This window comes from Chamaea fasciata, unplaced genomic scaffold, assembly GCF_029207755.1.
Source record: "Chamaea fasciata isolate MVZ Bird 193981 ecotype frontalis unplaced genomic scaffold, bChaFas1.0.hap1 SCAF_4, whole genome shotgun sequence".
Taxonomy (NCBI): domain Eukaryota; kingdom Metazoa; phylum Chordata; class Aves; order Passeriformes; family Sylviidae; genus Chamaea; species Chamaea fasciata.
In genome coordinates this window covers 20,152,645-20,426,010 of record NW_027094089.1, presented here as the reverse complement: position 1 = coordinate 20,426,010, position 273,366 = coordinate 20,152,645, and the positions used below count along the sequence as shown (strand labels likewise).

At 42.6% G+C, this 273,366-nt stretch overlaps 2 protein-coding genes and 1 long non-coding RNA gene across 6 annotated transcripts; all 3 read left to right on the top strand.

Moving 5' to 3' along the window:
- The first annotated feature begins 15,548 nt into the window (after positions 1-15,548).
- Positions 15,549-46,323, top strand: GOLPH3 (golgi phosphoprotein 3). The gene is made up of 4 exons (XM_066181024.1): positions 15,549-15,952; positions 35,225-35,356; positions 40,927-41,041; positions 44,474-46,323. Exons 1-4 carry the CDS (start codon positions 15,737-15,739, stop codon positions 44,896-44,898), a joined length of 888 nt encoding a protein of 295 aa, XP_066037121.1. The 5' UTR covers positions 15,549-15,736; the 3' UTR covers positions 44,899-46,323.
- Positions 46,324-68,609: 22,286 nt separating this feature from the next.
- Positions 68,610-84,759, top strand: LOC136288175 (uncharacterized). Of its 2 annotated transcripts, none has more exons than XR_010720492.1 (3): positions 68,610-68,650; positions 83,046-83,115; positions 83,752-84,759. It is a non-coding gene; the product is annotated as an uncharacterized lncRNA (long non-coding RNA). The 2 variants fall into 2 exon arrangements; XR_010720493.1 differs by lacking the exon at positions 68,610-68,650 and adding an exon at positions 81,357-81,434.
- A 48,801-nt stretch (positions 84,760-133,560) lies between these two features.
- PDZD2 (PDZ domain containing 2) lies at positions 133,561-271,382 on the top strand. Of its 3 annotated transcripts, none has more exons than XM_066181028.1 (24): positions 133,561-134,239; positions 202,734-203,136; positions 215,943-216,085; positions 216,718-216,850; positions 218,942-219,109; positions 231,672-231,783; positions 233,641-233,789; positions 234,437-234,556; positions 237,036-237,150; positions 238,854-238,927; positions 239,084-239,297; positions 240,346-240,463; positions 242,910-243,042; positions 245,867-245,948; positions 246,901-247,004; positions 247,747-247,915; positions 249,040-249,830; positions 251,002-251,146; positions 254,024-257,612; positions 258,244-258,361; positions 261,405-261,506; positions 263,603-263,873; positions 265,813-265,947; positions 267,336-271,382. In XM_066181028.1, exons 1-24 carry the CDS (start codon positions 133,761-133,763, stop codon positions 267,500-267,502), a joined length of 8,034 nt encoding a protein of 2,677 aa, XP_066037125.1. In that variant the 5' UTR covers positions 133,561-133,760; the 3' UTR covers positions 267,503-271,382. The 3 variants fall into 3 exon arrangements, with proteins under 3 accessions (XP_066037125.1, XP_066037124.1, XP_066037126.1); XM_066181027.1 differs by having other exon boundaries at positions 133,681-134,239; positions 247,750-247,915; XM_066181029.1 differs by lacking the exons at positions 215,943-216,085; positions 216,718-216,850; positions 218,942-219,109 and having other exon boundaries at positions 133,681-134,239.
- The last annotated feature ends 1,984 nt before the right edge of the window (positions 271,383-273,366 follow it).

Below are 273,366 nucleotides of genomic sequence, written 5' to 3'. Positions count from 1 at the left end.
AGACCCCATGCAGTATTTATGGTTGGGTGCTCCTTCACAGAGCCAGGTTTTGCATAAAACTCTAAAAATCGTATGAAGGACTTCCATTTTCTGGGACAGGAAGGAGATTTGAGTAATGAACGTAGTGAGTCTGAAAAGACCATTCTGTCTACAGAGCTATACATGCTCTTCCAGGGTGAACTGGGGATGTGCGGGGAGTGGAAGGGGCAAAACCCTTCTTAGGGTCTTGCCCTTTTTCTTGGTTTGTAATAAAGTCAACATGACAAATGCTTTTTGCTAGCATTTGCAGGATAGCAGAATTTGGTGGGATGATAGAGGTAACTTGGAGAGGAGTGGACATAGAAGATGAGGAGGGCTGCTACTTGAGATACTTCAGCCAGAGAGACAGTTCTGTGGGGAGGGCACCACGACATTGAGTACAAAGGAAGCATCAATGGCGTTCTTCAGCCTTTGTTAGAAGAACATGGGTAGACATTTACTTACAGTTCTGAGCTCCAGAGAACTCCCTCGGCTTGGGAGGTAAGTTTGACTGGGATCATAGCTTTAAATGTCCTGTGGAGGCTGAGAAGATGTAATAGAGGACTGCTACTATCTTGGTGTTTGGATGGGCAGTGGATGCTCAGTGCTGTCATGGTTTGGCTGCTGTGGAGCCCTGCAGAACAGTAAATGCTGGTGCTCAATTGCAGCATGTTACTCTACTTCCACCAAGTATTTGGTTTCCCTGGTTTTCATGTAGCAACCCAATAAAATGAAATAGGCACTTACATTAATGTTATCCCTCGATGCTTAAAGAAGGTAAACAAGACATGCCTAGGAAATACATTTTTAAATTTACTTTGTGAACAACAGGTCTTGGAAGATGGATTTACTGTGGCCTTGGCTTGTCTGGCCCTACCACTCCATTTTGTCCTTTCTTCTGACATTTCCTGCCCTTGTTCATGCCAGAACATCTTTGGTCTCCATCCATCTCCTCCCCGTTCCTAATCAGGTGCTGTTCAGCAGTTCATAGGTTTGTCACTGCTGCTGACTTGCTGGACAATGCAAACTCTGTGACTTGGTTCCTGGGGGACCACATAAATGCTCAAGACTTGGCACAGCCTGGCCATGTAGCCTCCAAACTGCCTGTTGGAATCTAGAAACTTCTGAAATAATTTTTTGTGAAATACCACCAAAATTATTTACTGGTTTTCAAAGCAGGCGGGTGGACAGAACATTGATTACATGCCCTGTGTTGTTAGTAAGGAAATCAGGGCAGGAGAATGCAACAGAAAGAAACCTCTGTACCTGCAGCTCAGGCATGATCCAAATCTGCAGTTCTCAGGCTAAAAGCAATGCTTCTCTCAAATAGGAAAATCTGCTCATTTAGAAACAAGTTAGGTATCCCAGTTTTCTCTTAAAGCAACTTTTTAAAAATCTTGCATTTTGTCTGTTTCTGAGTCCTGAAATAAAATTTTTGTTGTATTGTAGGAGCCAAAATTCAATCTGTGGAACCACTGAATTTACAAGTTCTGAAACTTACAAACCTTATTGTTGTTACTATCTGAAGAAAAATTCCAATTAAGAACAGTTAACACTACTAGAACTGATGTACAATTTTGCTAATAAAGTGTAAACCTTCAAGTCTTCTTAAGACCTTTAAAAGTCAGAATTCAGTGGGCTCACTTTGCAATCAGTGGGACTAATTTCCTTTTGTTTTAGAGACATTAATTGAAAGTATGTTCATGCATGAATGTGATGACAGAGTTGCTAATTTTATGTAGGGGTGTACATGCTCATTGCATCATGTTTTGGTGATGCAAGAATATATTTCTACTCTCACTCTGACCCCAATTCATAAATCAAAACAGGATATTCCTCACCACCCTGCTTGAATTGACTGTACACATGAACCCAGTTTGTATCCTACAAGTCACTCCCTGCATTTTCCAGTTTCCCATCCCAGACTTTCCACTGCAGATTCACCATTAGAAAATATTTCTTGCTTTTCTGAGGGTGGTTCATATAACTTTGGAAAAGACTGGTTTTATACCTGCAGCTGTACTTAGTTTTTCCCATTGCAGGAGGTGGTGGGAATATTTGAAAGCCAGATGAGAAGCACCATAGATGACTTTAAAAGTTCTCAAAGTACAAGGTCTGTTACTTCCCGTCACATACAGAGCATAGTTGTTCTGGAACTTGTCCTGTTGTTGTTGTTATTACTATTATTTAGTGTGAAAAAACTCCTCCTGCACAGCACTTTTTCACAAACAAAAACTACATCAAAGAAAAAGCAGGGTGATAATCCCAAAATGTGTTTTCTAGTGCAGCATATCTCCTGTAGATTCAGCACTTTGCTGTGAGGATGCCTGCACAAGTGACAGCAGAACGGTGGTATGTTCTCCCAGCAGGTTTGGGATTGGATTACACCTAATGTGCAGCAAATGCAGGGAGCTGCCAGAGGGAGTGCTGCTAATCACTGCACATCAGTGCCCCCACACCGTTGCTGTTTACCAGTTGATTTATGGAAATTGGTGTTTTGTTTTGTGGATTAGCTTTCCTTCAGATCAGCTCGTTGATTCAAATCACCCTGTGGGGATGCAGGAGTGGATTGATTGAGGATACCCCTCTCACTTGGCAGCCCCCAGTTGGAGCAGATGAGATGAAAGGTGGACCCACAGGTGCAGGAAAAGTCACTCTCCAGCTGCTGTGCTGCTGAAAATGAGATAAATCCTGGGAAACATCTCTAATATGCAGCAAGCTGAAATGCTATAAATAGCACGTGGCCAACTTCAACTGTTTAACACTTCTGAGGGAAAACAAAAAGACTGGGAAGAAAAGTACACAACCCAAACTAGCTGTGTTTTGAGGTTGCCTGTAGAAGCCTTACAGGATGATTTAAAGTACAGTTGCATTGGATCTGACCTGTTTGCCACAGCAGGAAGGTAAGTAATGTGAGCAAACCCAATGAACTCAGTCTATGGCCATTAAATATGTTCTGATGATCTTCAGGCCTGTAGCTCCTTAGGCTGTGCTTTGGTTGGGCTGGCAGAGTCTTAAGTACCATCATGCTGCCTGGGCTGTGAGTAAGCAGTCATTGAGGGCAGCTGCTGAACAGCAAGTACCGTGTTCTGACTTGTAATCTAAAGACAGCCATTGCTCGGAAAGTGGTTTTGGATTCCTGGTGCATTCCTGCTGTTCTCTTCAAGGCTTCAGCCACACATAGATGAGCTGATTGGTCACTCCCCCACATTCCTTTAGCATATTTTACTTACTTACTTTTCATTTGTATTTTGATTTAATGCAGGTTATTTGCTCTGTCTATAATCTACCCATTATCTCTCTCAGGTGTAGAATCTAGTACTTTCTCTTATTTTCCATGAAAATTTATCTGCCTAATGTTGTTCTGAAAGCAATGGCCTTTTTTATGTTTCAAATTGCAGCTGAATAGCTGTCTGGAAGAAATGATGATAAAAAGGACAAGTTAGTGAAATGACATACAGTAATAGTAAAACTGTTACTCAATGGCTTGATATTAAGTAGAGGCTGCATGAATATGGCAAACCTCTGGAGTTCTGCAGGCAATAATGAACGCTAGTAACAGCTGAAATACAATTACCAAGGACCCAGAATGATTCAGGCAGCAGGAAATGACTGAACATAGACTTTTTTCCTAATCTTTGGATCTTACTAAAGTAGTAATAGCCCTGGTGCTGGTTGCTGACATTAATTCTATCTAGGTTGACGGACATCCTTCTCCTTGAACGTTTTCCCTCTCAGTTATTAATATACAACTTGCTGCCTTCCAGCTCCAGCCTCAGAAGGCAAAGGTCTCCCCAGCTGCAACACACTGAGGGAAAAGTTGACTGACATCTTTGCATTTGTCAGAGGATATTGTAAATGGCTGTTCCCTGCCAAGAAATTTCTCTTGAGAAGTTACATCTAGTTAGTAAAATAACACCTGAGTGTGCCAAACTAGAGTTGAAAAATGGTAAATTTAACCATAGAAATGAAAAGGAATTCTTTAATAACACCTCAACTGAAGAGAGGAAAGAAGAATTAACTCTTTCCTTGGACAGAGGAAAAGACACGCTGGCTGGCTGGGTCCCTGCAGCCCCTGGAGTTCCACAGGGGAGCAGAGATCCACCTGCAGACCACAGAAAATCCCACACTGAAGCAGGCAGGTGCCCAAAGGAGGCTGTGACCCCATGGAAAGCCTGTGCTGGAGCAGGCTCCTGGCAGGACCTGTGGCCCATGGAGAGAGCAGCCCACAGGAACAGGTTCGCTGGCAGGACTTGTGACCCCACAAGGGGCCCACCGTGGAGCAGCCTGTTCCTGAGGGACTGCACTCTGTGGAAGGGACCCATGCTGGAATATCCCATGGAGAACTGCAGCCTCTGGGGAGGACTCACCTTGAAGAAGTGCATGGAGGACTGAAAGGAACCCCACACTGGAGCAGTGGAAGACTGTGAGGAGTCCTCCCCAAGAGGAAGGAGCAGCAGGAACAATATGTGATGAACTGATTGCATCCTCAGTTGCCTGTCCCCTTGTGCCATTGGGGGAGTGGAGGCAGGGAAACCATGAATGAAGCTAGGCCTGGGAAAAGAGGGGGACATGCTTTACTTGTTCCCCAAAGGAAAAGGCCTTTTTAAGATTCATTCTTACTTTTCATTAATCTACTCAGCTTTAATTGGCACTAAGTTAAATTGAGACCTGTGAGTTGAGTCTGTTTCACCTGTGGTAGTCACTGGGGAGTCGCCTCTCCCTGTCCTTATCCCAGCCCATGAGCCCCTCATTTTATGTTCTGCACCTGCCCTGTTGGGGAGGGGAGTGACAGAGTGGCCTTGGCAGGCACCTGCTATCCAGCCAAGGCCAGCCCACCACAAACACTTAAATACAACTGCACCCTTTAACAGCGTCTCTTTGACTGTGTGGGCTTTGGAAAGCCTTTATAGGAGGATTTTCAGTCCCTCTAGGTATGGCTGAGTTTAAAAGGTGTTGACAATATATTTCATATGTCTCTATTAGCATTTGTTCAATTCGTTTAACTATTGGTCTGCCAGTAGGGGCCACCCAGGTAGCCACACTTGCAGGATGATCTGGTTTAGTAAGAATCACCCACTGATTCATATCTCTCAAGCCTCCTGAATGTTTCCCTGGGCCTGCTAGGAGAAGGTACATGTTGCATTAATAACCGAGTTATGTCAGTGTGGCTGGCCACCACCAAATCCTCACTGCTGAGTTATGGCAGTCTAAGCAGTCTGTTTCATATGGGACAGGGACTAGCTGTGCCACCACTCATTGGCCATTTTGGTGGGTCAATTCCATCAGATTTTTGAGATGTATTTGATGGCAGTGAGGAGCATGAAGTGAAGAACTGCTCTGTGGAGGACTGGCAGAGGAGAAGCCTTGCAAAATGGTGCTTGTGTCAGGTGCTGGCTCAAAGAGCTGTGTTGAAGAAGCTGTCCCCAGTTGTTAGATTTATCCTGTGCTCAAAGCAGCAGGGCTTCTTACATTTTTGTAAATAAACCAAACTGCATCAAAGATGCTTTATTCTTAACTGGAGTAATCTATTGGCCAACTTCTCAGATCAAAAAAGATCTCCTCCTGCAGAAGGGAAACTGACAGATGAAGCAGAATTAGGAATCTTGTAGGAATCTTGAGATATGTATTTTTTTTTGTCAGCTGTGCTAAAGAGCCATAGTAAAAGTGTACTTTGAAATATTTTTATCTGCCTATGTATTTTCAAATTTTAGAGTGATTTCTGTCTAACATCATCTTTCAAGATAAACATGCCAATGGAAAGTGGTAAAAATGTCATCTTCTTCCCTAAATAGTCTTGGTCCTTCATATTCTATGCCATATTTCCTAATGTTAATGGCAAAATGAAGTCCCTGTTTGCTTGAAACACATCTTCATAAAAACTATTTACTGAAGTTTTACTTCCAATGCAGATGCTAGGAGCAACATGGCCTTGCAAAGCATCAGAAATAGCTCCTGTCATAAAACAGGATGTCAAAAACACTTAGCACTTTGTATTAGCCTTGTGTTAATAATGATGAACAAACACATATTCAAATGTGACATTCGTATCTAAGGCCAATTTATAACCTTGGGGTCGTGCAGATGTAAGTAATGCTTTGGTTTTGGCTGCAGGATGTTTATGACTGAAGGTAAAAGGCTAAGATGGTTCTCCAGTTCCAGGCTGAGTTTGCAGTGAGGGAAACAGAACACATTTGATTTAAAGAAGAGGGAAAGTCCTAATTTTGGGTTTTGGATTGTTTGCTTTAGGGGTTTTTTTGCAGAGCTGTGTTTCAGAGTGGACCATGTTTCCAGGATGAGTGCTCTCCTTGCTTTGCCACCATACCTGGTCTCCTGCTGTCCTGCGCTGAGCACTGGGAGATTACCTTACTGGGTTTCAGCCACAGGTGTGTTTTGACCATTAAGGCCAGTAAAAGCTTGTGTCTTCTGCTCATGCATTTGTTCTGCTTCTGCATTTGTTGCTTGGGGTTTTTTAAAATTCTCTTTCTGAAGGACTTAACTGTGTAGTAAATAGCTGTTAATTAAAACCACTGTTTTATCCCTTGGCAAAGAGAATTAAGCTGGTACCTAAGTAAATATTAGGGAAAACACTTAGTGAGAAAAGGCCATACATACCAAAGTAGGACACCTTGATGCAGATGGCTGACTCATCAGTGTGACATACTCTGTGTTAAATATGGAAAGCTCAGATGTCATTTGTTGTACCTCAGCAAGAGCAGAAAGATATATATATTTTTTTTTTTCTTTTTCTTGCAAAGATGCATTTTAAACCAGGCAGAGGTCTTGATTTACTGTCTACACAGGTGAAAACACTGATACACTGTGCAGGTCTTCTCATTCCTCTGCTGCAGCCATGGGCCTCCCTCACAGATGCATCCTTGTTGTTTGGATGTTTCTGCACCTCTCCAGGGCCACCTTTTCAGGCGGCTGGGTGTATTTTTATTACTGGTTATCAGCTGAGTTTCTCCACTAAGATTTTGTTTCCAACTTCCATCTTAATTTGCAACCAGCGATAATTTAGCTGCTAATCCTTTTCTATCTCTTCTCCCTGGGGAAGTCATTTGAGTCCTGAAGGTCTAATCTTGGCTTCACTGACATAGCTTATTGCTGTGAGCATCCCACCGCCCTCAGGAGCTGTGGAAGGCAGATTTTTGGGAGGCTGTGTTGTGTAGCCAGTTCTGAAGCAGCCCAGGAAAATGATTTGAGAGTCACCTGCCACATGCTTCTGCTGCCCTAAGCCTGAGGCTCTGAGGCAGACAGACTGTTCTGGCTTGGAGTTTTAATGTCAGTGGATTCAAGAGGAAAGGAAAGCTTCTTCTGGCCAAATCAAGGTATCATTTGCAAGAACTTTGTACCTTTAGAAAAAGAATAAATACAATAAATATAACAGAAGTGGCTCTCAGAGAGACACCAGTACACCAAACCGAACAAATGATCCAAGTGCTTCTTCACACCTCCTTTCCTTTTCCTCCCAGATACAGAAAAGAGTTTTGGGGAACTGTTCTCTTGCCAAGTTTTTCAATGCTGTTTTTGTCAGGCTCACTGACATGTGAGCTGCTGCATGTCTGGGCAGGCAGGGGAATGCACCAAGCTGCCAGTTCACTCTGCAGCCAGCGAGGCTTCTGGATAGGGAGTCCTCCTTCCCCATACCAGCATCCCTAGAAAAAGTCCTGTAACCTTTCCAGCTCTGCCATGTATTTCTGGTGTTGTTTTAGCTCTCTTTGACTTCAACAGTGAAGTTTCAAATTCCCCATCTTCTTCCTCAATCTAGCTTTCAGGGAGAGAAAAAAATATACTAACAGGCAGAAACATGAGCATTCTGTGGAGGTACAAGGCTGATGGTAAAATTATCTTTTTTTCTGAGTTTTCTGAAAGTCCCTGACAACTAGTCAGGTTTCTGCTCTGTCTGAATTCACTGTGATAGCTACAAATACCAATTTTAAAAGACAGGAGATATTCTAGAATCACCTCAGTCTGTCTCACAGTTAAATACTGTACTTCTCAACACTTGAGATGAGCTCATTTAGTTAGAGCATGGTGCTGATAATTCCAGGGTTGTGGGTTTTATCTCCATATGGGCCATTCACTTGATGATCCTTGTGGGTCTCTTCCAAAATGGAATATTCTGTGATCTTTACATAGTTCTGAACATGTAGCCTTATGTTTGGTGCTATAATAGTACATAGCAGAAGTTCTTACACGTTTGTAGTTCATTAATGAACTCCTAAATGCAATCAGGACTTATGAAAATGTACTTATTCAACTGGAGAACAATAAATTTTTAAAAACTGGCTAACCTTAGAAATAGTGCTAAAATGCTCATCAATTTCTATTACACAGTTAACGTCCTAAACAGCCTTTGTCCCAACCATTCAAATTATCATGCCAATTTTAATTAGGAATGCACTCATCAGTGTAGATTTACTTAAAAAGTTCTTTCCAGATCCCTTTTGCAGAGGATTTCTGTTTAAATAGCAGCTCTTTTGCAGCAGATTTATATATTTGCATAGATGGTAAAGTGCTTGCCAGTGAAATTGCTTTAGAAGCCATCCCATGTGATGATATAGCAATAATATCATCTTACAATACAGAAGATAGGCATTTTTTCATAGATATGACCCACTGCAGAATTAAGCCCCCAAAATATCCATGTTTGACTTGTTTTAGTCCCTTGGGGATCAGTTCACAGGATAATACTCTGAAGCTCACTGTCTTGCAGTCAGCAGATGCACCTGGATTGCAAGTCAACACAGAAAGGTGACAGTGCCGTGGAGTGCTCTGATGCTGACTCTCACTTCTGAACTTCCCCAGCTAACAGCAAGTACACCCGCTCCAAAAAACATTTTCTGGAATTTTCTCCCACTGTCATAGTTAACCATGCAAGGCAGCTCACAGCAAGAGGGTGAGACATAGTGCTCCCTGGGACTTCACCTGGATTGTATTCTTCCATGTTTTCAAAGCTAACTTCAGCAAACTAACTAGACATGCTTCCAGAGGAGTTGGTATATTTAATCTACAAATGTTTATCCGTGTTTTTTGCTCCCTGGGTAGAAGGTACTGTGGAAGGTATTAACATCTGTGCCAGACTTAAAAATCACCTGACATTCCTTCCTGGTGGATGGTAATCCTGTCTGCCATCAGGAGTACAAACCACCGTGCACAAGCAGGATGTGCCACCTCTGCCAGGAGCAGCACAGAGAGTGCAATGCACTTGGCTGATTTCTCAGGGGCAAGGTAACTTGGAAATGCAGCTTTATCTACCTTACAATAATTACTATAGAGGCTCAGAGGTGGCCACTACCAAATGCTTCTAGATTTTTTCTTTATTACCCAGCTGCTCACACACCTTTTCTGAGTTAATGTGACTACTAGTTCCTGGAATCTGTACTTTTCTCCCTCACTGACCCCATGGCTTTGTTTACGTCATATTTACAGTTCTAAAATCACCACTCATTATTTGATTCTCTCTGCATGGGTCTTTGGTCATAACAAGAGGATGTAAACCTAACCAAGAGTATTCCACATTTATTCTACACACACTCTGAATGCACACAAGTACTCTCTATTTAGACAACATGAATGCTGCTCTAATCACCATTTATCTTGTAAATTATAACTCCGTGGAAACATTTTCTTTGCACCATCTGGCTTGATGTATTTTTTAATCAGTTGATGAGTATTTTATATGTTACAAGGAAGAGATAGTAAAGCATTTGTTACATTAGGACGTGAAGTAAAGACTTTCCAAAGCTGAACTTGTAAAAAATTCACTGCATTAAACATTTTAAATTTTGCCGGAATACCAAAGACAGTTTTGGTGAAGGTTTTGTAGGACTCATTTTGCACAATGAACATCTGTCAAGAAAACTGCACATTTTGCCTAGGAATGCTGGTTGAACAGGACCCCTGTGTGGAAATGAAAAGACATCTCAATAACAAACAGCACTTTGACTGATAATTTTGTCCTTTTGATTTCAGTACTGTAATTGTAATATTAAATTAACCAGTAAAAATCCCTGCTGCTGAAGAATTTCATTCAGATACAAGGAGGAAGATGCCACTACAATTCAAAGGTTTCAGGAACCATAGTAATTTGAACTCTCCTGGAGATAAGAAAATTAGAGTATCTGGAAATATTCAAAATTTTATAAAGCTTTTAAAATGAGCAAATGTGCACAGCACTTTCTCATGTCTGCATTTGGTCTTCTTAAAATACCAGTCACAGTTTTTCTAAAAATTCACAATTTATTGTATTTGTAGATACAAAACTTAAAAGCAGCATGTGCTGGTTTTTAACTCAAAATCCTTTGCAGATAAATTTCATTACTAAGTGGCTGCATCTGATTTTATATGAGCTCAGTTAAATGAGTTAAATGAGTTAAATGCCCAGTTAAATGCTGGAATTTATGCTGCTGAAAGTAGTAATTACATAAATTTTTGAGAAGCCTAGAACATTGTCCTTGAATCAATCCTAAGGGAGAAGCTTAAAAAATGGCTATTGGAAAAGGTAAATTGTCGAATTTTGACTTTATAAATTGACAGTTTAAACAATGTCCAAACAGTTGGGCATTAAAAGCAAAATGAGAGTTTGTTGTACAGCTAGAAAATGTCATTTTTTTTAAAGTGTTTTTTTACTTAGAGTATTTTGTTGTTAGTGTTGGAAAATGCTTTCCTAAAACCAAGAACAAAAACCCAGCTGGTCCACACTGGCTATTGAAGGATTTATTTAGTAACCAAAACAACAGCATGAGTAAAGCAGGTGCAGCTGAAACTGAAAGAGACAATATTACATGATCACTGTGTACAGACACAACATCTACAGTCAGCTGATCATTGACTCTGGCTTCTTCCCACATACAGTATCATGCACAGGCCCACTCACTTTGTCTTGTCTCTCACCTCTGATCATCTTCTTTCATCACTCTGTACCTTTCAGCATCTTGATTCTTCTTGGCAGTGAAAATCCTGTTCTTGGAGATCACTCTGATAATATTGGATACAACAAATCTCACAACAGTTTGTTTCCAATTCTTTGCTGGCATTAATGTCTAGTCTAGCACTCAAGCAGCATGTCTGTAATTAGCATGGTATTGAAGACCTTCTGGCCTTAAGGAATTCCTATTACCATTTGGTCCTGGTCCTTGTGTTTCCATAGTTTGTACTCCAGCACAGTGCTCCTTCAGCAATGATCCTGTGCCTATATATTAGACTGCCCAGTCAATAGATCCCTGAAACCATACAGGGGAATGTGGCCTTTTTCTTGACTTGTTTTTAAGTCAGATCCTCACAGGGATTCAGGCGATGGCTCAAGCGAACATTTGTTTTTAGTGGCCTAATTGGGAGTGTCAAACTTTCACTGGGAGGGAATGAAAGACACAGGCAGGAATGTAAACAAGCTTGACTGGTGAAACTGATGGGTGGTGGAGCCATAACAGAGTCAGCAGCCTTCTGGAAAACAACTCCTGTTACCTTGTCGTCAGCTTCAAAACATGCACATCCTATTAATCTAACTGTTCTTCAGAAGAAAATCTGCCCACCTATATCTTGTGATGATGGTGGGACAGGAGCGGTAGGATTCACCTTTTGTGTCTGAAATTCCAGAGCCTGGCACATCTGTTAAGCTGAGGAGTCTGCAATTTCTCACTTCAACCAGCTGTGTCACATTTCTCATGTTTAAGTTGTGAAACACTTGTTTGTAGTTACAAGAATGTGAGCTCCTACCTCAGGTGTTAAATAAAGTTACTCTTTTCCTGACCTGCTGTCCCAACACACACTTGCAGTCAGTTTGCCACTCATTTTTCCTGCTAACATCACTGAGGTAATCCCTGCTCCCAGGGAGAAGCAAATCTGCAGCTAGCACAACAGAAAGTAAGGGTTTCAGATCCATGCCTTTGCTCTTTTCCCTTTTATGTCAACCTCCCAGTTGGTTAGCAGCAGTTAAAAATATTGAAGCTACTTCAGAAGACTACTGCATTCTGCCAGAGATGGACTTAAGAGTAAACTAGGATGCATTACAAGGTCAATTTACTGCAAGATGAACAAAACTATAGACCACAGCCTGTGCTCTTGTGTTTTTACTTCTTAACAGAGTGTTTTGAAGATTTTGGGCCTCAGCTCTCTGGATGCCACTGGCACTGGGATGGGGGAGGAAGGCGAGTCTGTACCCAAGAAGATGCCCAGTGACAACCCAAAGTGACAACCCAAAAGACATCAACCACTCATTGCAGTGTCAGGAGCTACAGCCATCTGAATTCCTGATAAAGCTGTGCAGGACTCAGAAATATTTTTCAAATACTGCTTGGCACTGTAAAATAAATTGCCATTATGAAGGTCATGACAAAGGATCTTCTAGGTGAGTATCCAGAGGGTAATCCTCTCTGGCACACCAGCTCTCTGCTGTGCAGAAAGGATCAACAACAACAAAATCATGTGCTGAGACATGTCTTGTTTACTATCTTTTTCATTCAGATTTTGGTTTTGTATATCAGTGTTGCACAGATGTAAAAAAAAAATAATTTGCTCAAAATTCAAGTATACGTGTTCTTAATTTGATTCACACTGAACTTCTTAGTTTATGTTCATCAGTTAATGAGTCATAACTGAAATTAATAATTAATACATTTGTTTGAAATTACACCATTCAATTTGTGCAAAAAAGTGAGTTTCTAAGTTTAAAAAGGGACTGTTAAGTATAAGGAACTTCACTGGATACCTCATCCTAATAAAAATGAAACTGATCAACAAAAAATTGTTAACCTATAAGTCATCTTGTTTCCTTTTGTAACAAAATACAGAAAAGAGGGCAAATCAATAATATAATATGCAACTATTTTTAAAGACTGATGTTTACAATACTGAAAGTAATGACAAGTCCTTAGAGGCCCTTCAGGAAAGTATCCTAAAAAAAAACCCCAAAAGAAAAAAAGATGAGCTAATAATGGATATTCCATTACTTAACCTTTATAATGCAATCAGGACAAAATGAAAATGTACTTAAATGCCACAGTAATCTAGTGAGAAAGTGAAAATAATTGTAACAGCCCAAACAGTGCATTCTATTGATAACAATGGAGATAATAAAATTGCTTTAAGATAAGAATTAGAGAAAATGTAAGTCATGCTTGAATGTGAATTGAATGTAGGTACAAGGCAAATTATACCAATGATATTACTAAAGTGAAATGTAAGAAATGTTAACAGTCCTGTCAGAAAATGTATTCAACAAATAGCTTTGCATTCTGGGAAAATAGGCAAATATTATCAGACTTGACAAAGATTAAATTCTTTCCAGTAACAGTACTTACAAAAATTTAAACAGCAACACTACAGCTAAGGAATTTGTATCAGTAAGCCAGGATAGCTTGCGTACAGGTTTTTGAAATAGCTTTTTGGAACCTCTTTTTGATCTCTAAATATGGTTCTCAATAAACCTTGGGCGCTCCAAAGAACAGGTAGAAAAGCTAATAAAGTGACTATGTTAAAAGAAGGCAAAGGGAATGACTCAGGTTAATTACATGCCTGTCATGTGGACTGTAATCCTCAGGAAAATATCCAAGCTGCTCAGATAGGACTAAATTAATTAATGTTTGAGTTAAATTACAGTTCAGAAATGACATTTCCAGGAAACACATCTTGTAGTGCTATTATGGTATCTCTTTTTCAAGCAAAAGTTAATTTGATAAAAATAACAGTGATGGTATATCCTTCAGCTTTGGTTTGGCATCTGAGCTGGTACAGTAGGACATTTTAATTTATGAAAAAACCCAGAAAGACCTTAAATAAATAAATAAATAAATCAGAATATCATATAATAAGTGGACTGTGAATAATCAGCAGGCCTCAAAAACCAGAAGAGGAACAATCAGCAAACACTTGCATGATGATCCAGATCCTCTGGGGATCAGGATTGTCCATCTGCTATTCTTTCTTATGCTGCACCAAATTGTCACGAAATCACAATAGCAGAGGATACAAGAACTGGGGGTGAGGAAAAGAATGAAATCTAAAATCACTTCCAGAGTGACTCACATCTCTTGGTAAACAGGGTCCAGTTAAAACAAACAGACAAACAAACAAAACAACAACAAATTAAAACACCAAACAAACAACTCATTAAAGCAACCCTCTATTTATTCACATGTTTTATTTATACATTAAATACCTATTTTACATATATTTGTATTTATGTATCTCGCTAAATGCAATATTCTAACTGTGAAGTAAAAAGTGCAAGCCATCCTTGTGTACACCATAAACACCTTTATTCTGCAATAAATTACACTGCCTGAAAACTTACATGGGATTCAGCCTTGATAGGAAGGAACTTTTTTGAGTTTTTGGTGTGCCACATACGAAAGAGCTCAAGGTTTGAAAAGGTGCTCATTGACAGCAGAGTTGAGGGACTCCATCTCCAAAATCTGAAGTGAAAACTTTTGAGAGCTCACCTGAGTTCACCTGACTTGTACACATATAGAGAGAGAATCATGGAATCACAGAATTTGGGTTGGAAGAGGTCTTGAAGATCATCTTGTTCCAATGCTCTGCCATGGACAGGAACACAGAATCAACCAGGTTGGAAAAGACCTCTGAGATCTTTGAGTACAACCAGTGACAGAACACCATCATGTCAACCAGACAATGGCTCTGAGTGCCACATCCATCTGTCCTTAGACACCTCCAGGGATGGTGACTGCACTACCTCCCTGGGCAGTCCAGTCCAATGTGCAATCACCCTTGCTGCGAAGAAATGCTTCCTAATGGTCATCCTGAACCTTCTCTGGCACAGCTTGAGGCTGTTATCTTCTTGTCCTGTCAAGGCAAGAGGCCGACCCTCACCTGGCTACAACCTCCTTTCAGGAAGTCGCAAAGAGTGATAGGGCCCCCCTTGAGCCTTCTTTTCCCTAAACACTCCCGGCTCCCTCAGCTGCTCCTCATCACCCTTGTGCTCCGGAGCCTTCCCCAGCTCCGTTGCCCTTCTCTGGACTCCCTCCTCAGTGTCTTGTGAGGGGCCCAGGACTGCTCACTGGACACTCGAGGTGCGGCCCCAGCAGTCTGAACCCAAGGGTATGGTCGCTGCCCTAGTCCTGGGGCCACACACCTTCCACCAGCCTCGGATCCTCGCCACATCCACCCAGCTTCGAACGCTTTCCATGCGGGATAAGGGGGCTGGGGGCGCTGCGCCCTCAACTGGATACGGTTTTGTGGCTGAGCTCGAATGGTCAGTCATTGGAACAGGCTGCCCAGGGACGTGGTGGAGTCATTATCCCTGGAGGTCAAGAGCCATCTGCATCCGGCCCTGGGTGATGTGGTTTAGGGGTTACAGGGGCAGTTGTGGGCGGACGGTTGTACTGGATTGTCTTGAAGGTCCCTTCCAACTTTAATGACTGCATGAAACCAAGCGGACTTGCTGCGTTGTAAACGAGGCACTTGTAGAAGGTCACCCCTCCGCCCAAAGGCACCGCAGTCCCCCCCCCGGGTCACGGCCGCGCTCCCTCAGCCGCGGGTCCCTTTCCGGCGCCGCCCCGCCCGGCGCTGCCACATCCTCCGCTGACATCAGCCCGCGCCGCCATATTGCGCCGCTGCCGCCGCCAGCGCGGCCGCCCCGGGACCGGCCCGCTCCCCATGACTGCCCCCGGCCGGGGCGCCTAGGGCGGAGCGGCTCCAGCCCGGCCCCTGCCCTCTCCGAGCCGCCGCTGAGGCCCGCTCTCTCCCCGCTGCCATGACTTCCCTGACCCAGCGCAGCTCCGGGCTGGTGCAGCGCCGGACCGAGGCCTCCCGCAGCGCCGCCGCCGCCGATAAGGAGCGGGGCGCCGGTGGTGGCCCCGAGGATGAAGGGCGCCGGGACGAGTCCGGTGACGACGAGAAGGGCGATTCCAAGGAAACGCGGCTCACCCTCATGGAAGAGGTGCTCCTGCTGGGCCTCAAGGACCGTGAGGTGCGGCCGGGGGCGCTGAGCAGAGGGTGCCCGGGGGAACACCAGCTTTTGGGGCGTGCTGTGGGGAAGAGGAGCCTGGTGGCGGGATGGGGTTAAGGGCGCTGCATAGTGAGTGTGGCTGTAGGCTTGGGGGCAGAGGGGATGGGGGACGTGGTGTGTCTGGAACAGGTTTGGTGTTTTGGAGGAGGTGGGGAAAAGGTGCTCGGATTTTGGGGACGGGGAACCCGGCAGAGTTTGTAGCCCTTTGGTTGCAGGGTTCGCAGAAGGGCTGTCATATGAATGCATATGAGACGGAATATAGAGGGCCTGGGGCAAGATAGGGACCTGGATATGGGGGTCAGGGCTTCAGACCAGCGTTGGACTTGAAGGCCTGGGTGAACCTCGCACATTTATCCTCCTTCAATTTACCCATGGCTGTCATGTGGGAGACCCCTCTGCTCCTGTGGGTTTTGTCAGACAGAACTCTGGTACTTAGGAGGTCCTCAAGTGCTCTAGGATGCTGAACAGCTCTTTTCTACTAAGACTTTGCAGAATAATGCATGTGAAAAATACCTTAAATTTGGGGGAAGGGTTGTATGACAGAAACGGGCTGTGAGTAATAAGTGTGTCAAAATGAAGAAATGGCATTATTATATAATTCTATATTTTTACTGATGTCATTGGCTAATAGTTTGCCATGATACTGGAAGTCATTGAGGAAGGTGTACTTCCACCAGTGTGTTGCATTTTTTTTTGTTTGAAAAACGCAGTCAATATAGAAAGCACACACACTGCAGAATGAGTTCTGTCAGGGAAGCAGTTTATTTTGATGTGGTGTATGATTGAAGTATAATACACCCTTAGTTTAGGTATGAGATATAGTATGGATTTGATTAAGGTGCTGGCGCTTTTTTTTTTTTTTTGTCAAGTAGACTTACTTTTGTGTTTTAATTTATATGATGAGTAAATAATTTAATCCAGTTCATTGATTTGAATGGAAGTCTCTTGAAACTGTGCCTGTTCAGGAGGACAAAATATGGGAGGGAAGCTGGTAAGTTGTGTGTTCTTTGACAGGGCATTGTGTCTAAAATAAATTTACTGGTTGATAGTGAATAAAGAGTGGTTTTCTTGATTAACATTTGCTTTTTAACACATGTCGTAGCAGCAAGCCAGACTGAGTTCAAGCAGCATTTGGACAATACTCTTGTGGACATGGTGTGTCTCTTGGGGATGATGCTGTGCAGGGCCAGGAGTTGGACTCAGTGATCCTTGTAGATCCATCCCAACCCAATCTATTTCTGTGACTATGATCTGTGTATATACCTGCTACAATAGCATTTTATTTCTCTCTCGGAGAAAAATATTTGTGTATTTCGGAGCATATTCTTGTAGTCCCATTTTTTCAGGTGGACCTTGCCATGGTGTACTGATAGCCTCAATAGATAGTGATCTCTGCTTCTACGTGTGAAATTGAAGGCTTGTTGAATTGAATGCATATGAGCATTTCTCTTTCTGCATGCCTGAATAGTTGGGGGAAAGTAAGTTAGAAGTGGCAAGAGTGATTGTTAGCAGGATTGGCTTAGGATACCTTACCTTGAGGAAGGTTGTATAAACTGGGTGATCTTTCAGCCTGTTTTTTAACCAGGATTGTGTGCTAAATCTGCTGAATCAGTGGACATTATGCTATGAAGATTTCAAGATAGGGAGCATTGTGTCCGCCCAGGAGCAATATGTGCTGCAGGTCTTCACAGTGTATCAAAAGGCAAATAGTTTACATTGTGTCTAAAAGTCTACCTTTGCAATGGTGCGTGTTGGAGTTATAAATTATCCGACTTCGCTAAGCACAGCAGTGACATCTATTGCAGATGATCTGATATTCCTTTGTATAGAAAAAGGAACTAAATGGTTACAGTGGCATGGATATCCATAACTCACTTGGGATTTTGCAGTGGAGACATCAGACAAAAAGAATTATAATGTCATCTCTAGGGCAGGGGGCTTAAATGCAGGAGCTATAGCATACCCTCTTTGTGAACTTTGTTAGATGTGAAACATTGGGATTTGGCCTTTGGTTTTGGGCCTGCTTGTGCTCGTGTGTGTACGGGGTACACCATTTAAACCATTTGTCATGTGTTCTCTTCCAAAACTGGAAATAAAACTATAGGCTTGTTTTCCAATATGAATATTTTTTATTCTCTGTTGTTCTAATGATAAGTAAGCAGAGCTTACTTTACACATCTGGAAATGTTTTCTACAAAGTCTTTACTTCCAGTAGAACTGATTGACTGTAGCGTTTGAATGAGACTTTCTCAAGAGAGCAAGCAAAGAGCAATATAGGGTCTGTAAAGTGTAATTTTGAAATTGTGTGAAGTCTAAAGGGACAGGCAAAGGCAAGTTTGAGATGCAAACTCGATTGGAAGCGTGTAAATTTAAAGCTGAGAATATTCTTCCTGTTTATTCCAACAGGATAAAGCAATTTAATGTTTACTTTAAAATAAGAAAAAAAACCCCAAAAGTAGACTGGATTGGCCTAAGAACATATAAATAAAAATTATAAAAAACAAGGGCTCTGTTTTGGCCAGAGAACATGTTTCCCTAAAAATAGCTGCTTTCTCAGAACACTCACTGATACGTGCATTGATAACATAGCTTTCAGATTTTTAGGTAATTTTGAACACTAGTGGACCTGGCTTAACTTCCTGTAAATTGTATACAAAGTACCACACATATATGGACCTACCTTTATAATTTCTAAGTGTGCATGGAAAGGTCTTTGCTATTGGGAAACAATTTTTCAGGAAGATGCATTTAGTGATGCATTGATGAGTTCAGTATTTCCAGGAGACTGTTAGATACTCATGTGAATCCTGTTTTCAGGGTGGTGCAATGGTCATAAACAGCCACAGCAAGACTTTTGAGTTGTTCTCTGGTTGCTGCTGCAGTATGGATTCAGTGATGGGAATTTCTGGCTGCTGTGAAACAAACACACCACCCCTCATTCCTATTCCTGATGTCTGAACACAGTTAACTGCATTTGGACGTGGCCCTTGGACGTGGCCCTTTTGTGTTGTTAATGTTGCATCCCTCACCAGTTTGGCCTGATTAAGTTGTGCCTCGTGTGTGTTTCATTGCGCTTTTTCACCAACAGTTCTTCTTCAGTCTGTATTTTCTGTGTACACATAACTATTTCTGTATTCCAAAGTCATGGTAGGTTATAAGGGATATGTGCTGAAGTATGTGCATGCTTGCATAATGTGAGAAATGCCGTGTCCTTGGAGGAAAGGTAATAAACTGGAAGAAAATACATTACTAAAAATTTTCGGGGAGCCATCACAATACCTGCATGTATTGGAAATCCTTCGGAAACATGTCTGGAAAAGGGAGTCAGGTTCGTCCATTTAAAGCAGAGTAATAACCAGTTGCTATAGGAATGAAAAGCATGCACTGAAGTGAACCAGTGCTGTATTAGGTAAAAGAACGGTATTGTGATAGGATAGGTCAAAGTCACAGCAAAAGGGAGTTACATAGTGTAGAACTACTGAAGCAAATGAAGGGAGTGATAAATATTAGAAGTTATATTCTAACTTATTTAAAAATGATAGCTTAGAGAGGAGTACAGGGTAGCCCTTTCATTCCAGGTCCTCCAGGCATCTTGTAATTCAGTCCGTAAAAATGGAGAGGTTGTGAGGTGGTCCTGCTCTGTAATTTGCTCTACTGAATTTCATCCTTGTAGGGTTTCTTCTGGTTGTGGGTTTGGTGGGGTTTTTTCCCTTCCTTTTTGAAATTTTCTTTTGTTATTTGTTGGAAATCTATTCAAATATAGCAGTGCACTCAGGTGCTTTTATCCTTGACACAATTACCACAACTAAACAAATTGAAGCAGCTAAAGAGACCTGGCACCCACCAAGGTAAAATGTTTATTTGATCTGAAACTAATTCCTCACTTGCTAAAAAGAATAGTCATGTGAAGTACGCTGGAAAATACTTGGCTACTGCAGTCTACTGCAATATTAAATATATCTTAGATTTTTTTACCCTTTCTTAGCTGAAGGGTAAAATGTCATTTGTGCGAGTGAAGTAACGTTAAATCACTTCATTGCATACAGAAATTATCTTGGATCTTTGTTGCTTATGTTTGTCCTTCATAAATTTCATTTATTGCAAAAAATTTAGTTTTGCGGCATAGCTTTGTGTCCAAATAGGTCACATGAAGGTCTCCGGCTTATGATATTTTTCATTGTATTGAAATGAGGTATTTGGGAACTAGTGTCCCTGCTTCAGATGGGCTATTTTATATTGATCAGATTAGTATTAAAATGTAATTTCTTTATTATTCTTACAAATATGAGTGTCTCAATTGATTTCTGATATTTATATTTTAATCCTAAAGATACTTGTGTGAAAGGTTGACATAGGAGTTTTGAAAACGTTCAAAATGTGGGTGGTGTTTTTCCTACTCTTAAGATTTTACTTAGTGAAACTGGATACTGTGATGCAGGAGTCTGGTGGGGATTTGCCTTTGTAAGAAATTAACAGGTTTTGAAAAGTCTTCTTTGTATCCTTTTAGGCCTTTTTGTCTCATGAAAACAGTTTCAGCAAGAGGCTGAATGTCAACTTAGAAGTGCCCAAGTTTTGCTGGAAAATTTCTGAGACAAGCAAGTGTAACTTGAAGAGGCGTCTGCTGGGAATTCATTCGCATTGCAGTTGAAGAGTGATGTCTGAATGTGTTGAAACCTGGACAAAGACATGCTTTTTCTGAAATGTTCAGGGCCTAATAACCAAGTGTTTAATGTCTATGGTGAAAAATTCTTTCTTTCATAGTTGCCTACCTTTTTGGTCTTTTTCGTTTCATGTCTACGGATAAATTGCAGACTAGGAAGGAGAAGATAGGAGGTGTGGGAGGAGGAGTACTCTCATTCTCTTTGCTACAAGATGAGTAAAGTGCCTCTTTACTGTGCTGCTGGGTAAATTCTGCTTTTGGGCTCTTTTGAGGATATGCTGATTTTGTATCATTTGCATGCAGTTGGTGTGGTTATCCCTGCTTTCATAACATGGTTAATCTGTAATCTATATTATTTTTCTTTGGATAACTTTGAGTGTGGCAAAGTCCATTTTTTATGGCAAGCTGTCTGGTGTAGGGCAAAGACAAAAATATTGTCAGAGCCTTTTTAGTGGTATTTCCAGTTTTTTAAGTGCTCTTAAACAAAGCTTTAACTTGAGCACTCTTAAAATTGTGCCATAACTCTTCTTAGTCTCCCTTTAGCAAGCTGCTTTTATTAAACATTTTAAATGAAGTATGTATATAAAAAAGTTTTGCACTTTACTGCTAGAAGAGAAATAGTCATGAAACTGAAAATAATATTTTATATTAAAGAAATAGTGCATTTTTTCAGGTGTTCTTTGGTCCCAATGTAGATAATGTATTACAGCATTTATTTCAATTAGTCAAGGTCCATGTAATGGACTTCTTTGCAAGGGTAAATTGACCAGACTAAGTATTGCAGACAGTAAATTTAAGAATTACTTTCTTACAGATCAAATAATTACTACAGCACATAATCATCTCTGTGTTGCATTACTGGGAAGAGGGGAAGGTGGAGTAAATGTATGGCTTGGTTTACTCTGCACAACATTCTCAGTCCATTTTTTTCATAAGTTTTAGTAAAAGAATAAAAGAATTAGTTAACTAGCCATTTGGCACTTTTAGCTGTTTATTTTTCTGGCTTGAAAACAGGTGTTAGATAAATTTCAGTACCTTGCTTTCTCTTGGAAATATTGATAAAATGTTACTGCAGAATGATTTCGTATGTGCTTTTCAGACGTAGGAATTACGAGATTGCACATAAAATAGTTCTCAACTGCTCTCTTCCCCCAAGTATGTAAGCCTGCATGAGTAGGAGCACAAATGAGTAGCAGCACAAAATCACTGTGCTGTTGGTCTGAGACTGAACCAGCACTGCGCATGCCAAATCTCTCCCATCTCCCCCAGCACAACCTATACTAAACTACTGCATTTCACCCTTTTTTCTCCCCCTTCCCGTGTTTGTGATGGACCATTGAGGTAGTACCCCCTATCAGATAGGTCTTTATAATGGGAGAGGTGTATTCAAAGCTCTCTTTTATTTGTGGATGTTACAGGATTTATTCATCACACTGGGAAATTAGTTGTCAGGCTTTTTGCATATCTCTCTATTGCTGATACTCTTTTAAGCACTTGTAAGGTGCTTGTTCCTATAGGCTTTCTAGTCATCTGTCTTTATGGTCTTACTAGACAGCATCATGCCGTTGTGTTATTTAGAGTACTTAGCTGCTAAACTGTCTTTTGTACATGGTTTTTACTAGGAGGTTTGTATTTAGCTTGTCATTTTTGTACAGCACATCACATTGCACTTCCATTTTTTTTGTTTCAATAGACACTTGATTTTACTGTGGCACTTGCACACTGGGCAGTCTCTACCACGAGAGAAGTATCCTGTATCTATTGTGTTGTAATTCCAGTATTCTGTCTTGTGCAGTGCACAGTGACCAGGGCAGGTGTATACACTCATTGTGTAGCTTGACGTAAATGTCAGGTGGATGTTCTATCTGTACTGATCACTCAGGAAGGGGGAACTGCGACCACATTGCCTGAGCTAGATATTTAAATGGAACTCCTGCTTTAGCAGCTTCTGCAAACTATGGCTGAGACTTTCAGTTTACAGTTAGTATATGTTAAATACTAAATGGAGGAATTTGTTCCTTTCAATGTGGGAACAGTGCAGTAGGGGACTTCTTATTTAGCCTCATAACTAAGATGTTGACATGGTATTATTATGAGGTACTCTGTGTCTTGAAAATTGTTTGCACCTGGACATGTGAAACAAGTGAGGAACTAGATGCTTGTTCTGAAAAGAACTGAAAGGAAGATGGGTGAGATTTGAGAGTAAGAACAGAGGAATCTTTCTCCCTTTTGTACACAGTTTTTTAAAGACCCAAAACTCGACTCTAGAATTCCATCCACATTAACGACCAGATGCAGATTATTCAAAAATAAGCACTGTGCAGCTCCCCAGTTTGAAATTATACAGTGTTTTACACAGTGTTTTTAATTGTGACTGCCATAAAAGAAAAGGTAGAAGAGAGGGGTAGATATTTTATTTGGGTGCAGATGCATGGTATTTATAAACCTGGAGGATGGAATTACAATTTTAATCAATGTGGCCTAGTTAGTCACAGTGAAACCTCCACCTCTTATTTAGTCAGCTTATAAGGGGCCTGCTTTGTCTGTATTAAAAAGACGTACCAGATTCAGGTTTTTCCTGTTGTTTTTAAGAGAAATATTCTGGACCTGTCTGGGTTACAGTTAATTTTTGTCATAGCAGCAATTATGGTGCCATTTCTTATTTTTGACCAAAACAATGTTCATAACACGAAACAGTGGTGGTAACACACACCCTGTACTTTCTGTTGATGAGCAATGTTTGCACAGCATCAAGGCTGCCTCTGTTTCTCACTCTGCCTACCCATTCAGTGGGGGTGCAAGAGGCTGGGAGTGGGGACAGCCAGGACAGCAGACCCCAAATGACCAGAGTGGTACCCTGGGCTGTGCAGTGCCATGGTCAGCAGTAAGAAGAGAGTGGGGAGAGTGGGGTAGGGGGTCACAGCCAGGGGACCACCCGTGTATCAGTCTGCTTGTGGGAGGTGGTAAGCAAATGTTTGGCATCACTTACTTCTGCTTTTTCATGTAAGGTCCTTCTTTTCTCTCCCCCCATGCCAAAGTGACTGAGGGGACAGTTATGTGAGTCTTACCTGCCACCCAGGCTCTGCCCCAGCACTAGGGGACACTTAATTCTAGTTAAACATTTCTTTCATATAAATGTCGTATTTATGTTTAGTGACAATAAGAGGTAGAGTAGAAATCAGTTTGTTGAAATCAAAGGTTATCGAACAAACTAATTACATCTTAATTTTGCACCAATATGAAGAATGGAGATTGAACACTGATGGAAGGTGACTTTTCAAGAGTCATGCAAATATTTGAAGTCATTATATGCTTGTGTATACAGTTAACGATGAAGAAAGTTAGGCTTCTAAGTTTGTCTTTTAATTGCTAAATGAGCAGTCAGACTCTTAAATGTTGATTTAATCAGAGGTCTCATAAGGGTTCAACAGTGTGTGCGTGCTAGTTGCCTCCTCTTTAGTAAATTAAAGATTTTTAAATTATCTTTGTTTTAATGAGAGATGTGCCTGTGTAACACATGCATTGTACGTGCTGGAAAACATGGGCATTAACATTTGGCTTTAGTGCTTTCATCAGCTGACAGCTGTTGCTGTGTGTTATTTATTTCTAAACGCAGTGGCAGGTTATCAAATACCTGACAAGTTCCTTGTCAAGAATTCTGTGCTTTGTACAATATGTAAGTATGCTTTCCTAAAGTATTTCTGTGTTTGACTGTCAGAACATTGCAGAGATTTCCCCCAGTAGTTTATCTTCTGTTTATAACTAGAGTACAATTTATGTTTCAGTAAAATGGCTAATGATTTCATTTGCATGAAAAGTAGAAATCAAGAGGGACTGGAGTCAAACATCAAAAGTCCTTGCCTTGTAGTATTCCAACAATAAACACTCCTGCACTCTGGCTTGATTTTTCCTTCTTAATTTTCAGAGGTTTTGTAGGTTAGGGTGTGTCACTAGATGTTCCTAAAAGTTTCTGGCTTGAGAAGGTGGTGGCTTACTCGAAAGGTCAGATTTGCAGGAAGGAACTGTCTAGGTATAGGTTGAAAAAGACCTAATCTAATGGGGAGAGGAATCCAGTTTTTTCAACTGCACGTGATTGAAGTTTGAGTGTTTTTCCTTTGACACATGAGAAAATTCAGAGCATTCCTATAGCAGTGTTTTACTTGAATATTTTTTTAGCGTTTACAAGTTTTGGGCATATTGCTTTATCTTTTTAGCATTATTACTATGTTTCCTGATGGCACCAATGTGAGAGGAACTGTTGGCTGCTTGAAGTCGTAGAGGCCCAGCAGAGAGACCTTGACAAATCAGAAGGTTGGATATCACCAGCTGCATGAAGTTAAATGAGGGCAGGTGCCAGATTCTGCAGTTGGGATCGGGCGACCCTGGTGTGGCCTCAGGTACATGGAAGGATTTTTTGGGGTGTCCTGTGCAGGGCTAGGAGTTGGACTTGATGATCCTTGTGACTGCCTTCCACCTAGTTATGGACATAGGATATGATAGGTTATGATTCTATTCTGAGGGATGACTGGTAAAAGGGATGAATATCTCCTAAAATTATTTTGTCTTCAGAATGTCTTCAAAATGTTTTTTCCAACTATTTCTTTTACTGGATCTGAAGTTCCTTTGTTACCCATTTTAGAGAGATCTGAGAAATGAAACTCTCAGTTTTGGTTATTGAATCTATTTTTTGTCTATCTAATACATAGAAAATAGCCTTCCCTGAATGCACTCATGTCAAGTGAAGCTGGGTCTTGTCTTTAACCAAATATTTTTAAACAGATTGGTCTGTAGAAGCAGTGAAAATCAATATATGACAGACAGTATGTGTGAAAACCATTTAGTAAGGAAAATGGAGGGTTTGTCTTCTAGTAATTTGCTAATAATTAAGAATTTTATTGAACCATGTTGCTTTCTGAACCAAAATTCAGTTTTGTGTTTCAGGATTGCTTAGTGTCTTGGAATCTAAGCACGAGGAAATAAATTGAATGTGTTCTCAGCTTAACCATTGTTCGTGTATTCCAGAGTTGTGGAGGGTTTTTTGTCTCTCTTGTTTGATAAGTCCATTGACAGGGGAAAAGATTGAAACTTGAAGAGTTATTCAAGCAAGACACCCTAACCCTGAACATTTTATTTTCACACAGTTCCTTGCCACAGTTCCTTCAAAAAGAAATTGATTTCAGAATCAAAGCATGCTGCCAGAGAAGGTGGACTTGTTGTTTTTTATTTTGTTTAAATCTGTCTGGCATGGAGCAGTACTGTAGTGTCATGGAGTATGAGTTTTTCTTACAGGTAATAAATTGATAACTATTAAGAGTTAATAAACTGAAATATATATAAATATATATATTGAATAATATATATAAATATATATTGAATGTATATTAGGAAGTAAGAGTTGCTAGGTTATTAAAGTATATGCTTAATTTGACTATGTCAGCTTGTCTTGTTTGAAATGTCCTGCCTGTCTGCGCTGTGATTACATTCAGGTTGATATAAATTACAGTAACCTGCATTGGAAAGAGAAGAACAGATCTTTTTGATTCCCTGAAGATGAAAATGGATCAGTTCATATGAGATACCTATGGTGAGAGCAGTCTACTTTTACCTTGAGAATTCAGTTAATTTTGGACTTTCCAGCCTGTCTTCAGTGAATGTTGCAATAGTTTTTCCTTGTCTTCTGTAATTGTTTTCTGATGTTTGGATTTTCCCTGCATTCTTATAAATATGTTTAGTTAGGCTGGCAGACTTTTAATTGGTTCTCACTGGATTTCAAGGTGCTTTATATGTTTAGTCCATCTAAGGGTACTGAAGCTGAATCAGAGCTTCAATGGCCTAGCTGAGGTGGAACAAATGGTGGCCTGCTGCAGAAGAGGAGTTCTAGTATTGACCAGCATTTCTGCTTGTCATTGAAAACTTGGAAAGTTTATGGGCTTCTGTGAAGCTTCTTGTTACAGCATGCTGGTAGAAGAGACATCCTTTTTTTTTTTTTTTTTTTAAAGGGTTCCTTATTTCTAAGGGGTAATCTAAAAACTATGTAATTGACATCTTTGTCTGAAAAAGTCAGGTGTCAGATTTGTTGGACAAATACTTTATAAACACGCATATATTATAAATTAAGCATCTATAGCATCGGTCTTGTTGACTCCGACCCCATTCAAGAGATGCAAAAGTGAGTTAGTTGTTCCTTATAGAGCAATGATGTTCCTCAATAAATTAATAACTTTTAACAGCTTTTCATTTAGCATTCTGTTAAAGAATCGGTGAACTTATTGCTGTTTTATTGCCCAGTAACTCAGTTACTGGCTTTGGTTTGCCTGAGATTTCTGCTTGTAGTTGTGTTATCACAAAGAAGAGGTTTACTTACCTGCAACAGTGTCAGACCATTTATCTTACTGCAATCAGCAGTTCCAATCAGTTTCACCGTCAGCGAGAAAGGATAGGAACAGAATCATGTACCGGTGTTAGAAGACAATACTCCATACTGTTCTTTGTCCTCTTCTAGTGCTGTCGGCTGGTATCTCCATTTAATCCAAGAGGACGTAGTGTTTGTTACAGAAGAATGCTGGTAATAGATGCATTTGGAATGCTTAAAATTAGGCTTTTGGGTCAACAGAAAGAATTGAAATCCTATGTTAAAACATTATTTACGACAAACCAAGTACTTTTGTTATCCTTTCTCTATATGTTCTGTTTATATTTTGTACTTTGCCTGTTTGGATTTGGGAGTGGCTTTAAGGAGATGTGTTGTTGAAGTTCTTCAGGTGATGTGCTTTCAATAATTCAAAATAATGTTAGTAGTTGTAGAGAGACTACATAAGGGAAACAGTGTATTAACAGTGAATCTGTGTAACAGATTGTGATTGTCTTTTTGGCAATATGATAGTCCAATGCCTTTCGTTCCACTTGTACTCTTCATTAAAATCAAAATACTTTTAGGCAGTGTTTGTTTCATGAGCAGTCATAGCTGTGAAGCAGATTAAAGTTGTGAAGTTGCTTGTGACTGATTCTTACACTGGAGAGATAGGATGCAGGGAGAAGGAAGCAGACATCTCTGACATGAGAACTGTGGCAGACCAAAGTTCCTAATAACTCTTCACCTGCTGCAGAGCACCTGGACAATGTGTGCTGTTAAACCTTTCTCTTCTGTTCTCCCCATGTGTCTTTCTCTCATCACAAAACTACTACTTCAGGGAGGAAGTAGTTGACTAAAAAAGTTACTGTTCTGTCACAATTGTGATTAAGTCCGTTATGAAATACAACTTGCCACAGCCTCTATTTCAAGATAAATTATCTCTGCTTGTCTTTTGCAGTAGGTTTCCAGTGGGTGAGAGATGATTTTATATTATTATGTTCTCTCTGTGCTTTGTGTTGGCTAATAATAGGCTAGTAGGCACCTCTGAAAGAACTTGCTCAGAGAATCAGAAAGGGATGCTATTGCTGCCTTGTCAGATTTAAATAATATAACTTCCAATTTTATGATCATCAGGTTAGTCATTGCTGAAGTCCAAAATGGGGAGCTGAAGGTAATGATGAATAGTGCATGATACCTTAAGCTTTATGCCTTTTGTCTTTTCTGGGCATATTTTGGTCGTGAATGGCTTTTGCACAGGTATCCCAATAACATACAATTTTCTTCCCCTGTTCTTTGTCCAAGAGACTTAAGTTCTGGCTGAAACTATTCAGGTTATAGAAACTACTCAAGGTTTGAATGAAGTTTATATACTGAAGTGTGGGTTGTCATGGAATCGGATGCTGTTACATTTTGCTGTCTGTCCCAGCCATGTTCCTTCTGTTTTCCATGCTGTCTCTGAAATTTGCATACCTGCATGGTGAATCAGGTGAGGAAACTGGCCATTAGCTCTCAGAAAGACCCCTTACTTGTCTGGCTGACTGCACAAATGCTGCTGTGGGGTCAGGAGAGAGAACAGCAACGTGCTTCTATGGAGTGAAGAAATACTTTGTCTTCAGCAGCAGTTCAGGCTTTGGACTGCTTCCTTTGGTTTAGTCGTCAAATGGCTAAAAATGAAGATGTGGGTAAGGGTGTACTTTCTCCAATTACATGTAAGGTTTTGTGCAAGGCTAAAATGAGATGCGGCAACATTGATTTGAAAGGTCAGTAAAACTGAAATTAATCTCTTCAAGGTAAAATGTAGTGATTCACAAGGGTTGCTTGTGCTGGGAAAGTAATTGAACACTTTGGTATCATTTTGTCCTGTTTCTTTTACTGTTTTTTTTTTTTTTTTTTCCCCTGGTGTTTCTCTCTGCCACTCTTAGTACTTCAAGAAATCTGAATTTGTATATATATAGAACATGAGTCTCTCTCAGAACTAATGACACACGGTGAGCATATAGGTACACTTTTCCTCCATGACACTGCTGTGTACATGTTAGATATAAGTAGACTCTTCACTAATTGTGCTATTCAAAATGAAAAGCAGCTCATATAAAATTTATACCAGCAGATAACTCAATTTAGCTTGTCCAGTCCTACAGGTGATGTGAGCTGACTTTGAAAAGTTTTTTTTCCAAGTTCCACATTCACTTTAGGTAGTCCATCTCAGGCTTACATCTCTTGACAACTGTTTCCTCTTATGCTCATCTGAACAGCAGAACTGAATGTTGTGTGTTTTATGTGTCTCCAAACTATATTTATTATTCTGGCATGTGTATTTGGCAAGGGCCCCTAACTGGACCTGCAGATAATTGTCCTCAGTCACTTCCCCTGATGCCAGCAAGCATGGAGTATTTTCCAGTATGTTTGTCACCTGTGAATTGTGAGAACATATACATAGTCTGCTACACATTGGAAAGAATAGATAGCAAGGAAGAAGCACCTGCTTGGGAAAGCTCAACACTTGTTTGTATGCAAGCTAAGCAATTGTTTTGTGTCTCAGAGCTTTTATGTTGCTACCCCCAACAGAGTGTTTGAGTGCCATCAGTGCAGAAGTAATAAAAGTAACAGCAAACTTCAACAAGTTTGGGAAGTCTAATTTTTCATATCTTTCATCATCTAGGTAGAATTAGTTACAGGTTTTTTTTCCTGAAATACTATTCTAATAGAGAACCGGGTACCTCTAAATTCATAATTTACTGTTTACTAAGGTGAAAGCTTTCTTTAACCTGAATTGCGCCTCCTAGCTGAGAAACCCAGAAGCCAAGGATTTGATGTCTTCTGACAAGACTGTAAGGTGTGTTTCCTCAGAGCTGGGAATCATGAACTCCTCAGGAATTATAATTGTTCACTTCTGTTTTCTGTTAGTTGGCCAGCTTCCCTTCTGATTCAGCTGCCGTGGCTGGAAAGAGTTTAACCAATGTTTTATTTGTTTTGTCTGTACATGAAATTTCAGAAATTGCATTATTTAACAAATTTCAAAGTCCTTTTGTTTGTGTCTTAAAAGAAAAAATTGGAATTTCCTGAGAACAGGAATTCAGGGGTTTGGGTAGCTGTAGTGGTGTTTCTCCTGTAGAAGGTTCCCTTCAATTGTTTGATTTATTTCAGTTGTTAACTCTGTTTTGGTAGAGGGTGCTAAGTGAGGGTCTAAGGAGTACTATTAAGTTTGAATATAAAATGAAAAGGCTTTTAGTAAGAGAAGCATAGAGTGGGCAGTGTTATGTGTGTTATCCCAGAGAAACCTCTGTTGTGGTTCCTCATAAATGTAAGTTGAGTCTGAGTCAGGGCCAAAACTTAGACCTAACACTGACCTGTGATACTAAATATGAGGCTGTGTGGATCTGAGGATGGGCCTGAGGGGCCTGTTGTGCTACAATAAAGAAATACTTAATTTTTTTGGTGAGTAGCCATCAAGAACCCACAAGTTATATTCCATTACATGACTTTATGATGCTTTTTTAAAAGAAGCTGATTTCCAGTTGCAATGGCTCTGTGATCTGCAAAGTAATCTGCAATTGCTTGAGACTCTTTGGATTAGAATGTGTTGGCAGCTACAGTCTGTGTTCTGTAAACAGCTGCCCTTAACCACATGAGTTAAACACATCATATTTATTTATATTACCATGTGTGTATTTTGAAGCCTCAGAGTTGTAACTCTGCAAGCGTTTTTCTTTTCTTTCTCTTGAATCTGAGGTGTTTTCATGGATTTTTTTTTTCCTCTGCCCTTCTTATTGTCTGTGCCAGGTATAGTAGAACTGCTGTTAACCAAGTCTGAGTTAACTGAAGAAGTGTAGAGAGACTGTATATTTCTGTAGAGGGAAGAGATTTTTAGCATCTCTTACATATAAAACAAATTAATCTTGAGTAAGATTACCCAGTCTTTTCTGAGTCTTTTGTTCTATGTTTTTTAAAGAAAGTTTTCTCTTCTCTCTCTTTCTTTTTTTTTCTTTTTTTTCTTTTTTTTCTTTTCCACTGTTACTGCTGCGTAACTTTAAATTGTACTTGGGAAACAGAAAATAGTGATGTTCATTCAGTGGGTTCTTTGTTTGTTTTTTTAGTTATTTTTTATTTGTTTGTTTCAAATAGAGTTAGTGTGACAGTAGCCTGGAAGCTGTGAGAATCATTGCTCTGTGAAGGTTGGCTGTTTTGTGCTTAAGTGAAATAATTTTGAAGTTTTTTGCAAGTCTTAAAGCAGCCTTAATTGTGTAGAAATCACCAACATACGTGGCACCAAGTATCTTTAGGCACATCTGATCACGTTTGTCTTCTCACACTGATTTTTTTACATACTTGTGAAATTATAGTGGTCATGGCTGCAGTGCCTTGTTGGATCAGAGATAAGGTGTTAGCAGTATTTTTAAAGAAAATAATTGCAAACAACATTTTGAATTTTAAAATCTCTCAAGTGACTTAATGGCTCTAAAGAGACTAAGTAGAAGCAGGAAGTGGAAGGTAAGGTAGTTTTGGTAATTGTCCTTTGTTATACAATGCACTATTTAATAGGTGGGAGTTCGAAGTGATTAATGAATAACTGAACAGGAATACCTGCATGAGCTGGAAGTGAGTAAAAGGCAAGGGAATAGGAGATAAATGCCATAGGAGCTGGTGGGAAAGAAATGGCCTAATGAACATTGATTTTAAATAACTTAAAGTGGAAAGAGAATCTTTGTCTCCGCTCTGTGCTTTGCCGTACCTGGGTGAAAAGTCTGAGCTTTCAAAGTTAATATGGTAGCAAGTATTTGGTGTAAACTTTATTCTTATTTCCCTTTTTGCTTGTCCAGCAAAACTAGTTTTTAGCTGAAAGTTTCTAGGTCAGGTCTGATGAAGAACACTTTTGTGCTGTGTTTGTGTAAATAGACATGACAGTTGTTAACAGTCTTTTGATCTTTGAGTCATAGTAGAATTAAAATTTTGTCTTGCAAGCTATTCATAGCTTCAAGTGCTATTCTAGTGTGATTGCTGTCAGATAAAAATAATCTGCTTTGTAAGTCTTACCCCCTGCTGCTTAGCAACTTCAGTGATATTTCTTCGAGTCAGAACGTTTATAAAGTATAGGACTTGCAGGAAGATGGATGAAATAAAAATACTTGATATTGTGTTTGTGAGAAGACTAGTGCTGTTTACGAGCATTAAATAGTAGAATGAGTTGCGTTTCTGAGTAGTGGTGTTTGATCTTCAGTCCAGTGTTTTGAGACTGCTAGGAATTTGGAATAAATGAAGTTTTGAAAACCAAATCCCTGTCTTGTTCCATGTGCTGAAATGAGCAGTGGCCGGGTCACATTCAGGAAGAGGACGGGATCAGGATAACGGTTCCCCCAGTGAACATTGGCTTCATCCTGATCCGTGTGTGGTTTACAGATCCATTATTATCTGTCAAACTTCATTATTTTTCTTGTTTTTAAAAGGATTTTTTAGCAACTTCTGCCTTCCTGTTAAAACAACTGAATGGAAAAAACAAAAGAAATTGGCTACTGACTCATTACCTGTGAGCTAGCTTTATTTATCATCTTCTAGCCCTTGTTTCCTTTACAAATAGTGCATTATTCTGTATTGCCATTCCACCTCTCCATGAATTACTTATCTCCACCCAAATGTTTCTCTTTTGTGCACCTTTTCTAGTTATGCTGTGTGCCATTTGAAGTAGGTTTCAAGAGAGTGTTTGGAACGTTAAAGATAAGCGTCTCCCATTCAATTCTAGTTACTCCAGGAAGATTGAGTTAATTTAAAGGATGATTTAGTTAGACTGTTGTGTGCTAAACTGATATTCTGTGAAGGTTTCTTTGATTGTCTCATATTTTGTAGTAGGTGTCAAAACTGACCAGTTCATCTACCGGAACAATCTGGAAAGATCAGTTTCATGGATTGAAAAGAATCTCTTTCCTAACTCTGTTAATAGCTGTGCAATTTCTGTGTGTGGAAATATAATGTTCCTTCTCTAGAGGATCACCTGTGAACTCTGAGCCTGGGGGACAGAAGGAAAATAAGAAGATGGTGGCAACAGGATACATTCTTGTGACTTCACTGTCATCTAATCCACCGAAACAAGCAGCTCCATTTATGAAGGCTGTAATCTTTTTGAGCTGTCTTTCAGGATTAGTTGGTTAAAAACTGTTGAGCAGTTGTGCAGTCTCCATCCTTGGAAGTTTTTGAGACATGCTTGAATAGAACCGTGAGCAACTTGTCCTGACTTCATTGCTGAACCTGCTTGCAGCAGGAGGTTGGACTAGAGACTCATGTGGTCGGTTTTGACCTGAATTATCTTACAAGCCTGTATTTCTCTGCAACCCTCAGCCTATGGTCATCCATGTTAACAACTGGAACAGAGGAATTTACATCTGGTAGTTGGTGCTGGAAGTGGTGTAGTTAGTATCACTTCATTGAAAAATAGTAATTTTAAAAATAAATTCAACTTTCGTTTCTAAAAAGGGGGGGAAAGTATCAGCACTTTAAGTGTTTGCATAATAATATGAAACTTGCTATGAATATAAAGAAGTGTAAATTTATTGTGCCTGTGAGTTTGTGCAGAAGATTTTTAGTTTGCGTATGTATTGTGTGACTTCAGAAATTATTATGTAAAGAGACTGATTGGAAATAGAATGTGGGAGTCATATCTCTTCCCACTCATGCAAATACTGCACTTTATCGTGTTTGTTATTTGGCAGAAAATGTCTAGTGCCAACCAAAATCTTAGTTACGGAATGGCATTATAGGAGTAGCTGATACTAGTAAAGTATCAGCTCAAGAGTAAAAGGCTGATTAGATAACTTTTCAAATGCCTTTCCAGATCATATTTATGGTGTTTTAAATAAATATATGGGACCTATTTCGGTAATTACCTTAGAGATTCAGGGCTTCTGTAGACTTTTCATAAGTATTGGTCATCTATGTAATACAGCTCTTGAAAATACCTAAGTGCAAAGTTGAAGCAACTGTTCTCACTTTCCTGGAATCTGTAATTGATGGCAGTAGTTAGAGACTGGTTTGTAAATTTAGTGGACTTAGGATATGTGCATCTTGTATGTTTATATGTGGCAGCTTTCATCTACAAAAATAGTAAGATTGACTTTTTCTTGTTTTAAGCCAGTCTTGGTTATTGGTTAAGACAAATTTATGAAAAGCAGAGCTCTCTTCTGCTCTTGCCCCATCTTGTCTTGTGCACTTTTCTGTAAAGTATCCCGAAGTTGGTGTTTTCAGAAGCCTTTCACTAGAAGACTTTTGCAAAAATCTTTATGAATCTTATCAAACGTTTCTCAGAACATTTCTCAATGATTTTGCTTTGTCTTAGATGCTCAAATATTAAAAAATATGGAAGAATATTGTTGGTTACTCCATATAAAAAATTCTTCTTGTAAGGTTTTTTTCGTCATAACTGTTGAACAGTGAGTACAAAGGTCACTAGCTGTGTGTCTAGATACTGACGAATAAATGTATTGGGTCAAGTGGTCTGTTCTGCCTTTTAAGCAGACAGCTGTCAATGCAGAATTAGAGATAAATCACAGTACATGTGGTGTGCTTCGTAGAATACATATGGATTGCAGTTTTGCAGTTTGTTTATGAACTATGCTTCAAGCTCTAAAAGCACATGCTTTCAAAGGATTTAAATGACAAAATAGTAGCTGTTATAAATATTTCTTTAAAAGCTTTTGTCTTTTAGTTTACAATGTTCAACTCAAAAGAATCTGTTCTGTTTTTTGTGCTGATTGTCACGTTTGTGTTTTCAAGTATACTCCATAGTTAACTTCATATCCATTTTTAGTTTATTATTGCTTTCTCAGTGCCACGTTGTTTATACATGTAAAATCATGTTAATGTTTCTCGGTCACTCATAAGGCCATGTGGTGTCAGTAATGCCAAATGCTTGGTGTCTTAAAAATATCATGTTTATTTTGACTGTGTATAAAACTACACTTTATACCTCACAGTTCTTGGTATCTCCCTCTTTCATTCTGTATGATTTTCCTCAGGATTCCCAGTTCTTCACAAGGCAGAGACTTGAGTGTCAAAACTAACAGAGGATGAAACTGTTTCTCTAACGTTTTCAGGGCAGGAATAATGGTGACTAGTGATGCCACTTCAAAATTGTGAAAGCAGGAGTACTGCTTAGAGAACACACAGCAAGGCCTGTTTTCTATTCGCTTTCAGGTGGAATTGGAGATATCTTATTGTCTTTCGTTCTTCACAGGGTTACACGTCATTCTGGAACGATTGCATCTCCTCGGGATTGCGTGGCTGTATGTTAATTGAATTGGCATTGCGGGGGCGTCTCCAGCTGGAGGCCTGCGGAATGAGGCGCAAAAGTCTGCTAACAAGAAAGGCAAGTGCAGGAAAACGATCACATTTACTTGTCACGCTCCACCCAATACAGGAGCTATGAATTACAGCTGGTTCTAAGAAAAAGGATTGGGTTTTCTCTACTTGAGGATGATGATTCTGAGTAATGACCTAAGGCAGATGAGCAAAGTTAGCAAGTGTTTCAGTGGTGAGATGAAGTGCCTTGGAACATCTCTGGTACATGTTCCGTGACCGTGTTTGTTCTCCGCATGTGTTGCTGGTCCTGTTGCCAGCCAGACATTGGCTCTGGCTGGGATGTGGTGGCAGCAGTTACAGTGGCACCAGCAGTCATCTGCTGAAGGAACTGGCTTTTGCAGTGCCAGTGGGATGTGGGCTAAGGCTGAAAGGAATGAATAACTGACAGATGCCAGATGTGTCCTGCAAGCCACCGGTTTACTTCTGCTGTGCACAATGTGGCAGTTTGTGCTTGCGTTGCGTGGGAAGGAAACCATCCTTGTTCCTGGGGCCCCTGAGAACGCAAAACTATCTAGTTTAAGCATGAGGCTGGTGTGTTAAATTGGTTGTGCTCTCTGGCCTTCAAGATAGCCACATCTCTACCGTCCTCTATAGAATCAGGCTGAAGATTTGAGGCCTTTATTTTTTACTTTTATCACTGAATTTTTCCCTTTGTACAAAATGCACAAGTAACGCTCTTGGAAGAATTTTTGCTTCATCAGCATTAGGGGGTACCTTTAAAATAGGCCTATTGTAAACCTGGTCAAATGTTGTCTGTCCACCACAGATAAATTCTCTTATGGCACATTTCCCTGTCAATATTATCATTTGCTAAATTTTAAGGCAAGTTTGTGGATTCTTCAACCTTCTTCCAGCTCCCTTCACTTCAGAAGAATCAAACCTCTGTTCCAACAAACAGTCCCTACTTCTTTTAGCCTCATTTAGGCACATTCAGCATTGATTAGTTCGCACATTTTTTTTTTTCCTCCAGAGCTTTTGGCTTCTTAGGCATTCAGTAATCTTCTTAGGCATTCAGTCAGGAGTTATTTTCATTCTGTGAAAACCTTGTCAGTTCTATCTATTGGAAATATTAACTGTGATGTTGCTGGGTTTTTTAGGAAAATGGAAAAATAACCTGTATGTATATTCACTAAAGAATACAAGCAAAATTACTGGTCTGGGCTGTGTTTGTTTTTTGTTTGATTGTGGTTGGGTGGTTCTTGTTAAATTTTATCATGTGTTTTCGGGTCTGGGTAGATGTGTGTTTTGAAGGTGGTCTAAAATCTTTGCAATTTAGAGGTTTACTTTTTCTGCTGTTGTAAGGTATTTGAGATACTTTTCAATTTTCAGGCAGGAGGGTTCTATAAAAAAAGACATTCATTTAAAATTAAAATGAAGGTTGTTATCTGCTTAAGTACTTCGATGCAAATAAAATCCCTAACTGCACCATATCCATCAATTAGAAATCATTCTTGTGAATGACTTGTGTTGTTTTGCACCTTATTTGAAGTTTTTCATTAACATTAAATTTCAGTCTTGTTTCTGTGTTGGCCTGATTTAAGTGTCTCTATTCTGTCAAGTGCCCTCCTTGTTCTGCTTCTGCAGGCTTTGCTCCCCATGCCCTTAGCTTTGGCTCTGAAATAAATACTATGCCTAATAAGTGGAAAGAGCTGTCTAGTAATACATCCAAGGTTATGATTCAGGGGCAAAAAGTAATTTACTTTGATCAGTTTAGTTTTTACTGGAACCACTCTCTTGATCTTGTCATCAGGTAGGGCACAAGTGATAAGGTGAGGATAAGAAGAAGGTAAAACAAGGTTCTTGGGTAGTAGAACAGATTTATAAGCAACTGTGCCTTTGATCATATAATTAACTTGAAAGAATGATACCTACAATGATTTCCACTTCAAGCCTTAAATCAGGTTGATCTCTGCTGATAATATTTTGTACTTCAGAATGGATCAAGATGCATTAAATCTATAATTGAATGCCATAAGAGTCAAATGAGGCTGAGAAAAGAGTGGACAAGCACTTGATGGACCTTAGTGAAACTTCATAAGTGGATATGATGCATTACATTTTGCAACATCCTTGTAAATGTGGCTTAAGAATATGCAATTGTTGCACCATTTTGCAGTTCTGTCTACTGGGATCGATATTATAAACAAATCAATGAATGTGAAGGTTTGCAAGTGGTTATTGAGAATAGAAGATGATACTCTACATTGTCTTACAGGCTCAGAGCGCAAACCAAATCAACAGAGTTATTAAAAGCAAAAGGAATCCCAACAAATCTTTGACAGATTTACTTCAGTATTTTATTGCTAACAATTCTGAGCAATTCATGCAAGAGTGAATTTTTGTATTAAAACTAGAAAATGAAGTTTACTTAAAAATCTGTGTTTAGTCCTTAGCTTCGCTTAATTGCAGAGCTGCATTGTGAAAAATGCAAATTTAACATTCTGTATAATTGAAAGTTCCTTAGTTGATAAGTACCAGAAAAATCTAGTAGCTGATTAATCACTAAAAAATTGGAATAAAGAATATTCTTTTGCAATCAGGCTAAGGACCAGCATCTCTAAAAAAACAGAATGTTCTCTCATTTTTCTACCTTTGTCCCTCTGCTGGGGAGGAAAAAGCTCCCCCTTCTGAACTCTTAATCTTCTGTGGTGATTCAATTCATGAGATCCCAAACCCAGCCAGTTTCCCACTCTGGAGAGAGTTAGCCAAGAGGCATTCAACACTAAGTCCTTGAGGAAAGAGCAGATCTCTGAAGATTCAGAGGAGGCTGGGCTTCTGCTAGTCCTCTCTTGTGTGCTGGGAAGGGGATGGGAGAGGAATACTTTGGAAGTGTGAACCAACACACGCTCATTTGAGGCAAAATTTCTTGACTGAGGAAACAGTGCTGTGGATATTAAGTGTAGCAGAGAAGTGGAAAAACAGTGCAGTACTGCTGGCTGGATAGAGAGGTAAACTTGGGAACAAAATCAATGCACTGTGGCTTCCCGAGAGTTTATGGATTCTCACTGAGTTGAATTGAGGCCTTAGTGCACCTTTCCTCTAAATGCCTGGATATTTAGGCTGTCACTGTCATGGTGTGTTATATTCATGCTAGGTTCTTAAACTTCTTTGTAGTGGTAGAAAAAATGTATTTTAACCACAAATAAGAAGGGAAATCTGTTTTCTAAACTTAAAAGCCTCTTTACTTACATCCTAGATATAAAAGCATTTGTAATCTTCTCAGTAGGTTTGTTCTGTTTGTTTTTAATAATACATCTGGCTCAAAAGATGACTTCCCATCTTATATCTTGCCTGCTGAAGGGAGATGGTGAGGACCAGGTACCAACTGCAGCAGGCTGGAGTGATCCAGTGTAAATGAGGTTACTATGAAACTAAACATGGAGCACTTGAAAGAATCTAAAATACTATGTGAACATCAGTTTTGGAAAGAAGGGAATATGAGTAAGTTGGGAGTGTTTCGGCTCATTATTAAATTAATTAATTAATTATTAAAGGAGTATCTGAGAGGTGACTATTAGTAGATGCAGTCCTGCAACTTAAAATTTCATTTTGAAATATGCTTCTGTATAGTGAAAGAGCAGACACTTGCAAAAATTCAGGATCTTGTAACAAAGCTGAAAGATGTGTAATATAATTGTATGGGTTTAATAAAGGTTTTGAGTTATGCCATGAAAGCTTGTAAATCAGAAAGATAAGTAGATATTGTTGTGTGTTTAGTTTCAAATAGGGATTGTCTGGATTAAAGTGTAGATGTGTTCTTAAAACCAAATACCTGAAGTTCATGTTGGAGTGATCTCCCCAAAATGGAGACAGTATCTCAAGAGACCATCTAATCTTGATGGAGTGACAGATAGTGAGATTTCTCTGGTCCCTCTCTGGTAGATGTTTAGTCTTAAAATTCTCTACTGAATAGGGTTCAGCAGCTCCCTGAGTGTTTAATTTGCCTGTTGAAGTCTTCGTGTTTCCAGACTAAGTTGGTATCTTTTATATTTCCTGAAGTAAGCACCTTACACTACTCTTTATTACACTCTTTTTTAAAATACCTCACTTTCTAGATCTAATATATTTTGTTCTTTTTAGCTTGGCATTGTGGACCTGTTCATTCTTGCTGGTTTTTATTGAAAGTCTTTGTTTCTGTGCTTTATATAGACCATCTGAATTGAAAATATCATTCCAGCTATGACCTGTTAGGTACTCACAAAGATCTCTTAAACAATTTTAATCTCACAGCTTTTGAACACTTTTGCACACCAGCTGGGGGTCATCTTGCTGGGGTTCAAGTTGTCTTATCACTGCAGCTCATTTGAGTGTCATCAACACACCCTATGAAAATGCATTGCACTCTGTTGTTTGTAATAAGGATTATTAGAACTGTGGAACAGAAATAAATAAACTTGGGGTATATTTCAGGATGACATTACCAGAACACTTTTCTGACTCCTCTGAAGTGTTAGGAAAAATAAGACCTTTTGCTTCCTGCTTTTCATATGTATATATATATATATATATATATGAAATTGTGTTGATGTATTCGTTTTTCTGTCAATCTCCTGCTACCTTTCACCTGCTGCTTGTAAAGTGCTAACTTGTAAACTGTTTAAATTGCCAGATATAACAATAACAACAACAACTACTACTATTATTAACAACTGTAGTAATTCTTCTATAAATAAAGATTTTATTTAAACATGCTGACTTGAGCTAATTTAATCTGTAAGTTTTCATTTGGTACTCTTGATTTTTCTCTCCAGAAAAAAAAAATGTATTTGTGCATGGTTTCTAAAACTATGTATACTGTTAAACAAGCATTAGTCAAATTTTTGTGTTTTGTTATGTTACTCTGAATCAATTTTTTTGTTGTGCTTTCCTGAATGAGGAACTCAAATAATTTTACAAGTTATTTAATAACAGACTTAGATAGTATTGCATTTATTGTTGCACGTTAAGGGATTTATTAGTACATGTGCATTTTCCTCAACACATGTTGTTTAACTGGCATTAAATGAAACTCAATCATCTGACAATGTGTTCTTCAGAGCTGCAAAACTTGCAGATGTTGCCATGAACCTATTTTTATCCATTAATATATTGAAGAAAAGTTTTTGTACTTTTTTTTTGTTGTTATTTTCATGCAACCTGATTGTTTAACTCAGTATTTTGAATAAATTTACTTGAAACAGTAAAATAGACTGTATTCAGAGACTAAGTAGCAAAGGACCTGGCTTGATAAGTGAGTTATTTTCCTTACAAAAAAATAATACATCAGGTTAAAAAGATGTAAAGTTCTTAAAGTTTAAAGAAGTAAAAGATGTAAAGTTTATTACTGCTATAATTTTTAGCTCATTAAGGTTAATTTAAGTTACAGATAACATCAGACTTACTGTATTTTGAATTAATGCACAGCTAGGTTTTTTTTAACAGCAAAGGTTTGGGTTTTACAAAGTTGCATATTTGTAAGAGAGAGTTTGTTTTTAAAAAAAATCTTGGGTTTTTTAACAGGTAGATTTTTTTATTGGTGGGTGTGTTTGTTGTATATGATCTGTGTCAAAATACTGTCTGTGTTTTATTCATTCTTAGGTGATTTGCAAGTCAGATGCTCCTACAGGGGATGTTCTGCTTGATGAAGCTCTGAAACACATAAAAGAGACCCAACCTCCTGAAACAGTACAAAATTGGATTGAACTGCTTAGTGGTAAGCCTTGCATATAACATGCTTTTTTATCAAATAAAGCTAATCATCTGGCATCACTAGAGATTATATTGCAAGGTTTTTTGAGAGGAAATATGCAAAAAAGTTAATTAGTCTGTTCTCTAGGGTAATCTCTTGTCAATTGTAGCCTTTAATCAAATATAACTAACTGTTGCTTTTAACTTAACTTGATACAGAAAGGCTCTGTATGGAAGTGTCAGAGGACATCTCAAACTCGGTGGAAAAGGTGCCTTCCACTGACTCTGAAGTAAATTCGGACTGCACCCTGGAGATGTAACTGCCTTTCTCTGTATTTGGAAATGAGGATTGGTGGAAGTTTGAAGCCTCAGTGTAAGCACTGAGTATTCAGATCTTTCAGTAAAGAAAGGATGTGAAGAGCTCATAGCTCACACATAAAACTTGAGACTGATTTGGCCATTAATCATAAAGAAAAAATAAAGCATTAGGAGTTTGATTTTTTCATTAACTGAATAAGTGTAATAAATATTTTAAAGTGTTCAATACTTCTCATTGATCAAAACAAAGTCTTCAAGATGAGTACTTTGCACGCAGCTCTCTCTGTAAAGCTAGTAAATAGTAGAGAAAAATTGAAATGTCAATTATCATGGAATTATGAACAGATTTGATTGGAAGGAACTTTTACAGGCCATTTAGTCCAGCCCCTCTGCAGTCAGCCAGGACACCTTCCACTAGACCTGGTTACTCAGAGGATGATCCAACCTGACCCTGGATGTTTCCAGGGATGGGGCATCCACCATCTCTCTGGGCAGTCCATTCTGGTGCCTCGTTGTGAAAAGCTTCTTCCTTGTATCTAATCTCAGACAACTTTCCTTCACTTTGAAACCATTACTCTGTGTCCCAGGCCCTGCTAAAATGTCTGACCCCATCTTTCTTGCAGTCCCCCTTTAAATAGTGAAAGGCTGCAGCAAGGTTTACTTATAGCCTTCTCCTCTCCAGGCTGAACTGCAGACAGAATCCATCACTAGTGTTCATCTGTTTTCACAAAGCACATAAATGCAGCTTCCTTGGAGTATATCAGAGCTGTATTTCATTTGTGGAAACAGCGCAGGAAAAACCCTGTTTTGTTTACAGTATGACTGGGGAGCTGGGGGTAATGAGATTTGGAAGTTGCCTGTGTAAAATCTGCTACTTCTTAAAACCAGTGAGCTGCAGAGATGAGCAAAATCTGTTCACCTTTCTCTGCTTTCCTGTTTTCTTTGTTCTTCCCATTCATTCTGCGCCACCTTAAATGGCCTTCCTTTCACACCAGTTCATTCTCAAGTCCTTGCCACCCCTCCTCTTGTGCTCCTTGGCTGTCAGGCAGTGGGAAGACTGGACCACAGAAAGCCCACCTCAGGCTACTGCAGAGCCATGCAGTTCAGCTCCCCTTCCCTCTTACACCCAGCAAAAACAACTCATTTTTCTTGTCCCAAATACGTAATTTGTGCTGACATTTTACCTCTTCTTCCAGTGCAATGCACATCAAGTTAGGACTGGCTCGAAAAAGGTCAGCTAATGAATGAACTAGTGTTGTAGGAATTCTTTGAGGTAAGCTAAGATTTTCCTGACCCTGCTGAGCTTTGGTTCTAGGGAAATAGTTATCATCAGTGCTGTGGCTAAGGCTTGATTCAATCATTTTTACTAACATAGGTTTATTAATTACTAATTCTTGGATGGCATTAGTGTTATTTGTATTTCCCATAGTTAAGAGTGCAGAGAGATCCTTTTTGGAGATCTGTCCGTCTGAAGAAAAGTATTTTGGTGGGTCTTGGTGGGGGTTTTATTTTTATTGGTTGGTTGGTTTTGCTTTGTTTTGTTTCATTTAATAAATTCATAAACTCTGTTAGAATTTTGCTTTGGGGACCAGGTCGATCCTGGAAAAAATCTGCTCTATCCATGATTATCACATGGTGCAGAGTGCTGCTTGGAGTTACAGTACGTGTGAGTTCAAAGCCATCATGTAAATAAGTATATGGACATGTAAGGTGATACTGGCCAGGCTGATGTTTATAAGGTAGCCTCTAAGGAAAGCAAGGGTGGAGAATATAGAAGTTTGGATCAAAATGTCAGGTCTCCTGTAGATGTAGCAAACATCTCTGTGTCTGCAAGTGTCTGTGTAATTGACGAGCTTGGTCACGAGGTGTCACCACAGCACTGACTTTAGCCACATGGCAACTGTATAAAAATCTAGGAAATAGCCTTTGCCCTGTGAAAGGTAGTAAGGAAACCGCTTTTTTGTGTTTGTATGATAGTTCCATTCATGATCAAACTGGGGAATCACATCAGTGATGTGTAGTTGGACTTGTGTAGTTCAGGCCTGGGTGGTTTTCTGCCTTTCACACGGTTGGAGTCACCTCATTTGTTACTTGGATAGTGTTTGTGTGTCAGCCTCCATCACAGTGGGAGAAACCTCGACGTCACCTGTGGCTTACTGTTATTATTTTATGCTAACCAATAATTCTTTCAAAAGTTTGGTACAGAAATTCTCAAAATCATTTATGGAAAACCTCCATCTATGTAAGAAATACTTAATGCTGTTCCTTTTCTTGCCTCTTAAAATGCATAGTCCTTTACATCAGGAGGGGATTATGATAAATTATTAACTAAGCTGGATTTACAATTTTTAGCCTGTTAAGTAAGCTCTGAAGCAAAGGTAGAATTCTCACTGCTAAACAATTTTAGTTGGAGCTGTTGATGCTGATTTTGTGCTTTGTCAATTTCCTCTATGCCCACCCAATCTCTAACTCTGATGGGCCCAGTTCTTCTGCCTTAAAAAAGGCATTAGAAATAATTTATTAGAAGCTTTAAGGGCTCTTCCCAACAAGTGCTTCATGTGTGCACGCCTGTGCCACACACACTCTCACAGCACATGGTCACTGTTTCATCTGGTGGAGGCAGGAAGGGAGAGAGGAGTGGAAACCTGCAGAAATAAAGAAATGCACTGGGTAGATATGCATTAGCTTGTCTCTGTGGCGGAAGAAAGGCAGTAACACTTCTTTCAGTCTCTGACATGGTAAAAGGCTGGACTCAGGAAAATGCACAAAGACTATAGAAGGTGCTTGATTTTACTTTATTTTTATTGTTTCTAGAAGTAAATTGATTCTGCCAAACTGGTTCATTTTTTTTATATACAATACAAGTTTTTTGTGTATTTTTCATATCTGTAATCAAGACGTGGCTTAGCTATCATTTCATCCAAACTTTCAGTGTACCCCAGAGCTCTTCCAAGAAGGTTCTCCTGGTCTCTGCCTCCATGCCAGGGATCAGAGAAGTGCTGACAGGAGCACAGTGTCTTGTAATCTGCTGTATGATTTTGACAGCTCATTCTGCACCACAGAGAGGGGGAAAAAGTATCACTGCAGCAGTACAGCTTAAATTTTGTCTGACTGTTGTGTGGTTTTCTCACTATTTTAGGTGAAACATGGAACCCACTGAAGTTGCACTACCAACTACGAAATGTCCGTGAGCGGTTAGCTAAAAATCTAGTGGAAAAAGGTGTACTGACAACAGAGAAACAGAACTTCCTTCTTTTTGACATGACTACACATCCTCTCACCAACAACAACATCAAACAGCGCCTCATCAAGAAGGTTCAGGAGGCAGTTCTTGACAAGTGGGTGAACGACCCACACCGCATGGACAAGCGCCTGCTGGCCCTCGTGTACTTAGCCCATGCCTCGGATGTCCTGGAGAACGCTTTTGCCCCCCTCCTGGATGAGCAGTATGATTTAGCCACAAAGAGAGTGCGGCAGCTCCTGGATTTAGACCCTGAGGTTGAATGTATGAAAACCAACACAAATGAGGTTCTGTGGGCTGTTGTAGCAGCTTTCACAAAGTAACTGCATTCAGACTGAAGTGTTCTCACTTTTTTTCATGTAAACCAGTTGTTTCTCTTTTATTGACTATTCATGTTTTCTGTAATTTGTACCTTCTCACATGATGAATCGGCTTTTGTTTAATGGGAATTATAAGTGATGCATTCCCTACTTCTCTATCTGTATACAGGATTCTGCTGGAGCAAGAGACTTTCCTGTTTTAAACAACAGAAAAATGGTTAACTGCCATATTGGCATTCCATTTCCTATTCCGTTTGAGTTACCTTAAATACTTTAATTTCTCACCTCATTGTTATTGAATTAGTTTGTCACCAAAGCTCCATGTAGAAGTGTCTGTCAGGACATTTTATACACAGATGTTTTCAATTATATCTAACAAAATTACTTTAAAAACAGAAATGCCATTAAGCAGCTTTGTCAATAGTTCCTGTAAAGTGCCCCATAAATTTTAATTTTCATGCAAGTCTCTTGTGTACTTATATTTTCATCAGAACGATAGCTGAGTCATAAGGCTAGTATAGAAAGGTCCAGTTGTTTCATAAACCAATTTTGGGAGGGGATACATTCCATTATATTGTATATATAGTTCAAATTGTATATTAACAACTGCTCCATCTTAGTATTTTGCAAGATCTACTTACTTGTACACCTGGTGCCCCTTATTTTGCTGTCAGCCATTGCCATCTGATGTAAAGAAAGGCCTCCTGCAGAGGTCCTGTGTGGGAAAACTGTTTGTTTCCAGGGTTTCTGGAGTTTGCCATCCAGGTATTCTCAGTCTATGCATTGCCTTTGAAAATTAGTGAATGGAAAGAGACTGCTTTCTATCATTGCTTCTTTTTCCTTTCCCTCCACTTCTGTATGGAAGAGACTCATAACGAGTACAATTCTTGAGTGCAGTTTTCAGTTTTGTACACAAATTAATGTTTGTCTCTTTAACCTTGAACTATTTTACAGTTTAAAAACAAAAAGTCAGTCCTAGGAGGTGTTGCATGTAGATGGTTAGCAAGTAATGGCAGCAGTTCAGACAGTTCAGATATCTGTAATGGGATGCTCTGCTATATTTTAATTTTTATATGTACCATTATGCAGATTAGCACACTATTGTAAAAAACCCCAAAACCTATATAAAACTCTGGCTTTTTAAAATTTATTGCCTCTTTGCCACTGCTTGTTATTTCCCATTGGTTTCACAGTGTAAATATTATGCATTGAAAAAATTAAGCATTGATTTCTATACTTTTTTTCATCATAACAACGCAGATTTATAGTGGGGCTTACAGGTGTTTAGAAACCTTTTGGTTAATATTCAGAGCAAGAATACTAGATGGTGTATAACTGTAGAGTTGAAATTTAAGAGATCCCTTAATCTGTATACTAGCTTTTTACCTACAGTAAATAAACTATGATCTTGAAAGTGCCTGAAACAGAGTAAGCATGTCACTTTTGCTTTTTTGTTGCTAATTAGAAAGGTTTGTTGTCTAACTGAAAGCTTTAGTTAATATCCTTCTTATTAGAAAGGGAGAATTTATATTAAGTAGTTCAAACTGACTTAATCAGTGGTGTCGCTCTGATCTGCAGTATTCATGGCTGAGACAGGCTGAGTTAATTTGGGGAGTGTGCAGCTGTGCCTGCCCTAGGTAGACCTCTTCAGTCTTGAGCACAGCTCTACAGCCTCATCTGTGACTGGACTTCGAATTTTACACTTAATTTTCAATCATTGAGATGCCTAAGTAGTGGACTTTAAAATACAACTTAAATTCATCATACCTCTATAACCTTTTTTAAGAAAGGTTTTTAAAAATATGGTCCTTAACATTTAATGGCACACTGTTCTTTCAGTTCCTGATGGTATTTCTTTAGACAAATGAAAAGTATATTGTAAAGTATTTCAAACTCTGGTTTACAAATAAAAAGATAAACAGTGTTCTCTCACTTGTTAGATGCTGTGTTGAAAATTTTGAGGGGCTTGGGCATGAACTTGGGACATTGTCTTTTAAACATTTCAAGCTGTGATTGCTTTTAAGTGGAAGAAAAATGAAAATTGCTGTGTTGCTCTTATATTTGACAGCTTATGAAATATTTTCTGTATACTTGGTAGTGGGTGCAGCTCACGGCTTTCATTTTCTTTCTCATGTGACCTGTTTTCTCATTTTCTGTTGCTCTTTGAGAGGGGGAAAAGTAATTAGGCAGAAAGGTCAGAAAAAATGGTGGAGTATGCAGAAGCAAGTTATGTGCACAAAACTTTTAAAATGGCTTTGAAAATCTAAGCTACTTGAAGCATGCTTCAGACTGAAAATGTCTTTCACAGTCCTTTTTCTGGCCTCTCGTTGTTCTGTGTTTTCTGTTTTCCTGCTAGTTTCATGTTTGGTTGTAGGGCATATTGGAGTTTTATCACCCTTATGGCCTTGCATGGTTTAGAAGGAGTCATCTTTTTTTAATCCCCCTCTTGAAAGATGATTTGGGGGGTTTTTGATTTTTTTTCTGCACAGAAGATAACTACACACAATATTTATCAGCCTTATTTTGCTTAGATAGAACCTCTGACCATGAAGGGGAGAGTCTCTGCTGGACATGTCAAAGAAATTGTATGTAAGTGGGGAAGGGTTTGGGAAGAGCAACAGTATCTTCTGCTGGACCACCTGGTGTAAACTTGGATGTACAGGGGAAATAGATGAGCTTTTGGAGTCTTGAGTCCTAAAATTATGCTTCAAAAAGCTCAAAGCCTCTGGGAAGGTAAGTTTGGTAGGTTAACAGGAACTGGTTTGGCTGGCATCGTTGCCTTCATTGCTATTTCGGGTTTTAATTTTAATAAAATGGTTAAACATGGGAGACTGCTTTGATGAGATTCAGGTACCCTTCTACCTGTGGACTGCTACCACAGTTCACGGAGACCTACCTGGTGTCCAGACAATTCTGTCTGCTCCAAACCCTCAGCTCTCAGTGGCTGCTTTAAGTAAAAGCTTCAGGCTCTTATCTAGAGCCTGAACATGAACACGTGCCTCAAGGAACAACATGTATTATTCAGGGGCACATTCTTTCAAAACAAACTTTCAAGTCAAAACCAAAATTTTGAAAGTTAAATCACCAAGTGGTATATTTATATTCACATATGTATACACACACACACACACACATTTTCACAGTCCTTGAGATTGACATCATTCTCTCCCGTGTTTCTAGAACTGGCGTTACAGTGCTGTTACATGGACTGGTGGTGAGACGTGTGTACCATAAATGATGCTTTTGGGGCAAAATTTGCGTAAGTGGCGATAAAAGGCTGCTGACTGCGTGCTCATGCATTCATGCCCATTTCTCCTACAAAGTGAAGATAGGTATTAACTGTTGTGTTCTCTGTGAACTGGAGTGAATCCATACCATAACAAAATAAAGCACTCTTTCATGCTATCAACTGGAGGTGGTTACTGTGTATCACATGCATGCAATACCTAAAGGATATTTTTTTTCATTTGTTCAGTAATTTCCAGTTTTTCCTCAGGCTACATTATTCACCAGTTTGAGAACCAACTTTTTTTAAGGTTTTCATCAAAGCCTTAGCTCTTCCTCAGCTAGGCTTCAAGCACTTCAGGCAGCCAAAGTCTGTTATGTCCCAGTTACCCGTATTGTCCGTCTGTCTTTCTCTGGAGGGGGGGTTTCCAGCTTCAGAGAAGTATGAATTTTTTGAAAAAGTTATTTTTTAAAAGAATTCTTGAAAAAGTAAGTTTATTCTGTGGAAATGCTTAATACATTTAACAACTTAATTACTTAGTAAATGAGATGCTGTCAGGTGCTTTGTAAGTGTTAAAAGTGTGATCTCAGGTGTGTGTATGGGGTGGCTGCCTTGGGGCAGTGAATGAGGAAGAAGCCTGGTTAAAGCTGTTGTCCTTGTTAATATCTGAATAAGGTCGGGAGTTTTCTCATAGTGGGTCTTGCTTTCTCCTGCGCATGCAGCATGAAGCCTGTGGGAAGCTGATGGTAAGAAATGCCTTCTGACCCAGGAGAAAGCTGCTGTATAAACACAGGAAAACCTGGGTCCCAGAACAGGCATAAATAGGGAAAGGAATGCTGATAAATAGTAGCCTTTGGCTTTCCCCCTAGCCTCCATCTTTCTATACTTCCAGACAATTTGGTGTTTCCACATTTTTCTTCCCTGACTTTGGGCTCTGGTCTTCTCTGTTGCTGGTCTTGTTGCTTGGTGACTTCAGCAATAGTGTGGCCAGAATGACCAGGGCAGTGATTGTCCCCCTGTACTCAGCACTGGTGAGGTCACACCTGGAGTTCTGTATCCAGTTCTGGGCCCATTAATTCAGTGGGGGCATTCGAGGTTCTGGACCATGTCCAGAGTAGGGGAACACAGCTGGGTCTGGAACATAAGTTTTCTGAGGAGCAGCTGAGGGAGCTGGGGATGTTTGTCCTGGAGGAAAGGAGGCTCAGGGGGGACCTTGTCACTCTACAACTCCTGGAAAGAAGGGTGTAGCCAGATGGGGGTCTGGCACTTCTCCCAGGGAACAAGTGACAGGACAAGGGGAAATGGCCTCAAATTGTGCCACGGGAGGTTCGGGTTGGACATCAGGAAGAATTGTTCGTTGTAAGGGTGATGAGGCACTGGAATGGGCTGCCCAGGGAGATGGTGGAGTCATCGTTCCTGGAAGTGTTCAGGAAACAAATGGATGTGGCATTTAGTTCTGTACCTTAGGTGGTGTTCAATTGAAGCATTTTCCCCTCTGATCTGATTTTTCATCAAAGCCTAAAGGAGCGTCCTCTTTTTCAGCAAATGGGTTTGTTAAAAGTGATGGTTGAACTGAAGCAGCTGGTGGCCTGCTACAACTCACAACACCTGGTTTGTTAAGGTGAACAAAACCTGGTGCTAATTTACCTTGAAACTTCTCTTTGCCAGCTTCTAAAGCAAGTTACTGTTCATGCAGGTTCATGGAGAACTTGGAGCTGAAGGTGATGATTTTGCTAGTTCTCTAATGTAAGTAGATCTTGTGAGCCCGTTGCTATCTCTCACTCAAGCTTTTCCTACAGTGAGAGTATTCTATACAAGAGTAATTTTCTCTTTTGGGCTCTCTGTTTGTTAAAAGAGTTGAGTTTGTGTTGCAGCTCCAAGAAGCAGCTCTGTTTGGCTATTTATTTTTCCAAAGGTATAGACACACATTATTTACAAGGTTTCTTCATGTGTATATTATGTGATTAAAAGGGATCAGTGGGAGAAGAAAACAGTATAGTTACACTTGGAGTGTGATCGAATAGCCATTTTTGTGGCACAATATACTAAAATGTTTTGGTCTTTCATTTGTTTTCTTGATTACTAATTGATTGTTAATTATTGTTAATTCTTATCTAGTGGATCTGATATCTGCTAAAAAAAGGTTTTCCATCATCTAATGCACTAGTCCTTCAAGATCTGTATTCTGTTGCCCCTCCCTTTTTTGCATTTATTCAAATCTTGGCTTTTTTTTCTCCCTTTGACATGGGATTGATCTTGAAGGTAGATGTTAGAGAAGACTTTGGTGGTTGTAAGGTGAATGACAGGCAGTTTATAAGCTTTCTTTGCTACTGCCAGAATGTCTTTTTCGGTCCTTCTTTGTTTCCAGACTGTTCAAATGAAACCAAATCATGTCTCAACCAGCTTTTAAAATCCTGCTTTGGCTCCTTAAGGTTCTCAGGACCTCAGACACTTCTGAAAAATACAATTTATCTAAGTCATTAATAGATTTTGCAGTGCTAAACAGAACAACTTCTACACACTATAAAAAGTCTCAGTCCTTGTGTTTTCAGAGAATTTGCAGAAGAAATTTGTCAAAGCCAGATCATTTTTCTGAGCAGGAATTTTATGGTAACCCACCTCAGCAGTGACAGTAAGCAGAGTCCTTGGCAAAAGAGTCACACTGGTGCCGGAACAAGAACTGGTCCAAGGGAGCTTCCTGTCCTGGAAGGATTTGGGATTCCTCTGGTCAATACCCTTTCTCAGTGTTCCTAATGAAGGCTTTGCAGGGATACGTGTTTCATTACTTTTCACTCCCAGTGTCATTGGCATTGTCTGTGGGCCAGAGGCTGGGTTCACTCAGTGCCTCACAGGTGATGTGGGAGCCGGTCTCCATCCAGCCAGGCCATGAGCTTCCTCCCGTGGGGCCTGCTCTCCCAGCGGTCCCACTCTGTGTGCCAGAGAGACTTCTGGGGCTCAGGATTTATCCCTCGGGTGCAGCAGAGGAGGTGGGGGAGCAGTGCAGTGAGAGTCTGGCTTGTGCCCACCAGTGGACATGCTGCAGATGTGTCTGGGGCTGCGGCTGTGCCTGTGTGGGAGGCAGCAGCCGCTGCTCATGGAGGTCCCGCTCAGCCCGGAAAGCACCACGTCATGCAGGCTCTGCTTGAAACAAGGGGAGTGCGTGTGACCTTCCTCAGGCTGGAATATGTACAAATAAATCAGGCCTGAAATAAAATGCAATTATAAACACATAATAACAGCTGGGGTCTGTTTGCTGGATACGTTGCGAACAGGAAATGGAGCTAAATTCATTGCATTAGTAGATGCCTTGCTGCAAGGATGTTGCCTGATGCTGGGCACTAGCTATTGAGAACTTCCTCCTGAGATCCAGCTGCAGATTTGCACACATTTTAATATACCCAAATCTGAGATGCTCAGCCAAAAACATCAGAATGTACAAGCAGTGCTGATATGCAAAGAAATTTGCACACAGCATTTATAGACATTTGAACCAGCTCCTAACATTATCTTTTAAGAGGAGACAAAGTTTTCTTTTGATTGTACTGAAGTACCCTTTTTTTAAATTTTAAGTTCTTCCAGATGGAAAGGACAGGACCTGCTGCCAAGATCACATATGGCTGACAGTCAGCACAAGGGTTAAGGATTTGTGAGCCACAAGCAGCAGATATGTCTGGCACATTTTCAATTTCTCTGCACAGCAATAGAGAGAAGCAGCAGCCTTAATTGAAGTATGTCTTCTGAAGGTAATTGCTTCAGAGATAACTAGAGGTGCAAGCAGTTTGGTGACTGTGCTGCTCTTAGTGTGTCTTGCAGGCTCTGTTCATCAACAGCACAGAAAGGAGTTCAGAAACCCTGTGGGGTTGCAGTAATGAATGAGGTTTAGTTCTGCTTGGTCCTCAGCTCTTTGCTTATACAGTCAAATGAGTCCCAGTTCTCCCATGTCAATGTCTCTGAGCTGCCCAGGGCTCTGCAGATTTGCCACTTGCTGTTTCAGATCTGCAGCCAACTGTCAAGGCTTCCGTGGGAGCTGCTCTGCTCCCAGGCTCTTCCCTTCTCCAAGGTTAGGAGCCTCATGTCCCTGGGCATCCCTCTCTCAGCCTGTGAGATCTATCAGGTTCATGGGGCAGCATCATGTGCGGTGTTTCCAGATGAGGCAGCCCATAGTGAGTGCTGTGGGTCTGAAAGTGAGGGAGACAACCAAGTGGCATAAGAGATGAGGAAACACCAATGTGTATGCTTCTCTGCCTGCCCCAGAGCTCAGGGTGTGCGCAAACAGCTTGGGACGGAGGCAGACAGCCAGCATCAGGGACTGCTCAGGGAGGTTGGATGTACAGTTCCATACAGCTGGATGGGATTTTCCCCAAGGAGCTGACAGTGATGGACAGATTCAGCTGGGAATAACCACAGTGACTCAGAAGGCCTTGGGGACTGGGCCAGGGTTGTGCCTGTCTTTGAGGTGGAGAAGAGGGTACAGTCAGACTTGTCTCGAATCCTGCGGAGGTGCAGGAAGTGCAGCCTCTTCAGGCCACTCCAAACATGTAATAGGGCAGGAAGGCACTAGGGAATGGTCAAAGATTCACGAAATCCAACTTGGCCTGACTGATAAAATTGCCTTCTGTGATGAAATGCCCCCTATGGGAACTGGGAGGGGAGTTAGAGTGGATGCTTGGCTTCAGGGAGGCTTTCAACACCATCTCATCATTTTTGGGAAAGAAACTTCAGAAGAGCTTATCAACATTAGCAATACCATGTGATGGTTTGAGGTCCCCTGGTTCAGAAAAATGTTGAGGAAATAAGGTCCAGCAAAGGCCAGTTAGGATGATCCTGGGCCTGGGGGACATGGTTACAAGAAAAGGTAGAAAGAGCTGGGATAATCTAGGGAAGAGAAGGCCTAGAGGTCCACAATTACTTGGTAAGGGAATTACAAAACTAGCAAGGATCAACTCATCTCAGTAGCAGTAGATAATATACCAGTGGGTGATAGCATCAAACTGTACTTTTGGAGTTCCCAATTGAACTTCAGGAAAATTTCCTCCCTGGGAGGGTGCTACAGCTCTGAAATAGACTTAACCAGAGGTGATGTGGTAGCTCCATCCTTGGAGGTCTTGTGCATTGGTCTAGACAAAGCCACAGCTGACCGGATCCAGTGTTGGCAAAAACTTTTCCAAATGGGAGGTTGAGCTGGATGACCTCCAAAGGTCATTCTCAGCTAATATTTCTGTAATCCTGTGATCAGCTTCATTGCTTGTACTGTGGCTGCTGAGTTGGATAGTCAACGAGCTTCCTGCTCAAAAGGTTAGTCAAATAGCAGGGAAACAGAGGGTGGTCTGCTTATTTTCTTTGAGCAGCAGAAATTAACTCCTCACAATATTATTCAGCTTTGTCCTGAATGTCCCAAATTTTCACATGTGCCAGAAGCTTTGCTCAGTTTTTTCATGGGGCTGGATTTAGATGCAGATTTTCAATGTCTAATTTGACAGATAAACTGGAGTTACTGCCAGACAAACTGCCAGAATCAATACTTCTTTTGCAAAATGTTGACAATATCAGGCAGATAATGCACCAAGGGGTCTCATCCAGGCAGCAAACCCCGAGGAGGGCACCTGCCTGTAGTTTGGCATGAGGTATGTGGGGAGAGGCAGAAACGCTGCACCTCTGCCCACTACTGACAGAACACCATGAGCTGAGATTTTGGAAGTTTTGCAATGACCTTCAAGTCCATGGGTGTTATTTACAGTTATTATCACTTCTTCATGAAGAAGACCCTTGTTGTGGATACTTCTGTTAAATAAAAGGAGGTGAGAAACTATTTTTCAGAATTTATGGGATATTTTCAGCAAATACATACACCTGTCGCTTTCTTCAAGGACATGTTAGCATATCTGCTCTGGTGAAATTCTTGCCTTTTCTAATTTAATTCACATTCATTTCTATGAATGAATATCAAGGAATTCAGTGGTGTACAATGAACTTATATTCCCTGTGGGGATCTTTCCTCTGTACTGCTCTGCACAGTAAGAGACTCTCTCATTTACAGCATAGTGTTCAGCATAGGTTCTTGTAGTCTCCTGTTTTTCATTTCAGCATCATTTAAGTCCAATAAACAAATTGCCATCTCTGTCCAACCTGCCTCAAGAAGAGAAAAAGGCTAATGCCACTTCAGAAATTAGCAGCCTGAGTACCTAACCTAACAAACTCTTATATTTCATAAGGAAAAAACGTCAGCCAGGATCACCTACACACAATCAAAACAACAACAACAAAAAAGAAGAATCAAAAAGCAAACTCAGCTGCAATTCTGGTTTGCTAAAGAGTTGTACTCATATCATAAATTGTGGTAATTGTTTTTTAATTAAATTAGGTGAGCACATAGGTATATAATTAAAAAGCATGTAGGCGTTCCAGATTTCTTTAGAAATTACCCACCACTTTCAGTCTTGCTGGCTGCTTTAAGCCACAGGGCATGTGAGCCAACCTTTCTGAATATTTGGAAAAAGGAAAGGGAAGTTTTAAAAGAGGCGCTGCAAGTTATCAGAAAGAGTGATTTACAGCAGCCACTGGAAACTGGGTCTCTGGGTACACAGTGGGATGTGCCAGAGACAGGATGGAAGAGAAAGGAAAGAGCAGAGCTTTGAACTGAACTCACTGAAAGCACAGACTGACCCCAGTGCCCAGGGAAATCAGTGGCTCTGAAAGCATTTATTGCCTTTGGAAGACTGTTTGTTCTGTGTGACTTGTAAAATGTTACATCATGACCATTCTTGTTCTTGTTGCCTTTGTTTATAATTGTAGAAATGTTGTATTGGTTCAATTCTTGTTCTTGTTGCCTCTGTTTGTGCGGATGTGAGGTCTCCAGCTTTTATCACAGGACAGACCATGTGTTTCAGTAAGCACCTAACATTTAAATTGCTGAGTTCTCTAATGCGTGAGCTGAACTTCTCAAGTTTTAACATGAAATGCACCTTACTTAGGTGTCTCTTAATTCTAGGGCTGAAGGGACAATTCTTTGTCTCCTCTCTGTGTTTTCTCTAAATGAGCCCCTTTGCTTTCTTCTTTAGCTTTCCTTCATGACTTGCTGTATCACGTGGTTCCTAAAAAAACCCAAACCAAACCAAAGTAAAATGCACAGGATTCCACACAACTCAGGGATTCGAAGTTGTAAAGAGTCACTACATATCTCCATCATCACTTGGCATGCTCTGAGATGGGTAAGTTTCTCCTTGAAGCTGCAGAAGGTTGTGCCTTGGCTGTTAAGATTACTTTGAAGGTGAGGAGTGACTGTCAGTAAATCAAGTTCCATCTCCTGACCAAACCCTCTATCTGTTTCCCACTCTGTATCATGGTTTTCTGGCTAAATCATATTTTCTGGTAAGACATCCTGCCATGATGTAAGGTGTCTTGGTTTGGGAAGACAGGTATCTGCCAGGTAATAAAAAAAAAACAACTGCAGTTTCCTTTGGAATAGAGAGTGTAAACCCCCCCCTCCACCCCCTTTTTTTTCTTTTTCAATTATTAATTACAATCAGAGGCTCTTAGGCAAAGATTTGGGAAATAGGAATAGCAGTTCTTTACTAGTATGTATTACAAAGCAAACAAACACAAAAAACCCCCACCAAACAACTACAGCATTAATAACAAACGAAACCAGTACCAAGAACCTTGAGGGCTTTTGTTTCACAAAACCCAGGGCAGTTTGGTTTCTGTGCCCCTGCAGGATCCTCAGAGCACCGAGCTGAAACAGTGGAAAAGTCCCGGGCTGGTAGCTGGGATGGCAGGGTGTCCCGGCAGCGCAGGGGGTGCAGGGTCACACTGTAGCAAGGGGAGCAGCGCCGAAGAAGCTGAAGGCGAGGCAGGGCCGGCCCAGCTCCCGCGGGTGGCAGAGAAAACTCAGGATTCAGGCTGAACCGGTGATAGTAGATTTCCCAGGACTGGATCCCTTTGGCCACAGTGAAACTCTTCCAGCCAGCAACAGCCGTTCTTTCTTTCCTCGGAACACGGGAAAAAGAAGAGCCCGCAGCTGCCTCAAGCTCTGTCTTTTACCTGCGTTATCTCCCCCTTCCACCTTTTGTCCACCTCTTTGTTTCAGTTAAGTACTCTCAAGTATCCAACACTTGGTCTCCTTGGTAACTTATGGGGAAAAAATTCTTTAGAGAAAGAAGGAACAAACCTAACCCCCAACAACCTTCTAGAAAGGCCCAGCACCCCAAGACCTGCTGGGACCCCACTTTGCCCTCACAGCCCATGAGACATACGAGTTGAACACTTTTGCAATCACTTGTACAGAAGAGCCATTTCTGATTTAAACCTCAAGGATAGTTGCCTTAGAGGATGATTTAGGTTGTTTGGGGTTGTTTTGGGTTTTTGGGGGGTTTCATTCGGGTTGTTTTGTTGTGTTGACTTTTTTGTTGGGTTTTTTGTTTGTTTGTTTGGGTTTTTGGTGGGTTTGTTTGTTTGTTTGTTTGTTTGTTTTTGGTTTTGGGGGGTTTTTTTTGTAAGGCAAGAGCAACAGGAATACAAAGGCATGAAAGTTCACTGGAGCCTGTTTCAGCCTGTAAGTGGGTCACAAGACACAAGCACTTAGTGAAATAACACCCACACAAATCAAATAAATAAGCTAACCTGTATTTAAAAAGAATAATCTTTCTGGGCGCCTTAGTCATAGATGTCTTACCCATGAAAAATTCAACACACTAAGCACTTAGAGGAGAACCAGCCACAGAGTATGCCTCCAAACCCAGGTACAAAATTATCAGACTGACATTAGTAGTTAAATCACCTCCTCTCAATGCTCCAGAGACCTGGGATACCTGCAGTTTCCATCAGAAACAATGAAATTCATGAGTGTGAACCTTGGAAGCAGTGCCTACTGAGAGCTTTATGGGAGAAAATCTTACCAAAGTATGTCATCTGGAAGTGGGCCTCAAGAGAAAACAAAAAGAAAAATTCAACAAACAAAAAAACCTGAAGAATGAGCAGGTAGCGCTGCATGAAACCCTGCACAGACACCAGCTGACCTTGCTGAAAGACGGATGCTGCAGAGAGGACTGAACTGGGCGAGGTTATCATCCAAGCAGCTTTTAGAGCTTGCACGGAGGTTTTATCTTTGCTGCTGGAAATTACAGCAAAGGCCCGACCGGCTCCACGGTTTGCCTGTAATTACCATGGAAGTTTTACGCTTTCCGGTGGCTGTGTCTGACTGCTGGGAGGCTGCAGGCAGACAGAGAGCCGGGGGTATACAGGGCTGGGCAGCGCTGCAGGGACGGGGTTTGTCTCTGGAGCATAGCTGCCTGCAGAAATAGGGCACGAGTGAGGAGGTTGCCTGGGAAAGGAGACACGGGAGCACCATCCCAAATGCCCGGAGGGGCTGGCTAATAATCTAACAGACCCTTCAGCGCTGCCCTTGCTAGGGCTGGCAGCTCGGGAGCTCTAACATGGGTGGCCCAGCCTTTCGCCCCGTGCTGGGGCAGTCCCTCCCCTGGATGCGCACCAGACGTCTGAGGTCTCCCTTCGGGGTTTTCCCCAGCCATGCTGCCCAGGGCCAGGGGGGCTGCCTGGCTCCAGCTGCTCCGCGTCCACACAGCTGCCGGGATGGGGCTTTCCTGGGTTACTGCTCTGAGTTTTGACCCACAGAGACCAGACTGCCTGCCGCCCCAGCCTGGAGTGCGCTCCCCGCCTGGGTTGTCTGGGTTTCGCTGGGCAGATCTGCCGAGTCCCCGTTTGCCCGCGCGGCAGCGGGAGGGATGAAGGGCAGCGGCAGCGGGACGTGAATCAGAGCCACGAGTTACTCGGTTTTAACTTACCTCTGCCTCTCTGCTGGGAATCGGAGATAACTGCAGATAATGCAGTCACTCTCCAGCTCTGGGCTTGCCCTGTCATCGTCCTGTGCTTTCATGGTGAAAGGGAAGAGAGCAGGGCATCTCTCCTCCTGCACAATTACATGGCACCTGGATGTGCCTACAGACTTCTGTGTGCTCTGTCCTCCCATCAGCAATACCTCTGGTTTCTTAAATTATTTATTTATGTTTTTATACTGACACTAAGGACCAGAACGGGATAATTTCATGGTGAAAAGGTAACAGCTCACATGTAAGACAGAAATGATAGACTGTTTGCACCTATAAAAATGTACTGCGTGCTGTGTCCTGGCAGCAGAAGTGGACCTTCCTCAGACAGGTGTTTTCCCCCAAGCCTGTGTTTCAAAGTGCCCTGATGCAGCAGCCCGTGAGCAAACTGAAGGTCAGGCCCCCTGTCCCTGCAGCATCAAATCCAAACCCCCCAAACTGATGGTATAAATGACCAGGGTACAGACTGGCTAAGGTGAGGATATTTGGTAGCCAAATTCTGGGACACCAGAAAGAAATCCAACAGCACATCACAGATATGTTCTCTGTATTTGTCAAAATAGCCTCATATTTGTCAATCAGTTTATGGTCAATGCTTTCATGACCCCACAGTTCACAAATGATGGGTGACTCTGGAAGTGCAATTAGTGGGGCTTTTCTTATCAAGCTGCAGTTCAGCTGTTTCTGAATGATGATGAGAACAAAAAATATTTTTATTGCCCATAAATACAGACCCTGAAATCTGTGGGAAGTTCCCTTTACTGGTTTAAAACCCACTTTAGGAAGAAAACTAAAACTCTTGACCTTGAAATAGCTTCTACATTCTAAAAGCAGCACATCTAGCTGCCTGTTACAGACATTAATCACTGCCGTATTTTTCACAGCATGTAAAATTTAAGTAATAGAATCACTGTCCCCATTGCCATTCTTGCAACTAGAAGCTAATAAATAGAAGCACTGACCTCAGCTGGTTGATTTAACCCGATGAGTCATGGTCTTGGGGCCACATGTGCTTCCTCTGCTAATATTCTCATTCCTATTTATTTTTTTTCAAGTGTGCTGGCCTGCTGCGTACCATAGAATAGTTTCTCTAATGGGCAATTCCAGAAATAGAAATATCCCACTGGTTCCCTCTCCTTTGTCAAAGCTTCACAGTGCCCACTTAGCCTACACAGAGCTACAGCAGCTCAAAGAGATGCCAGGAGAAACAGAGAATGGGCAGAGCTCGGCTGTCGAGCAGTGAATTCCTCTTGAAGTTCTCTGTCTAAGAGGCAACCTGGTATATTCTTCCTTTTTGCATTACAGGGAGCTTAGCTGTAGAGAAAAGTGAAGCAGATGTGGGCTCCTCCACTTCAGCTGCTCTGGGAAGCCTTGTACCTGCCACAGCAGGGTTCTGCCCACAGCAATAGCTTTGGTGTTTCTCTCAATGAGATTTTTCTCTGCAAAAGTCTCACTTTTTCATCACAGCTGAACAAGAGTTCTGAATCACAGCTGGGTTGGCATTTCAGTCAGGGTGGTGGTCCACAGCACGCTCCTTGCCTTGGAATTGCGTCCTCCAAGACTGGGCACCTTGCAGAAATACCCAGTGGAAAATCCTTCTTGATCTCCTAGACAGAAGTGGTTTGCAAGTCTGTAACTTTGAAAGTTTACATTCACGGGTACAATATTCAATAACCCGATGTGGCACTTGGTGCTAGAGTTTTGTTGGCGTGGTGGTGTTTGTCAAAGGCTGGCTTTGATGACTTTGGGAGTCTTTCCAATGCTAATGATTCTGTGATTCTGTGAATGCATGCCAGCACTGATGAGGACTGATGTCCTCACCACCATACCTGTGGTGATCTAAGCTGGTGAACTATGTTTCTGGGGCCATGTGGGCTTTCTCCACCACCATCCAGATGGGTACAGGCAGAACTGACTGTTCAGGAAAAGGAGGAGATGAGGCTGGGCAGAGATGTGTGCTCAGCACCCTCAGTCACACAGGTAGCAGACCGGATGCGAGGTCAGGAGGGGATGTGAAGGACTATGGCACTTTACATCTTGGGCTGGGGAGAAATATGAAAGTGACTGGTGGAAGTTGTCAGAAATAGGTCTACCAGTATGTAATCTGGCACCATCAGAAATGGCATTTGCTCAATGACCTTCCACCAGCCCTATAATTACCACCTCAAAAAGACTGCAATCAACATAATTTTCAAAAGTTGTATCTGTACCCAGACATGGCCCACGGTCCAGTGGCCTTCATGCAGGCAGGAACCTTTCAGGTTTGTAAGACGGAAACTTGGCAGGGCCTAGGCTGTCACACAGAATCCCAGAGGCCAAGGCTTTCAGAACTTGCAGTGCTCCCCAGCAGGCCTGGCCCCTTGAAATAAAGACCTGATGGGGACCATTTCTCTGCTGACCTCTAGCTGGGAGACCAAGTGAGAAGGCAGGAGGCTGTTGTGCCTCTGCCCCATTCCCAGCTTGCAAACTGGGTACATGGGACATAACTTGGGAGTTACCAACCCGTTGCTGTGTTGCCTTTTCCTCTCCTGTGGGCAGATCTGTGGTGCTGCAGCTCCCTACAGGATTGGAGCAGGATCAGCCTCTGAGATGTGTTGTGCAGGTGGGGAGTGATGGGTTTGCACCTGGGTGTCCCTGGATCCTTTTGGCACGAGGTACCTGTTCAGATTGACATTGGCAAGGAAATCTTAATAAAAAAAAGAAATAAGCTGATGCAAAAGCCTTTGGCTGCCTGCATAACAACCACTTGGATCACACAAGCGTCATTTAGACCCCTTTAAAACTCATAGTGTTTAAGGCACTTAGGCTCTTTTACTCCAAGCAAATTAACTCAAAATCAGACTAAACCTTCCATTAAACCCCTGACAAATTCATGATAAGGAGAAAGCTCGTTCATTTCCCACTCTCAGAAAGAAATAGGCATATAAACATCTTTTCTGCTGATTCACTTCCATGTGGGAATTCACCAGGCTGGAGAACTTAATGTGCTGCTGATTCTGGCCCACAGCTGGACCCATTTCTCTTCAGGCATCTTCACTCCTCCCTTCTCTGGTAGTTCTCTGCCATCTGACTCTTTAATGTCACTGAAATGGGATTTGTATGGGGGGTATTTAGCAATATTGCATTAGTATTTGACATTTCGTCTCTTGGAAGTTTGATGATGTTATTTGCAAGGACATTTTTCATTGCTGTAAATTGCACTCCTTCAGAAGCAGTATAGCAGTTTAATTTTCTAGGTCTGTCTCTTTGTCTCATCCTCTCTATCAGGATTTCTGGTGATTTATTTGATTCACAAGTTGTTTGGATTTCCTATGGTTCTTACAATGCACCTGTGTCTCAATAGCATAGAAAAACATTTATTTGAAGTAACAGCTCTGGCTTGCAGTGCTTTGGATATGATACAAAAGTAGAACTGTGTAGAAAACATTTTTTATTAACTTTTTCAGAATTCTAGACCCCAGGTAGTTCAAGCTGAATAACAACCTTTTTTACCAAATAAAAGGAAACCAAATATTGGTTGCTAGAAATGACCACTGAGGGAAGATCTGGAAGCTTTTATGAGAGATTTTTGCTGCTTCACAAATCTCCATATCACATGTTCTGAAGACTACAGAATTCAAGTGTGCAGCTTTTTTCATTAGCCAGTTAGTATTTTGATAGCCTTGGATCTCTCTATTTTTCCCCCCAGTGTTTATTTTTATGGATTTTGTTTGTTTTTAACAATGACATAGAAGAAATACAAATGCAAATGTTACAGTGCAAATGCCTCAACGAAAAGATATTCAGAAAAGTTTCTGTGACTGTGCTATGGGAGTCTGATAAAACTGCAGCCCAGGCAGTTAGTGATATTCTTGTTCTTATGGGGTTTTCTTGTTGTGGGGTTTTTTTTGTTTTTTTTTTGTTGTTGTTGTTGTGGTGGTGGTGGTGGTGGTGGTGGTGGTGGTGTTTTTTTGGTTTTTTTTAGGGGGGGTGTTTTTTTCCCAGAAAAGTTTTACGATGAAGGATTTCTAATGGTAACGAATAAAATTTGAGGGGAAACCTGTAGGAACAAAAAATAATAATAAAGAAAGATACCGCATATACTATACCAATAAAAACTGACAGATTAAATTAAAAAGTCTCTCCTGAATATTGAATGTCTACATGCAGTATTATAGACACCTTCATAATCCACGAAGACATTCTGACAGTGCACCTAATTTCTGTCTTGCCCTCATTTAACAAGATGATTTTTCTTTTCTTCAAAATCTTACATGTGAGATTCCAAATGCCTTGGACAGGCATCTGCCATATGGACCCTGGATAGATGAAGATGTAGTTTTTGTCCTTATTTGACATGGTAGAATATGAAGTCATATAGTAATGCAGAACTCAAAAAAACCTGTTGAGTGAGAGATGCCTTTGGAAACGGTACATCCCTTTTAGAGCTGCTTCAATTTCCAGAAAAATCACTGCTGTTATGAGCAAAAGCTTTAAAATATCTCTTCCTTTCTTATTTTTTTCAAAGATTAGAAAAATAGTTACTGGCAGATGGCCTGCAGTGCTCAACACTCATTCAAACTGCACTGAAATATTAGGAATTTCTATCCATGTGTTCAGGCACACAGAGACCCACATGCACAAGCAGAGACAATTCTAAGCTGGGTTTTAACGTGAGTTTTCAAATCAAAGCATACTTGGAGGCAGATGTCAGACCAGATTCAAGCTAAATTTGTAGGCTGAGCTCATCAGTAGAACGGTACTATCTGACTGCAAATGATTATAATGATGAACTTGTGTGACAAGCATTTTATTGAGCAATGAGTAGAGTGTTTAAGGGATTTGTCTGCGGCAAGTGCTTCCTGCAAGGAGAGGACATCAGACTGGTTGTCTGTGTTATGAAATCAAGCTGATCCCTTTGGTTCTGGTGGACTGTAGCCCATGCTGTATAAAGCAGAGGGAAAGCAGGAGCAGCGCCAGTAACCAGGGAAAGGGGAATGCTGTCAGCTGGGTAGCCTTGGGGCAGTGCTTCTCCAGAACTCCCTAATCTCTGAAAACACTTCTCTTTGCACAGCCCCTGATTAATGTGATACTGACTAGGCAATGCCTCTGCTATTTGTGCATTAGGGCTGTGGACATTCCCTGCTGACAGATTGCTTTGGCAATGTTTAAGCAAGGCTTGGTATCTATTGCACAGTTATTTGATAACTCCTTGGTGCCAGTTCTCTGCAGAAGGGGTTCTATCAGTGCTTTTCTTATCATCCTGTCGAGAGAGCACACACTCAACTGTGTGTAAATAAAACATTCTGGCTTCTCTTATAGGTATGAGCTGATAAATATTTTTGTGCAAAGATGAAGTTCTAATTGAAGAAGGTGCTTTTGAAATGGTAAATGACTCTATACATGTGACCACAAATTTAACAGTGAAATCTGATGAATTCTAAGACCCACAGAGGCACTGCTGTAGGCAAAGGGAGGAACTGGTTACTTAATGGCAGAAATCAAAGAAAAACAAACACAGTGTCAGACCAGACTTGATAGACACTGCACAATATAAAGAGGGGAATGACTAATTTGCTAAAGAAATTAGCAAAAAAATCTTACTTTGATGAGAAGCTCTAAGATCTCTAGTGACTTATTTTAACTCTAGGATTTATCTATCTATTTGCTCTCTTGTCTACAGTCAAGATCATCCAGTGGGTGAATTCTTTTTCTGGTATCTTATATCACTGAAACTGAAACAAGTGTTGATCTTGAAATTCCATGGAAGAGGGTCTTTAGAGAACTGTATCCTACATATACCAAAATGATCTAAGACTTTTCCCCTCAGGGGCTTGGAAAATTAATGTAGAGTTAAAGCTGTGTGTTTGAATCTAAGACTCTTCGACTTGTAATGTTGACTTTGGTCTCTTGAAGTATTTATATAGAGTACATATCTTAGACTTTTGCAAAAAATGAAAATTTAACCTGTGATATCCACAAACAATATATAGAGAATGCATCTAAGTGTGTATTTTCTCATTTTAAATTTTAAATTTTTTTGATAATTGCCCTTTTGCTTCCTGCCTTTACCTCTCTGCCCCATATGTTCAAGGGAGTTATGCTTTTGTTTCATTCTAATTCAGATGAAATACCTCTTAGGGGTTGACCACTTTTGTGCTCTGAGGGAAACTCATTGCATCTGGGGACCTTTACATCCTAGTTAGGCTTGTGGTTAGTCTATGAAAATCCTGGAGAGGCATAAATGGAGAGAAATCCCTGCTGATGAATTCACAGCTCTTAGCTTATTTTTCCCACTTGCTGTAAAGATGTAGGGTTTCAGAAAGGAGTGAAAAAATATTGGATCAGAATCATTGTTTTTTCATTATTACTGCTCCTGTTTGTGGTTGGTGAACCAAATTAAAGCTGGAACAAAGTGGAGTGTCACTGCTACAAATGACACAAGGCTGTGCAAAGCCAAATTGCGACTGTGCCTCCGAGTCTGGCGTGACTCTTCATTTTCTGAGCAAGGCTCTATCCTACTTCCAAGATTTCTCTTTTTCAGCCCTTTTAGTCTCATATTTACTGCAGCACATTGTGGAGGAGATGTATGTAATGTGTTCCCTCTCTTGGGCTTTGCTTATGCAAAGAAAATCACTGTTACTGCTGCTGCAGTGGAAACAGCCCAGATACATTCCTTCAAAGTAAGACAGCGTCCTGGAAAAATTGCTCTGCCTTTGAAATAATTATTTCCAAATAAAATTGGAACAGTGTGCCCACCTGAGGACCATGATAACCCTGGGTTATTACTGTAATCATGCTGGTTAATTTTTCCATATAGAATAGTTCATTTTAGCCTCCTTGTGAATGGAATTTACAATAGCACAGCCAGAGGTGGCTTGTCCTTGTTCTATTTTATACCAGCTATGTCCACGGGGGACTCTGTGTAAAGGGTGGATATAAGATGCGAGAGAAGATTATTATATCATAACAAAAATGAAGGGTACCAGTTTTGTTCCACAAACACAGCAAAGCACAAGTCTTACCAGCGGAGCTCACAATGTGTCAGGACTCATGCTGCGGTTTTTAAATCACAGCCTGAAATTTGGAAGCTGGTGGGGGAAAGTCATAATTCAGGTTAATCAGTCCTAAATACTTATTGCCCGACTTTTTCTTGTCAGTGGTGGCAGCATTATTTGCACCCTACCTGGATATGATGATGTTGTGCTTTCTCATTTATACTTTATTCTGTACCTACTGCTAGACAGTCTGTACCCAAGCCACTAAAAAAGACCCATAAAGTCAGCTACAGGAAAACTTCAGAATAATGTGAACCCCCCACAACTGGGGATTTCAGGGAGAGCTGAGGGCAGGTCACAGCTCAGCAGATCTGCCTGAATTGCTGGATGCTGTCCAGCCACCCCCAGAACTCAGCAGAGGATGGACACTGCCAGGGTAACATGGGTCAAGGCAGAAAATCCTACTTGCTCTTGGAAAATGTGACAAAATTACAGATTGCTGAAGATGGCATTGGGATAAAAAGTTGTTAGCAACCGCTGTGTAGCAACTCTGAAAGTACTCCATGTTTCTGAAAATATGCTATTGAAGTTCAGTCCTGCTGATACATTTGGATCTCAAAAGTTGAATATTATTCCATTGGCCTAATCTGATCTTTCTGAGTTGTCTCTTTTTCCTTGAGCTCTATAACTTCTTTAAGGTCCCTCTGGGTTCCAGATATCTGTTCCAGTTTCAGCATTCTTCCCTTATCTAAGGCAATACAAAATGAGACTTTGGGCACTCTCTGGGAGGTGAAGTATGAAAGACATTGAGGGATGTATTTAATCTTTACTCAGCCGCTGTCTGAGAAAAATACAGAATCCTACTGATGTTATCATCATCTGACCAGGCTGCAAAATATGAATACTGCAATTCCTATATATCAGTGTCAGGAGATCTATACTCCTGAAACCTTATTTATTTAGGATTTTGATGCTTATTTTGCATAAGTGCATGACCTTCAGGAAGAGCAGTAGTAAAATCAGTGTTTCTCAGATGTGTAACAGGAGAATGTAAAATATTGCTGCCAGCCTCCAGAATGACTGATTCTGTTTGTAGATAAAGCTGACCTTTCCATAGAGATCTGCAGAATAAATCCAACATATATAGCACAGTATCTTTTCTGCCTTTTGGCCTGAAATCAGAAGATATAAGCAGTGATTGATTTACATCACAAAGTCAAATGCCAACAGCTGCCTATGAAAGCTTAGTAAAAGACATTGTTTATGAGCATCAGCTTTGACTCCAGTGTGTAATCCTGCCAGAGGCCAAACACTCTGCAGCAGGAGCACCCAGCCTTCAGTGTGTTATACTGTTATCTTGCAATTGATGCAGAAAATGGGGAAAACAGATACGACTAACTTTAGAGAGATTCAAATGATACTGTTATATGTGAGGAGAGTAAGATAAAGGAGTCCCTTTCCATGCCACTTCTATGTTGGTGTAACCCCTGAAATGAACAAAAGTGCTCTGATTTGAATAAGAAGTGATTCATGCATAATCTGCTCTTTTGCCTCAGTGAGCTGTACAAATAGGCTGGACTTGTGGATCTTAAAAAAAATTAAGATAATGAGTCATCAGAAGTTAGTGCATATATATATTGGTAATTCTGATCCATACACTGCTGCTAAAGTTAATCATAGCATTTGCATGGCTATTGGATATTATTTCCCAGTAGAATTGATCACAAGGGAGAGTTTGCTCTGAAATAAGGGGTCAAGACTCTGGGTGCCACAGACCCTCTGGGAATTTTTCCTGTCCCACTGGGATATAATCACGGTTTTGAACTGGGGAGTCAAAGGCTATAATTCTCAGTTACCCTGTTTCACCCCATCATCCATCATGCTATTGTGAGCCAGCACCATTTCCAGAGAGCTACCTGGCAGCACAGAGGAGTGATTTTCAAGCATGTCTGCTCTCATGGGGATAAATAATGGACTTTGTATGAACATCATTCAAAGTCAGGTTCCTAGAAATAGGGGTGGAAAGTCATGAATGGGGGCTGACTTAGTTTCATATTGCAGGGCTTTTGGAGAGGCCTTCATACACTGTGACTGTGCACTGTCAGGGGCACAGGACAGCATTAGCCTAGATTTGTGTCTTGAGCAGTGGCAGATCTTGTTGCTCCCCCAAATACGTTGCCAGTGATATTTCATTGAATTGTGTGCTGGATTAACCCTGGCCCTGCAGGGAACCACCTAACAGGCTCACACTTCAGAGTGAAGATGCAGGGGAAAACTGGGGTGGGATGAGTCCTCCTGAGGGCTGTGGGTTAATGGGGTCTGCCGAGGTGTCAGCCTGTTTGCCGGCAGTGCTGGTGGAAAGAACTCCACTCGCCGGGAGCTGCTCTCCCGCCTGTCCCAGCTTTATGGTTTGCCCCGTGTCCCTGGGATTCCCTCACGGAAACAAGGCCACTGACAGGAACCACACATCTGTTTTTTTTGCACCTCGTCCTGGAGTTCAAACCTGTGAAAGGGGCTGGGTTTCTTTTCTTGTTGCATTCTGAGGCCTGGCCGACACTGGGCAAACCTCGGTGCTCTGCATGAAGGGTGATCGGGGCGGGCTTTGCAGTACTGTTCTGTTTGCATGGAAGCATTATGCACTCACAGAACAATTCAGCTCAGCTCACAGCGTCGTCACCGTGCTGAAGAGTCCTAAGGCACTGCCTGGTATCTCTCTGGCAAGCCTGTCATTGCAACAAGTGCCTACAGACAGCCCGCTGCTCTAAACGCTGAGCTTGATTTAGTTATCAGCCCAGACATTGCCATCACGAGCAATCATCTTCAAAGAAGTGATAGGCAGAGCATCTGGGCCAAATTGTAACGTGATTACCTGACAGAGTCTTTAATAAAGACAATACTTTAGAGACACTTTGGTTGATCTGAATTCTCTCCCTCTTTTTTTTAAAAATTTTTTTTTTAAATTTAATTTTAGAACAGCAGTGCTGGAAACACACTCCCCGAGCCTTGTACAGGGGCATGAGTCAGGAAAGGATTCTGGTTTGAAAGAAAACAGAGACACTGACCGTTACCTTTAGCAGTGCTTAAGGAAAGCGAACCTGAAAAAGCGACAAAACACTTAAGAATTCAGTTTCATTTTGATAATATTGAGGTTTCTATTAATGAAAAAAAAAAAAAAAAGAACTTTCTTAAAATATTAGAAAGGATCCGTTAAGATTAAAAAAAAAAAAAAAAAAAAAAAAAAAAAAAAAAAAAGAGCAATTCACTGTTCATTTAAATCATCCTTGGAACTAGCACTGCCCGCTGAGCGAGAACCGAAGATAAAAGCGATACAAGGAAAACGTTTATAGGACTTAAAAAAATCCCGATGTGCCCGAAAACATTGAAACCCTGGCAGAGAACAACGCCTGCTCGGCGGGGGCCGCAGATCCCAGGCAGCTCCCGCAGCGCCGGCCGGCCCCCGCAGCGCGGTCCGTGCCCCAGCCCGTGCCCAGCCCCAGGTGTCCCGCGGAGGGACGGAGGCAGCGAGCCCCGCCCGCCCTGTCGGGCCGCCCCTCGCGGCATCCCCGCGCTCCCGCCCCGCCGGGGCCGCCCCCGCCGCTCCGCGGGCCGGCCCGGGCGCACCAGGCGGCGAGGCAGCGGCGCCGGGCCGGGTGCGCCTGCCCCGGGCACGCCGGGCAGGTGTCGGGGCGCGGGGCCCCCGTCCCGCCGAGGTGAGTGGGGAGCGCGGCGCGGCTGCGGGCGGGGGCGGCGGGGGCGGCGGGGCCGGGGCTGCCCCGCCGGCGGCTTCGCTCCCGCGGGGCTGGGCTGGGCTGGGAGCTGCGCTCCCCCCGCGCTGCCGCAGCGGGACGCGGGGGCTGCATCGCCCGGCAGTCGCTGTGGTCATCCCGCCCCGCCATCAGCACCGGCGGCTTCATGCCCCGGCGGACGGTGATGTGCAGCCCCCTCGCTGCTGCCACAGGGGCTGCATCTGCCGGGGGTCGTGGGTGCCTCCCCCGGTTCCCTGGGGGCTCCGGGAGGGCAGGGTGCATCTCCCCACCGCGGAGCTGAAGCTCTTCATCTTACCCAGAGTTGTTTGTGCGGGGTAGCAGCCCCCCCTCCATGCGTCAGTGGGTTGTCTCCCCCGTGATCCCTGGGGCTCCATTCCTAGGAGGGCTGAGGGTCTCATCTCCTCTGGAGAGGCTCAGGGGGATGTGAACCCCGTCATGTTGGGGCCTCCATCCCCAGGAGGCTGGTGCCTTGCAGGAGTCCATGCCCAGGGTTCAGTGGGGTCCATCGCTCTCTAGGTCAATGGGGCAGGTGTTGATAAGAGTCCATTCGGCCGGGGTTGGTGGGGTTTCATTCCTCTCGGGGTCAGGGGGCCGTATCCCCTGCTTTGGGGGTGCTTGTAGGGTCTCTGACCAGCCCTCGCTCAGCTATTCCCGGCGTGCCTGCCTGGGGGGTGAGGGTCAGCTCCATCCCTTGCTGTGACACTTTGTCCTGTCTCCTGGAGTGGATTAGGTCATGTTGTGACAGTGCCTGTTACTGTCTTGCAGTACAGCAGGACGCAGGGATGCGAGGAAGAGGGGTTGCCTTTGCAGAAAAAACAGCAACCAGCCCCCACTTCCATGTACACAGCAGTTTAATAAAATCAGACAGCGTGAAGCATGTGGCCGATTCCCCCCCCCTCTCCCCCCAATCATTAGAAGGTAGTTCTCTGTGTCATTAAATACTCCTGTTCGCACAAAGCAGACTGTGATATATGCAGTATTGTAAGCCGGGGAGCAGTTGTGGATGAGATACGTAAGAGGAAAACATCAAGAACTGTCCTCAAACTCTGAAGTTAACTGTATTGCCTCTCCTTCGGGTGGCCTGGGGTACTCTCTTCAACCTGTCTCAGTTTGTAACTATCTGACCATTCTACGTGGCCGTAAAAAGCTCCAATGCCCCTTTGAAGGTGCCATAAAGCTGTAAACGGGCTTACTGTAGCCCATCCCGTTAACCTCAGTGCTTTTCCTTTTAACGAACGGCAATGCTCGTGAATTTCTCTCCACGGGCTGTCAAATCTTCATTGCTTCTGGCTGGGAAAGAGCACTGTGAAGCCTTGGGAGAGGAATCGTCCCAGAACTGCCTTCACTTCCTCGTCCCTGGGGGCTGCGGGAGTTTGTGGGGGATTGACACAAGATGCTGGTGCGCTCTGGCCAGTGCAATGGCTTCAAGCACTGTCCCTGCATCAGCCTCATGTTTTTTGTGGAGACGTCAGGGCTGGGACTTCTTTTTACCCCTGGCAGAGGAGCAGCTGGAGTGGCTGCGAGCGGGCTTTATCAGAGTGCTCAGCCCCCTCGGTGTAGGTTCCTCTGCCTTCATTTTAAGGCAAACTGCAATGCCCGTACACCCTCTGCAACTCTCACTTTCTTGTGCAGGATGCATGTCCTTGCAAATACCGTGCTAATCCCTTGGGATGACTCACAAACTTTTGTAGAGTGCCTCCTTCCTCTTTTGCATGAGTCTTTGCACTGAATGAATTATCTGGGTAGCCAAAGCTCATGGCACATGGAAAAATAGCCTGCAATGATATTACCGAGTTAATAATTTTCTGAAAAACAAAATGCCTGAATGCAAATAGAATGAAAAATGTGTCTTTGAAGTCTTTTTTTCTTTAAAATTATTCAGTGCCTGGCCTGGAGGAAACCTATTTTTTTTAAACTTTTATAAAACTCGTGAGCATTTTATGGAAGTGGGAAGGACTTTTTTTTAAAAAAGAATTTTTGTTTTTGTGACATGAGGTCTTTTCTATGTTTGCTTTAAAATGTTGAGAGGAGAATGCTAGTCTAAAACTCTTGGTGTGGGAGTAGATATTTAGTCTGGTTTACCAGCTCCTGAGCTGGCAGATGCAACTGCCAGCAGCTCTGCCAGGAGCACAGCAGAGCTGGGTCCAGCCAATGATGCCCAGGATTCCCAAGTAGAAATCAAGACACTGATTGTCTCAAATGAGTTGAAGTAGGGAGAGAAGGTCAGAGTCCAGGTGGTATTGCAAAGGATTTCCTAGGAATGCAGAGAGCTGCAGCTATCTTGCGTGGCAGGCACCTACTGCAGGGGTTATTTGGCAATGCTGGTGACATCAAACCTTGATGTTGTAAGGGTCAAATTTAAAAGCTATTGCATATCTTCATGATATTTTCATGGGTCTTTTCCTTGCTTTGTGAAATAGGGAACATCTCTGGGCAGGATTTTGGCTGGGTGCAAGAGTGCACGCTTGTGTTGGGAGGTAGGGAAGGCTTTAATATAAGGTCCATCTGCCTTAGCTCATCTGCACAAGCATTGGGAAATGCTTCCTGCCTTTGAAATCCAAGTCTTGACGTCTGTGGAAAAAAAACTCTTTTTTTTTTAGTTATAGTTCTTGTACACAGCACACTTTGTCTCCTGAAAGGACAACTGAGTTGCCCTAAATGAAAAGGTCTGGGTTTCACCAGAGTAATTTGTGAAAAGGTCTTATAATGCAGACACCTTTCTAAACTGTTCTGAATGTTGTTGCTAAAAGTAGCTTCCTTACTATATTTGTACACATTTCTATACTAGCTAATATTTCTGAATGTTATTATTGTCTCCAGTATAGAACTTGTTCTCTTACTGGGTTTCCTGAAGGTGTTTGTGGGCGCTCTATGTAGCATTCTTACCTGAAATGGGTACAAGCCACTCATAAACTCCATTAGACAAATGCAGAAATTAAAAAAAAAAAAAAAAAAAAAGAGAAAAAAAAAGAAAAAAAGTAGTTTTTACTGGGCAATGTTAAGTCAGGAAATAAAAAGGCTGAGGCTCCAACAGCAATATTATTTTGGCTGCAGTACACATCCTGTAAGTTCTTTTATGACATACACCTCATAATGTAAACAGGAATAAGCACGTCGATTAATGTATGCAGAGAAGGAATAGGAAAGAGTGTTTTTCTGGGTTTGCTCCCCTCCCCAGCTCCCCAGCTGGGTCTTGCACAGAGCATGGGAAAGCCTGACACGGCCTTATGCCACGCTGGGCACCGCGTCCAGCGCCAACTCAGGTGTACCCGACTGCTGATGGAGTGAAAATAGCAGCAGCAAATGAGTAATCTGGGGCCTGTTTCTGTCAAAACAAGAGCAGGATGATGAGCTGCATTTTGTTCCTTAAGGTCTGTGAGTTGTAGCATGTATGATCCTCGAGCAATCCCTCTTGTGCCTCTCCCCTCTGGCGTGTCTGGCCCTGCTGAGGCTGCTGTGGTTGTAATGAAGTGGAGTGGCTTTGCTTTGGTGAGCCTCAGCTTTCTGCTTCTATTGCCCACGTGTTACAGTAACAGCTCTCCCGGCTAATTTTAACTAGATCATGTACAAAAGTGATTAAATGAATATTGTACTTTAATACGGATCTGCAGTGGACCAAGCAGTATTGCTCTTTCTATGATGTTGTCTTAATTAAAAACTGTGCTATTAATATATTTCACTGAATTGATAAATTTAGCCTGAAGGTCAAATAGTCTAATAAGACCTTCACCATGTCACAAGACATTGTATCTTGTGCATTTGCCACTGCTCTGAGCTGGAGATTTGCATGCGATATGGTGTCGTCTAGGGCAGAGTCTGTGGTCCTTCAGCAGCAGCTTCCAGCAATGACAGAGGTGGTCTGGGTGAATAAAATTAATTTATGGGTACTCTCCAGGAGAAAATAATTATCCTCTTCTGTCTAAAAAGGGCTCCTAATCTAGTATCAGCACACTGATATTGCTGCCTTGCTGTGACATTGTAAAGCTCTGCAAGGGAAGTGGGAGCGGCTGTAATACTGCAATCTAATACTTCTCCTGTTATACTTGCCTAATGACACCTCCTCTTCAGTGCAGCTTCCCAAGGATGCTGCTAGAACATTCTCATAAGCCATGCTGTTGTGCTTTAATTTCATTATCGTTCGATTTGGCCAGCATTTTACTCACTGTCTCTGCAGTGTTAGTTTGCAAAGGGAGTTAGGAGCTGGGTGGGTTACAGCACTTACTGTGTGCACTTAATCTAAATTTCTCTCTAAATGGAATTGTATTAAAGTAATTTGGTAAAACTTTGAAATTACAGTAAGGCTGCTTTTGATAACTGACTTCCCCCTTAGCCCCCCAACTAACTGTGTATTAAAATTACCATGACTCACACAGAACAGTTCAAATCAAACAGAGTGTCTGGATCCTACTGGGTTTTGGTTCTGGCCATTTTTGCTGTGTAAGAAGTGAAGGTAGGCACCGCTCTGGGGTCTCACCATGGTGAATGAGCAGGTGTCCCCTGTCAGCGCTCACAAGTGGAACAGTACCTGCCACGATTTGTGCTGGGGGATCTGTTAGAAAGAACAGCATTGAAAAATGAGAAAACCATGGAAAATGGTCTCTTAACTGCATTAAGGATTTATGAAACTTCTGTCATTCTGCAAAAAAAACCCTGTAATTTTTACACAGTGGAGCTGTCTTCTCTGATTCAGACTGGGAAAAAGACCTATTCAATGTGTACATTTTAATCATATATAACACAAAGACTTTTGCTGTGCTGTTTAAAATCCAGCTTTCTTTCAGGCTGTGTTCTGCTGGGATGTTTTCATCCAAAACGGACTGCTGAGGCTGACAGGAACAGTCTGAAAAAGCAGCTCTAACCTTCCTTCCTGACACTTCAATAGTGACACCCACAGTGGGAAACTAGGGCATAAATGCATTAACACTTGTCACTGGGAAGAAAATCCTCTCCATGATGGGGACCAGAAGAGAGTGATTCCTAGATTCATGATAAAAATTAGTTGATCATTTATTTCAATCAAAGTCTGTAGGTGCTGCTACAATGAAAAATTAAAGCGCACTTTAGAGAATACATGTGAGCTGACACCCTGCCAAACCCAAAGCCTTCCTGACCTACAAAATGAAGGAGAGCTTTGATGCTTCCTCCACACTTTGCAAAGTCTCAGACAAACAGGCTTTGTCCAGAATTTTGACAGAGGCAGAACCTCCTGAATCAGATCCCAAACCCACTGTGTTCACTATTGCCTTCCAGGGAAAACATCCTGCTTTTGCCTCCTGGTATTACAGATCTGCATGAGAACAGCCCAGCTGCTTGGACTTCACTAGGTATCCTCTTACCCATGTCACCATCCTGTTGCATGTTGTCTGTAAGTTTAGCAATGCTCTCATCTTCCCAGATGGGTAAAACACAGCTTGTTTCCTGCTGGAGTAGGGTTTTTTCTGCTCCTCCAGCTGTATGCAAATACAACACTTGTGTAAATCAGTAACTGTGATCTGACTGAAGAAACAAGCTCCTGCTTCTTTCTCTGCTTACAGGGCAAAAGCTGTGGTGGTGTGGGGAAAGTCTAGCTTCAATACTGAGCTGTGTATTTTACTGGATGTGCTGGTCTTAGTGTCATATAATGGCCAGGATTGGGAGGAATCCTAAAAGTCATGGAATTCCAACCTGCCTGCTATGGATAGGGACATCTTTCACTAGATCAGGTTGCTCCCAGCTCCATCCAACCTGGCCTTGAACACAACTTCTCCAGGCAAAACGTTCTAATGCCTTGCCAACCTCACAGCAAAGAATTTTTTCCTAATATCTAATCTAAACATGCTCTATTTCAGTTTGAAGCAATTCATGCTTGTCCTGTCACTACAGGACTACAAAGTCTCTCCATCTTGCAGGCTCCCTTCAGGTACTGGAAGGTCTCGCCCCAAGTCCTTCTCTTTCCCAGGCTGAACAATTCCAATTCTCTCAGTCTTTCCTCACAGGAGAGGTGCTCCAGCCCTCTGATCATCTTGGTGGCATCCTCTGGGCTCACTCTAACAGCTCCGTGTCTTTCCCATGCTGGGACCCCAGAGCTGGATGCAGAGCTCCAGGTGGGTCTCACCAGAGCAGAGCAGAGCGGAGAGGCAGAATCCCCTCCCTCCCCTGCTGCCCACGGGGCTCTGGATGCAGCCCAGGACACGTTTGGTTCTCTGGGCTGTGAGTGCCATGGCCGGGGCATGTCCAGCCTCTCACCCACCAGCACCCCCAAGTCCTTCTGGGCAGGGCTGCTCTGGGTCTGCTCATGCCCAGCCTGTGCTGATACCGGGGGTGATTGTCCCAACCCAGGTGTAGCACCAGCACTTGGCTTTGTTAAACCTCATGATGTTCCTGTGGACCTCTCCTCGAGCTTGTCCAGGTCCCTTTGGCATCCTGTCAAACCACCTCAGCTTGGTGTCACCTGCAAACTTTCTGAGGGTGTACATGATCCCTTCATCTGTGTCATTAATAAAGTTAATAAATCACACTGCTCGCAGTATGGACCCCTTAGGGACTCCACTTGTCACTGATGTTCATCAGGACTCTGAGCCACTGACCACTACTCTCTGGATGCAACCTTCTCTCCAGTTTCTTATCCATCTAACTTTCCACTCATCAAATCCATCTCTCTCCAATTTAAAGAGAAGGATGTTGTGGAGGATCATGTCAAAGATGTCTGCTGATGTGGTCATTCCATCACAGAAGGTCACTGGGTCGGTGAGGTGAGACTTACCCTTGGTGAAGCTGTGCTGGTTGTCCCAGATCATCTCCTTATGCTCCAAGTGCCTCAGCACAGTCATTAGGAGGATCTATTCCATGACCTTCCCAGGCACAGAGGTGAGGGTGGTAGGTATTTCCTGGAGTCTCTCTTCTTCCCTTTTTAAAGTTGGTATGATGTTTCTTCTATTCTGGTCACCTGGCTCCTGACTGCCATGACTTTTCAAATATCAAGGAGAATGTCTTGCAAACTACATCAGCCAATTCCCTCTGGGATGCATCTCACTGCGTCTTATGGACTTACATACGTGGTGGTAGATTATTTACATTATGTATTCAGGTGGTCATAGACCTGATCTCTACTTAGAGTGGGAGGGACTTGGGTCCCCCACAGTCCCCCTCCTGCTGTCCATCCCCTCGAGGGACGTGGGAAGAGAGCTTGCCAGTGAAAATTGATGACCAAGATCTGTTGGGGTACGCATTTCTCAATGCAAAATCAAAAACGGACCAAGAATCCATGAGCTTTGGGAAAGCTTTTGTCCAGAGTCTGCAGCAAAACACGAACCGCAAAGGCTCTGCTTACTTAATGCCACCCTAACAGTCTGATGCACATGGTGCAGCTCCTTTGTGTCCCCTGTGCTGGGGAGGAGGGTGGATGGGACCCCTGGCAGCCACCTCTGCTCATTGTAGAGCCTGGCTGTCAGCTCATCAACTTTAACCAAAGCTGGCAGGAGCTTCAATGGCAACTGACCTCATGTTGAGGACTAAAGTCCCTGCCTCATCTGAGCTCAGTCCCCTTCATGAAGGATTTCAGATGACAAGTGGGACAGGTATTAAACTTTAACCAGCTCTTCATCTTTAAAATATTAATCCTGTTCTTATGCTCTTACCTGTGTTCCCAGTGTGCCTGGGTTTGAAGGACTTTCACAAGTGATGAGCTTGTGGTCAGCCCAGATCTGCAATGCCAGTTTCCAGTTTTCAAGCCCTCCTCACAGGTGTTTCTCTGGGTTTCCCAGATAAACATGTGCTCACCATGTTTATCTGGGAATACAAATATTCTGAATTCAGGCCAGCTTTCAGTTTTCCTCCCAGGCTCTCAGCAGCATAGATTATATTCCCCTTCCCTTAATCATCTTCCCCACCCTTTATTCTTCTAGACCACAGAGGAATCTTCCTCCATATGGTTGTATTTCAATCCTCCACTTCTTGGGGTGAGGAGCTTAGCTGGGGTGATGGAGAAATATCTTCTGCTATGATGGGGCTTGGGCTGCAAGATGACATGTAACACGTCCTGTTCCAGCAGGAATCCATCTCTCCCCTCTTATGGAGTAGAAGACATCCTCCTTTTTATCTTCTGAATAAAGCTACGAGCATTTCTGTATGGGAAATATGTCCTGTAGCTCAGCTGAAAATAAATAAATGCAGCAAACAAATGGGTGGCACCATTCCAAAATGCAGAGTTATTCAGGTTGGTGCACTGTGGCTGCTGAGAGGCGTGGGGCTCTGGGGAGTGGGGTGTGATGGGCTCAGCTTGGCCTGCAGCCTTGTCTTTCAGGCCACGTCCACATGCTTATCAAAGAATTTAAACCTCTGTGCAGTGAATAGTCTGAAGTGTGGTGAATCACAGCTGCTGGATGTGTGGGGTGGAAAGGACCTGCTGGGACATCTGAGCTTTACTTTCAGGAGGATCCCTCCTAATTAAAGCATGACTTGTGCTTGCAAGATGTCTTATTTGGGTGGTTGAATAAATTGCTGTCCTCTCTGTGAGATGTGAAAGTGTATTTACTAATGTGCCTGTAAATGTCTCAGCTGCGAAGTTGTTATTTACTGCACTATTGTAATGCAAATGTTTGTGGTTATGTTTGCATTGATCTCACAGAGAGTGCACACAAATTTTATTTCTTGCGGTATTTAGGCTTGCCTTTTCCTTCCTGCTGTATCTGTTCTGTTAGACACTATATCATAGAAATTGCTTGCAGTGTAATTGCTTGTCAGTCAAATGCCATTTTACAATATAGAGCTGTATCAATTAAAAGATTCTTCCTCCTCCAATTAATTTTGATTCTTGGGAGTAGATAGCATTGTTTGTCTGCAGAACATTCCACTATATCATTTGGTACCTTGTACATTTATTTACTTTTAAGTGTATTCTATGTGAAAGGTAATGGCCTGAAGTTAAAGCTGCAGAGAAAAACATTAATTGTCTGAGTCTTCTGGCCCACTGTGGTGCTCCCAGCATGAAGGCAACCTGAGTGCTCCAGTCTGATAGATGTGAAATTACTGGTTGTACACAGCCAAAGAGGGGGCAGCTGCCCTTTTTTCATCTGCATCTAAGGTTGGGAGGTAGGGAAAGGTTTAGGTGTCACAGTTACAAGTTTCCTAAATAACCTTTTTTTTTAAAGTTTGTCAGTATGTCCTACATGACTCTTTCGTGGATGTGGACAAGCATCAAAAATGGTAGCTCAGCTTGAGAAACACAGCAAAACTCTTTAGAACTGGTATTTCTTGTTTGGAGTGGTCCTCTAATGGAATAGCTTTTCACCACATACAGACACTGGAAAAATGGAGTTTGTGAGTAGGGAGCCTTGACTGGAGACAGCCTGCTTTGAGATTAATGATTTTATCTGTGGCCTTTTAATACCTCCTATAGATGGGATGATAACTCAGGAGTAAGCTCTCTGATGGGTGGCAGGACGTCCTGCTGTTTGGAAGGTATGATATGACATCTTTGGTGTCTCTCTTCAGCGCTCACTGGGGGCAAGGAATGGCCTTAAAATTGATAGAGCTTGGATTAGGTGCTAAGTGATTTAAGTATCTAATCTATAAGGAGTAAAGCTATTAGTCTGAATCGTGTAAGTACACAAAGAAATATATTTTGAACTTTATGTACTATTAGATAGTCAAGACAGTGAACCTTACATTAGCTACTGGCAATGATACTGGGCTTGTCCATTGTTTTTTGCTGTGGGTGAGAGGGAAATGGCTGTTCCAAGAGCTACTGTAAGCTGCTAAAACTGATTACATGATTTTTTTTAACAAACGGTTAAAAATTAACTATTAAAACTTAACTTGAGGTTTTCTATGGAGGATCTAATACTTGCCTTAAAATCACATGGTTTCATTTTGGTCTGTAATTGCCTGGAGTTCACCTGGCTGCCTGACTGACTGCCGAAAATGGTTGGTATTTCAGGGCCATTGTGTGGGCTCTGAGTGTCAATGTGTGTGTAGGTTGTGTTAAGAATGAGCATCCCTTATTTGGGGCAAAAGAAGATCCATTTGGGCCCATTTCCACTAAAGCCAGAGCAAACCTGGTGCAAAACCCCATGTCTTTTACAGTCATCTTTTTCTTTCAGCTCTCAGTTCCATTTTTTTCATGATGCTGTTGGCACTGCAGGGACAGTTCGCTCTTCCTCAGCTGCACTGAGAAACTTTCTGTTTGCTGGGAGGTGCCCTTGGCAATTTGCATTGAGAAGCAAACTGTGATTTCAGTTGAAATGAACACTGCTTCTCTTAAATAAGAACTTGGTAAAATAAAGTCAGGTTAAAAACCAACTAAGAGTCTTTATGGAAGAGCTTCCAGTTTAAACATGGCCTGGCAGGGATGTGCACAAGCTTGCCAGCATTTTAGTGACCCTTTACAGTGGTGTCCCTGTCTCCTTGTATAAGGTGCTCAGGAAAGAACAGGTTCTCAGTTTCCCTTAAATCACTGCCAAATTTTGAAGGGATAGTGAGAAAAGTGGCCCATCTTGTGTTGATAAAAAGTGAGTGCAGATTTTTTCAGAAACCTGTTAGTTTCAGTGAAGAGTGTGTAGGAATAGTCATAGCTAGTGTGTTGGGAAAGACTTACAAAGGTATTCAGGACAATAAGCAGCAGCTTATTTTAGGTGCTGGCATGCTTTCTTCTGGCTATCTGGTGGGTCAAGTATAAGCTGCTGCTCAGTCCAGGCCACTGTCTGAAGTGGTGTCCCAGAGGAGCTGTGTGTCCATGGGTGACAAGCCTGAATAATAAAGCCTCTCCCTGTGCTAGCAGTGCTCTTGCTACCTATTGCTCTGCACTGCAGGAGCCCAAACTGATATCCAAAATATGAGTTCCACCTGCCTCTTAGTTTTCCTGAGCACTTTGGTATTTGTAATCCCCCCTTTACGCTCCTGTTGCTATGAAGAATGGCAAAACAGGCAGGAGACCCTGATTATGTGCTTGAGAAGCAATTAACTGATGTTGGAAATGCTGCCAAAACATGAAAAGCAAAGGGAAAGGATGAATCTGGGAAAAAAATATTTCTGTTTCTTATATTTTGTGTATTATTTATAGATGGAAAATTATTTCAGACAAAGCTGCGAATTTTGTTAGCCCTTCTAAAAACACTGATTTTTTTAAGGCTTCCTTGTGAGTATTATGGCCAACCTCATTTCACAGCTAGATGTATTCATCTCAGTTAAATGCAATGGATAAAATCTACAAAACCCAACTGCTTAACATTATAAGCAGCTTGCATAAACATGAATTATTAAGGTCACAAAAGCTCCTAGAAACCAGCTGAAATGAGTGCACTGTTACATTTCTTTTTTCAAAACATGCATTAATTAATAAAGGCTTAGCACCCAGACGGTTTCTTCCCCACTCCGTCTCCATCAGATTTTGCTTTCATCAAGTGGAGGAAAAAGTGTCATTTCTCTCTCTTCTTCCTCCCTTTTGTTTGGCTGGAGTACAGGAAGGTGCCAGACTTCATCCTTCACGAGCCAATGATTCGCAGCTGTGATACCCTAAAATGCTTAGGCGGGTTGTGTTGGGGTGATTACAACAGCAACACACCCTCCAGAACGGCCAGGGGTTTCATTTCATGCCTTCTTGGACTGCCAGAATAGGAGCAGGAATCTGAAGACAGGCTACCAGGAGCTAGAGAGCAGTCACATCCACAAGTTTGGGCAGTGCAGAGAGGGCAGGGTGCTCACAGGAGAAACATGGATGGGAAGAAGACAATGAGGGGAGGGCCCGGTTTGTGAAAGTGTGGGCATCGTGCCATGTGCCAATCCCCTCCACCTGCTGTAGGCAAAGGCAGCACTCAGTGGCCATGGAGGCACTGGAGCCGTAGGAACGTTTGATGGGAGCTCCTCTCCAGCCCTTTCCAGCACAGGAAATAATTTCAGTGGCTTGAATGAGAAGAGGGCTGCTGTGACTGAGGGGCCAAGCCCCTTGTGTGCAGAATCAAAGCACATGTTATGTTCAGCACTGGAAGATACTTCCAGCAGGGAGCCGAAGAAGAAAATAAAAAAAGCGGGAATAGAGTAGTGGTAATTTTTAAAATTAATTAATTCAGTTTTGATGCTGGCTGTAGAGGAGGCAAGTCACATTAACTCTGTGGAGAGAAGAGGCTGCAGTGACTGAGTGGGAGTTGAAGAGAACTTCAATGGTGGGTGCCGGTGCTGTGGGTTAAGGGTGAAGGCTGAGTCTCGTGGAGCTTACACAGGAAGAAGCAACTCAGATGAGACAGCTTATTCATGGGACTCTGTGTTTAGGAGAGGGGATGCCTTCTGCTACAGTCCTAAAATGTCAAAAATACTACAAGCGAATATTGCAAGTGAACTTGTGTATAAGGTGGTTGAGCCTTGGTATCCTGGAGATAGCAAATAGCTTGGGACTTTCTTACCTGGTTTGTACTGTAAGTAAACCCCCTAAGGCAGACACCTCTCTGTGCTTGTCACAAGTCAGTGTGGAGAAGGTGGGGACAAAGGCTGGTGATTGGCATCTCTGCTGTCTGTAGTCCTGGCATCTGCAGAAGAAACTCAGGTAGGCAGAGTTTGGATTATTGAACCCCAGAAAATCTTTACTTTTGGCCTTGCTTTGACTCCATTTTGCTTGGTGCTCTGATAAAATACAGCACAAATGCCAAGGCATCTCATGCAGTCTTCTAAAAATCTTCCCAGGTACCACGCCTGCACTTTATCTATGAGGAATCCAGCTTTTGCAGCCACTAGAGAAACAGCTCAAGGAGACACAAAGGTTAAAGTCATTGTTCAAATACTTCTGCTCTGGGATGGGTATCTACTTTTAACTTCCCAAACAGCAAAGAGGTTCTTCGGGATGAGTTTGGGGGGAACACCTGCCTCCAACATACTGCGAGATGGGACACAAAGGCCACAGTGCAAATGTTTCCCCCAGAGATTAATGTTTATTGGGCCTGCCTTGTTAAAAATCAAGAAGAATGTTTGTGCCATGCTGCATTCCATCATGCTTTTTGAAAATTAGTCTCATCAGAGGCTGCTTTTGATATATAATAAAAAAACTCTCAGTGACTAAAGAGCTTTAAAAGAAGCAAAGACTTGACATATTTGTTAATACTCAGGGTAGCAATGCATTAATTTTAAGGCTTGCTTTCTCTTTTTTAATAAAATGAGGACACTAATTAAAATTAATCTGTTTATAAATCTTTCCACATCCAATTTAGAAGCGTAAATAAAACTTTTGCCTTGTCTGTCCCTTTTCTCATCCTAAGACAATACAGACCATGTCACTTTTAACCCTTTATGGTAATGAGCAGATAAAACTATCTTAAAAGATTTGTTAAAAAATATAAAAATTGGTGGCACAGTGGAGATTGCTTTTAAAGTGCCAGGAAGGATGGCAGTGGAAGTGTTGAAAGTGCCTCAAAATGGGTTTTGATGCTTTCCTTTGAGATCTGCAAACCTGAGCATATTCTTGCCCTGGCTACCTCCCTGTCCTCCCTTTCCACCCCTTTCACCAAAATGAGCTGTCTGTTGGCTGCCTTCCTTGTTGTGCATTTTTCAGTGTGATAATTTGCATTATAAAATACACAGGGATGAATTTACTCCAGTTTTGCTCCCAGTGTCAGGCAGGATTTTCATGGGTGAGGTTGGAAAAAGAGAGGTGGTGGACCAAACCACGAACATGCCATATTTGATTATTTTATGTAATTTAAAATAAAATAAAAGAAAAAGAAAAATGGGGGCTTATGGGAAAGAAACTCTTTGAAGTTTTAGTTCTGTTGCATGGGAGGCTGCACTGTTGCAGAAAGTATGCTGAAGGTATTTTTCTGTGCCTTGTTTAGAAAGGAAGCTAAACACGACCTTGGGCCTGTGATTGTTGGTAGCTCTTCAATGTATGTTAATTAGCAGAGACTGTGAGAAAAGTAGTACAGCTGCCGAGGGAACTATGCATTCTAATTTTTTAATGTGTTCCAGATATTATCAATTGTGCCTCCAGATCTTTGGTGCAGTTGTGGCTGTGTGGAGGTTGCACGTGTCTGTACCACACGAAAGCACTTGCATAGAGAGTGCTGGAAAAACTGCTATCCCGTCCCACACCAAAAAATCCCAAACAACCAAAAAATCCCTTTAGGTGATACTTTAAACTTTAATGTGAGCTGTGTGTCTCTGCTTTATCTCCGGTCATGCCAATATGAAGAGATAGCAGGGAGCAGATCTGTTGTGTGTGAGGATGCTTCCCTCTGCTTTCATATGCAGATTTTTAATAAAGCAAGTATGCATCTCTGCTTCTTGTCATTCCTGTCCCTGGGAAGCTTCATGTCCTTTTCTAGCTTCTATCAGTTTTCTGCTCTTTGGTTTTGATGTCTGTACTTTATAAATCTTCCAGTCTGAAACCTGCCCAGAACTGCCCCCACTCCTTCTTGGAAGGACTAAAGCTCAGCAGCTGCAAAGTGAAGGTAAGAGGAGAAAAATTGCAAATCCTCAGAGAAAAATGTCTAAACAAAGTTATGCTGCCTTAGGAAGGGGCAGCTTGCTACAGTTCTCCTACAAACACAAGTGAGCAAGGAGTAGCTGCTTGGTGGATTAGCAGGTGGAGAGTTTAGATTGTTGTTTCCAGCAGCGTTTGCACTCTATATTTATCCATGGTGAACAGGAGAATTGTTCCACGTTTCCCAGAGAAGTTGTGCCCAGGTAGGAGGTTTGAGCCCCCCTTCCTCCCAAGGGTAATGGGATTTAGATTTCTGATACCAACTTTGTGGCTCTTAAACAAAGTTGCTGAGACCTGCTGTTTTAAGCTGTGCTACTGGAATTCAGTCTCTTTTTACGAAAGCATAAAGGGACAGATGTTGCAATTGCAGGACTTAAGGCTCACTGGGTGTTTGCTCGAGGTGTTCTTTCTCTGTGGGTGCTGCCATGGGAGGTGGTGGAGTTCAGGAGGACACAGCTGGACACACACCCTCCTTGTCACCAGTAAATGAGAGGATTTCTCCTTGCAGAAGGCAACTTCTGCATGGGGCCGTGGAAGGCTTTTTGTCCTGTATGCTCAGTTTTCAGTTTTAAAGTGCTGTGCAAAATGACTTCTTTGCTTCCAGCTACAGGTCCAGAACTGCGAACCACCCACTGTACAGCTGCAAATGCACAGATTATCTCCACAGCCAACAGCTTTAAGTAATCAAACAGGGATAATTTTACCTCTGTGACCCAACAAGTAAACACCAGAATCAGGAAAAATCCTTTTGCCCACATCATCCTACCCACGCTTTCAAGGGCAGAGTGAAGAGTTTCATCTGAGCCTGCAGAAGTGTTAAGGTCACCAGGTTTGTCCCATCCTGGATCGATGGTGAGCTGGCAGTGCAGTGTTGTGGAGTGCTCTAAGGAGGTCACGATGCTCTGTAACCTGATGAGACCATCTCTTGCCGCTTCAAAAGTCATTAAATGAGTAGAGCATACACTGGAAGTTGTGTTTGCAGTCCTGCTTTCACAGGAAAAATTGTGGCTTGGAATGGCTTTTTTGTTAATGACTTCAGCCTTTAACTTTCTGTTCTTTGGAAGAACAAACATTTCTCACAGCTATCAGGGGTTTAGCACCATTAAGAAAACACAACTGTTACACATTGTAACATTGCATCTGTGGCTTCTTTCTCACTGACCCATCATCATCAGCGTTGAGAAAGAGAAGAATTGTAGCCCAGAAGTCATATCAGAAAATATTTTTTGCACTTTAAAAGTCTGTTTCTTTTTGCTTGTATTTCCCAGTTCAGATAATTGTGATCATTTTCTTAGAAATGAAGTCTCAGTGTTTTTTTGTTAGTAAATTCTAGTTGCTCTGAGCTTCTCTCATTTTCCCTGCCCTTTCCCCCTTTGTTCTAGTAAACTCCTTTCCTTATTCCTGTTATTAAGGATACTTAGCATGTTGTCATTGGGAAACAGCACTCATTTCTTCATGGAAAGAAGCTGCTTAATGTTTCATGTGTTGCAGTGAATAATTAAATAAAGAAAAATATATTAGCCCACAAAACTAGTTGGCAGCTTAAAGGATGAAAGCATTTGCAGTCTACTGGGGAAAAGTGACACTCCTGGCCTGGTGTCTTGAAGCACAAGGGTAGGGTTTAAAAATGAATATGTCTGGCATGACAATAAAAAAAAAATCTATATTTTTCAACTTTCCATGCACTTATAACATTAATCTTTAATTGTCATACTCTTGAGCTACCGGCTGTGAGATCAGACCTGGAATTGGTGGGGTTAAGGAAAACCAGACTGGTAAGTGGAATGAAATGTCAACAGGGACCATGACCTTGTGAACTGTCAGGGATGGAAAGGCTGTCAGCACTCAGGCAGGTAGGGGGCTTGGCAGACTGATACTGTATGGCATGAGCAGTCTCCACATAAATAAGGGGGTTTATTGCCCTTCATAGTCTTTTTCACCCATTCTGGGCAGTACAGTAATTTCCCTATTTCTTTTGGTTTTATAATGCATCTTGAAATGCAACTGTTGGGCTCTGCGAAAGTGGGGAGAAAGACTGGGCAGATGGGACTTCTGTGCTGGGAGTTGGAAGAAGGCTGACTGCTCCCAAATGATCTAAATGAACCATGGAATTTTTTTTTCTTTTCAAATGAAACCAGAACTGAGCTGTAATTTTGCAGTGACCTTTGTAGTTATATGAAATGAGTTTAGACACTTGCCATCCTCATGGCAGAGGGAGCCTTATTCTAGCAGTAATTCAGGGCCCAGTTACAAATCAGGATCTGCTTTTTTTCTTTACCTCCTGGTAAAGAAATTGGATTTACCTCCAATCTAGTTTTTCTTTTCACTGCACATATAATCTCAAATGGGTAACATGCTTTAGTAGAATTTGCTGAGACCAGAGACAGGGAGTTGTGCGGAGCAGGAGCTGCCGGTGCCATTGCACATCCCTTTGGTTAGTCTGGGTCTCATCAGCTCACGTAGGAGCCCTCGTGTTCTCTTCCTAGCCCTATGTACTGAGATTTGGAGTCTGGATCACATAATTTGTATCTGCACTGTGCAATTGCCTTTTGCCTTTTCTTTTCTGTGTATGATCTGCAGCTCTGGCTGCAGTGGGGACACAGTGAGCAGGACTGCAGGGATGGTGTGGATGTGGTGTGCTTGATGCTCACCAGAGTGACTGTTCAACAACCAGAGAACATCTCGCAACGCTCCAGCCTTCATGTGCTCTGCTGCTCTGCCAGTGACTGGTCTGACCTTTGCTCAGAGTGAGAGATTGGGTCCAATTCAATTTGTAGCAAAGTGGGGAGAGGCCTCAGGAGCTGTTGCATCAACCCGGAGAGTCTCCAAGGGGACTTTTCATTTCCAAAAAGACTGTTAAAAATTCTTGTCGAGGGTTGGGCTGCACCAGTGCTGTTAACTCTTCTGTTGGCTTATCTAAGTAGTAGTAGTATCTGAAGTTGTGACCTTTTACATCATGTCCACCAATTCTTCTCTTTAAATTGACAGACTGAATGGCTTATACTTGGTAAGACAGATACAGATAAGATGAGACAAACTTTGAGAGGAAATGTGGTTTTTAATTACGATCTCTTGCACCTCATCTTTGGTAGCTCAGCAGCTTGTGATGGGCTTTATGGCAGAAAGGATAGTGCCATTTAAAATGTGCTGCTTATTTCACTGGTTTAGAACTTTCCTGTAGACTTGATTCAGCAAGGTAAATAACCACACATCTACTTTGAATTGCATGAATAGTACTACTGAAATTAGCGACACTCTTCCTGTGGTTCATTTAGGATGCATGGTTGCAGCTGACCCAATTCCTGCTGAAATAAGTGGAAGAATTTCCCAGTATTCTATAAACCTAGGTCAGGTCCTAAATCCCTTTAACCCTCTGAGTGCCAGCACTGGTGTCTGCTCACCACAGTGTCATGGTTTGGGAGTGGAACAAATGCTGGCATGCATTGCATTGACTCAATTTTTTTCCTTAAGGTGGACCAAAAGAGGAGCTCTCCTCAGCCCCAAACACTCTGCAGTTCATCTTCTGATGCTTCTCTGTGTCACTATCTAATTCCTCCCCTGCCTTGACTACTCTTGATTTTATTCAGCAGTAACAAGCAGGAGTCACTGCACTCAAGAGTCAGTAGGAGGGCAACGGCAGCCAGACTTGGAAATCCAGTGACCCTGGTACCACTGACCTGAGGATTAAACCCTGCTCACTGAAACATGAGCCCAGGCTGCCAAATTGTTCTTGATAAGCTTTAAAGAATTGGAAATAAAACCGTGCCTGCATCTGTTTTCTTTGCAGCAACTTTTAAGCTGGAGGCTCATAACTGGCTGCAACAATGTGAATAGAGAGCGCTCGCAAGAGACCTGGCAGCACTCAGCTGTGCTCCAGGATCCCATTCTTTGGGGTTTTGTTTGTTTGTCGTCTGGATTAAGGGGATTAAAGACTTAACCTTTGTACAGCCTTTCAAATAATAACTTGTTTGTGCTCCTACTGCATGTCAGGGGAAGAATTCCCCCCCCGGCCCCAATTTCATGATACAAGTGAAGATCTGAGAGGGGTCAGGCTCATGTGAAGTTGTATCTTGTGCTTTAAACCCCCATAAATTCAACTCAATGCTCTGTTCTTCTTTGTGGTGTTTCTGGGACCATGGCAGGGTACTTGCTTCAGACCCCTTTCCCAAAAACTGGGAGCTATTATGTTAGTAGGGGGTCACAGTGAGCTGCCAGATCCACATCCAGCTGCTGCTGCTGCCTCTGCTTCTGCCTCTGGGCTGTGTTTTTTGTAATCAGAAATGAAATTCATGCTGCCAGATGGGACCCTACTGCATGTCAGTCTGTTGCTGGTTGGCCGTGGCCACTCCTTACCTCCTGGTCAGGAGTGGTTTTTCTAAACAGGTTTCAGAGGTTTGTAGTCCACACTGTAGCCCTTTGAGTGAGTGGCAGTGGCTTTTTTGAGATTATTTTGTGATTTTTTGGGGGGATTATTCCAACAGTGACTAAAATTTTCAAAAACATCTAAGTGATTTAACAAATTTTTTGGCATGTGCAAAAACAAGACTAAGGAAGACTCGAGAGCTGTCTTTAGCTTGAACATCATTCTTCTACTCTCTGTGCATATTCCACATGTGATTAAGGGAAGACCCAAGGCCACCTATGGGACCAGCTGGTCCCACCTGCAGGCAGGACCAGGACTTGTTTTCCTCAATATGATGCAAAACCTGCATAGTTTGAGGGATGCCCAAGAGACAGGCAGGCAGACAGAGAGATGCGGATGGCCCTGTCTTTAAGGTCTTGTCCTTGGAGCTGCTTCCTTGTAGGTAGCACTGAACCAAGAGACACTATACGTGGGGGTGGGAGTTTTGGGAATTGGATTTTTTGGGGATGAGAGGTCATGGGGATGGGAGTCCTTGGGTTGAAGTGTGCGAGGAAAAGGCATTCCTCTGGCAGTTCACTCCCTGGCAGGGAGGTTGGCCTGCCTGGATCCCTCCTGGGTAAAAGCAGTTCAGTCTCGTGAGTGCTGTTCCTGGAGATATGGCAGTGCCATAGGATTCCAGTGGATGCAACTGTCAGCATGGTGCTCTGCAGGCAATTGGTGGGGGGAAAAAAATCAAAATTTTGGTTCTTCCTGTTCACAATGGTCCGGATGTAACAAGGGCACTACAATTTTACCATCTGTATCAGGTAACAACTTTACCCATCTGGAGTGTCATCACATTTAGTAACTGTTGCCCCCTCCAACAAACTACAGCTCTTTTCTAGATAGAGCAGCCAATGTAAACAATAATTTTAAACCTACAATACCTAGAAAAGCCATGGATCTACAAGTCTGTATCCAAGAGTCTGTACTGTCCAGCCAAGCTCAGGACATGAGTGACCACTACTTTCCCTCTAAAGATAGCATAATACTGTGTCAGCCTCTAACAAAGGTTGTTACCATCAAGGACTTTACTCTAGAGAAATAGTTTTTAAAAGAACTGCTTAAATATTGCCTAAAAAAGTACTTTAAAGAGAATCCTTAATCAAAGTGATGTAACAACAGGAATATTTACATTTCTCCTCGACCCTGGAACAGATAAGTCACAGAGAGTTAACCATTTTCTGCATTTTAGAAGGGGTTTTATCTTGCAAGAAATTTGCCCTACCCCACTTAAATGTAGAGGATGTGAGTCCCCTTGTGTCTTCTGCACAGCATAGGAAATACAGACTGGGCTTGAGCAATATATGTTAAATTTGCCAGCAGTTCTCCACTGCAGTAAATACCTCTTGCAACATAACACTGAAATCTGTGGATTGCAAGCCTGTGTTTTCTGGAATATAATATACTTCACCCACTCCACCAAATGCCCATAATGAAATTGTAAGTGAAATCAAACCACTGTATATGAGAGTGAACTTGCACAGACAGTTGATTAGGACAAAAGACCTCATTCTGGCTCCTGACTGTACAATTTTTAGAAGCAATTCACAGCAAGTACATAATAGTCAAACAAGTTGGGTTGGACATTAGGCTATGTGGTGGGTAACATGAAGAAATAAATGGAAATGTGGTTACAAATTTGAAACTTTATCTTTGGAAGCTCTGTAGCATTTCTGAGAGCTCCACTTGACCTACAACTGCTGGGTAGAGCCAGTAAAAGTGATGTAAAGGCAGTGAAAATGAATTAATTTGAAAAGTCTAAGTGAATAATTAATAGGACCTGCTATATTCAACAATTTGCAAGCGTGTCTGGCATTTATAGATGAACTGTGCTGTTTGTTACATATTACATTAAAGAAGAATCCTGAACCAACAAATCAAAATGTCAAACTAACACAGCACTTTTCTTTGATCTCCTTTTTTGTTAAAATGAATTATTGATAGCCTTTTCTGTGGCTGACAGGAGAGATTTCTGATTTTTGTTTGTGTACTAGATGAAATCTCCTATTCCTTCTGTAGACAGAGGTCATTACAAAAATATCTAGATGTAGTATGTGCAATTGCAGAGCTCAGATTCTTTCTAGCAGGGAATGTTCTCCCCACCCATCCCGTGATTTCTTAAGCTGATATTTTCATTGGACGTCATTAAGCAAATACACAGCCCACCCTGGAGGCAGTGGTCAGGACGAGGGTACAATGGCTTTGTGTGGGCCCACAGACCACAGTGGTGGGTGTGCAGCTCTGCAGAGGGATCTGGAGCTGGTTTCCCAGGATCTGTGGAGGAAAACCTGTTTGTCTTTTCAGCGATGTGGCTTGGAGAAGGTATTTTCCAGAGTGAGGTTAGATTTATGCTAGGTTTCAGGGAGACGGGGTGTATGGTTCTGGAGGTTTTGGTGGTGCCAGGGGATGACAACATCTCTATTATCCACCGTCACCTGGTTTGGACATCAGCAAAGCCTCTGTCACTGGAAGAGCTCTCAGCTGCTCTGAGTTCCGTGGTTTGCAAAACTCTTTCTTTGCAAATGTCACCCCAATTATAGTTCCAGCAGTCATGTCCTTCTTAAGGATCTACCTCATTCCTGGAACTTGGCAGCCCCCAAACCCTTTTGCTGCACTTCACCTACATATGCAGAAGTGGTTTTGGCTTGTTCTATTTTAAGGTCAGAAGTCTCTCTCAGAGAAACAAAGCTTCCTCCTCCTGGCCTCCTGTTTATCCTGTTTAGCATTTTTAATTGCATCCAAAAGATGCTGCTTGAGCTTGGCAGCTGTTGGGGCTCTTCCTCTGACATCTCTGGGTTTATTCAGGCACAAGAAAGGATGATGCAAATCGTAGCCATAAGGCTCATGAAGGGGTTTAGATTTGCATGGATTTAAATTGTTTCACTTGGTTTAAGTCAGAATAAATTGACTGGAAATGCGGATGAGGGTGGCTCTAGGCAGAATGCTGCATGGAGGACGGAGGAACACACTTATCTACTTATACTCCTTCATCCCCAAATGTGTTTCTGTTTCCTGCATCCCATTACAGACTTGAGAAACACATTTCCCTCCCTGCAGTTGTGGAATGGGGGACCAGCAGCCCTTGTCTTTCTGTGCCTCCAAGGAGACACAAAGCCTGTGAGTGCCTTTCCCTTCCTTCTGCTGTCTCTCAGCCAGCAGGTCTGCTAGCTTTCTTCATGCTTTAATCAGGTTTTTTCTCTTCGTTCTGCTGACCCAGTTTAGGCTCTTTGAAGGCATAGCAGAGCTCCCCGGTGGCTGCAGCTCTGCCTTCGGGGGATGTGGATGGGTGGTGGAGCTGAGCAGATGAAATGGCAGCAGCCGCACTCAGCCCAGGGGAGGAGGGTGGTTTTGGAGGTGTAGGTCTCCTTGGTTTGCTCCCCTGGGCACATTTGGGTGCATGTTTTTCTCTCTTAACTGCTGCATAGGGTGTGCTGGTTTTTTGTGTTTGGTTGTTTGGGGGATTTTTTGTTAATTTTTTTTTTTTTTTAAGAGGCTTCACCTCAGGGCTGCTGGAGCAGTCTGCAGTGGGGTTTCACACACGCGTGCTCATGCTTCATGCCTTAATAGCACCTGACATAACCTGGTCACAGGCACGAGCCAGGCAGAGATTATCCATCCCCCACTGCTGCTCTATCCCCTCTCCTGTCCCCTTTATGTAGGGCATCCTGTATCTCAGGCAGAATCCCCTGCCTGAATCATTTGAGGAGCCTGAGGGGAGCCCTCCCTGCCTCCCCTTTTTATCCTGGGGTCTCAATTTTTTTTCAGGTGCTGAATTTGGGGTGAGTGTGGCTCTTTTCTGTGTGTGTGTGTGGGGATGCCACCTTTGCTCCAACTGCACAGGGATTGCAGCTCTGCAGTAATAATTACATGAGCCAGGCCGAGGAGTGATTGTAGGGGAGAGGATCTGCATGGTGGGATGACGCATGCCTGGGCCCTGACTTTTTCTTTGCAGGCTGCAGAAACTTCTCTTCAAAAAGCTGGTGTCTAGGGCAGTGATTTACCACATGGCTGGCAGTACTATTCTCTCTGCGTGGCACTTGGCCCCACTTGTTACTGCAAAGGCCTATAGAAAAAGCATGAGACCATTTTTTTTCATGGGTTTTGTCAGTATTTGGTGGTTTCCTGCTTGGCTGAAGTATCTCAGGTGGTGTAGGAGGAAACTAAGGACCTGTCCTCATGTGATGCTGTTTGCGATGAGTTCCCTGACAGTTTACCTTTTGGAGCTTTGATTACAAATTGATTGTATTTCATCCCATGTCCCATTAACCAAGAAGAGTAATGTTGGCTTTCATCCAAATTTACTTTAACCTGGGTGAACCTACCTGTGTAGACGTGCTTTGGGGTATCAGAAGGTCTCATTATAAATTATAAATCTCATTATAAATCTGGTCTGCTGTGGCAGCCTCTGGCTGACCCTTGCTGACTCTTCAGCACAGGAGACACCACCTCATGTTTCCTTTGCCATTCTTATGCCTTTTTCATGGCTGGTAGGTTCAACCACATGGGCAGGAGATCACCCAGATGGGGACACCCTATAGCTGCCCTTCTGATAACACTTGTGGTCTCAACCTTCTGCAGATTCTTGCTTGATTTGTGGTCACGCTACAGAGACTGCTCAGAGCCCATCCCTCCTTCTCCTAAATGCTTCTTTAGATCCAAGCACTCAACCACATTGGAAAGGGCACAGAACGATGGACTTCTGGGTCTGCCTGATGGTTGGCAGGTAGAAACCAGCTTGTTCCAACCTATGACATTTCTCATATGAGTGCTTTGCTGTTCAGGCTCTGTATGGACAGTTGTGTGCAGGTTCTGGTGTGTAGGAGATGCCATCCCTGTGTATTAAAGCAGAAAGTGCTTTTGTATCTGATCTACAGATGATGCATTCTTATTTTTGTAACCTCTCTTTTTGCCTGTTCCTTGTCTCCTCCTGACATCTTCATGGGGGCTAATTTTAAACACTGAATCTCTTTCTTCTAAATTCCATTGCTGGTTTCCTCATGCATATTTGTTATTCAGTGAATAAAACAGGGAACTTTGAAAACTAGTGTGAGCTGTATTTGTTAAAGTGGGTAGGTAATGGCTCTGGAAGTTTTCCCAGGGGGTTATTTTGGTCCTGGCCCTCAGGAGCAGAGCTGCTGGCAGGGCTTGGCTGCACCAGAGTGCCTGGTGGTTTCTGGTACACACACAGGCTCTGCAGCAGACCCCTGGCTTCATCTTTCATTTGAGATCGTGCCAGGATTTAAGCTCTGCAGTGAAAGAAAGTGCAAAAACCCTTCTCCACACACATGGTGGTAATACTTTAAGTATATTTATAGAAAGGGCTGGTATTTTTTCCTGTTGGTTTTAAATTATTGTAAGAAGGATAGAAGTGTTACTACAATGCAGTTCTTCATCTCCTCAGAGCATTTATTCTCTGCTGTCTAACAACTCCATGTGATACTGGTCATTTTTGGATTCTTCCTCTCCTGTGGTCTAGGCACAGGTCTTGGAAACCTTTCTGTGCCACCATATTGCTCCACCTGAGGGATTATCAGTGTGTTTGTCAGACACAGGTTTGAGAGTTGTGTGGGGCTAAGGCTGAACATCAGAGGTAAGATGTGTCATTGCTTTTGGACTGATCCTGGATGGACTTGAGCAGAGTCAAGCCCTGAGACCAGGCTTTGCATTGCCTCCACAGCAGAAGAAAATAGTAGGAGCAGCTCAGCTCCTCTTCCAGTGTATTAGTGCTTTAATTTTTAGTAATTTCTCCAAGAATCCACTCTCTGTGCAATAGCTGACTTCTTATAAGCAGAGTCTTGATTTCTTGCAGGCTGTATTTTCTGTGGTTTTTAAAAAATTTAATTAGTATACAGGTGTGTGTATATATGTGTGGTCATCTGACCAAAAATAAATGCTGTCAGAGCTTTGGCTCCTGCATTCAAGGCATAAAAACTGGTAGTGCTATGGGCAGTTCAGGTAGCCTTCACACTGATGTCTGGAAAAATCCGATCAATTGTTCCTTTGAAGAACCACTTTTCTTTTTGAGCGGCTCAGACATACATTCAGATATATAATACAGGCAGCAGAACTGAGGTGAAATTAATCCAGTCTGTAGTTCCTACAGTGACAAAACATCTGGAAAACTTAGTAGCAGGTTGCCCCAAGATGGCACTCTGTGTGCATGTCATGTTAAAAGAACCTTATGGTTCTGAAAGACCATCTTTATGCACTGCATGTCTCTTCCTGGGGAGGTAAGGTGTAAGCCAGAGGTGACAGGCATGCAGCAAATATTGTCACACAGCCCTTGAGTGAGGGTCAATGAGGGCATCAAGAGCGTTGTCAGACATGATACAGGCAAAGGCAGGAGGATCACAGTGGAAAGGGAACTAGTGTTTTGTGACCAGAACATGACCTGATATGTTTATATCCTTTAACATGTTTTTTTGTATTAATAAGGTGATGTAATTCCCAGATATACATAATATTTCATGCAATTTTTTTGCTATTTCTTTATCTCCTCCTATGCAGGGTACAGTCCTTTGACTGGGAAAGGAGTTGTGTCCTAAGCAAAATCTGACTGCTGAGAAAGCAGTGTTTCCAAGGGGTAGGTTCAAAATAATAAAATATCTTCCTCTTCTTTTGTTAGTTGAAGAAGTGCTGAAACATTAAAAAAAGAAAGAAGTGACAGGATAGAGGGGAAAGGATGGTGCCTTAACTTTAGGTTACAGAACATAGATCATAGATTGGCTTGGGTTGGAAGGGACCTTAAAAATCATCTCATTCCACCCCCTCTCCCATAGGCAGGGACACCTTTCCCTAGAGCAGGTTGCTCAAGGCCCCTTCCAGCCTGGTCTTGGACACTTCCGGGGATGGGGCACTCACAACTTTTGTGGGCAACCCGTGCCAGGTACCTCACTACTCCCACTGTACTATTTTTTTCTAAAACCTAATTTAAACTAAATCTTCTGCTTCAGTTTGAACCCATTTCCACTTGTCCTGTCATTCCAATAGTCTCCCTCTATCTTTTTTGTTGGGTCCCTCCAGGTCCTGGAAGGCCACAATTAGGTCATCCTGAAACCTTCTCCTTTCCAGGCTGATAAACCCCTGATAAACCAAATTCTCACAGCTTTTTCTCATAGCAGAGGTGCTCCACCCCTCTGATCATTTTGGCATCCTTCTGTCTGTGCTCACTCCAGCAGGTCCCTGTCCTTCCCATGCTGGGACCCCAGAGCTGGATGCAGAGCTCCAGGTGGGTCTCACCAGAGCAGAGCGGCAGAATCCCCTCCCTCCCCTGCTGCCCATCGAGCTCTGGATGCAGCCCAGGATACATTAGGCTAAATTTTGGAAATTCTTAAGCCCAAGGGGATTAGCCAAATGTGTATTTTAGTGAGTAGAAGATTGTCAAATATGTTTAAACTTTGTTTGGTGTCTTAGGAAGCATGTAAGGGACTTTTTTTTTCTCCTTGTAGAGTAATCTTTGATTCTCCTTTAGTGATTTTTCTTGTCTATCTGAAAAACTGGAAAAGAAAATTTTAAAATAATCAAAGTTTTCTCTTTATCCAGTTCCTCTGTAACTGTCATTTATAATTCTTTAATGATGTATATGATTTGAATAAACCATGTATCTGAAAATTATTTGTAGAAGAAAAAAAGCCTTTCACAATTCTGCATTGTATTTTTTGGAATAATTTTGATCAACCTATGACTGAAAATTTGTCTCCATTTTTAAGCTTTCTGTAATGGACTGAGATAAAATCTAATTCTGGACTTCACATACTCCATGGGCCAAACAGATCTTTCATTTAATTCCATTAAGTGGGTTTTGCAGGGAAATGAGTCATTTACAGGAAGCACTTGGCCCCGAACCCCCTTCAAAGTGATTGGCAAATTAGGTATGGCACAGGCAGGTGGAAGCAGGTGAAGCCTCCTTCATGTGGGTGGAAGATGGAACCTTGAGTGGCAGGATGTTTTCTGGAGCACAGGGATCCTACTCAACGGTGCTGCTGCCCCCTGAGCTCGCTCAGGGGCTCACCCATTGCTGCCTTTGTGTGTCACCTGCAGGACGCTGCCTGCACTGATGCAGACACTGATTGTGCTGCTCCACAGCCTTCCCAGTGCTCACTAACCTGGATTTGATGTGGCATGACAAGACACCAACTTCTGCTCTGCAGCGAGACTGTTGACGTGCAGTGCGGTCTGCCAGGGTCTCCCAGGATGTTCAAGTCGTATCCGTGCCTAATGGCTTTGTGCAGTTAATGGAGCACACTGTCTGAGTTGAAAGTCAAATTTCAGAACAGGCTTGTTTGCCTCCCCTCCCTCTCCCTCCACCAGTGCCCCTTTCACCACCTCAACAGGATGTCTTCCTGCTTCCCTGTTGTTCCCCAAAACACACAAGCCCTCCTTCCTGCGTGGTGTAACTAATCTGGTTTGCTGACTGAGATCTGCCGGGGCCTTTAAAGTGATGCCAGCTACTATGTACTCAGTGTAGCATGGCAGCATTTCAGAGTGAAGCTAAAAATCCAAATCCAATAAGCAAGGAAATAACCATAAAGAGGAAGCCCTGGTTTCCGTTCTGTCCGTCAGCTCGCTGCCTGATGGGGCAGCTTTGCACTAAAAATTGGCCATGGACCATACGTTAGAAGTATGAAGACCTCTTTTTCCCCTACTTTTTTTCCTTTTGGAGCTCAAATCTATGAAGAGATGCATTTTTTAAAATCATATAGGAAAATCACATTATTTTCAGGGATGAGCTCTCAGGCAGTTTGGATTCGTTTTTCTCACTGTTGGGATTAGCAAACAGCAGCAGAACTCACCCTTCATTTCCTAAATCTCCGTTCAAAATGGGAGGGAGGTTACCCAAGTTCAGGTTTTGTTCTTTTGAGATTTACCTGAAAGTGAGTTTCAGTGATGAGGTTGTGATCCTGTAAGGTGCTGGCTTTCATGAAAATTAGCAGAACAATTTTGTGAAAAATATTTGCATTTCAAGCGAATGCAGATTAATAAGACTTTTATGGTGCAAAAGACTTTCATGGTTTTGTGAAAAAAACAGGTTAAATGATTTCTTGTTTGTTAAGTTGTGGAGAGAAGTTGACTTTTCGAAAAAGCCCTAAAGAACCCCCAAAACTACAGAACATCATGTTGAGGAACAGGATATGACAAAATCCCAGAGCAATGGGGGAAACCATCCATAGTGCCAGAATGGATCCTGGAAGCAAAACGGATGTTTGCTTTTGGAGAAAAATGGAACAGGTGCCGGAAGCTCTGTGGCTCTCTAAAATGGCAGAGTGATGTTCTCTTCTGCCAGAGCATTCCAAGAGAAAACTGTCCTTATATGGTTTCATCATGTCAATTTTAACTTTTATTTTTATTGTACAAAACAAATAAAGAAATTTGCCAGTGTAGGGAGGATTAAGAATGGATAATCCATTTTTGTGACTCATACTGATAAGAGCTCATCAACTCCCTGTAGCCTTGCATCTGAAGACAGTTGCTGACAGATTGCACAAAATATGTCCCTGCATTTTTAGGACTCCGAAACAGCATCTTGCAAGCAGATAAAACCAAATAAAACCTGACAAACCATCTTTGTACTGGAGGGATGAGAAGAAAAATGCAGATCGTTTCTGTTAGAGGATTTGAATGTGAAGCTATGAAGAAGGGCATTGAGTTATAACTTAAACTCCTTAAATGCTCTCTTGAACATGAAGGATCTTAGTTAATTAAAAGTTATTGCATAACTGCTGCTGGGGAGTGAAAAGTTTATTTTTAATTATAGTGTCTTACATAATGGTTGCATGATGACAGAGGCAGCATGATGAAGTGTAAGAGATTTAAGTATACGTTTTTAATACAGTGAAATTAAAAAGTGAGGTGTTGATGCATTAATTCATCCTTGACTTGTCCCTGGATCTGTTTCATGATCTCTGCTTCAGCACTCAGTTTTTGAGGACAATATCTGTTTGTTCTGTACTTGTACAGCCCACGGCTGTGATGACGATTTCTTGAGCATGGTATTCATCAAGATAATAATTAATCTTGTCCACTTTCAGCTTCTCCTTTGATCTTGGAATGTTTTGGCCAGCAGACTGGTACACATGAATCTGTAACTAATATGCCAACAAATCACATCTATAATTTATTGTAATCGTGGAAATCCTATTTCAGCTGGATGATTTCTTAAGTAATTTATTTAACTCTGGTTATGGAACTGTATTTTCTGCCTTGATACAAAGAACTATTGGCTTTAAAATCTGAACATGCAACAGGACAATTAAGTATGTTGTTTTTGACCCAAGACAGTGCCTACAGAATTGTTGCAAACACAGAAAAGGAAAGTAAGATGGAGGGCAACTGAATATTTGCGTGTAATGTAAGTAAAAGAGAAACTTGTTTTCTGTCTAACTTAAAAATATCTGCTATGAAATACTCCCTTCCCTCTTTGAAGTCTCTGTGTGCCTCATCAGTGTTTGTCAGCACTGGAGGGTCATTACTATGGGGCTTTGGGTCATTAGGAGAACTTGCCTTGCTCCTACATGCCCAGGGATGGGACTGCTGGAGGCAGCCAGGCTCTGTTTCAGCCTCCGCTCCATCGTACAGCCCCTGTGTGGGGCCTTGATGGCTGAAATCTTGTGTCCTAAAGTGTGGTATTCGATTTATCTAAACAAAATACTCACCTGGAGGAGCCACCACCAGCTGATCAGGCTGAACGAAAAAAACAGGAAAACCTCAGCTTTCAGAGTGGTCCTGGGTTGACCATTGTTAGATTTTAAAAGACTTGTTTCTAGCCATGAGCAAACTACTGTCCAGTTACTTTTGTTTTGACAAACACCTTTCCTACAAAGGGACTGATGATGATGAAGATTATTGTTGAGCTGGCCTATATTGTGTAGGGTTTTTAAGCTAAAAACCCCTATGATAGGCACCATAATAGCTCCAAGAAAATCTGGTGTGAGGCTCCTCTGCTCTGTGGCCTCGGCCTGCCCTTCCCCCTCTTCAAATTCTGTAATTTCTAAGAAGTACCTAAGACTTTTCTGAGTTACAGAGGAAAAGCTGGAATTGATTTACCACTTGACTTAGTGGGGCTTTCAACAGAAACTTATGGCTATTGAGTATTTCTGACAAAATCTTGTCAGAGGTTTGGAGCTTGTTTTGTGAACGCATTTATTAATTAATGTCTGCCTCTCTTTCATGGCTTTGACCATTATTTTTTTAATGGAAGCCATCACAAAGGGCTTAATTGCAGTGATTTTTAAATTATTTTGTCTTAGAAGTATTTGTCAGGAAAAAATCACATGAAATTGAATGGATGTAAAAATTAATAACATCAGATCCTTTCAATAAAAGGGAACTAATGCAATGAAGATATGCAATATCAGGTACCAGGTTGTGTCTATGGAGTCAGATATGCAGAGATCCCTGAGGTACATGAAATCATGAATTTAGAGGGAATGACAATATTGTCTGTTGTTGATGTTACAATATGTTTTCATCCTCCTGTTTGGTGGGGTGGTTAACACTCAGGGGTACTGTGTGCCTGGTGTTATCATGCATATTTTTGCAGAGCAGGCTTGTGCACCGTCCTTCCCTTTCATGCTTGTCCATGTATCTTCAATTGTCATCTAAGTATAAAGCAAAAAACTCCAATAATTTGATTGTTGATTTGTAAGCTTCTTATGTAAGTATGTGTTTCTTATGTCCTTTAGAAGGGCTTAATTAAACTCCTTTTGGAAAACTGGAAAAAGTAGGACAGGAAGGCAGGATGTCAAGTAACTCTCCAAATCAGTCTGCTCTCCCAAGACCAGGGTAGATCTTTGAAACCCTGGTCTGGGATTAAGATGCCTGCTTGATTTTTAATGCTAGAATCCTGCATCTTTGTTTTGGCAGATATCAGGGATATATTGCATATTGTTTATCGTATTTTTTCTTAAATATTAGTGGGGAGTGTGTGCCAATTGCAAAACAGAAAGAAGAGGCCTAATGGAGAGGCACTGAGGCCAGAGATGATGTTGGTGTTGGAGGCAGGACTTGATTTGTGGAATGGTTTAGCTCCACAGCCTGGGGAGCGCACACAAAGGAGCGGCAGCAAGCAGCAAATAACCCCATCTATACCCCGGGAATACATAATGGTGTGCATTTGGATATATGGTGTTAGATGCAGCATTTAGCCATTACAGGATGGGCATGCAATAGAAGACTTTGCAGACAGCAAATACTGCTGAGCTCTGACAAACCTTATCAGCTGGCCAGCACACCAGAACCATCACCTCCTCAAAGGCACTTTGTCTTTCCTTTCCTCTTTGTGAATTAGATGCAAGAAAAGAATCAGTCTCTGTTTTAAACACTGGCTTTCTGAGCTCAGCCCTGAAAATTGAAATCTTTCTGCAACTGGGAGTTGTTGGTTTCTGCTCTGTGGCTCTCTGGGGAAGAGCTGCACACTCTCACAGCTGGTTTTCCTGGGGTTTGGCTGAAAATCCTTTGCTGCTGCCTCCTTAGCCTGTGTCTATCTCAGGGGTGGGAGGCAGTTGGTGTCCTATTTCCTTGCTGGCATTTTCACATGGGAGGCTTGTAAGTTTTAGATCAACTAGAAACCAAGACAAGGTAGAACTTAGATTCATTTGAGACCTATTTTTTTTTCCTTGGGGTGGCACAGGTGGGGGAAGTGGGCAGTGGCCACTGATTTATGAATTTGTTTTTCTAACTCGTGAGTTTCCACCCCCCATAAATATAACCAGAAGGGAGGCGGCATCTCCTGGCAAAGGAACATTTAGGTTAAGTTTCATTTTGCCAGAAATGTTTTTCGTTAGTTGTTAAAAACAGATTGAGGTTTTTGACAACACAATGTGGTGTCCAGCCCATGTGTGGGTGTCAGGGAACACTTTGTAGGGGGGTGCCAGATGTTTTCCTCTGCCTTAGGGGAATATCTTTGAAAATACCCACCCGTCTGGTGAGATCGGCTGCTGTAAAAACTGCAGAAACTTAGAGAGATCACAAACATTTGTGCTGCCTATGGACACTGAACTGGTGCTCTCCTACATCTGGAGATCACTAGGAAGCCAGGGGATCTTCTATGTTGATTTGAAGCTCCGTGACCAGACACATGTCTGACTCATCACCTCCAGTGCACTACTGCTGCAAAATATTTGGATTTCCTGCAAGTCTGTAACCAAGGTAATGGCACTTATTGTCACTGGTAGAACTGGCTGTCCTGTTTCACTCATGGATTTTCTTGCCTCTGATTGTACTTTGGGAATGGTTGTCTCTTGCTGAATGACACAATCCCTGTTTTGCTTGGTGATTGAAAGTGTCTGCTTTGCTCTTGAAATAAGAGCTGATTCAACTTTCTTTCACAGATGTTTGTTTTACCCATGCCTAGCTGCTGTTAGATGGGTACTGACTGCAACTCTGTGAATATCTGTTTTCCTGCAGTGTGCTTTGGGGTCAGTATAGCAAAAAAATATGTCTGTGTTCTTAGGAAGAGCACAGCATTTCGAGGGAGTGCTCTTAGCCGCTGTAGGGATTTGTGTCTGTCTTTTGATGGGTGTCTGTTTTTGTTCTGAGGAAATAGTGTGGACCAGATAGTCAAAAAAATGTAGGTCCAAAGGGATATTGAGAGTTGTGGAATCCAGCTGCCCATCCTGGAGCAGAACAATATGCTTAGGCCATCCCTGATGGATGGGTCCTAGCTTATTTAGCCTATTCTTTGAAAAACCTAAGGCAAAATCATCTTCTACTAGCTTGTTCCACTACCCTGTCCTTGCAGGTTTTTTTTCTATTGTGTAGCCTAGGTATTCCTTGTTGGCAATTAAGTTGATTAATTTTTGGTTTACTCTCAATGGACATATAGTAAAATTGACTGCTGTCCTTTATGCAGCCTTACACAGCTTTGAAGATTTACTATGTTCAGACCTCTCTTTCTGAGCGTACATACATTCTTTTCTTTGAGCCTTTCCACAGAGGGACACCCACCCCTGCAGTAAAATATCCAAAATCTGGAATATTTCTCTTGGTCACCTACTAGGTTGTCTGGGAATCTTTCTTACTGTATGCAGTGGAGATGATTCATGGAAAAATGCTGGTTATAATCTGTCATGGCTATCTTTATTTCTAAGCAGTTTCTTTTTGAACCTCTTTGTAAAGATGACTTTACCAGATATGAGTTCATGTAAGCAAGAAAAATCTTTAACAAAATATTTTTGAAGTTCAGTTTTATACAGCTGCAATTTAAATGCTTCTTGCTTCCTTTCAAAATACAGGATAGAAAGATTTAGGGAATTGTGGGCATTTTTTCTTCCTTCTTACCTCAAAATCCTGCTGCGAAAATTGTGCATCTTCCAGAATACCACAGGGCAATTCTGTAAATGTGGGGGCAACCAGAGCTGGAGTTGCTTTGTGGATTTGAATGACTTCAGACTATTTTCTTCCAGCTGAATATTTGACTGTGTAGGAGGGTTTTCTCCTAAAAGCAATGAAAAAACAGGGGGGAAGAAAACACTAAGTAAATTACAGTTCCAAATTTATTCAACAGATCACAGTTTCCTTGTCATGGATACAGATTATATCACTAATATTTCCCACAAAGAAAGGAGATAGTACCACAGACCTGCAATTAATTTTTCGCTTCAGCAAAATATTATGATGTAGCTGTCCTTATTCTCAATATGTACAAAATGAGTGTGTTCCAAGCATTATTTTGCACTCTGCTTAATTTCTTGGGAGAAGCATAGCAGTGGAAACTGGTACTTAGTTTATAAAAAGCACAGTTGGTATCACTTGGAGGGATTGATCACATGTAATGTGGTGTGGTGTGTCCTCTCCTCTCCTCTCCTCTCCTCTCCTCAGATTATAGACAGCCAAAGTTAGTTGCCAGTGTGATGCCAGGCTGCAGCCAGCTCCATGGCTGCCTGGCCTGTCCTCTTGGTCAGTTTCCCATGCTACACACTCCAAAGTTTGGGGTACTATGAAAAATACAGTGTGAGCATCTGCCTGCCTGGGCTGCTGCTGCTGCATTCCATGGAGAGAGCTGGGCACTGGCATGGAAAGGTGTGCCAGTCCCTCATGGGTGCCTGTGTCAACAGGCTGGAAACACTGAGCAGCTATGCAAGGAATAGCAAAGGCTCTGGGTCTGGCCATCACAAAAGTGTGCAGGCTGGATCTACTTCTCCAGCTAAGACAGGTTTTAGTGTTTTGGGCATAATAAAGCAAAGCCTAACCTAAGGATGTGCACCTGGAGAAGGCAGGGGATTTTCTTTTTCCTTTTTCAACCACTTTTCTGCAAAACATTTTAAGTGCTTTGTTGTGCACAATAAATATGTTGTTGAAAAAGGTTGATAGGCACGGCTTGGGCTTGACACAAGTGCCTGTGAGAGCAACACAATTGGTATAATGACTTACATGCAGAGAATAAGATATTTGCATCTGAGACAAAGTGCTTTGTATGCTAGGATTTCTGCTGCCCACAGATGCTGGAAGAAAGGTTCATAACAGCTCACAGTTTTGGCTGAAGACTTCTGTTATCTGTAAGGGCTGAACTCTGCACAGTAAAACCAAAACCCCACAACATTTACCAAGGGGCACTTGGTGCTTCTACTTAGCTTTGCATTGCCATCTCTTTAGAAATGTGAAATTCTGCCTTTTAAATCAGGGAGTTTTTTTGGTGTTTTTTTTTTTTTTTTTCTTCTGCCTCTCCCGGTTTCCATCACCATCATATTATGGATGCTACCAGGTGCAGATGGTCATCAAAACACCGTCACATTCCATTCCTTCCTGTGCAGCAGTGCACCTTCCTCTGTGTCAGGATCCCATAGGGGATGTTTTGCATGCATGCAGCACATTTGGGGAAGTACTTGGAACTTGCAGACCTACTGGGAATTGAATTTTATTTCTCTCCCATGGTAACCACCAGTTTTTGCTCAACATGAATGTCTGTCTCTCATCAGTAGACACATTTTTAATGGTGAAATAACTGGTAAAAAAAAGCAGAGCTGCCATGCATTTAGAAACAAGATGCGCCTTAACTAAATCATTACTTCTAGAAAAGTTGTTTAGTCAAGCTGGCACCCAGCTGCCTTCACCCTGGCCAGCAATAGTCTCCCACCAAACCACAGGACTCTGCCTGGAATTTGTTTTCTTAAGAAGCAATCCTTGCAAATCCTCATCTCAAATTGCAATTTTCTCTTTCCCCAGTTTCCCTGATTTTGTTAAATCCAGGTATCCTTGATATCCCTTGCCTGCTATATCTTCCCTGTGCCTCAGCCAACTCCCTACACTCTAATCTTTAATCCTCATGTTGATTTTTTTCTTTAGCCTGCGGTTTTACAGTAGTTAATCTGGGTTTTGCACATGCCTGGTTTATCTTGCAACAGAGTGGATTGCCACTGATGGCACCAGTACAGTGCCACCTCTGCAGCTTTTCTTGTTGGCACAGGGAACATGCTGTTAGAAGTGCAGCAGTGACTATGGGGATTACAGACTGGCATAATTTAGCACAGGTCAGAAATTCTCCCAGAGAATATATAAGTTGGGAAATTGGTTAGGTTGAAGTTGGCACAGAAAAGTACCCAGCCTTTGAGCAGGGGCTCTGCCCAGTGCAGCTGAGTAATCCTTAAGATGTTTGCTTCGTTTGTGTGTTGATATATAATATTTTCGGCTACTGTCCAGGCAGCCCACCAAATTCTGTTAACAGTCTGATCCTAAGGGGATTAGCTAATGACTTTCCATACTGATTGGGTAATGACTTTTTGGAAAGTGAGAACTCAGCAGAAAACAATCCTGGCAATTACAGTCTGCTCATGTCAATACAGCAAGTGCTGCAGAGCAGTTCCATGAATAAAATGTCTTAACTTCTCAAATTAAGTCTGTGTCTGTCTCACTAACCTCCCTACAGAGTCTCCCAATCTTGTCTGATAGAGGAATACCTTTTGTGCCCCAAATTCTTCGGGGGTGAGAGTGGTTGTAATCTTCCTGAACAGACTCTTGTTCTGTCTACTGCAAGAGCTTTTGGTGGCATGCCCTGGATCCTGTTGGCATTCCAGGTGCAGCCCACCCTGTGGGCTGGTGGCACACTCATGTGCTCCCCAGGCTGCACAGATCTGTCCTGTCCTTTGCACCAGGAGAGATACTTAGTATGCTCCTGAAGACAGCCAAAAAGCTTTCCTGACTTTGGAAGAAAAGACAGGATTTCAGACATCCAAATCTAGTATAGGCATCACTGGGGACATAGTTGCTCTTTCAAAATGTATGGTTAAGTGGGGAAGTCTCTAAGCAGATCCCTGAATGAAGATCTGGAAACAAGAGGAGAAATCGTTGCATATGTAAACACTCAGTTCAGAACAGGTCAGAAAGAGGGCAACTTTCCAACCAGCATTCTGATAGCTCTTCCAGAAAGGTGGAGGATAACCTCACATTGACCCTTAGGGTATGCAAAGAAGAACAATTATGCTATAAGAACAACTCAAAAGAGAAACAAAATATATCCAAGAAGGATCTTCAACCATAGCAACACTTAAGGCTTTGTTTTCCCTCTGGAGACAAGAAAGGGTATGCAGCAGTCTTCCTGGTACTTGCAGTAATTTTTATTTTTTTTAAGCACTTGTTTTGCCAGCAAGACAACAGTTTAAAGATGTGTTACCAGCTGCATGTGCAACTGCATCCTTCAGCCATTGTTATGCATAATTACTTACTGTTTTATCAATTCTGTTATGCTCCCAGTAGTCTGGTTTGAGAGCCAAAGCACATCACTGAGATGTCTGCTCAGGTCCCATAAGAAGCACTGAAACTTGGCTGACTAACTGCTTTGTGCTCTTTGTTTTACCCTCGCTGCTTGATGCTTGATGTAAAAATCAAATAAACCCCTCCAGCCTGTAAATGGGATGGCAAACTTCATGGGTAACAACAGTGGCCTGCATGCCACAGTTTGCTTTCTGATGTATGGAGTTTATAACATATATCTTTAGCAAATAGTTAGGAAGAGGAAACACTGCAGATAAGCAGTTTATTGGAGCTAAATGTAGCTGCTCCACTCTCTTTCCAGCTACTGTTAGACACAGCCTTAAGCAGTGTTGGTAGCTTAGTTGTAAAGAGCAACTTAATATTGGAAGTATTGGGTACATCCTGATGGTCAGCATAGAGAAATCTTATGCTTGTTTTCACCGTAACATACTGGTTTGGAGATTTTTTTTTTTGTCCTATGTGCAGCTCACCTCTCTCATATCTGCTTGCCTCCTCCTTCCCCACTGTCACTGACTTGCTCCCCTGAGGAGAGTAGTGCTTATCCCAGATTTCAAGGGAATTTTTTCAGTGAAATGCAGTTACATTTCTTCTTTATTTTGGCACCATTCTTCTCCCACTCATCTTCACTGAAGTACAAAAGTCAGTAGTTTTTAATGAAAACTAATTTTTCCTCCTTCTCCTTAACAAAAAAAAATATTAAAATACAGTGACAGATTTCTTGCATATTTGGAGACCAAATATGATGTGATTTGAGCACACAAACCCAGGAGATTATAATGCAAACTGATTTGCAGCCTCTGAGTGTAGTGGCCATTGTCAGCTGTTGGCCAAAATAGAGTGCTATTGTGTCCCCTCGTTGTCACTGTCATCTCCACTGATGCTATGAATGGTGCCAAGTGCATCCCTCACACCCTGCCTCTGAGTGGGGGAACACCCCTCTTAGCTGTCCCCAAGAAAAAGTCCCCACCACTGCCTCTCGTATTCCTGTGGCCCTGCCTGAGCGGAGACATCTCCCATGCTGCCCCTTTCCCTGTGCTCCTTTGTCACTCAGGTGCTTTTGTCCTTTTCGGGCCGGGGGGCAGGCCCTGCTGCCTCTTGGCTTTCAGTGTTGTGTATTGCTCCAGCTGTTGCAGTTGTGTGCCTCTCACATTTTTTCACCGGCTGAGTCATCACCACTGCTCCTGAGCGCTCCTGCACCTTCAGCATCTTGAATCTTGGTCTAAATCTTACTGCTTGGGCCAGTTTCTGGTATTTTCCTTCATTGTCCTGATTTTGCAGATCATAAATTTAAATGAAGAGGGCTCTGATTTTCCACTCTCTGCTGCTCTCGGGCCCTTGTTGCATAGTAAGTGACCAGCTGACAAACACTGCATGTAACATCATGCATATTCCTGCCGACATTGCTGACAGCAGAGCTCATGCATAAAAAAATATATGTCATAAAGCATAGGTAGCTCTGCAGACTTCTGCTCTATTTAATGCCCAAGTCAGAATATTGGTCAAAAGCTTCTCTAAGAATGAGAGATGACATTTCCCCATCTGCTCATATGAGGGGAGGAGTTTGTTTTTTGAAAAGCAGAAAAACTGTTACAAGACAAATGAGCAGGCTAAACTGCAATATGCTCCAGGAGTAATTGCTCCTGAGTTGCAAATGTGTTCAGTGAACAGGGGCTATATAGCAACGCTGCTGGGAACAGGGGTGAAAATTTTTTAATGCTGCTGGCAAAGCAGAATGGTTCTTCTTTTTTGATCATGAGGTAAAATAAGATAAGGATTTAATAATAATTTTAAAATAAGGATTAAGAGGAAAGTTTTTGTGCTTCTTGTCTAACCTATCTTCTGAACCATGCACATTTGTTAAACGGAGACCAAAGGATGGGGTCTACAGATATCACGGTCCTGTTCTATGTAGAAGCCTTTCTGCTGGTTTTTGTCAAATCATAGAATTGCACAGTAGGCTGGGTTCTCTGAAGGGAATCTAGTACCAACCCACCCGCCATGGGCAGGGTCACCTTTCACTAGATCAGGTTGCTCACAGCCCCAGTCTGACTTTGAATATTTCCAGGGATGTGACATCTACCACATCTCTGGGCAACCTGTGCTATTGTCATCATAAAAAAAATTATTTCCTACATCTGGTCTGAATCTACACTTGTTTAGTTTAAAATCTCCACCGCTTGTCCTGTCACTACAGGCCCTACTAAAAAGTCTGTCCCCATCATTTTTACAAGTCCCCCTTTACTGAAAAGCCACAATTAGGTTTCCCTGGAGTCTTCTCCAGGCTGAACAGTCCCATCTCCCCCAGTCTGTCCTCACAGGAGAGATTCTCCAGCCCTCAGATCATTTTCAGTGCCCTCCTCTGACTCACCAGCAGGTCGCTGTCTTTCCCGTGCTGGGACCCCCGAGCTGGATGCAGAGCTCCAGGTGGGTCTCACCAGAGCAGAGCAGAGCAGAGCAGAGCAGAGCAGAGCAGAGCAGAGCAGAGGGGCAGAATCCCCTCCCTCCCCTGCTGCCCACAGGGCTCTGGATGCAGCCCAGGACACGTTTGGCTCTCTGGGCTGTGAGTGCCATGGCCGGGGCATGTCCAGCCTCTCACCCACCAGCACCCCCAAGTCCTCCTGGGCAGGGCTGCTCTGGGTCTGCTCATGCCCAGCCTGTGCTGATACCGGGGGTTGTCCTAACCCAGGTGCAGCACCAGCCCTTGACCTTGTTAAACTTCACGCTGCTCCCATGGGCCACTCCTCGAGCTTGTCCAGGTCCCTCTGGATGGCATCCCATTGTTCAAGTGTTCAGTACCAGTCAGCTTGGTGTCACCTGCAAACTTGCTGAGGGTGCACTTGATCTCACTGTCCATGCTGTCAATGATGATATTAAATAGTTCTGGTCCTAGTACAGGCCCCTGAGGGACACCACTCAGCACTTTGACAGTGAGATGTTTATCCATTGCAAGATGTGACTTTGTGGCAAGAGCTGCCTCTCAGTTTACTAAACCACCCTCTGCAGGCATGCCACCATTCAGCATCAGCTCTTCCTGCCCACTGATGAGACTGTTCACCCAGTTCCCTCCTTTCCATACAAGGCCTCTCCCACTCTGAGGATACCATCACCCAAGCAGACAGAATGTGTTGACTCTTTTGGTGTTGAAGGTTCTCTACTACTGTGCTTCAGTGTTCGGTGCAGCAGAGAGCTGCAATCCAGGTCTTGCCCTCACCTGCCTTGCAGATTCATCTGTGCCAAACATCACAGATATCTGATATGAAATAGCAAGTGTTAATGGAAACTATCCAAAAGGCAGGTGGCCAAGGTATAATCCCCTCCCTGTGAGCGATATTTGAAACCAGTGGAACAAATATGTCATATTGCCTCTTGAGATGAACTATTAGCTGTATTTCTAGGAGAAAGACTGTCAATTTTCTTTCTGATTTTGTGAGCTAAGTCTAAACTAAGTTTCCTGTTGCTCCACTTATGCTAAAAACATTCCCAGATAGAGCAATGTAGGAGGGTTGGGTCATAACACTTATTTACACATGAATGAAAAGCCATACGCACAAACATTTAGCATTTTATTTTCGTAAAGATATGCAAAACTCATTTTCCCTTTTTAAAAATTCAGATCTGTGCTTGAGTTTTCAGGCATTTGTTACAAATTCCTGGATTAGTGGTGTAAGTTAGAAATCCTTTGTTTCTCTACATTTGCTGTCCCTTGGCTTTGTTTGAATTTGATAATGCATGATGGAAGGCCTGTGTATAATCTGGGTGTTGCAGCTGCCTTAGATCCCATGCTGTGCTGATTCTATGCTGCCTCATCTGAAGAATCTTAATCTTTTTACCTGAAAGTGCTAAAAATGATTTAGTGGGAAGATGTGGGCTGTGCATCCTGTATCCCTGCCCAATTCTGCAGGCTTGTGTGTTTCATGGCATCCTGCCACTGGCTGCACAGAGGAGTTGTCAGTAAACCATCCATGAGTATGCCTTTCCACACAGAGTAGATTCTTCCCAGAGGTTTGTTCGATAAGAGACACATGTTTGAAGATGGTAGTAACACTAGTATTTAGTATTTCCTAGTATCTAATGGCACTTTGGGCCAAGACGTTTCAAAGGCACTCATAAAGACAATGGATCACAACCTGTTAGATCTGCAGAGGGGCTGTGCTGGTGAGCTGGGGTTAGCGGGTCCTCTGGGTATGCAGGCACCTGGCAGTGGTGTGTTTTTCAGCAGTAAATGTTCAAAGCAGGAATTTAAAGCATTCCAGTGCAGTGTTTCCTTCTGGGCAGAAGATATTTGTGCTGACCTGTCTTAGTGTGTCTGTGGACTGCTGTTTGTGCTGTCGAAATGCCAGCTGGCTCTGGGCATCCGCGCTCAGTCCCGCGCCATGAATGAACAGGCACTGTTTGGTTGGGCCCCATAAATAGCTTTTGTTCATTCATTGAAAATGCAGTAATTATAAACACGCTAGTTTAATAACTGTGTTTAATTAATGGTGGATTAGTAAACGTTGCATGGAGAGGAGGTTAAAATTTACTAACGGCTATCACTGTGTAGCTCTTAATTGAATTAAATGTGTATTAAACTGGGCCTCTTTCCTGTCCCTGGAGAAACAAGCTGGGTGCACTGGAGCGTATGGATGATATTGATTTCAGAAAGTTCTGGTTTAAGGCAGTAAAAAAATGCTCTATGGCCAAAGGCCAGATCCTACTGCATATATAATAAGGCCAAGGCAGTGTTAGTACAAAAAGAGAGCATGATGTTTACTTAAGTAATTCATATACCTGTTATTATTATGACAAGTCATTTCCCAAGAAGGTCTAGTGAAAAAAAAAAAGTTTCCCAAAGGGATGGGGCATGGACTGATATCTGTCCGCTGTAACTGTCCAGAGATAATTGGAGACTGGCATTGCCCTGGAGCAAATGCTCAAGTGTCTCTTTGGTCATTCTCTCAGGAGAGTTCTTTCCCTCTTCAGAAAGTTTGACTGGGAGGTGTATGCATGCAAAATCACAACTTGCCATTTCACACAGTCTCACCCCGGCCTTCCGAATCAGCTGAGTTATCAATTCATTAGAATTTAAGGTTGCTCTCATAAAGCCTTTAAAAATTTCGCTAGGTCTTCCAAATTCTGTCTGTATTTTGCAAATTTCCTTTTTATCTTGGTAGGATAATGGCTGATAAGTTCTCTTAGTATTTTTTCTTCCAATATAAAAAAATCGGGGTAACAGATGGGACACTATCATCCACATCGGTCTGAGTTGTTAGAATTTCTGCTGCTCTTTCACTGCCCATGGAAGCAGGAAGTATCTGCTCCCCCATCCCCTGGGGTCTGGCAAGAGGCAGCCTCCCCCTCCCATCCCGGGATATCAGGGGAAGCCGTTCCTGTTCCTCTGCCGCGGCGGAATCCCCCCCCTCCACCGGTGCTGCGGGCTGGGAGCGGCTCCGCCCCGCACCCGCCTGAAGGAAAATACCAACAGGTTTTGATTTTGTTTTTTCCAGCCATCTGTGTCCAGCAAGACTGTTTATCACATAAGTGGTCCTCTAGGATGGTTTTTGACAGAGAGAATGAAGGCAAGAGCTGCCATGTGTTAGGCACAGCATCCTTGTGCCCTGTTTCTTTTAGAGAAACTCATGTCATGCTTGAAATGAGTTTCTACAAAACTTGTGTTCTTAGCACAGGAAGGTTGCATGCACATGTGGAATAAAGGTTGTCTCTATTTGCAAAGGGAAAAATTAAGGAGAAGCTGCAATTGAGTTTGCTGGGAGATTTAGACAAACTACAGTTCAATGTAATGGAATAATTTTCAAAAAAACTTTTGAATTAAAAGCTTCTAATGGACTTTTTAATGTATTTTGAAGGTCAAACATTATATGTTGCAAGTGAATAATTTCATGTTTTATGAGTATGTGTTCTCACTGTATTCATGTGCCTTCTTTTACCGAAGTCTTCTGTATGTTGTTTCGGCTTTGCCTTACAACATTTACAAGTAGTTCTCTTGGAGCCAGCTAGAGTTTTATCCACATGGAAAACCAGAGGCTGGCTTTGGATTTTAATTTTTTCCCCCTCAGGAGGAGCAACTTGCATGCTCAGGAAAAAGCAGTTTCCATGAACTCAATGGGTCAGTAGCCCAAGTAAAAATTTTGCAGAGGAAGAATTTGCTGGTACTTTTTTCACAGATCCACAGCATCAGGGCACAAAGTCTTATTGACACTGTTGGGTAACTGACTCAGAAAATGCAGACAGCTTGTATTTGACTGTTTTTTCTCCTATTGCATAGGCTGCAGAATCAAAGATAATATAAGGTGACCGTTAGGAGAAAGCTGGGAAGCTCTCATTGACCATTTGACCAAGCCCTCAGTAACAGCATTTTTTTCAGAAAAGCAGTGTTTTTCTTCAAGTCCTTAGAAAAATTCTGTTTCAACTTAAAAAGGCAGATATAGTGCAGAATTTATCTCCCATGTTTGTTAAAAACATTTTTTCTAGTTTTGTAGGAAAGTAGGTCACACTAGGGTGCACTGTTTCTTTTTGTGTCATACAGACAAAAATGTAATCACAGAAGGATGTTCTAATGAAGGCAATTAACAGAGAGATTTGTAAAAATATCTGAGGTACGTCACTTTTCCAGGAAGTCAGGCAGTTTGGGAAAGGACCAGACTTTTAAGAGACTCATTTACTTGTAAGAATCTCTGAAATGATTGAACTGTCAACAAGAAAAAACAAAGTAAGCCAAAAAGTGATTTGCAAAAACATGTAAAGAAATTTAGTGGGTTTGGAGGTCTGACATAATTCAGGAATCAGTGGAAGAAGTATTTAGTGACAATTTCTGAAGAAGGGCAGGACAATGGAATATAGAGATCATTGGTTTTGGTGATGTTTGTGCCCTCTGGGTGCCCTTGGTCCTGATGCTGCTCATGCTGTGGTGAGGGGTGAATTTTCCACCCATGTGAAGGCTCTGTGAGTTTCTGGAGCCTTACATGCCTGGATCTTGGGATGACACCTGTGCAAGGAGATCTGTTTTTATCTGGAGGGCTCTGTACAGCACCCATGTACTGGTTTTGCGGATGAAAGAGCTGCTTTAAATATCAATACTGAGGTTTATGACACTGTGGCATGGTAACACACTTCTGTTTGGGTTTGTGTTGTGAGTATTATGCCTCTGGTGTTTTCATGACAGAAATGTGCCTGGTGAGAACTAGAGCAAGCTAAAACTGCTAAAGCTTGCTTGCGTGGTAATGTTATCTCTTTCATGAGCTATTGCTCTCCCACAATATAATTTAGTTGAGTATAAGTTGCTTCAGAGAAATCCTGCTGGTGTTGCTGCTTGTTACACTACAACATTTGGGTTAAAATAGCAGGGAAAAAAGGGTGGCTTAGCTTTGATGTCTGATACTGTTAGGAGTGAGTTGCTCTTTCCTGCCTCAGAGAGCTTCTCACAGCTGTTGAGAGAAGTACTTAGTCCCAAAATGCAAGACTTGTATCCCCCAGGGCTGGTGGAGAAGAGGTTGTGAATAATTTGACTTGAAGTCAAGGTGGTGCTCAGTGGAGCAGGAAATTAGGAGTGCTATTTTTAAATGCGAAGAACTTATTAAAAAACAGTAATAGTTTTCATTAGACAAAGAGCTTTGAGTTTGGGAGTCTCATGATTTGAGGTAGCATCATTCATCAAGTAAGTGTTTTTTAAAGAGTGCCAAGTAAATCTGTCTTTCTGGAAGGGTTGGTGACTATCAGGAGAATTAAGTAAGGGATTCAAAGCTTTTTGACATAAATCTTGGCATGCCAAGTATGTCTCTCTAAATTGGCAGCTGGTGTTGCCACACATTAGAATTTAGAATAAAATAAAAATGACAAATTTGTCTAATGTGTGAATAAAACTAACGTAGAAATTCTGCTCAGTCTGTATCATTTGGTCCTCTGTCTCCTTTGCTCTGTGCTTGTGATTTTCCAGGAATTTTAAAGATGAGAAAGACACAAGCTTTCATGCCCCCTCCCCTTCTAACACCAGATGGAAAACAGCCCATGGATATAAACTTGCAGCAAAAGAAGGGATAGTTCAAACATCAGAGAAGAAAATTTTGACCGTAAAGGTTGGAGTCACTTAGCCAGGGAGGCCGGGGAATCCACACCAGTGGAGACTGTTGTGCAGGAATCTGCAGGGATGTGCCATCTTTGTCCAACACTATTTCAAGGAGGGAGGTTGAGCAGAGACCCATTAAGGTACTTTCCAAACTAGGTTAGTGTGCTTTCTGTGACAGAAAAAGGGCAGTCAGGCTTTGAAGATGGTTATACTACGTTAAAATCAAGAAAGCAGAAGTCTTGCCTTCCTTTGTCCTTGCCCAAGACAGAAAAGCGTGTTAATGCAAAGAATATTTGACATTAAAAAATTATGTACAATCAGAGCAGAAAAAGATACAGATCCCCATAGCTGCAAAAAGTCGCTTTGATTTTTTTCCAGACCTTTGGGTTTCTTAGCAGCAAGTTCTCTGCCTAAGGGCTTTTCAGAGAATGGGTAGGCTAAAGCTGGCAGGTCTTGAGATTAATTTTACATTTTTTCTGCTGAATGTAAGTCCAAGAAGACACGTAGTAATCGTGATAACAAGTTTACAGCTGCATTGGAATGCCCTGACCCCAAGCAGGTCATAAGCTTCAAAAAGTAACTGTTTTCTGTGATGTTAAAACAGCATTTATCCTTTGGCTTTGTAAGACTTTATAGTTCACTAGGGTGTGAACAAAAGCTCTCTATTTGGTGCTTCAGGAAGATATTTCTATTTATTACTGCCCAAGATATCTCTTATCTCCAAGACAGAGATGACTTTTGAGGTCTCATACTCTTCAGCACTTGGTTGTACATATATGCACGGAACTGTAAATGAGATATTTCCTTGCACTGTTGAGTAATTCTTGTTCAACAAGTGGTATATATGTAAGCAAAACTAAAGATTTTTTTTAAAAACTCATTATTCAATGAAAAACTGATTAATGAGACCTTGAAACCTAATATCCCCAAGAGACAGTTCACAGCACTGCATGAAACCTAGTTCATAGCAGACAATAAGAACTAAAGGTGACTTGAGAGTGTGGCGTTATATTGTTTGGAGGGAAATTCAGACTCAGGCACACAGTGGAGCTTGCACTGGGTAACAATTCATACAGGTCAGCAGACCAGTGGTAACTGGGGTTCAGTGATTGCCTCTGTCAGTAAATAAGAGGCCAAACCCAGGCTATTGTGGGGCTCCTGCCCTGCTCACTGCCAGGGTATGGTCCTACACCTTCCCTTTCACAAGCACTATTGTGCCTGCCTGATTCCCTGGGGCAGTGGAAGGGGTCCTGCCCCAGACCAGCTACCCTCTGAGTCCTTGGGATGACAGACCATATGAGCACATTGTGCATTGCCAAACATGCAGCAAGAAGCTGTGATTACTGGTTGGGCTCTGAACTTTTTTTCTAGATAGATGTTCAGATTTTGGATTTCCACTTTCTCACCACTCTCATGACAACAAATGTTTTGTGTAGCTTCCAAGACACAAAAAATTGCTTTTGGTGCCAGATGAAGCTTGCTACTACTCTAGTGACTTACAAAGTAAGTCTGAAGTTTGCTGAGGCTGCTTATGGTTTTTGGAAACCATTGCTATTAGCATGAGGAGTTTGGTTTCTAAATGCCCTTTGGGGGGGTTGAAAGTCCTGCCTTCAGCCTCCCAAACCACTGCTGTAGTTCAAAGTGGTGAGGTTGTTCAGTCATGGAAAGTGGAGCAGCATAGATTTTGATAGCAGCACCCCAAAGTAATGATGATAGGAAGAGAGGGTGGAAGAGGAGGGAGAAGAGGTGTGGAAAAACAGTGTTTGGTTTGTGTGTATGTGTGTGTGTGAGAGAGAGAGACTGGGTCTTTGGTGGAGGATGAAAGCAAAACCTCTCTCTGATGCCATGGTCCTGGCTCTTCAATCACTGCATGCCAGTGGGAAAGGAAGAGGGTAGCCGGCTGGATTTCTGTCTGCTCTCTTAAAGAAATTTCTGCTCTCCAAAGCCTTTACTGCCTTAAATGTAAAGACTAGCATCACAGCTCACACTCCCAAGCTTCTGAAGCAGAGGCAGATTGGTGACCACTTGCTTGATCTTCATTAAGGTGCATTTCAGTGGTTTTGCCTGAGTGTACTGCAGCTGCTCTGAGTTGTGACCAAGTTGTAGTCTCTTCTTTGTTGTCCTGCACTCCCAAGTTGAGGTCTGAGGGAAGGAGTTCCCACTCCTGCAAGTCCCTGCTGCCTCAAGGGGCTGGTTAAGGCCTGTGGGGTGAGCTGGTGCCCTAATGAGCTGTGGCCATGTGGATAATAAGGCAGAAACTAAATCTCGCACATCTCTGTCCATCTTAAAATTAGGAAGTGCAACATAACTCATTTTCCGTCTTCCTCTCCAAGTGTTGTACTTCCACTTTGGAAACTGTTCTGCTTTATATTTATCCCTCTCATATGACAGTCTTGCATACATCCTTCTTTTTTTTTTTTTTTCTTTTTTTTTTCTCTCTTCTTTTTTCTTTTTTCTTTTTTCCTTTTTCTTTTCTTTTTTTTTCTTTTTTTCCTTTTTTTTTCTTTTTTCTCTTCTTTTTTCTTTTTTCTTTTTTCTTTTTTTTTTCTTTTTTTTTCTTTTTTTTTTTTTTTCCAAGTACAATTAATTTCCAACTAAAGATTAGCAGTTTCAAAACACAAATGTAAAAATACGGTGTTCCAGTCCAAGCAGAGAAGTTGTGAATAGCCTCCCTATCCCCAGGAGAACTGCAAGACTGGAAACTCCAGGGATGAATAGCTGAGATGGGTTAAACAAGGGCTTAATCTTTTCTTTGAAAAATACTATTACCTGGTGTATTAAATCTTTTCAAGATAATCCAAAATATCTCTTGGCAGATTACAGTTTTAAGAAATCCCATTTAGTTCTGCTTCTTTCCTTAATGGATTCCTGTTATGGTTTGCACTTCAAGGCTTTCTGTAGAAGCAGGGCAAAACTTCCATCTGTGTGTTTTTTTCTGTGGGGAATAGAGAGTCCATAAATTAGCTAGTGGGAAAGCCTGCAATGGCAATTCCTGTGGGGCATTGCTCCTCTCAAGGAACAACATCTTCTTTTCAGGCTTGGCTCCTGCATTGCACCTTGAGCTTTTTACACTGGGGCTCGGGCCAGCAAGATGAGGGTGTTGTGGTCATCAGCCTTGTCTGCAAGAACAGTTTCAGACACCCAAACTCTTCAGATTTTTAAGGCTGAAAGTAGGGATAAAAGCAAAAGAAAAGAAAATATTTGGTGTTTTCTTAGTATAATTCTCTGAAACTTTCACAGAAATTTAAATATGATATTCCAGTAAATATGTCTCTTTAAAATACTGGGTTTTCCCAGTGGATGAGAATTCCAATTTTTTACTTACTCTACTTTATTGTATTTTTAACGTTTTCCAGCTTGAGTCTGGGCATCTGGGTTCAGTTTTCCTTTTATGAAAAAAGCACTGGGACATTTAAATAATTTAAGGGAGAAATTATATGCGCTCAGCAAGCAGATGACAAAAAAAATGAAAGAAGCTTAAAATCTAGGCCTCCAAAGTCACTTCCATATATTTTCTTTTTAAAGAATGCATTTTTAGTCAGCTTTTAGAAACAAAGTGCCGTGCAGACATATACATACTTACCCAGTGCTTCATCGTGAGACAGAACAAAGAAAGTGAAACCAAACTATTGTATTATAATATGTTTAATAAATGCTATGATACCAAATTGGTTCACCTGACAAAGCCCAGAGTTACAGGGCTGTGGTGTTGTTGTTTTCCAGATGATGTGAAGATAATTGAATGAGTTTCTATGCTTTGTAACAGCAGGAGTTCATACAAGGGCTCTGGTGGCTCTGGTAAAATCAAAAAGGGAATTAAAGAAGAATACTCTTTTGCAGGAAATATGATCACTGTTCTAATTGTAATTTGTAATTATAATTTCTGATTTGCCTTTCATAGTCTTATTCACCACATTTTCCTATGAAATCATTTCAGGGGTGAAATTTGGATTGTGGTGCGTCTCTGCCTCTCTCCATGCAGCACAGCTGTAGGATGGCTTCTGCCCTGGGTATCTTATAAACTGTCAGCCAAAATATGAAGAAATGCAGTAATCTGAAAGGTGTCATGTTTTAGTAGAATAATGGAAGAAAAGTAGGTGAAGACAGACAGAAGAGGACCTTGCCCTCCTGAGGTTGGCGTTGGAGAGGTCAGCCCAGCTCATTTTGAGGCTGCTGATAAAGCTGCTGTTGCCACACGGTTTCTCGCTGCCACCAGGTCATTAGTTTGTGTTCAAGTTTGAGGTGTTTCAGTCCTGGTTTAGCACCCAAATGGAGCACTGAGACAGTCTGATCTCCAGGGGCTGCAGGTTTTCCCGGGGTGCCTGGGCCACTGCAGGGTCTCCACTGTGCTCTTGCCACTCTCCTTGGGGAAATGCCTCCACACATCGCAGTTTCCACTGGGCTTTGAGCCAGCTAAGGAAGATCTTTGAAGTTGACTGAATAATCCAGTGAGGGACAGAGGCTGATACACCTTCCACTGGGACCTCTAAGGGCAAATCAGGTTCAGTGGAGCAAATCTTCTCCTGCCACTCACTGCCATCAGTCTGAAGGTGATTTCTGGGTTTGTCACCTCTTCTCCTCTTTCATTTTGGTGGAGGGGATTGCTCAGGTTTTATGGGGGTCTTTTCAAAGCTGTGTGTGACACCCTGCTCCTCCTCTTTATCCACCCTGCCCAAATTGGACCATGCTAGCAGCTGTTGCAAAAGAGACGCTATTTAATCAGGTCCATGCTTGCTTGCTGCCAGAACAGGAGAATGTAGGACTAGCAAAAGCAGGGAAGGTTGTGCCTGCTTTCTCTGGTGCTGGGTGGAAAGAATACTACTTTGTCATGCTCTGTTTTTTCTGGCCTGGGTTGTCAATGTTTGCTGGCAACTCTTTATGGGCTTTCCTACTTGGGAAGAGTGGTTCTTTTTTCAATTTCAAAGTATTTCCTTTTCTCTGTTGTTTTTTTTGGTGGCTCTGAGTCTTCCCTGCCTGCAGGTTGCTCACAGTAAAACATTAGTCATCAGTAAAACTGATTTCTTTTTCATAGATACATAGTGAAGTGATATGGGTATCAAATAACTCTCTTTGGCAGCATCTTAGTGTGTTGCTTGGGATGTTGTGATGACTTTGAAGCTGGAAGTGTTTAAGAAAAGTATTTTCAAATACCAAGGGTTGGGTTGAATTTTCTAATTTTGAAATATATGCCGAATATTGATATATGGAATATGATCTTTGGGAATATTCTGGTGACAACATATACATATTTCAGCTCCTGATCCCAAGCACATTTCTAAGCACATGATAGAACAGATACATTGTAAGTCTGTTGATTTGAACAATATTACATAGTTCCTTAAGTGTTTGAAGGATTAATTCTTTAGTTTTTGACAACTGGACTTTTGCCTATGCTGCACGTGCTTTTTTCTTAAAAGTATCCCCAACTGTGTATTTAATTTATAATATTTGAGTCAAATATTGTAGTAGCACTGTATTTAGTTTTAAAAAGTCTGTTTGGTTTAAATTAGGCTCACTTTGAAGTTTGGGCTTAATGGTAGATTTGGGGGGAAAACAGGGGTGTGTGGTGGTTCTGTTTTGTGTCTTTTCCTTTTAGTGGTTATACCCTGTTATGGAGAATGATTATGATGAGAACTTATGTGGGGGGGTCATCTTGTTGCATGTTCTTGATCTTTGGCATGTTTCTGAAAGCCTGCCTAGCTTCTTTTAGATATGATCTGCAGTTACACACATATGAACAACATAATACATGAAAATGCATATGATGTGTCTTTAAGTCCAGTATGTGGTTAATACACCAATACTCTTTGGGATGGTAAAGATTATTGTGTGTGTTTACTCTGAATGGACTCTCTCTTTTGTCCCTTCAGCCCAGTAAGAACATTGACTCAGAAACTTGAATATTTAAAATGCCTGAAGGCAAGACTATGCTCTCTGGGCTTTGCTCCTTGTCTTTGCAGAGAGGATGATTGCATAAAAGTACATGATTAGATGACGCATTGAATGATTATTTATAGAGCATAACATTCATTTGTGTATTTTTAATTGGGGAACGATTCAGCATTGAACTCTTCTAAAGCACCAAAGAGATACACAAGAACTACCATGACAGCAACTTTTGTGTGTGAAACCTTTGCCCCATATTTTGTGCAGATTTAGTGAGATGGTATGTAGTGTAAATGTGTAGAAAATTAGTCTCCTGACCAATATATGGTGGTGACAGCATTCCTGAAGAGTGAAGTCATCGAAGACTCTGTGTATCTAGGTTGCAGTATCTGGACTCTGATACTTTGTGTGCAGACTTCCAGAAAGGCAAGCATCTTCCGAATTTCCCCTGAGAGCACAGGGGAAAATAAAAAAAGACCCACCGCTCTACTGGCTGGGGGTAGGTCCTAGAGTTATGGCAGCAAATACTTCAGAATTGTCAAAACCAGTTATAATCCCCCTTACATTCTAAGAAGCTGAGCTTGCTCTATCTCTAGCTGCACTCTCCCTTCCTTTTTCTTGACAGATAATTCTCAGTCAGGCAAAAAACTGTTTGAAAGGAACTGGACCAAATACTGCAGTGATTACCCCATCTAGTTATTTCTGGAACCAGAGTACCATTCTGGGCTTGCTTGTGTGGAACTTCAGAAACAGGCATAACATTCAGCTGCCTCCAAAAGCACGATCACACATTGCCTGTGAAGAGGTTTGGGAGGCTTCCAGATCCTTGTTCCAAGAAATCTGGCTGCAGAAAGACATTACTGCTGTGGTCAGTACTGGGGCAAGTCTTGTGTGATACCTTAATTGATAATCTGGACAAGGGGAATCAAGGCAACCCTCAGTAATTTTGCAGATAGCACAAGCTGGGTGAGAGTATTGATCTGCTAGAGGGCAAGAAGGCTCTGCAGAGGGATCAGGACAGGCTGGATTCACGGGCTGAGGCCAATTGTGTGAAGTTCAACAAAACCAAGTGCTGGGTCCTGTCCCTGTGCCACAACAACTCCTGCAGCTCCAGGCTGGAACAGAGTGGCTGGGAAAGGACCTGAGGGTGCTGGTCAATGGTGGCTGAACATGAGTTGCGTGTGCTCAGGTGGCCGAGAAGGCCAAGGACATCCCAAATGTATCAGCAATGGTGTGGCCCAGGAGAGGGCAGCGACTGTCCCTCTGTACTGGACACTGGAGACGCCACACCTCAAATCCTGCTCAGTTTTGAGTCCCTCAGTGCAGGAGAGACATTGAGATGCTGAATTTAGACCCAATGACCTTGGAGGTCTTTTCCAACCAAAATGATTTGATGGTTCTATGAAAGAAATGGATGCTGTGGTCAGCATCAACAGCATTTATTCTCTGAGAGGTGACAGCTCATTGCTTCTAGTGAGTTTCTACCAGCAGAGTTAACCTTCAGTTTGGGAAAGAAAAATTCAGTCTGGCATGCATGCTTTGGGAGGCTGCTGTAGTTCAGCTGGAGGTTAAGAGGACAGAGGCAGCTATGGCATGGCTATGGTTCAGTGGTCTGTGTCCTTCAGAGGTCACAGATGAACCCTTTGTTCATCTGTGAAAAACCTAAAACCTCTGCATTGATCTGAGAGCAGAAATGGGAACAAAATAAAAACTGGAGAGACTGACCCTCCATCTGTGGAAATCCTGCTGTTGACTGTGGTTGAACCCATATCCTGGTTTTGGAGATGCATTCCCTAAGGAGGTGATGAAGAGTTGCCTTCATGTGTACTCTTGCCTGTCAGGACTATATGGAGCAAAGCTGAGCTCTGCTGATGTGTCAAAGTACTTCACACACCTGGACCAACGCTTCATGGAGAAGGAGTGAAGTGTAACTACGCAGTGTTGAAGGGAAATACAAATCTTGCCTCCAGGTAGATATTAGTGGTAGAGATGTAAACTCTAAAGTCCTTTGGTTTTTCACCTCCCAGCTGATTGGGAAGTGAAAGAGAACATTGGTGATGATGAGTAAGTGAGCAGTGTTATGAAATCTCCCTGTCATTGTTTAGAGTAAATTTTGGGAGGAAACTTTTGAAGTGGTCTCCTCTAGAAAGCCAATTCAAACTGCCCCTCCCCCAACCAGTTCAGAAGATAAATCTCCTTTGAGAAAAGTGGAAAAAATGTTTATTTAACAAGGAAAATACTCACAAACATGAAAAAAAGAATAATATTAAAAATAAAAACCTCTTGCAGTTCTGAAGAGATGGGAAATCCAGAAAGTCCTTATTGTGGGATGTAGCTCATCTCATTCCGTCCCTTATCAGTCCCTCCTGCGCTGGAAAATGCCACGTCCCAGCTCCCGGTGGGACACAGGTATGAGCTCCCGGTGCTCTTCGGGGTTTTCAGTCCAGAGCAGGCTGATCAGTTCCAAGAAAAAGAAAAGCCACAGTCTGGGGAACTTCTCTGCCTCAGCTAGCTAGAAGCTAACTAAAAGCAGAGAGCTCTCTCCTGCTGTCCATGCTGCAGACAAGGCAGTCCGTGAGGAGGATGAGGGGAGCAAGCGCAGGGTCTGCAAACAAACTGCGGCGTCTTCTCCCCCCTTCGCTCTCGAACTCTGCACTAGAAGGTGCAGAACTTATTTCTGGGGTAAACAGATGAATGGGGATACAATTCAGCATCATAAAGTCCCCCTAGGAAACTGCCAAAGCCAAGATGGGAAGGATCTTCCTTGAAAGTCCTTTCCTAAGCCCTAGTTGGCACACTTGCTTGGGATCACTCACAGTAGGCTGTTAATTATTTCCAGTGCACAGATTAGAGATGATTAATGGATTTTGGGAATAATGATGTGGAAATATGCCTTGTTATATCTGGTAGTAGTAGTAGTAGTAGTAGTAGTAGTAATAATAATAATAATAACAATAATATTGTTTGTATTAATTCAGACTTATGCGAAAATAAAAATTTATTTATTTATTTATTTACTTGCTTGCTTTCTTACTTACTTATTATTATTTTAGCCTTTCCAGTATCATGGTGAAATCACATCAGTCCACCTTCCAAGTGCATTAATTTTGCAGTGTTGTAAGCTGCTTGTTTTCTTGGTGCTTATCAACATTTAATTGAAACAGCTTGTTGGGGACATTTTTTTGTTTAATATAGAATCACAATATTGGAACGTGAGATTGTTTGTGGTTTGTTTGTAATACTAGATGCATGATTCCTGCAGACAATGCAGTCCAAATTTAACATGTTATTTACATTTTATTGTTTTATGAATAATTATTGCAGAGATCTTTCCCATAGGAAGATCTTGAGAAGAGTGGAAGCATTTAAAAATAATTACAGATCTACTTTTGACCCTATTTTAATGTAAGTGTTGTTTCCAGAAAGAACTGGAGTGTACACTAAATTTCTATGAAAGCATTCAAAACATTACATGGAAGCCCAGTCCCCCAGGAATTGAGAAATTGGGGGGGTTGCCTATCAAGGTATAGGTAAATAGGGGCTTGTTTTGAAGTCATACAGGAGTAGGTGACAATAGTGCGGGCCTTTAAAAACTGAGTCACTTATTTAGATGCCTAAATGTAAATTTGAAGTCTAACTCAGTTACTTACATGCCTGTAGTTGTGACTAGTTTTCTGTGTGAAAATGTGCGTGCGTGTGTGTGTGTGTGTGCGTGCGTGTGTGTAAGGTAGAGCCTGTGCTATTTTCAAACTTGAAAAAGGGATGTTTCTTTGAATCTGCATACTTAAAATTAGATTTCCTCTGTGGTTACACAATTGTAGAGTAAATTCAGGAAAGCATAACTGACTAATTATGTTACTCCAGATTTTTACTTCTATAAATTATGTGAGAAACGAATTCTGAGTACTCTGAAAATTCATAATGGTGCTTCCCAGCATCAGCTCTGAACTGTTCAGCAAGTGGAAGAGATCCAAAGGATGATTAGGCATGTTGGCCTACAGACGAGGCTGAATAATTGCAGAACTGGATGGGTACCATTCTTCAAGAAACTCTTAAAATACAGTTCTTTCACCGTTGAACAAGCTTGCAATAATTTGGTTCCTTAAACAAGCTTTTTTTGTTCCACTATCAAACTGAATAGTCTTTAAGGGCTTAGAGGTAGATAAGTAATTTTAATTATCTGACAGCTAAAGAACTTTGCTTTGATATAGTCTGGGACACTAGATCATGTGAGAATTAGGTGATTTTTAGTCCTGTCTGAAGTAAGTTGTTTCATTCAAGCCTATCTCCCTTCAATACTCAAAAGTATGTTGAAAATAGGAATATTGGAAAGATTTAGAAAGTCACTTAGAAATTGTGAAGCTTCTTCATTTTCTCGTCTGACCTGGACTTGGAGAAGAGGCTGCTGGAGACAATTTGTATATAAAGTGGGTGAGGACAAAAGAGAATTATTTGATAGTACTGAAGGGCTTCTGTATCCATATCAGAAAGAGTTTTAGATTTGATCCTCTCATTAATAATGGATGACCAGACGGATGCTTCCTCCTCTGCTGTCTCTTTTTAATTCATCTGAATGAAGGTGGAAAATGCAGCCCAGTGGTCTGAGCCTGGCTGTCTCTCCAGTTTAAAAGCACACTCTGTCTGTCTCTGAGTCTCCTCTTGCAACACAGCAGATTTGTTATGTTGAAAAGTGCACTTGGGAGGTTTCCTTACCAAACCAAGCAGGTCAAAGAATCTAGTTATTTAATACACAAAAGACCTAAAACTGTGAAGCTTTATCATGACAGTCCTGACTCAGCATTTTATTGCTATCTGCAACCGGCTTTGGTTTTCCTTGCTTTCAGAGCAGGGCTGCCTGTATGATTGCTCACCATCCCAAAATACATCATATTGGCTAACCTCAGAGGACACCAGCCTCTTAAACACAGACAAGACTACAGAGACATGCAGTGAGGGAAGGGCCTGTGCTGCCTGACCTGGAGTGGGAGCTGGAGTCTTTCGTCAACACCACAGTTCAGAGCTTTACTGCTAGCTGCTGACATACAGCAGATGTGTTTTTCAGCTTTCACCTATTTATGTTATTTTTTGTAATATCTTTAAAATTCCACCATGTTCCTGGTGCAGTGAGAAGTACTTTCTGGGATATCATGATCCCTGATTTCTGGTATAATTTCACTCGATATGTTATGGAAATACAGCTCTTTTTATGAGCTTGCTTATGTTGTATGGACGCTAAGAGGAAGGAGGAAGTGGATGGCTCCAGAACTCTAGAAAGAATAAGCAACTTCTACCAAGAGATACTGGTTGGTTTTGTGAGAACTGAGGCAGCTCCTACTGAGCAGTGCTGCTGACAGGGACAAACCCCATGGCTTTTGAGGTAATACAGTGGTGGAAGCTGCTGTAGACTTCACACTGTCCCTGGACTGAGAGTGATCCAGTCCTGCAGTGGGCTCAGACGATCTGGAGCAAGGGTAGAAGGAATTAGGAAAGCCTTGCTCTCTTCCCATCCTCTGGTGGGACATGGTGCTCCACGTGGTGCCTAGCAGAGGGGGCACGTATGGTCCTTATGTAATTTTCCTGTGGCCCTGTGCCTACAGGAAAGCTTCAGATGAGGCTGTGTGGCATGCCTACTTTTTTGTAGCTCCATTCCCTCTTTATAAAAATGGGCACAATCTCATTTTCTTAAGAAAAGATTTTACAAATTGCCAGTGCTTTGGATACTGTGAGAGCACCTGGAAATAAATAACTCCTGTAGAGACCTATTTGGTGGCAAGGATTTCAAAACAAATCCAAGTATATGGTTAGATTTTTACCTAACTGTTGTGCTTTCTTTAGAGGGTAATGTCTCCTGCAAGAATTTTGTATTTCCATGGTTGGCTGTTTCAGTGTCCTCTTGTTGAACTGTTCTTTGTTCTCAGGGCTTGCTTGGGCTGATTACTGTAAACGTCCTGGCAATTACTAGGTTTGATTTAGGAAGTCTAGATGTTTGCACAGATCTTTTGATCTTTAACATAGTAGACATAAATACTTAAAAATCAAAGCAGTTAAGAAAGCATTGCAGGGAACCTGTCTGCAAGAATTGATACAGTTTTACCACTGTCTTTATTTAGCTATGTTATATTAGATTTTTTTCTGTGCCCAGTTTGCCTGGTTAACTGGTTTAAAGCAGGTTTCATCTGATCATATTCAGATACCTCTATTTTACTTGGCCACACATTTTTTAGGCAACAGAGCAGAAAGTGCACTTGAAAGATGTCATGCATCTAGTCTGAAAATAAAGACCTGCAAGAGGCCAGATAACTATTTCCTCCCAAGAGTTCCTGTTCCTCTCCTTTGGACAGAAATGGAGCCCATGGCGACAAGCTCAGATGAGTATTCAGCTGATGTTAAAGAAAAAAAATCCCAGTTTTAATATTCCTATATTCCTTCTGGTTACTTGTGTGGAGGTCAAATCTGAGGCTGTGGTTTGACTGTGTAAAAAATCCAGCTTTAGGGTTCCTACAGCTGTACTAAAAGCATTGAGGCCATGAAATATAAAATGCTGACTGCTATAAAACTTGCTGTCAATTCAAATTTGTTCAAAATCTCTCAAAGCCTCCCAGCGTAAGATTTAAATTTTTATTGCCAGGTCAAATGTCAGAAGTCTTCCTATGGCTGGCATAAAACTGATCTGTAAATGTGCACTCTGGCTAATTCAGCAGAAACATAACCATGTGCCTGGATCTGATTTGAACCGCTGGGTAATCCAGAATAAAACAGATTTGCTGCTGTCCTTTCAGACCTCAGACCATTCATTACAGCAAAGCCATCTTTCAAAAATGGTGTGTCTTTTAGTGAAAAAACCTTGATTCAGTCCCAAGGTGGTTTTTTTTTCCTATTGCTACTTTTTTTTTTCCTCTATTAGTTTCTAACTAATAAATAGAAGCTACACTTGAATAGAAATTAGTAAATGAATGTCTTTTGTTGGTAGTGGATTTATTTCTCTGGTGCTGAAATTCCCAGATGACTTTAGGAAAACAAGTACAATGCCTTCATCTATATATAAAAAGATTTACGGTATATGTCAAATATAACCTTTAAAGTAATTATAAAGTGATCTCACTCAGGGGATTGAAAAAATTTTTGGAATAACTGTATGTATGTTTTTCTGGAAGTTTAGGCCAGGCTGGAAATGCCAAAGGGATTATCCTGGAGGATTGGGTCTTGGCCATTTGCACAAATCACCTTTTAAAAATCAGTAATGGGACATTTTAATGACATGCTGCATTTGTTTCCCCCTACAAGAAAGTGATTATTGGAGCTCTTTACATTATTCCTTTGAGGACAACATAGGAAGAAAAAGCTCAATTTGTCAGAAAAGAAAAAAGCTTATTGTTCATGTACTGAATATCCCCATATGCTTTTTGACAGTTCCAGCCGCAACTTATTTAAAGAAAATATTCTTATTTTTCCATAAGCAATAATTTAAGACAGCTTTTTTTGCTGCCTTAAGAAAGCCTCAAAGCAGCAGCCTCTCTTCACCTACATCACGTATGTTTAACCTACCTCACGTATGTTTAACGTGGTATTTCAAACTAAAAGGCTGGTAATGAGGGAAGAAAGTGTGTTACTTCCTGAGCCATAACTAAAATCATTCACTGAGGAATGGAGAAGAAGATAGCCAGTTTATTTATGTGGGTGGTATTTCAGCCTTTGAGAACACATCTTATGTGGGCATGCTGGGTGGAACAAAGGCAGGTAAAAGCTGATTTTTCTGGCTGTAAATACTCCAGGGATGAAGGTGAGAAGAGCTGATAAACACTAAGAAGAGCAGAGAGCTGTAGAAGCTGTATATCTGTGGGTATAAACTGATTATGAATACATTTAAGCCAGAATGCAGACCATTTCCAACTATGCAACGTGTTGGGGCAGCTTTCCAGGAAAATATCAGTGATGTAAATGTTCTTTACTTCTATTTGAAATTCAATGAGTTTTATTGATTAGAGCATGAAAAAGTTGCTGTGATATCTGGGGTCTGGATTTGATCATGCCCAGGAGGATCTTTGCGGCTGGTGGCACAAGGAAAGGGAGCAGGCAGCTCTGCTCACCAGGTGCTGGTGGCACACCTTTGAGAAGAGGCATGCACCCAGGCTGCAGCAATGCAAAGTGGCTGGTTGTTTTGTGGTTGGACAGAAAGGCGCAGAACTTGGCTGTTGGCACTGGTGGGTGAGAGAGGACCATGCTTCTATCAAGGTTTTTGCAGCATCTTTTTGATCCTCTGAGAGTATCTGGCTCAAAAGCTTACCTTCTTGCAAAGGAGGGTGCCTGTCTTGTGCTGTGGGTTGGCTCTGGGTTCAGTCCATGGGCTGCCACAGCAGTGGGGTGTAAGCCTGAGCCCTAAAACCAGTACTTAGCATGGTGAGAGTCTTTTTTAAGATGAAATGCCATGAAAGGCTGATCCCCTTTGTGGGTTCTACTAAAACTGAGTGGTCATGCTATCTCTGTACCATCAAGATCCTTCTATTTGAACAGGACTAATATTGTTTCCATATTGCACTCAGTATATTAATTGACATTTCCCACCCCAGTACTTTCCCCATTGAGACGTTCTGTGCTTGCAAACATCCTATCTGCAAAATCTTTCCTCACTTTATCCTTGAAACTGCTAATGAAAAATCTCAACAGACTACACTACTGAGATCTAGGTAAGATGGGATATTTAATTACCAGAGAGTGTGAATTAGTAGCCTCAGAGGGATTCAGAACAACCAGCAGAAAATCTCTTTGGTGGAAAGTTGTCCCCAAGAACAGGGACTCCTTTTTGCAGAACAGGGGACTTTGGGCCTAGGGGGCAGTCCATTCCCAGTTCTGGCTTGTTTTACTCCAGACAAGTCTAGGCAATTCCAGGGTGGGCATAAAATTAGAGTGTTTTGTACATAGGTCTGTACTTGATACAAGGCAGGTGGGCTTGTCTGGCAGATCTGCCACCTACAAAAGTAAGCAAGGTGGTGGTGACTCCATAAAATTTTCTCATATGGGTCTTGAGTCTATTTTGTGGAAGTCAAGAGTAAAAATAAATTTCGTCTTAGCTTTGAGGTTTCCATTTTTATCAGGCAGATCTATTTTTTCCCTTGATGAACAGCTCACCACCCTTCTATTTTTTGCTTCCATTGGCAATGGACACCTGAGCCACTCTTCTCACCAGCAGAGAGGCGTCCAGCTCAGTCCTCTGTTGTCTGTTACATCTGGAAGGAGTATTTCCTATTTATGCTTGTCTGGATTAATTTTTCCAAAGCCAGAAGGTTTTGTTTGAGAATATCAAATCCCTTGAAAGTACTATATAATTATCTACATGATTAATTTAAGTGTCTGCCGTGGCTCTGCAGTGAGCTCAGGGGCGTAGACAGGCAACCCGCAGCGTATCGACGCCTGCAGCTTTTCCTGTGGGGAGAAGGAATGGGGTTTTGAATGCTGCCTGCCTCCGGCGGCGTGGAGGGGGCTGTTGTCCTCTATCTCTGGAGGGATGTGTGTGCATAGAGGGGGAGAGCCCTCCAGCAATGTTGCTAAATGAATGATGGATGAGTTTTGCATGGAATGCGGATGCCTTTGAACACTCCAGCCAGCTAACTGCAGGATTGAAGATGAAGTCAACACCAGTGCCCTTTGCCAATGCAGAGGAGATGTGGAGACTTGAGCTAAAACTTGAGCTTTTTTGTAGGAGCCCCAAGATCTCCAGGCTGGAGACCCTGGAAGTTCTTTTGATCTGGGGATGGTTGACAAAAGACAGTCCACAATGTGTCTACCCAATGTCAAAACTGATAAACAGCTGAGAGAAAAACTCCTTAAATTATTAGGCAAAAAGGGCCTCAAAGAATGATCTGGTCCAATCTTCTCTAGAGTTTGAATGGTTCTGAACCCTGTATGATCAATGAGAGCTGTACCCAAGTTCACTGTTAAAGCAAAGGGTGTCATTGTCACAAGGCTGTCATTGTCATAACTCACAGGATGTTATCCATTAAGTGACCTCTTACTGTCCTCTCACTAGGACAGAAAATTATGTTGAGGGAAATAAAAATAAGAGGGATTGAAATGGTGAGATCTACTGTCTCTCACAACCCAAGAGATAATGGCTTTAGTCATTGTTCATGGCAAATGTCTAAACTGCTGCAGAGACCATGAGTGATGGAGACTCCAGCACCTGAGATGGTGTTCCCCAGTGCCTTCTTGATATTCTTCATCCTTCTGGGTCTTACCTAACCACAACCTAAATCTACCTGGATGTGATTCACATACATTACTCTGTCATGGACAAGAGGAACACACTGCTTTTCTCCTCATGGTCACTGTCGACCATTTTAAAGTACATGAGGACCTTTAACTTGTGCTCTCACACCCTACCTGCAACACTTTCTCTTTTTTAGCAGACCCTGATTTTTTTAGTATTTCCTAGTAAGTCACAATTTCAAGACTGGCAAGTCATGTCAGAGCTCTGCTCCAACGTGGCAGTTTTGCTTCTGAGACCTTCCCAGTCCTGTGTGAGGTTACAGAAATACATCCTATGCCTTGCTGGCTTTGTGCCTGCTGACACATCCTGGGACAATCACCCTTTTTTTTCTACAACAGCAGGAGATTGACAGGAATGATTCCCTGTAAACCCTGGAAAATGTTCAAAGCCAAGCTGGATGGGGCTCTGGTGGAAGGTGTCCCTACCCATGCCAGGGGGGTTTGGGATCACATTCTTTCCTAACCCAATCCATTCTGTGATTCTGTGAATATGCTGCGTCTCTTGCCAAAGATTTGCCACACAGCCAACCCTTTCTAAGTGAGATACTCCTTTTGTAGTACTCTGCATTTGTTCTTGATGAACTTTATCCTATTTTAGAGTATGTTTTTCTGATTTTTGCCAAGATATTTTAGATGCTAATTCTGTTCTCCAGTGTGTCTGCAGACACGCCCAGCTTCTTGTAATCTGCAGATTTAATATGTGTACTTGCTTTCATTGTACAGGTCACTAATGAATGTGCTGAGCAGAACTAGACTATACAGATCCAGCAGAGCTCTACTTGCAGTGTCCTTCTGTTTTCACGGAATATCCTTAATAACTACTCCCTGGGTATGGATTTAGAGTAGTCTCATTTAATCATATTTCCCTAGTATATTTATGAGAAAGTTGTTTGAGACGGTGACAAAAGCTATAATAAAGCCCAGATAAATGACATCCAACAACATCTCCATTATGAAAAGAAATTAATTTTATTTCACATGATTTTAGTCTTGCCTCTCCTGTGTCTGCTACTGTTTATATTTTTGTTCTTTTCCACATACATGCAACTATTTCTCTGTTTGATTTGGAATTTTTAGGATGATTGATGCTAGATTGACTGATGTCACATTTTTCTGCTACATCTCTTTTTACCCTTGAAGACAGCCACTGCATTTGCTGCTGTCCTTAATTCTGGCCCCTTACCTGTTTTGAGTTCTCACAAGTGACCAATAGGGAGGTATCTAGGATGGTTTTAGCTGGTTTTGTAGGAAATTTAAATAGTGGTTTGTCCCACTCTGCTGGACTGGAAATACCTGACTTCGACTGATCTCTTACTCTGGAACAGGCAGAGAAGAGGATAGTATGCCTCTGGAGTGATATGGTATTATCTTGTGTACTGATCCCCTCTGCATAATTGGCAATTTCAACAAGAACTAAAGCAAAACTCAAACCAGTGCAGCCTCTTTTGGTGTCATTTTTCAATAACTTTCTCTCTGAGCAACATTTTTCTGGATTGCCTTCTTGGTATTAATATGCATAAAAAGGGTAACTTTTTTATCTTCTGCAAGTTTCATTTCATTTTTATGCCCTGATGTTTCTAGTATTTTTGCCTATGTGTTCACGCTATTTTTTTTTTAAACTTGTGCTCAGTAACCTTTTAGCGTTCTTTCTTCCTGTCTTTGAGGAAAATGAAAAGCTCGTGATGCTGCCAAGTCTTCTGATCCTTCTTCATTGAGATGCTATTGTGTCTGTGCCTTTTAAGCACAAAATATTGTTTCTTCGAGAAACTACAGCTCACCTTGATTTCCTTTTCCTTTAAACTTCTCCGTGAATTCTCTCCTAGCAGGTTTTTTTTTTTTTTTTAATGTACTGAAGCCAGGCATTTCTGTTTTGCTGTTCCCTTGATTTTACATTCTACAGGCGTTTACATTTTACAGGCATTCTTACATGAGTTTCTTTCCACCTTCTTACCCGCAACGTATCTGTCTCTGGAGGCACTTCCATGCTGATTACTTGACGCCATCCATTATGTGAGAATGTTGCTCTGAAGGCATCAAGACTTTCTATTTCCTCCTGCTTTCCTTTCTTAGCAGATATCTCATGCTTCTTTCCTATTACCATTGAGTCAGCTGTTATCAGGTTCTCAGTTTAGGGTTTGTTGTGCCCTTCCCTGTGTTTATTTTGTTTTGTGCTTTCCACCTTCATTATTAACCAGATAACTTAGCAGTTCTTCCTCCCACTGTGTTCTGGACCTCAGAGCAAATATGTACATCATCCTCAGTATGCCAAGAGATTCTGCCTCTACTTTTTCTTCGTTGGTCCACATGTAAGCTATGCATTTTTAGATCAATATTCCAGATCTAGGTCTTACTACACCAAGTTCCAGTTATGTCAATTAAAACATTGCTTTTGTCTTAAATATGAGATCTTAAATAAGAATTAAGTTCTGTGTTAAAAAACACTCATATATTCACCACTATTGCAGTAGGTATCTAAAATGCTCAGAGGATTTAAACTTATCTGCTGGTCAGTCTGTGTCTGTATTACCACCTCTTGTTTGGTGATAATCACCTCTTGATGGGCAGTTTCTGTCTTTATTCTTCTCCTTTTCTTCCCTGTTTTTCCTACCTTGAGCCTAACTCAGAAGACCTTCTCACTAAGCAGGGGGCGAGTTCCTCCTTTCCCAAGCTGATGTCTATCCCTGTTGAGCCTTGGTGTAACATCACCCTCTTGGTGAAGATGCTGGTGTCCTCCTGTATAAGTATCATACGTGGCCCTGATCTGTTGCTGTCCTTTCTGAGCTTTCTTGGGGTCACTCCTGTCCATCTAGGTAGTGCCCCACAGCCAAGGAGGTGACAGAACTTTGGATATGGCTTCTGGGCAGCAGCATTTTGCAAGAACCTCCCTCTATGCTCATTCTTTTGGCGTTAAAAGCTCTTTCTACAGCTTTTCTACTTAACACAAGCCTTTCATACACATCTGCAAGAGCAGACCTGCAGGCTGTAAGCTCAAAGCTTCTGCTTTCCTCGGCTTTCCTGGTGCACAGCTCACTGAGCAGCATCCACTGCTAGAAAATAAAGCCCTGAAAGAGGCTGGTCAACCAGACTTGACTCATGTCAGGGTTTTTTCTTGTTTGGTAGATACTAATGATCCTGGCAAAAAAACCCAAAACAAACAAACAAAAAAAACCAAAAATCCCCCCAAAAAAAACAAACAAACAAAAAAAACCCAAACCAAAACAAACCAAAACAAAAAACAACCAAAACCAACCAACCAAACAAACAAAAAAAACCCCTAAAAAAACCAAACACAAAAATCCAAACCCGTCTCACCCTGTTGCCTGCTAACCCCTGGCCCCCACTGCCTCCTGGCTGTATGTGTGCTTCCCTCGCCAAACTGCAGGAATCTAGGGAATCCACCTGCCCTACTCTTTTCCCAGGAAACTGGATAGTAATTTCTTTTAGATGCCTTACCCACAAGGTGGCTGTGAGCCACTCCTGCCACGAAGGGAGGAACCCCATTGGTGTCCTCACCCTCCGTGTTTGCCCATCCCTCAGGCAGCTTGGTGGAGAGATAAGTCCGGGAGGAGACCCGTTTAAGCCTATCCCAGCCCAAAATTACTGGAATGGACGGCAGAGCTGTCAGCTTCAGTCGCTGGCGAGGCCGGTGCCCCTCCAGCGGCCCTTGGAGCGGGTTTGGCAGCAATGTCTACCCGGCTTCAGGGAGAGCCCTGGAGCTGCGGCAGGAGCATCCCCGGGGCTCTGCAATCCGCGTTTCCCCGCGAAGGTCACGAGCTGATTGATGGTGACCTTTTATTCCCTTGCTGAGGAGAGCAGCTGGTGCCCTCAAGTGGCAAACCGCAGAAGGAGAGCGACCAGGCCGTGCGAGCCGGCCTGGGCCCGCCGGGCCGGGGCTGCCGGGCGGCTGCAGCAGTTCTGGCAGTTCTATCCACGCTGTTTTGCCCTTGCAGGACCAGACGCTGTGGTGATCGTGGTGGGAAGGACGCTTTGTTCCCGACGGAGCGGGGACACCGGCGGCAGGAAGACCTGGGCAGCCACAGAAGCTCGCAAACTTGACCTACCAGCCTGTTTGTAGGGCCGGCTGCAGCGCCTTGACGCCAAACATCCTTCCTTGACTGTGTTATTGGTCAGCTGCAACAGCCCCAAAATCCCCGTGGGACTAGATGGAGCTTGCTTTGGACCTGCAGCCCTACTCCAGCATGACCCCAGGGGCTGCGAGGGGCCACAGAGGACGACCAGGGAGCCGCTTGGGGCCAGGGCCAATGCCGTGAGGGGATGCTCAGGGACAGCGATGCCCATCACACAGGACAACGCGGGGGTCTTCCTCCACCTCCTGTGCCAGTGGCTGCAGAACAGCTGGCGGGAGGGGGCCGAGGGAGCAGAGCAGCAGCTCTGCCGCTCGGCCGTCCAGAAGCTGAGCGAGTACATCCAGCTCAACTTCTCCGTGGATGAGAGCAACCTGCAGCCAGGGAGCTGTGGGGCTTTGGATACAGAGATCTGCACCATGTACCTGGCCCAAGAGATGAGGAAAAATGAGGTCCTGGGCTTGAGCTTTGGAAATATCCCTGCTCTGGGGGACTATGGGGAGAAGCGTCGGGGTGGAAAGAAGAGGAAGGCCCCTAAGGGGCCTGTGCTTGATGTCGGATGCATCTGGGTGACAGACTTGAAAAAGAACAGCCCGGCTGGGAAGTGCGGGAGAGTGCGCCTGAAAGACGAGATCCTTTCTCTGAACGGACAGCTGATGGTCGGTGTGGATGTCACCGGAGCAAGGTAAGGGTGGAAGAACCTCCAGCAGCAGCTGCCTCTGGTGCCACATGGTGCAAGTCACTGTTGATATTGATGGAAGTCCAGGAGCAGATGTTTTGCTTTTCAGCCCCTGAGAGAGCCCTGGGTTCATTCTTAAGGTCTTGTAGAAAATAAGCAACAAAAGCAAATTGATAATTAGCCGACATGTGCTACTCACATGCTGGAAAATAATCAGGGGTCACTGGGTCAAAAAATTATACGTCATAATCACCAGAGGGGCTCCACTAAAACAGGAGCCTTCCTGGGTTTGTATAAAACTGTTTCCTTAAGCAAAAAAGAGCACAGACGCAGCAGCACTGGAAGATATTTTTACAGGTGCTTCTTATTTTTGTTGAATTATTTCAGTTGAGGGAAGTGTTTTTGACAGCTAAATGTTGTCTGAGACTTTCTCAAAGCAAGACATTTTTGTGTTTTCTAGTTTGGAACAACTTCATTTTAATAAATTTTCTTTGATATTAATGCATTTGCTCTCTTCTGAGGTCTCCTGACCCAGAAAACTTGAAATCTTTAAGAGTTCAAATCAAAAATTAAGATTCTTGCAATGATATAGATTATTCTTGTGATTTTTTTAAATTCAGCTATTCCATGCTGTAAAATCAGTTATTGTCCCAGTTTTGCTCTTTGTGGGCTGGTTTCTCACATTACCCTTGGCAAAGGCAAAAACTTTTCTCTGCTGTAGATGAGGAGGTAAATGTTCATTCATACCTGAGGTTACAATGTATCTGAAGGCATGAAATCCTTCCCCTCTTGCCAAAAGGGAATTTATTTTGGGGATGGATACTTTCAGAAACCAAGTCCTAGTGAAGTGATCCCAACGGGCAGTGAATGCGGCAGAAATTTGGGCTGACCATCACTCCCAATTCTGACACGTGGCAGAATAAAAGCAGTGACTCCTCAATGTGTGGGTGCTGGGCAGCTCAACCTTATGTGGTTTTACACGTATGAAAACAACCCTCTGCAATTCCTAGCTTGTGATTCAATGAGTGTGTAAGTATTGGTACTGTGGCAGTATCAACCAGTGGCACCTCCGAATTTGAGAGTGTTTATGGCAAAAGGCAGTTAGTTAGTTTGCTGTTTCCCCTTTGTCAGATGTCCCTGTTCCTAAATACAGGGGAATTGCTTGCAGTGAGCAGCAATAATATTATCTTATTAAAAATGAAAAAGGAGAGATAATCGCCAATGAAGTTGAAAATATTTGGATAGTCATACTTTTTGGCCTGTCCCTGAAGGCTTAATTTAGGGCCTGTTCCTTTTGGAAAGCTCTGTTATGAAACCAATAAGCTGTGACTGCAGCTAATGGGAACCAAGTGCTCCATTTTCCTTACTTTTTCTGACCAGAAGGCAGAGTTTTGGTAGTGTGGGGCCAGTGTTGTTCTTAAAATCCTGTTTTAGAATATTATACATCCAATTTAGGCCAAAATTCAGGACATTCCTTAGTCAAAACCTGTTTTATTTTCAGCATCTAAAACATCCTCGCCTAACTTACTGTTGTTGACTGCTATTTGACAAGGGTGATATTGATGGATGACCTTGGGAGCTTGAGTTTGGGACCCTGAGGATGCTCCCAGTTTGGAGAGCTGGCTTTTGCCTCTCAGGGAGCTGGCTGCCAGCTCCACCCCCATGTTCCCATATTGTTCATCTGGAGGGCTTGAGGATGAGTTGAGAGTCTTTCAGCAGCTTTCTCCATTGGGGTGCTCAGAAATGACATCATTCTATCTAGCTTTGTAGTAGGTTGAAAGGCAACATCAACTTTCCTTCTGCTTTCAAGAAGAAGCTTTCCTAGAATAATCCCATATTGCTGCTATGGTGGAAGTAGCAGAGCCCTTTTCCCTTTGGTTTTTACACACACTAAATAGTAGTTCTGACTCCATTTCTGACTGCCTAATTATTCTCTGGCTGAGTGAGAAACACTTCCAGGTCGATAGAAGGGGCTGTGGGTGCTCTGATTTGTGGTGTGATTTACTTAGTGGAGCTTGCACATGATCAGTGAAAGTAAAATACTGCCTTAGCTCCTGCAGCACCAGGCTGGATTGGGCAAGCAAAATCATTGCTTATGTGTTTATTCCACACCTGCCAAGTGTTCCAGGGCAGCCCTATCTTGCCGGATGAAGAAGTTTTTCACACTGATATAGGGAATCTTCTATAGGGATCACACTGATATAGGAAATCTTCTGATTTATTCCCTTAACATTGGAGGATTTGGCATGGGGGGTATCACAGCCCTGCCATTTCCCACCTCTGCAGCAGTGTTTGCAGAAGTGTTCTCACATACTCTGGGCTTCATGTAACCTCAGCTCCAGTTCCAATCCACCATCCAAACCCTGCCTGTTATAAGAGGCTAAACTAACACATCAGAAAACAAGATAGAAGAGGTAAGGACACACAGTCCCTTCTGCTGGCTGTCCTATGGATGTGGTCAGCCTCTAGATGATGCAGGGGTAGATGACTGGAGGTGGAACAGATTGGGCAGCCCTGGACAGACAGGGCTGTTTTGGCACTTACCTGGTGTGCCTAAGAGGTCCTCATGTCTCGGAGTGGTGATGGGGTCAGACACAGTAAAAGAGAACACAGTTACTGGAGGAGCCAGCTGTGAGTACCACTGATCTGTCTCTCCTTGCTAGGAAAGCTGAGTATGACTTCTTTAAAGAGAAGTTATTTATTTAAATTCTACCTGATTTCCATGTAAACAGCAGAGATGGGTTGATTATTGCTGAACTTGTCTCTTTTATTTTTCTTGCTTTCTTTTCATTTAGAGAAAAATTATGCAGTAATAAAATCATCAAAGCTCTTTGCTTAACAGGGTATTATTACATTAGAGAGGAATAATGTAGGTGGTGTCATTTTTGGTGATGTTAGTGACTGAGGGAAAATTATTACTCTCTTTAGAGTTAGCAAATTGTGTGTGTCTATCAAACACAATTGCAGGGAAATGAGCTGTGTTGGAATACTGAACAAAGGTTAGTCAAAACTCTGCGTATTTATTAATCTTCTGTCTATACAACTGTATCTCCAAAATATGTGGACTATGTTCCCCCAGACAACAACTTTCTATGTATGTTGGATCTACTCTAATCATTTTGGGCTATTACTCACTTATTGGAGGGAGGCTGTTAGTATTTCTGCAGATGACAGATGAATCCTTCATTTCTTGAACATATCTGAATGGGGCTTCATTGAGCAAGTCCTGGGAGCATTGCAAAAAAAATTATTTTGTCATGAATATAATTCAGTTTGAAATATGTGATTATGAATTTCATCAAGCATAGCTGCAGTGCTTGGACACAGCTACCACATACATTTAATCTTTAAAATCAGTGCTGAATAGATTACCAAATTCATTCTTGAAAAATGCAGAGTAAGATACATTACCAGTGATGACAGTGTGGTAGAAACATGAGGTGTTGTTATAATTTTGTCATTGAGAAAACCCAACCACTCCTTCAAAATATCACTTTCCTCATTACCAAAAATTACCAAACCTTGCCATATGTGGGAATAAAGTCAGAGAAGTGACTGGCTTCTTTTTAACCCACAAACTGGAGTTGCTTCCAAAAAGATGAAGAGAGAAATGTTTTGACAGCCATACCTTTACACAGTGCTTTTATAGTCTCTCCTCTTCAGTCAGTGTCCTGGGGGGAGTTGCTAAGACTCCTCCCCAGAATAGGCATGCCAAATTTCAGGGAAATCAGTTTATTTTCAAAGATGCTGAGAAAGAAAGAATCAGGTCTGCAATGGAGAGGGAGCTTCAATTGCCACTACTGAAGGCAAAGCTTTTACTTCACCTGAAGCTGAGAGTTTTCAGTAGAGTCAAGGTCTTTCCTGAATGCTTGCTGCTACTGCACATCTTATGTTCATGCCTCCAGGATAGCTGGAACTATGAAGGTAAAGTCCTGTTCCTCCTCACAGGTCAATGCCATCAGCAGGTGTGTGATATATGGACATTCTAAGCACAGTCCTGCCTCTCAGTAAGTGCTAGCAGCTGATTACAAAGGACAATTCAAAACGCCGAACAAAATTACAGGTCTCAAAATGTGCATAGCACTTAGTGCTGCCTGCTGTAGCAGTCATTAATAGTCCTGGGCTCTGCTGGGTGAAATCTTGACATTCTTTGTCAAAAAAAAGGGTTCTTGCTGGTGCTGGGAACAAATCATGCAGTTCCTGGCTGTAATTAGGGACAGATTCTGCCCTGAACAAGGGTCTTCATGAGGGCAGTCTTCTTTGTTCTCTTGTTGTGAGGCCTGTAGACAAGGAGCAAACCTTTACCTGCAGAGCAGTGCAGGTGCTATGGGACTGGGAGCTGTAAAATTTTTGCTGTGTCCTATGTCTTTTTTTTGCTCAAAAATCTGAGTGTGGTTTGAAAACTGTTTTTTCTGAAGAGCACAACTTTCAAGGCACATTTTTATTGAGATCCCCTTTTCTCAGAGGTTTGAATGGAATTCTTTTTAAAAAATAAACAGCTTTGCTCCTGCAATAGAAATATTTTCTTCCTGGGAGAAACATCCTTCCCATCCAAATGTGGTTACTCTTTGATATTCAAGTGCTCCAGTTTTGCATTTTCCATGGGGTACTGCTTCCTGCCACGTGATGTTGAGGCACTGACACTGCCTCAGGGGTCTGGCTGTCCTTGCCATGACACTTTGTCCCTGTCCTGGCAGCTGCAGTTGTCTCTGGAGCATCTGCAAGATTTTGCTGTGCTGCTAACCAGTTTGTTCAAAATGCATCCATGTGCCCCTACTGATGTGTGGACATAGGATAGATACTGCGTGAACCAGGATCAAGGGCTGCTCTGCCTCAGCACACCAGCTGCACCCCTCAGGCCATGTTTCAGGTACCAAATCCATTCCTTAGTAGGGTTGGGGGTGTATGAATGCCTGTGTTATGGTGAAAGGGGGTGGTTTAGGTCTCTCTGCCTAGGATGGGATTGTGTTTCTTTGAAGTTTTTGGGAATTTATCTTCCTGGCAGTGCAATCTCCTTTATACATCCTTTTTATTACAGAAAAATCACCCCAAGAAAATCATCACTGGTCATCACAGAAGGCACCCTTACCTCCCAGGCACGTCAGGTTGCATGGATTGATTGCACTGTTTTACTGTGTTTCCTCACCTCCTTCCTAAAGCAAAAGTGCTGCCAACACAAAGTGCTGCTCAGTATAAGCAGCTGCTTTGCCTGGTGTTAGTAAGGCCTTCTCTTGGTTATGTCCACAAGAAAATATTTTTGTTTTAATAGGAAAAATAATGGAAATTTATCCTGTCCCTTTGCCCTTGGCCAAGGGGCAAACATTTCTGTGGGAGCTCATTGTTAAAATATTAACAGCATTGGCTACACAGCAAAAAACAAATACAGTGGTCCTGGAGACTACAGCCTCCAAATGCAGTCTCAGGGAATAGAGTTCACATAACTGACCTAAAAAATACCCCCAACATGTTCTGGAATTGCATTTGTTTCCTTTTTTATATCATATTATCAATTTTCATGCTGCTAAGTGATGGATCAGGGTACAGAGGTTGAGACCTGGAGCTTGTTATCATGAGCAAGGATGCGAAGTCTGTGCTGACGTGCGCTCCAAGCCTGTCTGGTGCACAAGTCCTGAGGATGGAAAACAAGCTGAACACAGGGATTTTGGCTGAGTGTTCTCTCATCCAGTAGAGCTCCAGTAAGGTGGGATACAGTAAATGTGTGCTGAACCTGTGCAAAATGAGAGAAAGCATATGGATGTCTAACATTTGCAAGGCACAGCCTGAGTCTCACTGTGCTCCTGAAGTCTGGAGCATGCAGTCCCCTCTGAAGCATGGCTGCTGTATTTTTCACTGATAGTGGATATAAATCCCCTACTTGATAGTGGATATAAATTACTCCCTCTCCTCTCCCTTAAAATATAGTAGGACTAAGAAACTAAGACAGAGATGTTTTTCTTCCCTTCTTTTATGTTTCCTGGAAGGTATGAGCAGACTTAGCCACACATGTTGAGAAATAAATTGCTCTGAAGGAATGAGATTTATTCCAAATCCTCTCTTAAGAGCCGAAGTCTTAAACAGAAGGTCACTAATCCCCAGACTCAGCAGAGATCATTTAGCTGATTTGTCCTCTTTGCGTTATTAATCTGAGTGTGTGTTCACTCCGTTTCCCCTCCTCACCCTCGGGTTCTTGCTGTCCCTCTCAATGTCCCCATGCCAAGCCTCTGTGGAGGCACAGCTCATTCCCTTGTAGCAATGGCCATTAGCAACATCCTCAACAGACTTTCTGAACTCCTCATCTGCCTCAAATTTGCATATTATTTATCTTCTTGCTCAAATGAGTTTTATCTAAACTCCATAAAAAATGATGGAAAGACTTCCACTGATTTAAATAGCTCACATCCTCTATGTGTTTGCATGTTTGTCTAAAAAGTTAGGTATCAATATGCCTGTCATTGGCTTCTACATAGTGTCAGCACTGAACAACAGATCTGGCCTCTCTCTAGAAATTGTGGTTCGCCAGAAGCATATATGTATAACTAGGCAACATCCTCAGGGTCATCTGCCAAAATTGCTCCCAGCCCTGCCTCTCACCGATTGTTTTTCAGAGGCATTGCATCAGCCTTAAAAAGACTTGGAGAGAGGCTGTTGCCTTAGGAGATGTAAAAACTTCAGGGGTTTTAAAGAGGGGTTTTTCTGTGCTTTGTTTTTGTTTTAATGAGCTGTGAAAGTTCTGATTACAAATCTGTAGCTTGCTGTCCGATATATGGCTGTGCCTCTCCATGCTGTTCAGACCATGCTGTAATTACAAGAGAACAAGCCCAGTGTTTGGGAGGGAGCTTTGCCCCCTCTGCTCTTCCCTCCCTGCTCATCCACTGTGGGAACAACCTGTTTTGGTGAGTCAGCCTTGTGCCTTGTCATTTACGCTGCTACCAAAGTGCCAGCGGGATCCCTTTTACATCCTGAGGGGGATTTTCAGCCTGACACACAGCAAGCATCCCATGCTCTCAGGTCATCTGGAAGTACAGTCAGGGTGCAGCAGAACTGAGCTAATTGGCAAACTGCTGGAATGTGCAAAATAAGAGTCTCTTTTTTCCACCGCTCAGCCAAGTAAAAGGTGAGGCCTTCAGCCACAGCATCAGTTATTTTCACATCCTCTCCAGCAGCGCACTTGCTAGCACAGAACAGTGTTTTGGCCATCAATAACTAAAAATACAGATGTTCAAAGATACAAGCAGGGAACGTTCCATGCCCATTATTCCTACTCCTTCTATAATGCTCGTGCCCTTACACACCAGTTTGCCATGTGCAGTCATTCACAGCATCTTCTAAACTGTAAATGTAACTTTCTCTTCATATTCGCCATACAAAGCAGGCTGTGGGCTAATAACTGATTTTCTTGAGACGGAAACTTTGAGATGCTGCAAGAGGAGGAGGTGACTGGAGCCAGGTTACTGAGTGGCAGTGAGAATTGTGGAAGGTTGTCCTTTTCCACCTGTACTGACAGATGTGCCATGAGCCCTGGAAAGGCACAGGTTCTGCAGTCCTCATTCAAGTATTTTTTTTCTTACAGCACTGGGGTAAGTGAGCAGCATTCTCATTCTTAGATGTGTTTTGGGGCTGCTCTGCAAGCAGGCCATGATCATACCTTCTTGCCAATCTCTGGGTGCGATGGTTGCTGTCCTGGAAGATGGGCTAGAACTGAATTGTGACCCTCCAGGGCTAAAAGCATTAACAATGATGTCAGCTTAAAACCCACTTATCCCCTCTCACTGGGAATCTGACCTGGACTGGAAAGGACAGGAGCAGGGAGGGTTGAAAAATGCTGAATAGGAGATAATTTCACAGTCAGAGGCTCAACATCAGCCTCAGAGAGATGGTTTGTCAGCATGAACCTGACATCTATGGACATAAGTGAGAGGATAAATACAATAAACATAGGTGAGATCAGCAAAGAGACAGGTATGCAATCACAGAGACAGCTGTGGCAATGGATGGCATTTGGGATGGGATTTTTTTTTAACATGGAAAACTCATTGATTTTTTTAGCTGATGTGACATTTGCCTCCAGCTCCAAGCAGTATCACATGCTCCTTAAAACTTATTTTTCTGTCTCCTTTTAATCAGTTGTGGGCTAAGAGGGAAGTGGCATATATATCAACCTCAGGCTCTGCTGTATCTCTCACTGTACTTGCTTCTTTCTCTGGGTGAAATGTATGATGGTCAGCAAGATCTCCTCAGCCTCCAAAGGAAAACATGTTAAACAGACAAGAGGGAAAAGACAAGTTGGTGGGCACTGCCACAAGATTTGGGGCAGTTAAAGAATACTTGTAACTTCCAAAACAGAACAAAAGTAAGGCAAAGGGTGATTATTAGCAGCAAACTTCACCCCAGAGCATCCAAGACTCAGGAATCCCATCCAGCTGAAGCCTCTCTTACAAGAATGTGAGAAACTAGAAGTAGATGGAAAATTGATTCAGTCTTTTTCAAAATAAAACAGAATTGTTGAAATGTGACTGAAAGATATTACTGTTTCAGCTGATGCCTAAGACTAATTTCTATTGTTTAAAAAGGTGACAAGGTCTGATTTTAACCCTTCTCCATAGTAGGTACTAGAGATAACTGGATGATCTTAAAAAAACCCCCCAAAAACCTAAAAACAACAACAACCAAAAAACCCCAAAACCAAAACCACCCAAAAAACCACCAGCTGGCAAAATAAATGATTGATTAATATAGTAATGACTTTGACTTGTGTTTCCTACACCATTTCTTGATCACTGGAATAGATTCAGGCTAGCAGAGTAAACAATTTGATGAAACAAAAGTCAGGGAAGTCTTCCTTCCCATCCTCCTACACTTTGACCAGTATCTCATTTTGCCATCATAACTAAAGAATTACTAAGTACTTGCCAATTTTTCATAGCCTGGGCTATTTTTATTCTGGTAGCAAAGAGAAACACACAGACATGTGGTAACCAGTAAATTTTGTGGTACCATCTATCTGAATACAGATCCCTAGGCTAGATGCTGGGGAATTCTGTCTTGAAAACTCAAGAATGACAAATGGAGCCAAACCAGTGTGTGATGTTCTCACTGAAACTGGTTTCTAACAAACACTAATTGTTCTGCTGAAAACAGCATTTCATGTTTTGATCTGTGGAAGAGTTCTGCTAAAACAGATTTTTCTCGGTTTCCTCTAGAGGGCAATGTCATATAAATATTTAAAGCGATTTCTGGGTTCTGTCAACCGGGAATTTTAGCCTGTCTCATCTAGAAATTTGCAAGACAGCAGTGAAAATTGTTTCTTTACATGCTTTTAAGATGTGTATATAGGTAATATAATCTGATTCCCGGGTTTGTAGAGTGCAGTAACTAATCCCTTTAAGAAGCAAGAAATATGTTCTGCGTTTTAGGTAGATTTGGCTGTTCTGGAATGTGAAGAGGGAACTGCTGATGAAGACCTGTCTCTCTTCTCTACCTGTGCAGCTTCAAGGACTTCTAGGAGCTGCCCATTATGTGACAATCATAAAAAGGATTATAATTCAGTCCTCTAGGAATGAAGTTAATGGTTGTTGTCATTTATGTTGGTAGCTGGAACTTCAAAGCAAAAGATAAATCTAAATATCAAATCTAAATGGTTCATAAGACCTAGGAAACGGAAAGGTATTGTGTTATTATTTATATCTATAAGAATTTATGTATATATTCCTGGGTTCACTAACTGTATTGCTTGTTTGATGGATGTTAGTAACAGCACAATTTTCAAATTATTTGCCCACATAAACAGCTGCTAAAATTAGTATGAATCAAAAGTGGTCACTCTGGACCATAGTAATTTAATTTAAGGAATTTTTTTAGTCATTGTAGTGTAAAAATGATAATTACAGATAAAGGCTCTTTTGTTTTCCTTCAAGCTCAGGTGTAGGATTTGAAACACATTTCCATGTGCATAAATTTCTTTTTTTGTCACCTGTATCATTTCCTTCTTTCCTTCTCCCAAACTGACATTAGTAAAAGAAAAATTTGCTCTTGAAATTGCAACATGAAAATGGCTTTAGGAAATCCTTTTACAATTTTGTCTCCTTTCCTCTCCTGATGGCTGCAAGTCTTTTGGAGATTAACCATAATGGCCTTATTGGACTATCTTGCAAATCCCATACATTTACTGAATTTGTGGGTTAACATTCTTGATAAAATATTTTTTTCCAAAATAGTAGTAGGTAATCTGCAATTGTCAGGTCCTCTAAATGAATAAACCTGTTAGTTTGTTTTTTCCCCAAACAGGAAACACAATTAATTGAAGTAAAACACTTATTCCCCAAAGTGCTTTATTTTGAAAACAACGGCCTGTGAATAAAAAAGCAGTAGTTGCATTGGTTTCAAAGCCAGCAGGCATTAGATAGCAAAGCAAGATTTGCCATCTACTTTTGAGTAATAGCAACTCCAAGAAAAATCCGAGGTCTTCTGTAGGTTTTAAAAGCCTAAATAAGTGAGAATTACTTTTTAATTATGGCTGCTGGCCAGGCAGGACTTTTTCTTAAACTCTGCCTTAACAGAAGTCTGATAAGCAGTTTGCAAATGTTCAGTTTCTGGGAAAAATTTTTAGAAACCCTAGAGGAAACTAAATATTCTTAGTTTCATTTTTCCTACTGCATGAGAAACTTCATGTTTGAACCTTATATTCCTCACCACCTTCATGTAGGGCTTGTGTTTAGAACTCACTCTCTCTAAATTAGCTGACAGCTTAATTCTTAATCAGAGGGGGATTATTCCTTGCCTGGCTGGAAGGAGCTATGTTTGGGGCTGTTGGTGTGTGGGGAGGTTGGTTCACCCTGGGCTGGGATCTCTGTCTGTGGGTAGCCCATGGCTACAGGTACTGAAGGAACCACTAAGGCTCTCAGCTTCGTCTTCTCCTTGTCCCCTCTGCCTTCCTTGCTGGTGGGCAGTGCAGCTGTCTTGCTGCTATGCCTGATGTCTCTGACGATTCCTAACACCGTGGGTTTTGCTGGAATGTCTTCCCACTCCAATTTGCCTTCCAGATTTGCATATCTGTCCCAGCAATACACTAAATAGTCTGCTCCCTGATCTGGTTTTCTATTATGGCCTGCATTTGGAAAGTAAGTGGTATATACAGCAGAGCAGAAAACTATTTCATAATTCAGTATCATCAGGATGAACTACATGGTTAAAATAAATCAGATTTCAATAGTTCATCAGTTATGCTATGGAGAAAGAAATAATAGTTAAAAAAGGTGTACAGATGCCAAATGGATTAGAAGTTAATGGCTGGTGTGTGGAATTCTAAATCAATGAGGGTTTACAGGGCTCTGCCTTTAAAAAAACTCTATATTAAATAGTGGATGAGAAAGTGGAATACTAGTGCGTTATAAGAATGATTTTGTGGCTTAAATGCTTTCTCTGATGACCTGAGAAACAAATTATAAACTGTGGAAATGAATTTAGGGAGCGTCATCATTAAGAAAAAAATCATGCAAGTTAGAGAAATAAACATTTCTCTTCAGACAGGTAGATTTCAGATGAGCTTCAAAACAAAAGAGGTAAATGATGAGAGGGTAGAAAAAATTTAGGACAGAAGAAGGACTTATAAATTCATTAATCCAGTCTGGATGAATAATAATCAGAAGTGTTTTGTCTAATATGTAATTAAATTAGATATTATTATCTGTTAAAACCATTCAGCCAGCTCTAATAACCAAGGAAACCAATCCTGAGTCCAGGTGTAAGTTCCCACACTCCCTGAAGTTTTCCCGGCCTGAGGGATATTCTCTCATTTAATGATAGTATCAATAATAGTATTAAAGAATATGAAAAGTAATAGTCTCCCTTTTTATATAATCTTCAACATGCAGAGCAGCACACCTGGGACCCACTGTCCATGTCCTGCATCAGGGGAATCATGCATGACTTTGCAAAGCCAAGTCAAGATCTCCTCCAGATTAAAAAAATGTCATATACTGTGCTATTTATGGAGTCATAAGCTGGTGTAAGAATCCGGCATGAACCTAATGTAAAGAACTAGTTTAAATTCCATGTAAAGTTTTGACTTCTTCACATTTTAGTGGCATTTGCTATTTGCTTGTAGCTCATGCTGCTCTCTACAGTAAGCCCATGATCATTCTGCCTTTACCTTCCATTTCTCTTCCACATGCTTTTATTTTAAATCATTGACTTGTAAGTTATGTTTTCATAAATTGTATATGACTTAGAGCTATGTATCTACCTCCTGTCAGGGCCTTACAGCCTAATGGATAGCACATGGGGACTTGAGAAGCGTCGGGTCCTGGTCAAGCCTTTTCCCCACACTGTGAGCAAGTCATGGCCCCGGTGACGGGAAGGTGATGATATAAGCTCATTTTCTGCAGGTGCTTGAGGTCTTGCGGAAAAAAAGCACTTTATTAAATGCTGGGGTTTATGGCAGAGTGTTTCCTTCCAGGTACTTGATTGTCTGGTGCAGGGTTATAAAGTCAGAGTACCTTCATAAGGGCTGAAATTCTTTGAAATACCTGTTTCTGCAGAAGTACATTTGAGCAATACAAATAAGCTCTAGCTTAGGAGATACTTGCGTGGTTATGAATTTAGCTACTATCCAGTCTTCCCAAGGGTCTCCAAGAGGTGTCAGTGTACAAGAGTGAGACTTATTTACCTGTAGAGTTTCCTAGAAAAATGACAGAATGGAAAAACTGAATTCTGTTTTTCCTAGGCCATGAAGCCAAAATCCTGTCCTTTCCTGTGCCTAGTGCTTGTTTTGTGGGGGGAAAAAAATGCAAAAACAAAACCAAAAAATCCCCGCAGCCTTGTTTTTGTCATGGTGATCTAGCCAAGGCACAGCTGAAGTCTGATTTCCAGATACAGTATTTGAGATTTGTGGTGAATTGAGAAGGTCCAAAGCCAAGCCTGCTGGAGCTGTCAGTTTTCTGGTTGGAGTGCTTACTCCAGTTTATAAAACTTGGCATATTATACCTTACTGGGTTCTCTTTTAGAGCTAAAACAGTGAAAAAGTCTCACCGGGCTAAAGACTTTGGATGAGAGTTTATTAAGGAAAAAGAGGCCACTTTATTGCTTTACTGGGAAAATGTGATTAAATAGTTTCCTATTTAACACAACACTTATTTTGTGAGAACTTCCTTACAAGTATGAACAGGCTAATTGGGAAGCTGAGGAGGAACCAGTGTCAATGATAAGCATGTGAGAAAGAGAAAACCAGGATGAAATACAATTATATAAATTCATTGCATGGCAGACTCATACTGGGAACAGCCTGGTAATGCAGGGGCCATTTTCCTGTCCTAGCTCGCAAACTTTACCCTCTTCTATGGTCATTTCACACATCCCCCTTGCTTTGTCATCCCCAGTTTGCCACTTGAGGGATACGTGCAAGAGTGGTGTGGGAGTTTCAGTTGCAGACACAGAGGGGAGGTTTGTATGTAGTCCATGGTATCCTGTTTCTGGGGGTCCCCCAGGCTCCTTTTCTGAGGACTAACTTGGTGCATGGAATGGGACAAAAAAGTGAAGTTAAGCTGAGAGTTTCTTTTTTGGTCACGTTTTGCCACGTGCTCTTTCAGCAGCATTCATCAAAGTAGTGTGGGAATTGTGTCCTGGAGAATCAGCTTGATTGAATATACAAGTTTTAAACTTGGCATTGCTCTTACTTTTCCCCAGGTTGCCTGCATATAGGAACTTTTAACCTTTAGATTGTGCCAATTGATCAAAATGTTCCTGTGTCACTCCTAAAGCTTGATTTTTATTTTTTTCTTCCTTTCAATTGATGGTAAAATCTGCTCCTGACTTGGAAGGAAGGCTTGGAACCTTACCAAATGAAAACCTGAAGCCAAAGAAGAGCATTTGTTGTTTGGAATACCCCTTCTTTCTTAGTACAATCAAAAGGCTAACTATTTTTCATCCCTTGTAAAATGGTTACATATTCATTGAGAGGGAAGGAAGTGTTAGGAGATAGAGGAGCAGTTCCTGATTTTCATATGTGTAAGCATTATGGCAAGGCAGATTGATTAACTAAAGAGGTGACTTTTGGTTAATGACCACATAAAAGGAGAATCGAAACTGCAGGATGTGTTTTCAAATACAGTCAGCTACCACAGATTGATCCAAAAGAAAACATCACACCTCAAAAAAAAAAAAAAAAGCAGCTAAAGACCTGTCCTAAATCTTCAATCCAACAAGATTAAGAGATAGCCTATTGAAAAATCCAAAAGGGATCAGAAATTAGAGAAGGATCTTAGAGAAGGATCCTGCCCATGGAGAGCCCATAGGCACAGTGCCTGAGATCTGCAATCAGTACCAGATGCTGCTGATACATGGTGTGGATCTTGTAACAAAGAAATGCTGGACCCATTCAGCTCAAGCAGGAAGCCTTGCCGATTAAATTGGTATTAGTTGGAGCCTGTAGATTGCTTTAGCAAGCAAAATTGAGCCTGGGTGTTAAGATGATCTGGATCAAGAAACCCAAATTAGGTTTCCTCCTTAAAGAGGAATGAGCACATTTTGGCACCAGTTTTCATAACGGTTTTAGAAAGAAAATATTTGGAAACAGATGCAGTTTGTTTCTGTATATTAAATCCAGTCTGTGAAATAAAGCTACTCTCTCTGACTGCACAGAATGGTCAGGAGACTCCTGGAACAAAATCCCCCCTAAATTTTATGTGGGTTTCAAGAAGACTCTTGAAACATTAATAAGTGAGTGGATGGCACATTCTGATATGTGCTGGGAAGTACGCACAGATGTAATACAGGATGGTTTGCGATGCTTAAAAAGCAAACAAGATCTGGGCTTCCATTTACAATATCATAAGGATCACAGCATATTACATTAATGGAGGTTATTCTAGCATAAAATGAAAGCCACAATCCCTGCAGCCTGGTCTAGGACACTGGGGAGAGTAATATAAAGTGACTACAGGGTGGAGCACAGGTTGCTGAAAGGGGCAACCTCTGTTGTAGCCTACATTATTTTTGTAGTTACAGAGAAAGGAAAAGTGTTGCTTTGATAGGAAATCCTAGTGAGCAAGCACATATGAGCAATGAATTGGGAATTTGGGAAAGTTAATCCCTGAACTGAGAGCTTGTGTAGCCCTACCTGCTACACAAGTCCTGCTAACTGAGTCACTGGCAGTGCAAGTAGAGCCTAAGCACCCTCCTGGGTGTTTGCAAGGAGGTAAAACACTCCAGTCTGCTCTGAAGCACACAGTGCCAGAACTTGTGTTACTCACCTTGAGAGGTGTTTGAGGGTCGGTGCACTTCCAGCAGCCACTTTAGCAGAGGGGCTGGCCTTGGTACCCCTGGCCCAGCACTATCCTGCAGTGGAGGTTGTGACAGGGGCTGGAAAATGGCACCAGCCCTCCTCTCCATGGCCCTTCCCTCTCTTATCTTACACTTAATCTCCCTTGTGTTTTTTCTGGGATGCGTGGTCATGTTCCATTTTATGTCATGGCTAAATCACTTCCAACACTGCAAGTGAGGAGAAGCAGGGTGAGCACCTGGAGGCACCATCCTGGAACAGATTGCCAGCAACACCTTGATGGGCTAGTTTTTCTGTTGCCCAAATCAATTTCCTCTGATAGGTTTGGAAATCCCATTATGAGACCTGGACAGTCACAGGTGTGCAGAACCCTTCCAACCTGCCGCAGCGCCTTGCTACCTCGAGATTGGGTTGTTGGGCCTGAGGTACATTTTTCCCCTCTCTCTTGACCCTTTGGGATTACAACGAGATGAACATCATGTTCTCTGTGTACAGAGAATATTCAGATAGCTGTTCCTGGGCAAAGGAAACAAACCCCCATGATAGCCGCATTTCCCTAGGCTGCTGAGCACCCCGTACAACTTTTTACACTTAGCAGAGTTTAGCTGAGTTAAAAATAGTTCTTGTCAAAATATTTCTTGGTAGTAAAAATGTCCTTAGGATACTTTGTGAAGTGGTAACCTTTGGACATAACAGGGTAAGGAAAATCAGAACATAGTCTTTAATGCCCAAAAAGATAAAAAGTTTGTCTTAATTGTGCAATATGGGAGAAAGTTTAAGAGCAGAGAAAAGTGCCGTCACCTTGGGGAAGGAAAGAATGGAATTTAAATGTAGATCTAAGGGTGAGTATGTAATGTAAGATACTACATCTTTGTTAAGTATTTTTTCCTTTGGTGCTTGAAAGTTTATCTGGGAGAAAATGTCTGACCGTGTGTAGCGGATGAAGGTCTTGCTAAGAGTATTTGAATTCAAGGCAGGGTAAAGCCTGGCTTTTCACTTTTTATTTGATTTTAGAGGGTAATGTAATTCTAAATTTGGCCCACAAGTTATAATTTCTAAAAACAAGCTTAGATATGTGTTTCCACCCTGGAAAAAAACACTCTTAGTGATAACAGATTGTTTTGAGCAAATGTATGTTCCTGTGTAGAGTTTCAGAACTGGGCCATACACTTTACAGAACTGAATGTATTAACTGAACAGAAATTTAAATTATAACAGAGGACATTACTGAGAAAAATGCATACAGTAAATAGGGATTCTGATGTGACAGACAGCTTAATGATTTTTTTTCATTCTAATAACTGTAGCTGGAGTTAAATGTAGCAGATAAGGCAAATGGCTTAAAAGCCACGTGATTTCTGGCTTATTGCTCTCTGTTTTACCTCAGCAATACCAATACATTTCCTTATATCTGTTTTCTGCTCTTCAATTGGAGCTATTGCTTTGTATTTTGAAATCAAATACAGTATGCTTAATGCCATGGTTGTGAACTATGTGATATCATAGTGTTCTAGCACTACAAAGAGAACTGCTGGGTGAGAAGGCTTTATCCCAATTTATAGTAGCCTCTAAATAAATTCTACAAGCACATATGGAAAATAATTGAAAAGTTAGGTCACAGCTATATAATATGGATACATTGCATCATGGTTTGGAGTTTCATGGAATATTCTCTAAAAGTGAGTATTTTTAAAATTTATATAATTGATTTTTAAAAATACCAGCTTATAAATAAACTGCACATGCATAAAATCAGCTCTAATATGATTGCTTACTAAATATAAATATTTCACAAACAACTCTCTGCTCTCAGAGCTCAACCTCTGGCTAATGGAGCATATTTTGAACATCATATTCCAGAAAGGGGCTTGTGGGGAGCAGTGGGAGGGGGTTTTCAGTACAGTCACTCTTACCTTACCCCACTGCAAGGAAACTACCAAGCAAAAAAATAAAAGAGAAAGAGTCTACTGGAGACTAATGATCTTAAATAACATTTTAAATAACAATTAGCCTTAATGTAGGAAGTCACAGCGTCAGCCCTCTGGGACAAAGACCCTATGTCTGTGTTTTCATTACAAACTACGGACTGTATTTTGTGTGCTATAAAAACAATAATCATGGACAAGTGAGCAGAAAAATAAAATTGAGAGGTTCAATTTCTTGACTGCTCTCAATACAGTTTTCCATGGATTGCTTTCCATATTTTACCTAAAAATTCCTGCCTTGTGTTGTAGAAAACACCTCTAACTGTAGCCCATGTAAGTAGGGAGCACAGAGGAAAAGCTTGCTGACACACAGCGAACAGGGCATCATAATGTTTCCTAAAAATCAGTGAAAAAGCATCTAATTTCCTACTATTTGTATGACGGCAGGAATAAATGAGTGCTTCCAAATAATTCAAGTTTAGGTCTTGTAAAGGCCTGTGTGCCTGTAATTTACACATAAAACCCCAGTAAAGATTAAGGACTGGGTTGTTTTTAGCCAAACCTGGAGCTGCTTGGAATTTTTTTGTTCACTGGAATTGTTCTGCACACCCCATGAACTTGCAGCCAGCACAAGAAGATGAGGGTGTAACTCCCAGTTGAGCTCTGGGTGGCTCTAGGGGCATGCTGGCTATGGGCTGTGGTATTCAGCTCTCCAGGGCTGTTTATAATAGTTCTGTGTTGGAGCTATTACGCTTGCATTTTTTTAAAAAGACAAACCAACCCAAACTACTTTTGTTGTGCTTGTGCGCAGAAGAAATGGAGAAGGAAAGCTTCTCTCTGTGGCAGACCTGTCACAGTATAAGAGCATGTGGTGCAGAAATGGGGCTTTCTGGAGGTGGTGGTTTCAGAGGCTGGGGAAATTCAGTGGCCTTAATGCCACAGACTGGCCAAGTGAACTGTGAGGAGAGCCACGCAGAGGTCAGGGAAGGGATTTTTGTATTTACACTGTCACAGCTGGGAGCAGAGCGTGGCTTTTGCAGTCCTTGACTCCACCCTGGCATGCTGGATGCCCATGCAGTATTAATCCTCTTTTGTGTAATTTTTGTGGTTTTTGGCTGAGTCCTGAAGTTTTTTGTTTTGTTTTAGGAAAAAATGGAACACCATGTTGTTGTCCTGGCTTACATGTGGTCCTGGATGCTTATTGTGTTTTTAAAGGAATTTCTTTTAAATATGCACAGTCATTTTGATGCCCATTAGATCCACAAACGTCTTGGATCCTGGGAAGGTGTACCATATAATTAACTTTATCTCTGTGTGTTGGGTGATGGCAGACTTCTGGTGCCCAGGACACAGCAGTGTTGAGAGAACACAAATGTTTCTGACTGTTGTAAAGAACAAATGTTTCTGGTGCTTCCAGCTTCTGCAGGTAATGCTTGAGATAAGACATGGCTTAAAATTGGTGCCGTTTAAGGTACTTAGGAACAGAGCTAACACTTAAGAACTTTCCTCCGTTGTTTCCTCGAAGTGTTAACTTCTCATACTCAGACATTAGTGAAACTGATTTTAGTGACATTTAGTTTGCATGAATGTGGCCCTGTGGTGATTTGTGCTATTTGTTGTTCTTCTAAATGCGAATCAAGAATTTATTTGTACAAAGACAATCGTAAGGAAAGAGCCAAAAAATAACAGCAGTCCCAAAAATGCCATGCAGCATTACCCCTGTGCTGTGGCATGGGATCCAACTGCACCTGTACTAGCTAAGCACTGAAGTGGCTTTTTTGGTAGGTTTCTTCTGACTGCCTTAGGAAATAGTTTCATCAGTCCACCATCCTTAATTTTTCTTAATTTTTCATTTTTGTAATCCTGAAATTCAAGCTAGAAATTAATTTGATGCCCAACTCTGTGGGGCAAAAGAGGGTGATCTGTGCTAAGTAGTTCTTCTTGCATATGTATGAAGCCAATTTTCTTTAGACAGATTTCTTTAGATAAATCAATGCTTTATCTTTACAGAACCGTATGACTCAAATCCTGTTTTGGCTTATAGCACAACAGATTACTTTGAAATGCACAGCTGCGTGTATGTGCGTAAAATATGTAAATGCTATCAATATTCTTTAAAATAAAAGCTAAGAAGATTTAGGGCCCGATCCCCCAAATTTCAGTGGGATGTTAGTTCCTAAACAAACCTAGAAAAGCCCTGCACAGCTGTCACCAAGCTGAGAGGTGCCTGATAGTTCTAGACTTTCCTGATGCCCAAGAGGCAGTTTCTGTGCTCTCTTCCAGAGCACTTCAGTCTTGCCTGAGCCTGAGCAGCTCATGTCTCCTTGTGCCACAGGGACCCTGCATGTCATTTCCCTCTCCACTGTGCCCCCTCAGGAGGAGAAACCACCTCACTCCCTTGGCTGCTGCTGCCGCCAAGGTTTTACCAGACAGGACTTTGCGTTTTACTTCGCATTTGAATAGGAAATTGGGTCATATTTTGTGGCCCATAGGATAAACATTTGCTGGATCCCTCTGGACTTCCAAGTATGACAGGATATTGTGCAGAATAACTGCTGTGGTCTCTTTTCTGTTTATGACTACAGCATAAATAGTGACCCCAAAGGAGGCATCCCGGGTGTGATTCCTGCTCCAAAACTCTTTTTTATTATTATAATAAACAGGTCGTGTGTGAAACACAAACAGTTTTTGGGTGGGCACTCAGAACAGCCTCTCCTCCCACATTAATATTCTGAATTTTGGATTCTGTTTTGCACAGAGGAATACATTCAAAGAAGAGGTGGTGGGGAGGCCTTGGGCAGGAGTTGTCTGGGAGCTACTTATTTTCCTAGGAAAATAATGCTGGTGAGCATTTCTCTCCTCTTGAGCAGAAGCTATGGAATTTGCTGTCCATATCCTGGATGAACTTCCCAGGCCCTCTGCTGCTCGGTGATGGATGCAGCTATGGCTGCCTCCTCTCACTGTGCTCAAAATCTGGTTTCTGCTTTTTAAATGAAGGGGCTTATAAGTTTGGTCTTTTTCCTCAGGAGATGTCAGGCCATGAATCATGCTGGGAAGGGTGGCATTTCCTTGTTAGCACTGTTGAGCCCCCAGAACGACGCACATCCCAAGGATTGAAAGCTTCACTTTGGGTTGGTTCTAGGTATGTTAACTATTGGTGTGTTTCATTTTGGCACCTAATTAACTGCCTGTGCTCCCGGGGATCTGAGACACTGACATCAGGCCGTGCATTTTCCTCCAAGGAACACAGTTCAGAAGGGGTTCTGTCTCCTTCTGAACTCCTGTCTCCCTCTAAACTCACGGACGGCTGAACATCACGCTGAAAATCCTGAAAAACAGGAGGGACAGTTATTTCTGTGCAGGGTAGTACTTCTGAGAGCCAGAACTGCTGTGAGCAAAGCTAAGCTTTTAAAGATGGCTTGAGTACAGCATGAGACTCAGTGGAAGAATTTAATCCCTGTCTGTCTTGATTACAGTTGTGATCTGCTCACTCCTAGGGCAAATAGTTATATCTTTTTTTTTTTTTTTTTTCAATCTTCCCCCCCCTCCCCCCCCAGTTATAGCGATGGGTTGTCTACCTGTATATGGCCAAAACTTCTGTCCTCAGGAGATGGCTGTGACCGCAGTTGTTAAGTTTAGATGGCAGAAGTAGAAAATGCAATACAGGGTGCTGTTAGGTCTGCTGGGAACCGACTGCCACACACCTGGAAAATGGCCGTGAGATGTTAAATAAGTCTGTGATAAAGACAGTTGGCTTTGGCACAACAGGCCAGGCTTTGGGGAATAGCTCCTGGCCGTTTTGTGGAGGCAGCAGTGGGGATTTTAATTTGGATGCCACGAGTGAGAAATATTTTCAACGGGGGGGGGGGGGGGGCGCATACGCAGGACACCTCTCAACAGAAGCCTGCTTTGGGTGGAGCAAGTGTGAAAAGCACCGTGTCTAGAGCAGGTCTCGCTGGAAAGCGACCTGTGAAGGTGCCCGAAGGCAGCGCGAGGCTGCTCGGCACATCCCCCCGGCGGGGGCGGCTACAGTTCCGGGAGGGGTGGGCGCCGGCGACGAGAGCCCCGCTGCGTCCCCAGGCACGGGGCGGGGGAGGGTCGCTGTGCCCCGGGGTCACCGCTCCCACCTGCGCGGCGGGCGGGGTGGGGCGGGGCGGCGGCGCGGGCCGTGCGTGGCCTCCTGCAGCCGCGCCCCGCGCTCGGGAGGCGGCGGCGCCGCTGCCGAAGGTGCCTCCCCGCCGGCAGCAGCGGCAGCACTGCCAGCAGCGGCAGTCGCCGGCACAGGCGCAGCCACCGGCACAGGCGCAGCCGCCGCCGCCGCCGCCGCCACCAGCACGGGCGCAGGCACCAGCACGGCCACGGCCGCCGGCGCGCACCGGCTCCGCGGCTCGGCGCCGGCAGGTGATGGAGCGGATGAGAGGGCTGGGTGGGTGGCTGGGTGGGCGGGCTGCGGGGACCAGCCGTGTCGCCAGCGGTAGCGGGGAGGCTGAGCCCGGCAGAAGGACGGGAGGCGAGGCGGACAGGAGCGTGCAGCCCCAAGTTGTGCTGGCGGCCGGAGCGGGGCGGCTGCGCGGCGGCCCGGCGGGACCCGGCTGCAGCTGCCGGGGTCCGGGGGGTCCGTGCGGGCGGCGGGAGCCGCGGTGACCAGGGGGCTGCGGGACTCACCCCAACCCGTGCTAGGGGCATCGGCCTCGGGGCTGGGCAGAAACTTAATTTGGGATCTGGCAGTAGGGTATGCGTTCCCGTGGGGGCAGGACTCGGTTTAAAACCACTAAACAGTTCCTTTGGAGAAAATCTTTACAACTCCAGGCACAAAATGCTTTCCTGTGAGATACACGAACACCAGATTTTTTAAAATGAAAGCGCTGCTGAAAGCCTTGCAGTGGAGCTTCTCTTGGCAAGCCTGCGTACTGAAGGCTTTTAATAAGGAAAATATAGTCTTTCAACTGCGTGCAAAAAATAGACCTGAATTATTACTGCCTCAATCTATCATGATTCCTGGCTTTCAGTTAGGAGAGCTTTTGGTGGCATTCCAGTGCCACAGCCATGATGTTCCTTAAATATCTCCTAATCCCCGAGCAAACAAAAGTCTGTTGGTGTTTAGTGTGTTGGGTACATGTAGGGCAGAGCTGTACTTCATTCTTATTTCGTAGTTACTTTATGATGGTACAAATCAGTGCTTCTGCTCAGCTGAGTTTTGGCAGGGTCCTCTCTTGCAGCGGAACTGGGGGACCTTCTAAATGAAGCTAAGAAATAAAATATGCTTTGAAATGGAGTGCAGATGGGAAGCCTCTTAAGTATTGTGTTGCACAACAGTGTGCTCTCTGTGTGTGCATTCGGCTCACAGAACTGGGGTTTGTGAATGCAGACACAATCTGAGCTGGACCCTGTGCTGTTCAGAAATATCACAGTATCTGAAACAGTAGCAGTTATGATGATAAACGTTAATTCATCTCTCTCCGGACAGTACTTTTGATGCCTGACACCTCTGGTCAGCATGTTTCTTAGAAGTTTGTGTATGTCCTAATTCTGAGATATTCTTAAATTGTGGATTAAGAGGAGTAACTGGTGTTAGCTAGCTCAGGTGGGTGGTGTCTCAACTCTCAACTTTTTTAGAGCTGTTCTGTGAGTTATGCAGCTGTCCCTTGTATTGTACAGCACCTGTGATATGCTGTTTCGTACTGATAGCAATAGCTTGATATTAACACCCTCAACAATAGAAACTGAGGTTCTCTATCCCTATTTCTTTATTCCTGCATTGCCCCCTTTCTTCACGTAGGGAGTGTCCCTTTGGCTCCATCTCCTGGCTCAAAAAGAGGATCCCCCTCCGTTGAGAAGGTATGGAGAGATGGGAAGCCTCTGGGTGATACTGGTAGAAAGTGGGTAAGAAGGCTTTTTCTTCATCTTGAACTCTGTGGTCTTGGGATCTGTTACACCAAGGTCTCTCCACTCTGTTGGAAGCTGGAAATTAGGTTCTCGCTTTTATTTCCTGAAAAGAGAGCATGTCTCTTATGCTACTTCTTATGTCTTGGAAAGATTTTTTACTTAGTGACTAAATATTATCATGGTATTTAGAAAATTGTAATTTGGAATTTCATTCCTCTCATGGATATGCTTGCAACAGAAGGGTTAGTCATCTTGCCTGATACATCTCTGTGTGTGATCTTTTAGTGGAAATGTGTTAATGATATATTCTTTATGTCATGATTTTTCTGCATGGTCAGGAAAGTGTCTTGCCTGCAAATTATTAATCCACTTGAAATAGAAAACCTGTGGTGCTGTGGAAGGATCTTGCTGTGATTTAGCAGATGTATGACTATGATTAACTTTGTGCGTGAGCAGAACGAATCCTATTCTGCAAGTACAGTGAAATGGCAGGAACTTTCCTTTGTGCATATTTTGTATGCCCTCTCTTTGGAGGGGAACAACTTCCTTCAAATGCCAATGACAGGAGGGAAAGAGCCTTAGCCAGACTGTAGAATCAGGGTGCTTGTCCTACTTGTGACAGCCAGATTTCTGTGTCTACCCACTGTACCCCAAACTGAAAAGGGAAGGTGTTGGGCTGTTCTGCCACTGACGTTTAGCGTTTGAGGTGCTCGTGGGGGTAGCAAAGCAATAAGATACAACTTCCTAGAGCTGGTCAGCTATGTGAAATTGGGAAGATCTCTTCTGTTTCAGTATGGATGATCTCTCTATTCCAGCAAGTGCCAAACAGTATGTCAGTGCCATGTAGTGCTTCACTGTTATTGCCTAAAGTATGCTAAATCATGTGGGCTTAGGGTATGAATTTTCAAAGCACAGTGTGGTCTGGGTGCTGCCTATGTTTTTTTGTTTCTGGGGAGCTCTCGGCAGAGGTGTTTCTAACCCTACCAACAGACAGCAGTTTTCTCTGCCCTGGTGCAGAGTGTCCCCTCTTTGCATGCAGATTCATTCCTCCTGACACATGCAGTCTGGCAGCAGGGAGACTCAGGGAAGGAGACAGATAGCTGCCATGAGCTGTGGTGGCTCACAGCTTCTCTCTGGTCATCCGGAACCCTTCCCTTGAGGCTGAACATTGGTAACTTTCTGAAACAAATTTTTTGTCCACAGAGTGCACTGTGGGGGGAAGCAGAGGCGGGTCAGGAAAGATGATTCTCAGCAGATTAGCTCTGTTTATCTTTTAATGTCTGTGCTTAGCTTTTTACCAAGCCTTGTGCTTGATAGGATCACAGAGCACTAACACCAGCCCTCCAAGGCTGAGCTGAATTATTTTCTGACTTATGTATCATGAAGAGATGCATCAGCTCAAGAGATTCCAGCTGCGGAACGTGTGTTTGTGCAGCATGCCTTGTTCAGATGTTACTTCCTTAGTAAAATTGCTCGTTTGGTGTGAAGAGTCGTTGGCTGGTTTGGGTGTTAGGTTTTTTCTCCACTCTCCTTCTAGCCCTCGGATACAATGGTCAAGTTTTCTTCTCTCTGGCTGGTTCTGTAAGGTAATTTAAGTTCCACAATCTTGGTAGAACTGTGATTGCAGGGAACGTGAGGTGGTAACCTGTTTGACATGTGTGTGTAGAAATGGATGTTGCTGTGGGTACTGTGTGTTTGCAAGGGACTGCAGAAAGGCAACAGCCCCTGAGGAATGCTGGCTGCAAGTATCTAGTTAAGTTTGAGTACCTGAATATGCCCTGACTTCACACACAGACTCAGACACATGCACTTTCATTCAGTGCAGGCTGAGACACATTTCTTTAGAGTCTTGTAATTTTTCTTCTTCCTCTTTCTCCTCCCCCAACCTTGCCCTGTGGTAGCTGTCGCTCTAGTGATGAGGTTGGGTTTGCACAGAGTGTGCACTGCCTGTGAGATGGTTCACAACTCGTGGAGCAGGATTTGGTACCTCCGCTCTACCTGATGAGCAAGAAACACTTTGCTCATCATGGGAATGTTATCACTCATGGAGTAGTTGCACTTGGTGTTTTGCTAGGGTAAAGACTTGTAACAGCCTGAGACTGCTAATGAGGAATAATATATTCAGTTAAAATACACTGTGGAATTCGATTATTGTAGACCCAAATGTAGTAAATGACTAAGAGCTTAGTCCAGGATTTAGGGAAAATGTTGTCTTTTCTGCAGGGTGCTTTGGGAATGTTGATAGTGATCAGTCATTGAAGTCATATAAGCCAAAACCTGGCACAGGCCCTGGTCTATTTTTCAGGGTTGTAGAGAACTGGAGTGTGTAGAAACTCTCTGACTTGAGGACACAACCTCAGTCCATCTGAGGCCAATCTGCAAGACTAGTGGTTGTGGGAAGGTGATCACAGCACTCTGTGTTGTCTCTGCTCAGGTCAAGTAGATCCCTAAAGCCTCAGGAGAAGGTGGCTCTGCTACCCCTAGACCTGCATGGGATGTGGTGTGGCTGTGTTTGCTTAGCCCTGTGCTAGAGTAAGCTGGCCCAGGTGTGCTGGCTTTGGGGCATGTCACACCCATGTCATGTTTTGTTTTTTCATATACAGCTCTCCTCCTGACAGTAAGTGATTGACTAAAACTAATATTATGTAAATCCAGTGTAAATCTGAAACATAAGTTATGCATTGCAAAGGGAAGGTTGTTTGCATGGCTGCCAGCATTGCTTTCTGAAGATTTAGATCCGCACTGGTGTAGTTCACTTGTCTCTCAACATCTTGGTTTGTCCCACACATCCCAAGAACATGAAGAAGCTCTTGGCTGCAGATGAATCCTGCCAGAGCTGGAATTTGCAATAATTTGCAGAATTTGACCTTTTGTCTCAAGAAACTGTGTTGTGGCTTCCAAGTACTACTGTGAATATATACAAAATAGACAGGGAATGTATCTGCAAATTCCTGCAGTTGCTGGTGAATTGGGAAAGCAGCAAGGGCAGTTATGATGTTGCTGACACAGGAGTTGTAGAGAGGAACAAGAATCTTGTCCTACTGAACAGGAAGGAAGCTTATTTTCAAGTTCTTATCCATAAGGATGGTCAAGAATGCTTTGGTGGGGTCAGACTTATGTGCTGTTTGTTCACAGATCATCTTGCAGTTGACTAACGATACCAGGCAAAAGACCTTTGTCCTTTGTCTTTGAGCACTGACCTTCCTCTTTTGGGGCAGGATATTTTGCGATGTGGTTTGATCCAGTTATAACTCTGATGCTCTTTTAGGTCAAAGCTGAAAGGTGGGGGATGCAGCAACGAAAGCAAAAAGTTATTAAGATTCTTAAACACACTGACATGTAGGAAACAGCTTTTAAAAGACCTTTTTAAAATATGAATGAGCGTGAGATGTAAATGATTTGCTAAGAGGCCAGTTTTCAGAGACAGGATAACCACAGGGGACTGCTTGGCTTGTACTGTATATTCATCTGATTGGCTGAAGTTCCTGGCTTTTTCCCAGATTCTTTAATGTGAAAATATTTATTGAAATTGTTGTCTTGGTTCTGTGGGTCTTGACCAGTGACCTAGGGAGAAGTGTGACATGCTGAGCTGATACATAGGCTTTTTGGGGTTGAGTACAAAACAAATCTGCTTATTGACTGAGTGGCATCTCTGGTGTAAATTCTCCGCTGCTTGGTTGATGATGAGCCAACAGATAAGAAATTGGGGAAAGCTGCTTTCTTCAGCAAAGGGAAGTTATTTCCTGTATCTCTCCTGGGAAGAAGGCTGTGAATGATGTAGAAACGCTCTGTGCATGAAATCACCTCATCTTTTTCATTTTGCTCATGAAATATAGGTGAAAAAAGTAGAATGTTTTTGGAAGGCGCCACCTGCTAGACAATACCCAACACTGATGTAAGATGTAAAACTGTGCTGCCCTGCTGAATTCCCAGTGCTATTGTCTGATTAGTAGAATAGGGAGTAAAGAGTGAAAAAGGGCTTGAGAATGGGACACTCTTCTAGATGACATTCTTCACAGATGGTGAACACATCTGTGAGAGAAAGTGAAGAAAAAGCTCTGCAAAGTGCCTGCTAGCAGTGGAAGTAAACTGAGACAGGTAGGGTGTATCTTGTAGATAGAGCCAGTGTGTGTCCATGCAGCAGCATTTTCTGTCTTCTTGAGATATTGCTGGGCTCTTCCAAAGGGAGCTCAGAAGTTACGGGGCTTCAAGTACCTCTTTTCGGGGTACTCACTCTCCAGCCAGACTTAAATTATTTGTGATTTACACAAATCTGTAAGAATGTGTCTACTCTTTCCTAGCTGTAGGCTGTTTTAAACTTTGGATAAGGATAGATAAGGTCTCATCTCTTCTCATGTCAAGCAACTGTAATCCTTTTAAAGTGTTGATTTCACTTAAAAACCATGATGCACCTTCCATGAGGCAGAAGTATAGTGCAGCCAAGATGCTCTTTGAGGTTCCCCTCCAGCAAAGAAACTTCTAAAGAAGCTGCCACTCAGCTATGATACTTGAGCAGCCTTCCAGAAGCAGCTGCTGGAGATGCAGAAAGCTGAACTTTTCATGGCTGAAAAATCAGTTTTGCCATTAAAACTAAAATTTAAGAGAGTGCAGCTGCCTGCAAAGTGCAGCAGCTGGCTTGAGCAGCCAGGGCACTTCTGGAGGAACAGGGAAAACTAATTTTATACTGTCTTGCATGAGCTCAGCTGCCCTGTAAAAAGAGCACAGAATTGGCCAAAAGCAGTTGTGTTTGAGGTGAATTGCAAGAGGGTGCTTGGGGGACCTGGGAACACACATTGATAGTTTTAAGGACACTTCAAAGAACTGATTATCATTTAATTTGGAACTCAAAAGTTACAATATACAAATAGTTTCTACTCTGTGTTCCCATTGCTTGGCAAAACCTACTGCCAGTGCTTGGTTAAGAGTAGGAAATTACTGTCTTTGGTGTTGCAATGGCGACTTTCAGAGTTCTGCCTAATGAAGGGAATGTCAGATCTGCCAGTCCCAAAGATGCAGCACAGTGAAAGCACCAGATTGTGATCCAAAGAATAGAGGGAAATTGGGAATTTCTGTTTGTTTAAATGATGTAATTAACTAATGACTCATTTTCTTCTCATGGATAGGGAGTTTAGATGACCTAAAAATACTCTATGTTTTGTTGTAAGGTTTAGTGCTTGAGTAGAGTACAGTAACTGCAAAAATATGTACACATGAAGCCCCTCTGTGGGTTAAGTATTTGGTTGTAGTAAAAAAAGTCTTGACATAAGCTAGTTGTTCTGTTTGTGTCTTTTCTAAATTGAAGGTGGCAGTGGGATGGTAAATGCACAGAAGAAAAGCTTGTAGGGGTAGTTCTCCTTCCTTGCATGTCTCCTGTTGCAGAGGCAGTAGGTAGTGGAAGTAATGTAGAGTCTAATTTCAATCCTGAGGCATTTTAAGCCTTTGCTGTTGAGATGCTACAGAAGGCATAAACATCCACAGGTCTCTATACTGCAACATATGGAAAAGGTATTTGTATATAAATATTTGAGAGAGATGTTTTTGTGTTGTGTAGATTTTCCAGGCACCTCCTGCATAATCCCGCTTCTGATGCAGTACTCTTGCACTCGCCTCATGCTCACTCGAGTGTCTGCAGGAGCACTGTCTGGAAGGGTAATGTCAGAAGCATCAGTCGTGGGTCTTTATACTGATTGACATTAATTAGCCTCTGTGTTTCCCTTCTCTCACCCTTGTCCCCTTTTTAACTTCATGTTTTTCCTTTGGAACAGAGATTAATTTGGAGGAGCAAGATAGTCAACTGCCCTTGTTTGAACCTGCCTGCATTCTTAATTTTGTCGGGCAGTGTTGGCAAATAGTGAGGGGGTTCAGCCATGGGGGTGAATCATTTGCTATCATAGCGATGGTTTCTAACGCCTTCAGCCACCAACCATCTCCTTGCCTTTAGAAGTGTGTCGCTTCTAACTAGTTTTGAGTGACCTCCTGTGCTTTTCACCAGCCTCATTTTGTTGTCTTCTTTTGGCTTGATTTGAGCATAGCCTCAAGTTTTCTTTGGAAAAGTCATCCCCTTTTCAACTGTGTAGAGATTTGGGAAGCCAAAGCAGCTTCTACTGTGTCTGGGTCATGAGTGTGGACTCTCCATACATTTAAGCACCATGTCACTCTGGTGACAGTGCAAACCTGGTGGCAGGTGGGGGAAGGTCTGGGTGGTTCTGAGGTACCAAAGCAGCTCCTGAACCTTGCCTGGTGGGCTCACTGGGCTGTAGATGGTGGGGCTGTATATTACATAGGATGTATATTATATCTATCAGGGCCAGCTTTGCATCTCCTGCATGGTTGGCCATGTTTCTGGCTGTCTTCAACAACCATCCTGTAGTTTCAGGTATTGAATAGTCAGTGTTCTACCTAATTTTTTTCTTTTTTTTTTTTTGCAGGCCTCCTTTCAAGTTCCAGCCTAAGCCTCTTCTTAGGTGGTTTGTAATGCTGTATCTTGCCTTTTTCTCCCCGCTCAAAGAGAGCCTTAATTTTGCTCTAGTAGCAAAGCCATTGCCTTTTTGTCTCGTGGGAGAGGTCATCCTGCTGACCTTTCCTTGCACTATTTCAGTGTCACATAACCTTTCTTGAACTCTATAACCTGAAACTGCACATTGTTCCAGCTGAGATCTTTACTAGTGTCTTGCATATTTTCCCATTCCTCATTGAGACCTTGAACAACATGTGGTTTTTTTTACACTCTTGCCATGAGCCACTAAACCATCCAAATCTTTCCGTTTCTATATCACTTCCAACTGTTGAGCTTTCAAGCTGCAGAACATATTTCTTTAATCCTAAAGTGCATGACTGCACTTGGCTTTATTACAAGCTGTACCTCCTGTCAGTTGTTTTAGTCCTCAAATGTCCTGAATACACTTCTGCCCATCCCGAGTTGACATACTTTCTCAGATATCTGTTGTCTGCAGATTTCATTCACAGTCCCCTACTTTCCCTATCAAGGGAATTAGTGGAATTGCTAGATAAGACTGTCCCAAGGCAGATCTTTTAGGAATATGTTTATAGTTTGTCTTTCTCACCAGAATTTCAACATCTGCACAAGCTGCCCTTCTTCTGCGTTTTGGGAGGTGGTGCTTGGTTTGGCTTTAATCCTGGTCCTAAATAGTAAACAGGATGGATTGTGGAGCTGGGCTGGTGGGTGATCCACATGCAGGCAGGCGCTGTGTGTGCGGGGTGTTGGCAACAAGAGTACGTGTGTCAGGACCGTGATGTTAAATATTTCGTCTTGAACAGAGAAAAATGGCTTTGTGTTCTAGTCTGTTACTATCAACACTTAACTGTTCCTGGAAAAGGTTTGTTTTCATCTTAAAAAAACCCAGAAAAACAAACTCAGAAAAATAATAGATACATGAAGCTGATGATTTGAATTTAAAGTGGTAATGGCATTTTTAATTTATACTCTTGTTAACTGTAGGAATGACCAGAACTGAAAATATCAGTTGTGTCATCTCTAAGCATTGAAGGCATTACTGAAATAGAATTGTCACTCTCTCACTTGCTTATCTGAGTGTGTCTCTGGCAGAAATGGTCTTGAAAACCCTAATCTATTTCTTCCTTTATGGTTAGTGCCAAAAGACCAGAATATATCATCTCTGTGAGCCTCATAGAAGCCCAGTTCCAGTTGGGAGAGGATTACTCTCTCAGAGCTTTGAGCAAGCAGCACAGGTGTTTCTAAAAACATCAAACACACCAAATCGGTCATTATAGAATGGGAAAAAAAAAGAACTATATTTTGAAGCATATGTTGTATATGCCTAAAATGGCCAATAATCAAAATTATTTATGGAGGACACAACAGATCTAGGGCATTAGCTTTATACATTTTGTGAATACGTGTGTCAGAGAGAGAAGTTTGTACTTGCATGATATTCACTAAAATCAGTGTTTGAGGGAGGTGAAGTACTACAAACCCACTCTTAACTGCTGTGTTTCCTTTGTTCAGTGGCTTTAAAGCACACCTGGAGAATTTTAGAACATAAAAGGAGCAAACAGGCCATTCCTGGGCCCGGAGGGGGAATAGGAACTCAGTGGCATCTGTGAGATGTTCAGCTGAGGCAGTGAGAGTCTGGACTCCACTAGTTTGAAAATGAACAGCATTTGCTGTTCAGCCACAAAAATCCACACGTGACAACTTGCTCTCTGTGTGTGTATTTGAAGAGACAATTTAGAGTTTTGTCATTGTATTAGTATCTGGAGGAGGACCGACCACAAACAGATCTTTTTCTCTTAAAAAATTGTCTAAAGATAGGATTTTAAATTCTTTTTTTCAGTGCCTGACATATGTTCAGGCACTGCCGCTGTTCTGCACATATTTGCTCATCAGAATGGCAGCACTGGGTTCACAGAACCTCTGTTGAAGTAATGGAAATGTCATATGATTGGTTGTTAGTATTTAGTCAGTTGTGTGTCACTTGTGCAGTGTATGGTTTCCTTTTTTTTTTTTTAATGGCTCTTGAAGCCTTTATGAGGGCTGATCCCTTTAAAAGTTGCATGACAGAGGGTTTTTATCACTTAGTTAAAAAATTTTCTGCTTGAATTTCAACTACTTTACACAAGGTATAACAATTCATAGCAGGGTTACTTAAGGGAATGTTTGTAGTTGGGGTGGCCAGTATAAGAGGCTTTGATCCTTAGATCCGCTGAACTGTGAAACTTGTGCAAAAAATACTTTCCAAACATGAGCCAGTTTTTGTCCTACTGCCTGGATTCACCTAGTGTGTTAGAGGTGATGGAAGAGGAAAGACTGCATGGGGGTGGTTGCAGCTATCTGTCTAGGACTTTTGGCACTGCCCTAATTTTTGGTTCTGGTGCTTTCTCCTATTGGAACACATTTTTAAGAACTCACTACCACAGCTGTGGCGTTGCGTGGGCTGCATAGCTGCATACCAGCCCAGGAATGTTAAACAGAGTTATAATGAATTCTTATTTTCACCTCGTGATTTAAAACAAACTCTCCAACATGTGGTTGTGGCTTGTGTGTTGTCACTTTACAGCACTTGCAGTTTCAAAACAGATGACTGAAATCGCAGTGGTTTTTAAGAGCACACTTGCTTTTTCCCCAGGGTTTTCCTCCTGGTGGCCAAGTTCCCTTCTTGGTGCCTCCAGTCCAGCAAGGGCCCAGGCATTCTGTCTGGGGATGCGGTGCTTCTGTTCCCCTAAGTCTCTGCTACAGAGCTGCTGCTCAAGAATTAACCATTTTTTTCAAGTATTTACAATGTTGGAGATGAGTCTCTTGTGCTGCCACATCAATGAGGTTCCGGTCTTGTGGCAGCGCATGGGGCAGGCAGCAAAGCTGAAGATGAGCAGCGGAAACGTTGAGTTTGCCTTATTGTGCAAAGATTTACAGTGTTTGCTGTTGTGTATCTCAGCCTCATTTAAAGTACGCACTTAAGCATGGCTTGTTGATATAAAGCATGCCAAATCTCTATTGCTGAATTTACAGGGGAGACATGGGGCCAAAGTCCTGTCTTATCTACCATATAGAATTTTCCTTTAATGAGGATAGTGAAGTAATTGCTTATTGGGACTTTGGGACCAGATCCTCTCCTGGAAAAAAAAAAGCTAAGCTCATTTAGAGCAATTGAACATTAATCTCTGTAAGACTTTTCCAAAGATACATTGCAGTGAACATAACAAGGAAGAGAGCTCATTATTTTCCAAGAGAAGTGACAGATGAGAATGCATTTCCACTCCACTATTATCATTGCTTCCTTTTTAATCACATCACTGAAAACATCTTGTGGCCTCTGCAATGGCAGTATTTGTGAATGGAGGCTGGATATATTCATAACATCATGAGTCCGGCAGTTTTTCCTTCTTACAGTGTATCTTGCCAAATACCTAATTTTCAAAGATTAGAGTCTTGGAGCGTAGAGCTGAGGGTCTGATTGGCTGGAGGACATTCATGGCTCAGTAATGAAACACTGATGTATAAAATGGTAATTGATCCCTGGAGCACCATGGGTGCTGAGCCAGATCACATTATGTGCAGATTCCAGTACAGCAACAGAAACTGTGCAAATGTTGGCACAGAGGGTTAAATGTGAGATTAAATAACCATGTTCTGCAGAGATGGGACTAAAATGAAAAACACCATTCAAAATATTTAGGGTGGTTCATCAGAGATGTGGTTTTCCATGCAGTTCTAGTCTCTGTGTGTTTGTTTCACAGATGCAGTCAGAGGTGATTTCTTTTTTAGAAAGGACTGCTGCAATTTACTGCTATGTCCAAGCCTGATTAGTCAAAAATAAGTAACTTTGGAAGCTAATGGCATTTTTTAATGCACCTATGTCTGTTATATGTTACTCCTGCAGACTCTTTTTTTGTTGTTGTTGTGTCAGAAACGCTGCTGCAGCACTTCAGTTCCAAAATAATTAAAAATAATCCCCACCCTGCTGCTGTTTTTAGACATTTGCGTTTGGCCTGTATGACTCGTCTCTCCATGAAGTCCTAACAGAACTGGTTCTGTGTGGGTAGTTAAGCAAGCAAGACATTGCGGTTGTGACAATAGATTTTGTGCCCCTGGGTACACTGAGAGGCAGAGCTGGAACTCCTCTGTAGTTTCTGATCTTCCTGGAGTAATGGTGATTCTGTTGTCCCCATGGGCTGCTGTAATTGTAAGTTCTGTATTTCCCATGTTTGTTGCCATACTTGGAGACTATCCTTTCTGCTGCTCTGAGGGAATAAGGGTTTCTTTCTTTTGTGTGTGTGGGGGGTAGCACCTGTGTGGTTTATACAGAGGCATCTAAACTCTGAATGTCTGAATCCTAGTGCAGACGCTGTTTGAGAGTGTGCTTACCTCAGGCTGGACCCCACCACACCTCTGCCGTACTCCCGATCTGGTGTGTGAGATCATTGGTGTGTACAAAACGTTTCTTCAGCTCTTCCAAGGTAATAAAAGTCTTCAGTGGGGGTGGAACAAACATCCTTCCTTCATCAAAAGCTTGAAGAGGTTGAAGGTAGCGTAGTAGCCAGACCCTGGTGCAGGAGAAAAAACTGTACTTGGGGCAATCACCTTATCTTTGCCAATTCTCTGCGCTACTTTGGACAAACTTGGTTTGCTTGCACAGTATTTGACTGAAAGCAATCTCTTTGCACTGGTAATTTTGGAAAATGTGAAGGTAAATTGGTATGTGTTTAGAAGGGTGAAACTATGTGATTCCCAGAATCCTTGAGACATCAGTCCTGCTCCCTGCCAGCCTGGGTCACATTATAGCCAGCTGGGTGGTAGAAATTCCTGATGGATGAAGTGACAGTCCATTTTCCAAGCTGTTGGACAGTCTCCGAGATGGATTGCAGGATCTTCTCTTGATTTCTTTCAGCAACTGCCTATTGTGTCTGAAAACAATTGCTCAGTTCTTCATCTTTAACCATGGCAAGACTGTAAATTAGGTTGCTTGTTTCTTTTCTTTTTGTTTGGGGTATTTTTTGTTTGTTGGTTTCTTGGGGGTCTTTTGGTTGGTTGGTGAATTTTTTGTTTTGTTTTGGCTTTTTTTCTTTTTTTTTCCTTTTCTTTTTCTTGCCCTGTTGAGTCATAAATCTGGTGGAAGTTGGTAATTCTCCTTCCCTGTGGTTGATGTCTGGAACAGGCATCCCAGGGAAGTGGTCATGGCACCATGTCTCTTGGAGTCCAAGGAGCCACTGGGTTTAGTTAAAACTAAGGCTGTTCTGTGAGGAGCAGGACTTGGTGATCTGTATGGGCCCCTTCCAAGTTGAAATGTTCTGTGATTCTTTGTGCACTTTAACTTATGCTTGCTAGGATTTGCATGTACTTGTAGATATCTTGTGAAAAATGCCAGTAGTACTGCTGTGGACTTCCTGTCTATTTTTTATGTCTATAGCATAACCCACAAATAGAGCATCCTGAGCTCAAGTCATTTCAGGGGGTAACAGTTAAGTGCTGCTACATGAGTTTAGCTGTGATCTTGAGTGTTACTTACATAATTTTGGCCTAATCTTGTGGGGAAATGGGGTTTAAGCATGCTGCGGGTAGTGCTGGTGTCCTGTTGGGCTGTTGAGTCATTCCTGTTTATGAGCCCAGTAGAAAGTGCAAGTAGAAATTGTTAAGGTAAGTGCAGTGGATATTCAGTTAACTGGTGCGCTTTTTAAGCGCCTAAAAGCCCATGTGCAGAGCAGGCTGTATGATGCCAAAACTTAAAACCCCACTTCTTCAGGCAGGTGAAAATGCAGAAGGGCACCTGAGCAGGTTGGTAGAGCTCTCTGTTTTCCAAGCCGCTGGAGTTGTGAGAGGACTGCCATCTTTACAAAAACAAGAAACGCTTGTTTCTGTTTGATTCTTTATCCCCCTGCATTTTTCACTACAGTCGTTGCTGCCTGTGTTGGATTGGACAAGGGTTAGCCACATGAGTGTCCCACTGACTCTCCCTTTCCCATTCTGCCTCACTGTGTTGTGCTGCTGGCGATATGAACATCCCAGGATGACGCTTAAATCCAAATAAACCGAGTTGCCATGGCAATTAAAACTGGAGAAGCACTTTTGCCGTTCTTGTGTAATACCTTTTATGATGCCATGTTTGTAGAAACGTCAGCTTTGAGTAGGATAATACAATTTTTTAGGCGAAATAATGAAATTAGAATCTGATGAATAACCACCTAGTGGTGATGGAGTTCTTGCACTTCATACTTTCAGCCTTTTGGTGCCTGGCAGCCTCCCAGTGCTCTGGGTGCACAGGCCAGGGCAGGTTTTCTTTGGTTTCCTTGAACATTTGTTTTGGGTATTTTTCCCCTCCAGACTGTGCCACTTGCTGTGATTTGTGGTAGGTCACTTCTAGTCTGCTCAGTTAAATGAGCAAAATGTCTGTTTTCTTCTCCTGACTGCACCATGGCCATCACCAGCTGACAGATGCTCATGAAGTTAGGTCAGTGGTGCTCCACTGCCAGATGATTGTAGTTAAAAAAATATTTATAAGTGGCTAGAACCCATTTTTATTCTTTGCGTATTGATTGATTGGCTTTTAGCTGAAGCCAGTACATATTTTAGATAGATGAAAAACAGATTTTTTGTGAGCATTCTTCTTTTGTCTGTTTGCTTTAAGAATGCTTTTAATACTTGGCTCAAAGGAATTTAATTTTTTTCTTCATTTTTAAAATGAAGATGATCATTTTATAGCATGTTGAACATTAAAGTTAATACAGGTATTCAGAGTGTATGAAAGGTTTTTTGTGCATTTTTAACACAAAAATACCTTGCATGCCAGCAATGCCATCAGCTTATTCTCTCCCTTTACCTTGTTCTCAGATAATTTCAGTTCTTTAATCTTTTACAGATGTACCTTCTTACAAGGAGGATGGTAAGTCTATAATTTGTAATAAAGTTCTGTTTTCTTTATATATCTTGGCAAAAGCACATTAAATATAAACTGGGAAAATGAAAAGTATAGTAAGTAATTAATGACAATGGTTTTAGTGCAGACATCATAAAAGTAACATGCGTATGTATTTTAGAATGTTTCCTAAAATTTGACCATGGGCTAATTGCTGCAAGTATTGGAAAGATTTGAGGATGAAGGAGAGAAACAGTGGCTATGCAACAAAATTGGGGAAAATGTAAAATAAAAAATGCTGTGGTGGTCATCATCCATTAATAGTATGCCTCCATGAAGACTATCAGGGGTTTAATGCAGAAGTCACTTGATGAAATTTGTTGTGTGGTAGGCCAAAGATCAGTCTTGATAATTGCAATGATCCCTTCTGGCCTTGAATGCCTTGAATTGAGTAGCTCCAGTAATGTTTCCAGCAGTATAGGACACAAAATATGGAAAGTCCTTATTCTGAAGAGTTTGCAATGCAAACAAAAGAGATACAGAATAAACAGGATGTGCCAGAGAACTCCAGAGGGGAAATGACTGGGATGTCATTGTTTGTGAAAGTGTCATCTGTGAGAAAGCACTGTAGATTTATAACTTTGGGGCATCATGTAAGAAATGAACTGACAGGGGGACTTGAAATGGGTGAAATAATGCATAGGAGGAAAAATGATAAAAAGCATTTTATACTTTGAGAGAAGAGGGGAATGGAAAAAAAACACACAAGGATACACCAGTTGCAGTCTTTGGCTGACGGGAGAAAAATGAACAAAGGCTGCCTGGACCTTAAATAGGGCTGACTCAGTCTGGGCTTTCAAGGCAAAGCTGCTGAGTGAGAGCTTTTTGCACCAGAAAGTGTCTGTGATCCTGTGGTTTCTGGTACCCAGGCTGGTACCTGAGCTTTGGTCTGCTCCTTCATTCAGCCCAATTCTGCAGCTGTCCTCTTATCTGTTAGTAAGGGGAAAAGATGAAAGTGGTGACTGTGTGCCCTGGTGATGGAAGTGGGTGAGGGATTGGATTTTTAACTGCTTTGGGCCTGAGCATCTGAGGTTGTGGCCCCAAACCTGGGCCGTGTCAACCAACTCTGGGAATCCCCATCCAAAATAGTTACATCTTAATCTATTTTAATTTTAAACTGAGGAAAAGACGTGACCTCTTCTAAGTGTTTAAAGATCTACTATGACAGGTGCCAGGTACAAGGAGTACATTTATTGTGGCGTGGCTTCTGTTTCTTGCCAGCATGTGCTGGTCCAGGTATGCACGGATATGTACCTGCTTTGTAAATACAGTCACAGGTTTGTGTGCAAAGATCAGACCCATGTGCACACCAGGTGTGAACTTGACAGGGATCTCTTGCCTTGCTGGGACAACTGGACAGAATTACTGTTTGTATTGTAAAGACAGTGGCAGTCTATATTGTTCTGTTTAATATATCTTTTAAATGGCAGGGATTCCACATGATAGATTATTTTTTCTGTGTGCACTGAAAGCGTTTAAAAAACCGTTTAAATATAATCCATATTAATTTGACTGTATGGATGCCTTTTTGAAAAGCACTGAAAACAGAGAGGAGACTTTGGGAGCATGCCATGTGCTGCCTCCCATCAGGTGCCAAAATTTGTTAGCAGATGAGGCTTTTGGATATTTTCTTGGCGGTCAGGGGGTTCAGAGCAGTTTCAGTGCAGGATGTGATATTCCTGTGGGTGCTGTAAATCCTTTATATTTATTTGCAGCAGGAGGGATTGCTCCGACTGGAAGAGATAAGCAGTAACACAGGCATGTCTCCCACTCACCGTTTTCTCCTCTGGGCATTGGAAGACCTGTGGGTGACATGCAGGAGTGGCCGACATTTGGTGTGTGTGAGCTTGGTGACCATTATGGGAGGCTGAGGGGAACTTGGTGGGTGATGGCCAGAACAAAATCTTCAGACACGGTAATAATGAAGATGCTGGGCTGCTTAGCAAATACAGATGACAAGGGAGTCATACAAAATGTGTGTATGTGTGTAGACAGGTGTCTTGGTTTGGGAAGACAGGTATCTGCCAGGTAATAAAAAAAAACAAAACTGCAGTTTCCTTTGAGATGGAGAGTGTAAACCCCCCCTCCGCCCCTTTTTTTTTTTTCTTTTTCAATTATAAATTACAATCAGAGGCTCTTAGGCAAAGATTTGGGAAATAGGAATAGCAGTTCTTTACTAGTATGTATTACAAAGCAAACAAACACAAAAAAACCCCACCAAATAACTACAGCATTAATAACAAACGAAAACAGTACCAAGAACCTTGAGGGCTTTGTTTCACAAAACCCAGGGCAGTTTGGTTTCGGTGTCCCTGCAGGATCCTCAGAGCACCGAGCTGAAACAGTGGAAAAGTCCCGGGCTGGTAGCTGGGATGGCAGGGTGTCCCGGCAGCGCAGGGGGTGCAGGGTCAGACTGTAGCAAGGGGAGCAGCGCCGAAGAAGCCGAAGGCGAGGCAGAAAGCGGCCCAGCTCCCGCGGGTGGCAGAGAAAACTCAGGATTCAGGCTGAACCGGTGATAGTAGGTTTCCCAGGACTGGATCCCTTTGGCCACAGTGAAACTCTTCCAGCCAGCAACAGCCGTTCTTTCTTTCCTCGGAACACTGGAAAAAGAAGAGCCTGCAGCTGCCTCAAGCTCTGTCTTTTACCTGCATTATCTCCCCCTTCCTACTTTGTCCACCTCTTTGTTTGGGTTAAGTACTCTCAAGTATCCAACACTTGGTCTCCTTGGTAACTTATGGGGAAAAAATTCTTTAGAGAAAGAAGGAACAAACCTAACCCCCAACAACAGGCTAGGCTTGGGTGCAAATCTCCTGAGGGTGGACTCTGAGACCTGTTTAACAGTTGCTGGTTGAAGTGAGTAATTGTGATTAAAATGCATTTGGTCTGTGCTGTGACAATTTGGCTGCTCCTCTCCTTTCTTGCTGCGGCATTGCTGAAGAAGGACAGTGAGCCTGGTGAAGGCTCTGGAGCACAAGTCTGGTAAGAAGTGGCTGGGGGTGTTTAACCTGGAGAAAGGGAGGCCTCAGGGAGGAACCTGATCCCTCTCTAAAACTACCTGAGAGGAGGGTGTAGCCAGGTGGGGGTCTGTTTCTTACCTCAAGTAAGACAGGACAAGAGGAAACAGCCTCAAGTTGTTCCAAAGGAGGTTTAGATTGGATATTAGGGAAAAAGTTTTTCACCAAAAGAGTTGTCAAGCCCAGGCTTCCCAGGGAAGTGGTGGAGTCACTATCCTGGAGGTGTTTTAAAGACATGTAGATGCAGCACTCAGGGGTATGATGGAGTGGTGGGCTTGGCAGTCTTGGGTTAATGGATGGGCTCAGAGGGCTTTTTCAACATTAATTGATTCCATGATTCTTTATTGGCCCCATGAGAGTATATGGGGCCAATGAAGAAACATTTATTTGGTTCCTGGCCTATAGCAAAATTGGTTAAAATTGAAGCATTATTGATCATAAGTACTACATTATTTTCCTGGATCTTTTTCCCACCTATGCAGAGAAATGAAATACTGCATTATTCATTTTTTCCCTGCATTACATGCTTGCCTTTATCTGCTGATATTTTGAAGTCCTGCACTCTGAAGACCTCACAGCTGAAGTGCTAACTTGGCCTTAATGCAGAATTTTGAATCAAAGTCCCATTATGTTGCTTCTTTGTTCAAGGGATGAACCCTGTGTTTCTGTGGGACCTGGACTGGGCACAGAGTGTGGACGCTGCTCCCAGTGGTGCGGTGTGGGAGTCCCCTTCTCCCCCAGCTGGCAGCTGCTTGGCAGAAGAAGCAGAAGTCACGGAGTAAGCTAAAGTGGAGCCTGAAATGTCCTCAAAGCACTGAAGAGGACTTTTGGCCTGGTTATGGCTCTTTAGCTAAAAGGAGAGTTGTCTTTTTTTGGCCAGGCAAAAGTCTCATGAAACAGGTCAGATCAATCCATCTGCTTTTTTGCTAGAAAAGCAAAATTCAAATGAGACTCGTTATCTGCACAGTTTATATATTTAGGAGTTGCGTTAATTATCCTCATTAGCTTAGTTTCTTGAGAGAAATGCTCTTGATCTTACCCCTTGTGCCAGAAATACAATCTGGAATGAGTCTGTGAAAATTAACACATTGATATAGTTCATGCAATGGCTTCTGAGTACCCTGTTTGGGCAGCATCTGTCATTGTCATCGTTCCTGTCTTGCCTTGTTGGGACTTTTCAGATTATCTTTCTTGGACTTCAGCTGATTGGAGCTGCCATTTAGCAAATCATTCCACGTTGTTGAGGTACTGCTCTCTGATAATACTCAGTACAGCTTACACTTGTCAGGCACTGGAATCTATTTACTGAATTCTTTTCAGACAAGTCGTTTTTAGCACTTTGCAAAGTTTCCTTCCATGTGTTCTCGCTGGCTGAATGTTAATTTATTCAGAAAGGCTCAGCTCCAAATGCACGAGACAGTATTTTCAGTGTTTCCTACTGTCTGGACAGCACTGCATTTGGAGAATTCATGCCTCCTCTCTCCTTTGTGTCCTTAATTTCCTTTCCTAAATGTGTGATGATGTGACACAGACACTTTATATACTTACGTTAAACAGCATTGTATTGTAATGGGAAAATCGATCTCCACTCATAGCCTCTCCACTGGGAAACACGTGATAAGCTCATTGTATCTATACAATAAATTCACTCGAAGTGCCTTTGACAAATGACATCTCTGAATTTTCTAGTCTTTAGTGATTCCTCTAGCCTGGAGGATTCAATGAATTAGCTGTGCTAAGCTGAATTGTCCTAAATATCCTGATTATTTCTACTGTCTGAACCAATAGCGGAAACAGAGGAAAATTGTAAGGAGAAAGGGATAGAAATTATAGGGTATGCAAAAAGAGAGATTGTCAGGTCTGAAGGGCAGTTGTTTCCATTTAGTCTGACCTTGTGTGTAAAAAGTAGCTGTAGACCTTCTGGAGTGATGTTTGAAACATATAATCACTTAGTCCAAGCTTTGGGATGGGATTTTGCTCTCAGTTCCAATTCCATAAGCAGCTCAGATAGACATCTGTGTGGCTCTCAGCATCGCAGCACCCGATTATTCATGGTGGATTAATGAGATGCAGAAATTAAACCAAGGAAGTGCTTTTGATCTCCTTTACAATCTAGGACATAAGGCACAGTGTCCCATGCTCCCCTTCCCCTGGGAGCTGCTTAGTTTTAGTGGGAGTCATGTCAAAACGTGTGTAAGCACCAAGAAGGGCTTATGTGCTCTTCCAGCACAGAGCTCTGTCCTGCCCTGGCACCGGGCGTGCTCCACATTGTGACTTACCCTCATGGCCTGGATTCAGGCTGTGTTTTCCAGGGCACCTCAGCTGCTTTGCAGCAGCATGTGCTTGATGGTTGGATAAGGAAGCTCAGTGCTGAGCTCTTGCCTGGACATGCTGCAGTGACTTGTGAACTGCATGTTCTTAGACCTAATTCCTCTCAGGTCTGATCAGTGAAGTGATTTCTGGGTGTGCCAGCCAGTCATGTTCATATGCACAACAGGCACAGTGTGCAGGTGAGCTCTTGTGGCTGCTCTTTAATTATAAAAAAAAAATTTAAAAAGTGGTTAAAGGAGGTCACACCTGGCTTTGTTGTGGTTGGGGCTCTGGGATTGGGGCACTTGCTCATGGACAATTGCATGGAAGGACCTTGTTAAAGCCTTAATCCAAATCTTTCCTCTTTTTCATAGTGTAGATTTTGCTTTTTTGTTGGAATTAATTTTTTTTTAATGAGAGGAAAGCTAGATGCATCCTGTTAATTAGCTGTGGATGTTGCATTGCATCTGATCTGACTTATGCTTCCTCAGCCTCCATTTGAGACCTTTGGTAAAGACAAGATCTTGTTTCTTAGGAATCAGGTCACTGGGATCAGTTAGGAAAGGAAGCAAAACAAAGCTTTCAAATTTGAGGAACTCCTCCAGTGATGCCTTGTTTTTAACTGGGCCGTGTTTTAGCAAGGCAAGGTGTTACTAAATCTGTCTCTTGGGTTTGGAAATCTTTGTGAGATGCTACTAGTCAACCAGGTTTGAGTTTGAAGAAAAACAGGCAATTACGTGGGGAGGCATCAGTTTCACCTGCCTACCACAAAGAGCCAGCTGATGTCCCAGTAAATTACAGCTTTCAGAGGCAGTGATTCATCTCTGCAAGTAGCACAAGTGGGAGAGCAGTTGTTTGGTGAAAGCAATGTTCAGGCCTCTTAGCAAACTTACTATTTTCCTGTAGAAACTTGGTGATGGATTAGCACATGGTGTTCTTCCTGGAGCCTCCTGAGAACCCTTTCAGAGGGAAACAGGAATATCATGTTTTTCCTCCCTTTGCCTTGGTTGTGGCCATGCTTTCTCACCCTGCCCTTGTGCTGATGCCGGTGTTGGCATTGGGTGTGTGGTCTAACAGGTCAAGGGACCAGTGCTGTTGAAACCAAACCCTTTGTGCTACACTGCCAGGTTGATTGTTCATACAGTAGGCCAGTCTGGAAGTGAACTTGAGACATTGTCCTGTCCAGCATTTCATGGGACTAGGGGACTGGATGAGCATATCTATCTAGCACCCTGCATGCTCACATCTTGGCAACCTCCAGCAATATGGACTCTCCCACATCCCTGGGAGGCTGCTTTTTTAAATTGCGTTGTATCTTTGGTTTGTGAGGGAGCAGCTCCGTGGTCATGGCACATGGATGAGAGTGGAAAAGCATACAGGCACAGCACCATGGTGGCATTGATTCTGCTTGTCCTAATCTTGCTTCTGCTCTCAGCTCTGCCATGGGTTTGCTGTGTGGCCTCAGGCAGTCACTGTAATCCCATCGCAGGGGGATGCCTTCAGCTTTAGGTAATCCAGTTTAGCATGTGGGCTAATAGGGGCTGAGAATTGAGCCCAGGTTGTTGGTGAAATACTTGTTTGTTTCTTATCTCCTCATGGCTCTGGGGCCATAGGGGAGCCCACATCTGTGTGGGATGTTCATTTGCATTACATCCCAGTGTGGGGACTGATGAAAGCTGAAGCAGCCTGGGCTGTCAGTTATGTCCCTATAGGGGACCCAGGGCATGGGATTGTTTGAATGGTGTGCAGTGATGAGAAGGATATCATGGAAACCCTATCTGACTGAAAGTAAGTGTGGCTGCTGTGAAAACAGACACAACAAATTGGATTATACTTAAGAGGAAAGTGCTCTTATTCACTGCAAAGTGATGAGCAAAGTGAATTTTGGGCTGCGAATATCATGATGTGATTTATTATTAATCACTTCCATAGTGGTTTACATCTACAGATCTAAAGTGGCAATTAGGATGAAGGTACAAAAATAATGTTTTTTACTTTATTGAGGCACAAAATCCTCAAATGACCTGCTGCAGGGCATTTCATGAGTCAGTGGGGTTGGGCATGATGTCTGCTTTGAGGAAGATACTTTTTCTGTGATTGGTTTGTGTCTGCCGATGCCAGTTCTGTATGTGATTTGATTAATAATTTTGAATGTGACTAGAAATTTTATGGAGTTGTTTGCTAATGATGGGTCGGAGCATTGCCAGGACTTGCTGACAGTAGAGGCTAATTCATGCTAATCCATAGTCTTGGTGTGGTTTAATCCAATTCATCTCGAGTAAGATGTTTCTCCTTTTAAATCCTAGTGCTCCTTTCTATTGTTTTAGTTAATAAATAGATACCTGCGTGTTTTAATGGGAAATATGAAAATCCCTTCAAGCCTTGAGAGCTCTGTACGTGTCCGAGCTGCTCTTAGTTTGCTGCTTTCTTGAAGTTGGAGCTGGTTTTCCTCCTTCTCCAATTAAGCCAGATAATTAAATCTCCCTTTTTTAGTCATAGCCAGCATTTTAAATCCTGTAGCTCAGCCTGCCAGAGGAAGTCCTCTACATTTCTCAACGCAGCAGATCCCTAGTAAACATGGCATTAAATCCAGTCCCATGCTGCTTCTCTCTATTCGTCTGTCTTTTCTTGACCTGGTGCTTTTATCCTGTGTGCTTTCTGTGCTAATGGTTGTTTTATTTAAATGCCAGATGCACTGTGATTATACTTTTAACTCAAAGTACAGGTAGGGTTTTTTTAAGTGTTAGATTTAGTTACATGTACTTGATATTTAGAGTACAACCACAAAGATGTTTTGACTAAAGCTGCCTAGACCCCTTTTTATTTGACAGTCAAATAAAAAGCTGGAGGTTTCAGCAACATGTCTTCAGCAATACTAATTGCTTCCTCACTTCTGTATTCATTGCATGTCCTTTGTTTGATGGTGAAAGCTTTGAAATCAGCCACTGCATCTTACCTGAAGGGTGCTTTGCAGTTGCTAAGTGTAGGTGTAAGGGATGATGATGTGACAAGGAGCTGAGTTGAAGAACTTGAAGTCTTGTGGGACTTTCTTCGATGTACCAAACAAAATTTGAAGGCACTACAAATAATGCTTCCCTTCATGGATAAAGAAATGCAGACATCTCTTCCCACTTGGATGCTGTCCTTTTTCGGGACTTCTGAATTGTTTCCTTTCTCACTACCTTCTCCTCATGGAAGCTGCTTTTGGAACTAGATTCTAATAGTACTTTACTAGTTTCATTTTCAATTAAATTTGAATTTGCTGTGTAAAAGACATGAAGATGTATGCAAGGGACTACTTAAATGGAGATGTGTGAGAGAACCCAATGCAATATTTGGATTGCTTTATGGCATGTGAAAATGAAGGCTTGGGTTCTGTAAGCTGCAGTAACTTGGCCTTTTGTATAGTGTGGTTGGCACAATTTGATGCTTATTTTATGGGACTCAGGACTAGATTTACTTTCTTGCTAAGCTGTGGCCTGAGGCAGCAGAATAAGTGATGCTGTGGGCAAGTCCATACACCTGTGGTTGGAGTGTGCAAAGCCAGCTTGGACACTTCAGCCTGCACACAAGTGCATCCAAGATCTCTGTATCGTGATGTTCCCAGCTCCCATTTTTGTTGTTGGGGTGCCTTTTTGACAAAAGGCTGTGATGGACAGGGTTTGTGTATGTTTATTATGTCTCATTGATTATTGTCTGTTCTGAAGACAGATTGATAATTAGCAAAACAAATTGCTGGTGAGGGGGTGTCTTTAGGGAGTGGTGCTGGTACTGTCTGCTGTGATGTCTGGAAGAGATCCAACAAGGCACGCAGCTGTCTGCCATATAGTTAGAATGCAGTCAGGTCAGCAGTGCAGAGTGAGACTTCTTGTCTAGGAAAGGAAAAAAATACGGGTTTTGAACAAGGAAAGTTGTTCTAATGAGAAAGTGAAAGAATCCCACATTTTTTGGGGCATTTTTCCAAATGGGCAGTACCGTGCAAGTAAGAGTTGGCTTCGGTGTTATGTGAGTTGTGAGAGAGCTTTCAAACCAACTGCCTCAGTATCTCATGCTCTTCCTTTCCAGAATTTTACTTTTTTTTTCAAAGGAATGTTTTCTTTTCCCTCTTTGCTTATTAACTGCTTTAAGGAAGAACCTCAGTGAGAATCAGTAGCTCAATTTAAAAAAAAAATAAGTCTTTAAGGAACTATAATTTGAAGATTTTGGGATGGTGGGGATTAACTTTTGCTTCGCACCTAAAGTGATTTCAGGACTTTTGCAAGCTGGGTGTAAAGGCTGGGAGCTACCATGGCCTCCAGTCAGAGGAAGCCCTGATGCCTGGTTATTCAAGGATGCAGGGAAGAACAGACCTGGAAGAGCCTTGTCTGTGTATGTGCCACTGCAGTGGTGCAGCACAGCTGTGCCAGGTGCTTCTAGAAATGACACTGCCCTGATGGGGGATTATTTGTGCGACAGAAGTGAAAATTTCTGGGTCTGGAATGCACCGTGCAGGAGGGAGTAGACAGGAAACTCCACAAGCACTTTTTTCTGCCCTGTATTTTCCACAAGAGAAAAGCAAACCTGAAGCATAGCTGCGACTAATGGGATCCTGAGCTGAACTTTGCAGCTTTCCCTTGTGATAGCGGCAGACTGACCAAAGCTCTGCTCTTGGAACTGGCTGATTTCAGGGTGTGTCATTGATTTGTTCTGGATGGTGTCAATTCCTCTGACTTCACTGCAGTTTTTAAAAAAGGAGGGGTTTGTATTTTTCATCCATTGCAAAATTGTGTTGACTGCATTGTCCCTGAAATATAAATAATATATTCCTCCGGTTTCTGTTGTGGAGAGAACCAGTCCAGCTTTAGTTCAGGCACTTGGCTGTCTTCTTATTCCCCACAAAAAATTCTTCAGTTCTGATTTCACAGAATTGGAGGTAAAATTTAGCTCTAATTTTAGAGCTAAAATTCTACCTTTTTAGTTACACAGGCACTGTTCATATCATGCTACAAAGAAAATGCAAGAACTGGAGTGTGCCTCTGTAGTTATTAAACATTTGCCATTGTGGATAAAATTGGAAGGAGGAGGAACGCCAGGCTGAGCCAGAGGGTGATCAAAAGTCCAAAAGGTCTCAGAAGCCAGTGTGCCTGAGAGAGTTTAAAAATGGGACACTGATGTCAAAGCCATTTTGGTGTTTTCAGATGTGCCATCCTTGGAGTTCAAGGACCCTGGAGCCAAAATGAATGGCGTGGGTTGGGAGCAGTTTATAACTTCAAATTGTCACTTAATTTTCTTGTTGTTATTGTCATGCAATTAAAATCATGGCCATTGAAATAAAGATGAGGGGTTTTGATTGGATTTTTGAGTCTGTAATCGCTGCTGTGATGTAGCTGCCTGGAGGCAAGGACTTGCAAACTGATCTTTCCAATAGGAGGATTATAGCTGAGGAGGGAGTGCTGGGTTTAAAGAAAGAAAAGTTTAAAGCTATCATATAGTGGTTTCCACTCAGATGAAAAAGAAGAGGATTATAAAGCTTTTGTAAAAAAATAAAAAAGAAAAAAATAGCATTGTTAAAGGACTGACAATGGAAAAATTGCTTTTAGGGAAAAAAAACCCCACCTCTTGGGACTTGCATTTTGAAAGGATGATTCCCCACAAGTAGAGGGTGAAGTGACCTCCCAAAAGGCATGACAGGTAGCTCTCAGGGCTGTGCGTCTCTGAAATTCTGCTTCTGAGAGGATTTTTCTCACCTAAACTGGTGGCTGAGTTGCTGTTGTACAGGGCTGCTCTCAGCAATGTAGCTTCTCTAATCTGAGTCTGTGACTGGGGACTTCAAATATTTTGTACGTTTTCTTGCCTATCACTGCATTTTGGACCCTCACACTTTGTGTAAAGAGGTCTCTTCTATCCTCATTGTGGCTTGAAGGTATTTTTTACAGAGAGAGGAGAGGTCAGGCTGCCTCTGGGAGGTTGCTGGGCACAGGGAACACATGGCCGGAGTCAAGAAGTGAGAAAATGAGATGGGGAATATGGCAACACTAGCCATTTGACAAATAAGGGGAAATACCTTTCTTCTTTCCATATTCCCTTGTTGCTGCCTTCGGCCATTGAATTAGGAAAGAATTCAAATGTTCATTTCAGACTGTTGAGATTCTGTTAAGTTAGCCCAAGTAGACAGGCCACTCAGGTACCTGAGATGTGTAAACCCAGATTTGTTTCCTTGCTCTTTTTGTGTGATTTACCCAGGATTATTTGTATTATTTACCCAACTTTCTAAAGATCAGTGGTATTGCAGCGTCTGAAGATTTTTCACTGTTATGCTCTATTAGGTCGCTGAATAGCCTGTGTTTGACTTGGATCAAAACATCGAGCAGTGTCACAGGCTTCAATACTCCCTGGTAAGGGCTAATGAATTTTGTCATTGCAGGTGTAAAATGTCTCCATTTTGTGATTAAATGTCTTTTCTGTGCATGCTAGTGTTTTAAAATACCACCTTCATTATAACAGCTTCTTTCCAGAGCATGTCTGCATCAACTGGAAGGGTAATGGCTGTAATATTAATTGTTACAGAAATAATCTTTTTTTTACTTACTACCAGAAATAAGTTAAATGAGATAAAGCTGGGTCACTCTACTGCACAGCATGTGCAAGGCCAGGCTATAACCCTTGGCTAAAACACACACATCCACATTTGGTTTTAAGATACAAAACTAGAAGCTGAATGCTTTTCTAATTTTTTGCTAATGCTAATTGAATTACTGGGGCATTGTGAAAACCTGTGGAAATAAAGCAGCTTGGCTTGAGACCTAAGCTGACTGACATCGCTGGGGGTTGTTATATCTGGAGAGGTTGGAGTTGCCAACAGTTTGCAGACACTGTGCTGAACATGGCTAAGGGACCAGGTTAAGCATGCAAGTCCTGCCTGGCTGACCGCCACAGGGACATGCAGGATACTCTTCGAGCTAATGTGTGCCAGGTAATGGAGAAGGCTGCTGAAATCCTTGAGGCTACAGGAGCAGTCAGGTCCATCCCTGCCTTCCTAATGGTGGTGAGGAAGCAGGAACACTGACCCAAGCAAACCAAACCCTGCAGTTTGCTTCACGCCAAGGCATCACTGCTGTACAGCTGGCTGTGGTTCTCTCTCTTTGTACTTGGCTTTTAAAATTCAAATGCTTTGGCCAGAAACATTATAGCACAAGTCTGTGTCTCAGAGGACATTAGTCTGTAGAGACACTTGGCAGGACCACAGAATATCTGAATGTGGAGTAACTTGCTTTTTCATTTTGTAAACCCTTATATAAACACATTGTTTGGATCACTGGGAGTTGATTGTTTAACTTTTCTCTCTACAGTTTGTAAAGTAACAACAACAAAAAACCCAAAAGAAAAAAAAACGAAACACTACTTATTTTCCTGATGTGCCCATGTAACATTTCCAAATGTAAAAGCCTCTTAGAACATGGAAAAGCAGCAACACTATTTATACTGCCTTTATGAAAAGACTGATCAAAGGAGCACAACTGGGCTTTATTTAGTGTTGATGACTGCATTAAGGTCAGGGTACGTATTATTTTATTGAATTCAAAAGTTGTGGGCTTTGCAAAGCATAAAGCCAGCTGAGGCTCTGGTGTGTGCTCGATTCATATTGTATTGTGTGCCGTGCTATCACAACATGTTTCGTCCTCTGATGGCGACATTTCCTTGTCAGTCGTTTGGAAAGTCTACATTGTATATGGGGCTTGTCTGTCTGTCTGTCTGTCTCTCTCTCTCTCTCTTTCTCTTTCTCTTTTTATAAGATTTTTTCCCTTAAACCTTGCTGAAGGGTGTTGAGAATTAGGAGGGTTTGACCTTGCTGGAAATGCATGAATTTTCCTCCATGGGAGAGAACTAATCCCAGCTGTGTTCTGCTGAGCAGCCAGTACTCTCAGTACACAGGTGCAGAAGGGTTAAAAGACATTCATGTGCCCTGACTCATCCTGCCCAGCTGCTGTGGTCAAGCAGCTTTCTTGGCCACTAGCAAGGCTCTGAAGAGATCTGTGGAGTAAAAATAGGCATACAGAAAAGCAGACATGAGATGAGGGCAGTTTCTGCTGATTTCCCATACAGACATGATACCTGGTACCAAAATGATTTCATGTGTTGTACAGATATGGGACAGAGTATGTGCCCTTCATGGGGTTAGGGAAGAGTGCTTAGATGGATAATTAAAAGGATTAATATTAAAAATGGTGGTATGCCAACTGACTGCATAGCTGATTAAAGCTTTAAGGGGTGGATCAGACCAGATCCCAGACCAAAAATCTCACTAAAAAGCTTTGCATGGCATTTTATGGGAGTTATTGTCTCTTTTTCTGCATACAGGGTAGTGACACAGCTTTTGTTCTGTCCTGCGGACAGTGGCTATGTGCAGGCAACACGGTCCAGCTCTGAATATTGCTGGCGTGGGACAGCAGCCTTTTGGCATGGCATAGTTCAGCATTTTATTGTTGAGATTTCTCCTTTTGTAACTGCTGGTCACATTGGTGGTGAAAGCAGTGCAACTTTTAATGCAGACAAAAGCAATTCTTACGTACTAGGCAAGTTTGAAGTAGTCGGGTTTTCCCACATTCTCTGGACTTCAGAGATTGGCTGTGATTCCTGGCCCCCCACTCCTCTTCGAGTTGTCTCATTTCTCACTTATGGATCAGTTACTATTTTTATTACCTTCATTTAGTTGCTAGGGAGGGTCTGTCTCCTCTTTTTTTTTCTTTTAATTGCCTTTTCCCCGGTTGTAGTTTGACCATAGCACTTGCTTGGCAGTAAAGATGATGTGTGACCCTGAAAATGGAAGACAAATCATTCTTTCCCAGTTTGCTCCTGTCCTACAGGCACGTTTAGGCAGCAGTGACCATGGTGGGTCTCCTGCCTGCAGTCCTTGTTGGCTGCCTGGCCGTGCTCTCCTGCTGTTGGGTTTGGTGAGGGCAGAGCCCAGCTGACTCACAGCCTACCTACATTAGCCCTGGTTAGATGAGCTGGAGGTACTTAAGAGCTTCTCATTTTCCAAACACTGAAGACTTTGATCGTACTAAAACTGGCAGCTTTTCCAGTAATGACACTTGACACAGTGTGTGGGATCTGGAAGTTTTCCCCTTGATCACTTGGAAGGAGGGCTGGTAGTCAGGACCCTGGCAGAACTGCAGATGTCCTTATGTTTTTACTGTCACATCTTTGCATCTGTGCATCTCTGCATGCTTTTGAGACCAGAGCTGTTCGAAGTGCTGTACTCACACCTTGCCTGCCCTCCTGTGAGAAGATTAAAGGTCAGCCCTGGGTGCTGGGAGCTGTGGGTCTGCTTCTAGTGCTCCTCTCATGGTGTCAAAGATGAAAGATGGAGCCGAGTTTCAGAGATGCAGGTTGTGGTGTGGTCCTGGCTGCTGCAGAGTGGAGGACATCCATAGGCTGGGTTTTCCCTCGGTGTCTGCAGTGGGGGAATTCACAGCAAGTGCCTTTAGAGCTCTGGTCTTGCAGCTGTATCCTTGCACAGCTTTGGTGTAAGAGATTAATGCACTGTCAATACTGTGAGGTCGTGATTTGATTTAATTTATTTCACACTGAACTCATTAACTGCTCTCTGTCATGCATCTTTTTGACCAGCAGTGAGCAAACTGTGATGTGGGTGCCAAGGATGTGTTAGCAGACATTGAGTAGTGTGTAAAAGGGTAAAATGGGATGGGAGGGGAGACGCCAGCTCCTGGCTTCCACTCAGTTTCCACTGCAGGCTTCACTGCTCATCTGGGGAAGAAATGCAGGGTCTGGAACTCAAGTCTGCAGGGGTGTTTGACCCATCTTGGAGGTGTCATTAATGAAATAAAGCAAGTGTTCAACTGCAGTCATAATTTCCTTAGGTTAAGAACCTCCATTTTGAATTCTTTGTGACAGGATCTGTAAAGGTGCAAATGAAATTAATAAACTGAGTAAATCAGTAAGTCAGTAAATCTAATAGAGATTTAAGGTCTGCCCTCCCTTCATTGAATTTGAGTAATGATGATTATATATGAGTTTAAACTGCCAAGTTTGGACTTGTATCCAGACTGCTACTTCAAGCCTTATGTCCTGGCTTTTAGCTGCTGGTCCAGATCAAATACATTAGGATTAATATATATATATAGACAAGTGCAAATAGACCTTAAAATGTCATAAATATTGGTGTGCTCTGTTCACAGCTCTGTTTCATATATATGCATCAAGGTCTTGATTTTTAGATAAAACTGAATAAACTAGATGAGGTGACGAGCTTTTATGTGCAGCAAATGGGTTTTGTGACCCATTTTGGAGAGAGCTGGAAGTTTTATGCTGGTGGCTGCTGGGCAACACTGGCCTCCTATCCAAAGAACTGACTTAGGAAGGTACAGAACAAAGATAAGTAGAATGTAAAGTAAGTTGAAAAATGAAAGTGAAATGGCACAAAATATATAAATAAGTTTGCTGTGATCGCTCTTTTCTTCACAGGAGTTCCACTATTAGGTAAGTCAGATGACTGTTGCTTTGCTGAAGGCAAGTCTCTCTAGGTGGTAAATTGTCCTCAGTCCCTCCAGGGTTTAGATCTTTTTTTTTTATTTCTCAGATGGTGAAAGCAATCCCTCCTGCAAACTGAATTTTGCCTGTGGCAACTCCTCTAAGGCATCAACTTCATGCATGGTCCAAAGCTAATTAAATCAAAGAGTATTGATCAAATAGTTGGCCTCATGCTTTGGATTTGCGTTCTTCTTGCTTGAACAAGGAGCTGCCTTGAAACCTGACTTCTGCTGATGTATTTGGAATTTCGGAGGGGAAGAAGAGTTTACGTCTCTCTTCCCTTGCAGTAAAAAATGAAAATGCGGGGGGAGTTGAGGAGAAAAAAATTCGGAGACGAGAACTAACCTATAAACTGGGAGGTGGGATGGGATTTTCAGGGGCCAAGGGAATGTGGAGAGCTGACAGCATCTTCCTCTGCTGTTAGCCAGTATATTTCCATAGGGTCCTTGCCAAAAACTTCCCAAAGTGAAGGACTTTTGTAATAGCCACCACAAGAAGGGCTTTGTGAGTACAGTGCTGCCCCTTGACCCCCTTGCTTTGTGTGTCACGGGCAGCTTAGGCCAGCTCTGGTTTTGGCAACATGAAATGTCTTCCATGAAAAATGCAGTAACAGGGCGATTCTGCTTGGTCAAATGAAACAGGAGTTTGCAAACAACTTGATGAGAAGACAGAGCTAGTACTGGCTCAGTGCCTTCAAGGTAGTAAAGGACTTTCTGTTTACCTGCGTGGAGTATGTGTATGCACAAGAAAAGTGGAAAAATCCAGTAAAATGCATCAGATTTAATCAAACTTTTGGAGTTTGTTAATCATTTTGATAACTGTAATGATTAGGATAACCCTTTTGTTAGATTTTAAAATATCCTATAACTTTTATTAATATCTATATCCTTGTCCTGCATTTAATGCCAAGCTTTATGTCCTGTAGTATTTTAGATTTAACATGTATTGTGTTGATCATCCAGACCCCAGACTTTGAGCTGGCACTTGAACTGCTGGTAACCCAGTCAATTGCCCAGCACACTACAGAATTTTTGTATGGGTATGTGTTTCTGTATTTGATCATTGTGAGAGCACATATGCCAGACAAAGAAAAATTGCTCATGGGAGAGCAACTGCCACAATATTTCAGAGTAAAAGCTGAAGCAGCCTAATTTTAAGATTTTGCCTATAACAGATGAAACTGTTAATAGTGTCCTGGCATCAAGACAGCACCAAAAATAAGAGGAAATAATCAACAGGTGCCCATCCTTTGGTTTTGGTATTTTCCTGTTTTTGTTTTTAATACCTCATTCCTAATGCCTAATGGGGGTGGTGCCATTATTGTCATGGAAACAGGGCACAATGGTGATTAAAATGGATGTGGGTCTTTTGTTTCTGGGGGGCCTGTGGTTGCTGAAGTGTCTCTCCTTGTGCACAGTGGCAATTTGCTGAGATTATCTGATGTGTCTGACTTCCATGAGCACAGCCAGTGGAGACCACGTGTGCTTCTCATCTGAGTAAACACCAACAAATGGGACCCACAAATCGACTTTGTCATTGAACACAAGAGCCTTGGGGAAGTGATGGTGTTGGATATTTCTGTGTTCAAAGAAGCTGATATTTTGCTGAATTGCTTTAATTTTGGCTGGTAGGGATGGGGTAGACCCAAAACCTCATTGCTGCAGAAGGTTGGTATTATGTGAGAAGTTCCTGGGGCAGTCAGTTGTTGCTGTGCTGGGTGTCAGGGCTGAGGGCTCCTGTCCTGCTTGGCAGGAAGGAGTCTTGTGCCTCCCTATGAAAGGGGATGTGTCTCTAAAAAAGACGCTGTGCTCTTCTTGGCAAAGTTTTTCGAAGGGCTGTGAAGGAGCAGCCATGGCTCTGAGCTACTACTGTGCTCCAGGAAGAAAATCCTGTTCTTCCTGGAGCACAGTAGTGGTGCAGGGCAGGTGGCAAAATGCCCACTGACTTTTGGGGAGGGTGAGGTTTTGTCAGGGTTTTACTGCTAGACGTGGGGGTGGATGTGGACAGAGGGCAGCCTTTGCGCTTCTGTAGGGTTGCAGTGGCCGGGGAGGATTGAAAATAGCACTGTATATTGAAGTGCCCGTGCAGAGTTGCTTGGCATAGACATGTACAGTCTCAGCTTTGCATGTGGGCTGTCTTAATGCCCTTCTGTGTTGCTACAAGAGCAGAAATATCCTGCGACAAGGATGTGATCCAGCCCCCTGGTTGTCCAACAAAGAAATCCTTGTTGCTAAACAAAAGGTTTTCTTAAGAAATATATAGATGCCCAGAGTTTATGAATTTATGCTTTTCCCTGTGGGATGAGTCATTGCGCTTGTTTTTAATAGAGCCCGTCTGGATATATGTGGCTGCTGCTCAGATTAAACTCTGATCCGATGTGTGAAATAAGATTCAGTAGTTGTTGTGCTCTGCTGCTGTCCTGACACTTTGCAGAGAATTGCTGGTTAAAGTCTCCTGGCTTTTTCTGTGCAGATAGCAGTTACTAAATACCTTATAGATCATCCTCTTTAAAGGTGACACTGGCTGGCTGCATGTGTTGCTACTTGATTTTTTTTTAAGCAAACATTGAATACCTGCTGGCTTGTTGGTTGTATTTCATTTAATTCGATTCAGTCTTATGTGAGAACATGCTGACAAGTTCAATCAATACAGTCAGTGAAAGTGTAGGAAGAGGAGGGGAAGGAAGTCACCTATATGACATGTTATAAACTAATAAGAAAGTTGTTGTGACGATTTGTAATGGTAATTTTTAGTTCCCCCTACCCCCTGTCAGAACTTGCCTTTTTTTTCCCCCTCCCCTTAGTTGCTGCCAGGTTCTGCCCTGAAATTCAGAATTATGATTTGTCACACCTTTGGAGCAGGCAGTGTCGATTCCCTTTGGGGAGGGGAAGTGAGCTGGAAGAGCTGGTTGAAGAGCTGGGTGCTTTGGGTGAGGCAGCGAGTGGAGGAGGAGCAGGAGAGGAAGGGGAATTGGGGTTGTAGGGAGTGCCAGTGCCGAGCCCTCAGATGCATCCCTCCTGGTCTCTGCTGTAAGTAAACCTGCATATAAAGCAGATAAATGGAAGTGAGAAAAAAGGGAAATTTATTTTCCTATGATGCTATTGCCTTTGACTTTCTTTACTTTTTTGACTTTTTTTTTTTTTTTTTTTTTTTTTTTTTTTAAGAACCAAAGGCTTATCTGCCAAGTAAATCCGCTCTTTAAAAAGCAGAGATGGGCAGGGACTCTTGGAATTAAAATCTGTGAGCCGTGCAGTCTGCTTCTCTGCCCTTTGCATATCTTGTGGGGGTTTGTAAACTTTGTTTTGCTTGACAGCCTATCTGCATCTATGAGGGAGGGTTTGCCTCTGGCTAGTGTGCCCTTTGCATTAAATTAAGCAATCCCCTTGCTGTCCTGTGAAAGTTGAACTGGAACAGCTGTACAGCTTATCTGTAATACAGCAACTATTTTTTTTACCCTCTTTACTTTTTTTACTACCACTTTTGTTTTTGTTTTTTGCGTTTTCTCTTGTGTGTCTGTCTTCCATCCCCTCGTGCTGTCACTGTTGAATATTCAAACTCTTGATCTGCACATGGGCTAAAAATCATTATTGCTTTGAACATACAAATGAATTAAGTGAATTCCCACATCCACCGCAGGAGAGGAAAATATTCAGTTTGATATATAATTTGGAGCCTATAGGAAAATGCATCTGATGAAGTTCATGCTAATTCTATAGCTTCAGTACCAAAGCACCAGCTCTGTTATCATCAAGAGTATTGAGTGTAAGCTCTGTATTTTCATAGTAACTCAGTATGGCTAATTAGTTTGAAGGCTCTTTGAAGAAGCCGATGTATTGACTAAATAAGCTCTTATTTTTCAAAGCAACTAAAGGCATTCTTAATTTACAGAGCAGATAGTTGTAAAACTGCCTTTGGTTTGCATACTTGGAGCCAATGTGAAGCCTGAGTGTGCTTGGAGTCAAGCTTACTCCTACACCATCTGCCAGGGTTGGTGTCAGTGCTGCGAGGAAGGTTTCTGGGTCTTTGGCACAGTAGCACAGCATAAATGTGTGCCACTGGGCTGGATATACCCAGGAGGAGGATGTCATGTAATGACTGCCTCTGCATCATTGAAATCAGGGGCAGTATTACCAGTCTGTTCCCTGTTTGCAGGCAGGTTGGATCCAATAATGAAGAGCAGCTTTGGGTTTCTAACCAGATGACTTGGCTAATCCTAAGGCATGTATAAAGCGGCCATAGTTATTAGGAGATTTGTGGCTTTGAAAGTTAGGATTCCCTTAGTGCAGTTTGTTAATGGCAAGGATTTGCAGTGAGTGAATAATAGATGAAAGTCATCAAAAGGCTTACAGGGGATTTCTTGTGACGTGGTGCTGGTCCGTCTCATGCCAGAGCTGCAGATTTCTGTGTGGATTGTAAAATCTAAAAAAGAAAAAAAAAGGGGGGGAAAAGAAAAAAAGGAGGACAGTCATTCCTGTTTTGTGTCACTTTGGATGATCAAGTTGATGGTGTGATGCATTGGGAAGTATAGCCACAGTGCAGTGTTGTATGCTTAATTTCCTTGGCTCTGGCTTTTCCATGGGCCAGCAATGCCCCAACAGCAAAAAAGGCCCTTCATAGCTCCAGGGTCTGGCAAGTGGAGAGGAAGATATGCCCCCGGCCATCTTCCCTACTGCACTGTGCAAGGTGGGCAGGGCTGGTGCTGCACCTCCTCACCATCTGGCACAGCTCTTCACTGGGCTCCCAGGAGTATTTCCACCTGTAATGCCTCTGGTACCACAGCACCAAGCATTTCCTACAAGCCAGAAGCTGCTGGGTGGCAGCCCCAATGGGATCTGCAGTTTTGGGTGATGCCTCTCCTATGGGACTTCCCCTCCCCCCCGGCTTAGACAGGAGAGTATCCCTGCTTGTGCCAGCAGCTTCACTCATCTGGGGTGGTGTACAGCAATGCCTGCCCTTATATGCTTCAGTGGTCATAGATTTAGTCCTTGATCTGGGTTGGCACACCTGCAGACAGCTTTTGGATCAGCCCCTACTCAGAGGCCAGGTCAGGGCTGCAGGCAGCTCCTCCTGAGTCCGTGAGGAGCACAAATCAATGAACAACTCTCCCTGTTGCCATGGTTTGATGGAGGTGTGAGGCAGAAATAAATTGGGCAGAAAAGCTGTGGGTGGTATCCTGACATGGGATGAAGTGTGAGAGTTTGCAATCTCTATTTGTTTTAACTTCAAAAAAAAAAGCATTTCACTCTGCTGTCATGTTCCAAGTTGAATTGCACCTGTGTTTTATTTGGCAGCATCTAATGAAGCTACAACTTGGGGCAAATTCTGGTGAGTTTTGACTGCAGAAGCAGCTGGGAAGATTGATTTGATGCTGGGAAAAGCCAGTTATGTGAATAGCTGCAGAAAGCAGAGTCCTATCCACCCTCCTGACTGTTGAAATAATCTTCACTTCCGGGGTGTTGGTGAGGACTGTTCCAAGGCAATTTCTGTGATTTTAGTTGCCATCATGGCCTGCCAGAGGGATGCTCAATTGTTTTGTAGCTGGAAGAGTGATTACAACAGTCTGAAAAATCTGTATTAAATACGGAAACTCCATTGTATGCAAAGCATTTGTTGGGAAGTTGATGTCATCTGCAAGCTCTAATCCATGGGCCCTCCGAGGAGGGCACGTCTGTCTTGTTTGTGTTGCAAAACCAAGTGAAAGTTGGGAAATGTTTATGGCTACTGCCATGTGTGTTCCTCAATTCTTCTCCCTTTTGGCTTCGTTCAAACTCACTGTGGTAAAAACAGAAAGTGAGGATGTAATTAGAAACTGGTTTATGTGAGGATCTGCGGAAAGAGACAAACTCCCTACAGGCAGAAAGGCACATGTATATCTGGCATAGTTCAATTCCTGCCTTGCAGGCTGTTTCGTTGCAGAGACCCGCTGCAGTTCCTAAATTTACTTGAGCATTTGATTTTGGGGATGTGCAGTGTTGATGGAGGTGTCATCCTGGGGGCAGCTGTGACCTGAGCAGGTGTGACACCCGGGTCAGTGACAGCATCAGCAACTTGGTAAATGTTACTCTTGCTGGTGATCTGCTTCTGGCTGGGAATCCTGAATTCAAAGCACTGCTCATGCCTGGGCACAAGTAACCTCAGCTCTGTCACTGGGCAACTCCCTGGGAAATGTTTGTTCTCATGGGGAATTGTAAAACTGAATAAGCGTCAGCACAGTTTGCTTGTTTTAGAGAGGTGAGTCCCTTATTCTGGCCAAACAGCAGGAATATCAAAGATGCGTTTAGGCAGTGGGAGAGAGAAAAAGTTTAGTGTGACTGACGGAAACTGTTGAGCAAGGAATGGTGCTTTGTGCAGGGTTATTATGGTTGGAAACCTGTTGCAGCACGCAGGGGAAGCACGGATCAGCAAGCCCATAGTCAGAGCTAAAAGCAGTTCATCCCCAGGATTTACGCTGTGTGCAGCCGATTCCCACCACAGGAGCAAAACAGCGATGTTAAATAGCTAAATAAACCATCTGTGCCTGCGGGCAATGGCCCTCAAAAGGCAAAATTATTCTTTGCAAGAGTGAGTGCAAGTGAAAGGAGATGCTGACGGCCTGGTAGGGAGGGCTGAGTCTGGGGGGCCTATGAGCATCATGGTGGCAGGTGACGGCATCACTGGGTGTGTTGAGAGGCTCACCACTGGTGGAAAATTCACTCCTTTTCCCCTCTTCCTTGGGTCTAGCTGTTTTGAAGTCAAGAAAAGTAATGTATGTAGGGGTACATTTATATGAGTTCAGGCTCTTTCCCACCTGTTAAGGTTTCTTGAAATGTTGTGAGATCATACTTTCCAACTTTTCCCCTGCTCTGATGTAGGGTTAGTCCATTTTGCTGTTAGTGAACAGCTGAATTTCTCATCTCAAATACATGTTTCTGCCTTTGTGAGCTTTGTGGTCAAATTGCATCTGGCGATGCTGAATGACAGACATTGCTCCCCCCAGAAAGGAGGAAGCAGTTAATTTAAGTAGCTACCGTTTTCAGTATTAGGAAGAATCCTGGAAAATGCTCAAAGCCAAGCATTCAAAGTCTTCTGAAGGTGAGTAGCCCTTGCTGCTAGAATTGGCCCCCTCAAATAAATATGAGAGCTGTGAATTTGTTCCTTCCCTATCTGCCCCCCAGCAGTTGCAGGGTTATTTGAAGCCTGGCCTCTCTCTGTTAATAGGACTCCTCTGAGGAGCTCAAGTGAGCCTGCAGTAGCGTTGGAAATAAGTCTCTTCTAACGCAGCATACTGCTTCCTGATGTAAAATAGTCTTGATTAAATTTTCTGGCTCTCATTTTCACTGCTTGCAGACATCCAAACCTTCACTTCTCAGTGGAAAGAGGTACATTGGGAATTACAACCAATGTTAAAACCTAAATAATGTGATTTGCCAGAACAGTGTTGCAAAGATTGTTATTTTGGTTTTGTTTCATATGTTTTTATTTCTCCCCCATTTAAAGTACCATTGTAAAACTTTGCTGCTGGAATAAAATATATTTCAGTGAGATGTGTTTGTTCTCTTACCTTTGGGGCATTTGTGATAACTTCTGCATGGGGAAAAATAGGCAGTTTTATTCCAAAGCGGTGATCTCATCTCCCAAAAACAGCCCTTACCTGCCACTAGCACTTCCCTGTGCTGCTGTAGCAGCACTGGCTGGCGGCAGATTCAGACCCCATGGTCTTGCAGCCCTCCCACCAGTAAGTTTGGCATCAGGGGGTTGTCAGAGTTACACATGGAAATTTTTGTGGCATCTTCCCTGACAGCTCTGTCTGTGCAAAAATCCTGGATTATGGTTAAGAATATTGTATGTGCTGAACTTCTCATTCAGCTTTGGGTAAAAACCATTTCTCGCTGGTTAAATCTGTTCCTGGCTGTCACTGCTTCCTGGTGTGATTGGAAACTGGGGGCAGAATTAGATAAAAGATTTACTGGGAGGAAGAGGGAAGGATGTGAGCTGGATGCTTAGAAAGAGATTTTAGAGGGGGATCCTAAAATAGCATGGAGGAAAGCAGGAAGCCCTGGAAACAGGGTGGCGAGGTGTAAACACAGTGACAAGACTTGAGAATTCAGGGTGAAGTGGCAGCAGCATCACACACTGGAGGTACTTTGTACATGGGTCACATGTTGGATGGCTTTTGCCCCTCTTCCTTCTTCCTTCATGTGGGGTATGTGTGCTTTCCAGCTGGGTGGTTTATTTTGGACACTGTTCTCAGGCACATGATGTGATTCTTGGGACTGTGTACTGTGCAGGACCAGGAGCTGCACTTGAGGATCCATGTTGGATCCTTTCCAACTCAGAAAGTTGGAAACTTCCAACTCAGAGTGTTCTATGATTCTGCTCCATGTTTTGCAAATGATAACTTGCTTGGGCCTTCCGGTATGGGGTGAGTCTTACACCTTGGTAGGAACAAAATGTCATATAGGAAAGATCATGTCCACCTCTTGGCTTCCAGAGGAAGGGAGATTGGTGCCTTCTTTGGTAAAAGCATAGAGGAAGTGTAAAACTCGACCTGCCTCTTTAAGTGCTCAGTGAAATGTCAGTTGCACCAGAGGGCCATTGGAAATTGGGTGCAGTTGCACAGGGCAATGTTTGGAACTTCCAGGATCTTGTATACTGAAGGAAGTCACTGTGGTGAGAAAGACTGTGTCTGAACGGCAGTAACACAGCATAGGTCACTCAGTAAACACAGATGATAATGCCCATGTGAAACTTGGTATCATTTTGGCCTGTTACAGCCAAGGTTTTTGTAATTTTAAAACTCATAATTAGCCACCTTAAATTGTTTAATATATTGTAACTGGAAGTTAAAATTGTGAATGTGACTGTGTATCCAGCTAAATGTCTGTTTGCAGCAGAGCTGTGAACTAACAGGAGCTGGGATGGTTTTTAGATTATCCACTTCTGTTTGTACACTCTGCCACTAACCAAGGAACAAAGAGAATTTTGTTCCTTAACACCCATTTGTCTGTCTCTAGGACCCAAACCCAAAAAGCACCATGCGTTTCTGCCTACTGTGACTTGTAAATGCAGATGTGGGAGTTGTATGTTCAATAAGATCAGGACCTGTGTAAAGCTTGAGTCCAAAATCTCTGCAGTTTGAATGCAGCGTCACTGCTCTGCCCTGCTAGCATAGCCATACATCAGCAAATCTCAAAGGATTTTACGATGCCTGCAGTTACAAAATCTGCTAGGTTTAGGATGTCCATCAGAGCTTTGGGGGATGCTCAGGTGTGGAGAATTTATAAAGCTCCTCAAGTCATCCTGTTCAGCTGTTTGTTCTGGGAGGGGAGAGGGATCAGTGCGGCCATTCATATCCTTTGTCGATGTGCAGTGTAATTTGGGGGTCCCTGCTCTGCTGGTTGCTCTCCCAAAGTCCTGGATATGCTTTTGAAGCATCTCAACAATGTACAGGGCAGAAGTGTGTGCATTTTGTGCTGTGCCAGCATAATTGAAATGACCCATCCTGTTTTGTCTCCATACTTGTGGTGGGGACGTGATTCAGCTGGTCTTCTTTGTGTGCAGAGAGGTTGGCTGTCCTTTGGGTTTTAGAAACAGGAGGTGTGAATGCCATGCAGCCAAAGCCAGACACTGCTCCTGTCTGCACAGTGTGCGCAGCTCCCTTGCCCCGGGCAGCAGCCGCATGCATCTTTCAGCCCTGTGTGGCTGAGGGCAGTTGGTGGGAGTGGATGTGTGCTCCCCTCCCAGTGCCATTCTTCTCTTGTCTCTGCCTCTGCGCCACTGGGACCAGATGAAGGTGTTGGTGAGATTTAAAATCCTCATCTTGGGGACTGAGTTTTTAAAAGTTTGCTGTGGCTGGGTTATTTTCAAGCTGGATTGGTTCCCTCCTAGGGTTCACTTGTACTGTTGCCCATATGACTGCGCCAGCACCTGAGCAGGCAGGATATGGGTGGGAGGAAAGCTGTAGTTCTGTTTGGTGTAGGCTGATCCCAGATGTAAGGTGATTGTGAAACTGCAATATTTAAATCCAGCGGCTTCACCACCTCAGACCTTACAGCAACTCTGGGATGCCATGTTGTTGGCTCTGTCTTTTCATGGGAAGACTTGCCTGGGGTGCTGTCAGGGATGTGGAACACAGGGAGAGGAAAGGAATTCAAAGCCACATCATTGCGTTGATACCAGGTGGAGTGAGGTGTCTCACCAGGCTTTGTCTTGGTCCTGTGTCACAATTCCATCTTCCAGAAAAAGCCGTTGGCAGGCATGGAGTCCACGAAAGTACAGCAACAATCCTCCCTCTGCTCCCTTTCCACCAATCCTGAGAGTTCAAGATTTCACAGTGCGCAAGGAGGTCTTGCCCAAGGCCTCCTGCCAGTCTTACTAAATATACCTTGAAATGTAACTTCAAAAGCTGCCTTTTCTTCAAAATTTTGCTAAATCTAGTTGCATTCTTAGCTATAAATTTAAATGTGAAAAACATGCCATGGACAAAAACCACTGGATTCAGAGTTTTGTTTTTCAGAAAGCTGCCAGTTTGGCTGTCCTTAGAAAAATGCAGTGTGCCATAGAGAACCATGGCCTCTGTGAGATATAGAGGTGTTGCTGCTTAACCTTGGCCACAAGCTGAGGGCTGAGGGTTGCTTATCCTGAAAAGGGGTATTGGGAGCACCTGCTGTGTTCCCTGCACCGTTTGAATGCTCTCCCTGGGGTGTGATTAGTAGTTGAGCTCCATGACTGAGTTCTCCTTTGCCCTTTCTGCTTTTTCTGAAGTTTATTAAGGGAGGCAGAGAACATTGTGTCCCTTGTGTGTGGCACTGCCTGCAGAGCCTGGGGCAGGAAAGGGCTTGTTGGTGATGAGATATTGGATCAAGTCATTCCTGGTGTGCTTCAGCTCTGTGCGCAAGACTATGTTGAAGGAATAGCCAGCTTAACCATTGCTTTCTGCCAGGATAAATTATGGCTGGTGAGCTTAATCCTCCAAGGTGGCAGATGAGACAGCTGGTCATTAGGTGTCTTTGCAGCTCTCAGGAGGTGGAACCTCTTGCAAGCTTGAATGCAGCAAAGTTTGCCCTGGTCTTTGTCAGTCGATGTTCCCTTTTGCCTGCAGACATTAAGGCAGGCTTGACTCCTGGTTGAAGACGTGGCAATCTGTGGAAAATTCCCATTGGTGCTTGTCAAAAGCAATCCTTAGTGTGACGGATGTTCTTGCACAGTGATGGCAGTGAGGTGAGGGTTTCATCAGGATCCATCAGTCACTATCTGTTAGTCATTAATTTGCCATACCTGAAAAGCAAGTTAGCTCATTTGCAGGTGTCATGGAGAAATGTTAAGTTTATCTTTTAAAATCCCCCTTGGGGCTGGAGGTTTCTGTGAGGATTTGCACTGCCCTTCATCTTTCCAGCCTGAAGAAGATTGAGTTTCAAGACATTTTACCATGCCGAAGTCCTTCAGAGAGGAGCATAGAAATTAGTGGTCTGTCTGTCCTGCAAAGGACATTATAAGCCACGGGAGGGCTAGGCAAGGGCTCTGAAAGTGGTCGTCTCGACTGAGGTTTCTGCTCTGTCTTGGTGAGCTGCACAATGGGCTGGCTGATGAGATGTCAGTGGTGCTCTGTGTGTATCATTTCCAAAACAGTTTCTGATCTGTGAGGATGAAGGTTTCTGGAGAAATGCTAAATAGTATTATTAGTGTAAAATAAACATACTTCAATATTTCTGACCCTAAAGTGGATCCAGATGCTTTCTTACAGCTGCTGGATCTGCTTTGATTTTTCCATGGCTCAGTGTGGCTGTCTGTATTTGTTCAAGAGAGGTAGGATGTGGCTTGTTGCAGCATGCTCTTGTCAAGTCAGTAAACCTTTATATTTATAGATGCACACACTCATATATATATATGTAAAAAAGGGACAAAATTACTTACCTAGTCTAAGACACTCTTTCCAAGTCTGACACTTCACGTGTGTGCCAAGGAAGTTGGAATAAACTTAGTGAGTTTTATCAGTTTTTATGATCACAGCAGTTAGTTCAGCTGTGTAGGGAAAAAACGGGCTTTGGCTGAATAACTCAAAATAGTCTCCCAAGGAAGTGAACATGTGTTTCTGCCTTTATAGCTGTGATACAAAAAGGGTATTAAATGTTCTTTGATAGCAGCTACAGGTTGCATTTTCCAGCCTGTGCTTGAGCATTGCAAGTGGTAACTTACTAGCTCTGTTTCAAGTGCAAAACAATTTTCCTTTGGTTTTAAGGATTATTAACGTTTTCATGGTTTCTCCACTACAGAGAAGAACAAGTCTTCCCCACTGCTTAAGGTTTATGTTTTATAAGGGTTGGGGTTTTACCAGCACTGGTGCCAGGGTGAGATCAAAGCAGCAGGAGCAGCTGGGTGGTCCTTCCTTCTGAGCATGTCAGTAAGAAATGTTTCCAAGCCATATTTCAGTGATTTTTTAAGATCCTGTTTGTGGAGATGATGCTTCAGTGTCTGAAGGGACTCCCAGCTGTGCCAGGGAGACTTGACACTACCTTGCAAAGACTGGAAAATACAGAAAATGTGGATTTAGATAAATCAAAGCTGAATTAGGGATGTTTTTTGTCCGCACACCTTCTCCATCCAAGCTAAGGTCTGTGTTCAAACTGAGTGACAATTGAGAGGTTGCAGCTGATTCTCCACATCTGTGCTGAGAGCTGCTGCCTATGCTCATCAGCTCTGATCCTGCCCTGCATCAGACACTGTTGGTGTATGGTTTGCCAAAATCTCTGTGAGTGCTCTACAGGGACCCAATCTAAAAAAAAAAAAAAAGGCTTTTCTGCATTGCACACGTTAAACTCCTTGAGAAGGGGGATTTGAGATCCTGTCTATCTTTTTTGCAGTTTTCTGCTGTCCAGAGACTGTATAATTACATTTTATTGAGTCTGTCCCACTACTTTCTTCTGGCACAGGATGCTTCCAGATTGGTAGAAAACAATTTAAAATCTGAAGGTTCTCACTCATCTAATACAACCTTACCTGCTCTTTGTACAGTGTTGAGAACTTGCTATGCTCCCCTGGTGGTTTTTGTGCTTTTTGCTCAAACAGGAAAAAAAGGAAAAGGCAAAGGAAGCCAACTAAGTAGCTGGCATGTACTTAGCAGAAATTGCAGGTGGCTCAGGCTCCTTGGTTATCATTCCTGTCTTGGGAGGGCAATATGATAAAATGACCACAATTTCTTAGTATATTATTTTCAACTTGTCTCCTGTCTTGTGGTATGAGTTTACTGTTCTGTTGGTGCCGGTTGTCCTGGTCTTTGGTTTGAAACAAACTTTTGAGATAATGATGCTACTTACTGCATCACTGGTCCCAGCAGGACTTAGTCTGTCCAGAAATACCTGGCATCATCCACTGTATGTAGTGACTTGCTGCCATACAAAGATAATTGCTCACTGACCTAGAGAATACTTTTCTTTCTTCATGGAAACTTACTGTGTTCTTTGAACTGCTGAGAAGTACTCAAGAAGACATAAGCCCATGAGTTACTGCAGGCTGCATGCCTGGAACATGCAGGCCATCTCAACATATGGAGTAAATCAGCACAGCTCTGCTGACTTCAGTGCAGCTGCATCTATAACCACTTGCTGTAACCCTGCTCCAGACTGAAGGGATGATTGTGTATGAAGAGTGGATAGGGGAAAACCCTCCCTTTTTTCTTAGAGCTTTACGCTTTATGAACAGAATAAATGGGCCATGAGTGGAGGTGAAATAGTAAATTATTTTTGCCTCTCTAGAATTACTTTATTTGGACTTATACAAAGTTCCCTCTTGTTCCATATACTTCCTAAATCAAGTAGTTGATGTGCATGCACTTGGTTGCTGGCACTAAAAAAATACATCAGTAATTAGTTCAGAGATTGGTGTTTCAAAAAGCTCCACATAAATGCACCTGCACAGAAACAAGTCAGGCAGAGTTGACCCTGCGTAAAGACAGGGTGGGCAGCAGCCACGTAAGCCACAAGACTATGGGAAGAGGAGCCACCTTCCTGTTTCCATGTGCCAGGAGAAGCAGTGCTATCAGGCTTATGTGTGATGGATCAGAGTGCAGTGGTATTGCTGCAAGCAAAAGTAATGAATTTTAATCAACTTTACTGGCTGCCTTGAAATTTGAGTTGAAAGATAAATGTGAAAAACAGGCAGCCCGTATTGTTTCTGGAACAGAACTGCCCCTTTTTCGTTGATTAAGAGAATTCTTCTTTTAACTTGATAATCAAAAATGCTTCCACGTTAGCTCAGGATTTTTTTTTTTTCTACGCTAACCCTTCAGGCCCTGCCAGCTTTGTGTGTCTCCCAGAGCCAAGTGTCACCTTGTGGCCACGCAGACAGTTGACCTTTGCTGCAGAGATTTCTCAACTGGTGGGGCTTGTTGGGTGTCTGCTTCCAGCTGTTTGCAAAAAGATGGGTTTAGGGCTTTATTTAAATATTCTTTATGTCTGGGGGTAGGGGAGGAAAAAAAGGATTGCCTGCTGAAAACTGAAAGGACTGTCCAGGGAGTTAGAGTTCGATTTGTATTCATTGGGAACTTTGGCACAGTAAGCATACTTGTCCTTCCTGTCTGTGGCTCCAGGGCTGCTTTTAAGGTTATTTAGTTGTGGTATTCATTTGAACATCAGTCTTCCTAATTAAATATAAGTGATTTGAATGCTGATGTTGTCTGTGGGGGATATTGAAGCTTTTGGAAGAAGTGGAGTGAAAATACCAGCTCTTGTCCCTGGACAGAAACACACACCCATCATATTACTTCCAGCCACTGCCAGGCTGGTCTGGCTTACTTTGAGTAGTTGAGAGTGCTTTCCTCATTCCTTTGCTTCAGGGGTTATCATAGCTGCTTTTCCTGTTTTGCCATTAAGTCACCTCTGTGCAGGATTAAGTTGGAAGGAATTATTTTATGGCCAAACAATTTTTAAGAAAGGGAAATGGAAAATTAGCCTACAAGCAGCAGGGGGGGGAAGCTTGGTGGCAGACTCCTGAGTGGTTCCTCCTCTCTCAAGCACAAGTGCTGTGCTGTTTTCTCTTATGATCTGTGGTTCAACTCCACACCTAGTTTCTCATCTCCTCTAAAAGCTGTAGGCTCAGCAACTGCTCCGAGTTAGTGAAGAGTTCATTTCGTTGCAGGTACAGCAGAGGCTTATTTGAAGCTCTGGGAAACTCATGCTGCCTTCACTAGTGAAAAAGGCAATATAGTTTTGGGGCCTAAATTAGTGTGAAAGGGCACATACAAACCTGCTACGTACAAATTCCAGCTTGTTTCTACTCTCAGTTGGTTACACCCTTGGCTCAGAACCCAAATATTTCAAGAATTTGGGTTGAGGTATATCCTTTCCTAAAAGAAGCATGAAGTTAGATTTCCCTTTTGCATCAGTAGGTGCAGTTTCTGTAAGGTCATGGAGGCTTTGTTTGAAGCAGAAATGTTAATTCCTCCAAGGCATATCCAGAGACTTTGGGAGGGGAGGTGATGCTTTGGTCTGGTAGGAGAACCTGGGGTCTGCTCCTTGCACAACTGAGATGACTTGGCCTGTGTTTTGATTGGAATATGCCTGCTATGATGGAAACCCACCTGATTTCCATGTCCCTGTAAAGCAGCTGGGATACCTTGCAGTGCTGTGCTTTTCTGTACTGGGGCTATTGGTGCTATGCCTGCTTACCCTAGTGGCTGATACTTGTTTTCTTAGTGGCCACATCCCAGTGGCAAATACGCATGAAGCAGAAGATTAGTTTCACTAAGGAGGCTCGTTTCAGATGCAGACACTCTATGGGCCTCTGCACAAATGAATCCTGCCTGATTTTCAATTTCTTTTAGAAAATACTTCTTTATTTTAATACTCTGCTGGAAGCATTCTCTGCTCTGCCTTCCTCACTCCACTTTTACATGTTGCTGAGCTGCATATATGGAGGTCAGGGCATGTAAACTGGTGGCATTTACCAGCTGTCATGTTATGCTGGGTGGGATCAGCCTGGGTGGTTGTTAATTATTCCTGATATTTTCTTCTGATGCTGGGGAGGAAGAGTGTTTGCCAATGCCTCGAGTTATCCTAATGTGATTACATACACCAGGTAATCAGCTGGCTGAGACAGTGTATGAACATCATGGGGCACAGTGAGATGGGCTGCTGGGGTGGGATGTGGGCACTGTAGGGTGAGTGGTCAGTGATCCTCACGCTTCCCTTTCCCTTGCAGTTACCTGGCCGAGCAGTGCTGGAATGGCGGCTTTGTCTACCTGATCATGTTACGCCGCATCAAACGCAAAGCCCCTCTGCCTCCCTCCAACGGCAACAACAGCAACAGCTGCGACCCCAAAGCCAAGCCCAGCCCCGAGCCTGGGGACAGGGCTGCTCAAAATGGGAAAAGGACCAGGAAATTCGGGGTCATCACCAGGACGCCGGGCAGCAAGGACAGCAAGGAGAAGCTGGGCTCAGAGCACGGGAACGGGCACTACACCCCGATGGAGGTGGAGGTTGCTCAACCAGAGACGTCTGAAGCAGAGAGCAATGGGGAGGAGCAACACCAGGGCACCGGGGCACTGTACCGGGGAAGGCTGTCAGATGCTGGCATGCCAGACATTGGGGACCAGGCTACCCAGGTATGTTTGCTTTGGTTCTTCTAGAGAAGAAAGCAAGTGTGCAAACAAATTAGGTTGATTTCTCAGGCAGTTCTCTGGTTTCAATGCTCTGACCTTGGGCTGAGCCTGTAGGTGACAATACAAGCTGTCAGGGCACCCAGCTGTGGGATGGAGTTTAAAACAGAGGGGCGTGAGGATTGGAGAGTTAAATAATAATTGTTGGAAACCTCTGTCATACACCATCTCTGATGGAGGGTAGGTCCTTCTATCTCTTGACCTGTCAGGGTTGGCCTCAGGATTTTTTGTTGAGACAGCTGATGACCCTGCAACACTGGAGCAGGAGGTGTCAGTAGAAGACGGTAATTTTGTCCTTTGGGGCTTCATGTTTAGCTCTGCCTGGACTTGATGTCACCTTACAGTTCATGTTAGCATTGAGATTGAAGCTTCCCTTTTTGATGCACCAGACCATGTTGCATGTATTCATGTTACGAAACTTGATTGGCCAGTGTCTGGGAACCACATGGAAGTAATTGTGGATTTTGCTCAGAGCTGAGGAGATGAACAATTTGTTAATATTTGGGATGGCAGTGGGATTGGGGCTTTCATTGCTTCTCTCGTCCTAATGGAGATTTTGGGGTTTGTTGCCTGTCTAGAATTGATGCATTGCTGGATGGAGGAAAATAACCCAAGCCTTGATCAGGTTTCAGTGTGCATCTATCACCAGAAGCACTGTCTGCCAATCCTTCCAGAGGCACTGATAGTATAAACAGATGAAGGCTGCTTTGTTGGGCTTGGGGCTGGCTGCAGCAGCTGGTTTTGGTTTTAAGACTTCAAAGCTGGTAACAAAGTACTGTGAATGGACATCTCATCACTAAATTCTGTTGATAAAAGCAGGGGATTAAACATGCCCTCTGAATTAGTGCTCCTCAGCACTACTCCAGGGTAGTGGTGATCGTGGTTGGAAAGTTACAGTAATTTAATTTGAAGTACTTCATAAGAGCTAAAAGGAATTAAAAATACTCTCTGGATTTTAAAGAAGCGTAATTGCAAAAACTTGCTCTTCACATCAGTGAGATGTGTTGGATTTTATGGGGCAACAGAAAGAGTAGCATGTTTGTATGTGTGTTCTTGGAAGCCTCATAACTGTAGTCATTCTGAAAGAAAACATGAAAAGCTTAAAAATAAATAAATGAATTATTTGGTATTTTGAAAGTTCTGGTCCATATAAAGGATTCTTGAATCTGCTCTGAAGATGTGTAATTAAACACATGTTATAAATGAAGTTGATCAGACTTTTTTTGAAGTAGAAAGCCAAATATATATATAAAGAGAAACTCTTGATCCCAAGCCATCTCATGCTAGTGCTACCTTGATGTTTTGAATAATTTTGGTCTGAGGAGTAAATTATTAAAGTCAGAACGTATATATATCAATGTGAGCAATAAATACATTTTTAATGCAAAGCACATACAGGATGGTTTTGTAAAACGTGCAAACACAGTTGAGGCACTGGAAAAATTCAAGAGCTATAATCTGTTCAGTTGTGGTGTAGTGTCATTTAGTAAAATTGCTTCTCCAGTTTTTGGGTTTGTTTGGGGTTGGTTTTTTTGTTTGGTTTTTTTTTTTTTTTTTTTTTTTTTTTTTTTTTTTGTGTTTTTTTTTGTTTGTTTGTTTTTAAATTTCCTTCCCCCCCTAGTATTTTGCTTAGAAATATGACCTCTGTCTGTGTCAGTACTAATTACATTTTCCTGACATTTGAATGAGGAGAAATGTGAATAGCTGGAGCCTGAATAGCATGCCTAGCTCAGTCTTTGCTTTTTAAAGTCCATGGGGCCTTATAGAGGCCCATCACTTACAGCATCTGCAGAGTAGCTGCTATCAGAATAATGAGTGACTTAATTCAGTTTCTTAATAAGTATTGGATAGGGACAGTGAATAAAATTTTTGAAATTATTTATTTTCTGTTAAAAAAAAAAAAGAAAAAAGGCAGCTCCATTTTCAAAGCATGACCTAGCACTCAGGCATATGAGATCCAGTTGTGTCAGGAGCCTTTTGAAAACAGCATCCAGGATGTCCTGTCAGAAGTTGCAGCCTCCTTCCAAGCTTCAAAGTGCGAGCCAAACCTCCCGTAGCCACAGGTTATCTCCTCCTGAGCAGGGACAAGGTGCATTGGCAGGGCAACCTCTCCATGGGGAAAGCAGGTCCATCTCCCCTGCCTGTCCCATGCTCGCCATCTCCTCCACAAGTTGACTAATAGAAAATCCAGGGCTGTCAGCCCTGTGCTCTTAGGGAGCACTGTATCTGCTTTCAGGGGGAGAACCAGCCTGTGGCAGACTAGAGGTTGGCTGCAGGTGGGAGGAACAGCTTTGAGAAGCTACTCAGGGACCAGCATGGATGTGGGAGGACCTCAATGGTGCTCTCCACTGCTCTTTTCCCACCCCAGAAGGAGGACTGGAGCTTTACTGAAACTGAAATGTGGAGTCCAGGAAAATTCTTTTTTTTTTCCTCTCTGTCGGAAGTTAGTTTGAAGTTGTAACCAAAATAGGGGAGAAGATGTTGGGTTGATCTGCATGTCTTTAGCCACTGCTGTGCTGCTCCTAGTGGCCAGCTCAAGGCCATTGCCTAGGGGATGTTGTGCTGGGAGAGCTTTTGAGGCATCTACATGCTGTTTCAGTGCCTTTTCCTTTAGGGCACTTCTCCCACAAGCATGGGGTTGTTCTGCAGTTTTCTCTCCCATCTTCTCTGTGCGTGCTGCTCATAACAGCAATTCGGGATCATAAAACAACAGGCAAGATGAATACTGTTTGTTGAGTGAACCTGCCAGGAGATTGCTGTGTTACTGGTTTGTGTGTGTGTGCCAGTCCCCTTCTTCAGGCTTGCTTTCATCTCTCAGATCTCGATCTGTCTCTCCTTGCATTTGGCATTGCTATCGCTGTATATAAACAAATCTGCTAGGCTGTCTGCTGGTATGTAACCCTCAGTAAATATTGTACCTGTCAATAAGCAGGCAGCATTTAATGTTTACAGGTGGTTAAGTTATGCTGCAATATTTTTAGGGTGAACCTAAATGACTTTTTAAAATTTAGGGATTCAAAGCAGCAAAGCTGTCAGATCTGCCTGACAGGAAGATCTCTTAAGATCTGGAAAGCAGACCTGACCTTTGAGAGGACCTAGGCTGGCAGCAATGGGAGTCAAGGGCAATGATTTAAGATTAGGCAGTCTCTGAGCTGAAGTAATGACCCATCACATCCTGTGAAGACTGGGGAGCTTAAACACAGGTATCAAAGTTTGCTTCTTTTATTCAGTGGCCTGAGACAGGTAGTTTTGCAGGGTAATTATACAGGCACAGATGGAAGAGGAATATGGGAAGGGGCTGCTGGAGTCCACTAAAAATGATAAAGAAAACTGTGAGCCTTCCTCACAATATATCAGTCCTGTGGTTTCACTGTGTTGACTGGTAGGACAGAATCCCTCAGTTTTGTTCTCAGTTTCTGTGTCCTGGTCTTTTTGGAAGATTTGTGAACTGCTTCTGTGGTTGTTCAGCCCCTGAGGAGTGCCCAGAGATGGCCAGCTGGCATGGGCAGGGATCAGAAGCAGGACTGAGGTTTGCAAAGACCAGATGAGGAGTGTGAGGGGCTGGAGTCTGCTTGTCAAAGGGAACTGAAACTGATCCAGGTTTGGCTGACATGATGAGAAGTTTGGCATTCAGGTTTGGCCAGGTCTGGCTTTCATTGATGAAACCAGCGGAAGCTTGGACAAAGATGACTTGTACCAGAACAGATTAGCCATCTTGGCTTCCTCCAGCCCGAGCAGGATGTTCTGAAAGCCCTTAAAAACCCATCTGTAAAAAGGCAAAAAACAAGACACCCCCAGAATGCCCTTGAATTCTCTTACTTCTTTATAAGCATCCAAATTATTAAGGTCTTGAAATCCAGATCCAAATTTATCAGTGACTGGTGGAAACTGTGTAAAGGACATTGGGCAGAGTGAAAATGCTCTAACAGTTAAGGGAGGCAGGTGAGAGGGGCTGGGGCTGTGCATTTCAGTATTTCTCCAGTGGCAAAGATACATGGCAGTGGAGGAGTTCAGGTTGTCCTGGGTGGTGGTGGCACTGTCGGGTGGGGTTGTGGTGGGATGCTTTTCCAGCATGGAAACATCGACAGTGTCTGTTCGTTCTGCAAACTGTGTGTGATGCTCTTTTGAAGCCAGTGTACCATCTGTCAACAAAAGGAGAGAAAGAGGAAGGCAACCTCCTAGAGGTTTTTGGGCAGGTTTGGGTTATAGCAGTGCTTCAGGATCTTGGCTCCATGCTGTTAACCCTATTGCTCTGGTCTCGGCCCCCAGGGCAGTGTGCCTACCAACCGGCTTTGCTCTTACAGCCCAACTGAGCCCAGCTTACACAGACCACAGCCCTCTCCAGACATGTGAGCCTGTGCGCAGGTGCACGCAGACATGTCTATGTAGAGAGCTAGCCACGACTTGCTTTTATACTGCATGGTACATTTTATCAGCAGCTCTCTTCATTCTTTGGGGCCATTATTACTTTCTTACTGACATGGCTCTTCTCAGATGGGGGTGAATGCTTTTGAATTGCATTTTACTTTGCAGTTAGGGAAGGCTGACTGCCTTTCTACAGCAGTACTTGCCAATTAGTGTTGGTAAATAGCAGCATTACCTTGACTTTTGGTTAGTGGAAAGTATTCCTTATCTTGCCAAGCAGAAGAGGAAGGCTAATAGCACATTACAGGAATCAAAACATGAGGCTTGAGATAATGTAATGGCTTTAAGCATTTTACCATTTTGTTAAACTTGATGGGAAAAAAATTCTCACCCTTTTGCTGTACCAAAATGTAAAACTTGCGGTGAGCAAGGTAGTCCAGTGAAGCAACTGAAGCTAAGGTGCTTTGCATCAATTTTTTTTGGCAACCTAAGCAGTAATTACTGTTTCATCAAGGCTTTTATGGGATTCTTATGATGCATGGTTTAGACATAAATAACACTGGTTTTAGGTGTTAATGTAGATACTTATAGTCATCTAAGGGCCTTCCTCAGAATCTGATTCCGTTCTTAATGTCTTTTTATCTGTTGTGTTTTCTTCCAACTTTCATTAACATAGGTCCTGGGGTTATCTACGGTCTTGAAGTTTTAATGTGCATGACTTCCCTCTTTGTTGCCTGTTTTTGGGTTGTAAACTCTTAGGGACAAGGGGTCTCTTTTAATTGTAGCTGTATGGCACTGACAAAACTTGGCCTTGTTTTTGCTTGGGGTTTTAGGAGGTGCTTTGATGTAACTAGCAGTGAAATTACAGTTAATACTTTTGCTGCCAGTTATGTTCCACCTTGCCATAAAACAACAATTGTCACAATTTTCTGGGGTTAAGTCACTTGCTGCCAAATTTTTTCAACTGACAAGATTCTGCCTGCCTTTGCTGTGATTTAAGTGATAGCTGCAGCTGTGGTGCTGTAGACTTTGAGTAGCAAGCTGTCTTTTTATCTTGTTTTTGTACTGAATTTTTGAAGGGTTCTTGGATGTAGAGATAGTCTGGTAATGGATAAGTTACAGTGTGTTGGTTTTATTGTGTCACCTTGAAACGGGGTCTTCACTCTTGGAAATGAGCTGTCCCCAAAGGCAGCACAGGAATGTTCAAGGTTCTGTTGCAGGAGGTTTCAGCCATATTCAGCTATCATAAACCATAGGTGAAAGCACACCTATGAAAGCATTTCCCACCTACACAGAAAGTGGGTGTTTGGGCCTATTTCCTTAATATTTTGTGTGCCATTAAAGATACAGCAAACCCACAACTGAAATGCAAATGACTAGCTTTAGCTGAAATTCAAGTTCACACCATTTTATGTTTTAATCATTAAGTGCGAATAGTTGAAACCAAGTGGACATGCCTAAAAATAGAGTATGTTCTCTGCTTAGGTGCTGTAACGTTTCAGGCATTTGTTGGAATTGCAGAGCTTAATTTTTGAGGCAGAGTGCTGAAAGCACTTAGCAAACCCAAAACATTCCTGCTGTGGACAGATATAATACCAGTCCCCAAGAGACACCACTCTTCAGCTGACGCCAGTGTGTGGTGACCTACTCTAGGTTGGGCTTTAATCTGCTGCAGGTTGCAAGGGTGTTTTCTGAGAAACCTCAGACAAACAAACCGTCCATTCTCGAAAGCCCACCAAGAGCATGAGACTGGGTGAGGTACTCAGTGGAGTGCAAACACCTGTAGCCTTTAAAAGCCTGAGCTCCTTAGGGGCAATTGCCAGACATAAACTCCCCAGGGTCAGAGACAGAGGAGAAAATCCCTTGTCTGATCTCACAATAATGATTCAGCTGATGGCAAGAGTGGAATAGTTCAGAGAGTGCAATCCAGATGGTGATGGTTCAGGATGACAAATGATTCCAGCAGATTTTTGTAAGGGGTGCTTATGGTATAGTATAGTTCAGGTGCTTGCACTGGCTGATAAAATGTTTAAAGACCTTGCCAAAGAAATGATGTCAACAAGCAGTCTGTCTCGGGAGATGGATCACTGGGCAACAGTCTTGCTTAAAGTCGTGGAATTTTCACCCACTCTGCTGTGCTGCCTGTTTTGTATTTTAATTATGTGTTTGTGTTTGAGAGAGGGTATGTTTTCACTTTTTACTGTTCCCCAGGCTTCATCCCCCAGGACACTTCTCTTTTCATGGGGAAAGTACTCACATTTTAGTGAAAAGATGCCAAGTGTCTGGTGGCTGTTTGTCCAAGCAATGGGACTTGTGAGATCAGGAGCCGACACTTGAACGCAATCACAGTTGTGTCTGTGCTCCTGGCTCCTACATTGAGGACATGGAGAATTTATATCGTCAATATTGTGTGATTCCTGTTGGGTTTGGGGATTTCCCCCCTCTTTTAAGTAGTGTAGGAGACACACTGTATGGCTCGTATCATTCAGAGGTAGAAGCCAGAGGCTGTAATAGTTCAGCATTAAGAAATTTCCAGAGGCGGTAAGGATGGACAAATAACTCCTATATTGGAATAATTTATTGATAAAGAAACTTAAGAGTATTTTCCTCCCCTGCTTTTTATTTATCTTAGAGTTGTTTAGCTTGCTTGTGCAACAATGAAAACAAAACTCAGGATAGTAGATGAAAGCAGGAGTCCTTCTTTCCGATCAGCCTTAAAAATAACCTGGCTAAGATCAGATTAAAAATACACTCATTATCCACTAATGAAATAATTGCTTTGTTATGAATCTGCAAAAAATCAGATTTTTGGCATGATTTTCTGGTACTGAGTTATTCACATTAATATCTGCGATGTGAAGAGTGATGACTTTTTACTGTATCTTAAGACTGATGCATTCAAGCTGCTCACCTAGAATGTGATGGTGCAAGTAAATTCGCCAGGTACTGGTCTGTCTGTCTCACCTACCTGCTGGGGAATAGTGGGAGGAGGCATGATGTGATCCAAGGTGGGGCAGGGAGCTGGAAGTACTGCTTTTAATTTATCTCACATCAGTGAAGGATGCTGGGCAGTGGTGTGTGCTGGTGTAGCCATCCCAATGTTCTTTCTCCCTGTTCAGGTTGCACTACAGGTGTGAATGTCACGTGTTTCTGTTCGGGGCATTTTGTGCTGGTTTTCAGTTCTGTGTGATCAGCATGCTGGTTGCCAGCTGCTGTGAAGCTTATTGAAGTAAATTTTTATAATGCATGGAACGTGGAACTTTCTCTTCAGTGTCACATTATCAGAGCAGCTTCATGGCTGGTGAGGAAGATCTCATAGCTTGCTTCTGCTGCTGCTAATGGGAAACCCTGTGAAGTTTGTAAGTGGGCACTGGTGCCTGCAGTAAAAATCCACATTGAATTGTGGAGGGAGGGAGACATCCCGTGGGCTGCATTCAGGTCCATGTCAGTCAGCCAGTCAGTGTGTGCATACAGACTTTCCGTGGTTATTGATATTCTTATCAGGGCTTATCTCTGTTTTTGTTTTAAAATTGTTACATATTTATATCAGCTTCATCTGAATTGCTGCTGTGACAGAAAGTGCTTTTTCGTAGACAACTATTTTACATTTTCCATTTTACTGTCTGGTTTTTTAACTACTTACAGTGTTTTTGTTTTCCATTTGTTTACATCTTGCTCCTGCCAAGCTTGTCTTTTATTAAAGATTTCAAAGCAATTTTTTTTCTTTTGTATATACAGATTTGCAGCTTCTTGAACACAGCACAGTCAAAAGAAGTCAAACCCCTTTAAAATCCCCTGCAATTAGCTAGTGAAGGGGAAGTGGGAGAAAGAATGGCTCCAATGTCTTTTGCTCATTTATTTATTTATTTCCCTCAACACTCGGAGCAAAAAACCGTTCCTTTTTGTTTTATTAATGATGTGCTTATGAAATGGAGTGTTTGATGGTGTGCACTCAGAGCAGGCGGAAGGCAAGCTTCCCCATGTCGTGCCAGCAGCGCGCTCCCATTCTGATCTACAGCACTCTTAGTTTATTCCAGATGTAGCCCCACTCTCAGCAGAGGCTGCCTGGATGTACAATGGCTTCATGGTGGAGAAAAAATGGCCTGTGGGGACCCTCTGGAAGCTGCCAGTTGTATATTCTATCCTCACTTGCGGTCTGTCACGTGAAATGACCCCTCCCCTGTGGGCCCCCCACTTTGCAATTTATTCCAAGTAGAATATTCATACTGTCTTTTAAAACATTTTAATTATTTGTAACATAGGCACTTTGAAGTTGATCCGATCCAGTGGAAAAATCTGGAAAAAAGGGCTGCCTGCTTGAAAGAGCCATGTTGGGAGGAAAGTTGAGTCACTAAGAGTGATGTAACTGTGGAGAACAGAAATCAGCTATTAGTCCAGGTGCAGGCTGACTTGACCGTTTGTGTTTCTGCTTGCTGTGTGAGGGAAGTCAAAAATGCAAGTCTGGAAGGGGTTTCAAGAAATGACCCAATCTCATCTCTTCCTCTGAGACTGACTTTGGCAAAAGTTGGCTCATCATGTCCATGAACTCCCTTGTTGGGAGGAATCCATGTAGGCAGGGCTGCTGCTGCCTGGGATTACAGGCAAAGTCCGTGGGGTGGATCTGGGCAGAGTTAAGGTTTGTTCATTTAAGTCCCTAACAATAATTTATTTGCTTCTTACTGCTTTGAAACTCTCAAAGCAAGCATGTCTTTCTGAGTGTCTGTCTTGGCCAAATCTCAGGTGAATTGCATGATAGTTTTTGGATTGTGATATCCAAGTATTCATCTTATGTCATGAGCCTGTTCTCAAGTGCTACACACAGTGCCTGTAACCTGCCTTTGGCTAAGGAATATAGTTTAGTCTCCTAAGGAGTAATCAAGGCTGGATATGAGCTGGTCCCTGGCTGCAGTGGGAGCTGATAGTGCCTCGCTCTCTGTCCTTGATGAGGATTTCTGGAGTTTGAGACTGAGCTGGCATCAGCATATCTGTGCTTTGTGCTTGAAGTGCTTTTGCACCAAGAGCTGTGAGCGCACGTGTACAGATTTCTTGTGTCACTGGTGAACAAAGCTGGGGGGAGGTTATTCTAAGTTATTTATAAGTGTAGCTGTGAGAATTATTCTGAGAGGATAGGAAATTCAGATGTTAATAGAAATGTGGAACTGACAGCAGCTGAGCAGCAACTGGAATCGTGCAGCTGATCAAAGAAAAGACGTCAGCATTTAAACTCGTCCTCTGGACAGGGATTAAGCAGGCTCCAAGGGCAGTGACATCATACCTGCAAAATGCCAAATCTAACTACACTTGGATTTTCCTTTGGGTATTGCAAGTCTCTGGAGTGGAGTGAATGCACCAGAATCCTGGCTTTCATTTGAAGACTTAGTGAGCTAGTAGTCTTTTTTTTCATGGAGGAAAGCTTGAAAATGGGATATTTCAAAAATTCTCAGAAATAAACACATTCATTACTGCTTCTTTTTTTCTTTTCTTATTTTTTAAAGCATTTAGGCTTTGTGTAGTTGAACCTGGGAGTCCCCAATAACTCAACAAAACCAGCTTTAAGTAAAATGTAAATGCATTTACAAATCCTTGGAATTGGCACAGAGTTTTACTATTAAGGCTTTCCTTGATGGGCTCACATAAGATGCACATTCAAAGCAGCACCATTTTTAGCCAGCTGTGAAGTATCCCATGCTGCTCTGTACAAAAAACACAGCAGCTTCATGAGGAGGAAAGGGGGGTTGTGCTGGACACCCCCTTTCTCCATAGGCCTCAAGGAAAGGCTGGCAGTCTGCTCTTCAATACATAGCTTTCAAAGTCTGGGAGTAACATCCCTCAGAGGTATGTGTGTTGGTGGGGGGCGTTTGCTTTCAGCACATGGTTAAGTGAAGACCTATGAATGTTTTATGAAGAAAAGGGAAGAAACAGTGAGGGGTTCTGATTTCCAGCTGACAACGCTGAGTTGTTTATTCCCAGTGAAATGCCTGCAGTTGGCCAAGGACTGAGGGGGACAGCCTTTTCTTACACAGGGGTTGGAGACAGTGGCATTTGAAAATGAGTGAAAGAAATACAGGTTTGGGCATGTGGCAGATGGTTTTGTTGTCTTTATTGTGAATGTGTTTTTCTGCCCATTTTTTCACTTAGTACTTTACTTCGCAAGTGCTTTTGATTACTTTGCAAGGGTTTTTGATTTTAGTGGGCATTTAAAGGGAATGAGATTGGTACTTACATAAAGAACAGCAGAGTCTTGCTATTTGCTCTTATTAAGTGCTCTGTATATGAATATTTGAGAATTGGTCAATTAAGAATAAATTTGGGAATTTTTGTAGTAAAATATGTGATGGTGAAGAGTGCTAAGGAGTGCAAGGCAGGCACATCATGGGCCTTGGTGTAACTTAAATTTCAAAAAGCTTTTGCAAGGCATTAAAAGGAATTTTATGGCTGTATTGTTAAACTTTATTGGAAAGTCTGCTTCCAAACTGGATTTAACAACGGGACATTCAAAGCGGCATCTTAGCACAAGAATGGATGGTCATTCTTTCAGCCTGGGCTTGGTTGGGGGAGGCAGAGAGGTTGTATTTTTCCGTTGCACTGTCTTCATTATGTGTGCAAGGTACTTCATAGCAATAAAACTTCTCTGGAGCATTTTCATGCTGGAGTTCTGTTCTGTTTTTTAACTGGATAAATATAGTTGACTCTCGCCACTGCATTTAACACAGTGTCTCATGTGTCACTCTAATTTATTTTAAAGCATCCTCTGTCCTGACATGTCCTGTTATTCAGCAGGAGACTGGGCTTTTGTGAAGGCATTGAAGATCCCGGTTAAGCCTGCTGGGATATTGCCCATCTTATTGCCCACCAAGGCTTTCAAGTTATCAAATTACCCACAGGTATATGTTTTCAGGCTCAAACTTTTGGGTCACCTCTTATGGAACCCGGTTTGGTTTTTCTGTTTCTCCAACCTGTGGTCTAAGGGCTGGGATTCATGAATATCATAATTGTTGTTATTATTAACATTCATGTTAACATTAGTAATGTTAGTATTGATAATTATTAATTATTCTCATTATTTTTCACTTTATTCTTGAGAAATTGTTGTAGATACTGACCTCTTTGTTCCTTTATCTGAAAAAGTCATATATCTAAAAGTTGTGGGGATCAAGGGGAAAAAAACCCACATTTTCTTCACTTAATACTCTGATAAACAACAGTGCCCTAAAATCTGCAGGTTACTGCCACAACCCTTGGGTTTGCCGATATATTTAGCAGTTCTCCTTCTCAGAAACAAGCAGCAATTTGTGCATGCTCCTCACAGTTTGCTATGAAATTTTAATCATCTTTGCTACTTGGGCGTTTGGGTACTGCAAGAATGTTACTTGTGTGCATAACGCACCCAGTCAGAAATAGCTGACCTGGTGCCTGGTGACTCCAACACATGGCTTAAAAATTGCCTCCAAAATTGTGCATTTTGCTGTCATGCGAGCTCAAAAACTTCCAAGGCTTTTTCATAATTCTGTAGTCCTGGTTCTTCCCCTCTCTGACAGTGTCCTGGCAACTGCCTTACTTGTCTGGCTTGCTTGTTTTTCTGTTTCCTTTTTTGCTCAGCTGATACTGTCACACTTGTGTTTCCTTGTGCCCAGTCCCGCCGGGAGGGCTCAAGGGAGCTGATTTCTGTTTTGCATTTCATATTGTTCTGGAGTTTGTAAACTGCTTTTTCGTTAAATCTTTATAGCAATTAAAAATAACCAAAACCAATAAAGGTGTCCTGAACATTGCTTATTACCTTGTTAATACTGAAAATTATTCTCCACAGTGGGTAAATTTATTATTTACAATCTGTGGGACAGCTGCCCAGTAAGAAATACTTGGTTGGCAGCTGATAATTTGAAGTTGGTGATTTTCTTCCTGTGTCTCAAATCCTGCAAACCCCTCTGGAGAGGGGAGCACTGCTGTGTGATGTGAGTCTGGTCCCTGCTGCAACAGCAGCTGTACCACCTGATGTTCAAGGTCCCCCTTGAACCACATCTTGCTCCTCTGCAGCCCTGCACGGCTCATCCTTGAGTTTTGGCGAAGGGGTTTGAGGCCGCTGGTTGCTCCAGGAAGGATCAGGGTATTGAGCGCAGCACCTCTTCATGGCTCAGAAAAGCTGCAAACACTCCTACAAGGAAACTTCTACGTGCTGACCCTTCTCTGTGCTGCCTCCTCCTTTCTGCCTGCTTCACTTGGACCACAGCTAACATAGCAAAGCTCAGCAGAAACACCAGTATAGCTTGGGCTATACAGATGTGTGGTGATGGGCAGCAAGGTGCTAAATAGCTCCCTCCTGTAACCTCGCAGCCCTCTCTTGGTGTTCCGTATCCAAAGTGAAGGACTTTCTGCACATTTTCTCTCAGCGAGAAGGTTGCCGGATATGGAAGATGCACATCGTGAAGGGGATGGACGGGCTGGGAATCCAGATAACAGGAGGCAGAGGATCGAAGCGGTCCCCTCACAGCATCATCATCACCCATGTGGAGGAAGGCGGCTCTGCACACAGGTGAGGCGACAGTGGTGCCTTCATGGTGGTGGGCGTGATGGAATATCCACGGCCATCACTGTTATCTGGGTTCATGAGAAGAGTTTAGGGGTTTTGCCCTCCCATGGTGTGAGGGTGACAATATGGCATTGTCAGACTAAAAATTCATTTTTGTGTTTGATTACTAAAGCTTCTTCTAGAAGGTTTTGTCCAAACTGTACGGATCAAACACTTCCTTGGTGGTGGAGGGAAAACCAAGAAGCCTGATGGCTTGTAGGGTTTTTTTCCCCATGTCCCTTGTTGGAGGATGTGCCTTTCCCATGTGATCAGTTGCACAACCCCAGGGTGCTCACTGAGAGGCCTGCTGTTCCTGATTGAGTGGAGATGGGGCTTGCTGCTGTTCCCTGACCTAGTCCAGTGGGTCACAGAGAAAACTTGTGGGGTCTCAGCCCTGAAAAGAGGGTGAAATGCCCCTGGTTATAACAACGATTTCCTGAGGGCACCTTTCTAGAAAGTAATACTGCACTGATCAGTGCAAGCTTAGCTTATTGAGATCACGTTGTCCATACCTCCATACCCCACCACGTTCCACCAGAGCCCAGCACTGTGGTAGAACCACCCCACAGCTCTGTGTTCCCACTCTGTTTCTGCAGGGATGGCAGGCTGATGGCTGGCGATGAGCTCCTCATGATCAACGGGCAGTCGCTGGTGGGGCTCTCCCACCAGGATGCCGTGGCCCTCCTCCGCTCGGCCGCTGGCCTGGTGCAGCTGGTGGTCTCTAGCAAGGTACAGACATCTCCTGGGTGGTCTCACAAATGTACTTCCACAAATGTTTTGTGCAAGCACTGTGTGAAAAGGGCGTATTTTCCATAGGGAATCGCATGTGCACATTTGCTGCTCTCAATCTAGTGCACAGCAAGGGGAAATACATCAGTAGCTGCCATAAATCTGTGGCAAATCAGCATAGTATAGACGAAATTAATGATTTGCTTGTACTGTCACTGTCACTCAGTGTGCAGATGAGTATTCATGCAGACATTCCCTAAGTTTTGGCCAAAACCATTTTCTTAAAATGATATGCTAAGTAAAGCAGGCTGTTTCAAGCCTCTTCTGCTTCCTGCCTGCACACCTGTGTACCTCTCATCTCTGTCGTATCTGTGTGCCTGAGATTTCTTGATGATGATCTCTTGGCTTGAGTTCCTTATTTTGTCCTTGTTAATAATGTGCAGTGGAGCTCTTACAGATAAAGGAACATGAAATTTCAGGGAAATGAGAGTGGAACTCATTTATCAGTTAGACTCTTTGTTCTGCCTTGATCACAGAAGAGGTTGAGGGGATATTACATAATATTTTTCTTCTTTGTTTAAGAAAATCCTGCTCACCTCTATTTAGTCTTCTCCATTGGTCATATCCTGCCTCCCCTGGACCTGGATTGCTGCAGGTGTTTGGTGGGTGGCCAATTGACTCCCAGAAGAACATAGAGATCTCAAATTAGGAGCTGCCTGCAGAGTGGGGGTTGCCAGGGTCTTTGAGATGGTGACAGGAACACCTCAACCCAAACAGGGCACTTGTATACCTGCATTTCCAGGGTGTCAGCAAGCTACTGTATCAGTATTTTAAATTTTTTTCTTACCTTCACCTTCAGATTTCCCCAGCCATCCCAAAGCAGGTTTTTGTAGCCTTAATGTCTGGATGCTCTTAAGGCTTTCCTGGATGCTGCATGCACATGTTTGTCAAGGCTCTATTCCACCATATTCAAAATTAGGAGTCTGTGACTTCTCTAACTTTTCTGTTAGACATTGAAGTTCATTGCAGACCTTCTTTGGGGTCACAGTCTGGCATTAACCCCACAAGTGTTTATTCTGGAAACACTGCACTTCAACCTAAAGTAGGTACATTTTGTATTTCCTTTTGACAGCTGGACTCTGCTAAAGCACAAGGCAGTAGACTGCATTTATTTCTCCTTAAAATTAAGTGCTTGTTCCTATGGTGACCTCATCAAAATAATCACCAGCATAAGCTTAGGGCATAAAGCTTCACTTTCCTGATCAGGCTGTGAATCTGCTTGTCCTGTGCTCTGTGCACTCCGACAGTTTTCATGTCCCTGGAAGGGGGGGTTGGAAAGGCAGGTAGGAGGGAATACAGCCTCTGCCATATTTCTGGCAGCCCCAGAAAAGGTGTAGATAGGTGAAGTGTTCCCTAGCAGCTCCCTCTGGGCATTATTTGTTAGTATAGGAATGCAGCTTTACCTTTTGGTCTGGTGAGTGATCAGTAACACAGAATTTGTTCTGAAAGCAGCGAGTCTATCTGGCCACTGCTTTTGGCTGAGGCACGTTTGCTTGTCAGAAAACATGGCAAAGACTGGAAGCAGATGCCTGAGCATCAGGACTGAGTTGGTAGAGGATCAATGGGTCAATTTTCATTGTATTGTCTTAAGTAGGGTTGTCAGTGTATTATTCTTACATGTGTAGGTAGATAAACATGTGAAGGGAACACCCATAGGGAGGGAACAGGAGAAGAGGCTGTGATTTCGGATGCAGTGGAATGAGTAATGAGGTCTGTCAACTCTCAGTTCACTCTCAGTGATGTGTACTAAACCCAAACTGGGGAGGAACAGGCTGCTCAAGAAGCATTTATTTTAAATTCTTCTTTATGAAATCTAAATGTTTTAAGAGTGTATTGGCCTGTGTTTACTATGTATACACTTTAAAACCTGCTTTTTATAACCAGGCCATTAAAAGTTTGAGCACATGGAAATTTGTAACATGGGGAGGATTACCAGGGAGCTCACATTGGGCTGGTGAGATGGAGCAGTTTTACTGTGCCACTGGTGTTTTTCTGCACATGATGTAATGTGTTGTGTTGTGTCTCGGGTAGGAATCTTCTGAGGGGGATCTTTTGAAGTATCCATCTACCAGTTTGCCAGACTTGCTCAGCACTTGCTCAGTCCAAGACTCTGTCTCTTGCACTGACAATAAGGAAAATGAAGAGCCGGAAGAAGAAGATGGGAAAGGAGTGAATGTGTCTCCTGAAAAACTGGTTGCTGTAAGTGTGGTTTTGGTGTGACATTTTTACTTTCTCTCTCAAAGCCCATTTGCATCTGTCACATTCTTCTACAGCCTGACATGGAGCAGGTCCTCGGGACCAGGCAATCCCATCCCACCCAGCCCTTCTCTGCACAGGATGTGGGGGAGAAGCTGGAAAGGGGATGGCATTTACCACAGCCCTTGCCATCTCTGAGCTGCAGCAAGGCAGCAGCACAGGGAGCAGGAGCTCTCGAGATCTCTAGCCTGTGTTGCAATCATGGTTTTGTTTTTCTCTTCAATTGTTTTCCACCCACTTCCACTGCTTTTGTTGGATCTGATGCAAAGTCTCTTGCTGTGCTTACACAGTTACATGCTCTTCTTTCTCCTCCTTTTGTAACAAAACTTCTTTAACAGTTTATGATCCAAATCTTGAAGTTTGTATTTGCTCTGTTGAAGCCAACAGACACTTTGGAGGAGGGATAGGAATTTTTGGCTGTGAGCCATTGTTGAAGTTCCGCTGAATAAATGCTGCCGGTTGATAGTCTTACCTGCATTCCCTTCAGGGCTGCATTAAGAAGAGATTAAGTAGGTTATTGTTATTTATTTGTAATGCAGCAGCTCTGTGAAACTTCATAGGTCTTCTGGGCCTCTCTTGTATGGCAAAGACAAAAAAATAAAATGATATTTCTGAACTAAAGGGCTTGTGGACTGGTTTTCCAGCAAGGGAAGGCAGGTGGATTCTCTTGAAGCTTTTATCTATTTCTTATTTTCCCTTCTTGTCTTCCCCTCCCACTCTTTTCTGTGACAGTTAAAATAAATCAGTTAAACCTTTGGATGGCTCAGATATGATGCTGGTTGGGTGATATGTTTTGCTTTCATATTCTTACACTTACACCTGAGCAAAAAGCATGCTTCTCAGCAACTCATATTGCTGGTGTTCACTTCCTACCTGCCTGTCATCTCTGACTTACTTTGAGTCAATGTTTATTGACAGTCCTCACCCTACACATCTCAGTACTCCAAAAAATTTTGTTATTTCTTTGCCGTCTTCTCTTCTGTGTGCCAGGGTGCCTTTTTTGGGTGATGAAGGAAAAAACAAATAAATGTGGGATGCTTAGCATGCTGATGTTGATTTAGTGTTTGTGTGAACTTGAGTGGGCATATAAGCATTCTTTTGACTATCACAATACTTTGAATTCTTCTACGTATCATGCTTCGCATTCTGGTAATTTCTAATAAGGCTATGGCTCAGCAGCACTTAAATATAAAAATCAATTTTGACAAAATTTAATTATGTATGGCTTCAGGATTAAGCTCCCTGGCATTCCAGTGACTCTTTCAGCACACATTAGGAGTTATTTGTTCCTTGGATTGCTCATGTGTATTCCAGCAAGGCTCTGCCTGGTTGCCAGTGATGGCTTTTTTATCAAATGTTTCCTTTCCGGATTAATGGAGTGCTCAGGGAACCTCAAGATGGTTGAGGTGCATGTGACCATGAGGACACTGCTGGATGAGCCTCCCAGAGTCCTTCAGCTTGGACTTGAGTTTGGAGTCTGCCCCGATGTCCATCCCAGTGCCACTGCAGCTAGCAATGGTGGTGGCCACTAACTCAGAGCCAACTGTATTTGCCTGCCTGTTGGGCGCTCTCACCCCTGATGGCAATAGCTCTTTGCTTTCAGAATACATCATTGGAAGATTGAGGGGAAATCACAGAAATCTGGGTACAATAAACGATTTAGAAGAGTAGCAGCAGGATTTTTTTTTCATTGTCTTTTCTGCTTGTATGGATTTTTTTTTGTTCAAAGGATGTAATTTAAAGAAATGTAATAAGTTACTGGTGACTTTAAGGACCTCTTCTGTTTTTGCTTGATCTGCAGATGAAATCATTGCTTTTCTGATCCAAAGCACAGAAATGTGTTTGTGTTCGCCTTGCAACTGCTGTGTCAGCCTCTGAGTGCAGACAGGGTGCTCTGCAGCCTGGGGTGCGCAGCCTGTACTTTGTAAACCTCTCAGCATTACCTTCGTCCTCATCCATCCCAGCTGGGTCTGGGTAGCCTGAATTGAGCTGGGCTGTGCAAATACTGCATACAGCCAGGCAGGACAGAGGAAGGTAAATATATGGAAAACATAAAATTCATGTGGCTTTTTTCCCCCTGGCAAGTCTGGGTGGGATTTTTCGTACCAAAGCTTAGAAGCTGATTTCAAGGTCAGTATGAAATCAAAGCATCACAAGATTTTAGTTTTAAATATATATAAATGTATAGTCCAATAGATTATTGCAGAATTCCTTTGGAAATCACCACTCTTTGCTGCTCTCATGCTTTTGTTGATATTCATGTGTCTTCTCTTTCTCTCACATGTATTCCGTTACATCTGTACTGTAGATAGGGGATGACAGTGTGACTGAGAATTAAAGCAGGAACTAAGCTGGACTATTTTTAATTAGCGCAAATGTAATTGTATTAGACTTTCAGGATGGGTGGTACTCAAAGTCTGGACCAGGTAACTGAGACTGTGATCTCAGTCTAAGAGTCTGACGTTTTAGATTTGAAGCTGACTCTCAACTCAGCCCTGTCCAGGAGTTACCTTTCTCACCTCTGACAAGAGGTTAATGGATTTTCTTGTGTACTCTGTGGGGCTTTGGAGTGACTTAAAGGGATGCTGTCAGGTGTTGGGTGGTTATGTCATAATGAGTAATTCAGAATGTTTTATTGTCAGCTGAGGCTTCACTGTCCCCTTTCTGACCCAGAACACTGTCTATCTTATTCTTAAACAAGTCTAGAAGATAGTGAAGAACTTGGAGGAGCTTCTAGGCTTGTCAAAGATATTCTGTCATTTACTTTTCTGTTAATATTATTCACTGCTGAGTATTCAGAACCATAATTAATACACCTGATGGACTTGCTGCTTTAGCACCTGATTGCCTAAAGGCTGAACCAGGCAGAAAAAATGATCACTTGGAATGAAGGTACGTATTCAAATCTTCATCCTTGTAGCTGCTTAAAACTCAGCTGGACCAGGCTCTTGAGGAAACTGATGTTGTCACTGTTTGAAATGGGACATCCCTCCAAGGTCCCTTCCAACCTGGCTTATTTTAAAAATCTGTGGAAAAAATAGTAAAAATGAAAATTTTCTTTTCTAGATGCTGGTGGTAAAAAAATTTCCCCATGAGCAGTTGTTTTTTCACCTCTTTTAAGTTCTGCTCCAGCATTTTCAGACAAGAAAATAGAGTCAGAGCTAGTCAGCTTCTGCAGAACACAGCAGAAAAATTTTGTGACATTTGAAAACTGTAATGTGAGAAAAGTATCACTTTAAGTCTTACTTCAAAGTCCACTTGTTAAGTTTCATTAATAAAAATTGCATAATACAATTTAAATGGAGTTCTGCTTTTACAGTCTCTTTATGTAAAGCCCTGTTTAACATTAAACATGCTAAAGTTTTAACTTCATTAAGACTTGTGCTGCCAGGCAGAAAAAGGATTACATTAAATCCTTAAAATGTGTTTCTTTCAGGACTAGTTTGTCCAAAACATTCTTTAACTTCAGACACAAAACACTGGGTCAGAGAGTTGTGTTGTCCTAAACAGTCCTGAGACATTTCAGGGATTTTAAACTCCTTTACCTCAATCCATATTTTGCCATGTGCAGTTAACACTGCTATTCTGAAATGTTACTATTTATGTCTAAGTGCGAAATAGGATAATATGAAAGTATTTGCCTTGGATGATTTATTTTTAATTCTAATTCACTTTTACTAGTGTTTCTGTGGCTTTAAATTGACTCAGTCACTGCACTGGTGGCTAGTGGAGCAACCTGGGTAGTGTACTCTAAAGAGAAAGCTCATCTACCAAGAATTTGCAAAGTGTCCAATGAATTTGGGGGATTTTTGGTCCCTAGACAGAAGCATGTGCCACTCTTAGTTGCTTCAAAAGTTACTTGCCTTTGTGTGGTTCACTATCTGATGGTCTGAGTATTTTTTAAATGCTTAGCTTCAATGATCAGCTTCATATTAATGGCTTGAAATTTCAATAGGTTGGTAAACACAGCAAGAGGATGTCTGCCTCAGAAGGCTTGGATCTGTAGTTGCTGGAGGCAGGGATGGAAGACTGGGGACTGCTCCTCTGTGCTTAAATCTTGTGATCTCCCCTGGGCATTTGCCATACTTGATGCTGGAGGCAGGACCCTGAGCTGAGTCTGTTCCATGAAGAATAGAACTGTACAAAAAAGAAAAAGAGGTCATCCTATCTCTTCCTTTTGAGAGAGCACTGGGAAGGGAATTTGCCTCCCTGTGCCCAAGCTCACCATGCAGGCAAGCCCTGGGGACACCGTCTCTGGCAGCACCTCCAGCTGCATGACCCTCTGCTGTGGGGTACCAGGACCTTTCTACTCGTGTTTAATCATCTTGAGATGACCTGAAGTGTGTGATGTGTGCCTTCACGTCAGTGCTGGGCGCGTTGCACACAGAGAGGGCTGTGACCCTGCAAGGTCTTCACCCTCCTACCAGCAACAGAAACAGGATGTCTCCTGCTGAAGGTTCCTTGCGTGATCTGGGTTACCTGATCCCTGCCAAAACCCACTTGTGGTTTTCATGCAAGACGTATCTGAAAGGGGATGAATAAACCTATTTGGTGAATGTGAAGAATTGTATTTATTTAACTCTGCTTCCTCTCCATTTATATTTTTTTTCTGTGCTGTAAGACTGACTGGTTGTTTTCTGCCATGAGCCTTTCTGTCTTACCAGGGAATCCACGCATAATTACCTGTAGCCATGCAAGCATAATGAAGAAGAGGATAACAATGCCATAACTTTAAAAACAGTCTTGGGGTCAAAAGTTCTTCTGGAAACACTGAGAGAGAATTTCAGAGAAAACATTAGCATTGAGAAGGAACAGGAAGCATAACTCAATAATTAAATGTGTGCAGGGCGTGGAGAGGGGCCCTCGTTACTTGGAGTACTGAAGTGTTTGTTCCCATTAGGCACTTCAGTCTCAACATAGGCTGCAAGAAACATGGCTCACTCCTCAAACAGTGCTGCATAGCTGGGAGAAAAGCAAGAAAAAGGTTTACCTGGCAGAAATTTGCTTAGCAATGAAAGACTTTACTTAAGATGGGGGGGGGGGGGCGGGGGGGGGGGGCCGGGGAAGAAATTGAAGAGCCTGGCATGGGGCTTGTTTATGTACTGGGAAGGGTTCAACAAATCTTTTCCTCTTTGTCGTGACGGCTGGCAATGTTTGCAGATTGTGCCCTGTGCCACATCACTCATGGAGGGGGCAGGCAAGGGCGGGGTCCAGCTGCACCTTGACATGGCTCAGAGCTGCTACTCAGCTCTACATTCTGAATTTGTTGAAAGTCTGGATGTAGTGTACCTGTCTGAGGTACAGTCTTGTTCAGCATATCAGTGGGTCTGTGCCTGTGCAGTGCCCTTCCCTCATGCTATGGCTGATGAGACACACTGGGTCCTACAGTCAATCCAGAAGCAAGTTTTCAGAGTAAATATAGTTAGGAATTTGGGCAAGAGAAAATGATAAAATGCTTGGAGACCAAATATTGTTCACACAATGTGTGTTATTTCTAGAAGCCCTATGACATTAAAATAAGCAATTGCATTTGGACTTGCTGAGGGGGGTTGCTCAGCGATGGGCTGGTTTTGTTGGTGTGACACTGGTCAGGGCAGGGGGAAGGTGTTGGCACACATCACATGAGTTGGGGCAGGGAGAAAGAGTGCTGAAAGGCCTGCAGGGGTGCAGTGTCACTGAGTTATTATTTTTCACACATTGTAAAATTCACCTGTCAAGGAGACAGTAACATGAATGTGTTCTTCATGTCAGGAGGGAGCTCCTCAGAGCATCATTCCCTGTGCCTGGCTCCCAGCCCTTCTGGGCCTTTTCCTACCGCCTCCATCTTAAAGGCAAGACTAGGGAAAACTGGGGGCCAGTACTTGAAGGGTTCTCTGTAGCTGTGATGCCATCTCCAAATCGTGAAATACCTCCTGTTGCTTGGACTGGTGGAAGATAACCTTTCTTACTTGACCATAAATAACAGTGTAAACAATGCCCAGAGTTACAATTTTTGCTCTTCCCGTGTGATATATTTGAAAGCTGAGTCAGCAGAGTAATAGAAACACAAGTTTATCTACGGTACAGGTTCTGCATGGTCTTTGTTTTTGTGAATGAGGGCTTTTCCCATAAAGCATCAGATACAGTACAGCCTGTCTCTCATTTGGCTGTTTGGATAACTGCCCAGTTTTGAAGGAGACAAACTGCCTTTAACAAGCTAAAAATAACACTCTCATGGCACTGGAACAAGAGAAATGCTGTCACAGCCATGCGGTTCACATACATTAGCAGAAGGATGATTCAGGCTTTAGAATTTTTGAGTTAGTGTGAATCTCTAAGTACCACATCTGCAAATTTTTGTCCAGTTTTAGTTGGGATCAGGTAAAACTCATTTGAGATGTGCTGTGCAGCATTTGTAATATATGAGGCTTCAGATCCTTGAAGATGCAGGCATAAAAGACACTTAATTTGTACATATTCCATATCTTCTTGTATACTTAGGATGGTATAAAATGCCTGTTTGGAGTTGAAATCCAAAGCTCCCCTCAGTGGCGTGATGGGAATGCTCTCTGCAGCTGTTGGTTGACATCAGTATTAAGAAGGTCTTGTTTCATTCTCAGGAGAGCTGTTTATTTTGTGGAATGATTATTGCATATTTTATTCCTCACTGGGAAATGAAAGATTGTCATTAAAAGAAAAAAAAAGAAGCAATTTATTGTTTATTATGATATAAATGCTCCAGATTTGTGCTAAACCCATGAATTGAGCATGTGTTAAAATAATTGAGTAGCTGAACGAGCTTTCACACTGCTTGAGTTCCATGTTTGTCATACACTCATGGAATCCCATGGTCTCTGCTGTTTACTAAGACTGGTCTTCTGGGATCTCTCTGTAGCACATAGAGACATCTTGTGGGCAGTGACTAAACTGCATGGAAAGCATGTGTCCTGCTTTTTTGCTGTTTGGTGGGAGGGAAAAAGGGTAAAGCATAAAAAAGAGAACAGCAGGCATCTGTTTGTGTGCATTTGATTTCCTTTAGCTCAAAAGCTGTTTCTAGTGAAAATCATAATATACTGCAGCAGAAGAGTAGTCTGGTCCAAAAAGGATTGGGAACTATTTAGCTGGGAGCACCTTACTGTTTCCAAGGCGTGTGTTGTCTGTGATATGTGTTTCATTGAAAACTTGTCTGTGTTAGCCATTTCCTGCATTTCTTCCTATTTAAAAGGATATTTTTTAGAAGTTTTTTTTCTTCAAAATGTTATTAATAATTCTAGTGACTCTTTGGATATCTGAAAATAGAGTGTGCTTTGCTTAGCTGTAGCTCTGACCAGAGAGTCACTGGAGCCAGCACGCATGGGATGCTGCTCCATCAAGAACCTGCCAGCATGCTCTGAGCAGTGGTCAACACATGGTGGCTTCTGTTGTCAAACACATTCAAGAAGGGTTTGGACAATCTTGTAAGAAAATAAATAGAATATTACTGAAGATGAGAGTAGCTCAGCTCTGCCATAGTGCATTTCCAGTCTGTTTACAGACTGGGCATGGGCAGATACTACTGCTGTCTTTGTGCTGGTGAATGTCAGATTTTGTTTCATGTGCAGGTTTGTGTGTGACTACTCTCTAGATTTTGAGAAGAAACACAAAAATAACGGTTGGTGCTTCCTGAAGTGAATAGTAATTCCCTGTCTAGAGACTACTGCATTATACTGAAGGCTTAGGGTTGCTTTTGAGTACAGGAATTTGGTAAAGTGGCAGACTAGACACCACTTTAAAAGCTTTTGTTTTATTTGGCATTTCCACCTATTCAGAAAGCTGGGCAGCTCCAGTTCTTGACTGTTTATCAGATTTCCTGATCTCTTGCTGTACATGAACCAAGAGTTATCCAACACTTTCTTTAAAATTAAGTAAAGGAGGGCTTGGGTTCCCAACCCCTTTGGGTGGGCAGGAGGAAGTATGGGCTGCACCTGGTGGTGCCAGCATATATAGTTCCCAGGTGAGCTTCTGGGAAAGGTGGTGGAGGCTTTGTTTCACCAGTGCTGCCAAACACAGCCCAAATTTGAACCTGCCCGAGGCCTCCCTGGTGAATGTGCAGAACTGCTGTCTGCCCTTGTCAGCTTTGCACCAGGGGAGCAACCAGGGCACTGGTTTTTATGTAGGTGCCAGTTCAAGACACTGAATTAGTGCTGAAGTGGAGGTGATGTTTCTTCTCTTTTCCTCCATCCATGGCTCCAAGTGGTTCTCTGCTTTTCTGTCATGAAAGAGAGGAGCAGAAATGCCAGTGCCCTTTGGAATTGGGGAGTCCTCTAGCTTGCACCAAAAATTAAGTCTGGATTTAATTTGAACTTCTTGTGAGCCCCATGTTTAGAGAGCTCCCTGGACTTTGGGATGTGCTGTGTTTTGGAAGAATGCCCCTGGGTGCTGCAGCCCCTGATGCAGTGTGTCCCCACTCATCAGCCTCCTTCTAGGATCTGTGCAGCTTTGTACATGTCCTAAAACAGAGTAGTAAGGCATGGAAAACTCAGTGCTGTCCAAGATGAGAAAATCCATGTCCTCTGCATTACTTGCAATGTTAATTCTCATAAATTACAGTGGCTGCAGTTTGTAATTTATCTGTGAGATGGATTCAATTAAAGTGAGAAAGAGCTAATTTAAAAGTGAAGGTATTTTACTTTCTGTGCAAGGCAAAGGGGCATGTGGAGTTCCCTGCCTGGCAGATACATTTAAGGCTTAAAGCATGCTGTGCCCCATAAAGCAATAAGTAATTGCACAAATAACTGAAACAGCTATAATTATACCAGATCGTGGAAAAAAAGTCTTGAAAATTTTTTGAAAGGTTAAAGGCTTTAAGGCATCATCTTGTCTTAGGGGACTAGGAAGAAAGACTTTGTGCGGCAGGTTTGCTTTGGGTGTTCAGGGCATTGCTCTGAAGAGTCTGTGCTGGCTCCTCATGGAGGCCTGTTGGGTTCCTCCTAATGGCTGCCCCACAGACAGTGGTGTTGGGTCAATTCATGGTTAAATGTTTGGGGTAGTGCTGCTTAAGGAAAAATTGTCATGGCTGGAGACCAGGACAGAGTGTGAATGGGACCAGAGAAGATGTGAAATTTTCCCATGAAGCTTGTGCTGGTGCACAGCCATTCCTCTTTCACATGGTTGTTCTGAAGAAGGGCAGTAGTCTTGCTGGTGGACTTGCTTTGCCAGTGCAGGAAGAACAGAATTTGTTATGTTGCAGACTTTTCAGGCTGGTTCTCTCTGCTTCATTCCCAAACCACCAGGATGAACTGGTCTGCTTGCTGCTAGCACTCCTCAGCAGAGCCAGCCAGGCTGTGCTGTGGGGAGTCGGGTGGGCTTGCTGATGGAAAGGGCAGCAGCTGAGGAGCTCTGCAAGGGCAGCAGAAAAACAATTTACTTATTAAATTGTATCAAACTCTATGTGCTATCTTGTTTTTGTAGATTGGCAAGGGATTGCCAAACTGTTTGCGGTTAAACAGTGCAGACTGTCATAATCCTCCTCCTCATCTTGCCTAATTAAGAGCCTGGTCATGTTGGAGTTTTGCCCAGGCGAGGACTCTGAGGGCAGTTGTTCCTTCTGGTGCAGTGCCAGGACCGTGTGTCCCTGGTAGTGCTGTTTCCTTTGAAATCAATTGAGATGTCACCATCACTTGATCCCAGAGCTACTTAATGAACTGGCAAAATGGGCTCTGTTTTTAGATCTCCCTTCAAACTACTCTGCGTGTTAAAGCTCCCCTTGTCCTTAACGCTGGGACAGCATTGGAAGGGTTTTATTGGTTTAGTTTAATAAGAGACCTACAGGACTGAAATAATAAGCTTCATTAGTGAGAAAGTGAGGAAAATTAAAATGGCATGGTTAAATCTGCGCAGCCACTTTGAGACAGAAAAGTGATATGTTCATGGCCAGAAGGATAAAGTGGAGCAGGGTTTTTCTTCTTGTCTAGGTTATGAGAGAGCCAAAGATTACAGGCACACGCCATTGGTGAGTTCTTGCAAGCTTTGTAGATCAGATTTCTAAGTGTTTTCTGAATATAATAAAACTCCTGGTGGTTTATTAGGGAAGCTCAACAACTTAAAGAGTATCTACTACATTGCAAATGGTGGTGTGTCTTCCCCTATGTGTTTATATTTAGTGTCAGAAAAATTCTTCTGCTAAAATAATAAAAAAAAAGAAACCCACGCAGATAATTTAAACATTTTTAATGACACAGATAATTTAAATGTTTTTACTTCCAATTTGTAGTCTGAAGCCTAGCTGGATAAACTGTAATTTCAGGAAGCTGTCGAGAATATCTTGAGGCTTTTCTTAGCATTGGTGTTTGCACACATGTGACATTCCGTGGATCATATGTGAGGTTTGGGGGTTTGATATCTGTAAGCTCACAGGCTCTGGGGTTGCCGTGAGGGGAAGGTAGCTTGGGGTGCACAGTTTTCATACAAGTGGCAATTGTGTCCTGTTTTTCTTCCCACTCCACTAGATGAAAATATATGGGGTTGCAGAACACATTGGTATTTTTCTCCTGTGGCACAGTAAAAATAAAAATCAGCAAAACTCCCAACATATCTACACCAAACCAAACTCAAACCCCATGTAGTAGAGGCACAAGATGTACTGAATAGGTCATCCTTGAACCTAGGCTCAGGGTGATAATTTGCCCTAGCAGAGATAATTTCAGCATCTCTTTGTACAGTGCTACAAACTAAGTCATTTTTTCTCCCCTCCTCTGAGCTGGAGGAAGGGGTCCATCTGTGGGCTGGGAGTTGTGTGGTCCTGTCAGGTACAACTGCCCATATCCACAGAGACTGCAAAAAACAAACAGCTCTACAGCTCCAGACTTGATGTGTGTTGTGCTTAGCTCCAGAAAAGTCAGATTGGACCCATCCCCATCTGTTTGGATAGTTAAACAGCATGCCAGCAAAAGTAGCTGCTTTAGGGAGACATTCGTCTTGTTTTCCTTCATCTCTGTGCATCACACCTCTCCACCGCAGAGGTAGCACTGGCCCTGTGCACCAGTTGGATTGTACACCTGTAAGACCACCATGGTTTTTTTTTTTTTTTTTGTCTGTGCAAATGATTTCTACCCTCCTACAGGGGAGGCATCCTCACTTCATAAAAAGTGTTCCCACTTGTATGGTAAATTTTAGTGTATCTTTGTGAGATCCATGAGGTCCTGTCACATTTCCATGTGCTTCTGCTGTCTTCTGGGTATCCCAGAAGTCTCTTGGAAGGAGAGCTAGTGACACTTTGGCTGTGGCGTAATTGCTGATGGCTTGGGTTTCTTTGGTGGGGTTTTGAATCTGTTGGCTCATATATATTTTCTGGAATGAAGCCCTTATGAGGATGATCAAATCACAGGTGCTGGTCTTTTTTTCAGGCTGATGAATGAATCAGATGGTTCTAAGTTTACATGGAGCTGTGAGCAGCAAAGCATTTGATGCTGGAAGTGGACTCTAAAGTAGTTGCTGCAATTCATTGAAGAACCAACAACTACTAGCTAGGATGTACTAACTATGTGTAAATTAAATGTAGGTGTTCATGTTGAAGGGGGAGGAATAAAAAGCAGTTCCATTCCAGCTTCCTGTTTCTGCCAGTTTTATGTTTTCCTGAAGTTTCTACTGTTCAAACTAAAATCACGAAGTCTAGACTTTGCACTAAAGATAAACTTTGGCTTTGTTGGCTTGGGTATAAGAGGGACTGGGGGATGGGAGTCAGGTTGTGGGAAAGACTGGTGTTTTTAAGACTGAATAGCAGAAGCAGAAATTATTTTTACAGGAAAGTGTTTGGTTACTTGGGTGGGGTTTTTTTAAAACTGACTTCCAGCAGTTCACCAGCACCTTCCAAAATGCAGGGGCTGGGCAGAACCTGCCTGTGGGCAACTCTGCTCGTCCCTGAGCACAGAAGAGTTGGAGGCAGAGGACATGTGGCTGTGCTGCTTACCTTGTTACTTGGCGTCTGGGCAAACGCAGTCGGTAAACAGACTCCTCCTGTCCTGGTGCATTTACTCAGGGTGGTGGGGTTGTGTTTCCACCTGTAAGGTTTAATTGCACATTTCCAGGCTTTTTAAGTGCTTAGCTGTCATAACTTTCTGTTAAATAAGCTTTTCGTCATCAGGCTTTGCATTGGTGCTCAGCAGACACTAACAGTAAAATAACACTTTTTAAAAGTGGTTTTCTCTATAAAGATGTGATGTCTCTGGAAGCCTGCAGAGCAGCACAGATGGAAATAGAAGCTAGAGTTTTGTTCAAATACATGCAGAAACACCTGACTGAGGTGCCATGGAGTGCTGGATGCATCTGGGGGCATTAGTATGATGTCTTGTAGAGGATGCCTGACCATAATGTCCAAAAGCATTGCTAAAAATTACTTACAGAAAATGTATGCTGATTTAATACAATGACATATTTTGGAAACAGAGATGATATGCAATGGAATTTTCTGTCCCATGATGACAATGAGGAAAATGTCATCAACATCTCTAGTTTACACGATTATCTTTTTTTAAAAAATTTCTTTTAGGTGATGGAAACTGAGAAGTCTCAAGATCCAGCTTGTGCAGAAGTGTCCAAAGGAAACAACCAGAGTTCAGCTCTGTCAAGTGGCATACTGAAATACAGAAGTCGATCTCAAGGTAAAGCCGGACTGATAGAAGATAGCAATTGTAGATTTTTTAATGTAGTGTATTTATTTTAATGCTCCAAAAGGTAGATTGGATTTTCTAATATGATAAACTAAATCATATTAGTTTATTTTGGAAGGAAACAGAAAAATTATGCAAAACTTCAGAATTGTCTTTCTTTCCTGTTTGTTTGTCTCTCTTTTTTTTTTTTCTTTTTTTGACTATTTGCATTGTCTGTGTATTTCAGTGTGCTCTGATCAAAATGCCCAATATGGTGACTAGTCCCCAGATTTTCTGTTGCTTTGTGCCCAAGCCAGAACAGTAACCTGTGTGGAGAGCTTGATCATGTTCTTAACCCTTGTGCTTTCTGAAGCTCCCTCCCTCCTGTGTTCACCCTAATTTCCAATTACTAAGGTATTTTTAGCATACTCCAGGGAGATCCTCTGCCTGTAGCCCCTGAGGCTGTGAGTTGGTGGCTCACTGGGGATCTAGACCCTGTTGCCATGAGTGCTGATGCCCCTGGGCTGTGGGTGAGCCTGGAGCATCCATTAACCTAGACTGCAGCATGAGAAAGGAAGATGCATTTGGAGATGGGCACAAAACACAGATTTACAACTGTTCTGAAGAGAGGGAGAAGTGATGGGAAAGGGTTAGTTGTATGTGCCAGGGTATGAAAGAATGCCAGGATGCCAATCCTGCCAAGACTGGTATCCTGTCTATGTGCAGCAGCAGCAGCCTGTGTGCTGGGGGAAAGGGAGTTGAAAAGCACAGATCCCGATTTCAGATCCCAAAGCAGGGACCAGATTTAATTTGCGTTCTGGGCAGTGGGTACAAATTCTGCCTATGGATGCGTCAGCAGAATTGCTTTCATGCTAAGTGAAAAAAAGCAGCTGCACCGGCTCTGTGCTCCATCCCTCCCTGGCACAGCCTCCAGGCGGGTAGGAGGTGGCAGAAAATGTGTTTGGGGCTCTCCTGGGCAAATTTTCAGTGCATCTACCTCAGCCCATGACACCCTGTTCCTGGAGTACAGACACTGAGGATGAAAGGAAATCAGAGCTGTTGCTCTCTGTGGCAGCTCCAGCATAACGCTGGTTTAAAGTAATCTTAAATCCTCGTCATGAAATCCAGCTTGTGGAAATTTGGCCTGTGCCTTGGGTTTTCATCTGTAAAATAGGGGTTAATGGCCCTTCCCTGTGCGGTGTGGAAATGACAAAAATAAATGTATGGGAACTGCTGTGACTGGAGATTCTGCAGGGACCTTGGAGAAAATGAGAATTGGAGGAGCCCTGGTGCGAGGAGTAGGATACTCTGTGGCTAATTACAGGATGTCCTTCAAGACAAATAATTCTGTTTCCTACATGAACTCTGCACTCTTCTCCTTAAGACAAGTAGAATTGTTGCCAAAAGGAAAGAAAATAGCATTTTTTGGCACATTTTTACTTTTTCCATTCCAGAAAAAATTCCCTCAAAGTGACATGACACCTCCAGAAATGAATACTGCTGCAGTGTCAGGTCTTTTAATTTTAAATACATGAAGCTTGAGAGCTTAGTGCACTGGCAAGTGCCATTGGGTGTGAACAGATGAATGTCTTTCCTGTCCCTGAGCTACCGACTCAATTATCTTCTACTTCTCTTTAATACCACAAGTTCAGCATCACTGAAGAGATTGCAGAAAAACCTATGACAGTAGGAAAAGTTCTTGGTTGAGTGTGATCAAAACTGGTTTCCAACTGCCTGGCTGGGAACTGCGTAGCATTGTTTTAAGGCACTTTAATTTGGGATTTGTAGGACGTGGTTATTGCCTGATTATGAGAGAGGCTGAAAGAGCTCTCAGATGTTTGCAAGATGCATTTCTGTGGTTTCTCTTAGGTGCCGGATCCCGCTTGGAGTCTGTGGGAGAAGACGATGAGCTGACAGTGGAAAATGGTGACTCAAATTATGAAATAGCAGTGAAATATTCCCGGGGTGGAAGAAAGCACTCTCTGCCCCAGCAGCTGGAGTCAGCAGGAGCCAGACAGGTGAGGATGAAGGCAGAGCTGGCTGTGAGCACCTCACTGTGCTCGGTCCTACAGCATCTGCCTGGAGCGCATAGAAGTGGGTAAGGGTCATGAAACAGGATCATGTAGGTACATCATGGGCCTGAAACCAGGTTTGGACACCAAAATGGGATGTGTTGGCCACCTGTGGAGAACTTTTTTGAGTGTTACGAAGGAGAGTACTGCTTGCTTTTGGCCACAAGGTCCTAAGGCTGTTCATCATCTGAGTTGCAGTTCTAGAGATCTGAGGACTTTAGGAGCAACAAAAAAATTCTTATGCTCTTTATTTTAATTATTTTAAAATGTAGACCTTTCCCTTCTCCTTTTCTTTCTCCTTTTTTTTTAGCAAATAAGGACTTGAATATATCATGAGGTTACCTTTAATCCTTTTAATTTAAATTGTGATTGATACATTTCAAAATGATTCTACTATGAAAAATGTGGGAAAATTACTGTGGCAGGATTCACTTTGATTGTAGTGAGCTGGGGTTTCATCCCTTGAACATTTCTCTGAATATATCTCTAAAACATTCCATCCCTCTTCCCCAATACATCCAATTTTCCCAGTATGACATCCCCAGTATCTGTGCCAAGCAATCAGAGCAATTATCCTTGTTTGTTGATGTTAGGACTACCATATTGTGAAGAAATCTACCCGTTCCTTCAGTGCTGCCCAAGTGGAATCTCCATGGAGACTGACCCAGCCGTCTATCATTTCCAACATTGTCCTGATGAAAGGGCAAGGCAAGGTGAGGGTTTCTGCATGTTTCTCACTTGTAGCAAGAGCTGACATTTAAGAGGTATCTCCTTTACTTCCAGCTGCTCTCAAGGTAGCTGGTAGTAGTGTTAATGATAAACGAATCCCATTTCCAAACAAAAAATGCCAAAGTTACACATGCAAAATACAGGGGATGTGATGTTTGTGTTGTCCACTTGACACACAGGGTAGCTTTCATTTTGGTTTGGTGCATCTCACCATTATTGAGATATCAAATATTTATAATTGATCTCTAAATATGTATGTTTATGCAAAGTCAGGGCAGCTACAGAACTGTGCCTTGTTCACATGTATATTTATGGACAAGCGTATTTTCCCTCAGTGGAATCTGGATGCATTTTTAAAATAAATAAATTACTGCAAATTAAGCGTTAAACCTGAAGACAGGTTACTGGCTGATTGCTTCGCTGAGAGCACTGAATTCCATGGGTCAACAAGTCCTTTTCCCCAATAAGGTGTTTATACACTTGCTAGATACCAGCTGTCTGCATGCTATGAAAAAACAGATAAGCATTAACCTAGGTATATATTGCTTTCCCTAATCAAATCCACACCAGTATTGGAGCTGTCATTTAAATATGCTAAAAATATGCATGTTCTTTTGTGAAATAGTCTTTAAAATCATCAGATGGATTTGTTTTGGACTAAGAAGACTTGTTTTGACTTTCAAGCTCAAATGGTTAACTAATGCCTTGTTGTGCTTTATGTTTAGCAAAAAGTTAGAAATAGTTACTTCTGTGGGTAGGCTGGCTCACAGTTGCTTTAGCTTCCCTTGGTTTAGGAGCTGTGGGTCTTTTATGATGAACAAATATTTCTTCATTTTTCATTTACTTATTTTTTGATCCTGTTTTTCTCATGAAATTAGATTATTTCTCCCCCTGGGATAAGCCACCCCTCCTGCCTTTCTGCCCTTAGCTCCAAGGTTTTAGGAAGCAGCTGGGAGAATGCAGACCTCAGTGATCAAGAACCACCTAAAACAACTGCCCTTTTGTGTGCCTTCCACCCACCTCTCGGGTGATCTCCTCTGTTATGGATTGCACCTTGTACAATTCTAGCAATAGTGCTCCTTTTATTATCCCTGTGCACACCTGAGACTTGAAAACATTTCTCCAGAGAGTTGTGGTGTTGGTGGTGGGGAGCCAAGTATTTGCATTTAGGTTTGCATCCTTAGGTATGTCTTCAAGGGGTGGTTTCCTGCTGTGGAGTGGTAGCGCTTGTCTGGGAAGGTGGGCTAATGTAGAAACTGCTGTACTTTGCAGACGTATTTCTCCCAACCCACCCATGGAGCCATAGGGAGACCTCCTGTGTCCAGGCATGGAGGTGCCAGGAGCTTCCTGCTTTCTGTAGGTTGATTTGCAGTTGATAATTGCACAGGGTTGAACAGTTGGCGGAGTTACTTTGCTCTGCACAAGGGAGCTAAGTTGCTTCCTTTCTGGAAATCAGTAATGTCTTATCAATTTACTAAAAGCTTGTAACGGTGGTGGCCTGCTCTGTATTCACGTAGTGAGGCGAAATATCTGATTGTTGTATTGGATTGCAAACTTAGTGCTTGCCCTGGCAGCATCCCTCAGCTGGAGAGCGCTGCCCAAGGCAATAATAATGTCCATGGCTTCAGATCACTAAAGCTCAACAGTTCTCCACATCCTTTGTCCACCTGGTCCATGACTTTTCTCTTTATTATGTAAAATGCATGAACAGGAGTGACTAGAGGGGAAATATGGGAAAGGGTTGTGGATCAAGGAAGTGATTTGTCTGGGAAAGAACTCAGCAGAAGGGGGAGAGGTACATTCTGCTGTGTTCATCAGTTCTCAGGTCAGCTTTGCAAGATGGTGCCATAGCCTGCTGGGGGAGTGCAGAGAGGTAAGAGCTAATGAATGAAGCCCTGGGGAATCTATTGATCTAGATTTATTTAAATACATCGTGATATATGTCTCCAAAATAATTAAAAATGTACATGTGAGTGGTAGCCCCCACATGCCATTCTCCTTTCAGCTACATTCCTGACATTGCAGCACTGACCTTATGTCATGTTCTGAAGCTTTTCTTCTTCCTGAGGTAATGTAGGATCTGTGACATAAGAGAAACCTATAGTAAATCCTGGATGTAGATCTCAGGGGTAGAAATTGACTGTCTGTTAATTCAAAACGAATGCATTACTGTTTTTAAAATGAGAAAGCTATTGACCCAGAGTTTTGAAAAAACCCAAAGTAATCTCAGAATTTTCGCTATATCATCTTAGGGTTCCTGCAGCTCTTTTTGGTTATATAGTTATATTATAAACACTGATGAGTGTTGATAATAGAGTGAAAGTAAATGAGGAAATGGAAGGAGAGAGTTAATCAGAAGGTTTTAGGTCTTCCCCTTGTCTTGTACATTACTGGCAGTCTTTCTCACACAGATGATAGTAGAGTAAGGTGCCAACTGTGTATCTTCTCCTCTCTTTTCTGTAGGGTCTTGGATTCAGCATTGTGGGAGGTCAGGATTCTGCTCGTGGACGCATGGGGATTTTCGTGAAGACTATATTCCCAAATGGAGCAGCGGCTGCTGATGGAAGGCTTAAAGAAGGTATGGTAGAGGGAATCCAACTTCACAGAAAGGACAACAGTGGGATATTATTTCAGTCCAAGAGGAAAAGTCAAGTGCAACTGTGTTTAGGCACCTGGCTACCTGTAAGAGGCTATGGAAAATTGGAAAATATAAAATGACCTGTTTGTTCATCCTGTGGAAGATCATTTGTAGCAATTGACTATATTTCATGTTGAGGAGTGGGAAGAACAGAATAGTCGTGGCCACTTTGTTTTCCCCTTTCTCTTTCATGAACTTTATTTGCCCAAACAGCAGGCTGCAATTCTTCAGTTGGAGAGAGTCAATGACAGCAGGAAAATATAGATAACCAACAACATCTGGCTTAAAGATGCTGGTCTGAGAAGGCGTTGCATATAGGGGCATGTCTGGGAGAGGCTCTTTTGAGCCCTTGTACTCTCTAAGCCTCCTGGTATGATTTTGACAGGACAAGAATCATAACCAGGGGAAAAAAAAAAAAAAAGAGGGATGGGATTTGCAGTAAGATCACCCTGGTTAGAGAAGGAGATGTAGCCAGATTTTTTTACTGCTTTTCCGGTCTTGGTGTCTGAGCTGCACGCATAGCCTGCTCTGTGTGTGCTGCACCATGGTCTGAATGCTGTGTCAGACAGACAGACTCTTAGTGTTGAAAATACAAAGTGACCATGAGTTTAGAGTGGTAGTTTACCACCCTTCTGCAGGGGTTGTGTTACTTTGCTTCCAGGGAAAGCTGCTCCTGTGTTACTTCTCTCAAGCTGCTCCTGTGTTACTTCTCATATCATCATTCCCCTCTTTCTGTCTTATCACACTTGTTGTATTTGAGGCGGCTTTTGGTGCCAACTCTCACAGTTGCTGCCAGAGGGAAGCTCGCATCCCTGCATCATAGGTTGTGCACTTGCTGTGGGAAGCCAGTAAGTAGCAGCTGTCCCATAAACCCAGCAGTCATTTGCAGAATATTCATAGCTTGCAAAATCTTTTTTTTTCCTTATTGAGGCTAGGAAAGGAGAGGAGGGATAGACTTAGCTGATGATATTGCCCCATGTAGTTTTGCAAAGACACAAGTAAAATTGCAGGAAGTGGATCATGCTGACTCTCCTTTTAATAAAATGAAGGTAGATAGCACAGCTGGGTGTAAGTAGTAAGACCCAGAGCCTGGAAACTGGTAGAAATCTGACAGGACATGCTCCTTGAGGTGAAAAAGACATTTGTTGTCACAGCATGTGGGCTACTACATGCTTCTCTGTCTGCAGGCATTTAGTAAGGGAATACATTTGCGTTCTGCACATGGAAGCAAGGTTCGTTTTCTCTGAACAGGCTTTGAAGTGATGTGCTGTAGTGTTTCACTTAGTTCCTCATTTCTCCTGTTAATGCTTACAAAAGAAAGTCAGTTTTTTAGTACCTTTGGACTTCATGTCATAATCATTTCCAGACTTTAGTTAAAATCCATAGCATTCTCAGCTTGTTTGTGAGAATGGAAGTGCCAAGTTAAGGATCTCTGCTGAAGAACAGTTTTTACTTCGGTAATTCATCACTAGTAACTTGTAGACATTGATACAAGTGAAAATAAATTGAGAACAATAAAAGGCTTTTTATTGAATAGTTAACTGAAATCCTTGTAGTAGTGGATTGCCTCATGTTCAGGAAAGATGGTTTAAATCTTTATAGTCTCTATATTGCTGACCTAATTTTTTGTGTCTGTTTACCAGGGGATGAAATCCTGGAAGTTAATGGAGAGTCCCTACAAGGACTGACCCATCAGGAGGCCATCCAGAGGTTCAAGGTAACTTGGATGTAGCGCTGAAGAGATTCACACTCCTCTTCACTCATTGCTGTCTCCTACCCTCAGCTTGTTACTCTTGCTCTGCCACGAGTTACTGTGTGCAGGTTTAGTGACCAATGTTCGTCGCCTCACTGTGGTTCTGTGCTGTGTCTGCAGCAACTCAAGAAGGGCGTGGTGACGCTGACGGTGCGCACACGGCTGCGCAGCCCCAGCCTCACGCCTTGCGTCACCCCCACCCTGCTGAGCCGCTCCAGCTCCCCCAGCACCAGCGTGCCTGTCCCTGGCCTTGAGGAGCCCGATGGCTCCTCCTCCAGCCGCAAAGGACCTGGCCCCAAAGACAGGATCGTCATGGATGTGACGCTCAATAAAGGTGAGGGTCCATCGAAACGGTCTGGGAAAACAAATCTCTTCTTCTTAGGGGAGTTTTTGGAAAAAAGTTAGAGACTCTTATGTCTGGTGTACCCACCCATGCCTATTTGACCTTGAACCACAGGATAAGGAGGAAAAGTACGCTCTAATGCAAAAACTTCTGAAGAATTCCCCTTTCTGCATTTTGCTGCTCCAGAATCAGAAGCCCCTTATGGGTAGCAGTCAGTGTCCATGCTGCTGAAAGAGGGAGGCTGTGAGATACCAAGCAAAATGTAAATCAGCCTCGTGGCAGCCCAAGAGGCTGTGCCCTTCTCTTAAAGGGCATCTCCATAGAAGGCAAAGCTGCACAGTGTTGAAAAGTTCCCAGATGACTTGTTTGAACTCCTCCATGAGTGTTGCTCTCATTGTTAATAATTGCTCATTATAAACTTAAAGCATGTGTTATATGTGCTAGACAAACATGCCTATTTTTAAGACTTAGAATATGGTGATTTTAAGGGTTGGATTTAAAATTTTGAGAGAGAATGTAAGATGTCCAGTTATCCCTACAACAGGGATGCTGTTACCTGAAGGAAAGCAAAGGTGTAAGTGGACAGAAGTGACCACTGAACCAGAGATAATGCCTCACCTTCATTTGTGCTTCTTTGCTGAGGAATGCCATACAGATATTTAACAAAAGAGAGCAATACAATTGCAGTATCTTCTGTGCTCGTGTTTTCTGCAGTAATTTTAAGTGACATCTTGATTGGATTGCTGCCCCTACTCCTTTGTGCCTTGGACCGGGTCAGACCTTGTGTGACATTTCCAGGAGGTTCCCATGGCACAAAGTATTTTTTGAGATTGATGAATCTCACATAACAGTCAGGATCAGCTGTTTTCAATCCTGATTTCCACTTGTTGGTCTTAGCTTCCTGGCTGGCTTCACCTAAGGCCAGACCTGAAACAATGTCACGAGTCCTGAACTCAGATGGGATGTGGGAGCACAAACACTTGTGTGTCCTGTGTGATTACAATCTGCCACGTTTCTTTGTACTTCTTGTTTTTCACAGAGCCAGGGGTTGGGCTTGGCATTGGTGCCTGTTGTCTCACGCTGGAAAACAGTTCTCCTGGGATATACATTCACAGCTTGGCCCCTGGATCAGTGGCTAAAATGGATGGCAGATTAAGGTTGGTTAAAGCAGAAACATGCTGGAGTGGTTTTACAATAAAATCGATTGAGACTTTTTTTTCACCAATTGGTTGATGTCGCAGGGACAAAATTTATACTTTGGAGTTCACCAAAAAGAAAACATCTAAGGAAAGACATTCCAAAGTACTATTAAATACCCAGGAAACATTATTCTGTGTTCTGGAAACAGCATGATCATTAAGGTCTGGGTTGTTTGGTTGTTTTTTTTTTTAAATTCTCAGTACAGAAAGCTGAGCCTAATAGCACCCTTTGAAAAAGAGGAGCAGCAAGAAGTGCAGCCTCATGCTTTTTTGTGAGACCTGCAGCCAGAGACCCCAGACTGGGAGGAAATTTGCAGAGCTCTGCTAAAAGCTCAGTCACCTGAAACTCTCCTAAAAAGAGCTGGGGTAGATGTTGGTGGAGCTGCCTGTACCCATGGCTGCAGCAGTGCTTTTCTGCCCTTACTCTCAGTCTGGCAGGATTGCTGCAGGCTGACCAGCCCAACTCACTCTGTCATGGAGTTGGGATGTCTTTAGGAAGCAGTCATTCCCAGGGTTCCCTTGTGCCTTACATTGGATTGACAGAAACTTACTTGCTTTTCCTCTCGTGGAGGCTTCATTTTTGAAAACCACTGGAGGAAACCTTACTAGTTTCTGCATTCCTCAGTAAATGCTGGTGAGTGCTGGGAGCATGGCTCCAGAGGAGAAGAGTGTGCTGAAGAGATTCTGGGACTGTGTGATCCATTTTGAATCTGTGGTGCGAGCACTGGTGCAGAGAGGCTGAGCAAATGTCTTGTTTTCACATGGCTAGAGAGTGCCTTCTGTTTCCTGGCTCACCAGGAAAACTGCAATGGAAATTTGATTTCTTGGAATAAGGGAAGAAGATAATTTTATGGTGGCATTGCTGCCAAAACTCTTGAAAGTTCCTATCATACAGAAATGTCTACAGGAGACAGCATTTAATGGTAACTTGCTTTCTTGCAGGCCCCTTTGGAAAACACTGCAGTGTTGGTTGCGTCTGTATGTAACAGCTATATTATTAGGTTTATGTGATTGATTATATCCAGGCAGCCTTCCCAGATTTTTAGCTTGCTTCTTTGAGACGTTGCTTCTGTTGTCCCATTAGCGATTTATGGCTTCACAGACCAAGACTTAAAGGATGGTTTAGATTTCTGGAAAGCGTTGTTAATCAAATGTTGGCTTTGCAATGCCAGGGGAGGTTTGAATCCAGCTCCTCTCTATCTGAGCTCCCTCTCTCAGTCATGTGGCTCTGTAAGTGACTCCATTTGTGCAAATCTAAAGGATGGACAGGGTAGTGGGATGATTGCACAAGTGATAGGTCACCCTTTACTTTCCTGAGCCTGTACCAGAAGTGCAGGTTACTGAATTGCAATAGTTATTTTGCCTTTGGTTTGTGTACTCAAAGTGTAAACACAGTGTCGTTGTCACAAGTAGCCCAGTATAAGCTAGCAGTAGTAGATTCTTTGAGAGTGTCTATTCAAAGCAAATTTTCAGGAATTATGGAGAATGCTTTAATGATATCCTTAGTTGATGATATTTTCTTTTGAATAGTTCCAGATGTCTGAGCACCATAAACAAGAGCTGCAAAACTGATAAAATAGAACTAAACAATCATAGAATCAATAGAATGGTTTGGGTTGGAAGAGACATTAAAGGCCATCTTGTTTTAAACACGCTGCCATGGGCAGGGAACCTTCCACTAAATCAGGTTACTCAAAGCTCCATCCATCCTGGTCTCAAAGACTTCCAGAGCTTCTCTGGGCAACCTGTTCCAGTGCCTACCACCCTGACAGTAAAGAATTTCTTCCTAATACCTGATCTAATCAAACCCTCTTTCTGTTTAAAGCCATACTCCCTTGTTGTATCACTGTATGTCCTTTTCAGTCACACAGTGTTTTCCTTTCAGGAGAGTTTTGTTTTGTTTTTTCTTTTTCCTTTTTAATGGGTTCTGTATGTTAATTTTTAGCAAATATAGGCTCACCAAGCTCAATATTTTCCTGGAGTCATTTCATAAACTAATACCTAAATCATTAATTTCTTCTCAGTGTTTCTGGTAAGTAATTTGATATGGTGTGAAGGAAAAGCCCATCTGAATCTCATTTTTCCTCTTCTGTGCTCAATAAATATCTGAATGCAGAACGGGAAGTGAAGCTTGCTTTCACCCTGGTCCAAATGCAGACAGTTTTCTTGGTTGATTTAATAGAGATTTTTGCACTGACAGTGGGTGCAGAAGGGGTCTCTGAGCCTCCTTCATGAACTCAAGAGGACATAAACCATTCACATGACTGGGAGCAGCACCTTCTTTGGAAGTCATGTCTTTTCCAGAACACTCATGTCTTTGAAAAATCTTGGCCATCAGTTGAAAGCACTTTTTTTTTTTTTGTGGAAGGTGGTTGTTATTAGGTGACTCTGTCTTTCTGTGCAGCCGGGGTGACCAAATCCTGGAGGCAGATTCTGTGAGCCTGCGTCATGCAGCATTAAGTGAAGCCTACGCAATCCTGAGCGAGTGTGGACCAGGCCCAGTCAGCCTGATCATTAGTCGTCATCCCAATCCAAAGGTGAGGAAAAAATGAGTAAGTGGATCTGGGTTGTTTTCATCTGTCACTGTAATTTGAGTCTTGCTGTCATAAAAGCAGAAAATGAAGAAAATGGCTTTTTCTTGCTATGGCATGTATTGTGCAAGATGTCAGGATTGTAATGAGTCTTTCCAGTTTTGTAAATCATGGCAATGCTGGACTGTCCCTAATGCTTTTCACTTAGTCACCCACTGATCAATTGCATTTTCCTGGAACTTCTTGAATGAAGTGTTCCCATCTTTCTTGGTACTTGGGTGAAGTAGCAACGCAAATACAGCACAGGACTCCCTTCTCCTTGAAGCTGTTTTGGAGTTACTTTGTTTTTGAGTAGAATATCATTTAGGGCCAGGAATATATGTATCAACAGCTTGAATTGATCTACTATAATAAAGTAAAATCTATCCAAAGATGAAAGCTTTCCTTCAGGAATTAAAATGTGAGAATATGGAGCGTAGTTCTACTGAATCCGTGCAAGGTCAATTTGGAAATAAGGCTGTATTTGCAAAGTAAGTGTTCTCAAGCATTTTTTAAAAATTGATGATAGAAGATGAAAGCCTGTTAGCCAAGCTGTAGGGAATAGCAGCTTCTTTTATTTCAGTATTTCAAAGAATTTCATGAGTGTACGAAACCTTCCTGTTGAAACAGGAATGAAGCTGTAAAAATATTTGCATTTGGGGGTCCAGAAAGCTCTGACTTTTGAACTTATAACTACAAATGGAGGCCTTAATAAAGCCATACCTAGGAGAACTCAGGTTTCTTGTTTTGTAATTATTAGTGTATTTTCTGCTAAATCAAATACACAGTCAACAAATAGGGGCCTACTTGCCGGAGTTTATTATCTTTGCTGGAAGGCCTTGTGCTGCTAGAAAGAAAGAGGCTGTGGTTCTATTAAAGGTAAGCATGGAGAGGGTAAGAATTTGGCTTATAGCCCAAGATACCAGTATTTCTGGTGAGCCTGTGTGCTGTACTGAACCAAAACAATGGTTGAATGTAATTGCGTTATCAAGGCATACAGACATTTTGAAGTGTCTGTAAGAAGCATGAAACAAAAATGCCATGCTGTCGGGCCTGGCCCTTCTCATCTGTCCCTCTCCTTGCTGTGGTGGGGGTCTTGAAAGCTGATGAGTGACCTAACCTGGTGTCAGTTGAAAGGATGAACTGAGTTAAGCTAATTGCTTGGTATTACTCAGTAACAGAGGGAAACTATTAAGTGGCTCCTATTACAGTTTTCCATAAGTGATATTTAAGATGACAACAAATCCTTTGCCAAGAAATGTATAAAAAGCTAAAAGTTAAGCTGGAGAGACCCTAAAGCATTTTTCCAGTACTGAATCCATAATCCTGTCAATATTGAATCCATAATCTCTCATAGCTGGATCTCTGGAGGAGTGTCCATATGGGAACCCGTATTTATTGCTATGTTACTGTCACCCATTTTCTGAAAGAACTGGGGGATCGCTAGAGAAGTGTTCATTTCATTTGCTCTTAATAATACCCCAGCATGCAATTGGAGTTAAGAATTGGCTTGTCCCTTTCCATTTTGAACTGCCTGAGCCATAAAGGATGCTAAACATCAAAGTTGGCAGAGTTTGCAGAAGTGTGGATTTTTGGTTAACTTTAAAAATGTACTGCAGTATGCCCGGGAACTGTTTTAACTCTTGGGATATGTTTTACCAAAAGGTTTGTGTTAAGGCCATGGATCATAGTCTAAGGATCTGGCCCATGTCCTGCAGTAACTCCCTGTGCCCCAGGAGCTGAAGGACTTTAGTTTGCTGTAATGTTATGACACAGGCTGGAAACAGAGATGTGTTTTTACAAAGGTTCATGTTGTCTTGAACATTCTTATACTTAATTTCTTCTTTTATAACACAAAAGATCCACAGTATATTTTGCTGTTGAATATGTTTGCTTTGTTGTTTTCATGTACTTCCAAGAGAAATACCTCAAAATTTTCTTTCTGCATGATATTTTGAGTGAATATGGTATTTATGCTGTCTTTAAACTGCTGAGTTTGCTTCAGAGTCTCTCAAATCTTCATGTTTCAGGAAGACTCAAGTTTGTAGTCTCTATTTATGCTGAATTTTAATTCATATAAAGCAATGTGCATGGAAAGTATTTTTGACAGAATTAATTTTCTTTCTGTTCTTAAATATATAATCCTGCAGACTAGTTGTTCCTGTATAAAATTATATGTTTTCCAGTAATAAGAATTAAATGTATGGCAGTAATTAAGGGCTAAATTGGCAAATATGGTAAACCAGTATTCATTCTTAAACCAGAGAAACATTAATTGCCAATTACTGATTTAGGCTTTCTTTTTAAAAGCAAGGATAAATGAAAATTAAAAAGACAGCTAATATTATGGGAAGTCTGGTATTTTTCCGGTGGGTTAAGTGTAGAATAACTCAAGTTTGTGATGTATACTTGCACAAAGCAGTCTTTGTCTGTTTTAAAGTCATATTTTCTCAACAAGTCAGTATACAGTTTTTAATTGAGTTAAAACTGGGCCGTAATAGCTTCATTTGATTTCTTTAAGTCAGTGGCTGTTTTATTTGTTTATATTGTGTGTCACTTGGATGCAGTCTTCATGCAGCTGGCAGGCTTCTGCTTCCTGGTTTTTGCAGGAAAGTGGCATTGAGAGAGTCTGAGTGAGGGGACAAGGACTTAGGAGCCCTCAACTAGGTCTTCTTTATTACATCTTTAAAAATAGTGACTTATATAAAGTGAATCAAGTACTTGTGATAAGTGGTAATAGTCTTGTAATTTCTTGTATCCTGTTTGAGCTTTGTCTTCCACCCTACTTCAGGTTTCGGAGCAGGAGATGGATGAAGCAATCGCACGTACTACCCACCGAGAGAGCAAGGATGCCAGCTCCTCTCACGTCACAGGTAGCAACATGTTCTCTTCTCTAGTATGTGTTCTCTCACAGATGCAGAAACATTTAAGGGCAGGCTCTGAAGTTCCCCAGCATTATTATTTTGAGAGCCCTTAAGACAGCAGAACAGTGTAGGGAGTATCATCACTCTGTCCACTGCAGAAATTTCAGCACAAACATCCAGTTCAGATGGATCAGCTCTGCAGCTTATGTAACTTGCTTTCTTTCACTTGGCTGCCATGACCTGAAAGTAGGGTTGTCAAGAGGTGGTTGTTCTGAACTTCTTTCTGGATGAGGGGAAGCACAGTGTTCCAGTAGGGAAAGAACAGGAGGGATCTACTCCATCTATGTATGCTTGCCCTTGATGGCAAAAAACCTCTCTAAGTATTGTGACCTTTTGAAAAAGTCCAGGTGTTGCATACTGGACTCTATGTTTTAACACCATTTTGATCTTCAAAGTCATGTCAAAATATGTACTCTGGCATCTCTCTATGTGTTTGAACTCCAGCACTTCCTAAAGTCTGGCAGATGAAAGCAAACTTTTGGCAATGGCAGAGTGACCAGTAAGGTGATGTTCAGACAGAAATGTTAGATTTGTTACATGATCCCCTTTTTATGTGTGTCATCTAAGAGCTGCTTTGAAGTTGACCTTGCTAATTTGTCTTCTGAGGTTGCCCCTAGTCAGCAGCATGTTTCAGCAGGTGGGGGAGACCATCTCCTGCTCATCTCTTGTTCATAGCACTGCCCTGGGCCTGGCTGGTGTAATATGTCTCAGTGGTAACATTCCATCTGATATGAGGGAGAGCTTGTGAAATGCTGAATAAATCTCACTTTAGGAAAGCAATTCAGATAATAAATAAGTGGGGCTAAATGCAGCCACCAGCTCAGAAGATAGATGAGAAGCTTGTTTGGTTATATGGACCACAACTTTAATTTTTGGCATCTAACTAATCTGTGTTTAACAGGAGCTGTACAAAAAAGTCCATCTCCTAGTGTGAAGGCCAAACAAGGAGAGACCTCATCTCCCCTCAGCTGGACTATGAAACGCTTCTTGGAGCCAGCAAGCCGGGTAAAAGGATTAGATGCAATAAAAATTGAGCCTGCTTCAAATTCAGCTTTTACTGAAGCTCATACTTGGCCAAGGGGCTCAAAACCAAGCCTGCATGTTCCTTCTCTGTCACATGAACTCTATAAAAGGGCTTTTTTCTTGTGTCACACATCTAAATTGTGACGGCAGCAACCTCCTGTTTGTCTGTGTGACTGTAGCCTTTGGGAGTGATCTGCAGAGCATGGAAGAGAAGGCTGTGGGGTCCCACTTCCTGCCACCTCCAAGGCACTTCTGCTCTGTGGGACACATGAAGTTAGCAAGAGAGACCTGAGCCTGTGGGCAGAAGGCTGAGACTAAGTCCCTCTGTGTAGACATTGCAGTGGAAAAGTCTGTTTTTCCTGGTAAAGCCAAGGAAGCCGTAGACACTTGTGTCTGGAGGTACTAAACCTTCCCTTCTCTCAGTGTAGAATGGGTATAAAGGGAACTGAAAAAGTGAATAGTTTCATCCCTTGTTTCTTCACTTAACCACACCTGTAAAGCAGTCAGATTTGGAATCCTTTTTTATTTATTGTATTGGCTAAAAACATGTTGATATGCAGTGTTCCAGACATCCAGTTTCAACAGTTTGGCTCTCAATATACTGACAAGTCCTCTATTTTAAAAATTGGCTTTAATCTTCCTTTATTGACACAGCAATATGAGTGGTCTGTGTGGTGCTCACGTGCAAGCAAGACAGCTGGTCACCAGGGTCACTTCTCTTCAGCAGGGATCCGTCAGCTCTGAGGCAGAGCTTTCCCAGTACTTCTCCCATGATGGTGGGAGCCATCTCCCCTTCTCTGATGCTGTACCTGGCTCGTGTAATGAAGAGCAGCTCCGTCAGAAGAACAGGAACAGCTGGTTGGACGATGGCTCTCCTCTCCATGGAAGCCTGAGTAAGTGATGCAAATGTGTCTGGTCATTGGGCTAGTAGGGGGAGAGCCACTGAGTGCTGGGTTCCTATACAGGAGAGCTGTGGTGGTCCCTGTGCTGGTAAGAAATGCCAGGCAGTGTAGTGCAAGCCACTGTTGATTGCATGAAGTCCTGTAAAATTGAAGAAATTTTTAAGAATCCTCAGAAATGCCTGTTTTCATGATATTTTGTTCAAAACACTGTTCTGATAGTGTGAAAATGACTTTGATTGATTAGGATGAAACTAGATTGACAGCACTGCAGAGTTTGGGGTTTTTTTGAATGACTGATCATCTTATTTATTGCATTTATCAAAAATGTTTATAGCTATCTCAGAAACTTTGAGAGGGTCAATATATGTGTAAAAACAAGCAAATGTGCAATTTTACATCAGGTATTTGCATGTGTGTCTTTCTCCCCATAGTAACTGACTGAAAGAACCTTGTGTGTCCTTAGTTAAGTACACAAGTTCAAAAGATGTATTTTTTTCTCCCTATCCTGTGTTTCTCAAGTAATTTCTTTGTCTACAGCTTATTTTCTGTGGAAATTATTTAATGTTTAAAAGCATTTTTACATTTCTAACTAGCGACCAAAACCAAAACAACTTCCTACAAAGTAAGATGCCATTCTTTCTAAGGAGAACGTGGAAAGGATTCTTGGGTTTGTTACTTGCTAATTCAAAATTGATTGTTGTGTGCTTCAGTCTTTTTTCAAGAAAGCAATTTTTACTCTCTGTGAGCTAATGCAGGAGTCCTGAGCTTAGATTTAATGAAAGTGTGAAAGAAAATCTGTTGTTTAAGCTAAAATACACATTTGAATTTGCATCCCTTTCTTCTTTGAGTCATAGCCATAATTTAGAAATAACCTGAAAGTAGAACTAGCCATACCAATGAACTGACTTTGGGAATTACTGTAAATTGTGGTGCTATCTGCAGTCCTCTTGATACTACTGTAGGTAGGGGGAGGACATACAAAACCTGGTTTTTTTGCTTTGTGAAGAAGAGTTAAGCTTCCTCTGCAAACAGAGCCACATGTATTCTGCTGTAGTGAGATGCATGGTGTTAAAAATCATCTGTAAGTACAGTTGAAGTATATTTTTTTTTCCTAGCTGCTAGAGATGCGGAAGTGACTAAAGCAAATGGTTTGACTTCTCCAGCTAGTGGGAGGTCATCTGGCCATCACAACAAGCATGTGGAGTCTGTCCGACCCGGAATTCTCAGTGACAGTCCCAAATCTGCCCGCAGCCCCTTTCACCGACAGAGGAGGGTTGTTTTCTATGATGGTGATGCCAGTGATGACGATGAAAGTTCCCACTTGCACAGAAGCCAGAGGGACAAGAGCCAGGAGGATGCTGGCATTGTCATTACAACCTCGTCTGTTGAAATCGATGATGAGAGGCAGGACAGTGAGTCATCGAGATACAGCGGCATGGAGACATCTTCCTCTGTCTTCAGCAACTCCGTGGAGTCTGCAGATAGCACGCTGGAGCAAATTGAATCTCCTTTTTTCCCTATCATAGCATTTGATTACTCAAGTGTGCCTGAAGTTCGCCTTGGCAGCCTGAGTTTGAGGGAGCTCCGGGAAGCGCAACTTGAATCTAAGAGATCGCCAAAACTTGAGCACAGAGCAGTCACCAGAGTGAAAAGCATGATGAGCACTGAGTGCCGAAGCCTTCAGAGACACAGGGCAGAGGAGCATGGCTCTTACAACAAGCCTGTTGCCAGGATGCTCCCTCACAGCAAGAAGTGTGAAGCACCTGATGCAGTTGGGCAGGGCCAGGTTGAAGTCGTCACTCTGGTTCGCAATGAGCACGAGTCATTTGGCCTGGATTTGGAAATCCAAGCCATGCCCTTAAAGGTTGTCGTCACAGGGATGCGGCCAGGTGGACCGGCAGAAATGGTAATTTGTAATTTGAGTTGCCTTATAGGGATGTGCTTTCCCATTGTGGGGATGACTATTATTATTTTTATTGTTATTATTAAGCAAGTGGTCTGTTGAGAGTAAGCGCAACTGAGGTGTTTGTCCTTGCTGGGCAAAATATGTCACCCCATGTTGTTCTGGTGCTGCTGCTAAATAAAGTATTTCTGATTCAGAAGTGCACTCAGGCTAATTCAAAACTAAGAGAGGTGGGATGCAAATCCACTGAGACGGTCCCACCCCCCCCTTGAAATCGCAATTTTGAGGGAATGCAATTTTTGTATTTATTTTCTAACTAGGCGAAGACAAAATAAGTAAATCCTGGTGGCAGAGGATGGTGATAATAAATGTATATTATGCTTTGCTACTTTATATGCACATGTCCCTGTATTACAGGGATCTGGAACCAAGAGGCTTTAGGTGCTGGCCAGGTTTTCCAAGAGCTACAGTAGTCGCAGTGGTACATTGCTCTTCTGCATCTCATACGTGCCTGTACCAATATGGATACGTGCTTCATGCTGGTTATGGAATTGCTAGATGCAGAAGTGCAGAAAGAAGAATAATACTCTGGTGTACAAATCTGGCTGTAGCATTTTTAATCTCATTAGCGGCCACTGGAGTAAGAGGGATATGGCATAGCAGTTTGAATAGGGCTGTGAGATCTGGGGACGTGGGTTTTGTTCCTGCCTTTTTCTCAGATTTATTTTGCAGTATTTAGAAACAAACCTGCACCTTAAGAGCTCAGTTCATGTCTGTTCACTGGCTTAAGAGAGTTCCACCTGAGAAGCAGTTCATGCATGGAATTAAAAAATGACACACAGTGTTCCAGTCCTGAAGAAGCTAGGGCTGATCTGTCCCATTTCATAACTAAGAGGGCTATGTCCTCCATCCTGATACTCATCTCCCAGAGAAACCGGCAGATCTTTTGACCTTCCTGTTTTAGATTGATCTTTAATTCTCCTCGTGGCAGAAACATAGTCTGTTCTTTGTTTATGTGCTGGCAAACTGACAGCAGTGGTACCTGTGCTCTGCAGTGATGTGAAATAGGGGAGATGTTGCTCGTAAGCTATTAATTGCTTCCCTGCAATCTTTGCCTCTGTGCCAGGGTTTCTGATGTGTATTTATAATTTCCTTGAATCTCTCTTTGCATCAGGGATCAATGGGCAAGATGGCTGTCGGCGATGAGATTACCACTATCAACAGCATCCCTGTCAGCAAGATGATGTATGAGGAAATCTGCTTGCTTATGCAGTGTCTTCCCACATCCGTAACCCTGGAGATCCAGAAGGCAGCATCAGGTGAGAAAGTAGTTTTGGTTTTGTACCATTTATTCTGGGCACCAGTGAACAAAATGCCCTTGGATCACCTGGGCCAGATCTTCTGCTGTCCTAGATTTCCACATGGATTCAGAGAAGAGGGCAGGGGGATGATGTGTCTGCGTTGGTGAGCCAAGTAAAGCGCTTAATCACCAAACCAAGCTTCAGGGTCCTCTCCAGCACCATGATAAGGGGAGAAAACCTATTCCTGTGTGAGGTATTCAAAGCTCCCACATAGAGTAGGTCCCTCCTGCCAATGCTTGCAGAGGTCTGAGTCATTTGATGCAGTCCTGGAACTAAAGTGGCAGTGACACTTGTCCTGACAACTCATTTTATTGCTGTGCCTGTTCATTAAATATATTGGCCCCTTCTAATTAAATCTCTCTTTCTCTCTTAAATCTGAAGTTCTAGTAATGCTTTATAAATGGACAGTAAGGTACTACAAGCCTCTTTTCTTTCTTTTCTTTCTTTTCTTTTCTTTTCTTTCTTTTCTTTCTTTTTCTTTCTTTTTCTTTTCTTTTTCTTTCTTTTTCTTTCTTTTCCTTTCCTTTCTTTCTTTTTCTTTCTTTTATCTTTTCTCTTTTCTCTCTTTTCTTTTTCTTCCTTTTCTTCCTTTTCTTCCTTTTCTTCCTTTTCTTCCCTTTTCTTCCCTTTTCTTCCCTTTTCTTCCCTTTTCTTCCCTTTTCTTCCCTTTTCTTCCCTTCCCTTCCCTTCCCTTCCCTTCCCTTCCCTTCCCTTCCCTTCCCTTCCCTTCCCTTCCCTTCCCTTCCCTTTTCTTCCCTTCCCTTCCCTTCCCTTCCCTTCCCTTCCCTTCCCTTCCCTTCCCTTCCCTTCCCTTCCCTTCCCTTCCCTTCCCTTCCCTTCCCTTCCCTTCCCTTCCCTTCCCTTCCCTTCCCTTCCCTTCCCTTCCCTTCCCTTCCCTTCCCTTCCCTTCCCTTCCCTTCCCTTCCCTTCCCTTCCCTTCCCTTCCCTTCCCTTCCCTTCCCTTCCCTTCCCTTCCCTTCCCTTCCCTTCCCTTCCCTTCCCTTCCCTTCCCTTCCCTTCCCTTCCCTTCCCTTCCCTTCCCTTCCCTTCCCTTCCCTTCCCTTCCCTTCCCTTCCCTTCCCTTCCCTTCCCTTCCCTTCCCTTCCCTTCCCTTCCCTTCCCTTCCCTTCCCTTCCCTTCCCTTCCCTTCCCTTCCCTTCCCTCCCCTCCCCTCCCCTCCCCTCCCCTCCCCTCCCCTCCCCTCCCCTCCCCTCCCCTCCCCTCCCCTCCCCTCCCCTCCCCTCCCCTCCCCTCCCCTCCCCTCCCCTCCCCTCCCCTCCCCTCCCCTCCCCTCCCCTCCCCTCCCCTCCCCTTTTATGTGTCAAAATTCTCTAAAGTGCAGGAAGATGAAACAGAAAACTAAAATCTTATAAAAATGATTATTTGCATGTTCCATTACAAAAAGTTTTCTAGTGTGAGTTGAAATACTTGATACCTTCTTGCTTTCTGCTCAGGGCTGATTTATGCTGCTACAGCAATATATGAATCCCCACAGACTGTACAAATTATGTGGTGTGGAAATGAGTGTTTGAAAAAGAAAAGCATACTTTCCAAATTCAAGAAGAACATAATATTTTGCTTTGTTCTAGCTTATGATGTTCTTTGTGTACCTATTAATACCTGGGAACCTAAAGTGCCTCCAGATGCTTGACTTTCAGTTGTTCTTTGAAGAATTCCAGGCTTGGCAGGTTCTTGTTCTTTTTCCCTTAGATTGCTGGGGCTTTTCAAACCAATAGCCCTGGGGTGAGGACACATTGGCAGTACTTTGTAGGGCACTTCACCCTTCCCCTTGTCCTATCCCGCTGGCTAAAAAGGTGGTCTCTTCAGCATGTGATCCACCATGCTGAAGCAGGGGAGTACGTCAAATTCTAACCTGACTGCTTCAGATTGCCCTCCTAAGGTGTTTTTTCTGTTTACTCCAGGAGGAATCAGCACTTCTTAACATGGATACCTAAGTTAAGTGATGTGGATAATTCTATAGGTTTGTGTGAGAAGTACAGAGATGTGCAGGCAGCTTTGAATGAGCAGGAAAGGATGCTGACACTGTGTATAACTTCTCCATACACTTTCTGGGCCCCATGTGATAATAACTGGCCTTCTGGAAGGTGGCTTGAATGGAGATGCATGTCTCAGAAGCAGTGTAGAAAAGTGGAATCTGGTATGTTGGGTAAAGTGCTGGAAACTGAAGATGTAGAGAAATGAATGAGCAGGAAGGTGTCAGAGTGCAGCAATGACAGGGAGCTCAGTGTGCTGCCCAGAAGTGGGTTAAACAGGTACTGGAAGCAAGGAGAGGTCTGTCCCAGAAATGCAGTAAAGCCCATGTGTTTAATGTGTGCATAAAGTCACCCATGCATGTCACATTGAACAACTGCAGAAGTGCTAAGGGGTCAGAGCCAAGTTATTTATGACTGTCACTGTGTTATCTGGTCACCTTTGCTATGTCAGGGCTTTCTGTGCTCCCCAGCATCTCTGTTGGTGACTTCAGATATGAAGTGATGAGAAGCAGTGCTGCTCAGCATGACATACTGCATGCTGACACTTTGGTAGTTGGCTGCTTGACTGCTGCAATTTCAAAGATGAGAGTTAAACAGATCATGACAACTCACCTTGGATAAGTGCATTGCTCCCTTCTGTGCACTACTCAAATACACATAGTTGTGATTAATTCGAGTTGTTGTAAACATCATTACAGAAGAGGAGGAGTGCAGATGAAAATGGAAATGTGTTGTCAATGTGGGTGTCTGTTTTTATAATGAAACCTGGTGTTTTCTATATCACTTCTTATATTTGACAGGATTTTGCCTTTTTTTTCTTTTTTTTTCAATCGTGATGCAGCTGTCAGCAGATTTACAAACCTCATCCTGTCTCCAGGGGTAGACACTCAAAATCAGGCCAATGTCAACAGCATCCTCACAACGGAGGAAGAACAGAGTTCTGGGAAGCGAGAAAAAGCAGGTCTGCAAGCTGCTGTCGGTGGCTGCACAGCAGAGAGAGCAACACTGCCACCTGATGCCGGCACGGGCAGGGATGTGCACAGGGGTGTTCCGAAGGGCAGCCATGAAGAGGAGTGCGTGGCCATTCCCGTCACTGACATCGATGACCTGCTCAGCCAGATGGGTGCCCCCGAGAGCAGGGCCTCACGCACCCCATCACGTGCAGAGAGCCCCCTCCGAGACGAGTACACCACGATGTGCTGCTGTGGCACTGATGAGGGCTGCCCCGAGTCTGAGCCGCGAGCACCCAAGGAGGAGCTGATGGAGAAAGCTGTGAATTGTGGAGCTAATGCACAAGGGGTTTTGGGGCTGTCTGTGTTGGACTCCATCAACACAGGCAAACTTTTTACTGTGAATAAAAACTCTTTGAATAACTATTCTAGGAATTTTAGCAGTTTAAATGAGGATGAGTTGCCTGCAGCAAACTCTCTGGAAGGTAAGAGAAGTGACCCATTTCCAAAATCAATGTATGGGGCTGCGGAGGATTCTCACTCAGACACAGAGTCTCTCACAGAAGCCTTTGACAGTGCTAGTGAGGTGTTGCTTGGGCAGTGTGCTTCTGCCAATGCCCCTGCAGGCTGTACTGTAACAGAGTCAGATGAGGAGCAAATTGAGATTTGTTGCATGAATGATGAGCTGCAGAAGCCCGCACAGGAGCAGCGTCTCACCTCTGGAACAAGTCTGTCCTCTCTATCCCAGCTGCACCCTTACAGTGGCAAAGTTTTGCAGAATGAGGACTATGCAGTGTGTGGGTCACTGGAGACAAGCATCAACAAACTAGGTTTGGAAGATAATGGTGAGCCCACTCCATGTCCTTCACAGTGTCCAGATGTGTCCTCTGCATCCTTGTGTTCTCATTCCTCAGTTCTTCTGCCAGAAGATATCCTAAAGAATTCAGTCAGTATCCCTGAAGTTTACTCTTCCTGTAACAATGGTGCCTTACATACAGAAGAAGAGATGGATTTGGGGAACAGTAATGAAAATAAGAAATGCTGTGAATCCATTGGAGAAAAAGGGTCTCTGCACTGCAAAAAGACAAGCTTTTGCTCTGCTAGAAATGTCAATGTCTTGGAGAACAGCTTGTTTGAGAAAGAAGGATGTCGTGATGAGCAGGGATCCAAATCTGAAAGTGAAATGGCAGTTGATGACTCTAATCATGCTGCTAATTATTGCTTGCTGAAGAAAGAAACCAACAGTTCGTCCACCTTGTCCAAAACAGACAGCAGTCATATGAATGCATCATCAACAAGAGGAATATCACTCAGGTCACCCTTTTCCACTAGATCTAAAGATCCAAAGGCTAATGCGACTCATGAATTGCCAGGAAAAAATGAGAAAATTAACTCTGTGACTTCAGGAAGGACTTCAAATGGAAAAGTCCAAAGCTCTGGCACAAATCACTGCAAAGCAGCTGCAGTACCGCACAGCCCATCCTCACAGAAAAAATCCTGTCAGGAGTCTAAGGTAATGGCACAAAAAAGTATAATGGATACCCTTTTAAATAATCAGAAATCTAAAGCAGGACCAAAGCTAAAAGGGTTCACCATCAAAAGCAAAGCAAAGACATATTCAGATTCTTCTGGCATTACTCCTACCAAAGTCAATGGGGCTGATCAGAAAAGGGCTTCTGTTTCTCCACAACTGTCCCCCAAACTCCTTGGAAAGAAAACACCCTTGTCTCATAATTCACCTACAAACTCAGATCCTGGAAAGAGCATTTCAGCAGCCTCAAAGACTCTGAAATCAGAGCTGGAAAATAAACCATCTCTGGTAATTTCTGAAGATTCACTTCTGACTATCCCAAATGGCAGCAGCAGTCCAACCGCAAGTGGTGAAATGAAATGTGGCTGTGGGGAGCTGTCATGGGGAAGGCCAAAAGAGAAGCAAGTTTCCATGCAGACTGTGGTGTGTCAGGGTAAGGGTGCTATGGTTGATGATTTCAGAGCCAGAGACAGTCAGTCCATAGTCACTTCACCTCCTCAGGGGATACCAAAAGCTGAGTGTGGGAAAGGGAGGACTGATAACCCTGGAAGAGAACTGAACACAATCAAAAGCATCTGTAGTGCAGATGTTCTTAGACAATTAGATCTGCAAAACACAGAAACATCTGCTGGAGCCTGCTCTTTTTCCTTGGGGTCCTCCTCAGTTCAGCAGGAGCAGCTGGAAGGGCAGGAGATGCAACGCAGTTTCATTGAGGTGAAGCTTTCCTCCTCATCATCCCCTTCCTCCTCCTCCTCTGCCTCGTCCTCACTAGCATCATTTTTGCGGCTGCCATTGCTGGAGAAAACAGAAGAGGTAAATGCAGAAGTGCCTCGGCTGACTGAGGAGATTGGGACCATGCAGTATTTCTCAAGAGGAGATACTGCTGGAGACAGACGTCTCTGTGGCTTGTCAAAACCTGTGACAAGGACCTACTCAATGCCATCCCAGTTATCGGGACACTTGAGGGAGGATTGCCATGTTGCAGAGGTTCACCCTGTGCAAGGATCCCAGGGTCAAACTGCAGAGGAGAAATATCCACAGGCAGCAACAGGGATGTTAAAGGTGGCTCACCTGAATCTGCCTAACAGCCAGAGTGGAAAGGAGCAGGCGTGTGCCTCCAAAAGTGCCCAGAAGGTCCATGACACATCCTCCTCAGCCAGTGACATCAGCTACCCCACTGCTGATAAACTGAGAAACTTCAGGCGGAATTACTATTACTATGAGCTGAACTGGCCGCATGAGCCAATTTCATCCTTCTCTGTCAAACAGAGGATCAAATCCTTTGAAAACCTGGCTAATTTTGACCGGCCCATTGTGAAGGCCATTGATATATGCTCAACTGCAAGGTTGCCCCATGCCAGGAGGTCATGTGGTGGGTTGGTCACCACATCCAGCTCCACTGAGACACCATGGTCACTGCGGCGCAGCTTGAGCTCCTATGGTGGCAGCCCCAGCCCAGCCAACACCGTGGCCAAATCTCCCCTTAGCATAGAGCCTGTGTGTGTGACCGAGGGTGGCAAAGGGGACGAAAAGCCCCAGAGGAGTGAGGAGGATGGTGCTGGGGCAGACATGACTGCCTTCCCCACCTCGGTCTCACAGGCGCGCCGCAGCCGAGGCCTGGGGCGGCTGTCACTGTCCCGCTCCAGGCTGCGGGAGCTGAGAGCCCTCAGTATGCCCAACCTGGACAAGCTGTGTGGAGAGGGCTTCTCAGAGCCCCCGCAGCCTGCCTGCTTCAAGACAGAGCTGGAAGTCACACCCCGCAGAGCCCTTGGCGTGCCTGCCCAGAGCAGGGCAGTTCCACTAGCCCACTGCAGCCCCACAGAGCTGGGTGCAATGGGACTGGGAGCCTGCAGCCCCTGGGACAGTGGCTCAGGGACGCCGGGTTCTGCCTCAGAAGATGACATGCCCCATGGCAGCTCTCTGTTTGGGGGAAACAGCTGGTCTATCAGGTTAGTGTCAGCTTTGATATTTTTGTTTTATCCCTAACCCTGGCAAAGCTTCCACTGTGCCACAGGTCTGCCCCAAAGCACGTTTCTGCTGTGGCCCCAGCCTGCCATCCCCTCACAGTCTGGGGGTGCCATTCATGACTTTATGCCTTGGAGCTACCATGCTGCTGTGTCTTGGCTTCAGTACAAGATTAAATATTTTATCCGGGGACGGCTGGGCTCCTTTTCTGTGGCCCCTCTAGGTGGTTTTGGTCAGTTTTTTGGCCATGTTACAGCACAGCAGTAGTGGTGGAGAGGAGGCTGCACAGCACTGGCTGCCAGCACAGCCTGTGGTGACAAACGAGCTTGTTGTCCTGCCAGAAGCAGTCTTCAGATGTAGTTGTCTCCTGTTAATGTTTGTTGCTAAAACCATTAGGGAAGGATGAGTGGAACAGAACAGGGACTGACTTCCAGAGTTATTCTTAAATAATCTTCTCTGTCCCTTACTCTTCTCCCAGTATACACCATTTCTTTACCAGTTTTCAAGATTTCTTCTTTGTCCTTTATCCTAATACAGCCTACATTGTATATGTGAAATGTATCTCTACAAAGTAGGGAAATATAGAGCTTTTCTGTCTTTTTATGTTTATTTTAGCTTGGATCAGCTGCTCATCTCAAGCCTGGACCAGCAAAAACTGCAATCTGTTTTGTCAGTGGTAGTACCAAAAGGTGATGTTGCTGCTATGCTCCAAGAAGTCAAAGCACAAGTAAAGGTAAAAGTCACAAGATAAAACTGGGTTATTGGTGGATTTTTGAGGGCTTTCTTATGGGTAGATAAAATCTTTTCCAAACTGTTTCAGGTCTCTTCCAGTAGTAGTAGTAGTCACGGGACAGGCTATTGCTATCAACTGCAGTTGGTGTTAATTAGACTGATACTAGTTTTTACATATCTGCTATAAACCTGTTATAATTTTGAATGGCTTTTTGTATAAGGAAGTTCAAATGCAGTTGTGAGTCACAATAAATAGACCTATTTTAAGTGGAAAAGTGTTCCTTCATCTGGGCTCCCCAGTAACTGCGCATCAGAACTTAGCTTTCCACCAACCATCTGGGTCAGACTCAGTTTCCCCACCATGGAGGGGAGGGAAGCTCTGTTCCTCTTTGTGCCTGGTGCCCTTTGCTAGAAGCTGCAATCACAGAAAATTAATTTATTTTGTTCAGTGCTGAACTTGAACACCAGAATGTGGCTGCTGAAGGGTTTATGAGACTCCTGTGACCTTTTTGTTCTCTTCTGTGGAAACTGGTTGTTGCATCAAGATAACTTGCTTCATTATCTAGGTGTTTGAAGAAGGCTTCCAAAGTGAAATGCCAACCAGAACATTACTTTCCTGCTTTTGGTGTTTCTGTTTGTGGGATACATCCACATACTTTTAAATCAGAACAGAAGTTGATAAAATAATGACAGTGCTGGAAGGAAAACTGCCATCTGGTCTGCGTAACTGCTGGCTGAGCTGCATCTAGAGTGTTCTTGGGTTTTGTTCACAAAGATTGCAATTTCAAACACAGGCTGGGGCGAAAGGGACCTTCCCAAAATACCCAGCTTTATCTCCTTCCAGGGGACAGCACAGCTAAAGCATTCAAGTCTCAAAGGCTTGGTGAGCCAAGATGGCTAGCTAGGTTTACTGATAAAATTAGGATTGGATTGCACAACTGAACAGGGGTTATTAAGTGTTCTCTAAAGTATTTTGCATGTCATCTTGGAGAGATTATTTCTTTAAGCCACTTTTCAAAGCCTGTGAGCTCAAATATTTATAAAACTGAATGCTTTTTGGAATGCACTCCTTGTCTGCATAGTTTCTTCTCCATATTTAAGCCCAGTGTGGCACATACTCTGGAAAATTTTGTGCTATTCAAATGGTGGATTTTGAATGTACAATAGAACAGATCTTCATAGTTATCCAGTTGCTGAAAAATGAGACGGACTGCCTGATTTGGACTGACGCCTTCCCTGGGAAGAGTCTGTCACCGTCCTTTACTCTAAACAGTGCTGAATTTACTGTTACCATTTAATAAATGCTACTGCTATTAATTTGAAAATGGGCACTTTCTTTAGGTCTCTATGATAGGTATCTTTGGCTAACAGTCTAAACAGAGGTGATCACTGGAGGCCTTGTGTGTCCAAGTAAAGCAGTAAGCATCCACAGCTGAGTCTCTGCCCAATATTATGTGTGCTGGCAAGGAGCAGCTCTGAGGGCTGGGGAGGGAGGGAATGCACCTTGGGAATGGGGAGCCAGTATCCAGACTGTGTTGTTGACTGGCCCAACACACATGATCCTTGGATAACTCTTTTAACAGCTGAACTTCTGACTTTTTTTCCTTCCTTCACCAGTGTAAGCAAATTAAGTTGAGATATCGAGTGTTGGAAAGAGCCTGATCTCTTGAAGAAAAGGGATTGCTATACTACTTAACAGTCAAAGATGTGTATGTTTCCATTATCTGGAAAGGGGCTAGCCTAATTACTTAACTGATTTTATTATTTCTAGCCAGACATAAAGCTGTTCTCACTTGAGTACAGGTGAGCCAGGTCTTAGCATTTACAAAATACTGTGAACACAGATGATCTGCCCTCACTGCTCCTCTCTCCTTGAGTGCTGATGGATCAGTGATGTGGAGCAGGGTGACATCAGTTTCTGACATTGCCTTTGTATATTCCAAGGATGCCTCTAGTGTAGGAAATCTTCCATAGACACTATGTGGCAGAGAAAACATGCAGTGACACCAAGAATTTGACTGTTGTTTCACCACAAAGTCTGGTAATCTGTAGCTCCCTGTGCTGTCTGAAACAAAAGACAAATGCTGAGTTAATATGTTGAGTTTAGTGAACTAAATATATAATTTAACACTAAATAGATGAAGAGATTGGTTTCTAATAATTCGCTGTTACTTTTAGTATTGGCAATTTTTTGAAATAACTGGTGTTAGATGGGATCCTGGGGAAAAGCTGAGAAGCCTGCTTTCTACTCCCCACATCTGATGCTCTGCCCCACAGACAGGTATTATGTACCTGCTCCACCAAATTCCTTTCTACAGGTCCCCTTACACCACAAAATGTGGTCTCTGTGACAGTGTCAGACTTGTTGGATGCAAACCTGTACCAATCCTTTTCTTGTGCAGGATGCTCCCATTTCTACAACACCACAGCTTAGTCCTGTTTAGCTCACTAACATGCTCCTTACTTTCACCTCCCAAGTGAAACAGTTTTTTCTGCTGTCCCATCTGACCTTCCCAAGCTTCAGTAATGTAGCCACTGCCCCTTGCAGGATTGTCAGCCCTGCTGAGAAGAGGTTGATGCAACTGCCCTGCATTACGTCTGTGTTACTCTTTCGAGGAAGAAGAAATTGGCTAACAAAAGTAACATAATTTCCTGAAGAGTACGGTGCTTGGTCCAGAAAGGTGTATGGGAATATTGAATTTTGACTGCAAAATGTTGAACAATGGAAAAGTGACTAGAGCCTGTAAAAATTAGGCTGCCCAAGGTTTAATGCCATTTCAGTATCCTAACTTTGACTTTGTTTGCTAGCCTTGAACTGAATGAAGCAACTTTTCTTGTCACCTAAATTCTCCTAGATGGCTGCTTCGTTCTGTAACATGAAGTGAAATGCATTTAATGCCTCAGTTTTAATTCCTTGCGTTGCTTTTTATCACCTGCCATAGTCTGGGGGTACTGGGAATTTGTCATTTGTGAGGGTACTTGGTGTTGATCTTTGGTTTTGTGTTTCTTCTTCCCCTTCCTGTGCGCCTCCATTTTTCTGCTAGAGCAAAGAAGACACATACTTTGTAGTCTTGCACAAAGAAGAAGGAGCTGGCCTGGGATTTAGTGTTGCTGGAGGAATAGACTTGGAACAGAAATCAGTCACAGTAAGTGATGGCTGCAAGTCATTTTTCTACAAAGCTCACTTTAAAGTAGGCTGGTGATTAGATCAAGTCCTCGTTTATCAAGACTCACTGCAAGTCATTCAGTGTCTCAAAAGCAGCAGCTTACCATCTGCTACTAAAATCAGAGTGTCTGGGAAGTGTAATTTTTATTATTGGAGATGGATAACAATTATGCTTTCAGGCTTTAAAAATCTCTTACTGGGTGGGATGGGCTAGATCTAAATCCTATGCATGTAAATAAAATTCTGCATGCAGCTGCAGTGCACACAGCCTTTCAGGCGAGACTTTCATTTCCAGCCCTTGAAAGGAAACTCTGTGCAGCAAAGTTTTTGGAGGATTTTTCAGTTCCTGAGACTGATTGTTGCGGACCTCAGCAAACATTATGGATTTCAGATCACAAGTTTGTTTTGAGTTAGTGATACCTGTGGGTGGTCAACAAATGAGGGTTGTTGTCTGGTTAGGGTTTTTTAAAGTCTTAAGCAGCATTCTGAACCAAAGATAGTGTCATATTAAGACACTGGTGTGTTTAAAGTGACTGTTCAAAAACAGAACAGTAAGACAGAAATATCCAAGAGAACTGGTGTCCTGTGTGACGATTTCTTTAACACAAAATATGCATTTTAAATTCTGTCCTGAAAGAGAGAGACGCATTAGATACTGAGGCTAGATGAAGAGTATGTCCCCAGAGAGTTCCTTACAGAGTTCCTTACCTAGAAAATATGACTACCTAAAAAATAAGATGTTGAGCTATCTCAGACTGAGGAACTGATGAACTGTCCTTTTCCTGAATTCTGTTAGCCATGAGACCAAAGGAGTGTCAGTTCCTGCTCTTTCCTGACGCTTTTTGTTCGGAGAGTGTAAAGGGATCTTACTATGTTCTTGACCTACTGGAATTCTGGGTCCCAGCTAGATTTAGTGTTACCACTGGGTTATATCCACACTTGGGTGCAGAAATGGAAATGCCTAGTGAGCTTCAGGGTACTGAGGAGGTGAGCAACTGAGGGAAAGCAGCAGATTTTTTGGACATGACCCCGATATTCCACTTGCATTTGCATGCCTACTTCTGTTACTGAGGCTGTTACTCCAGCTTTGAATGCCTGCTTAGACTGGCTGGAAATTCATCTCATTGGATCTTTGGGGTTGTAGCAGGTGCCCATCTCAGCATGGCCCTACAGTGAGATGGAACAGGAGCCAAAAGGCTTCTGATGCCTCAGTGCTGGTCTGGGTATTAGGATAAATTCCTAAAGATAATGCCATGCAGAGTTGTGTCCACAGATTTGCTGCCTTGAACATTTGCTTGTCAGACCTAGTACTGTCTCCATGGGAAACCATATTCTGGCTGCTAAAATTAGAGTGCCAAATAGGCAAGTCCTTAAATGCTGGGTCTTGAATCTTTTAGTCAGTTCCTTTTTGTAAATGACACACAACTAAACCGCTGGAAGTTTTCTCAAAGTTTTATCCACCCTGAATAGAGTATTTTTTTTCTCTAAAAAAATGCATTTCAAGCTGCTAAGTTATCCCTTTCCATCTATTTGCATGGTATTTGATCAGCCAGATTGAGGCAAACACTTAAATACTTGTACAGCTGCAGTAAGTCAGAGCATTTCAGTGCACCGATGTTTAGAAATGTGCATTTGAGAACAGCACAGGATGCATGTCCCAGTCAGTGGGAACTGGGGAAGTGGGTGTTGCACATCACAATGTTCCTGGTGGTTGCTGTGGCATGGATGTGGATTTAACTTCTGTGTCACTTGAAATATGTTAATTGAAGACCTTTGAGGAGTTTAGTGAAAGCGTAAGTGATTAGTGATATTACATTCCCTTGCTGGTTTTGGTTATCTTTGTCATAGAAATGACTGTGCTATAAAAGCATGTTTTTACTCTGAATTCCCCCATCCCCAAATGGAGCTCTGTCTAGTCACTTTGAGGGTGTTCACTGGAGAAAATGCTGTGTGCTTGATATCCAGGCAGTAGGCACTGGCTGCAAGTTTTGGTAGAGTGTGTCTGTTCAGCTTGGCCTGTAGAACGCTATGTGTGGTCATGAGGTTAAAACATCCATGTTAAAACCTTTCTTGTAGGTCCACAGAGTATTTTCAAAGGGAGTGGCATCTCAAGAAGGGACTATCCATCGAGGAGATCTTGTTCTGTCGATCAATGGCAAATCTCTGGCAAGCTCAGTCCATGGGGATGTCCTGAATACTCTTCATCATGCAAGGCTGTACAAATATGCAGTCATTGTCATACAGAAGGAAAAACACAAAACAAACAATTCCTCTAGACTCGAGATATCAGCTACTGGCAGAAAATGTGTGGGGTCTGGAAAGGATGTTTCCATGGAAATAGGAACAGGTATGATCTTTGTCCAAGAACAGTTTGGAAGGATTCCTTTGCAGAGCAGACTGAAGGGGAAAATGTCCATGTGTTTTAGATTAAAAGCGTCTGTGCCTGATGTGATTTAAGGCAGAAAATGAAATTACCTTCAAATTTTATTTGTTCTCTTTGGAACCTAAGTACGGTTTGGGTTTTGGTTGGTTGTTTTTTGTTGTTGTTTTTTTTTTTTTTTTTTTTTTTTCATTATCGTAACTAGGCGCAAACTTAGACCTAATTTAGGGCCCAATCCAATTTCTACTTAGGAAAGTGGTTCCACATATTCTTCCAATCCAGAATAAATTCCTTTTAAGTAATAACAGTAGTCAATGCAAGGAAGAAAACAACCAGAAATGATTTTAAAAAAATTTAAAAAACTCAAAGAAAACCCCATGCCCTGCAGTTTATTAAGCACAGGGACTGAGCTTGTTCTTTATAAAAGCAGATTTCATACTGTTTCTACTAGAAACATAGAAAAAAATTATTTTTATATTGCAGTAACTGGAAGTAAGTCTATTGAAGTCAGCCATCCCATAGGAAAGTAGGTACAAATGGTTTAAGTGTAAAATTATTAGTGGAATATTAGGCTCCTTTTTGGGAACAGGACAGCATTTTGGTGTAGAGGCTGCGCCTGGAGTGTTAGGAAGAGATCTCTGAATTTTTTTTTGAGATTTAAGACCCAAGCCCCTTCAGCACCTATCTGGATGCTCCTACTTTGGAGCAGGGGATGACCAGAGGCTTCCCCTGCCCTCCAGGGCAACAGCAGGCTCAGCGCTTTCCACCCCAAAACCAGGACATGGAGCTGCCACTCAATTATTTTTAATCTGTTGCCTGTAATCATTACTGTTCTCACAGGGATTTTTTTTCTGTACCAGTTTCTTTTGTTTTATGCTTACACTGGGTTTTATGGTATGACTTTGTAACACAGCTTAAAAAAAAAAAAAGGCAAAAAAGTACTCTGTTAATTAATGGATCAGCCTTTCTGGAATTGCTCCCATGGATATAATCTATGTAATTACTTCAGAATCCCTCTCTGCTCTAAACTCCCTACATCCTGCACCCTGACAAATACAGAATATCTTCTGGGTCCAGGCACTAGGGGGCAACCTTATCTCATAAACAAAATGGTGTTGGGTTATTCAAAACGTCTTTCCACCCTTCCAGGCAAATGACATCTCCAGATGTTTTAGATAACCTTTAAAGTTGTCTAAGACAACAGTAGCAGTAATTTGTGATAACACAGACTGCATAATTATTACATTCACACAAGACAAAGAGGATCTTGTTTTCCAAAACTGCAGATTTATTTCTGCCCATGCAAAATCATGTTTTAAGTCAGCTGCAGCAATATTGCACTTCAGAAATATCTACTATGTAGGAGGCATTGTACAACTACAGTTAATTATAATTAAATACACAGAAAGGAGCTGAGAAACAATTTTTCACTTTAGTAACTGATTACAGATTTTTGATTAAGAGAATGGAACATGTTTGCTTAATGAAACATTTCGTTCATTCCTGTTACTTAAAAAAATGTGGTTCATTGAATAAGTAAAGGGAGAAAATGAAAGAAAAAAATGCTCTTCACTCCCTATTTTTGTAATTTTTTCGTTATCTTGTTGCTGTTTAGAGTACCTGCTAAATTTGCTAGCTATAATTCTGCCAAAAAAATGGTATCTTGGCAGATTTATGTTGAACATCTAAAATGAAGATGTCCCTATGTGTAAATGCATTTTGTACTGTCTTCCATTCACAACTACAATAGAATACGTTTATTTCTGAGAAACTTGGTGGCATGTTCTAGTCTGAGTAACTGAACTCTGAATTGTCCTGTCACTGCAGCAAAAGCAAAAAGCAACCAAACACAACATGAAGTTTACTGTTATCTGCGTAACAAGATGCTCTGTATATTCAATTGCAGATCCAAATCTGGACATGAATGATGTCATCTGCATTGAATTATTGAAAACCTCTGCTGGTTTGGGATTCAGTCTTGATGGTGGAAAAGCTTCCATTGCTGGAGATAAGCCCTTGCTTGTAAAAAGGATATTTAAAGGTACTACATGCATGCAGTGGATGTTATCCCAGTTTTCCTTTTGTCTGTGCGTTGTACAGACATTTCAATTACTGTACTCAGCATTTTTTTGAAGCAAGGGTGGGTTTTGTGGCTCTCATTTATTACCACTTACTAGGCCAAAGTGGTCATTAAAAGAAAAAACGCTCCCAGGAATGGCTAGGGATTGCATCTGCTAGTAAATGTGGAGCAATATGCTTTACTAAGTATGGGTCTGTCCACTAGTGCAGACATTGGACTACAGCAGCCATCATCTGTAGTCATAGTGGTCTGAGACGTTCGTGCCTTATCCGGTTCTCTTTTCTAAGAAATGTATAGTGCATATAGTCAGTGTGGTACTGAAGCACCACCCTGCATTATGCCCAATTATGAATTTTACCATATTTTTGTCTTTTTTTAAAATTTTTTAAATGTTAATATAATAGCTTTTGCTAAGAATATGAGATATCGGTATTCAAAAACTGCCAGTCATAGGTGCTTTGTTTGTCAGCAGATGGCTAAACTTATATGAACCATACATAGAAAGACAACGAGTCCCAGAACTATGCTGTGACTTTCATATGTCACATGTCAGTTTAGTGAAAAATAAGGTCCTTTCTGAAGGCAGCTGAAACTCTTGATGAAACTACATGTGCACAGCATTTTTACAGAATTACTTTTCAGTGATTTATTCACTGATAAAGGTAAAAAGTCACACAGGTATTTACTGAATTGCTTATCAGTTTGTGTGTGCGCGTGTGTGTGTGCGTGCATGTGTTTTTCCCCTCTTTAGAAAGTACTTCTTAGGGTAAAGAGTATGTTTAATTTTTGAGCTCATTCATTTACATCCTTACATACAGTTCTTTTCCCCTCCCTGTGATCGATCATGTTAGTTTAACTATCATTACAGAAAACATACTTTCATCAGCAGGGAAAGGTATGCCTCTATCTAGAAGCTTTCTGTGAATGCTGTCTGTCCAGAGTTTGCAATCAGTGTTTGATTTGTTCAACTTGGGTTGTACAGTCTACTACATTATCTGCTTATTACCCTGTTAATATTGAGTCTGTGCCATATACAACCTTCATGGTTATTTTATCAACCAGTTTTTCTTACAGCTACAGAGATAATATTTGCCATATTTAATACACTTATGTTGTTTCCTTCAAAACCAGACATCTTTTCTGAGAACAAGGCTTTATCTTAGTTAAAATAAGCTTTTATATGAGATGCAGCATGGGTTATCGTGCTAGAGCTGTGGTGAATGTAAGTGACTTGTACTGAAATTGTTACTGTTGGAAAAAATGGTTTATTTCATCCCAGTGGAAAGCAGATTTTTGTGAGCTTGCTTCTTTTTCTTTTGACACTGACTTTTTTCCCCCTTTGCTTCTAGGTGGTGCTGCGGAGCAATCTGGAAACATAGAAACTGGAGATGAAATTCTCGCTGTTAGTGGGAAGTCATTAATTGGGCTCATGCATTACGATGCCTGGAACATCATTAAATCTGTGCCAGAGGGGCCAGTTCAATTGCTAATCAGAAAACACAGAACTGTAGTATGATGGAAGCACTACAACTAATCACACTTGCTAAGACAAACCATTTTAAACTCTCTAAAAGCTGTCTTTGTTTATAAAGCCACACAAACGTGTCTTAATGCTTTACAGAGAGGTGCTAAGAGCCTTGGAGAACCATTGAGCAAGTGTGTGATGAGCTTCAAAAATCTCACCCAATGATTGGGGACGAAGGAAGCCAAAAGTTAGAGACAATTTTGTATTATGTGGCGGTTTTATTGGAACTTCAAGACTTCTCCTGGGTTTGATTTAAAGTATTTTGACTGAGATAAATAACACTGTGCCTGTCCCTGATATTTTTAGTATCTGCAGAGTGTTGGCAGTAGAACTTGTTGGTTGCCATCCTGTTGACAAGGGTGGGTTTTAGACTGTACTATATCACTTAGCTGTAATAAGACTTTAGGACACTTCCTTAGGGTCTGGTCCTTTTTTGTTGTTGTAATAAGAGAATGTCTGGAACAATCTCACTTTATTCTTCTAAGTGCAGTTTTGCTAAAAGTGCATGACAAAAGAATATAATTTTGCACAACTTGTATGCCTAAAATACAAGCATTTTATTGCAAAGCTGAAAAATCCTCTTAAAACTAATGAACTAACTCAGCATCCACCACAAGTGCATCTACTTCTAGGTGCAACTTGTTTATGAAAGCACTTGGCATTAATGTGGTAGAAATCTCCAAGAAAATCAGGTCCAAATAATAGGTGATTGTCCACCAAGGTGTATACTGAGTTGTTAGTTGTGATGAAAATGGGGGCGATAAAAAATTAAGGTCTGAATTTTCAAATTTAGGCTTCTAATGTTAGGCACCTTTAAAATATATATATTTTTAAAAGGGGGATAATTTCAAGTGCTGAGCACTTACTGATCCCACAGACTTCAGCGACCACTAAGATCGTCTACTAGTTGGGCTGCTTTTATTTGTCTTCAAGAGGTTTAAGGCTGCCCAACTTGAAAGACTCAAGCTGAAAAGTGGTGATCTAAAAATGGGGATTTTAACAGATTAAATCTGAGCTGGCCATATTTGCAGTGGCTTTTAATTGGTCTTCTTTGTTTTCTCCTGTCCAGTATTTATTTTTGCTTGTGTGAGAATGGGTTGAGGATGTGTGTGGATGATGCAAGTACACCTAACTGCGTCAGGATTGGGCTAATACTGAGGGTTCTGGGTGGTGAAACTGAAAGCTGTTTGTGTAGATGGGAAAAACCATGGTGTTGGGTACAGCAAAAGAGAAAGGATTGCAATGCCACAGGAGCTTAGTTTGGATTTTCTCACCTCTACTCACAGAAGAGGTATCAGTAGCGGGCCATGCTGCTTAGTCTGCTGTGCTGGGAGGAGAGCGTATGGGTGCAAGAGATTAGACTCTGTTATTTCTCTTCCTACATCTGGGATAGCTTAACAACATAAAATACATACAGGAGGAAATGGGCCAGTGTCCTTATCAGCTGAGAACAAGTTGTTTGTTCCACAGTGCTCAGGTTGTTCATCACATTAGGCTGGAGACTTCTTGCAGCCAACATGCCTAGGGTGAAGAGCTCTTGGCTTGGAACTAGTCCAAGTCTGAAGTGCTGCCTCTGCTTCCAGTGAGTCAAGACACTGCGTAGCTGTTACAAAAAGGTCTAGGCTTGCCACTTGGCCCTTCCCCAAGATCATACTGTAGTTCAGTTTATTTACATTTATTCAGCAGTGCTTGAAGCAATTGCTTCCAGGTTAGTGGAGCACTCACTTGGGTTCATCTCTGTGACAACTTCATTAGACTGCAGCTCATGATGAGCAGAAGAAAATTCAGTTCTGCAAGGAAACCTGAGACCAGATGAATATAAAAGCTGTGCAATGTTTACCTAAAAATGAATAAATAAGTTTAATTCTTTCTCAGTGACGTATTAGCATGTGAATCCAGGGAGGGATGCAGCTTTTGGTTACAGGAAAGGCAATACTGTACGTAGTCCTACAGCTCCTTTGCCTGCAGGATTTCTGCTGACACTAATTCAGGTTCAGTGCTGTGAGATGACTGTGGAGTTGGGTCCCCTGGAAACCCAAAGCTCAGCCATTCTGTCAGGACTGGCCCATGCCTCTGGTCACCTCCGTGGTAGGAGAGGCTTCAGGAGGATGCAGCTTTTAGGGCTGGAGGACCACTCTGAGATTCCAGGCCTGCAATGGGATAGAAGAGGTTACCCCTACATATTTGCTGAAAAACAGGGCAATAATAATTAAGCAATGACAACTGAATGGTGAGGCCTTGTTCAGGAATGACCAAAATCCGACTAATAAGAGTGTATAATAGATACATAAAATGCATGTGGAATTTAATGCAGCGTAGTGAATGCATACCTGTATACGTATAATACGTGCAAGTGCAGTACTGACTTTTTGCTGCTTTAATGTGGTAAATCACAGTTGTGTTTTAGGGAATGGCGTTTTTTTCAGTCCACAGTCTAGAATTCCAGAGGTTCCATCACAAGGAGGCATATGTCTCCCTCACTCCTAAACCAGTGTGAGCTCAAAGGTAAAGTCTTCATTTTGTAAATTAAAGTTAATTTGAGGTGTCTTAAGATGATACGTGGTGGATATTTTCAGATGCTTATTTGCAGGTACTGTTCATTGTGAGTGATTTAGAAGGCTTTTTTTTCAGTAATCTGATACTGTTCAGTATTTTATTTTACATGCACGTAGATAAGTGTTGGCTGAGTAACAGCAAGCAGAAATGGGGATTTTTGTGTGTGATTCAGTAGTGGCTATAATTTAAAAGATAGGTTTAATGTTTTAAATCTGATAATAGTTACTATGGGTAGAAAGATAACACTTCTCTACTAACATTAGAGCAAGCAAAAGAATTGTATTTAACCCTGATTTTTCTGTTCCTGAAAATACCTTTTTATTTTTCTTGTGAAAGAACATCTTCACTGATGTTGGTATGATTACAGTAGCATTTCCTGACATCTCTCTTGGGGTGACATTCCCTGAAAAAGCTCCAGGATTTATGCAGTGTGGGTGTCTGCTTTATTACAGACAAGATGGGTAGACCAAGCAGATGTAGTAAACTTTCGATAACACACCTGGCAAAGTAAATGTTATTTTTCAGAGAGCCTGGTCGCACTGAAATGATGGAGGACGTTGCATTAGTTCATCAGTATTCAGTAGGATCACGATGATTTTTGGCCTTGCTGTTTGCATATCAGTCCCCATGGTGATTTCTTCACCCTGCTGGAGTGTTGGCCAAACTCTAGGAGAGCGGAGACTTGGCAGCTGCATCCTAGAAGACATAAAAATCAAGATGAAATTATGCACTTCTTCACCAGGAAGCTGAAGGCATTCCAGACAAGGGGGGTTTGCTCCTAGATGGAGAAGGTTTAGGGCTTTGGTGCATCCAGGCCTGGGGCAGCTGAAGGTGCACATCATGGATATGAGAGCAGTGAGATGTTGCCACTGCATATTCTGCAACCTTTTGTACCTGGAAGCTGTTTCTAGCTTCTGTAGGGACTGCATCTGTATTGAAAACTCTGAGATTAGGGAGGGAAAAACATTTGATCATTTTCTCGCTAAAAATAATAATAGAAGGACAGATAAGTATTAAGAAACTGTTAAGTAATTCATATTTCCTAATGACCCTCACTTGAAATTAACCCTGGTAAATGTTCTGCAGTGGTTCTTGTCAAATTCTGAAGGAAGTATTCCCAGATGGGAATGTTTACCTGTTTCTATGTTTAGGTTATGTAAATGTACAAGTGAAAATATTGATGAAGAGTAGACTAGCTCATGAGAAAAATGGGGATCCCACTGTAGGTAGATTTTGTGTTAGTCTGATACACTTATTGTATGATATTGTATATTTACATTTTTATTTATATAAATAAAACTTCTTTTAATGAAAACTGTTTAATATGCCTTGTATATTATAAAAAAGTCAGTGCAATAATATGAAACAGATTGTACTTTTTTTGATTTTTGTCTCTTCTATGTCAATCTTTATTGCCATAAACTGTTTTGCTTGGGTTTTTTAGTGATTTTGAAAATAAATGGTATCCTTGGTACTCCTCTAGATATTTAATTCTGTTATGCCAGAGTCTGTCTGGTCCACAGGTGGAACTGGCATCACAGGAATGAGGATGTCAGGAAGAGCAGTCAAAGGCTTTGTGTAAATGCTGTCTAGGTGTGCATCTAAGATAGAACTAAAATAGTGCCCTCCTAAAAACTGCCATTCAGCGTGAAGAGGACTCAGGCATTTAAGAAGTGGTATAAGGTGTTTTATAAAACCTGCTTTGGTATCTTGGTTTTTCCTGTCCCTGTTCTAGGAAAATGTGGAGTTTTCATCAAAGCAGCAGTCCTTGGAGCATGCTGCCTATAAACTGTACCTCCTGCCTAGACCCTGGACTGTAAGGGAATGTGTTGTATATGTAGAGAATGATTTTATACAGCTAGGCCTAACCTGGTATTTGTTCTAATTTCCCACTTACTCTGGGGATAAAATTCCCATCAAAGCTACAGTGAGTTGGTGGAACAGGCTGGGCTGAAGACTCTCTGTGGATGGAGTGGAGCTGAAGTGGAGCTCATAGTGGGAGATGGAGACCACAGCCTTCAAACTGGGGAGGTTTGCAATCAAGTGGACCACTCTTTTAGACACAGGTCACTTCACAGTCAGTGCACAGCAGGCCAAAGCAAGCCTTCCTCATGGAAGGATGAGCCAGCCCAGAAAACTCTCCTCTCAGCTGCTCTGACATGTGGAATGCCAGAGATGCCCAAAATTGTATGCTGCCTGGCAGCACACAGACACGTCAGCTGGTCTCTTTGGGGAAGGCTGAGCTAGAGGAAGGGCCTGGTGACTTTGAGTGCTCATATCTACACTACACGTTCATGTGCATTGCTCTCTGTTTGTCTGCTGGGTTGGACACTTGCAGCAGCACTCCCACATGGCACAGGGCAGTCCTGACCTTTCCTTGGTGGCACTTGCCTATGTCTTGTGCCAGGCCTGGCAAGCCTCACTGTTTCCTCCTGTGCACAGTGCTGCTGCCCAAAAGGGCGCTGTGGGGCATTGTGTGAGGGCAAGGAAGGCATATGCTCTCCTATGCCAGTGGTGCAGAGGGCATTTCCCTCATCCCCAGGTTTGTGCCCCAGAAGCCGCTGTGCTTGCTTTCGGTTTCCTTCTCTGGGTTGCCAGGCAGTGAGGGTGCAAGTGAGCAAGTACCTCGTGAGGAGGGATAAGCCCACAGCTTCTGCTGACTCATCCTGTGGGAGAGGCCAGTGTGGTTGGCTTCCAGTCTGCCCTCTGGGAACATGGACTCTTTCCTGTGCTGGAGGGGAAGAGGAGTAGTTTTGTGGTATACCAGTTTTCCATTTGCCCTGGGACCCTATTTTCCCCATCCCTCTCCCTTGCACACAGCCATGGTGAAAAGGGATGCTGCAGAGTCTATGCTGCTGTGCAGTCAGACAGTGCAAGGCATAAAACCAGCAGATTGGGAAGGAGATGGATGGGAAGCTGTGGGATGCTGTATGCGGTCCTCTCAAGCTTGGATCAGCACATCTGTCCCCACCTGGTGCCTGGCTTCTCCCCCAGGATGGCATGGGGAAAAGAAAGATATTTTCAGTCATGATTTCCTCTGCCTTTCCACTCACCACTGCTGTCACCAGTGCTGGGCCGGCCCAACTCCTCTCTTTCACTGACTCCCCCATATCCATCTTCCTGTCTGTCTGGATTTCTCCAACACATGGCCTGAGCTGGGGTCAGCAGGACTCAAACCTCCAAACAGCCTGGCTCTTGTAAGATTAGTCTTGTATATCTTTAATTGAAATCTTAATTGCCACAGTCAGTAGCTAAGTAAAGAGGGATACAAAAGCAAGAAGGCACAATGAACTTGCCTG

What these genes read in the sequence shown, in the direction of transcription:
- GOLPH3 (XM_066181024.1), top strand. Translation starts at nt 15,737, where the DNA reads ATGACTTCCCTGACCCAGCGCAGCTCCGGGCTGGTGCAGCGCCGGACC. An exon ending in TGGGCCTCAAGGACCGTGAG is followed by an intron (nt 15,953 to 35,224) that starts GTGCGGCCGGGG and finishes CGTTCTTCACAG; the next exon opens with GGTTACACGTCATTCTGGAA. An exon ending in TTGGATTGAACTGCTTAGTG is followed by an intron (nt 41,042 to 44,473) that starts GTAAGCCTTGCA and finishes TCACTATTTTAG; the next exon opens with GTGAAACATGGAACCCACTG.
- PDZD2 (XM_066181028.1), top strand. Translation starts at nt 133,761, where the DNA reads ATGCCCATCACACAGGACAACGCGGGGGTCTTCCTCCACCTCCTGTGC. An exon ending in AGTCAGCAGGAGCCAGACAG is followed by an intron (nt 233,790 to 234,436) that starts GTGAGGATGAAG and finishes TGTTGATGTTAG; the next exon opens with GACTACCATATTGTGAAGAA. An exon ending in GGATGTGACGCTCAATAAAG is followed by an intron (nt 239,298 to 240,345) that starts GTGAGGGTCCAT and finishes TGTTTTTCACAG; the next exon opens with AGCCAGGGGTTGGGCTTGGC.